The following is a 288,358-nucleotide window of genomic DNA, read 5'->3' as shown; positions in this document are numbered from 1 at the left end:
ACAATAAAGGACAGAAACGGTATGGAACTAACAGAAGCCAAATATATTAAGAAGAGGTGGCAAGAATACACAGAAGAACTATATAAAAAAGATTGTCATGACCCAGATAACCACGTTGATGTGATCACTCACCTAGAGCCAGACATCCTGGAATGCAAACTCAAGTGGGCCTTAGGAAGCATCACTACAAACAAAGCTGGTGGAGGTGATGGAATTCCAGTTGAGCTATTTCAAATCCTGAAAGATGATGCTGTGAAAGGCTGCACTCAATATGCCCAAAGTTTGGAAAACTCAGCAGTGGCCACAGAATTGGAAAAGGTCAGTTTTCATTCCAATCCCAAAGAAAGGCAATGCCAAATGATGTTCAAAAAACTGCACAATTGCACTCATCTCACATGCTAGTAAAATAATGCTCAAAATTCTCCAAGCCAGGCTTCAGCAATACGTGAATTGTGAACTTCCAGATGCTCAAGCTGGTTTTAGAAAGGGCAGAGGAACCAGAGATCAAATTGCCAACATCCACTGGATCATGGAAAAAGTCAGAGAGTTCCAGAGAAATGTCTATTTCTGCTTTATTGACTACTGCAAAGCCTTTGGCTGTGTGGCTCACAAGAAACTGTGGAAAATTCTGAAAGAGACGGGAATACCAGATCACCTTACCTGCCTCTTGAGAAATCTGTATGCAGGTAAAAAGCAATAGTTACAATCGGACTTGGAACAATTAACTGGTTCCAAATTGAGAAAGGAGTACATCAAGGTTCTATTTTTTCACCCTGGTTATTTAACTTATATGCAGAGTTACCTCATGAGAAATGCTGGGCAGGATGAAGCACAAGCTGGAATCACTATTGCCGGGAGAAATATCAATAACCTCAGATATGCAGATGACACCACCCTTATGGCAGAAAGCAAAGAACTAAAGAGCCTCTTGATGAAAGTGAAAGAGGAGAGTGAAAAAGCTTGCTTAAAATTCAATATTCAAAAAGTGAAGATTATGGCATCCGATCTCATCACTTCTTGGCAAATAGATGGGGAAACAATGGAAACAGTGACAAACTTTATTTTTTTGAGCTCCAAAATCATTGCAGATGGTGACTGCAGCCATGATATCCAAAGATGCATGCTCCTTGGAAAAAAAAGCTATGACAAACATAGATAGCATGTTAAAAAGCAGACACATTACTTTGCTGACAAAGGTTTGTCTAGCCCAAGCTATGGTTTTTTCAATAGTCATGTATGGATGTGAGAGTTGGACCACAAAAAAAGCTGAGTGCCAAAGAACTGATACTTTTGAATTGTGGCATTTCAGAAGACTCTTGAGAGTCCTTTGGACTGCAAGGAGATCCAACCAGTCCATCCTAATGGAGATCAGTCCTGAATATTCATTGGAATGACTGATGCTGAAACTGAAACTCCAATACTTTGGCCACCTGAATGCAAAGATCTGACTATTGGAAAAGACTCTGATGCTGGGAAAGAGTGAAGGCAGGAGGAGAAGGGGACAGCAGAGGATGAGATGGTTGGATGGCATCACCGACTTGATGGACATGAGTTTGAGCGATCTCTGTGTGTTGGTGATGGACAGGGAAGCCTGGCGTGCGGCAGTCCATGAGGTCGCAAAGAGCCAACCATGACTGAGTGACTGAACATATATATATATAACAATATACATATATCAATATGTATATTTCAAACATTTATTTGTAGACATATGCAAACTTTCCATAATTAACAACAGGTCACATGGCAGAGTAATGTGATTGTTTCAAGAAGAAGATTTCAAAAGTGACTTTGAACTAAGAATAGTTATTTTAGATAGCTCTCTTTACCTCATGAGATCAGACTAACACTAATTCAAGCCCTGCTGTTTTACAAATAAGAAAAACTAGATTATAAGCTTGATTTGTAAGTCATGTGATAATCAACAATGAACTTTGGTTTTCTATGCTATGGTAATAAAGGTGTTTTGAATGTAGAAATTTCTAGTACAGAGACAAAGGCTGATGAGGTGACATTTTGCAAGGGTATACATCATTATGTTTTTATTGTATAAGTAGTTCTTCAGTTCTTTGTTTTGATAGAGTTATTTGACCTCTGTTTCTTGTTTACGTTTGTATGATTATTATCTTATTTTTATGGAGACAAATTAAGGCAGTTTTGTTTTCTTGAGAGTGACAGATTAAATTCTCTTTTAAGGAAAATTTTAGCTACTTTTATAGGCTTTTGCTTTGTAAATATGTTTTGCAAGTAGTGATTAACTAAGCACAGTTATTCTTCAATCGTATAACACAGCTACAATTGTACAAAGTGGCAAAAAGTTTTCCCTCTCCCTTCAATCTCTTTACAGAATGATTAAGAGTTTCTCTTCTTGATGTTTATGCCTCAAAGATAAATGTATTATGTATTTACAGCAGCCACAGGTCAGCTTAAACAATGCACATGAAATTCATTATTAAGTACTATTTATCTTACCAAATCTGCTCTTTCTCTGCCTAAACTGACAGTAGAATTCTTGATTACTTACGCATCCTTATGGCTTAAAAAATGCTTTTTTGTATATTTTTCTATTGGTTTATTTTATAGAGAAGTACATGCTCAAGCATAAATGTTTTCAAAAAGTTCTTTTTAGCAGTGGTTAAAACATTTTATCTTTATATTTGTGACGATGGGTGAAAAACTTTAAGTCTACAAATTTTTCTGTGCTCAGAGGCTAATCAGATAGCATTTTCTCTTAATGATTTCTAATCAAGGAGTTTTTTTATTACTTATGAATTTAAGAATAAGGCATATTTGGAGATAACTAGCAGAAGGGAAAACTTCTCTTTGAAATTACATCATTGCCACTTGATGTTCCATGAATGCTTTCAAGATGTTTGAATTTGTCCAGGCACTTTAAGTGTGTATCTCGAGTTCCACTGTTTTCTTTCTCAAAAATCGGTATATTAACAAATTCAACTAAGAGAGAGAGAGTTTAAGTAAGTTTCAGAAGATCACACAGCTACTAAATGGCAGAACAAGAACCCAAACTCACACATCTGTACAGCAAAGCTTGAGCTCCTGATCACGGACCTTAACTACCTCCCAAGGGAACAGCAAGTGAAAGGAATAATATGTTATCACTAGCACTGATGAAGCTGAGAAATCTATTCCTTTAGCATGGCACTGAATACATCTTTAAAGTGATGAAACTTGCGAAAATGGCTGAAGTGTCATAACAGAAATTTAAAGTATATGATAATAAAAGATGCTTTATTGAGGAGGAGATATGACACTTGGTATTTGGACTTAATTTTTAGGTACCTATTTTTAAAGAATTCAGAAATACATGTAGATTTGTAAGAATGAGCATAAAAAAAAAACACAGTGTTAGATCTCTGCAGTGCCATATCTAAAGTCCAAAACAGACTACTTCTTTCCAGTGTTACATACAACCTTGAAATGTATGCAATACCTTTATAATTTTATTCTACATTTGCATTGCTATTTGCCTGCACTTAGAAATCCATATATAGAATAATCTCATGAATTTATTAATAACGAGGTTTTAAAGCTGAGTCTTTTGGTGCCACCTTCTGGCATAAATTATTGTATAAAATGTTCCAAATTGCAATAAGTTCAATAAGTTAAAGTACATGATTTTTATGTCTATCAGGTATGTAAGTTTCTACTTCAAGGTAAATTTACTTGTACTGAGGTCAATATAGAAAAGGAAAGTGTAAAAGTAACTTGAACTGTACAAAAGCAATATTACCTGGTAGCTCAGAGGTTAAAGCGTCTGCCCGCAATGCAGGAGACCTGGGTTCGATCCCCGGTTTGGGAAGATTCCCCTGGAGAAGGAAATGGCAACCCACTCCAGTATTCTTGCCTGGAGAATCCCATGTACAGAGGAGCCTGGTGGGCTACAGTCCACGGGGTTGCAAAGAGTCGCACACGACTGAGCAACTTCACTTCACTTCACTTTCACTTTAGTATACTATTTATCATGTACACAGGGGAAAAAAAAAAAAACTAACAGGAAAAGTAGTGACATTACATAACACCACTTCATAGATTTTTTTAAAAATTATCTTTATTAACTGAAGGCTGCCAGTGAATTTAAATTTTTTCTGAACAACTAAATCTACAACTCAATACCTTTCATTGTTCTTTGAATTAATTGCATTTGATCCAGTACTTTAACATGTACAAACTACTTTATAACTATCAGCTCATTTTTGTTTTATTAGCATGTCATTTATTGCACAAAACTTATTCTTTCTTTATTTACTATACATACCTCTAATTAAAATATAAAAACAATTTCTGAAAGGTAAGGGAAAGGTAAGGGAAGAAAGTTTTATCTAATGATGGTGACCTGTTTTCCAGGAAACCATTAGCATCTGATGTTATTACAGTTAGAATTTAAAAGCAAATTCACTGTATCTTAATAAATACACATTTGCGTCATTCCAGTCTTATTATTATGCATAATTTATGGTGACTTTAACCATTCACTAGGAAACCAAAATGGAAACTTCTGAGTACAAGCAATTTTTTTGCTTTTTATTATTAACTCTTCTCATTATTGCTATTAGCAATAGCAATATTTGTACACCTTTTAAAATATACCAATTTTATAAACTTGAAAAAAAGGTTTTCAGTGTTTTCTTTTAAATTTAGAACACCATCTAATCTGGATTCCCTACATATGCCTTCTAAAATGCTTTACCATTTATTTTCCTCTATCTGAGTTTATTTATTTATTTTCTTTCATTGTGATTACAATTAAAAATCTCTTCCTTTCTTCCTTCCCTCCTACTTTCCTTCCTTCTTTCCTTTTTCTCTTCCTTTCAGAATCCAAACACATATTATAAAGATCACACATCATGATCAAGTGGACTTTATTCCAGGAATGGAAGGATTCTTCAATATTTGCAAATCAATCAATATGATACACTATATTAATTTCTTTGAATTGAAAGATAAAAACAATATGATTATTTCAAGAGATGTAGAGAAAGCCTTTGACAAAATTCAACACCGATTTGTGATTAAAAACTCTCCAGGAAGTAGGCATAGAAGGAACATACCTCAACATAACAAAAGCCGTATATGATATAGCAAACATTATCCTCAATGATGAAAAATTAAAAATATTTCCTCTAAAATCAAGACAAGATAAGGGTGCCCACTCTCACCACTGCTATTCAGCATAGTTTTGGAAGTCCTAGCCACAGCAATCACAGAAGAAAAATAAAAGTAATCAAGATTGGAAAATAGTAAAACCCTCACTGTTTGCAAATTACATGATACTCTACCTAGAAAATTCTGAAGATGCCACCAGAAAATTACTAGAGCTAGTCAATGAATATAGTTAGGCCATAGGATATAAAATTAATACACAAAAGTCCCTTCCATTCCTAAAGAATAATGTTCGAAAATCAGAAAGAGAACTTAAGGAAACAAGCCTGTTTGCCATTGCGACAAAAGAAATAAAATACTTAGGAATAAATTTACCTAAAGAAAGAAAAGACTTGTATAAAGAAAACTATTTTTCTCTTTTTATTTTATTTTTTGGTTTAAAGTTTTAGTTTTTTCTTATATTCGTAAATTTCCTTTCATTTTCTCAGAAAGCACTGTCCAGGAGATTTGGGCCAATAACCTCAATATAGAATTCAACTATCTATATGTATGTGTCTATATCTGTATCTATATGTATGCGTGTGTCTATCTCTGTATGTATCAGATGCCCTTGACATTATGATATTTTCAAACTGATTAAATAATTTCAGTACATGGTTCTTTAGTTAGCATTTTGTCAATAATGTGTCTTTAAGATTTATATTAGATAGCTAAGTCACAAGAGTATCTAAATTACAGTACCCTAGGAGATACTTCATCTAAAATATTTAACACAATGCTTAGCTCATAAAATAAGTTAGCTTAGCTCAAAAAATAAGTTAATTACTATCATTATTAATACTTCATTTACATAGGTAATTTAAAATACTTATATATATTAGCTTAGATTATTTTTATAATTAACCTAAATTTCTTTTTATTAATCTCAAATTTATTAACAAATTGCTCAACTTCATTTGAACATATGTTTTGTACTTCTATATTATGTAGTCAACAGTTTTCTTCCTAAATTTAGCTTAAATGTTGTTGCTGAACTTTAGTCAATATCAAAAGAGGCGTTTCCAGCTAACAAATCTGGAATGCATAATTTATGAAGACATAAAAGAAAATTTTGAATACCACGGTTAAATAAGGAAAATTTTAATAATGGATTAGATATTTAACTAAATATATACAAGTGCGAAACTCTTTTTTTGAGATACTACCAGATATCTTTAGATATAACATGGCACTATGGTACAGCCACTTTAGAAAACAGTATTGAGGAAACTCAAAAATTAAAAATAGAGCTATCATATGATCCAGAAATTCCACTTCTGGGAATATACATAAAGAAACAAAAATGATAACTCAAAAGATATCTGCACCCACATTTTCATAGCAGTATTATTTACAATAGCCAAGACATGGAAACAAGTGTCCACCAAGGATGACTGGACAAAACATTTGTTATATATATAATACAATAGAATAATATTCTAGTGTGACTATGTGTACACACAGGGGCCTCCCAGGTGGCACAGTGGTAAAGAATCTGCCTGCCAAGGCAGGAGTAACAGGAGATGCAGGTTCAATCCCTGTGTTGGGAAGATCCTGTAGAGGAAGAAATGGCAACCCACAGCAATATTCTTGCTAAGATAATCTCATGGACAGAGGAGTCTGGTGGGCTATAAAACATGGGATTGGAAAGAGTCAGATGCAACTGGGAGACTGAGCTCACATGTGTGTATATACATGTATATACACACATATACACAACAGAATATCATCCAGCTATAGAAGAATGAGAAGCACCTACCACTTGTGACAACATGGATGAAACTTGAAGGTATTATGCTAAGTGAAATCAGAAAGACAAAGGCTATATGATCTCACTTACATATGGAACCTAAAGTAACAAACAAAAAAACCTAAACTCACAAAAAGAAATCCAATTTTTCATTACTAGCAGTGAAGTGTGAGGTGAGAGGAAATTGGAGGAAGATGGCTAAAAGTACAAAATTTCAGTTATAAGATAAATAAGTACTAGGTATTGATGTATGAAAAACAGGAAAGTTGTTAAGAGAGTAAATCCTGAGTTCATATCACAAGTAGTTTTCTCTCTTCTTATTCCCTTTACTGTATGTATGTGAAAAGATGGATTTTAGATGAACCTATTATAATTATTTACCATATATATGCTTGTTTATGCATACCTATGTAAATCAAACCATAATGTTGTACATCTGAAAATTATATAAAATATGCTAATTAAAACTGGAAAATTTTTAGCAGTATTAAAGATAAAAAATGTAATTAATGCTTATTTCAGTTCTTCTCATTCTTTTGAAATTTCTATGTCATTATATTTTTTACTTTTAATAATATTAGTTCAAGAGTGTAAGTAACAAAAAAATTATTAATTAATTCTCAATAAAACTGGGGAAAAACCTGTTATCTAGAAACTTTCCATACACAAAGCGCTGATGAATTTTTTGTTCACTCTTTGCTATTAACATTGCTTCTCTTATATTGCACTCAGTATCTTTATCTTAAAAATGACAACCACATGCTGTTAAAGCCAAAAATGCGAAGACATGATAACCAACCACAGTTTTCAAGTTGCCAGGTGTGATGCGAATGTTGTTAAAATGTTAACATCTTTGATGCAGATGGAACAGAACAGAAATATGAACTTTGTTCTACTTCACTTTAAAGCTAATAAAACAAATGAGCAGACAAAGCAAGAGCTAATTTAAATTTCTGTTAATTATTTCTGCATTTAGCCTTCATAAACTCAGTGAATCCTGGAAATGAATTTGAACATGGCACATACAACAGCATAGATTCTTCTTCAATAAAAGGTAACTTAAATTCTGGAGCTCTTTTACCTATTATTAAGATTTCACTCTAGTTTGACTTCTCTTAATAATTTAATTACATAACCACTGACAATTTGTTTTGAATAATTTACTTAACAATATGCTGTAGATTGAATGAATATAAGAAAAATATTTCACTGAAAATTTCTGATACTAACTTCTGTGTGCCATGAACATTCTTTCATCTTCTCTAAGGCTTTGTTTCTTCATGTGTGGGGGGAAAAAGGAGTTTGGAGTCAACAACCCTTTCAATCTTATCAGCTCTGAAATTCTCCGAGCATATTCTTCTGCCAACCAGAGGAATATGAATGCAACTGGACACTTTATTGTATGCATTTACTCTGTTCTGGTGGCTGGAGGAAAATCTCAGGATAAATAAATAAGTAGAATGGACAAACCTCTGTGTATGGTATGGTCTTCATGTGTTTTATGGCTGTACTAATGAATTCTAAGCTTCAGAATCTCAAAGATAACTTAATAGCATCCTATATATTATCCTTATCCAAGACTTTATGTGGAAGCCTTTACCACTGATAGACATTCATCAGAGTAGAGAGGAAGAGGACGTACATGTTGCTATTTTGTTTAATGAATTTCCGTAAGATGAGATTCAGGAGTGAGTGGGTTTCATGATTAGTAGAAACCTCTTAAATGCAGGACCATTCGCCAGTGTGTAGTGTGTATGTGTGTCTTGAAATGCTTACTAATGAGACTCCATGGGAAACAAAAAACTTCTCTTGCCCAATGCTTACACAGAAAAATAGAGCTGCTTAAATGCTCATACAGATTATGGGCTTTTGGAATAACAGGAGTAGCAAACATTACAGTTTGCTACAGAAGTTAGAGTCCATTTCTTACATTTTATGTGCTGGATAAAGTTATAATATTATTGTACTTCTAAAAAAAAGAAATATTTTTTCATAAAGATTGTTACCATATGAATTGTGTGTGTGTGTGTGTGTGTGTGTTTTGTGTTAATTGCTTAGTTATGCCTGACTCTTTGCAACCCCATGGCCTATGGTCCACCAGGCTCCTCTGTCCATGGGGATTCTCCAAGCAAGAATACTGGAGTGAGTTGCCATGAACTTCTCCAGGGGACCTTCCAGATCCAGGGCTCGAACTCAGGTCTCCTGCATTGCAGGAAGATTCCTTCTAAATTGTATTCCCCCCAAATTAATATTTTGAAGCCTTAACCCCCATGAACCCGAATTTAGAGATGGGGATTTTAAGGAGGTAAAGTTAACTGAGATCATAATGGTGAGGCTTCAATCCCACAGGACTGAGTCCTCATAAGTAGAGGAGACAATCAGAGAGCTCTCTTCACATACACACAGAGGTAAGATTATACTGGGGCAGTGACAAGGAGGCCAAAACAGGAAGAGCAGTTTCCCAAGAAGTCAACCCTACTGACACCTTGATCTTGGACTTTCAACCTCCAGAACTGTATGAAAATAAATGCTTATTGTGTAAGCCTCCCATTTTGTTATGGCAGCCTGAACTAACTAATATAAAGACTAATTTCTGAATTCAATCAGACTAATCGTTAGGGGTTCTAAATTTTATTAAGAAATTCCATACTTGTCCATGGAGTAATATTTCAATTCATTTCTCTAACAAGTACTTTGAACAGTGTTTTACCTTAAGCAGAGATGAAGAATAATAAAATTTTATTTTCTTCCTCTCTGTAAGTAAGGTATTTTAATTGTCTTCTGAAGTCTTTTAAGTTTTGTTTTGTTTTCTTTTTTTGTCTTTGGTTTTCTTTAGTTTAAATATGTTACACCTAGTCGTATACAGTCTCTGGCATTTTTCCTGCTTGGTGTGTTGTCTGAACATCGGGATCTATAGTTTGCTGTCTGTAATTGAGTAAAATTCTCAGCTACTATTTTCCTTTTATTTTAAATTTTGCCTCTTTCTGTTCTTTCTCTCTCCCTTTCTTTCTTCTGCTTCTGATATTTCAATTACGCAAAAGTAACACACACGACTGAGTGACTGAACTGAACTGAACTGAACACCTTTGTCGGAGAAGGCAATGGCAGCCCACTCCAGCACTCTTGCCTGGAAAATCCCATGGATGGAGGAGCCTGGTGGGCTGTGGACCATGGGGTCGCTAAGAGTTGGACAGGACTAAGCGACTTCACTTTCACTTTTCACTTTCATGCATTGGAGAAGGAAATGACAACACACTCCAGTGTTCTTGCCTGGAGAATCCCAGGAATGGCGAAGCCTGGTGGGATTCTGTCTATGGGGTCGCAGAGTCGGACATGACTGAAGCGACTTAGCAGCAGCAGCAACACATTTGTAATTGTCACAAAATTTTTGGATATTATGTTATGTCTTTTCATTCCTTTTTCTCTGTATTTCAATTTAGAGAGCTCTATTCATGTATTTCCGGATAAGTCAATGGCACCCCACTCCAGTACTTTTGCCTGGAAAATCCCATGGACAGAGGAGCCTGGTGGGCTGCAGTCCATGGCGTCGCTAAGAGTCGGACACGACTGAGCTACTTCACTTTCACTTTTCACTTTCATGCATTGGAGAAGGAAATGGCAACCCACTCCTGTGTTCTTGCCTGGAGAATCCCAGGGAAGGGGAAGCCTGGTGGGCTGCCGTCTATGGAGTCGCACAGAGTCGGACAGGACTGAAGCGACTTAGCAGCAGCAGCAGCAGCAGCAGCATTCATGTATTTCACTGGCAGATTCTTTAACAGGAGCCACAGGGAAGCCATTCTTGACTCTAGGCTTCCCTGAGGACATATTTTGGGGAAACAGTTTCAGACTTTATTTTTGGGGGCTCCAAAATCACTGCAGATGGTGATTCCAGCCATGAAATTAAAAGACGCTTTCTCCTTGGAAGAAAAGTTATGACCAACCGAGATACCATATTCCAAAGCAGAGACATTACTTTGCCTACTAAGGTCTGTCTAGTCAAGGCTATGGTTTTTCCAGTAGTCACGTATGGATGTGAGAGTTGGGCTGTGAAGAAGGCTGAGCGCCGAAGAATTGATGCTTTTGAACTGTGGTGTTGGAGAAGACTCTTGAGAGTCCCTTGGACTGCAAGGAGATCCAACCAGTCCATTCTGAAGGAGATCAACCCTGGGATTTCTTTGGAAGGAATGATGCTAAAGCTGAAACTCCAGTACTTGGGCCACCTCATGAGAAGAGTTGACTCATTGGAAAAGACTGTGATGCAGGGAGGGATTGGGGGCAGGAGGAGAAGGGGACGACAGAGGATGAGATGGCTGGATGGCATCACTGACTCGATGGATGCGACTCTGAGTGAACTCTGGGAGTTGATGATGGACAGTGAGTCCTGGCGTGCTGCGATTCATGGGGTCACAAAGAGTCAGACATGACTGAGCGACTGAACTGAACTGAAGGACATATTTTATTTGAAAAGAAAATGAAGGGATTTTTTTCCTTTTATACACAATGATTTGTAGATAACATTTTTAAAGTAAAGGCCATGAAAGTAATATGTGTAACTGTTATTATTAATAGTAATTATATTATTACTATTTTAAATATATTATTAAAAGAGTTTCCTAAATGACTTATAAAACATGTTTTTTTGAAAACCCTCAGAGCCAGTTTTGTTAAGAAATGCCTCATTAAATATTTGACCTAATTACAGGAGTTTAGATCTAGAATAGGATTTCACCTTCTCAAAACTGATTACTTGAGAACTTTTTAAAATTAAAAATATCTTATTAGAGAAGCTAGTCAGATTGCTTTCTGAAAACTTTCACTGCATTTCAAATCAAAGGGAAAGCACCTTTCTGTCAAAGAGACAGTTTCTGATTAAAAAAAAATACTTTGCTAAGATGCCATTCATTCAATGACCATCATTTCCCAAATTTTACTCAAATTTCACTCATCATCTACCTACAGATGGGAAAATAGCTGAGGGAAAAAGATCAAGCACAATGCTAGGTAAGCGTTTTCATGCTAAACCACAGGGCATGAGTGCACATATGAGGAATAAAGTATCAAAGAACACGAGAAAAGCATCGATCCTTAAATGCTATATATAGGTTCATTGCTTCCAGAGTTTTTGTTTTTGTTTTATGTTGAAACCCTATTCCCTTGAAATCTGAGAAATACAGAATTTTTATTCAAATGTGTTTGGAAATATTTTGAGCCATATGTTCTACCTCACTCATTTGCTTAGTCTAGGTTCAAAAATGTCTCACACTAACTTGGTTTAAATCATGTATTACCAATGAGAGCTATATCAGCCCCCAAGGGATGGATGTTGGTTCATGGGGCTGAAAAATTATTAGATAATACAATAGTTTATGGCCCTCCCAAGCAAATTCTACTGGACAACACAAACATATTTGTTTATGGTATTAAGATTCCATGGATGTGGAGGGAGATTAAAAAATATCTGAAAGCTTTCTTTTTTTTAAATTTACTTTACAATACTGTATTTGTTTTGCCATACATCAGCATGAATCTGCCACAGGTGTACACGTGTTCCCAATCCTGAACCCCCCTCCCACCTCCCTCCCCATACCATCTCTCTTCCTTAATGAAGAAAATAGATTGTAAAATCTTATTTTAAAGTATTTTCCCTTAAAATTTAATGTATGGCACTTCTATAAAAATGAATAAGATAAAAGTTATATATCAATTCCTTTGTATATATATTAAGGAACTTCTCATAAACAGTATGATTTATTTAGATAGCCATTGGAATTTTAGGTGATTTTTTTGGAAAAAAAATGAAGTATACTCAATTAACATCATAAACCCTGAAATTTCTTAAGTTTTAAAAGAATAAATGTTTATGGATATTAACAAGCTTACTTTTCAAGCAAATGAGTAAGTGGAGAATGGACAAGAGTCAAAACAGAGATGCTTACTCTGACTGCAAAATCTGTTCTGTTATACAGGATTTTCTCCAAGAATTTGATTCTGCTTCTTTAAAAAAGAAGCAGATGTGCACCCATGGGTGATTCATGTCAATGTATGGAAAAATCACTACAGTAAGTAGCCTCCAATTAAATAAATAAATTTAAAAAACAAAAAAGAGAGAGAAGCACTGAAAGCTTTTCCCTCCCTAAGTAAACTACTGCGCTTCACAGGAAAAAACAGCAGGCCCCATGGCCTCCCCACGCTGCCCACTGGAGTGCATTTCACGGCACTGCCCAGGCCGTGACTTCCTCCTTGGGTTTTTCCTCTATTGGCTTCCATTCCTTTACATGTTGTCTTCTACAGATTCATCAAATAATTATTCTTCACATAGCCCCTATGTTTTTTCAAACCACTACTCTAACTTCACTATTGTTTCAAAAGAGACAAGACAAAATGCTTCTCTCAGTCTTCCATGGGTAAACCTCTCGTGAAGTGTTAAATAATAGATAAAATGTTTTATTTTATCCAAGCAATCTGTATTTTCATCAATAGTTATTCTGTCTAAGTGAGCCATAATTTCTCAGTGTTGAGCGGGATTTTCCTGCTGGCACCTCTGAATGTGGAGAATTTGAGGCAGAAGTGGTGTACTTGCAGTGCTTCTGACTTGTTTTAGATTACAAATCCACAAAAATTAGCCTTAGTTTCTCCTTCTTTTTCATAATTGTATATGGTTTTACTAAATCAAAAACACATAATAATTTATTTTATAAACTATATGTATTGCTAAAAAGTAGCTGAAGGTTTTTAGACATTTCAAAAAATTCAATTAAAAGCTAATACATTTATATACTAAAATATTATATTTATTTACATAGATTCATAATATCAAAGTTCAAAGAATATTAGAATCATAAATAAATGGGAATTATTTACATCAACATATATACAAGTTTCAGTAAAAATATTTTTAATTAAAGCCAATTTCATGGAGCAAAATTGAATGCATATATATGTATGTAATGAAACTACATATATAACTGAACATATATACATATCATGTGTTATATTTTATTTTTATATATTATTCAATATGAGGTGTTTAATCCTACAGATATTATTAGCAAGAGTATTTATATAAGCAAAACTTGTGTATGGATATAACATACGATACTTTTAACATGCAATACCGTAAAATCAAATACAGTATAAGAACAAATTATGTAGTTAACTGATTGGTTGTTTTATTTTAAAGCAAAGTCTTTGAAAATCTGCTGTTACTGAATGATTACTTTAGAATAAATTATGAGTGTTTTAAAATATCAATTATGTGTTGAAAATAGTAAGGAAAAGCAACATTTTCAACACCTCATTTGCATTGATGCCTCTTTGATGACTTCATTAAAAATGTGTTAATTGAACAGAGTGTACATTCATTGAGAAAACTAACTCTGTTATAGTATGTATGGTTCATACTATTAACATATGAGTTTAAACACACAAAAAATATCTGCTGCTTAAATAATAAGGGGGAAATTAGCTGACATTTTTTCTGGAGCTACCATGAAAGCATGGGTTACCATATTCTAATAACAGAAATTAATTTTTAAGTTTTTATTATTAACTGGAAAAGTATATGGTTTCAGTGGCACCCAAACATATCAATAATTTATTACTAGCTTTTATGTAACCAGTTCAGTTGCTCAGTTGTGTCCAACCCTTTGCAAACCCATGAATTGCAGTGAGCCAGGCCTCCCTGTCCATCACCAATTCCCAGAGCCTACCCAAACTCATGTCCATTCAGTCTTCGATGCCATCCAACCATCTCATCCTCTGTCATCCCCTTCTGCTCCTGCCCTCAATCTTTCCCAGCATCAGGGTCTTTTCAAATGAGTCAGCTGTTTGCATCAGGTGGCCCAAGTATTGGAGTTTCAGCTTCAGCATCTTCCAGTGAACACCCAGGACTGATCTCCTTTAGGATGGACTTCCTGGATTTCCTTGCAGTCCAAGAGACTCTCAAGAGTCTTCTCCAACACCACAGTTCAAAAGCATCAGTTCTTTGGCACTCAGCTTTCTTCACAGTCCAACTCTAACATCCATACATGACTACTGGAAAAAATAGCTTTGACTAGATGGACTTTTGTTGGCAAAGTAATGTCTCTGCTTTTTAATATGCTGTCTAGGTTGGTCATAACTTTTCTTCCAAGGAATAAGTGTCTTTTAATTTCATGGCTGCAGTCACCATCTGCAGTGATTTTAGAGCCCCCCAAAATAAAGTCTGACACTGTTTCCACTGTTTCCCCATCTATTTCCCATGAAGTGATGGGACTGGATGCCATGATCTTTGTTTTCTGAATGTTGAGGCTTTAGCCAACTTTTTCACTCTCCTCTTTCACTTTCATCAAGAGGCTCTTTAGTTCCTCTTCACTTTCTGCCATAAGGGTGGTGTCATCTGCATATCTGAGGTTATTGATATTTCTCCCAGCAATCTTGATTCCAGCCCAGCATTTCTCATGATGTACTCTACATAGAAGTTAAATAAGCAGAGTGACAATATACAGCCTTGAGGTACTCCTTTTCCTATTTGGAACCAGTCTGTTGTTCCATATCCAGTTCTAACTGTTGCTTCCTGACCTGCATACAGATTTCTCAAGAGGTAGGTCAGGTGGTCTGGTATTCCCATCTCTTTCAGAATTTTCCACAGTTTAATATTAAGACATTGTATAAGGACTCTGTAACACTAGCGAGAATTATAGTGACAGTATTCCATAGATAACTTATAAGTGTTGAACTCCATCTAAGAAAATTGCATTAAAAAGACCTGTGGCACACTTTGGTAATAGGCTATTTTCACCTATGATGAAATCATATAACATTCAATACTTGAAAGCATTTTAGCAAAGAAAAATAGAAATCAATTTTAAAGTAGAGTATGATACTTCTTTTGATAGTGTCATGTTGTGGAATTTTTCTATATAAATTCTCTCAAAATAATTTTCCAGTGTTTCTCATTTTAACTTGAAAAATATCCCTATCTACAAACAAAGTATTTTTTGGACCTGTTTTGTTTTCTACACTCACTCTCTTCACAAGAGTTTATTATAAGGCTTCAAAGAACAACTGAAACTTGCAACTCAAATGTCTTCAGTCTGGATTTTTTTCATGACCTTTGGACCATAAATTTAGTTCCATATTTAACACTTCCACTTGGATGCTCAACAAGCAATTTAAGCTTAAAATATTGAATTTGCTCTACCAGAGCATTCTCATCTCAATTATTGCCAGCCTCTTCCTTTGATTGCTCAAGTCAAAAATAATGGAAACATCCTTGACATTTATTTATTTTAGACAATCAGGAAATCTCCTTGCTTCTACAACTTGCCACCATTTCCATTGTTCTATCACCATGGTCCAAACTACTGTCATCTGGAGGCTCTGCTATTATATGCCCACTTCTATTTTTGCCTCTTGGAGATTACTAATAACATTTAAATAGAGTTCTTCTATGATTCTCTTGGCACCCCACTCCAGTACTCTTGCCTGGAAAATCCCATGGACGGAGGAGCCTGGTGGGCTGCAGTCCACGGGGTCACTAGGAGTCGGACATGACTGAGCGACTTCACTTTCACTTTTCATTTTCATGCATTGGAGAAGGCAATGGCAACCCACTCCAGTGTTCTTGCCTGGAGAATCGCAGGGAAGGGGGAGCCTGGTGGGCTCCCGTCTATGGGGTCGCATAGAGTTGGACACAACTGAAGTGACTTAGCAACAGCAGCAGCATGATGCTATTATATCAGGTCATCCTGTCAAAACCATTCAGATTGCAAACTGCATCAAATCAGTTGCCTTTGGAATCAAATACTTACATTTCTGGCTTCATTTTCTTCTATTCTTGGTTCCAGCCACTCCCTTGCCTTTTTTTTTTTCTCATTCATATTAAAAAACATGTCCATCTTAGGTCTTTGGCATTTGCTTTTTCCTCTTATGGAATATTTCTCTCCCAGATCTCTAAATATCTAGCTGCTTGAACTCCACCCTTTTTTTTTTCTTTCCCTAAAATGTCATCCCCTCCTAGATAATTTTTATTTACTATCTCAATGAACTTTCAAATTACCATCCTCTTTCATGAACTTTTTAACTTCTTAATATCTTTTCTGCTTTGCTTATCATCTGTTTCACCTCTCTAGATTGTGAGGTCTGTGAGTTCATTACTTCCCTCCTAGTTGCATAGTCTCTGACATTGGTTGCTTAAGTGAGGTTAAATTAAAAAAAAAAAAAATCATCTGGACCAAATAGATTACTTGGCTGGAAGAAATACTTCCATAGGTTTGCACGTAGTAACCACACAGTTAGTGGTATGAGACTATAGGAATCTTAATTACCCAGAGAAGGGAAAAAACCTGAGTATTCATGTCTTTCTTTATGAAAAGAAAACAGATTTTAAAGATCACTCTATTTTCAGTATGAAAAGTTAATTCCCCAGATGTCCTCAGTCTCCTTAGGGTTGTAAAACAACATTTTAACAGCAAGTGTATTCTTCTTCCAATAAGGGTCAATAAAGTCCATTATTTATTTAAACATTTCATCATCTTATTCAGGAATAAAGATGGAGGTATAATATCTAGATCTTCAAAAGTCTGGCCTCAGCCAAAACATCCAGTTAGAGCCCCTGGTGGCTCAGAGGGTAAAGCGTCTGCCTGCAATGTGGGAGACCAGGGTCGGGAAGATCGCCTGAAGAAGGAAATGGCAATCCACTCCAGTATTCTTGCCTGGAGAATCCCATGGACAGAGAAGCTTGGTAGGCTACAGTCCATGGGGTCGCAAAGAGTCGGATATGACTGAGCGACTTCACTTTCTTTTCTTAACATATGTCAAATGAATTCATGTCATGAGTCTAAGATATAAGTCCCCAGGATGTATTGGGCTTCCCTGGTGGCTCCATGGTAAAGAATCCACTTGCAGTGCAGGAGATGCAGCTTTGATGGAGACGCGGGTTCAACCCCTGGGTTGGGAAGACTCCCTGGAGAAGGAAATGGAAACCCACTCCCGTATTCATGCCTGGGGAAATCCATGGACAGAGGAGACCAGGGGGCTACACTCCATGGGCTCGCAAGAATCAGACACGATTTAGAGGCTAAACTATCATCAGGCTTTATTACTGCCATCAAATGCCAGAGAGGTTTTCCCTGTGGATTCAATCTTCCCAAAACTCCTAGTCTCCATTGATACCACAGTGTTTACACCCAGTATTTTGAATGTACATAACTATTTTTATCCTATCTTTTCTATGTTTTTATTACTCATCATGAGAAAATCCCAGACTCCCAGATCATCATTTACTATTACACTCTAAACTCCAGAGTTCTGCACAGCCACTAGATAGCATCTACTGGCTTTTCAATAACACTATTGATGGATATTGGGCTGTGTTCAGGTTTTGATTTTTATTATTACTAGTAATGTTAGAAACATCACTGTACATGTCTCCTTAAATCTGAATTTTAGATAAACAAGTATTTTTTATTATAAATATGCCCAAAGATTCTTCCAATTCTACTCTCTTGAATTTACAGTTCATGTTTAATAAAATCACTTATCTACATTTTTTTTTCTGAATTGTCCCTTTACTTTCAAATAGTGATTGCTTTTATTCTCTGAGAGTCCATACACCCCCATGACTGGAGGTTGGTGGGCATCTTCTTTGTTCTTCATTGTTAATTTCAAATCATTCTCCTTCCTTCCTCCTTTAAATCCCTAGCTCTGAAGCATCTGTTATCAGATTATGTTTTCCACTATTGCTCATTCAAAGTCTAACTAAGTAATCTCTTTAGTATAACCCCACACCCACCCCCTCACCCTGACAACTCCTTTAAGAGTTTAACTCCTAGTTCTTACTGATTTCCTCCGATGACAACCACACTTTATTGTTCAGAGATTGCAATAATTATATGATTGACACCTTCAACATTGTGGCTCCAAGTCCTTGAGGCCTTCTCCTCTAATAACCTCAGCTACCCATTCCTGTGATCACACCTCACACATGGTTTTTACTAACAATGGCAGCTCTCTTGGTTTTCATCATGTCTTTTGGATGATTACATCTCATGTTCTTTTTCTGGATCCTTCTGGCTCCTTCTCTTCTCCCAGACATGAGTGTCAGGATGCTCGGTCCTTGGCAGCTTTCTTTGGCATGGTGCCCTCTCTTTGGGGTGCTGCCAGTCTTATACCTTTAATTAGCATCCATATTATGATTAAAATCTACATTCATATTATTTATATACTAAGCTCAGGCATCAGCTCTAAATTCTGAAATATCATATATCCTCTTTGATAACTACAGACATCTCAAGCTTTACATTTAAAACTGATCTCTTCATATTCATTTAAACGTGCTCTAATTGCACCTTCCTCTTCACAATTTAAAACAACTGCTTTCATGCAATTACTAAGGCAAAATATTCTGAGTAATCTTTTAATTTTCTTTCTTTCATATTAACATCTGTTTTAGCAGGAAGTCCTCCTACTTCTATTGTCAAACTAGCTTCAGAATCTGATTGCTTCTCATCATCTCAGGTGCTGTAGCCCTCGTTCAATTTGCCATCCTTTCTCACTCAGATTATGGGAATACCCTACCAACATATTTTCTTAATTCTACCCTTGGCCAGTTAAAAGTCTGTTTCCTACATTCCAGCCAGAGATGTACAATTTAGACATATTTCAGACTATGCTAATTTCCTCCTGAAAATTCTTAAGTGGCTCCCATTTCACTCAGTCTAAAAGCAAAGTCTTTAAAATGACCTGTAATTCCTTAGACATTTTGGCTCCAAGTTATCTCTGACTTCATTTTCAGTCTTCATTCCCTCAGTTTTCTCTGGCCACACTGTCATCTTTGCTAGGCCATGAATCCACTGGACATATGCCTTTCTTAGGCCTTTGCAATGGATTTTCTCTTGGCCTGGTGCACTCTTGCCCAACTTAGAGGCAGACCAATTTCCTCATATATTTTGCCTTTTCTCAATTATCATATCCTCAGTGCCTGACCACTATGTATAAACTCCATAAATCTCCTCTCTTATTATTGTCAATTTTCTACACTCTGTTCTATTTAACATTAATAATACATATGTCATCAATTAATCTATTACAGTTGTTATTTAACTACTTCCTCTCTTTGTAATATAAAGTTGAAGAGAGAGATAAGTGTGTGGTGCCCGGCACACAGTGGATGCTCCATACATATTTGTCATATTAACAAAATAAATATTCCATTGATAAACTAGGGATCTTCTTAAAGTACAACAGCTATGTCATCTCAATCTTGCCAATAGTTACTAAACATCATTTTCTTATGGTAACTAAATACTGTTATTAATTCATGTCCACTGACATGTAGAAACAGTTTGCTGAGAATAGCACTTATAGCTTCAATTTCTGAAACTAACTGATTGCACAAAATTATGTCCAGAGCTGGAATATTTCTTTTGTCCTTTCCCATTCCCTCTTCAATGAGCTAATTATACTTCAAATTTAGTGTTCCTTCAAAAGAAAAGATGTCCCTGTACCCTCTAATTAGATAAAGTTATTCATACCACTGTAACCTCTTTATCATGCTTTACTTCACTCTAATAATACTTTTAATAATTGTAATTAAATAATTGCTTCATTCCCTATCTGTCTCTTCCCAATAAATATAAGTTCCATGAAAACCAGGATTAGCCATATTATATTTCTTAAATGTCCATTTATAACTTGTCAAGTTATCCCTAACAAGTATTGAGTTATTTTAAAATATACCCAATAATTATTTGTTGAATGAATAATTTTCATCGAAAAAGATCAATGACATTTTAATAAACACTATATTTCTTGATGTATAATCAATCAATTTTTTTGCTGATGACTATTACAAAGCATCCTCAATAATACTGATTACTAAGAATAATATCCCATATCATCTAAATTTGAACTGAACAAAATTTGTAATATATTATGTATTGTATACATTTATATAAACATAAAAATTACATTTCTTAAGTGTTCAATAAATGGAACATTCACTTGTTAAATGATTAGTTTAGACTAATATGAATGTTAAAATTATATATTCCAGTTTTACTTACAAAAAAATATCTATCTAGAAACTGAGTGGATTAGAGAAGTTATACATCTTTCAGAATTTACTCCAGTTATATTTATTTTTTCAAGAAATGTTTAGCCTCACATTATCATTTACTCTGATGTTTTTATAAAGCTCACAGTTTTTGATATATGATATATCCTACTTTAGTAGAAATCACATATTACCAATTCATAATATTTTCATTTCAAAATAAGTTATTTTCTTCAATCACACATGGAAAAAAAACTCCCCAGGGATTCCCAAAGACAATCTCTAAAATTAAAAATAAATAAACTTATGAATTAGTTTAGCTTATAAAAAGGCAGTAAAATATATGGCCTTATCATCTCAAGAAAGAATAAAATACATAACAAAAACAATACTATTATGCCATTGATAAATTTAGTCATCTACTATATAACACTTATCTCTATAGGAATACTTATTTTTATCAATCAATAATAATAAACAGAAATGATTTTTCATCAGTCTCACCCAGAGCAGTTACACTTTTCTAGTTTGAAAACCAAATATAAAATATATCCTTGGCTATCAAATCTCTGTGCTAAGCAGAGCTGAAAATGCTAGCTTAAATTATTTTAGGAGAGGGCAAATAGCTCTATTTGGTCCTGAATGAATTTTAAAAGATTTACTTAGATTAGAAAATTGGGTAAAAGCCTACTGTCTCTAAATTCTACATTTAATTATAAATTTTATGGTGAAAAAAACATGTTTTATATGTTTCATCCAAGTCTCCATGAGAGGTAAGTATAAAGTGATTATGATTTGTGATGTTTAATATTTTAATTTTTTTGTTATAAATGTAGCAAACATAGCACACCAGAAGAGAAATAATATGTTTTGTAATTTGTATGAAAAAGTTGGCTTAAAGCTCAACATTCAGAAAATGAGATCATGGCATCTGGTCCCATCACTTCATGGGAAATTGATGGGGAAACAGTGGAAACAGTGTCAGACTTTATTTTGGGGGGCTCCAAAATCACTGCAGATGGTGATTGCAGCCATGAAATTAAAAGACACTTACTCCTTGGAAGAAAAGTTATGACCAACCTAGATAGCATATTAAAAAGCAGAGACATTACTTTGCCAACAAAGGTCCGTCTAGTCAAGGCTATGGTTTTTCCAATGGTCATGTATGGATGTAAGAGTTGGACTGTGAAGAAAGCTGAGTGCAGAAGAATTGATCCTTTTGAACTGTGGTGTTGGAGAAGACTCTTGAGAGTCCCTTGGACTGCAAGGGGATCCAACCAGTCCATTCTGAAGGAGATCAGCCCTGGGTGTTCTTTGGAAGGAACGATGCTAAAGCTGAAACTCCATTACTTTGGCCACCTCATGTGAAGAGTTGACTCATTGGAAAAGACTCTGATGCTGGGAGGAAGTGGGGACAGGAGGAAAATGGGACGACCAAGGATGAGATGGCTGGATGGCATCACTGACTTGATGGATGTAAGTTTGAGTGAACTCCAGGAGTTGGTGATGGACAGGGAGGCCTAGCGTGCTGCAATTCATGGGGTCGCAAAGAGTCGGACACGACGGAGCGAATGAACTGAACTGAACTGAATTTGCATGAAGGAAACATATTAATACCATTTGGTGTTGGAAAATCTTGTTAGAAAATTTCATTTACTGGTAGCCTTTTGCATTGACTAAAGAACATAATTTAGCACACACATAAAAATATGAAATAGAGTGCCTGTTATTCAGGACCAAGATTTCCTTGAAATATATTAATTTCACATTTTAAATTGCAATTTTAATGAAACTACTATCATTTTCATTTGATTTTTAAGCTATTATATTAATTTACATTTTGAAACAAAGCTTACAATTTATATTAATCTATTTTTTAATTCAGTTTCCAAAAAGGACCTGTAAGTTTTAACAAAAGTAAAATGTACAAAAGATAAACAATGAAACAGTCTACTGAAGTATTAATAAAGTCTAGAGATTGTTTCTAGAATATACAGGAAAAATGTATATAATACATTTCCCTATTTATATATTCACAGAAAGGTCTGAGGAAATGACGTAGTCAATTCCTGAACAGAAGATAAATGTAAACTAAATGACTGGTCTAAGTCATATGAACCAGATGGCAGCAATAATGGATGAGGACCATGTTGCCTGACATCCAGTATTCTACATGTACAACTTACTTAATTTTACATCATAAAAATAATACATACTAGTTACCAAGAATATGAATTAGTAAAATATTAGGAAATCCTCCCGTAATCCACCTAACCATTTTTAGCCTCCTGCTGTTCCTCAAACTCATTAAGCAGGCTGCTGGACTGGGCTGTAGTTTTGATATCCATTATTATAGACTCTGGGACTTCCCTGGTGACTCAGACAGTGAAGAAACTGCCTGTAATGCAGGGGACGTGGGTTCAATCCCTAGGTCAGGGAGATCCCCTGGAAGATCATATGGCAACCCATTCCAGTATTCTTGCCCTGAGAAATCCTACAGACAGAGGAGCCTGGCAGGCTACAGTCCATGGAGTTGCAAAGAATCAGGCACAACTGAAGCAATGGTGCACAGCGCACACACAGCATACTCTTTGAACACTCTCCTTGAGGCAGAGTTACATGGTTCACTCCCATTCTTCAGATCACACTGGCTCAAATTTCTGTAGAGGCACACAGTTCTTTCCTGGCTACTTGATATTAAAATGGAAACTCTCTCATGCCCCCATCACTGCTGCTGCTGCTGCTGCTGCTGCTGCTGCTATGTCACTTCAGTCGGGTCCCAGTCTGTGTGACCTCATAGACGGCAGCCTACCAGGCTCTGCTGTCCCTGGGATTCTCCAGGCAAGAACACTGGAGTGGGTTGCCATTTCCTTCTCCAAAGCATGAAAGTGAAAAGTGGAAGTGAAGTTGCTCAGTCGTGTCCAACTCTTAGCGACCCCATGGACTGCAGCTTACCAGGCTCCTCCACCCATGGGGTTTTCCAGGTACTAGAGTGGGGTGCCATCACTATACGTGTACTATGCTTTTTTCTTTTCTAGTTTCAGAGAAGGCAATGGCAACCCACTCCAGTACTCTTGCCTGGAAAATCCCATGGGCAGAGAAGCCTGGCAGGCTGCAGTCCATAGGGTCATTAAGAGTTGGACACGACTGAATGACTTTACTTTCACTTTTCACTTTCATGCATTGGAGAAGAAAATGGCAACCCACTCCAGTGTTCTTGCCTGGAGAATCCCAGGGACAGGGGAGCCTGGTGGGCTGCTTTCTATGAGGTCGCACAGAGTCGGACATGACTGAAGCGACTTAGCAGCAGCAGCAGCATTTACTGTATGTCTCCTCTCACTATATTCCAATCACAATAAAACTTTGTCCACTTGATTCAACACTTTATCTCAATTCCTTGACAGATTCCTGACAAGTGGTAGATGTCTATATCTATATATCTATATCTAAATAGATAGATAGGTTAAGTTAGCTAGTTAAGTCGCTCAGTTGTGTCCGACTCTTTGCGACCCCATGGACTGTAGCCCACCAAACTCCTTCGTCCATGGGATTCTCCAGGCAAGAATACTGGAGTGGGTTGCCATTTTCTTCTCCAGGGGATCTTCCTGACCCAGGCATCAAACCCAGGTCTCCCACATTAGAGGCAGACACTTTACCCTCATAGCCACCAGGGAAGATAGGGAGATAGATTAATCTATCTATTTATCTATTATATCACTAATCTCCACCACTCCCACTGCAAAAATTTAACTTTAAATGTTTCTTCCACTCATGATCTGGGCAACATAAATTAAGAACATGAAGAACAAGAGGGGGCATAAATTTTTAGAACCAGAGAAAGAGTATATTGTGTGGAGAGAACTGGACTAGAACTGGGCTAGGCATCCTCAGTCTCAGGATGCCTCTAGGAACATACAGTGAAGCAATATAAAGAACAAAAAATGAATTGCCCATGTAATAAGAGTAAATAAGGAGCAGTTACACATACTGACATGAAATCTATAGAAGAGGTGGAAATATGTATTCTTTAAAAATATCTAAGAATAAGTTACCAAAATATACTCAAGTAAAATTTGGCAGAATGTCCTGTTTTACCACTGAGATAAGAAACAGAGTTTAAAAGGATGCTTTCTTAGAGAAAAGATAATTGACAATATAGAAGGAAAAGACCAGAAAAACTAAAGAATATTATCTTTGCCTAAAAACAAAATCCAACAAAATGCAAAATATTTTAGGCTCAGTTCAGTTCACTTCAGTCACCCAGTCATGTCTGACTCTTTGTGACCTCATGAACTCTAACATGTCAAGCCTCCATGTCCATCACCAACTCCAGGAGTGTAACCAAACTCATGTCTATGTGTCGGTGGTGCTATCCAACCATCTCATCCTATGCTGCTCCCTTCTCCTCCTACTCTCATTTTTTTCCAGCATCGGGGTCTTTTCCAATGAGTCAACTCGTTGCATCAGGTGGCCAAAGTATTGGAGTTTCAGCTTCAACATCAGTCCTTCCAGTGAACACCCAGGAGTGATCTCATTTAGGATGGACTTGTTGGATCTTCTTGCAGTCCAAGGGACTCTTTAGACTCTTCTCCAACACCACAGTTCAAAACCATCAATTCTTCAGTGCTCAGCTTTCTTTATGGCCCAACTCTCATATCTATACATGACTACTGGAAAAAACATAGCCTTGACTAAACAACTTTGTTGGCAAAGTAATGTTTCTGCTTTTTAATATGCGATCTATGTTGGTCATAACTTTCCTTCCAAGGAGTGTCTTTTAATTTCATGACTGCAGTCCCCATCTGCAGGGATTTTGGAGCCCCCAAAATAAAAGTCAGCCACTGTTTCCACTGTTTTCCCATCTATTTACCATGAAGTGATGGGACCGGATGCCATGATCTTAGTTTTCTGAATGTTGAGCTTTAAGCCAACTTTTCCACTCTCTGCTTTCATTTTCATCAATAGGCTCTTTGGTTCTTCTTCACTTTCTGCCATAAGGGTGGTGTCATCTGCAAATCTGAGAAATTGATATTTCTCCCAGCAATCTTGATTCTAGCTTTTGCTTCTTCCAGCCCAGCGTTTCTCACGATGTACTCTGCATATAAGTTAAATAAGCAGGATGACAATATACAGCCTTGACGTACTCCTTTTCCTACTTGGAACCAGTCTGTTGTTCCATGTCCAGTTCTAACTGTTGCTTCCAGACCTGCATACAGATTTCTCAAGAGGGAGGTCAGGTGGTCTGGTATTCCCATATCTTTCAGAATTATCAACAGTTTATTGTGGTCCACATGGTCAAAGACTTTGTTTGGCATAGTCAATAAAGGAGAAATAGAGGTTTTTTGGAATTCTTGCTTTTTTGATGATCCAGAGGATGTTGGCAATTTGATCTCTGGTTCCTCTGCCTTTTCTAAAACCAGCTTGAACATCTGGAAGTTCACAGTTTTCATATCGCTGAAGCTTGGCTTGGAGAATTTTGAGCATTACTTTACTAGCGTGTGAGATGTGAGATGAGTGCAATTGTGTGGTAGTTTGAGCATTCTTTGGCATCGCCTTTATTTGAGATTGGAATGAAAACTGACCTTTTCCAGTCTTGTGGTCACTGCTGAGTTTTCCAAATTTGCTGTCATATTGAGTACGGCATTTTCACAGCATAATCTTTTAGGATTTGAAATAGCTCAACTGGAATTCTATCACTTCCACTAGCTTTGTTTGTATTGATGCTTTCTAAGGCCTACTTGACTTCACATTCTAGAATATCTGGCTCTAGGTGAATGATCATACCATCGTGACTAACTGGGTTGTGAAGATATTTTTTGTACAGTTCTTCTGTGTATTCTTGCCACCTCTTCTTAATATCTTCTGCTTCTGTTAATTCCATACCATTTCTGTTCTTTATTGAGCTCATCTTTGCATGAAATGTTCCCTTGGTATATCTAATTTTCTTGAAGTATTCTCAAGTCTTTCCCATTCTATTGTTTTCCTCTATTTCTTTGCAGTGATCCCTGAAGAAGGCTTTCTTATCTCCTCTTGCTATTCTTTGGATCTCTGCATTCAGATACTTATATCTTTCCTTTCTCCTTTGCTTTTAGTCTCTCTTCTTTTCATAGCTATTTGTAAGGCCTCCCCAGACAGCCATTTTGCTTTTTTGCATGTCTTTTCCATGAGGATGGTCTTCATCCCTGTCTCCTGTACAATGTCACGAACCTCATTCCATAGTTCATCAGGCACTCTATCAGATCTAGGCTCTTAAATCTATTTCTCACTTCCACCGTATAATCATAAGGGATTTGATTTAGGTCATACCTGAATGGTTTATTGTTTTTCCCCACTTTCTCCCACTTAAGTCTGAATTTGGCAATAAGAAGTTCATGATCTGAGCCACAGTGAGCTCCTAGTCTCTCTCTCTCTCTCTCTCTCTCTCTCTCTCTTTTTTTTTTTTAACTGACTATATAGAGCTTCTGCCACTTTGGCTGCAAAGAACACAATCAATTTGATTTTTGTATTGCCCATCTAGTGATGTCCATGTGTAGAGTCTTCTCTTGTGTTATTGGAAGAGGGTGTTTGCTATGACCAGTGCATTCTCTTGGCAGAATGCTATTAGCCTTTGCCCTGCTTCATTCTATACTCCAAGGCCAAATTTGCCTGTTACTCCAGCTGTTTCTTGACTTCTTACTTTTGCATTCCATTCCCCTATAATGAAAAGGACATATTTTTTGAGTGTTAGTTCTACAAGATCTTGTAGGTCTTTATAGAACCATTCAACTTCAGCTTCTTCAGCATTACTGGTTGACGCATAGTCTTGGATTACCGTGATACTGAATGGTTTGCCTTGGAAATGAACAGAGATCATTCTTTCATTTTTGAAATTGCATCCAAATACTGCATTTTGGACTTTTTTGTTGACTATAATGGCTACTCCATTTCTTCTAAGGGATTCCTGCCCACAGTAGTAGATATAATGGTCATCTGAGTTAAATTCACTCATTCCATTCAATCTTAGTTCACTGATGCCTAGAATGTGGACCTAATATTCCAGGTTCCTATGCAATATTGCTCTTTTTACAGCATTGGACCTTGTTTCCATCACCAGTCACATCCACAACTGGGTGTTGTTTTTGCTTTGGCTCCATCCCTTCATTCTTTCTGAAGTTATTTCTCCATTGATCTCCAGTAGCATGTTGGGCACCTTCTGACCTGGGGAGTTCATCTTTCGGTGCCTTAAATTTTGGCCTATTCATACTGTTCATGGGGTTCTCAAGGCAAGAACACTGAAGTGCTTTGCCATTCCTTTCTCCAGTTGACCATATTCTGTCAGACCTCTCCACCATGACCCATTCATCTTGGGTGGCCCCACACAGCATGGCCTAGTTTAATTGAGTTAGACAAGGCTGTGGTACATTTTAGGCTCACGTTGGACCAAATCTTTCTAAAACATATATTCACTACTTTACATAATTTTTCTAAAACAGAGAGACTGGAAAACTTTCAACTATCCAAAAGGTCCATTCCAATTATACATTCGTAGTGTGGGAAAATGACAACTAGGGTAGTAGCTCTGAATTCCAATGGGCTCCTTGGGAGGTAAACTTAAAACAAAAATTCATTAATACCTGGCCCAAAGATGCCCTGACTGTAGTCAAGATGCTGTGTAAGGTCTTTGAATATTAATATCATCATAGGATTTGAGTGATTTAAACATTTCCCTTTTGATAGTATAAGTTAGATAAGTAGAAGGTCATAATTCTCTTTGAGGGCAAGGTATGTTAATCCTTACCAAAGTTTTGATTTTAGGCCCAGCTTCTCTTTGAGTCAGTAGCTTATTGGTCAACGCATCCTGGGTATAAATACTAGTTTAGATCAGGCAACTAGCAAGAAATCAGGACTTTTTACTAGAGTAGCCACTCCAGCCATCTGATTATTTATCATTAATTACTTTGATCTTAAAACACTGATCAACATCTTGCTGGATGCCTATCTATCGTGTCCACATGGTCCCTATATTATGCTATTATTGCCATGGTTTCTGAGTACTTTTAGCCACTGCTCTGATATTTCTGTTCATTATAACTTTGTCAAACTGGCTTCTGACAGTTAAGCATCAAGATCTTTTATTGACCGGTTAAGGGTAATTTTCTGTGAATTGTTCTAAGGGTGGCAAATTCTTTAACAGTATCTCCTTAATGACAGTTTTGGCCTGGAGAGGACAGCCACCACTGGCCTTTTCAGAGCTGATGGTTCTCCTCTCACCAGAACATTACTTACTGTTTTACTAAATGGAGTGTTTGCTAGACCCTCTAGTAGCACAATACCCTTTGTGGGTTTTCCATCCATAGTGTATACATCATAGCCTGCTAATCATCTGAGCTTTTCTTCCCTTTGTCTACAATGTGCCACAGCTACTGTGTTTTTTTTTTCTCAAAGTGTTCAAGAATCAGCCTTATAGTGTGTCAGCTGCCAAGGTTTTAAATCTTGTCAAACATGGGTATGTTCCCAAATCAACACATTCTCTATTACACAACATTATTTTTCCCCCTTATCCCCTTGAATTTAGTTTCACACAGCGTCTCCAGCTGGTAGGTTCTATAGTTCCTTGGGGTGTAGACCCTTTTTTCCATGAGAAGACTCTGATCTCCTAGCAAAGTTAAGTAATGATTTAGTCCTAGTTATTGGTTTAATGACAGGAGAAGAATTTTGGTCCTATTCTCAGGGGGATATGTGTTGACTTGTAAGCGGTGGTTTCATCAAGCAAGAGGGTGGAAAACACTACTCTTTAACAACATGCAATGCTATCACTGAAAACTAAAAATGTTCTGGGGAATTTGGGTTGACTCAAAGCAGATATCATCACACATTTCAGAGTCCAATGACCTTGATATAGTGGACCTGCTATGGCTGAAATTTCAACATTCTCTCAACATCTGCTACTACGACATAATTAAGTCCTGAGCACAACCTGCATCCAGCCTTCTTCCAGCTCAACCTAAGCTTGTTCATATAAAATCTATTTATATGTTGTCAGAAAGGTTCTCTGGCTTTAGTGCTTAGCTTTCAGTTAGTGATTAATCATACTCAAGACTTTCTTCCCATTTCTCCAACCATATCATCTCCTCCCAGATGTTCAGTTCAGTTCAGTTCAGTTCAGTTCAGTTCAGTTGCTCAGTCGTGTCTGACTCTTTGCGACCCCATGAATCGCAGCATGCCAGGCCTCCCTGTCCATCACCATCTCCCGGAGTTCACTCAAACTCATGGCCATGAGTCCGTAATGCCATCCAGCCATCTCATCCTCAGTCATCCCCTTCTCCTCATGACCACAATCGCTCCCAGCATCAGAGTCTTTTCCAATGAGTCAACACTTCACATGAGGTGGCCAAAGTACTGGAGGTTCAGCTTTAGAATCATTCCTTCCAAAGAAATCCCAGGGTTGATCTCCTTTAGAATGGACTGGTTCGATCTCCTTGCAGTCCAAGGGACTCTCAAGAGTCTTCTCCAACACTACAGTTCAAAAGTATCAATTCTTCAGCACTCAGCCTTCTTCACAGTCCAACTCTCACATCCATACATGACCACAGGAAAAACCATAGCCTTGACTAGACGGACCTTAGTTGTCAAAGTAATGTCTCTGCTTTTGAATATGCTATCTAGGTTGGTCATAACTTTTCTTCCAAGGAGTAAGCATCTTTTAATTTCATGGCTGCAGTCACCATCTGCACTGATTTAAGAAAATTAGAGATACCAAGGGAATATTTCATGCAAAGATGGACTTGATATAGGACAGAAATGGTATGGACCTAACAGAAGCAGAAGATATTAAGAAGAGGTGGTAAGAATACACAGAAGAACTATACAAAAAAGATCTTCACGACCCAGATAATCATGATGACATGATCACTCATCTAGAGCCAGACATCCTGGAATGTGAAGTCAAGTGGGCCTTAGAAAGCCTCACTACGAACAAAGCTAGTGGAGGTGATGGAATTCCAGTTGAGTTGTTTCAAATCCTGAAAGATGATGCTGTGAAAGTGCTGCACTCAATATGCCAGCAAATTTGGAAAACTCAGCAGTGGCCACAGGACTGGAAAAGGTCAGTTTTCATTCCAATCCCAAAGAAAGGAAATGCAAAAGAATGCTCAAACTACCGCACAATTGCACTCATCTCACATGCTAGTAAAGTAATGCTCAAAATTCTCCAAGCCAGGCTTCAGCAGTACGTGAACCGTGAACTCCCTGATGTTCAAGCTGGTTTTAGAAAAGGCAGAGGAACCAGAGATCAAATTGCCAACATCCCCTGGATCATGGAAAAAGCATGAGAGTTCCAGAAAAACATCTATTTCTGCTTTATTGACTATGCCAAAGACTTTGACTGTGAGGATCACAACACACTGTGGAAAATTCTGAAAGAGATGGGAATACCAGACCACCTGACCTGCCTCTTGAGAAACCTGTATGCAGGTCAGGAAACAACAGTTAGAACTGGACATGGAACAACAGACTGGTTCGAAATAGGAAAAGGAGTATGTCAAGGCTGTATATTATTTAACTTCTATGCAGAGTACATCATGAGAAACGCAGGACTGGAAGAAACACAAGCTGGAATGAAGATTGCCGGGAGAAATATCAATAACCTCAGATATGCAGATGACACCACCCTTCTGGCAGAAAGTGAAGAGGAGCTAAAAAGCCTCTTGATGAAAGTGAAAGAGGCGAGCGAAAAAGTTGGCTTAAAGCTCAACATTCAGAAAATGAAGATCATGGCATCTGGTCCCATCACTCCCAGATGTATCCATCTGATATCACTGTTTTCATAATTACTATTTCACCCATATTTCTCAAGCTCCAGATACAATGCACTCATAAATATATTCCCTTTCAGGATTATCTCATCCCATGTCCTCACTAATTAAAGTTTAATAATTGCATTCTAATTGCATGTCAAAATCTTTCTGACCTCCACCAACTCACCAGTAATTAGGCTCTAAATGACTAGTGGTAACACAACTGTATAACCCCATACTTTAAAATCGGTTTTTTTTTTTCCCAGACTCATTATAATTTGCTTTTGGCTTCAATACCTACAGGTTAAGAAGAAGATAATATTAGCAGGTGGGGAAATTGTTTTGCAATACTTTACAGCGACGATATTGCTAATCCAAAGGGAAATCTGGAATTTGAATGACCCTTCAAAGTTGTCCCAAATTTGGAGAAGATCGCTAGGCTCTTTAATACCAATGTTGACCAGTATTCCTGCCCTAGAAAGAAGACATTTCCTTGTGAGATTATCTTTGGCCACAAGCAATCACCAAAGGATAGCTTGAATGTGAACTCTCAGTCACCAAGACTCTCAGCATCTGGAGGAAGGAGTCCTTTAACTGCCTTTATTATATTTGCTTTAAAACATTTATTCATGCACATTCATACACATTTTTCATTCTTATGGTTTATCCTCTGAAGACACCTTCTTTTCTTTTATTTAAATAGCATGATCAAATAATATGCTAAATTTCTTTCCATTTCAATATCTTTAAATGAGATACATGTTTTTCTTTTGTAAGCTCTATATTGTATGGAGTTAATAGATACAGAGGCAGATAGCTGTTATGTTGCTATTCATTAAGCCATTTTTATTTATTTTCTTATCAAGTCATTTTCTGACATGAAACAGATTTTAAGCATTTTGTATCGTTCACTGACTTTTAAAAATACAGTTTTGTACCTCGCATTAGCTAAGAACAATAGTTATCATTGTCAATAGTCATCATTTAATTCCTAAAATGCCTTAAACGCTCTCAGTAGGATGCTTTAAATAATACATTTTATTAAATAAAATATTCATGTCTTCTTTTGAAAAATATTTTGTTTCATCTTTTCCCCACATGATTAAACATTTTATGTCAAGGGTTTTAAACATGAAATTAACTGGGAAATGATTAAGTCCAGTGTTGCCTTTCTGGTTAAGTTATATTAGATATGACTTCTTCACCAATTTAATTAAATATGGTAAATTTTTAAATACCAGTCAAAATCATTCTCTGATTTAACTGGAATTTTTAAAAATTCACATGCCATTTTATTCAATGACATTAAAGAAGTCAGCTAATATAGTAGAGGCTTATTATAGTTTAGAACTGTAATCACTCCATTCTGACAATAGTTTAACATTAGTTCTTTGAGTATATAAAAGAATGGTGTCTTCCAACCATCTAATTCATCCTTTTATAAGAGACATGTACTAATTGGATACTATATGGAAGTCATGAAATAACCTGACTGCTTATTATATAACCATTGCAGACACTGTCATCGTTCTATGAGACTTCACTAACACATTACAAATTCTGATATATTAAGAATTATATTCAGTTCATTACTTCTTAATCTCTAATGAAATTTTCTTCTGTACCTCCTTAAATATGGGTCATATTCCATCAATGGGAAAATTTCCATATGCCAAAAGCACTAACACTAGAATCAAATCCTTAACCATAAAATCCTTTCTTTAAAGTACAACTTCTAAACTCATCATAACTTTAAGTCCACTGATGCTAAAACTCTACTACCTTATTTAATTTCTTCAACTTCCATCATCTATTATTATTCTCATCTTTTGGTAGGCACTATCAATTCATGCAAAATGCTGGGCTGGATGAAGCACAAGCTGGAATCAAGATTACCAGGAGAAATATCAACAACATCAGATACACAGATGGAGGAAAGCAAAGAAGAACTAAGTAGCCTCTTGATAAAAGTGAAAGAGGAGAGTGAAAAAGCTGGCTTAAAACTCAACATTCAAAAAACAAAGTTCATGGCACCTGGTCCCATCACTTTATGGCAAACAGATGGGGAAACAATGGAAACAGTGAGAGACTTCATTTTGGGAGCTCCAAAATCACTGCAGATGGTGACTGCAGCCATGGAATTAAAAGGCACTTGCTCCTTGAAAGAAAGGTTATGACCAACCTAGACAGTATATTAAAAAGCAGAGACATTACTTTGCCAGCAAATGTCCATCTGGTCAAAGCTATGGTTTTTTCCAACAGTCATGTATGGATGTGAGGGTTGGACTATAAACAAAATTGAACGCTGAAGAAATTGATGCTTTTGAACTGTGCTGTTGGAGAAGACTCTTCAGAGTTCCTTGGACAGCAAGGAGAACCAACCAGTCCATCCTAAAAGAAATCAGTCCTGAATATTCGTTGAAAGGACTGATGCTGAAACGCCAATATTTTGGCCACTTGAAGCAAAGAACTGACTCATTGGAAAAGACCTGATGCTGGGAAAGATTGAAGACAGGAGGAGAAGGGGGCGACAGAGGATGAGATGGTTGGATGGCATCACCGACTTGAAGGACATGAGTTTGAGTAAGCTCTGAGAGGTGGTGATGGACAGGGTAGCCTGGCAAGCTGCAGTCCGTGAGGTTGCAAAGAGTCAGACGTGACTGAGCAACTGAACTGAACTGAATCAGTTCACCTTTACTTTAAATCTTTGTCTTTCTCTTCCACCTGCCTGGAAAGACCTTATTCTCCAATGAAACATGTATACTATTTCAAGTGTCACACTCCCAAAGTTTAGCTGCTCAGTCATGTCCTATTCATGACCCCAAATACTAGCCCACCAGGCTCCTCTGTTCATGGAATTCTCCAGGCAAGAATATTGGAGTGGGTTGCCATTCCTTTCTCCAGGGAATTTTCCTGACCCAGGGATTGAACCCAGGTCTCCTGCATTACAGGCAGATTCTTTAGTATCTGAGCCACATCTAAGCATAATTGGAGGAAATCAAGTACCCAAGATGACTGAGGTTAACTAGATTTTAAAGATTACCAAATTCAGTAGCTCTTCATATTTATGATTTCATAATTAAATCTCTTCTCAAACCTCACTTTTCCATATGTCCAAGTTATTAATACTATTCCAACTACTCACCAGCTACTCTGTTTCATTTAAAAATAGAACACAGACTATAACTCTCTCTCTCTTTTATGGACATACATGTCTTTGAGAACTCTTTTCTCTCATGACAATAAAGAAATCTTCCTTTCAAAATTCAGTTTTTCCTCAACAGTTCATCATTTGATATCCAAATTTTACTATACTACTTAACATCTCTTCCCATTAGCACAATCACTTAATCATTGCTATGTCTTACAAATATAATTTATTTGTTCCCATTAAAATACACAAGTGTGTACACACACACAATCAAAGCAAACAATGAATTATATCTCTTGACCCTGCTGCTGCTGCTGCTGCTGCTAAGTTGCGTCAGTCGTGTCTGACTCTGTGCGACCCCATAGACAGCAGCCCATCAGACTCCCCTGTCCCTGGGATTCTCCAGGGAAGACTACTGGAGTGGGTTGCCATTTCCTTCTCCAATGCATGAAAGTGAAAAGTGAAAGTGAAGTCACTCAGTTGTGTCCAACTCTTCGCGACCCCATGGACTGTAGCCTACCAGGCTCGTCTGTCCATGGGATTTTCCAGGCAAGAATACTGGAATGGTGTGCTATTGCCTTCTCCATCTCTTGGCCCTACTACTCCTCAAATCTGCTGGTCTCTGTACACCTTTACTGTAACAAATAGTGCAAATATTTTATGGGTCAATTTCTTATCTTCCATTCATTTTTAACCTTACTACAATGTGCTCCCTCTTCTCCCAAACTAATAAAGTACATTATAAATTCACCCATACATAGTGCAAAAGACAGTAGATGCCTTTCAATCTTTATAATATCTCTCATTAGCAATTAACTCACTTGATAACTGCTTTCCTTTATACATATTCTCTTGCATTCTATGCATTACAGGTTCCAATTTTTTCCCTACATCCCTAGCCATTGTTTCTCATACGTTTTTGCAGGCTTATTCTTTTTCACAGTGCATCATGTGCTGAAGAGAGTCATGTTTTGGTTTAAAGTATAGCAAATGTTAAAATAATAATAATAAGATCTAAAAATCATCATAATAAATTGATAAAATAAAAATAAAGCAAAATAAAATAATAACATTGATAAATGTTTATCAAGCACTTATTTTGTGTAAAGAACTTGGCTAAGTTATTTTATATGGATTATCTTACTTGTAACAACTCTATTATGTAGATAATAGAGTCATTTATATTTGGAGATGACAAAACTAAGGAGAGTGTATGACTGGTCAAAGTGAAACGACGCAGTTCCTCTCTTTCTTCTCATTCCTTGTAATCTCAGCCATACCTGTAACTCTAAATGGCATCTCCAGGTCACAACTCCAGAAGTTTAGATCTTTTGTTCAGACTTCTCTATTAAATCCAACATGTACATTCAGATGCTTCTTAGGCCTCTCCTAATGAACACTGCAAATCTAAACTGTTGTTCACTCCATTTCTCAAGAGCATCTGCTTAGAATATCAAAGAGTATATGTAGATGCTCTAAACTGAATGGCGCATGTACTCAAGCCTAAAATACAGAGCATTATTCTGAGACAAAGGCCCCTCACATTTATGGATAAATCTGACTCCCTTACCTCCCTGACTTAGAGAAGAGACCCATGTAGATTTTGAAAGGAGGCAAGAAGCTATCCTTGGTAGCTCAGATGGTAAAGTGTCTGCCTACAGTGTGGGAGACCAGGGTTTGATCCCTAGGTTGGGAAGATCTCCTGGAGAAGGAAATGGCACCCCACTCCAGTACCCTTGCCTGGAAAATCCCATGGACAGAGGAGCCTCGTAGGCTACAGTCCATGCTGTTGCAAAGAGTCAGACACAACTGAGCGACTTCACTTTCAATGTAAGAAGCTGTCTCTTCAGGGAATTCTGCAGTTGAGATCCTAGACCACGTCTGGAAGTGAAGGCACAGGAACATCTTTCTCCTGGGGATTTCTTCCTACTGTTACAGCAATTCCACTAACAACTGAGAAACTGTCCTGGAGCAGGTCTACAGCACAGACTTGAAGGGGAGGGATGCAGTTTCATGACTTTATCATTCCAAAATGCCAATCCATTCCTGAGCTGGTTTGTGAAGGCCTATATTGGGGCCTTATTGCATTCCTTCCACCCCAGGATTATGTGGGCAAATGGCAGTCTGCGTATCAACCAAAGGATGTGTAGGAGTTGGAAAGAGGGGCTAGTGACTGAGCAATCTAATAATTTCCTGCTTCAGATATGAGTAAAGCAGGGGGAAAAAATCAAGGGACTTACTATCCCAGGACAAATTTTGCTTAGATTTATAGACATAAGAATCTGTTCCTTGGTTGTATAATATTTAGCTGCCGAAATGGTAAATGTCTTGCAGGATTTACCTGTTTTTAATAGGGGACAATGAGTCATAAAATATTTAATTTCAAAATAAATGAAACAAACTAATAGTATTAATAATTACACTGTGTAAAATTTAGTACTAAAATAGTTCCTTGTCATGATAAAAATTAAGCATTTTTGCTATTTTATTTTTTGTAAAAATAATTTCCAGAAACAAACTTATTGCTAACAGAGTAATACGAATATGGAGATAACAGATAGATAGAAATAGATATAAATATACCTATGCAAAGTTAGCAGCAGTAGGGACCAAGTATCCTGCAGTTTCATCACTATGAAAACTTTTCTCCTATTTTTTTTCTTTAATTCAGAGAAGCATTAATTTTGTCAATATTGCTCAAAATAAGCTTAAAATAACATAAAATGAAAAGCTATAAACTGTCACTCTCTAAAATTATCTTTCTAAATAATAATTTCTCAAACTACTCCTGTGATTTGTATAGATAGAAAATAGCTTCAGTTTTAATTTCCATATTTAAAAATACTTATGAGACCATAATAATTTTTCAAATTTTCCACTGCCATTTTTTGATGTTTTAAAGGGCTCAGAACTAATACCATACACATTTTATTTTTTAAATGGTACACGTTTAATATTCTGTTGCAAGTATTTCAAGAGGATATCATTCAAAACCAAATTTTTAGCCAAAAGTAATGCTGTTGGAGTAAATTTTCTTTTTACAGGTATATTATTCCTATACACCATTAATCATCATGGTTTGATAACTAGAAATATATTTAAATTATTTTATAAATATCATATTAAAATGGAATTTAACCATAAGCTGAATATATTTTATATCATTTAGGCTTACTCTTGGCTATATCTTTGTTGTGTCCTTTTAAATCTCCAACTGCGTGAGTCAGAGAGCTTGGAAATCAATTTGATGTTAGCATAAACAAACGATGGCCTTACCAAGAGAGAAAGGGTCCTTCTCTCATTGAAAGAGATAAAGCCCCAAATTCCCAGATTCATTCATCATTTTGGGGTCTGATTTTACAAAAAAAGAGCTCTTATTTCATGAAAAACAATTTCCTCTCACTATTGTGTTGTAAGAAGGAGAATCTTCCGAAAACCAAATTGATGCTGTAACATGCCCTGCCTAACGCTGGTATTCAAATCTTGGGAACTCACAGCTGGTATTCGGAGTACTGTGTCAGCAGGAAAATACCTCATGTAGACGTAAGATTGAAGATGCTGGCTCGGCTTAACGGTATGTCTTTAAACATCTGTATGACTTTTTGATTTTCACGTACAAAAGTACAATAAACATATTTTTAGTTTAAATTTTGATAGAAATAAAATCCCTTTGTGATGGTAAACCAGATTATTATAGCCTTAGGATTTAATGAAATATTTAAACTTTACAAAACATTTTCTTGAAAATAAAAGGTGATAGCATTTAACAAGATGTTACTGGGTTAAATTGGAAAAACAATAAGGATAATAGCAACAAAAACGCTGGACAAAATAAGAAGTCTGCTTTTCCACTAAAGCTATTACTACCTGTAATACAAAGATAAACTAGCATAATGTTAAATCATAGAAGAAAAATGAAAAAAATAAGTGAAACACACAGCTTCTTGTCCTGTTTTAAAGGTTATTGTCCTTTTTGAGAAAAGATTGTTTTTTAAAAACAATCTTAATCAATTATTATTTAAAATTTCTTGATCAATAATTGGAAAATATGTAGTAAATTCAAGCAGATTATGAGCTGTCTTCTGGGGGTACTCTTTCAGTTCCTCCTAAAGGAAAGCTCAGTCATATGCAAGCCCTGTCAGCAAACTGACATAAAATCCCACCTACTAAAAAAACATATTTTTGCAAAAATTTGTCAGCAACTGAATCCCATGGTTACTGAGAAAATCTGGCACAGTCAACAACAGTCACATTTTTGACATGAAATTCTTACTTCTTATACCATCATCATAACAATTCAAAATGAATTTAATGTGTTCTCATTCATGCATTTTGTAATGTTAAGTACTACATTTCTATAAAGTAGGAGAAAAAAGAATAGGAGGTGTGTTTGACAGAAAGTCATGATTTTTATATTTAGTCCTAATCCATCCCTCTTTGAACAACCTTCTTAATCTTTTGAAGCACATTGTACTAATCTCTAAAATGTATGTTTTTCCAGTCTATAAGAAATCTCCAAACTCTAGTTTTATGTTTCTGTGAGAAGCCTGATAAATGACAACCAATAAAAGATAAAAGTAGAAAACAAAATAATTCATCAAACCTTAGAACTATTATAATTTGTATTTTAAAAGTTTTCTAAATCTAAATATGTTTAAATTGAATTAAATTAATTCAAATGAGACTGGGAGGGCTTTTTCTTGCTTTGATACCTAATTATCAACTCTAATGCATGTTACCATGGCATCCCAATGTTTTCAATGTGCCTGCCCAGTATAGTTTTTTCTTTTCCTTTAATTACAAGAGCCATTGACTTTATTTCTTTTTTATTTTCATTATTAACTTTTTAACATAAGCATTTAATTTTTTCTAAGAGTTGTATTTTGTGTGCTATTTGTATACTGTTTTATTTATTCCTTTTTTTAATGCCCACTTTTTATTTTTTGTTTTAATCTTCATACATCATTCAGTTTTAAGTATTTCTTGAGTATCAAGAAATCAAACTAATATCAAATACGCACTAGGGTCTAATTCTTGTCTTGAAACTAGATTTTTTTTAATGTGCTCTTTTCAATGTAAGCATATCTTTCTCAATTTTGTTTCATAAATATTATATTTGGTTTTATCATTTATTTTGTGAATTCTTTTTAGTTCTGTTTCATTTCTGTATGTTATCATTTGCTGAACTATACAAATTTTGTAGGCCCTCATTATTTATACTTAGATATACAATTTCTTTAAAGTAGATTAAAATTTACCTCAACATTTTAAACCACACATTCACCAGAGACATTCTTAAAAATATGTTCAACTTACAGTTGAAATTTCTATCAGAACAATTTGTGTTTCTTCCTTTAGGAGCATATTTTATTTTCCAAATTCATCTATTCTTTCACATCTCTCCATTAAAGAAAACATTAATTTCTTTTATGAGTAAACAGTGATGCCATCTAAAAATGTGCCAGGGGTGGAGTAGGCCTGTACTCTCTTGGCAGCTGGCACCAAAATGTTAGCTAGAGCTAGTAAAAGTTTTGATGGTTTCACTGCTTCATTAGTCAATATATCTCCTCGACAGACACAGTTTTATAGCACCTTTCCAGAAATTATGGATACAAAAATAAACTGAATAAAGAAAACTAGCATGAACTTTTTGAATCTTAATTTTTTCCAGAATCACTTCCATAGTTTTCATGTGGTTTACTACTATTGTAACGGTATCTGTACATTTTCTTGATATAAAAAAATGTCCAGTAAGGCTTCTCTTGATATCGTTAAATTCAGCTTCAAAATAAATCCATTATTTTACTTCCCCAATTTAGCTAATACAGTTAAAATATATACAAATGGAGCTTAAATACAAATAAAAATTATTGTAAAATAATGTTAAATAATTATGAATGTTTATATATTCTCAGATTTTTATATAACTTTGGGTTACCACTGAGAAGCTAATCTTAAACTATCAAACATCACAATGGAATCTACTGCTCATGGTAAGTACATAGCTTGCTAAACATTCAGTTATAAGTCTGATAGAACTCTTCGGATGTTTAAAGTTTTCTGAGATAGGCCGATTGATAATGTACTTGCATGTAGTAGCCATGCCAAAACTCTGCAAATTTTTCCAATTATTTTTTCTCAGTTTTTCAATTTACCTACCTGGGTGGGTAACGAGTAGTTTGACAACAAGAACTGATGTGCAGGCTACACATTTAGTCTTAATCATAACCTTGGTATCTCAAAAACATATCCCTTAACCAAGGAATTCATATAATTACCAAAAAGTGGGGCTATCAGTTCATATGCAAAAAAGCACGGGTCTTCCATCACCCAGAAGCAGTTCACCTGGTAAAACTGCAAAACAGCCTACTTCAGAATGATTTATGATGTCAGGAAGCAAAGAGAATTCCCTGCAAGCATAAGGAACTGCTCTAGAGCATTCACTCTTTGCTTTTAATGGGGTGACTATGTAACATTATGGAAACCAAGATGTTTTCAGAGAGAAAAGAGCAACCACTCAAAGTCTCAATATGATAACGAACAAAAGGTGTGACCTGGTACTGCCTACAGAACATAGGGAAATACAGTCACTGTGAGCCAATATTCAGTGTGATATTCCCACAGAAAGGAAGCAAAGGCCCAGAATCCATGGTGGGGGTGGTTAAGAATGCCCCTCCCTACTATTATATCTAATGACCCACTTAAAACATTTTTGTATTCAACTTCTGTGATCCTTCAGTTCAGTTCAGTACAGTCACTCAGTCGCGTGCAACTCTTTGTGACCTCATGGACTGCAGCACTGCAGGCCTCCCTGTCCATCACCATCACCTAGAGCTTACTCAAACTCCTGTCCATTAAGTTGGTGATGTCATCCAACCGTCTCATCCTCTGCCGTCACCTGCTCCTCCTGACTTCAGTCTTTCCCAGCATCGGGGTCTTTTCAAATGAGTCAGTTCTTAATATCAGGTGGCCAAAGTATTGGAGTTTTAGCTTCAGCATCAGTCCTTCCAATGAATATTCAGGACTGATCTCCTTTAGGATGGACTGGTTGGATCTCCTTGCAGTCCAGGGGACTCTCAAGAGTCTTCACCAACATCACAGTTCAAAAGCATCAATTCTTCAGTGCTCAGCTTTTTTTATAGCCCAACTCTCACATCCATACATGACTACTGGAGAAACAATAACCTTGACTAGACAGACCTTTGTTGGCAAAGCAATGTCTCTGCTTTTTAATATGCTTTCTAGGTTGGTCATAACTTTCCTTCCAAGGAGTGTCTTTTAATTTCATGGGTGCAGTCATCATCTGCAGTGATTTCACAGCCCCCCAAAATAAAGTCTGCCACTGTTTCCATTGTTTCTCCATTTGCCATCAAGTGATGGGACCAGATGCCATGATCTTCGTTTTCTGAATGTTGAGCTTTAAGCCAACTTTTTCACTCTCCTCTTTCACTTTCATCAAGAGGCTCTTTAGTTCTACTTCACTTTCTGCCATAAAGGTCATGCCATCTGTGTATTTGAGATTATTGATATTTCTCCTGGCAAACTTGATTCCAGCTTGTGCTTCATCCAGTCCAGCATTCCTCATGATGTATTCTGCATATAAGATAAATAAACAGGGTGATATTATACAGACTTATTCATTTTCCTATATGGAACCAGTCGGTTATTCCATGTCCAGTTCTAACTGTTGCTTCGTGACTTAAAATATTTTTGCATTCAATTTCTGTGACTCTTAGTATTACTCTATTTATTCTCTAGGACCCAAAAAGAAAAGCTTTCACTGGGAAACATAATTATGGGTTTATTTTATTGAAACCTAAAGAGGTCAACTTCCTATTTGAAGCTTTGCTACTGAACTGAGTGTAGTTAATGCACGAGACAAAGTGATTGATGTTTATTACTAATGAAAAAAATAAGCTGCTTCTCCACAACAGTGTCAAGAACACATGTATTATTCTAATGGTAAAGTGAAAGAGTTCTCTTAAGTGCCTCCTATTTCCCATAGGAGATAACAGCGGTTACCCTGGTAAACATAGGAGCATGGGAAATGTGTGTCTCAGGGGAATGAAGATTTGCATTAAGTTAACCCTCCACATAAAAAATCTCCAACTAGTTAATACACTTATAGAAGGTAAGAAAACATGCAATAAATGATATAAGAAGGAATACTAAATTGCTACATAAAAGCAACCCTGCTTTATATTAATTCATCATTTCCATTATTCTTCCATGTTATATGTCTTCCATCCAAAACATCAGAGTTGACACTAAGGGGAAAAGGGGGAAAAGAAGTAGGTTGTACAATTTATTCTCTATTTGTCTCTCCAGCTTCACTGTTCCATCTATTTTATCTTGCTACAAATACTGAACATCTGGCTTCTAAGGGCTAACAACCAACAAAGCTGTTATTTCCATCTTCCAGGAGAGTGATCCAATAGAGAGCAAAGGAAAGCATTCAAGGGCAGTTGGAGAGAAAAGTCAGGGTATTTATTACCTTGGTTCATTCAATTTCTGTTTGGTTGCACTCTGGCAGTAGTTGCTCACCACTATTTTTTTTATTATTGTTGTTTTAACTAGCTACAGCCATCAGATGTGATAACCACTAGCTCTAAACCCCTACCAGCCTAGGGGTGATAACAGATGACTGCTATTAATAGTCCTGTGGTGATTCACTATCCCTTATTAGTTTTCTCTAACCTTGTCTTTACCTCCACAGATAATGTTTCATGAAACCCTCTTCATTTGTAATTTTTGAGATTGCCATCTGCTTCATGTGAGCATTCTGACCAAATGGACATTTTATGCTGTGATTAAAAAAATATATTTATCTATACTAATTATAATTTCTTCTATAATAGAGGATAATTACTGCTAGTAAAGATACAAGAAGGCAGAATCTAAGTTTTAAAATAAAAGAGAACTTTGATACAAACAAATTAAAAATTATTTTCTACTTTATATCTGTATCTAGGTTAAAGTTATAAACCCAAACATATATAGTGCACATAAATTTATATGTATTGATATATAGCTGAAAATTTTTGGTTCATGAAGAAAAACATAATCTGCCTAGGAATAAAGACCTGAGGATATATTTCGCAAAATGTAAAGGGAGAAAAGAGGACAGAGATAAATTGCTCTGCACATGAAAAAGTGTTTTTAAAGTAGGGATAAATAGAGAAGAGAGAATATGGTATGTAAATCAAAAGGAGGAGGGAGTGATTAAGCAATGATGTAGAAAGCTAGAGACTATAAAAATTCCTTGAGAGGGGTTGTCAGCTAACTTTTCATTAATGTCAGAGATATGTTATATTCACTTTGGGTTGTTTGTCTTGTTACATAATAAAACTGATCCATCTACTCAAACATCGAGTAAAATCTGATTAAGTCCAGGAAAGCCTCAAATTATGGTGCTGGGTGCAAAAATATCATAAAGAAGTGCTATTCACCTCCGATATTTACACCTCTGCTTCAATTACAATGTGGAGGCCAGCACTGAGAAGAGTAATCGGCTTGTCAGATCCTTCCTGCCATAATAGGGAGTAGAGTGAATGCAGCAAATGAGAAGAGCACGAAGAAGCAGCCACATCTTAGAATCACCCTGGGAAATGATTAAGATTAAATTTTTTTTGCCCAAATACTCTAGAGAAAAGAAGAGACTGATGATCAGGTAAGTTTTAAAAAATTAAAGTCTATAATACAAAATTGCATAAATCAGAAAACATGTTTAATGGCTGAAAAGTGAAAGTGAAGTCACTCAGTTGTGTCCGACCCTTTGTGACCCCATGGACTGTAGCTATCAGGCTCCTGCGTCCATGGGTATTTGCAGGCAAGAATACTGGAGTGGGTTGCCATTTCCTTCTCCAGGAGATCTTCCCGACCCAGGGATTGAACTCCCGTCTCCCACATTGTAGGCAAACGCTTTACCATCTGAGCCACTGGGGAAGATTAATGGCTAAATAGGCATCATACATTTCTAATACATATGCTAATTTTGAATAAACTAGACTGCATAAGAGTCCATAAAGTCTTCTATAGTATTAGCATATATAGGTTTAAAGCATTTTGAGTAAACTAGACACTATAAGATAAACATTTTAAGTTTATTCATTATCTTTTCAAACTTTCCCCTTGAATAAAATTGCATACACATATGTTTGTTTTCTCACTTCCTTGCTCTACATGTCGTTTCTGATTTTTGTTTTAGCCCCTTGCATATGACAGGGGCAGCTTCGGGAGAGCAATGAAGACGCAGTGGTTTAAAGACACCAGACACATATGTATATAAATACACACACACACACACACACATACACATACACATACACATACACGTACACACACAGGGTAGATTCAAAATTTCTGCCTGTTTCCGTTAGGAGGTACTTATGTGGGTTTTATAGAGAATTCCACTGTGGGGCATCTCTCTGAGAAGTTAGTGATGCCTCTTCTAACTGGGTGTTCTCCCTACAGCCTTAGGAAGGTACCGTGCTCTGTGCACCCTAGCCCCCTGCATGCATTTCTACTGGACAGAAATGGGCCTGTCTGACTCCTTAACCAATTTTACAGAAAATTACATGCATCCTTACCTAGTCCATTTCTGGGACAGCCAACTATCCATGCTCTGCTGCTAAACAGTAGCAACTCTAGTAATTACTGTTCACCCTAGAGTTGAGCAGATGGACTCAGATATGCCCTGGACTCTAGTGAACGTATGGCAAGTTTTCCCAATGATTATTTTGAAGTCCTTCAATGTCTTGATATATATAAAAATACATATGTATATATATGTATATACATACATGCATCTTAACTATACAAATGACCTAGTTTAATCCCCTCAGGCTTATCTTTACTTTTTCTTATGAAGCATGGGGGTCGTAGGTAATATGCTGTTTCTGACAGTACCCTTTAACTTCTATTTAGTATTCTGTAAAGGTGAATCGAAATGAGGATTTTGCATTGCAAATACATGTTTTATTTTTTTAGTGATATTAATTCAAGCTCTTTATTTTTTTCCCATGTTATTTTTCACACCTTCTTCTCCATCTCATTCAAGCACTTAGGGCTTTTGGCGCTCATTTTCCCAGGAGAAGGATGCGACCAAAAACAATTTTAAAAAAATTTTAAGTTATTTTTAATCCTTTGGTTTCAAAGAACTCAAGCAATTTTGAAAGACTCTATTCATAAATAAAATGTTTGATAGCTATTCAGAATTTATATAGTAATGGATCTGAGAAATAAGCAGACTTTTTCTGAAAACTAGAAAATATTCTCCCTGGAAAAGGCAAAAAAAGAGCAAATAGTAGAACAATCTGTTCCAAAGTAGTCTGCATCTTGTGACTTGAAAGAAATAGAAGCCCTGTGCCTGCCTTTCTATAGAAAGAGGTGTTCTGTAAGAACTTTAAAAATAGAGATTGTGAACCTAGTCATTTTGGACTGTAAAGAGCCTGTCAGTGATTTTCTTACCTCGGTATGATGGAAAAGTAGCAATGTTAATCTATAGCATGAGATGATTGGGGAAAGCTGCTGGACCTAAGAGTCTTTATTAGAGACATAGTAAAGAACATTCTCACAACATTTACAAACACAAACAGATGGAATGATGCATCTCAATGGGTCAGTTGATATGTATATAGACACATGATACAAGGATTACATAGGCTTTCCTGGTGACTCAGATGGTAAAGAATCTGCCTGCAATGCAGGAAGGGATAGGCTACCCACTCCAGTATTCTTGCCTGGAGAATTCCAGGGACAGAGGAGCCTGGAAGACTACAGACCATGGGGTCCCAAAGAGTCAGATACCACTGAGAAACTAACACTTTCATTTTCATGCTCCCAACTCCTTGTCAGTGAAAAGTCCTACCAGAATTTTTACTCAACCTTGAAAAAAGGAGATAACTGGCAGGTTAAGATTATTTCTCTCCTATCTTAATTCAAAATAGAAATTAACCTGAGTTACAGAAAAATAAAGATGAACAGTAATGCATATCAGATTTAAGTCTGAAAACCAAAATGTGCATCTACATGTGAGAAAGAATATGCTTTAAATAAGTACAACTATTAGTAAAAATAATATTCATATATCACAAATTACTTGCTTATATAGTCAGGATTAGTGGCAAATAAATTGAAAGTTTATATAGGATAATGAGTAGTAAAGTTAACATTTCATAAATAATGTAAATCCAAGTTATAATACAATCTGTGTTGTTTCACAGCATCGAGCATTTTCTAAAACCTGCAAAGGGCAGGGTGATGTTTTTCATTATCACTTTGAGTTAAACTTCACTGCATGCAATGTCTTAGGTGTTATAAATTACTCAATTCTGCAAACATTATTTATGTCACCAGATGGTATATTTTCATAAAAATCAATTTCCCATACTTTCCAAAATGATTAAATTATAAGTAAATATCATAAGAATGCATACAAAATAAGTAAACCTCAGAAATACTTTTATGTCTAATTATTTTCACGTTGCTCCCTTATGGAAGAAATAAAATGAATGACAGAGAAGTTAAGTGAGAGAATATTAAACAATCCTTTTTAAAACACTGGTTAATTTGCCTTTTGAGTATAATTTGTACAATGTGCATATCTCCTCTTAAAACCAACAGATCATCCACCCAATCCTCTCTAATTGCAAAGCTGTCAGACTCCTTACCTTGGCAAGCAGTGCCCTGTTACGATGGCTGTTCAAAAAATCAGTGCTGATGAGAAGACTTGTGCCAGAAACTGTAAGCAATTAATTTCCACATTGATCTCTGGAACTCATCCAAACTTTTCAAAACTGAAAATAGCCTTGCCATACTGTCACTCAGGGAATGTATTTCCAACTAGACTGTCTGATAACTTTGCTGTGAAAAGGTGGGATTAACTGGGTCTAGTAATAAATTATGTGGCTCCTATTTTTATGTACGATGTGTAATACATGATTTTATTAGTGAAAAATAAATTTTTAAAAACAAACAAATGAACAAGGCTAGTGGTTGTTAAAGCATATTTTGGACTAGAAAAAATAATCTTAATTTCAACATGGATAAAAATGAAACACGGCAATTGGTACCTTGGGTTTATCATTCCTCAAAAGATTAATTTATCTCACATCCCATATTCACTTTGTCAGGAAATCCTTATGGCTCTAATTTCCTAGTATATATTAGTACCTAAATATCTGCTGCCATTCCCCACACCTCTTTAGCTCATTTCACCAATATTTCACTCAGTTTTACCTCTCTGAAGTACTAAGATTTAGGAGTTTAAGTTATGAAGTTTGGAGGAACATAATACCAGACCACCTGACCTGCCTCTTGAGAAACCTATATGCAGGTCAGGAAGCAACAGTTAGAACTGGACATGGAACAGCAGACTGGTTCCAAATAGGAAAAGGAGTACGTCAAGGCTGTATATTGTCACTCTGCTTATTTAACTTCTATGCAGAGTACATCATGAGAAATGCTGGGCTGGAAGAAGCAAAAGCTGGAATCAAGATTGCTGGGAGAAATATCAATAACCTCAGATATGCAGATGACACCACCCTTTTGGCAGAAAGTGAAGAGGAACTCAAGAGCCTCTTGATGAAAGCGAAAGAGGAGAGTAAAAATGTTGGCTTAAAGCTCAACATTCAGAAAACAAAGGTCATGGAATCTGGTTCCATCACTTCATGGGAAATAGATGGGGAAACAGTAGAAACAGTGTCAGACTTTATTTTGGGGGGATCCAAAATCACTGCAGATGGTGATTGCAGCCATGAAATTAAAAGACACTCCTTGGAAGGAAAGTTATGACCAACCTAGATAGCATATTGAAAAGCAGAGACATTACTTTGCCAACAAAGGTCCGTCTAGTCAAGGCTGTGGTTTTTCCAGTGGTCATGTATGGATGTGAGAGTTGGACTGTGAAGAAAGCTGAGCACCAAAGAACTGATGCTTTTGACCTGTGGTGTTGCAGAAGACTCTTGAGAGTCCCTTGCACTGCAAGGAGACCCAACCAGTCCATTCTAAAGGAGATCAGTCCTGGGTATTCTTTGGAAGGAATGATGGTAAAGCTCAAACTTCAGTACTTTGGCCACCTCATTCGAAGAGTTGACTCATTGGAAGAGACTCTGATGCTGGGAGGGATTAGGGGCAGGAGTAGAAGGAGATAACAGAGGATGAGATGGCTGGATGGTATCACTGACTTTATGGACGTGAGTTTGAGTGAACTCCAGGAGATGGTGATGGACAGGGAGGCCTGGTGTGCTGCAATTCATGGGTCGCAAAGAGTCAGACACGACTGAGCGACTGAACTGAACTGAACTGAATATAGTCTATAACAGTCATCATATTCAAGCAAAAGTAATATTCTGTCATAACTCTGCTCAGAATCCTACTCTAACTGAGACTCCTACATCTAAAATGAAAACAGCACCTAGCTCTTTCTCTTCCTATGGCTTTCCTCTTCACTTACTCTACCTCAGGCCAATTGGCTCTTCCGTTTATAATATAGAAAGCAAGCTACAGCACCAGAGACATTCCACTGGTGGTCAATCTGGAAGAACCATCTTCCAGATATTACTAAGAAGTACTCCTTCTGTGCATTCAAGTCTTTGCTTTACATTTCTTCTGATACTCACTGAGGCACCCTTTATCATTCATCTAAAATACTACTTCTCTACCCTTTCATGTGATTTCCTTTTGTTGTTTTTATTACTACTCCCAAATATTTATTTAAATATCTATTAATTACATGTTAATCTGTTACTTGCCTAGGATATAAGTTCCACGAGGCCAAGGAAAACTCAGTTTCTATAACAGCACGTGATGCATGGTGCAAAGTCATTTGTTAGAGTGAGTGAATGAATCAACTGATAAGAAGTGTTCCTGATATGTTTCAGTCATTAAATCTCTCTTTTAAAAAGCTATATATTTAGACAAATTTAACAATATTGTCTGCATTTTCCAGGTCAATGTTCCCTCTAAATGCTTTTTTATATAGAGCTCAATGACTTCCCACAGATTCTGTACCAATATTCCATCCAATTGTCTCTGAGAAGTATCTTAGTTTTAGGTTTCTGTTTATATAAATGCATTTTAAAAACTATTATTTTTGTAGTTTTAATCAGCACTGGACTCTTCTAGCTAGTTTCCATGGTAGATATGATCTAATAAACATATTTCAATAAAAACACAATAATAACTATTTTGCACCTACTATATATTCACCTATTTCCAGCTTAACAACCCCAAATAATATTGAGAGGTAAAATTTCAGATATCAAAAATAGGATGGTTTTGTCAGATTCTGGGTTCTGTTCTTCCAAGACAGGTTGAAATAGAATTTCAAGAAGTTCATCTACCCCTCTAGTAAGTATAAACCTCATTCCTCATGTTTTAATTCCTATGTATTGAGATCTGCACTTTTTCTCAATGAAACACTGTTTTCTTCACTGTTAGCTTACAGTCTGATCTTTCTCTTAGGGTGTTTATCCACTGAGAAGGTCTTCTGTCCTATTGGTATTTTCTCCCATGTTTTATCTTGGAAAAAGGTTACATTTATTTCCTGTAGCTGCCATAACAAAGTACCACAAACTTGGTAGCTTGAAACAACTGATACTTATTTACTAAGTACTGGAGACTAAAAGTACAAAATTAAGATTCTGAGCAAAGTCACGCTCCCTCCAAAGACTCAACTTGAAAGTCTGTTCCTTTCTCCTAGCTTCTGATGGCCACCCACATCACTATGCTTAAGGCCTCACTACTACAACCTCTGCTTCTATCTTCAGATCATTTCTCCTCTGTGTACTGATCTCTTTCTAAAGGTGCTTGTGATAGCATTTAGTGCTATAACAGACAGCTGATTTAATACAGGGTTACATCTCAGAAACTTTAACTTAATCATATCTTCAATAATCCATTTACAAATAAGTATTGATAACATTCACAGGTTCAAGGATTTAATGTGGATATCTTTTGGGGATCCATTTTCTATTACCATAGAAATAATAGAGGGAATTTTTCAGCATGACAAAGGAAATGGGTACCTTCCAAACTGAATGGTTCTTTTCAGTGCAACTGAGATGAATGAAAAAAAAGAAAAATTGCATTGCATAGAATGTAGGACTGAGGTTCCAGGTTTCTTGCCAGCTGGTGTCTGGAGGACACTCCAGATCCTAGAGACATCATTCAGCTCATAGAAACCTCCCATAATATTTTACCATGACACTCACATCATCAAACCAGCAAAACAAAGTTTTAAAGAGACTCTATGAGCAATACAGAGTTCTATCTAATGAAAAGCTATCACAGAAATGACATCCCATTAATTTTGCTTTAATTTATTAGTTTGAGATCTATTAGTTCTGAGTCAATTTCAGGGAATGGATTATACTTGATCCCAGGAAGCAGGCATCATAGTGAGCCCTCCTAGAGTTTGCCTGCCACACTGTGTTACTGTAGTGAAATATATTTGCATAATTCAAAAAGTATAGATACATTTAATGGATTTAAACTTATTAAATCAAGGTACACACGAAGCATGGAAGGCAAGAGTTATAAAAGAGATATAACAGGCACAACTTCAACAATATAAAACACAACTTAGAGAAATGACTCTAGAATTCTGAGAACACTCACTTTGAATAATTATGCTATATCCATGTCATTCATGAATTTTTTTGTCATTGCTGATACTGGTATATGATGAAAAATTATCAGCATATTCGGTATATGCTATTACAAAAATCTCACAAGAGGAAAGATGAATTCTCTCATCAAATTTAAAATGACCACTGAAGACATAAGCCAGATGCTCTTGGCACAGTCCTTAGCCACCACAAACAAATGCAAGATTTTGGAAATGTGCAACAGACAGCACACCATATTCACTAAGGCCCGGTAATCTGCTGATAAATAGAATCAAGAGATTCTAAGAAAAGTCTTTCAACTTTGCTTCCATTCCTAACACCTCTAGTAATGAAGCTAAAGATGAGCCATGTGATTTTCTTTTCAGATAACTGAAAATCAATCACAACAACACGACAATGGGAAGATGAAGCTTAAAGTAATATAGAGCATGAGGAGGCAGAGGGGTCCCTGTGTGACAAGTGATTATAAGCAATAAATCCACATCCACTAGAATGGGGTTTATAATACGGGTAAATCACAAAATATATAAATTTATTCAATAGAAAGGTTTGATTCACAAATGGATTAAAACAAAGCCAACAGTAACATTACCCCCAAGAAGTCTAATCATATATAGGGAGTGATCAGATAAAGGCCGATGCTTTCATTAAAATCATTTCATGTCACTTCATCGTTAATCAATTTTCAACCATGAATATAATATATGTATACACATTTATATATATATATAATTTAAAAGTTAAGATAGAACATGATAACACATTATAAAACTAAAATTTCAAAGAACATATTGCAAAAGATGGAAAAAAAATTTCCCTAATCCTTAAACAGTAGGATTAAAAAGAAAAATCATGAGCTAATCATGCTTTACCTAAAGGAAATTCTTTAAAAGAAAATCAAACATATTTTAAAAGATAATCTTTTACTGTAAGATATAAATCATATCTAATATTTTGTATGGATTTATATATATATATATATATTGGAGAAGGCAATGGCACCCCACACCAGTACTCCTGCCTGGAAAATCCCATGAATGGAGGAGCCTGGTAGGCTGCAGTCCATGGGGTCACTAAGAGTTGGACACGACTGAGCGACTTCACTTTGACTTTTCACTTTCATGCATTAGATAAGGAAATGGCAACCCACTCCATTATTCTTGCCTGGAGAATCCCAGGGACAGGAGAGCCTGATGGGCTGCTGTCCAAAGGGTCACACAGAGTCAGACATGACTGAAGCGACTTCGAGCAGCAGAAGCAGCAGCATATATATACATATATACATATATATATATATGTATATATATATATATATTTGACAACAGGGGATGAGATGGTTAGATGACATCAGACTCGATGGAAATGGGTTTTAGCAAGCTCCAGGATTTGGTGATGGACGTGGAAGCCTGGCATGCAGCTGTTCACAGGGTTGCAAAGAGTTGGATATAACTGAATGACTGAACTGAACTGAATAAATTCTATTTATGCATATATTTAATTTATATATAGTACATACATACATATATATACACACATTATATATATGTACATATACAATAATATTCATTAAGCTTTTAAAATTATCTTTGTCTTCATTTATCTGCTTAATTTCTTCAGGATGAATCAAATATGTAGCCTACTAAAATTGTGCTTTTGCTTTTTCTCATATTTCTAAAGAGTCTTGTTTTATATAATTTATTCCATGCCCTTTACTTTGTAATTTTTAAGAATTAATCCAAACTTGCACATAAAATGATGGGGGGCAGTATATACATTAGATATCAAATCTAGATATCATCTAAAAGTCCTGCCCAAGGACTATTTAATTCTCTATTAGAATATACCTATTGAAACAAATAAACAAACAAAACAAGCTCATAAAGAATAGATAGGTGGTTGCTAATGGGGTAAAATGGGTGAAGGGAGTTAAAAGACAAACTTGTTGTTAAAAAATAAATGCTAGATCTTAAAGGTTTTCATTAAAAGAAAATAAAATTCTGTATGCATGGTGAGAGATATCAACTAGACCTATTGTAATGATCATTTCACAATACACAAAAACATTGGATCATTATGTTGTCCCCTTGAAACTAATATAAGGTACTATGAATTATGCCCTACTTAAAATTTTTAAAATAAAGAATACACCTGTTTTCAACTTTGCTATTTGCTCTTATGGCCTCTCTGGTGCTCAGTGGTAAAGAATCTCCCTGTCAATGCAGATGACCAATTTTGATACCTGTGTTGAAACAATCCCATGGAGAAGGGAATAGCAACCCACTCCAGTATCCTTGCCTGGAAAATCCCATGGGCAGAGGAGCCTGGTGGGCTACAGTCCATGGGTTTGCTAAGAGTTGGACACAACTTAGTGACTGAACAACACAGGATACCCAACATGAGAAAGTCCTTGTTAACCTACAGATTAACTTGCAGATTATAAAGAAAAAACAAGACAATTAAGTTAATTGGTTTTGTACCTAACCCTGCATTTTTAAACAATTTTTGTGCTCTTTGAATGAATTTCACCATTTTACTGGTGTCAGCGTGCATGCTAAGTCACTTCAGTTGTGTCTGACTCTTCTCGACGTTATGAACTCTAGTCTCCCAGACTCCTGTGTCCATGGGATTCTTCAGGCAAGAATACTGAAGTGGGTTGCCATGCCCATCTTCAGGGGATATTCCTGAACCAGGGATGAAGCCCAGGTCTTCTGCATTGGCAGGTGGATTCTTTACACTAGCACCATCTGAGAAGCCCTAACAGGTGCCTGGTTAATTAATGGCTTTCATAGAGTTTTGTTTCTTTGCCTTTGGCTCCATATTTATTGATATTTGTATGACAATTACATTTTAACTTAAATTGTATATTTGACATACATTTTGTCTCAAATTATGGCCTTCCAAGATTTCTTTTAGCCTTATATGTGGCTGATGAATCTTCAACATTTCATTTATTTTAACCTTGATGCTCCTCTGGTTTAAATGTCCATTTTTCTATTAATTGAAGAATTTAATAAGCTTACATTTATGGTCATAACAGACTTTAGTGGTCTTATACTGTCACCTTGCTTTATGCTTTTATTTATTTTCTTTATATCCATGATTTTTTTATATACAAGCCAATTTTGAACTTCTATGGAACAATGTAGGTTTAGCAAGCTGCTTAATAGAAAGAAGACACATTACAGTTTAGAGATTATAGGAGCATCATTAGTCTAAATGTTTTACACGTATCATATAATTATTGTGATATGTCTGTAATTGCTATACTGAAAACTTTATTCACAGAAATATATCAAATGCGTGGTGATATTAATAAGGATTTCTTTTCTGATTTCAGCCAAAAAATATTTAAAGGGTACATTTTGAGTTTTGCCAACTTTTTTTAAAATCTCAAAATCTTAGTATCCAAATTCTGTGGGCATATGGTCCCATCACTTTATGGCAAATAGATGGGGAAACAATGGAAACAGTGACAGACTTTAATTTTGGGGCTCCAAAATCACTGCAGATGGTGACTGCAGCCATGAAATTAAAATATGTTTACTTCTTAGAAGAAAAGTTATGACCAATCTAGATAGCATATTCAAAAGCAGAGACATTACTTTGCCAACAAAGGTCTGCCTATTCAAGGCTATGATTTTTCCAGTAGTCAGGTATGGATGCGAGGGTTGGACTATAAACAAAGCTGAGCACCAAACAATTGATGCTTTTGAACTGCGGTGTTGGAGAAAACTCTTGAGAGCCCCTTGGACTGCAGGGAGATCAAACTAGTTCATTCTAAAGGAAATCAGTCCTGAATATTCATTGGAAGGACTGATGCTGAAGCTGAAACTCTAATACTTTGATAACCTGATGTGAAGAACTAACTCATTGGAAAAGTCCCTGATGCTGGGTAAAGATTGAAGGCACTAGGAAAAGGGGACAGCAGAGGATTAGAAAGTTGGATGGCATCACTGACTCAATGGACATAAGTTTGAGTAAGCTCTGGGAGTTCATGATGGACAGGGAGGACTGGAATACTGATGTCCATGGGGTCACAAAGAGTCGGACATGACTGAGTGACTGAACTGAACCGAACAAATATATACATTATTTTTTAAAATAGAAAAATATATTATTTAAAAAATAATTTCATAAAATTAGTGTCTCAATTAGTATATTAATTTTATAGGTTTAGATATAACACTTTTAATTTTTTTCAATGTATTTAGAATAGTAGTATATTTAATTGATAAAGCCTAAAAGTATAGAAGCTAGCCATTTTAAAATAAAAGTAGAATTTTATTATGCTTTCTACAGGAATATTTGAATCTTCTGTGTGATCCATTTTGTCATTTTAGAAGAAAAAATATTCATTAAGTAGGTACAGGTGCTCAATTCTATTTATACATTTGAGTTGTTTTATTCTACTTTAAAATTACAATAATCATTCAACTAGAATCTACTTCTGATATTACCTCATAGAGATTTTCTATGTGAAATACTGAACAAGTCTGACAATGATTTCTTTCTTTCTTAACTTTCAACATTGAGGATAACTGAAGAACAGCTTTTTAATATCAGTATAACTTATTTGTTATGCCTCAGGGAACAAAAATATACATTGCCAGACACATTGCAATTACGCTCACGACTGCACTCATCTCACACACTAGTGAAGTAATGCTCAAAACTCTCCAGGCCAGGCTTCAACAGTATGTGAACCATGAACTTCCAGATGTGCAAGCTGGATTTAGAAAAGGCAGAGGAACCAGAGATCAAATTGCCAAAATCTGTTGGATCATCAAAAAAGCAAGAGAGTTCCAGAAAAACATGTACTTCTGCTTTATTGACTATACCAAAGCCTTTGACTGTGTGGGTCAAAATAAACTCTAGAAAATTCTTAAAAAGATGGGAATACGGGACCACCTGATCTGCCTCTTGCAGAGAAAGCAATGGCAACCCACTCCAGTACTCTTGCCTGAAAAATCCCAGGGGCGGAAGAGCCTGGTAGGCTGCAGTCCCTGGGGTCGCAGAGTAGGATATGACTGAGCAACTTGACTTTCACTTTTCACTTTCATGCATTGGAGAAGGAAATGGCAACTCACTCCAGTGTTCTTGCCTGGAGAATCCCAGGGACAAGGGAGCCTGGTGGGCTGCCATCTATGGGGTCGCATAGAGTCAACGGCTGAAGTGATTTAGCAGCAGCAGCAGCAGACCTGCCTCTTGAGATATCAGCATGCAGGTCAGGAAGTAACAATTAGAACTGGGCATGGAACAACAGACTGGTTCCAAATAGGGAAAGGAGTACGTCAAGGTTATATTTTGTCACCCTGCTTATTTAACGTATATGCAGAGTATATCATGAGAAACGCTGGGCTGGATGAAACACAAGCTGCAATCAAGATTGCTGGGAAATACATCAATAACCTCAGATATGCAGATGCCACCACCCTTATGGAAGAAAGCATAGACAAGCTAAAGAGCCTCTTGATGAAAGTGAAAGAAGAGGAGAGTGAAAATGTTGCCTTAAAATTCAACATTCAGAAAACTAAGTTCATGGCATCCAGTCCCATCAGTTCATGGCAAATAGATGGAGAAACAATGGAAACAGTGAGAGACTTTATTCTGGGGGGATACATGACTGCAGCCATGGAATTAAAAGATGCTTGCTCCTTGGAAGAAAAGCTATGACCAACCTAGACAGCATGCTAAAAAGCAAAGACATTACTTTGCTAACAAAGCTCTGTCTGGTCAAAGATATGGTTTTTTCAGTAGTCATGTATGGATGTAGGAGTTGGACTATAAAGAAAACTGAGGGACAAAGAATTGATGCTTTTGAACTGTGGAGTTGGAGAAGACTCTTGAGAGTTCCTTGAACAGCAAGGAGAGCCAACCAGTCCTTCCTATAGGAAATCAGTCCTGAATATTCATTGGAAGGACTGATGCTAAAGCTGAAACTTCAATACTTTGGCCATCTGATGTGAAGAACTGACTCATTTGAAAAGACCCTGATGTGGGAAAGACTGAAGTGAGAAGAAAGAGCTTACAGAGGATGAAATGGTTGGATGGCATCACCGACTCAATTGACAAGAGTTTGAGTAATCTCCGGGAGATTGTGATGCACAGGGAAGCCTGTCATACTGCAGTCCACGGGGTTGCAAAGTGTAGAACACGACTGAGCTACTGATCTAAACTGAACTGACATACACTGCCTTTCCAGAACATGTTGTTATGAATGAGACCTAGTAGGAGATACGCAATTTAACACAGGTTTTCTTAATAAATATGTATCACAAAGGATGTTTCTGAATGTCCATGTTTGTGGGGAAGGTAGAGAGGGCCAGTGCAGAAGCTGACATTTTCAGCCAACTGTTTGTCAAAGGGCTGCTTGCAGCTATAGAATCATGCCATCATCTTAATATTCCCAGATATTTTAATGAGTTTTCACTCTAACTAAATGTGAGCAATACGGTTCATGTATTGCTGAAGCCTGGCTTGGAGAATTTTGAGCATTACTTTACTAGCATGTGAGATGAGTGCAATTGTGTGGTAGTTTGAGCATTCTTTCGCATTTCCTTTCTTTGGGATTGAAATGAAAACTGATCTTTTCCAGTCCTGTGGCCACTGCTGAGTTTTCCAAATTTGCTGGCATATTGAGTGCAGCACTTTCACAGCATCATCTTTCAGGATTTGAAACAGCTCCACTGGAATTCCATCACCTCCACTAGCTTTGTTCATAGTGATGCTTTCTAAGGTCCACTTGACTTCACATTCCAGGATGTCTGGCTCTAGATGAGTGATCACATCATCATGATTATCTGGGTCATGAAGATCTTTTTTGTACAGTTCTTCCGTGTATTCTTGCCACCTCTTCTTAATATCTTCAGCTTCTGTTAGGTCCATACCATTTCTGTCCTTTATCAAGCCCATCTTTGCTTGAAATGTTCCCTTGGTATCTCTAATTTTCTTGAAGAGATCTCTAGTCTTTCCCATTCTGTTGTTTTCCTCTATTTATTTTCATTGATCACTGAAGAAGGCTTTCTTATCTCTTCTTGCTATTCTTGGGAACTCTGCATTCAAATGCTTACATCTTTCCTTTTCTCCTTTGCTTTTCACCTCTCTTCTTTTCACAGCTATTTGTAAGGCCTCCCCAGACAGCCATTTTGCTATTTTGCATTTCTTTTCCATGGGAATGGTCTCCATCCCTGTCTCCTGTACAGTGTCACGAACCTCATTCCATAGTTCATCAGGCACTCTATCTATCAGATCTAGGCCCTTAAATCTATTTCTCACTTCCACTGTATAATCATAAGGGATTTGATTTAGGTCATACCTGAATGATCGAGTGGTTTTCCCTATTTTCTTCAGTTTGAGTCTGAATTTGGTAATAAGGAGTTCATGATCTGAGCCACAGTCAGCTCCCAGTCTTGTTTTTGTTGACTGTATAGAGCTTCTCCATCTTTGGCTGCAAAGAATAGAATCAATCTGATTTCGGTGTTGACCATCTGGTGATGTCCATGTGTAGAGTCTTCTCTTGTGTTGTTGGAAGAGGGTGTTTCCTATGACCAGTGCATTTTCTTGGCAAAACTCTATTAGTCTTTGCCCTGCTTCATTCCGCATTCCAAGGCCAAATTTGCCTGTTACTCCAGGTGTTTCTTGACTTCCTACTTTTGCATTCCAGTCCCCTATAATGAAAAGGACATCTTTTTGGGGTGTTAGTTCTAAAAGGTCTTTTAGGTCTTCATAAAATTGTTCAACTTCAGTTTCTTCAGTGTTACTGGTTGGGGCATAGACTTGGATTACTGTGATATTGAATGATTTGCCTTGGAGATGAACAGAGATCATTCTGTCGTTTTTGAAATTGCATCCAAGTACTGCATTTCGGACTCTTTTGTTGACCATGATGTCTACTCCATTTCTTCTGAGGGATTCTTGCCTGCAGTAGTAGATATAATGGTCATCTGAGTTAAATTCACCCATTCCAGTCCATTTTAGTTCGCTGATTCCTAGAATGTCAATGTTCACCCTTGCCATCTCTTGTTTGACCACTTCCAATTTGCCTTGATTCATGGAGCTGACATTCCAGGTTCCTATGCAATATTGCTCTTTACAGCATCAGATCTTGCTTCTATCACCAGTCACATCCACAACTGGGTATTGTTTTTGCTTTGACTCCATCCGTTCATTCTTTCTGGAGTTTTTTCTCCACTGATCTCCAGTAGCATATTGGGCACCTAATGACCTGGGGAGTTCCTCCTTTAGTATCCTATCATTTTGCCTTTTCATACTGTTCATGGGGTTCTCAAGGCAAGAATACTGAAGCGGCTTGCCATTCTCTTCTCCAGTGGACCACATTCTGTTAGACCTCTCCACCATGACCCGCCTGTCTTGGGTTGCCCTGCAGGCATGGCTTGATTTCATTGAGTTAGACAAGGCTGTGGTCCTAGTGTGATTAGATTGAGTAGTTTTCTGTGAGTATGGTTTCAGTGTGTCTGCCCTCTGATGCCCTCTTGCAGCACCTACCATCTTACTTGGGTATTTAATTATATGGAATTTAGAAAGATGGTAACGATAAAGCTGTATGTGAGACAGCAAAAGAGACACAGATGTATAGAAGAGTCTTTTGGATTCTGTGGGAGAGGGCGAGGGAAGGATGATTTGGGAGAATGGCATTGAATCATGAATAATATCATATATGAAACGAGTCACCAGTGCAGGTTCAATGCATGATACCAGCTTTGGGCTGGTGCACTGAGACCACCCAGAGGGATGGTATGGGGAGGGGGGTTCAGGATGGGGAACACGTGTATACCTGTGGCAGATTCATGTTGATGTATGGCAAAACCAATACAATATTGTAAAGTAATTATCCTCCAATTAAAATAAATAAATTTATATAAAAAACCTTTAGTGAAGCAAATATAGACAGAACAGAGGAAATATTAATAAAACTATATCTACAAGAAAGGAAAACTGATGGAAGAAGTGAAGTCATCAAAGTTCAGTATTAAAATTTCATGCTGGAATGTCAGACTTTCTGAGAGTCAACCATGGTGTGTCTACATGTTACTTCCATCTCTTGGTAGTGATTCATTAACACATAATATATTTTTGCTGGTAATAAGGTTAAGTGATGCATTATATGGTAATTTAGGTTAGAAGTCACTTTTAAAGCATCTTTCGAAACCCACTGGAAAAAGAACACATTTTTAACTGTAGAACACCTAAAATATATCTAGTGATTTTAAAATTTTAGATTACTTTTTTATACTTCATCTATTTTAAATTATTCTTGTATGGCCTGTGTTAAAAATAATTTATCAGTTGTTTTCTAGATATTGATATTGTGTTAAAGATAGCCAAGTAGGTGCACATTTATCACAGGTTATCTAAGGAGGCACTTTAAAGTGCCATGCAATAGATATCATGTTATCATATTTCTGCACAAATGCCAATCCATTTTTAGCTTGTCTCCTAATAAGGAAGCAGGATAAAATGTTCCCCATTGCTTCAGTAAAAAAATAAAAAAATAAAAAAAAATAAAAGGAAGAATTCACAGAGAAAAATATAGGTCATGAAGGCACAGTATTTAGGTCAGCAATCTGTGGAGAGAGCCAGTCCCAGGTTATAATGCAACAGGCTGCAACGCTTTTGCAGAATGTATCAGAGGGAACGAATATTTCAGGAAGACAATGGAAAAAGACTGGATTTAAAATGAACTTTGACCCACCTCATAACAGATAATGGTATTTTTTTTTTTCAAAGAAAAATAAGAATATCATGCCCAAGTACCAGGGTTAAACCGGGTCAGTAATATTTAGACAAAGATCAGCCAAAGATAATCCTGGTTAAAAGAAAAGAGAGATTTTTTAGAAAAGGAACATTCGTTATATAAGAGCTACATTATAGTTTGTCATAAATAATTATATAGAAGTTAACTGTATGCTATTACTGCTTAGTTTTACTAATAGTAAGGACGGATATTTTCTAAAGGAATCATTTACAAGATTACTTTTTTTTTCTATTTCTTGATGTGACACAATGATAATCTCTGTCCATAGTGCTGATTTTCATCTAACCTGGTTGTAGGGTCTTTTACCACAATAATTGCATTTATCTTATAGGATATTCATTCTGAAGAAAGGAGACAATACAAGCTGTTGTACATGGAGGAATGCCATGACCTACAATTACCCTCTCTGTAGAAAAAAGGAGAAAGAGCTATCTTTTCATATCTGACCACAGGAATTAAGAAGGTGGGGTGATTAATGCTGTTACATTGTGCAAGATTCCAGTGGGATGGAAAAGCGATTAATGAAAGAAGAAAGAGCAGGGGAGAAGGAACTTTCATCTCCTCTTCATGGCTGAATCTTGTTCAAAAGTGCCGATCAGAAGGCTTATGCTCTTTCTGGTAATGATTTCTTTACTCATGTTTTGGGTAAGGATAAACAATCCAGGACAGTGCTATATTTTAAAGAATTCATAGTACAATTTATGCTTCTCATTTTCCTTCTTTTTCTCCTTCTCCATTTATTAAATCAGGTAATCAGAATCTCTGAAGGAATAGACTTGTATTCAGATTTAATTCTCACCGAATGTATATAACAGAAGATTCAAAACACCAGCAGTAAAAGCAGATGCCCTTTATTCACCATCTACTAAGTTTCAGACATTGTTCTGAGTGGTTTAAAAGTGTTATTTCATTTAACGCTTAAAACTTCCCTGGAATTATGTATTATTTTGCCAATTTTATTAAATAGAAAAGTTGCTCAGAGCATCCAAGTTTACATAGCTGGGGTGGAAATTGAATTAAGGTTTTATTAACTGCAAAGCCCTATCTGCTAACATCACACATACACACGCATGGGCCTGTGTGCACATACCCCGCCCCTCCCAACACACACACAGGCCAAAAATCTCATAACACATCAGATTTGAAGCTACCTCTGCCTTGCTGGATTTGGAGCATTATTTTTAAGATCAAATATTTTTCTCAAGTATCATACATTATAAAATTTTACAGTGGATTGTACAATTCCCCCCAAACATAAACATCCCTGAATCTGTTCTTGCTGAATTCCTCAATTTCATCCATATTAGCAAATAGAAACGCCACCTTTTCTGTCTTGTTGTCCTAATACTAAATAAATATTCCCAAACTTCTGATACTCCTGGACTTTCTCTCCTTGAATCATTTTTCCCTCAGCTCCTGGGATTCCACTGTCTTCTGGATGTTTCTCCTAATTCCTGGGATCTCCTTTTTATTCACGTTTTTGCTAGTAAACTTTATATTTTTTTCTAAAAGCTCTATCTTTGGCTTTATACCTTGACCACTAGATAGTCAATCCCTGATCAACAGTATTTATTTTTCTGGCCTCATCTAGTGATCTTGATGTCTTACCAAGCTGTGACACAAATATACATTATATTCATTCAAAATTATTTCATTCAACATTCATCCATGCAATAAAATTTCAGGAAGATACTAAGGTGTCAGTGGTGATAGCGGTAGAGAACTGTCTACCAATGCAGGAGATGTAAGAGATGCAGATTCAGTTCCTGGGTCAGGAAGATTCCCTGGAGGAGGGCATGACAACTCACCCCAGTGTTCTTGCCCGGAGAATCCCATGGACAGAGGAGCCTGGCAGGCTCCAGTAGCTAGAGTTACACAGAGTTGGACATAATGGAAGTGACTTAGGCTGTATGCAAGGCATTGTAGGCACAGTTGTAGACTCTGGGGATACAGAGCCAAGCACCTCTCTCAAGAAGTTTGTATATTCCATTGATATCGTGAATTAATTATGTTCCAAATCTGACTTTGCCACTTCCTCAGAAAATATTTTTCTCTCATAGTCTCTAAACAATAACAAACCTGTTATTCATTCTTAAGTTTGAATTTTTGAGTTACTGTATCATTTAATTGGCACATTCTATAATGTCAGTAAGTCTTCAGGCTCTATCAATCATTATAGCACAAACCCCATTTCTCCCACAGCCGCAGTTCAGACTCTCACAGATTCTCATGTGGATTCATCAGGAAAAGCCTCCTGACTACTCCCCCAATCTCTCAGGTGGCTCCTATGTAATCTGCTTTCCACACTAATTCTGGAATGACCTTTCTAAAAAGCAAATTTGATCAAGACATTTCCCTGCCCAAGAGCCTTCCCAAAGCGCTCAGTATAAAGTTCAAACAGCTTAGTGTATAAAGCTTTGTCTTTATTTTCTCTCTCCAGACTGAGTTTCTCCTTATAAGTATAATCTTATATGCATCCTTGCATGCTATATACAATTGCATAGTGCAATTTTTCAGTTCTGTGTATTTGCTCATTATATCTTTCTAAATAGAACTTTCTCTGAGCCCATCTTGATACAGAGAAATCCCTGGCATGTTTCCTTTCACATTCAATTCATCTGTAAAATCACTTTTGCATTGCAATTTAAAATTTGAATCATGAGTGTGTTGAATACATTTAAGATTTAGGAACTGTAGTTTAGGAACTTTACTTGTATTTCTAAACCTATTACACTTCCTTGGGGCATGAAATCCACTCAACAGGTACTAAACAAAGTAATGTAAGGAATAATTGTATTCCTGATGCATGCTCTGGAATTAGTCCAAGGCCTCATGTAAGAGTGGAATAGATTAAGTAAGTACACATACTGTTTCAGTTGGTGTTGAAGAGAAAAGCTTTTGAATAAAGCAATGTCCTGTAAAAAGGGACAGACACACATATAAAATCAAAGTATAAAATATAAAGTAAATACACTAACCTATTGAGAGATTGTGTCTGTAGCTTGATGGCTTGAAATGTGCAATGGGGCTGACAAATGAGATCAAATGTAATGAAAATCTTTGGAGATTGCTATTTCTTTGTTTTCTTGTTCCACCCTCCCTCTTCCTTCCTTCTTTCCTTTCTTCCTTTGCTTTCTTTCCTTTAGTTCTCTCTATTAATTCCCTTTTTCCTTTTCGTTTTCTTTTCATTTTTTAAGACACACAAAAAGAAGCCCTCAAAGTACAATGTTTTTTGATTCCTTGATATCAAAGCTTTTCAATATTCATGCAGTCATTTCTCTAGTGCATGTTTCCTTTCCATTAGATCATGTGCAAAAATTTATTTACTTTCTCATCTGATTCACACACACATAAATTATTACATAGAAACTGAAATGGGGGGGCATGCCATTTATCCTATCTAGTCCTATTCTACAGTTACATATTATAAATCAAATCTTGAATTCAGACTTTATGGTCTTCTGTTTTATTTTGCTTCCTCTTTTCTGTTATGTGGATTATACATTAAACTTGTGCTTCAGAGGTTCTGGGCTTGATTTTCAAAAGCCTATTTTGAGGCTGCTTGTATACTGGACTTATACCCAGTCTCTTCCCCAAGATTATGTTTCTTCTATTTCCTCTCCTCCATAACACTACATTATAGAACATAGAAATCTAATGTAACATGATACCTGAGGGCACAGTCTGTGAAACAAGACTGTCTTGGTTGAAATAACTGTTTTGATCCTTACATGCTCTGTGACACTGTGCAAGTTACTTAACATGTCTGTGCAGTAGGAATAAAGTAGAAATAACAATATGACCCTCATAAGGAAGTCACAAGGTTTAAAATATTTGATATGAATAACACACTTAGAATGACTTTAGAAATACAATAAGAACTAAGAAGATTTATATGTTAATATTCTTTAAAATCATCACCTCTTGCTAATGACAAAAGATATTTATATTTTTTAAAACATGAGGTTTATTTAAGCACTTAGAATGCTGTTCATGGCTTGGTTGTTCTATGCTTTCTTCTTTCTACATAGGTTGCAAGTGTTTTAGCATTTTTCTTAAAAGGTCTTTACACTTTATTGCTCATTAGTTGATTGCCAATGCAATAGCATTTTCTTTCCATCATCATGAGTGACAAGATGTCAAATGGAGGCATTTCAATACTAATTAAAATGGTCAATTATGTACCTTGATGGCTAATGAACCCCTAATCAACAGTTAGAGGTTTATGTGCATTCTATTGACATTCATCAGCACTCTCTGACATCCCAATATGATTAAGCATATATCTATATGCTTATAGATATAGAGATAGATATATCATTAAAACAATTATTATTGACAGGGAAATAAAATTCTCATAAATTCAAATATATATTTCTTGGGGAGCAAACAGGTTCAAGCTTTCTTTTTTCTTGAATACCTCATTTGAGATATTATGCTGTAAGAACTTAGTGATATTTTAATATCTTCTATTTGAAGCAACTTTTCTTAACCAAGAAGGGCCATTGATAGCAAGCATTATAATGTCAATAATCACATTAAATATAAATGGTTTAAATGTTCCAGGTTGTTAGATAAATTGTTATAACTTGCAAAGAATATTTTAACCTGGAAAATAAACACTTTCACCCCAGACTTACAAAGCTGAGCAAAAGTATTACTACTATGTTGTGCTATTTTTAATTGACACATCTGAAAATTAAGATTAGCAAAAAAAAAAAAAAGGCAAGAAGAATAGAGAAGAATTCAGGGCAAATAACTCCTGGGTACATATACAAAAAAACCCAAAAACACTAATTTGAAAATATACATGCACCTTAATGTTCACAGTATTATTTGCAATTTCCAAGATATTGAAGCAACTTAAGTGTTCATTAACAGACAAATGAATAAAGAAAATATTCTCTGCAAGTTATAACAATTTACATAACAAACTGGAACTTATGTAATATGGTCAGCCATAAAAAAAGAATGAAATTTGGCCATTTGCAATAACATGGATGAACTTAGAGTGTATTATGCTAAGGGAAATAAATCAGACAGAGAAAGAAAGGTACTGTATGATATAACTTATATATGGAATCTAAAAAATAAAACAAACTAGTAAATATAACAAAAAAGAGACTCACAGATACAGAGAATGAACTAGTGATTACCAGGGGCAGAGGGGAAGGGGGAGGGGACTAAGACATATGGACTACCATGTGTAAAATAATTAAGCACAACGATATAGTGTACAACACAGGTGTTACAGCCAACAATTTATAATAACTATAAATGAAGTATAACTAAAATTATGAACCACTATACTGTACACCGGAAACTTATGTCACACTGTTCAATTATACTTCAGTAAAATTATACAAAATAATTGGAAAAATTTAGTTGCCATTAAAAAACTTTCAGTGCAAAGAAAAGTTAAAGGCTAGCTTGGATAGATTCAAAATTTGCTAGAATTGTTCAAATTAATTTGGATTTTTGTTTTTTAAAATTAGATTTGATATTATATAAAAATATGAGTTTATTTTCACTTTCTTTTCTCTCATGAGTTATTTCTTTAAGTGATTTGTATAACATTATTCTCAGCTATTATTTATTGCATTTATATTTTAGATATAAATATGTAGTAGTCATATGATCATATATATCACATAGTCATATGTATCAAAAATATTTCTTTTTCTTTGCCATCTGTATAATATTTGGACCTTAGTTTTAGTGGTTTCATGGCTATGTGGTTTATTTGCTCCTTACTCACTAAATCATATCCAACTCTTTTGTGACCCCATGAACTGTAGCCCACCAGACTCGTCTGTTATGGAATTTCCCAGGCAAAAATACTGGAGTGGATTGCCATTTTCTTCTTCAGGGTATCTTCCCAATCCAGGCACTGAATCTCCATCTCCTGCACTGGCAAGTGGATTCTTTACCACTGAAAGTGAAAGTCACTCAGTCATGTCCGACTCTTTGCAACCCCATGGACTATACAGTCCATGGAATTCTCCAGGCCAGAATACCTGAGTGGATAGCCTTTCCCTTCTCCAAGGGATCTTCCCAACCCAGGGATCAAACTGAGGTTTCCCTCATTGCAGGTGGATTCTTTACCAGCTGAGCCATTAGGGAAGCCCAAGAATACTGGAGTTTGTAGCCTATCGCTTCTCCAGGGGATCTTCCCAACCCTGGAATTGAACCAGGGTCTCCTGCACTGCAAGCGGATTCTTTACCAACTGAGCTATAAGGGAAGCCCTTTTACCACTGAACTTCCAGGGAAATTTATGATTAAATCATATAAATTTATTTCTAGTTATAATAAAATACATGTTCAGGTTTAATTTTATTGTTTTCCACAAGTAGAAAGATTGTCATATCAATTTCATATATTGAAACCTATCCTTCCCTGGTGACTCAGATGGTAAAGAATCTGCCTGCAATGCAGGAGACCTGAGTTCAATCCCAGGGTCAGGAAGATCCCCTGTAGAAATAAATGACAACCCACTCCTGTATTCTTGCCTGAAGAATTCCTGGACAGAGGTGCCTGGTGAGCTACAGTCTGTGGGGTCGCAAAGAGCTAGACATGACTGAGATACTGATACAAGCTATGTATATACGTCTGTATATAACATATATTATAACATCATACTAATTATTAAGTACTAATACACATCGGTATTTATTGACATTGTGTACTACAATCTGTTTCTAAAATTTTTATGTCTATTATTTCCTTATGGTCATTTCAACACCAATATCGCATTTCTGTTAATTTTTAACAGTTTTATTGAGGTTAATTGATATACAAAACATTGTATGTGTTTAATGTATACAATTTTATGAGTGTAAACATATGCATATACTCATGATACTGTCACCAAAATTAATGTAATACAAGCATATTTCTCAATTCCCAGAGTTTCCTTGTGTCCTTTTGTTTTTGTGTTTGTGGTAAGAATGTTTAACCTGAGATGTGCTCTTTTAACAAATTTTTAGGTAAACAACATCTTATTGTTAACTACAGTCACTGTGTTGAACAATGGATCTCTAGGACTTATTCATCTTGTAAAATTGTAATACTATACCCATTGAACAAAAAGCTCCCCATTTCTTTCTTCCTCCATCTGTAGGTGATGACCATTTTATTTTATGCTTCTTTAAGTCAGGTTATACATCATCTCATACCTGTTGGGTGGCTATTAAAAAAATAAAACATGACAAGTGTTAATGAGAACATGCAGAAATTGGTACACTTGCACACTGTTGGTAGGAAAAAATATGGAGCTTCCCCCAAATTAAAAACAGACTACCATATGATGGTCCAAACATTCTACTATTGGGTATTTATCCAAAACATTGGAAATCAGGACTTTGAAAGGATATTTGCACTCTCATGTTTATTGCAGCATAATTCACAAAAAAAGATACAGAAACACCTAAAATCCCTATCAACAAACAAACGGATGAAGAAAACATGATATTCATCTTCATGTTTATCTCCCTATCCCTACCTCCATCTTTATACCATGAACTGTTAAACATAAAAAAGGAAGCCTACCACTGAAAACACCATGGATGGATCTGAAAGACATTATGCTAAAGAAATATATTAGTTACAAAAGGACAAATACAACATAATTCCACACTTCTGTGATTTTTATAGCATATATAAATTGATGCTGTATTTCAAATTAATTACATTTGTCACATTCAATCATTCATTTGCTGTGAATTACTTCACAGAATATTATTCTTACCAAAATTGCTTTGCATTCTTTTACTTCTTTTTTCATTTTTCCTTGGTATATCCTTGAATATAAATTTATTTAATTTTTAACAGAACACTTTGGCATGCTGCCTTTTCCCAAGACAACCATAGTATCTTCTCTCAGCTAATATGCCTTTCTAGAATCTCACTAATTCTCCTCACAAATTACTGTATAATCTTCTCCCCTTGAATCTGAATGAGTTTTAAAATCATTTAAAACCATAAGAATGTGTCAGAAATTATTCAGTACAACTTCCAAGGATGGGGAGTGAAAGACAGTGAAACTTCTGACTTTTTAACTGAAATATCAGGATACTCATGTTTTGAACTTTCAAGTGCCATGTACACATTCCAGCTGGCATATCATCATGCTCTTAGGAAGATCAAATAAGCATTCCATGGAGAAAGACCAGCTGGACTATGCACCAGCTCATCCAGCACCCAGACCTCACCACCACTCCAGTCTTAGTCACAGTTAGACTAGATCTACATAAAACCCCAGGACATAGCCATTCTGGTGAACATTTCCTGAATCCATTATTCACAAAAACCATGAGAGATGATAAAACACTTGTTTTGCTTTATGTCAGTGAATTTTAAGGAGATTTGTTAGTTATCAACAGCTAACTGGAACAAAATATGATAATTGGAATTAGGAATCTGATAAAACAGAAATTAAAAACTGTGTCATTGAGCTTGAAACTGGATGGTTGATGAAAATTAGAAAAAACTGAGGAGGCTATTGAAGACTACAGATTAGAGAAGAAAATTTATGGGACACTGGATAAGATGAGACCTAAAAAATACTTTGAGCTTCCCCCTAAATTATCAGTCATTGTGCAAGAATTTGATATCCTATCTCTGATTATAAGCAATGGATGGTACCATACATATAGCTAGAGTAACTTTATTTTTAAATAGCTTTTTTGAGATGCAACTTATATACTATAAAATTAACCCAAGAGCATAATGTGATACTTTTAGTGTAGGTACCAACAAAATCTAATTTTAGACATTTTCACCCCAAACTAAACCCTGTGCCTACTAGCACTCACTCCTCATTAATCTACATTTCATATAGGCAGGTTTGACTATACTAAACATTTCATATAAATAGAATAAAAGATGTATTTTTTTTAACTTAGAGCTTTTCAATGTTCATCCATGTCAAACTATGTGTCAGTGCATTCTTTTTTTTTTTTTAAACACCAAAACATTTCATTGTATGGATCTACCCTATTCTTCAATTGAGAGGTATTTTGATTGTTTACACTTTGAGGCTATTACATTAATAAAGAAAGCTGCATTTGTTTACAAGTGTTGAGCGAACATCTATGTTTATTTATTATAGGTATATAGCGAGGAGTGGCTCGGATGTTAAAGAATCCGCCAGCAATACAGATCTGAGTTCAGTCCCTGAGTTTGGAAGATTCCCCTGGGGGAGGGCGTGGCAACCCACTCCAGTATTTTGCCTGGAGAATCCCCATGACAGAAGAGCCTGGCACACTACAATCCTTGGAGTCACAAAGAGTTGATCATGACTGAGCAAATAGGAGTGGAAATGCAGGGTTGGATAGTAATTCTATGCTTATCATTCTGAGGAACTGAAGAATTTTTGAAGTGGCTACTCCATTTTACAGTATCAGCAGCAATGTAGAAAAGTTCCAATTTTTCCTTTTCTTCACCAAGTCAAGAATTATGAGCACTCCAACTTGTTATGTTTTTTTCAGACTTCCTTTAAATAGTTTGAGTCTATTGTGTTTCCAAATAAATGTGAGTGTCAGCTGTTGATATCTGCCAAACATTTATAAAGTAAAATATGAAGGAAGCCAATAAAAGAAGGGAAAATGGTTTTATAGGGATTGAATCTGTAGATCCACTTGGGTAGAGGTGAAATTTTAGAAATAGGTCCTTCAAGCTATGAGTATGGGATATTTTCCACCCCTCGGAAGCAGGATGAAAAAAATAGGGAAATGGAAGTGGCAGTTTCCCATTTTAAGGATATATTCTGGAAGTGACTGTTCTGAGTTGCCAGTGCTTTTCAGAGTTTGGCGACTTGACCTCACCTACTACAAGGGAGACTGGGAAATGCAGGCTTCTGTCTGGTCTGCATTACTTGCTTTTTATCAAGATAAATGCTGAGCTTCTGTGACTAAACTAGAAGAGTACATATTTATACTCTACTTTCAGATTTCTGCCTCCTGCTGTGTAGTGCAGGAAATTAGAATCATTTTCCTTCAGATTATTTTTAAGAAAAGCCTCTATAGTGTGATATTACTCAGGCGTGTTTGGAAGGAGTAATTATTGCAAGCCATTATTAAACTATTCTTTCCCACCGTTTATTACATTTTCTGAATGTACCTATTCTAAGGATGTATCCTTAAAATACATTAAATGATTTACGCATTGCCTTCATGCTTTTCTAGCAAAATAACTTGCTTTAATGATTTTTATGAAATATTAATGATCAGTTACCTGCTTAGCTTTATATTACACTTAAGATAGCTATGATTTTGTTTGCAAATATATAGAAAGAATAAGTAAAATAGATCATAATTATTCTATAATTATATTACAAAGCATTTCATTGAAAAAGTAGGAAATGTGGAGTTTCCATAGCTGTGCATTGGAGGGAAACATGAAAATGAAAGATTTATTTTTGGTTATGCTGAGCTTGAGATATTGATCATACATTTATTTGGAAATGTCCTATAGACAGAACAAATATTTGAAATAGAAAATTGAAGCTTGAAATAAATGAGATTTTTGAAAAGCAGATAGCTGCTCTAAATGATTTTAAATCTCTTGATCTCTGTGAATTATATCATAAGATAATAAAAGAACTGGCAGTTGAACCTGATAACCTTTTAAAATATAGGCAATATGTTATTAAACTGGAAGCACCACAAGTTCATGTGAAGTAAATAAGGTTGTGGTTCCACAAAGGAGAAAAATATAGTTACAAAACAATCTATCCCAGGGAAGAGTATCAAGTACACTGCTTAAAAGATCAATTTCTCATCTCTAAAAATGTAATTAGCATCTTGAACCTTATAAACAAAAAAAAAAGTGATTATCATAGGAACAATAAGTCATAACAGTACATTATTTTGGGGCAGACTCCCAAGGGAAGTGAAACACTGGCAACCTTGGCATTGAGGATAGTTGACGTAGCAAATCACAACAGGGTCTTGAATGCAACAATGAGGTGAAACACAGCTGACTGAAGCACCTTCAGAAAAGTGTTTCTTCAGTTCAGTTCAGTTCCGTTCACTTCAGTCGCTCAGTCGTGTCCCATTCTTTGCAACCCCATAAATCGCAGCATGCCAGGCCTCCTTGTCCATCACCAACTCCTGGAGTTCACCCAAACTCATGTCCGTTGAGTCGGTGATGCCATCCAGCCATCTCATCCTCTGCCGTCCCCTTCTCCTCCTGCCCCCAATCCCTCCCAGCATCAGGGTCTTTTCCAATGAGTCAACTCTTCGCATGAGGCGGCCAAAGTATTGGAGTTTCAGCCTCAGCATAGTCCTTCCAATGAACACCCAGGACTGGTCTCCTTTAGGATGGACTGGTTGGATCTCCTTGCAGTTCAAAAGCATCAATTCTTTGGCACTCAGCTTTCTTCACAGTCCAACTCTCACATCCATACATGACCACTGGAAAAACCATAGCCTTCACTAGAAGGACATTTGTTGGCAAAGAAATATCTCTGCTTTTTAATATGCTATCTAGGTTGGTCAGAACTTTCCTTCCAAGCAGTAAGCGTCTTTTAATTTCATGGTTGCAATCACCATTTGCAATGATTTTGGAGCCCCCCCAAAATAAAGTCTGCCACTGTTTCCAGTTTCCTCATCTATTTGCCATGAAGGGATGGGATCAGATGCCATGATCTTCATTTTCTGAATGCTGAGCTTTAAGACAACTTTTTCACCCTTCTCTTTCACTTTCATCAAGAGGCTTTTTAGCTCCTTTCACTTTCTGCCCTAAGGGTGGTGTCATCTGCATATCTGAGGTTATTGATATTTCTCCCGGCAATCTTGATTCCAGCTTGTGTTTCTTCCAGCCCAGCATTTCTCATGATGTACTCTGCATAGAAGTTAAATAACAGGGTAACAATACACAGCCTTGACGTACTCCTTTTCCTATTTGGAACCAGTCTGTTGTTCTTACTAGTCACTAAACATGGTTGTGCTTAATGGAAATAACATGCCTTTGCTTATTGGCATGTGTTACTCCTTGTGTAATAAATCACAGTTTTTACTCAGCAGATTCCAAAACATCCTTTGGAAGAACTCAGGGACTGTTTCCTCCATTAAGGATTATTTAACTTCAGCCTAAGAGAACACTGTTACCACTTTCACAGCACCACATTTTGGCTTTATTTTTGAGAATTTGCCCATTTGCTTGGGATGTTTATTTTGATCACACTCTCTTGCAGTCCCTAGATTTAGAGGGCAAGGAATTCTAACTCTTAATTTTTTGTCAGTAGCTTGGAAAAGCACTTTGCTGCTATGCTGATGAAGAAGCATGGAAGTGAAAGATATAGCAATATTTCAGATAAAAAAAATTCAAAGGACTTTGAAAAGAACTGGATAGATATATCAGGATTAAATGAAATACCAACAATTTAAATTCACATGCATAAATTTACAAAATACCAAGAACTCAAGAACTGAATAGGAAATATATTCCTTAATAGTAGCTTATGAAAAAGTAAAGAATATTTAACTGATTTTAATCTCAATATACTTCAACTGCATAAAATAAATATTGCAGTTGTCTGAAGCATTTTAGAAACATGTCCATTAAAACTGTCTAATTCATCAAAATACCATACTTTTGTCAGTACATCTAAATTGTTTACATTTCATTTATATTTTGAATTGAGAAGATGCAAGAAAGGTTTAACAAGGACCTAGAAGAAATAAAAAAGAGTCAAAATATAATGAATAACACAATAAATGAGATCAGAAACTCTCTGGAGGCAACAAATAGTAGAATAACGGAGGCAGAAGATAGGATTAGTGAAATAGAAGATAGAATGGTAGAAATAAATGAATCAGAGAGGAAACAAGAAAAACGAATTAAAAGAAATGAGGACAATCTCAGAGACCTCCAGGACAATATGAAACGCTCCAACATTCGAATTATAGGAGTCCCAGAAGAAGAAGACAGAAAGAAAGACCATGAGAAAATCCTTGAGGAGATAATAGTTGAAAACTTCCTAAAATGGGAAGGAAATAATCACCCAAGTCCAAGAAACACAGAGAGTCCCAAATAGGATAAACCCAAGGCGAAACACCCCAAGACACATATTAATCAAATTAACAAAGATCAAACACAAAGAACAAATATTAAAAGCAGCAAGGGAAAAACAACAAATAACACACAAGGGGATTCCCATAAGGATAACAGCTGATCTGTCAATAGAAACTCTTCAGGCCAGGAGGGAATGGCAAGACATACTTAAAGTGATGAAAGACAATAACCTACAGCCCAGATTACTGTACCCAGCAAGGATCTCATTCAAATACGAAGGAGAAATCAAAAGCTTTACAGACAAGCAAAAGCTGAGAGAATTCAGCACCACCAAACCAGCTCTCCAACAAATTCTAAAGGATATCCTCTAGACAGGAAACACGAAAGGGTGTATAAACCCGAACCCAAAACAATAAAGTAAATGGCAACGGGATCATACTTATCAATAATTACCTTAAACGTAAATGGGTTGAACGCCCCAACCAAAAAGACAAAGACTGGCCGAATGGATACAAAAACAAGACCCCTCTATATGCTGCTTACAAGAGACCCACCTCAAAACAAGGGACACATACAGACTGAAAGTGAAGGGCTGGAAAAGATATACCACGCGAATAGAGACCAAAAGAAAGCAGGAGTGGCAATACTCATATCCGATAAAATAGACTTTAAAACAAAGGCTGTGAAAAGAGACAAAGAAGGCCACTACATAATGATCAAAGGAACAATCCAAGAAGAAGATATAACAATTATAAATATATATGCACCCAATATAGGAGCACCACAATATGTAAGACAAATGCTAACAAGTATGAAAGGGAAATCAACAATAACACAATAATAGTGGGAGACTTTAATACCCCACTCACACCTATGGACAGATCAACTAAACAGAAAATTAACAAAGAAACGCAAACTTTAAATGATACATTAGATCAGTTAGACCTAATTGATATCTATAGGACATTTCACCCCAAAACAACGAATTTCACCTTTTTTTCAAGTGCTCATGGAACCTTCTCCAGGATAGATCACATCCTGGGCCATAAATCTAAACTTGATAAATTCAAGAAAATCGAAATCATTCCAAGCATCTTTTCTGACCATAATGCATTAAGATTAGATCTCAATTACAGGAGAAAAACTATTAAAAATTCCAACATATGGAGGTTGAACAACACACTTCTGAATAACCAACAAATCACAGAAGAAATCAAAAAGAAATCAAAATATGCATAGAAACTAATGAAAATGAAAACACAACAACCCAAAACCTGTGGGACACTATAAAAGCAGTGCTAAGAGGAAAGTTCATAGCAATACAGGCATACCTCAAGAAACAAGAAAAAGTCAAATAAATAACCTAACTCTACAACTAAAGCAACTAGAAAAGGAAGAGTTGGAGAACCCCAGAGTGAGTAGAAGGAAAGAAATCTTAAAAATTAGGGCAGAAATAAATGCAAAAGAAACAAAAGAGACCATAGCAAAAATCAACAAAGCCAAAAGCTGGTTCTTTGAAAGGATAAATAAAATTGACAAACCATTAGCCAGACTCATCAAGAAGCAAAGAGAAAAATCAAATCAATAAAATTAGAAATGAAAATGGAGAGATCACAACAGACAACACAGAAATACAAAGGATCATAAGAGACTACTATCAGCAATTATATGCCAATAAAATGGACAACGTGGAAGAAATGGACAAATTCTTAGAAAGTACAATTTTCCAAAACTGAACCAGGAAGAAATAGAAAATCTTAACAGACCCATCACAAGCACGGAAATTGATACTGTAATCAGAAATCTTCCAGCAAACAAAAGCCCAGGTCCAGATGGCTTCACAGCTGAATTCTACCAAAAATTTCGAGAAGAGCTAACACCTATCCTCCTCAAACTCTTCCAGAAAATTGCAGAGGAAGGTAAACTTCCAAACTCATTCTATGAGGCCACCATCACCCTAATACCAAAACCTGACAAAGATGTCACAAAAAGGAAAACTACAGGCCAATATCTCTGATGAACATAGATGCAAAAATCCTCAACAAAATTCTAGCAATCAGAATCCAACAACACATTAAAAAGATCATACACCATGACCAAGTGGGCTTTATCCCAGGGATGCAAGGATTCTTCAATATCCGCAAATCAATCAATGTAATTCACCACATTAACAAATTGAAAAATAAAAACCATATGATTATCTCAATAGATGCAGAGAAGGCCTTTGACAAAATTCAACATCCATTTATGATAAAAACTCTCCAGAAAGCAGGAATAGAAGGAACATACCTCAACATAATAAAAGCTATCTATGACAAACCCACAGCAAACATTATCCTCAATGGTGAAAAACTGAAAGCATTTCCCCTAAAGTCAGGAACAAGACAAGGGTGTCCACTTTCACCGCTACTATTCAACATAGTTCTGGAAGTTTTGGCCACAGCAATCAGAGCAGAAAAAGAAATAAAAGGAATCCAAATTGGAAAAGAAGAAGTAAAACTCTCACTGTTTGCAGATGACATGAATTAGTATTACATTTATTTAGTATAAAAAGATGTCAACATTGAAAAGACTTCCTGAATCACAATCCCTTACCTTCTCAGTTTCTACCCTTCCCAAACTCTTCCTTGAGTTTTCTTAAGAATATACAAGAAAATGTTATTATAGGTTATCAACACTACTATTTTGTTTATACACACTTTGCCTGCTTTTATATAAAAATATATTTTATAAATATTTCCAGATTAATATAAAAATCTTGATTATTTTTACTGATGCTTAACATTTTATTGGATAGATGGCTTGAATTTTATCCAGTACCATACTGATGAATATTTTTATTCAATTATAAGGTTGTAAATGGCAATTAAATAAAAAATATTATAAATACTGTGTTTCACATAATCACATGTATGAAATCAAATAATCATGTAGGATATTCTTAGATGTAGAGTATCTGAGTCAAGTGTGTATGGGAGCTTTGGCAACTATAACACACATTATCAAACTGCCATCTTAGTATCTCATATTTTAAATATTATATTTTGGTGTAACGCACATATTTTTGTATATTATTCTACTAGGTTATTGGCCATTTATAATCATTCTGTAGAAGCGTCCAGCTCTTAGAGAAAGTAATAATTTTTGTGCTATCATTATCAAGTTTTTGCCTTTTTCTATTTGTATTTTTAATGGTATATACATACATATATATATTTCAGCCAGTTAAAAATTTAATTAATTTTGGTAGTTGTTGTCTGTTTTTCAATCTTTTCATATCTGTAGATTGTGTCTTAGCCTTAATATAAAAATTTCTCTAATTAGAAAAACCATGTCAATGTATGGCAAAACCAATACAATATTGTAAACAAGTAAATAAAACTGAAAACAAAACAAAAAAAGAAAAGAAAAACCTGTTCCTCTAGTGTTTTTTACTTCATTGTTTCTATTAAGATTTTTGATCTATTTGGAATTAATTATCCTGTTTTATAGTTTGAGTTCTATATCCAACATTTTTCTCACAATCACTACTCCATTTCTCCAGTAATATTTAGTCAGTTGTCCCTCCATCTTCAATGTTTGTAGATGTTACCTCTGGCAGAGAAAGTTGACACTCACTAGATGGTTCAAATGTTTCACTAAATATTTCTGTCAGCTTTGCTATTTGGCTCAAGCCATATGTGTCTTTGTGTCCAAAGAGCAATAATTAGTTATATTATCACTTCTCAGTAGGAGGTAGTTGAAAGCTGGTATAACTTACCCATCTCTCTCATTTCACTCAGACTTCCAATATCACATGTTTCAAATTTCAGTTCCAAGCTATTCAAGCCTTCCCATTTACCTATACATCTGAGTAAGGTGGCATAACAGAATTCTACCAATCCAAGCTAGCCATGTAGTGTCAGCAAGAGATAAACTGCTGAAGTTTGGAGGTTAATAACAGCAACACAGTCTCTCCTATCTGGAACATTAAGCCCAATTTATCATATACTAAAAGCCCATGGATGTTTGGACCTACTTCTGGATGTCTGTTACTTTCTACTATTCTGTGAGCAAAGACATAGCAAAATAGATCTGGAGATGCCTCTACTTCCCCTTTTTAAATGGCTTAACAGAAAACTTGGGGGTAGGTTAGTTTAAAGTAGGAAAATGGCAATAGCACAGAATTCTGGAGTATTCTCAACAAGACTATTTTTTCTTCAATCAGAGAGCAAGAATTTGGAAGGTTTTAGGTATTTATCAGCTTCCTTTTGTATACCAAGATGTTTTCCAAAAATACTATTTGGTTAAACTGATTAATTTAGTGCCCAAGACTGTAAAAGTATATTCTTTATAATAAAATGCTGCCTTTGAGGTTTAAGACCATCATCATTAATGTAAACCTTTTTTATATTGAGTTGTTCTAAATAAATCAGTGGTTAACATTTATTCCTTAATACATGGTTATAATGAGTTGATTTAAGCAATTTTGGACAGTTATTGAATTCATACCCAAAATTCATACTTAAAATTGTGCCAGAGAGCTTTAAATTTTGAATCTGCATATAAATATGGGTTACTAATAATCTGTTCTCCTAACAACAACAAAAAATAAAACCAATGGTGAAACAAGGTGAATGCCTTTAAATCTGTAACTCTAGAGTACTTGTTTTTACCTGATTTATGTTATGAAAACCTTTAACAATTGAATATAAGTTAGGGCAGTTTCCAAAGATGGGGGGAAAACACAACTAAAAAAAACTTACAATGTTTCACAGAATTCATTGTCCATAGGATTTCCCAGGTAAGAATACTGAAGTGGGTCACCATTTCCTTCTGCAAGGGATCCTCCCAACCCAAGGATCAACCCACCTCCCGCATCTCCTGCATTGGCAGGTGGATTCTTTACCACTGAGCCACCTGGGAAGCCCCAGAGATCACAAAGACTATTAAGTCCATAAAAGAAGCTTAACCTGTAAAGTTAGGGTATCCACAGATAGTTCTTTCAAATGTTTTGAAATGTACATGACATACAAAAAAATGTTTGAAATATAGGTACTTTAAAAGCTAGGATTAAGTCAAATAACAAATACATAAATCCTGTTAAAGAAAATCTCTGGGACATAAATGCCAATAATTATTATTGCTATCTTAACAGTAAAAATTTCATAAGCAGAGTATATGAACTGAAATATATTTATAGTATAAGCACAAATTTAATACGATAGCTCTAAGTTTTTAGATGTAATACAGGTAAATGCTTTAGAATACATTCAAATGTTGAAAGGTATAAAAAATGTCAATTTTTATTCTGTTAAGTTTTGGTTGTTGTGTTGTTGATGTTCAATATTGAGAAATTAACACTTAACGTATAAATCCATTCACATTGTTCAGATAGTTCAGTTTCCCTTCACCCTCAGTACCCTCAAAACCAAGTAACAGACTGGCCATCTTTCTAAAGTCTCTAGCACAAACCTTTGTACTGGGGAGCATGGGAGACAAGAAGAAGAGAGAGATCAAGTTGCAGTTTTTAGAAGGGTTAGGCAATGATTTGGAGGCCATAAAAAGCTTTGCATCACTTGTTCTAAAAGGCTACTAATTGAGAATTAGTTATAAAAATAAAGTGTGAAACTGTTCATACATTGGTTTTATATTTGTTTTTAAATTATATTAGGTGTGAATGCTTTATAATTGATAAGATATTCTTTATATATTCTTCCAAAATAGTGATTTATAAGATGGTTAATACTATTAAGATAAAAATAAATCATGTTCCAACTTGTTGATGTCTGTGTTTGTCCTGCTTTTTATGTGGCTATTGCTGTTCATTCCAAAATTGGGCCATTGCCAGCCTTTTTAGGTTGATTTGATTTACAGCACCTTCTGCAGTTATATAATTGCTGTACTCTTGCCAACCATTATACGATTCATCTTGTGCCTGTACTCTTAATTTGTTCTGGAAATTAGTTGGCATGAATTTCTCTTTGTTCTTATTTGATAATTTTCCAGATTCATCAACTAAACTTTTGCCTGAATTTTGCTAAGTCCATTTCACTTTTTTCTTTTGATTTTCAAGAACTTTATAACTTTCCTGTGAAATGTTCTACATCTAATTCTACTTAATTATCTGGAAGAAATTCAAAGTGTGAAAGATTATAAATTTGAATGTTGCTTCCATTGAGGCTAATGATCACATTTTAAAATTTTGATTTGATATCATAACTTATTTAGCTTATAATACTTTATGTATCTTATATATTGCATTTTAAAAATCAGTATAAAATATATACCTTGTATGTAATATATATTTCCTTTTCACCTGTCTACAAATTTCTTGTCAATCACTATTTAATTTTAAGATAATACTTTTGCTTACTGTCTCAAACTTTTTTCCAGAGCATAATTGTAAATCTTTATTATGCTGTACTCCATCTTCCTCAATTTATATGTAATATCTCTGAGTTATTTATAAATTCAGATTAATAGCTTACTGATTACTCACCGATTTTTTTAGGATCAAAAAATGTCATACATATTCTAACTCTGTGAACACATACACATGGAAGTTATTTATGTTAAATTGATATACAAAATATTATCATAGCATCACTCTTCTCTGTTATTCCTTTCCTCATTCAACAATAACTGTCATTATTTTCTGATATCAACAAACTTTTGCTCTATATTCCTATTTTGATATTGACCCTGAGTTAGTCACGTATTAGTGTACAGTGAAAATATAACAGCCAAAGTGACTATTATTTCTTGTGTAATTGTAGAAGGTAACAAAGTATAAGCAAAATTTTATTAGTTTAAAAAAATCAAAACTGTATATTATTTTTGAATTTTTCCTCGTGAGTCAGATCTACTTAAAACAAACATGCAGTAGACACCAGAAGTTAAAAATAAACAGTCTTGTGTAATATAGGCTTCCTTGTAAACTTCAGGAAGATTCTATTATTCAGCAGTTCAATCACTCTTTGTCTTAATTTCCCTCTCAACAAAAAAAGGACAGTAATAGAGTCACATCAGGATGATTGCAAGAACAAACTGAAACAATACACATGAAATGTTGATATTGGTACCTGGTACCTAGTTAATATTCAGGGAATCATACTATGCCTATAAAATTGCTACTAATAAATTGTTACTATTCCTGGATGGCATTAGAACAAGAGAGATTACAGGTCCAAATATTAAGTGAATACAAATTCTGACAGTCTAATCAATAACCACAAAATATAAATGTAGGTATTACTGAGGGGACTATTAGTTTTAAATTAACATAATTTCTTCCCTATTGATGATCCATAAATATTTAAGTTCTGATGGTTTCAGCATTCCTGTGTACCTTGTCTAATACACAGATAGACAACTTCTTTGTCTCACGTTTCCTATTCGTCTCTCTGATGACTTTAAAACTTCATCAAACATTTATTACTTGAATGGATAAATTCACTCATTCATATTCTAGCCAAACTTTGCTAACATGAGAACTATTCTGTTTGTCTCTTTTGACATATATCTTATGAGATATATTATTTCAATTATTAGACTTTACAGTATAAATCTTAGAGAAAATCACACTTTTCTGTCAAGTTTTTCCAGCATCCCCACTAAGTTCAGTTCAGTTCAATTCAGTCGCTCAGTCATGTCTGACTCTTTGCCACCCCATGAATCGCAGCACGCCAGGCCTCCCTGTCCATCACCAACTCCCGCAGTTCACTTAGACTCACGTCCATCAAGTCAGTGAAGCCATCCAGCCATCTCATCCTCTGTCGTCTCCTTATCCTCCTGCCCCTAATCCCTCCCAGCATCAGAGTTCTTTCCAATGAGTCAACTCTTCACATAAGGTGGCCAAAGTATTGGAGTTTCAGCTTTAGCATCATTCCTTCCAAAGAAATCCCAGGGTTGATCTCCTTCAGAATGGACAGGTTGGATCTCCTTGCAGTCCAAGGGACTCTCAAGAGTCTTCTCCAACACCACAGTCCAAAAGCATCAATTCTTCAGCGTTCAGCTTTCTTCACAGCACAACTCTCACATCCATACATGACCACAGGAAAAACCATAGCCTTGACTAAACGGACCTTTGTTGGCAAAGTAATGTCTCTGCTTTCCAATATGCTATCTAGGTTGGTCATAACTTTTCTTCCAAGGAGTAAGTGTCTTTTAATTTCATGGCTGCAGTCACCATCTGCAGTGATTTTGGAGCCCAAAGAAATAAAGTCTGACACTGTTTCCATTGTTTCCCCATCTATTTCCCATGAAGTGATGGGTTGGATGCCATGATCTTCGTTTTCTGAATGTTGAGCTTTAAGTCAATTTTTTCGCTCTCCTCTTTCACTTTCATCAAGAGGCTTTTTAGTTCCTCTTCACTTTCTGCCATAAGGGTGGTGTCATCTGCATATCTGAGGTTATAGATATTTCTCCCAGCAATCTTGATTCCAGCTTGTGTTTCTTCCAGTCCAGCGTTTCTCATAATGTGCTCTGCATAGAAGTTAAATAAGCAGGGTGACAATACACAGCCTTTACCTACTCCTTTTCCTATTTGGAACCAGTCTGTTGTTCCATGTCCAGCTCTAACTGTTGCTTCCTGACCTGCATACAAATTTCTCAAGAGGCAGGTCAGGTAGTCTGGTATTCCCATCTCTTTCAGAATTTTCCACAGTGTGTTGTGATCCACACAGTCAAAGGCTTTGGCATAGTCAATAAAGCAGAAATAAATGTTTTTCTGGAACTCTCTTGCTTTTTCCATGATCCATCGGATGTTGGCTATTTGATCTCTGGTTCCTCTGCCTCTTCTAAAACCAGTTTGAACATCTGGAAGCTCACGGTTCATGTATTGCTGAGGCCTGGCTTGGAGAATTTTGAGCATTACTTTACTAGCATGTGAAATGAGTGCAATTGTGCAGTAGTTTGAGCATTCTGTCGCATTTCCTTTCTTTGGGATTGGAATGAAAAGTGACCTTTTCCAGTCCTGTGGCCACTGCTGAGTTTTCCAAATTTGCTGGCATATTGAGTGCAGCACTTTCACAGCATCATCTTTCAGGCTTTGAAACAGCTCAACTGGAATTCCATCACTTCCACTAGCTTTGTCCACAGTGATGATTTCTAAGGCCCACTTGACTTCACATTCCAGGATGTCTGGCTCTAGGTGAGTGATCACGCCACTGTGATTATCTGGGTCATGAAGATCTTTTTTGTACAGCTCTGTGTATTCTTGCCACCTCTTCTTAATATCTTCTGCTTCTATTAGGTCCATACCATTTCTATCCTTTATTGAACCTATCTTTGCATGAAATGTTCCCTTGGCATGTCTAATTTTTGTGAAGAGATCTCTAGTCTTTCCCATTCTGTTGTTTTCCTCTATTTCTTTGCATTGATCGCTGAAGAAGGCTTTCTTATCATTTCTTGCTATTCTTTGGAATTCTGCATTCAGATGCTTACATCTTTCCTTTCTCCTTTGCTTTTTGGTTCTCTTCTTTTCACAGCTGTTTTTAAGGCCTCCCCAGATAGCCATTTTGCTTTTTTGCATTTCTTTTCCTTGGGGATGGTCTTGATCCCTGTCTCCTGTACAATGTCATGAATTCAGTCCATAGTTCATCAGGCACTCTATCTATCAGATCTAGGCCCTTAAATCTATTTCTCATTTCCACTGTATAATCATAAGGGATTTGATTTCAGTCATACCTGAATGATCGAGTGGTTTTCCCTACTTTCTTCAATTTGAGTCTGAGTTTGGCAATAAGGAGTTCATGATCTGAGCCACAGTCAGCTCCCAGTCTTGTTTTTGTTGACTGTATAGAGCTTCTCTATTTTTTGGCTGCAAAAAATAATCAATCTGATTTCAGTGTTGACCATCTGGTGATGTCCATGTGTAGAGTCTTCTCTTGTGTTGTTGGAAGAGGATGTTTGCTATGACCAGTACATTTTCTTGGCAAAACTCTATTAGACTTTGCCCTGCTTCATTCTGCATTCCAAGGCCAAATGTGCCTGTTACTCCAGTTGTTTCTTGACTTCCTGCTTTTGCATTCCAGTCCCCTATAATGAAAAGGACATCTTTTGGGGGTGTTAGTTCTAAAAGGTCTTATAGGTCTTCGTAGAAACGTTCAACATCAGCTTCTTCAGCATTTCTGGTTGAGGCATAGACTTGGATTACTGTTATATTGAATGATTTGCCTTGGAGATGAACAGATATCATTCTGTCATTTTTGAGATTGCATTCAAGTACTGCATTTCAGACTCTTTTGTTGACCATGATGGCTACTCCATTTCTTCTGAGAGATTCCTGCCCACAGCTGTATGTAATGATCATCTGAGTTAAATTCACCCATTCCAGTCCATTTTAGTTCGCTGAATCTTAGAATGTCAACATTGACCCTTGCCATCTCTTGTTTGACCACTTCCAATTTGCCTTGATTCATGGAGCTGACATTCCAGGTTCCTATGCAATATTGCTCTTTACAGCATTGGACATTGCTTCTATCACCAGTCACATCCACAACTGAGTATTGTTTTTGTTTTGGCTCCATCACTTCATTCTTTCTGGAGTTATTTCTCCACTGATCTCCAGTAGCATATTGGGCACCTACCGACCTGGGGAGTTCCTCTTTCAGTATCCTGTCATTCTGCCTTTTCATACTGTTCATGGGGTTCTCAAGGCAAGAATACTGAAGTGGTTTGCCTTTCCCTTCTCCAGTGGACCACATTCTGTCAGACCTCTCCACCATGACCCACCTGTCTTGGGTTGCCCCATGGTTATGGCTTATTTTCATTGAGTTAGACAAGGCTGTGGTCCTAGTGTGATTAGACTAATTTTCTCTGAGTATGGTTTCAGTGTACATGCCCTCTGATGACCTCTCTTGCAACACTTACAGTCTTACTTGGGTTTCTCTTACCTTGGAGTATCTCCTCACAGCTGTTTCAGCAAAGCACAGCCACTTATCTTTACCTTGGATGAGGGGTATCCCTTCCCTGCAGCCCCTCCTGACCTTGAACGTGGGATAGCTCCTCTAGGCCCTCCTGTGCCCGCGCAGTCACTGCACCTTGGATGTGGGGTTCCTCCTCCTGGCCGCTACCCTTGGCCTCAGGCATGGGGTAGCTCCTCTTGGCTGCTGCCCCTGACCTCGGACTGGGGTAGCTCCTCTTGGCCATTCCTGCGCAATCGCAGCCCATGCACTTTTGGCCGCTACCCGTGACCTTGGATGTGGGGTAATTCCTCTTGGCTGCCACCCCTCAGGCATGGGGTCCTCCTGGCTTCTGCCCCTGATCTTGGACATGGGGTAGCTCCCCTTGGCCATGCTAAGTGCGCCGGTAACAGCTGCCCATGCTAAGTTAAGGGACCGCATTTAAGAAATGTAAAAAAGCAAAATGGCTGTCTGGGAAGGCCTTACAAATAGCTGTGAAAAGAAGAGAGGCAAAAAGCAAAGGAGAAAAGGAAAGATGTAAGCATCTGAATGCAGAGTTACAAAGAACAGCAAGAAGAGATAAGAAAGCCTTCTTTAGCGATCAATGCAAAGAAATAGAGGAAAACAACAGATGGGAAAGACTAGAGATCTCTTCAAGAAAATTAGAGATACCAAGGGAACATTTCATGCAAAGATGGGCTTGATAAAGGACAGAACTGGTATAGACCTAACAGAAGCAGAAGATATTAAGAAGAGGTGGCAAGAATACACGGAAGAACTGTACAAAAAAGATCTTCACGACCCAGATAATCATGATGATGTGATCACTAATCTAGAGCCAGACATCTTGGAATGTGAAGTCAAGTGGGCCTTAGAAAGCATCACTATGAACAAAGCTAGTGGAGGTGATGGAATTCCAGTTGAGCTGTTTCAAAGCCTGAAAGATGATGCTGTGAAAGTGCTGCACTCAATATGCCAGCAAATTTGGAAAACTCAGCAGTGACCACAAGACTGGAAAAGGTCACTTTTCATTCCAATCCCAAAGAAAGGCAATGCCAAAGAATGCTCAGACTACTGCACAATTGTACTCATCTCACATGCTAGTAAAGTAATGCTCAAAATTCTCCAAGCCAGGCTTCAGCAATACGTGAACTGTGAACTCCCTGATGTTCAAGCTGGTTTTAGAAAAGGCAGAGGAACCAGAGATCAAATTGCCAACATCCATTGGATCATGGAAAAAGCATGAGAGTTCCAGAAAAACATCTATTTCTGCTTTATTGACTATGCCAAAGCCTTTGACTGTGTGGATCACAACACACTGTGGAAAATTCTGAAAGAGATGGGAATACCAGACCACCTAACCTGCCTCCTAAGAAATTTGCATGCAGGTCAGGAAGCAACAGTTAGAACTGGACATGGAACAACAGACTGGTTCCAAATAGGAAAAGGAGTAGGTAAAGGCTGTGTATTGTCACCCTGCTTATTTAACTTCTATGCAGAGTACATCATGAAAAACGCTGGACTGGAAGAAACACAAGCTGGAATGAAGATTGCTGGGAGAAATATCAATAACTTCAGATATGCAGATGACACCACCCTTATGGCAGAAAGTGAAGAGGAACTAAAAAGCCTCTTGATGAAAGTGAAAGAGGAGAGCGAAAAAGTTGGCTTAAAGGTCAACATTAATAAAACGAAGATCATGGCATCTGGTCCCATCACTTCATGGGAAATAGATGGGAAACAGTAGAAACAGTGTCAGACTTTATTTCTTTGGGCTCCAAAATCACTGCAGATGGTGACTGCAGCCATGAAATTAAAAGACGCTTACTCCTTGGAAGAATAGTTATGACCAACCTAGATAGTATATTCAAAAGCAGAGACATTACTTTGCTGACTAAGGTCCATCTAGTCAAGGCTATGGTTTTTCCTGTGGTCATGTATGGATGTGAGAGTTGGACTGTGAAAAAGGCTGAGCGCCGAAGAATTGATGCTTTTGGACTGTGGTGTTGGAGAAGACTCTTGAGAGTCCCTTGGACTGCAAGGAGATCCAATCAGTCCATTCTGAAGGAGATCAACCCTGGGATTTCTTTGAAAGAAATGATGCTAAAGCTGAAGCTCCAGTACTTTGGCCACCTCATGTGAAGAGTTGACTCATTGGAAAAACTTTGATGCTGGGAGAATTTGAGGGTAGGAGGGAAAGGGGATGACGGCGGATGAGATGGCTGGATGGCATAACTGACTTGATGGACGCGAGTCTGAATGAACTCTGGGAGATGGTGATGAACAGGGAGGCCTGGCGTGCTGCGATTCATGGGGTCGCAAAGTGTCGGACACGACTGAGCAACTGAACCGAACTGAGCTGATCTACCTGTGCAGCTCATTTATCTCCATAACACGTTACACGGAGATAATTTGGGAGATAGCATTCTTTCTGGGCATAAAGGTAAAAGTGAAATTGAAGTTTCTTAGTCCTGTCTGACACTTTGGGGCCTCGTGTACTGTAGCCTACCAGGCTCCTCTGTCCATGGCATTTTCCAGGCAAGAATACTGGAGTGGATTGCCATTTCCTTCTCCAGGGGATATTCCCAACCCAGGGATCGAACCTGGGTCTCCCGCATTGTAGGCAGACGCTTTACCTTCTGAGCCACCAGGGAAGTCTCCTTCACTTTTAGGGTAATTATTGATAATACTCCGTGTAAAAAATTGCCAATTGTAGGTAATGTTTTGTTAGTTATACTGATCCAAGCTAACTTTCTTCTATTGGAGCTATCATTAGGCAATTTGGTTTAGTTTCTCCATTTAGATGATAATTTTCCTGATTTTCTACTTAGTTAGGCATTTCATATCACCCTTCTGAAATCAGAAGGGGGTTTCCCTGGTGGCTCAGAGGTTAAAGCGTCTGCCTGCAACGAAGGAGACCTGGGTTCAATCCCTGGACCGGGAAGATCCCCTGGAGAAGGAAATGGCAACCCACTCTGGTATTCTTACCTGGAGAATCCCATGGACAGAGGAGCCTGGTGGGCTACAGTCCACAGGGTCACAAAGAGTCAGACACGACTGAGTGACTTCACTTCATTTTCACCCTTCTGAAATATGACATTTATATCCGTTTTCCTCTGAGTGATCTGTCATACAATGTGTTGTTATGGTTGATATTTGTGATTCTCTTTTATTTTCCAATTTCCTGGCATACATTTTATGTGAAAAGTTTTTTTTAGTTATGAAGCTATTCATTCCCTATATTGAATCTACCTGTTTCTTTTAAAGATGTAGCAGGCAATATGACATCTCAATGCCCCTTCAAAGTAGCTTATGTGTATTTCCAAACAGGCAGATTTCCTGATCTCGTGGACATCTGGTTCTATGGCCTTTAACCTAATCTCAGGAAGCGAAGAGACTTTGACCATAAGTCATATTTTTTGTAAAACAGTAATTCAAGGAATTTAGATTTTACTTACTGTTTGGCTCCCAAATAAATACAAAGCCAGATTAGTTCATGAGGAACCAGATTGTTACCAGAGTAGAAAGGTATGAAAGGTAAAATAACTTCAGATATGGTCGCTTTCCCAAACTGAAGTGGTCTAAACTCATCTACTCTTGTGTCTTTTGACCACTTGCTGCTGAGGTCTGAAATAAGTCTGGCTTCAAAGCCCAGCCTCTTAAATACTTGGTTATATCCTTCTCTAATGAGATCTTACAGACCTTTGGGAAAACCCAATAAAGTATGCATTAATAAATGACTTCTAATGCTCTGTGGTAAACTAAATGGGAAGGAAATCTTAAAAAAGAGGGGACACATGTACAGAAATAATGGATTCACTTTGCTGCACAGCAGAAACTAGCACATTGTAAAGCAACTAAACTCCAATAAACATTTTAAAATTTAATAAATGACTCCCCCAAATCATTGACTCAGAAGTTAATAGTTAACAAAATGAAGATTATAACAAAGATGACATTAAAACTAATATCCAAATTACATCTTTGGTTATAAACTTTAGTCACTGAATTTTTCCAGAAAAATCATCAATATCCTTTAACATTGTACTCATTTTGCTATGTAATTGAATTTATGTTTAACAAAATCATATTTGTTTTTCCTTTCTTTTTTAAAAAATTCTTTTTTTTTTTTTTTTTTTACTTTACAATACTGTATTGGTTTTGCCATACATTGACATGAATCTGCCATGGGTGTACATGAGTTCCCAAACCTGAACCCCCTCCCACCTTCCTCCCCATATCATTTCTCTGGGTCATCCCAGTGCACCAGCCCCAAGCATCCTGTATCCTGTATTGAACCTAGACTGGCAATTCGTTTCTTACATGATAGTATACATGTTTCAATGCCATTCTCCCAAATCATCCCATCCTCTCCCTTTCCCACAGAGTCCAAAAGTCTGTCCTATACATCTGTGTCTTTTTTGCTGTCTTGGATGCAGGGTTATCATTATCATCTTTCTAAATTCCATATATATGTGTTAGTATACTGTATTGGTGTTTTTCTTTCTGGCTTACTTCACTCTGTATAATCAGCTCCAGTTTCATCCACTATTCAAATGTATTTTTTTAATGGCTGAGTAATACTCCATTGTGTATATGTACCACAGCTTTCTTATCCATTCATTTGCTGATGGACATCTAGGTTGCTTCCATGTCCTGGCTATTATCAACAGTGCTGTGATGAACATTGGGGTACATGTGTCTCTTTCAATCCTGGTTTCCTCAGTGTGTATGCCCAGCAGTGGGATTGCTGGGTCATAAGGCAGTTCTATTTTCAGTTTTTAAGGAATCTCCACACTGTTCTCCATAGTGGCTGTACTAGTTTGCATTCCCACCAACAGTGAAAGAGGGTTCCCTTTTCTCCACACCCTCTCCAGCATTTATTGCTTGTGGACTTTTGGATCACAGCCATTCTGACTGGTGTGAAATGGTACCTCATTGTGGTCTTGATTTGCATTTCTCTGATAATGAGTGATATTGAGCATCTTTTCATGTGTTTGTTAGCCATCCGTATGTCTTCTTTGGAGAAATGTCTATTTAGTTCTTTGGCCCATTTTTTGATTGGGTTGTTTATTTTTCTGGAGTTGAGCTGCAGGAGTTGCTTCTATATTTTTGAGATTAGTTGTTTGTCAGTTGCTTCATTTGCTATTATTTTCTCCCATTCAGAAGGCTGTCTTTTCACCTTGCTTATATTTTCCTTTGTTGTGCAGAAGCTTTTAATTTTAATTAGATCCCATTTGTTTATTTTTGCTTTTATTTATAGTATTCTGGGGGGTGGATCATAGAGGATCCTGCTGTGATTTACATTGGAGAGGGTTTTGCCTATGTTCTCCTCTAGGAGTTTTATAGTTTCTGGTCTTATGTTTAGATCTTTAATCCATTTTGAGTTTATTTTTGTGTATGGTGTTAGAAAGTGTTCTAGTTTCATTTTTACAAGTGGTTGGCCAGTTTTCCCAGCACCACTTGTTAAAGAAATTGCCTTTAATCTATTGTATATTCTTGCCTTCTTTGTTGAAGATAAGGTGTCCATAGGTGTGTGGATTTCATAGGTGTGTGGATTTATCTCTGGGCTTTCTATTTTGTTCCACTGATCTATATTTCTGTCTTTGTGCCAGTACTATACTGTCTTGGTGACTGTGGCTTTGTAGTAGAGCCTGAAGTCAGGCAAGCTGATTCCTCCAGTTCCATTCTTCTTTCTCAAGATTGCTTTGGCTCTTCGAGGTTTTTTGTATTTCCATACAAATTGTAAAATTATTTGTTCTAGCTCTGTAAAAAATACCGCTGGTAGCTTGATAGGGATTGCATTGAATCTGTAGATTGCTTTGGGTAGTGTACTCATTTTCACTATATTGATTCTTCTGATCCACCCATGATTATATCTTTTTACTCATTTCTAAGTTAACCTAATTTAGTTAGCTTCTTCTATCTTTTATCTTTGACCTCTGCAATCTATCTATATTTTATTTATGGTTTACTTAAACAAATATACAATAAATTATTTATTTACTTTTAAACAAACTAGTTTGGGATTCTCTTATCATTTCTATATATTAGGTTTCTTAACATTTTGTCAGTTTTTAGGTTTAGTAATTTACATTTCTAGAAAGTTTCAAGTTTAACTTGTTATTTTTCTAACATTTTAAAATTATAGTTTCTTTTCTTTTTTCTTAAGTAATAAAGTCACTGAAAGGCAAATGTTTCCTGTGAACAAAATTTCCCATAGGCTTTCATTGAAATGTTTCTTTTTCATTGGTTTGTGGAGAGAATATAATTTCACTTTGAATTTCTTCTTTGACAAAAGAATTATCTAAACCTGTATTTCTTAATTTCTAAGTATATAACATGTAATAATTTGTATTAATACCTAAATTCATTGGCTTATAGAATGCGAAATTTTAAGTGTATAACTTTAAATACTTTAAAGATTTTCCTTGATGTCAACTACAAGCATTTTTCTGAAAATATCTCTCCTGCTGCTGCTGCTGCTAAGTCTCTTCAGTCGTGTCTGACTCTGTGAGACCATCTAAGACATTCCAATTACACATTTCACTTTATGTTTAAATTTAAGAGAAGTATTACTATTTTGCTTTGCTATTTTTAATTTTCTCTTGGATTACCTTTTATTTTTAACATTCTCTCAATAGAACATAATAAGTTTATTCACTTCAATGGCAAGATTATGCAGAGAAAATTGAATGGCTTCTATTTCCATGCTATATATTAATTTCTTACTAATATCTTTTTTCTATTTTAAGAATGTTTAATAACCATGGATAACTAATTACCATACAACTCAATTATTTTAAGTATATGTAAACACTTACATTAAAAGGTTGGTTTTTCATTGTAAATCACCTAAAATTACATAATCTGATTTTAACATCTCTATAGTTTCCTTTCCTTTCTTGACTTCTTATTTCTTGATATTTCTATAATTGATATTATTTCTATTTCTTGATATTTCAAATTGCCATGCATGGGTATTACCACAGTTATAGGTAGGTTCCTTTTTGTTTGCTCTTTAGCTTTTTTTTCTTTCTACTATTCCTTCACTTCTCAGTCTTCATTCCTACTGACTTACATTTAGGCTTCAAAATCTACACTCTGATTTACTTTAGCAAGGTTTTTTTTTTTTTTTTTGTTTTTTTTCTTCCCCTCTCATTTTAATCTTGACCTAATATGTATAACAAGTATTTAAGATTTATCACATTTGTATTGATTTATTTTCTTATTCAACCAATGTTTATTGAGAGTCTACTGTCAAGACTTGAGTGAAGCAGTAAAAGAGATTGTTTGGGAAGTAGAAATGTTCTTCAAAGCTTCTTGTTCTTATTGGAGATCAAATTACTTATCAACAACAAGCATAGTAGGGCAGAGAAAAATTACAGTGCATAACAAGAAAATTCTAATTCTTCAATGATGCCAATCTAAGTAATAACCCTTTCTTATTTTAGGAGCTTCATATAGCAGAAGTATTTTCCTTAAAATATGTTTTTATTATTATCACATTTTGTATTAACAAAATTGTATCAACATTTTGAAACTTGACTATTTATAATAAAATCATATTCTTGGAACTATACAATTATCTAAATCAGTTTGAATTAAATTTACATTAAATTGAAAATTGTTGCTCAGTTCAGTCACTTAGCCATGTCCGACTCTTTGTGACCTCATGGATTGCAGCATGCCAGACCTCCCTGTCCATCACCAACTACCGGAGTTTACTCAAACTCATCTCCATTGAGTCAGTGATGAAATTGTTGCTAGAATATTTGAAAATGTTTCCTGAAGGGGGTCCATGAAATCAGCCTTTTTGAAGCAGTTATAATAATTATTTATATCCATTTGAGATAGCTGGAGGCTAAATTAGAGAATTAGAGAATGGCGATCATAAAATCCTTGTGCTTATCTAGAATATGGCTATTTCCATAAGAAAGGGATTTAAAACACATCTTTAGTGTAAATAAAATATTTACTGCTTTATTAAATCATTTTGGCCTTATATAAGCCACATGTCACAGAAAACTAGGAAAACAAAAAGAGGAGAAAAACATCAAGTTTGCACTGGCAATATGAATTTTTAACAAACCTTTTAAAGTTGACGCAATTTTAAGCATAAATTCAAAATCAAGTATTAAACTTAAATCCCTAAATATGCCACCTTTACAGATGCAAAAGCAGGAACAACTCTTTCCTGTTTATTTTCTTCCAATTGATTCCCATATTGACCATCTGCCATTTGTTGGAAGGTGTTGTTTTTTCTGTTGGTAACAGCTTTGTTGAGGTATATATACAATCTACCCAATTTAAAGTGCACAAGTCAATGGTTTTCAACAATTTTCCCACTTAAGTGTATAATTCAACATTTGTATAGATATTCAAGAGTTGGGTAACAATTACCACAGTATATTTTAGGATATTTTCATCACCTCAAAAAGGAAATATGTACCAGTTAACTATCACTGGAGAGTTACCCTAAGCCTTGAAGTCTTAAGCAAATATTAATCTCCTTTCTGTTTCTGTAGAAGTTTATTTCAGACATTCAGTATAAATTGAATCATATAAAATATCTTTTGTAACTTCTCACTTAACAGGATGACCAGAAGGTCATCATTTTTCATGACCAAATAATATTACTGTATATCTACATATCACATTTTGTTTAAATGTTCATCAGCTGATGGATATGTGGGTTGTTGCTACCTTTAAGGTTTTCAGAAAAATTCTCATATAAACTTTCTGCATCTTAAACAAAATTGCAATTCTTCCATTTTAAATTATGTTTGCATGATATATATATTTTTTCCCACTCTGTTATTCCAGCTATTTGTGTCTTTGAATCTAAATTTTGTTTCAAGGAGATGCCATATGCAGAGCACTTAAAAAAAAAATCTTTTGATCTCTGTTTTGATAGAATTGTTTAGTCAATTTACATTTAGAGTTATTAATACAATTTAATTTGTCTACCATTTTACTGCTTATTTTCTGTCTCTTTGTGTGTTTATAGCTCTCCCTTTTACTGCTTTACTTGCAGTAAGAGGTTATTTTCTAACGATATTTTAAATTCTTATATCATTTTCCATTATTTAGTTTTGAGTTAATTATTTCTCTAGGGTTACCACATGAATCATAACAGAATCTGTTTCAGATTTATTCCAGTGTGATATGAAGTGGGAGTACAACATACATATTTCATCTATATATATAGCAGTCAGTGTATTTTTATGATTATTTATAAAATGTGTGCAACTTTACGTATTTCAAAGAATATAATAAAATAATGGAAAGTAAGTACATATTTATAGCTTTTGTAATATTAACTGTCTGCTAATTTTCTTGCCCTTCATTTTTTCCAGTGGGTTTCAGTTACAATCTGGAGTAATTTACTTAGCCCAATACCGCCTTGCTTTCATTTACCTCTTTTGTGCTAGTATTGAAAAATATGTTTTTATATGCTATATGCTCAGCAATATTATGAACATATTGTTTCATGTAATTGGTTTTTAAATCAGCTAAGAGAAGAAAGGAGACGAGATATACATTTACACTGTTTTTCATAATTGCATAGTTGTCTTTACTGGTGCTTTTTGCTTTTTCATATGAGTTTGAATTACTGTCTGGAATCATTTACAGAAAGCCTGAAAAACTTCCTCTGGCATAGTTAATAAAAGTGTGTTTACTGATTTGTTTACCGCAAATTCAGTTTTTGCTTTTCTTATAATGTCTTTGTTCCATCTTTGCTAAGGTGGCCTTTTGGGGGATATTGAATTATTTGTGAGCATGTCCCCCCCTCTTTTTTCCATAGTTTAAGTATGTTATCGTACTGCCATCTGGCCTTGATTGTTTCTTCATTGCTTCCCAGTTGGTGCTAGTGGTAAAGAACCTGCCTGTCAATGTTGGAGGCGTAAGAGATGTGCGTTCAGTTCCTGGGTGGGGAAGATCGCGTGGAGTAGGAAAGGGCAACCCACTCCACTATTCATACCTGAAGAATCCTATGGACAGAGGAGACAGGCAGGCTACAGGCCGTGGTGTTGCAAAGAGTTGGACACAACTGAAGCGACTTAGCACACAGCACAGAAGCAGTATTTTTCTCTTGCCATCTTCCAAATTCTCCTTGTCTTTGGCTTTGGGCATTTTTACTGTGATACGTCTGTGGATTGTTTTGTGTTTATCCTACTTAGATATTGGTAAGCTTCTTAAATGTGTCTACAACATTTTCATGAAGTTTTAAGATACTCATCACGTATTTTTCACTCTTCTCCTCTGGCATTCCCATTACATATACACTGTTGTCTTTAAGGTACTCAGCATTTCTCTGAGACTCTGTTTATTCTTTTTTAAGGTAATTTTATTTATTTATTTATTGGCTGCACTGAGTCTTCCTTCCTGCATGGGCTCTTCTTTAGTTGCAGTGAGTGGGAGCTACTCTCTAGTTGCGGTGCACAGGCTTCTCATTGCAGTGGCTTCTTTTATTGCTGAGCACAGAGTCTAGGGTTCAGGCCTCAGGAGCTGTGGTTCCTGAGCTCCAGAGCACAGGCTTAAGAGTTGTTATGCACAAGTTTAGTTGCTCCCTGGCATATGGGATAGTCCCAGCCCCTGGATCAAACTTGTGTCTCTTGCATCGGCAGGCGGATTCTTTACCACTGAATCGCCAGGGAAGCCCCTGTTCATTCTTCATAATTATTTTGCTTTGTTCTTCAAATTGCATAATCTCTCCTAAAGGATCTTTATGTTAGGTGATATTTTCCCTGCTGTTTAAAAGCTATTGTTGCGTGTACACGTGCTCTCACATGTACACTCGTGGCAGATTCATGTTGATGTGTGGCAAAACCAATACAATGTTGTAAAGTAATTAGCCTCCAATTAAAATAAATAAATTTAAATTAAAAAATAAAAACTACTGTTGAATGGATCTAGTGAATTTCTAATTTCATTTATTAAATTTTCATTCATTCCATTTTTATAATTTCTATCTCCTTATCTGTATTCTCTGTTGGATAAGATATTATCATATCTTTCTTTACTTCTTATATTTATTATTTATTTAAGTATAGTTGATTTACAATGTTGGGTTAGTTTCTGTTGTACAGAAAGTGATTCAGTTTTACATATATATTCTTTGTCCATATTTTTTCCATTATGGTTTATTACATAATATTCAGTACAGTTCTCTGTGCTATAGTAGGACCTGGTTGTTTACAGATTTTGTATATACTAGTTTGTACCTGCTAATCCCAAACTCCTAATTTATCCCTTCTCCGTTCCACTTCGGTAACTGTTTTCTATGACTGTTAGTCTGCTTCTCTTCTGTAGATAAATTTATTTGTATATTTTAGTTTCCACATATAAGTGATCTAGTATGATGTCAATTTATGACTTACCTCACTTAGTATGACATGCTCTAGATCCATCCATGTTGCTGCAAATAGCAGTATTTCACTCTATTTCATGGTTAAGTAGTATTCCATTGTCTATGTGTACCACATCTTCTTTATCCATTCATCTGTCAAAGACACTTAGGCTGTTACCATGTCTTGGCTATTGTTAATAGTGCTGATATGAACACTGGGGTGCATGTATCCTTTTAAATTAGATTTTCTCCAGATATATGTCCAGGAGTAGGATTCCTAGATCATATGGCAACCCTATTTTTAGCTGTTTTTAAGGAACCCTCATACTTTTTTTTTTTTTTTTTGCAGTGGCTGTACCAATTTACATTCCCACCAACAATTTAGGAGGGTAAATTTCTCCATACCCTCTACAGTATTTATTATTTGTAGATATTTGACGGTGGTCACTTTGTCTAGCATAAAGTGACAGTTCATTGTAGTTTTGATTTGCTTTTCTCTAATAATTAGTGAAGGTAAAAATCTTTTAATATGTCTGTTGGCCATCTGTATATCTTCTTTGGAGAAATGTCTATTCTGGTCTTCTGCTCAGTTTTTTTTTTTAATTTTTTAAAAAGTTTTTATTGGGGCACATAATTGATTTACAATGTTGCACTAGTTTCAGGTGTACAGCAAAGACAATCTGTTATACAAACACATATATCCACTCTTTTCAATATTCTTTTCCCACACAGGCTATTACAGAGTATTGAGTAGATGGAGTTCTCTTTATTTTTATTTTTAAAATTAACTTATTTTTTATTGAAGGATAATTTCTTTACAGAATTTGCTGTTTTCTGCCAAACCTCAACATGAATCAGCCATAGGTATACATATATCCCCTCCCTTTGAACCTCTCTCCCATCTCCCTCCCCATCCCAACCCCCTAGGTTGATACAGAGCCCCTGTTTGAGTTTCCTGAGCCATACAGCAAATTCTCGTTGGCTATCTATTTTACATATGGTAATGTAAGCTTCCATGTTGTCTTTCCGTATATCTCACCCTCTCCTTCCCTCTCCCCATGTCCATATGTCTATTTTCTATGTCTGTTTCTCCACTGCTGCCCTGTCAGTAAATTCTTCAGTACCATTTTTCTAGATCCTGTATATATACGTTGTGAAGTGAAGTGAAGTCACTCACTCGTGTCCGACTGTTTGCAACCCTGTGGACTGTAGCCTACCAGGCTGCTCTGCCTATGGGATTATCCAGGCAAGAATACTGGAGTGGGTTGCCATTTCCTACTCCAGGGGATCGTCCCAAACCAGGGATCGAACCCAGGTCTCCCACATTGCAGGCAGATGCTTTACCCTCTGAGCCACCAAGGAAGCCCAATATATACGTCAGAATATGGTATTTATCTTCCTCTTTCTGACTCACTTCATTCTGTATAATTGGTTCTAGGTTCATCTATCCAGTTAGAACTGACTCAAATGCATTTCTTTTTATGGTTGAGTAATACACAACTGAGCGACTGAACTGAACTGAATATTCCATTGTGTATATGTACCACTACTTCTTTATCCATTCATCTGTCAATGTACATCTAGGTTGCTTCCATGTTTTAGCTATTATAAATAGCGTTGCAATGAACAATGGGGTACATGTGTCTTTTTAAGTTTTGGTTTCATCATGGCATATGGCTAGAAGTGGGATTGCTGGGTCATGTGGTGCTTTTAATCCTAGTTTTTTAAGGAATCTCCATACTGTCTTCCATAGTTGCTATATCAAATTATATTCCCACCAACAGTGCAAGAGCATTCCCTTTTCTCCACACCTTTTCCAGCATTTATTGTTTGTAGACATTTTTGATTAGGGTCATTCTGGCCACTGTGAGGTGATATCTTGTAGTTTTGATTTGCATTTCTCTAATAATGAGCAATGTTGAGCATCTTTTCATGTGTTTATAAGCCCTGGGTATGTCTTCTTTGGAGAAATGACTGTTTAGGTCTTTTTACGACTTTTTGATTAGGTTGTTCGTCTTTCTGGTATTGAGTTGTATGAGCTGCTTGTATATTTTGTAAATTAATCCTTCATCCGTGGTTTCATTTGCTATTATTTTCTCCCATTCTGAGGGCTGTCTTTTAACCTTGTTTATAGTTTCCCTTGCTATGCAAAAACTTTTAAGTTTAATCAGGTCCCTCCCACTTGTTTACTTTGGTTTTTATTTCTGTTACTCTAGGAGGTGGGTCATAGAGGATCTTGCTTTGATCTACGTCATCGAGTGTTCTGCCAGTGTTTTCCTCTAAGAGTTTTATAGTTTGTGGTCTTATATATAGGTCTTTAATCCAATTTGAGCTTATCTTTGTATATGGTGTTAGGAAGTGTTCTAATTTCATTCTTTTACATGGAGCTGTCCAGTTTTCCCAGCACCATTTATTGAAGAGGGTATCTTTACTCCATTGTAAATATTCTTGCCTCCTTTGTCAAAAATAAGGTACCCATAGGTGCATGGGCTTATTTCTGGGCTTTCTATCTTGTTCCATTGGTCTATATTTCTGTTTTTGTGCCAGTATCATACTGTCATGATGACTATAGCTTTGTAGTGTAATCTGAAGTCAGGAAGGTTGATTCCTCCAGCTCCATTCTTCTTTCTCAAGACTGCTTTGGCTATTTGGGGTCTTTGTGTTCCCATGTAAATTGTGAAAAAGTTTGTTCTAGTTCTGTGAAAAATGCCATTGGTAATTTGATAGAGATTGCATTAAATTTGTAGATTGCACTTGGTAGTATAGTCAATTTCACAATATGGATTCTTCCTACCCAGGGACATGGAATATCTCTCCATCTGTTTATGTCATCTTTGATTTCTTTCATCAGTGTCTTCTAATTTTCTGTGTACAGCTCTTTTGTCTCCTTAGGTAGGTTTATTCCTACATATTTAATTATTTTTGTTGCAATGGTGAATGGGATTGATCCCTTAATTTCCCTTTTTGATATTTCATTCTTGGTATACAGAAATGCCAATTATTTTTGTGTATTCATTTTGTATCCTGAAACTTTGCTAAATTCACTGATTAGCTCTAGTAATTTTCTGATACAATCTTTAGTGTTTTCTATGTATAGTATCATGTCATCTGTATACAGTGAGAGCTTTGCTTCTTCTCCGATCTGGATTCCTTGTATTTCTTTTTCTTCTTTGATTGCTCTAGCTAGGACTTCTATAACTATGTTGAATAATAGTGGGGAAATTGGGCCACTTTGTCTTGTTCCTTATCTTAGGGAGAATACTTTCAGTTTTTTACCATTTAGAATAATGTTTGCTGTAGGCTTATTGTAAATGGTCTTTACTATGTTGAGGTAGGTTCCTTCTATGCCCATTTTTGAAGAGTTTTAATCATACATGGGTGCTGAATTTTGTTAAAGGCTTTTCCTACGTCTATTAATTATCATATAGCTTTTATCTTTCAGTTTGTTAATATGATGTATCACATTGACTGATTTGCATATATTGAAGAATTCCTGCATCCCTGGAATAAACCAGACTTGATCATGATGTATGAGCTTCTTGATGTGCTGCTGAATTTTGTTAGGTAAAATTGTGTTGAAGATTTTTGCATCTATATTCATCAATGATATTGGCCTATAGTTTTCTGTCTGCATGTTGTCCTTGTCTGGTTTTGGTATCAGGGTGATGGCGGCCTTGTGGAATGAGTTTTGAAGTACTCGTTTCTCTGCAAATTTTTGAAAGAGTTTAGAAGGATAGGCATTATCTCTTCTCTAGATGTTTTTACAGGATTCTCCTGTAATGCCATCTGGTGCTGGGCTTTTGTTGTTTGGGAGACTTTTGATCACAGCTTCAATCTCAGTGCTTGCAATTGCATTGTTCATAATTTCTATTTCTTCCTGGTTCACTCTTGGAAGATTGAACTTTTCTAAGAATCTGTCGATTTCTTCCAGGTTATCTATTTCATTGCCATAGAGTTGTTCATAATAGTCTCTATAATCCCTTGTATATCTGCATTGTCTGTTGTAACCTCTTTTTCATTTCTCATTTTGTTGATTTGATTCTCTTTCTTTTCTTGATGAGTCTAGCTAAAGGTTTGTTAATTTAGTTTATCTTATCAAAGAATCAGCTTTTAGTTTTATTAATCATTATTATTATTTCTTTTTCATTTATCTCTGCTTGGATCTTTATGATTTCTTTCTGTCTACTAATTTGGGGGGGTTTTGCTCTTCTTTTTCCAGTTGTTTTAGATGTAAAGTTAGGCTGTCTATTCAATGTTTTTCTTGTTTCTTGAGGTAGGGTTGTATTGCTATAAACTTCCCTCTTAGAACTTCTTTTGCTGCATCCCATAGGTTTTGAATTGTCATGTTTTCATTATCATTTTTTGTAGAAATTTTTTGATTTCCCTTTTGATTTCTTCAGTAACATGTTGGTTATTTAGAATTGTGAAGTTTAATCTCCATGTGTTTGTGTTTCTTACAGTTTTGTTTTTTTTTTCTTGTAAGTGATACCTAGTCTCATGGCATTGTGTTCAGAGAAGATGGTTGATACAATTTCAATTTTCTTAAATTTACTGAGGTGTGATTTGTGATTCTGTATCCTGGAGAATGTCCCATATGCACTTGAGAAAAAGGTGTATTCTTTTGCATTTGGATGGAATATCATTGAGAATCATCTCATCTAATGTATCATTTAAGACTCGTGTTTCCTTATTAATTTTATATTTTGATGCTCTGTCCATTTCTGTGAGTGGGGTGTTAAAGTCTCCTACTATTATTGTGTTACTGTCAATTTCTCTTTTTATGTCTATTAGTGTTTGTTTTATGTATTGAGGTGCTCCCTATGTCAGATGCATAGGTATTTATAATTGTTATATCTTCCTCTTGGATTGATCCCTTGATCATTATGTAGTGTCCTTCCTTATCTCTTGTAACCTTCTTTATTTTAAAGTCTATATGTCTGATATGAGGATTGCTACTCCACAATTCTTTTGCTTCCCATTTGCATGGAATATATTTTTCCATCCTCTCACTTTCAGTCTATATGTGTCTTTAGGTTTGAAGTGGGTTTCTTGTAGATAGCATATATATGGGCTGAATGGGACATTCAGCCAGTCTGTGTCTTTTGGTTGGAGCATTTAATCCATTTACATTTAAATTAATTATTGATATATATATGTTCCTATTGCCATTGTTTGGGGTTGATTTTGTAAATCTTTTTCTTCTGTTGCATTTCTTGATTATATAAGTCCCTTTAACATTTGTTGTAAAGCTTGTTTGCTGGTACTGAATTCTCTTAACTTTTGCTTGTCTGAAAAGCTTTTAATTTCTCCATCAGTTTTGAATGAAGTCCTTGCCAGGTACAGTAATCTTGATTATAGATTTTTCCCTTTAAGTACTTTAAATATATCCTGCCATTCCCTTCTCGCCTGCAGAGTTTCTGCTGAAAGGTCAGCTGTTACACGTATGGGGTTTCCTTTGTGTGTTACTTGTTGTTTCTCTCTTGATGCTTTTAATATTCTTTCTTTGTGTTTAGTCTTTGTTAGTTTGATTAGTATGTGTCTTGGCATGTTTCTCCTTGGGTTTATCCTGTATGGGACTCTTTGCACCTCTTGGACTGCATTGACTATTTCCTTTTCCATGTTGGGGAGATTCTCAACTGTGATCTCTTCAAAGATTTTCTTGTACCCTTTCTTTTTCTCTTCTTCTTCTGGGATCCCTAGGACCCCTATAATTCAAACATTGGTGCATTTGATATTGTCCCAGAGGTCTCTGAGACTCCTTAGCTCTTTTCATTCTTTTTACTTTATTCTGCTCTTCAGAAGTTATTTCCACCATTTTATCTTCCAGCTCACTGATTTGCTCTTCTGCTTCAGACATTTTGCTATTTATTCCTTCTAGAGTATTTTTAATTTCAATAATTGTGTTTGTCTCTGTATGTTTATTCTTTAATTATTCTTCTGCTGCTGCTGCTAAGTTGCTTCAGTCATGTCCAACTCTGTGCGACCCCAGAGGTGGCAGCCCACCAGGCTCCGCTGTCCCTGGGATTCTCCAGGCAAGAACACTGGAGTGGGTTGCCATTTCCTTCTCCAATGCATAAAAGTGAAAAATGAAATTGAAGTCGCTCAGTCATGCCAGACTCTTCGCCTTCCAGGTCTTTATTAATTGATTCTTGCATATTCTCCATTTTGTTTTTTTCAAGGTTTTTGATCATCTTTGCGATCATTATTCTGAATTCTTTTTCAGGCAGTTTGCCTATTTCCTCTTCACTTATTTGGACTTCTCTGTTCCTAGTTTGTTCCTTCATTTTTGCAGTGTTTCTCTGCCTTTTCTTATTTTTTTTAAAAGTTATTATGTTTGAGGTGAGGTCTCCTTTCCCAGGCTTCAAGGAAAGTTGAATTCTTTGCTTGAAGAAGTTTGAATTCTGTCTTCCTTTCAGTTTATGCCCTCCTAAGATTGGTCCAGTGGTTTGTGTGAGCTTCCTATAGGGTGAGATTTTTGCTGAGTTTTTATTTGTTTGTTTTTCCTCTGATTGGCAAGGCTGAGTGAGGTGGTAATCCTGTCTGCTGATTACTGAGTTTGTATTTTTGTTTTGTTTGTTGTTTAGATGAGGCTTCCTGCACAGGGTGGTACTGGTGGTTGTGTGATGCTGGGTCTTGTGTTCAAGTGGTTTTCTCTGTGTGAGTTCTCACTATTTGATACTGCCTACGGTTAGTTCTCTGGTAGTCTAGGGTCCTGAAGTCAGTGCTGCCACTCCAAAGGCTCAGGGCTTGATCTCTATTCAGGAATGAAGATCCTACAAGTGGTTTGTTAAGTGAGATTTATTATAAAGTGAGATTAAAACAAAATCCCAAGATGATTAATTGAAGATGTACCCTAGACAAATGGCAGCTACAAAATCAGGCAAATAATAATTAAAATAATGGACTAGCCACAAATACATATACACCCATAAGCAAAGTGGAAACAATTCAACAAAAATAAAGTAGATTAACTTGATGAACAAAGGAAATAAAAAAACTATATTTACCTGTTAAGAACAAAACTAACTTAGGCACAAACTGGAAAACAAAACTAAAGCAATGTGCCACCTGGGCAATAAAGAAATGAAAATAAAACTAACAAATATTTTGAGAGGAAAGGAAAGAAGAAAATAAAGAAAGAGTATCTATGTAAAGTTAAATAGAGGTAGATGAAGATGGTTTATATACACTAAATATTAACTGCAAGGGGGAAAGAACAGTAGGAAAGCCAAACAAATGAATAAATGTAGAAAAAATATAATAGGTTTAAAAATTAAAATTATAAAAGTATTTTAAAAAATGAAAGAAGGAAAGAAAGGAAAACTTCACAAAAATGCTAAAGCCCAAAATAAAGGCAGAGGTTTATAACAAGAGAAATTCTTTCTGAATATACACATTTACATATACACCCATAATCAAAATCAAAACAGTCCAACAAAAATAAAGTACAATAAATTGACCCAGCAAACAAAGAAAACCAAAAGTTATATCTACTAGAACAAAACTAATTAAAGCACAAACTGGAAAACAAAACTAATGCAAGGTGTCAATTGAGGAATAAAGTAATGAAATTAAACTAAGAAATATGTTGAGAGGAAAGGCAAAAAAGAAAAGAAAGAATAGATATGCAAAGTTAAATAGAGGTAGATAAAAAAGATTTATATATGTTAAAGATTAACTGCAAGGAGAAAAGAACAGTAGGAAAAGCAAACAAAGTAATAAACGGGAATAAATAATAATAGGTTTAAAATTGAAATTTTAAAAAAAAAAAGAAAAGAAAAATAAAAAGAGGAAAAATCCACAGACCTGTAAAAGTCCAACCTAGAGGCAAAGGTTTATGACCAAAAAAAAAAAAAAAAAAAAAAATTGACTAAAAAAAAAAAAAGAAAAAAAGCTCACAAGCTTAATTGGATTCCTTTTTTTTTTTTTTTTTTAACTATTTCCCCTATGTGCCTGAGAATAGTTACTTCTATCTATCTACCTTCTTCTGTGCCAGGCAAGACTAACATCTATTCAGTCTCACTTGATCCCTATTAAGACTCTAGGCTCAAGGTCAAAGTCTGTCTTGGAAATTTCCTGGTAGTCCACTGGTTAGGACTGTGAGCTCTCATCCCTGAGGGCTGGGGTTCATGAGAACTAAAATCCCACAAGCCTTGAAGGTACAGCCACAAAAAAAGGACAAAAGCTGTCTGGTGTGTCTTTGTTTCCCTTTGTATCTTCAGTGCCTAGCACAATGCCTGGCTATGCCAGGAATTTTTAAAATAATCTTAGGAAGTAGCTGTAACACATATTCATGATGACCCACAGAGATGTTATGGGGAGGGAGGTGGGAGAGGGGTGCATGTTTGGGAACACATGTAAGAATTAAAGATTTTAAAATTAAAAAAATAAAAAAAATAAAAAAATAAAAAAATAAAATAAAATAAAATAAAATGAAGATGATGATAGTGACTACTTTATAGGTTTGTTGAAATTAAATAATTGGATTCCTTAGTGCCTATAAAATTGACAACTGCAACAGAAGGGGGAAGAAAAGGGGGGGGGAATTCAAAAGAATCTACAGAGCAAGTCAAAAAATAATAAATGTTTTTATTGTATTACTGCTGTCAGTCCTTTCCCTCGCTGGGAGTTACAGTCCACCTCACCTCCCTAGGATGCCCTCCAACATTGTGCTGATCTCTGGACCTGCTCTGGGGGCAGCTCAGATTCTAATCTGGTCCTACACCTGTGTGTTCTTGCCTCTAATGTCCACAGCTATCAGAACTAGTGCATTTTCTTTTGTGAGAACTCTCAATGACCTTTTATATATTCCATAGACACACAGTCTGCCTAGTGGATCATGTGGATTTAATCTGCAGCTTGTACAGCTGATAGAAAGTTTTGGGGTTTTCCTCCTTAGCCACACTGCCCCTGGGTTTCAATCGTGGTTTTATTTCCACCTCTACATGTGGGTTGTCCACTGAGATTTGGCTTCTGAGTCTTCCCTGGAGGGCTTGGGTTCGCCCCTGTGAGGGCCAGGTGTGGAGGTGGTGCAGCTGCTAGGGTCGCAGGGGTTCTGGCAGCACCAGGTTTTCAGGGGGATTGCCGGCTAGGGCAGCAGGAAATATAATGCTCTAGAAGAGTATGGCAGCCAGTGTTGGCCAATATGGTCCAGTATTCTTGCCTGGAGAATCCCATCTCTGACAGAGAAGCTTGGCAAGCCACAGTCTACAGGGTTGCAAAGAGTCAGACACAATGAAGGAACCCCGCACATATAGACGCAAGACATTTTTTTCCCCTAAGGCAGCTCTGCCCCAGTCCAAGTTGAGCGTGAAGGTGGTGCAGCTACTTGGCTTGTGCAGATCTTGGTGGCACCAAGTGCGCGGGGGACATGGACAGCCTCCAACACAGAAGTTATGGTCCTATCAGAGTCTTTTTTCAAGCCTCTTGTAGCTGGCGAACAGAAGGCCTCTTTGGCCAGTCTTTCTCTGTAGCTCCACCGATTCAGGCACTTAGAAGGCTCTCTTGCCTGGGGTCCTTCTCTATTGTTCAGCGCGTCAGGCACATAGAGGCGCCCCCCTGACTGGGGTCCTACTCTGCAGACTGGTGCATCAGGCACTTAAAGGGGCACCCTGGGTGGGGTCCTACACTAGTTCAGTGTGTCAGTCTTTGATGGGCCACACTCTCTATTGCTCAGTTGCCAATGCTGGTGAGTTTTACATGGTTCAATATAGTCTTTTCCACTGGTCAGGTACTCCTGTCCACTCTCAGCTGGTGTTCTGCATGCCCTTCTGTGTCTGAAGGTGTATTCCTGATGTATCCATGGAGAAAGATATACTCCACATCCAACTGCTCCTCCGCCATCTTGTTCTTCTGGATGTCTGCTGTTTTTGACTGGATTTTTTGTTTGTTTTTTTTTGTTATTGAGTTGCATGTGCTACTTGTATATTTTAGAAACTAAGCCCTCATTGGTCATATCATTTGCAAATATTTTCTCCCTGTTTGTATGTTTTCATCTTTCTTTTCATGTTTCCTTTCATCCTATACTGTGCAGAAGCTTATAAATTTGATTTGGTCCCATTTGTTTACTTTTATTTCTTTTGCCTTGGGGGATTGACCTAAGAGAACATTGCTATGGTTCATGTCAGAGAATGTTTTTGCCTAAGTTTTCTTCTAGGAGTTTCATGGTGTCATTTCTTTAAGTCTTTAAGTCATTTTTAGTTTACTTCTGTGTGTGTGTGTGTGTGTGTGTGTGTGTGTGTATGGTGTGAAGGAGTATTCTAATTTTATTGATATACATTCTGCTTTCCAATTCTCTTAACAACACTGGCAAAGAAACTGTCTTTTCTCCATCATGTACTCATACCTCCTTTGTTGAAGATTAATTGACCACAGGTGTGTAGGTTTATTTCTAGGCTCCCTATTCTGTTACTTTGATCCATAAGTCTGTTTCAGAGCCAAATTCATGATATTTTGTTTACTGTAGCTATGTGGTATTGTCTGAAGTCTGGGAGGGTTATGTCTCCAGATTTGTTCTTTTTCATCAGGATAGCTTTGGCAATTCTGTGTCTCTTACATTCCATATAAATTTTAGGATTATTTGTGCTAATTCTGTGAAAAATGTCATGAATAATTTGGTAGAGATCACATTAAATCTGGAGATTGCTTTAGGTATTATGAAAATTTTAATAATATTAATTCTCCCAATCCAAGAGCATGAAGTATCTTCCCATTACTTTGAATTAGCCTCAATTTCCTTTATCAAGATGTTACAGTTCCCAAGGGGCTTCTCTGGTATCTCAGATGGTAAAAAGCCTGCTTGCAATTTGGGAGACCTGGGTTTGATCTAGATAGAGAAGATCCCCTGGAGAAGGAAATTGTAACCCACTCCAGTATTCACGCCTGCAAAATCCCATGGACAGAGTAGCCTGGCAGGCTATAGTCCATGGGTTTGCAGACATTTGGACAAAACTGAGAAACTGAGCACAGCACAACACACATCATTATATATAACGGCTACTCCAAACTCCTTGTTTTAAATCTAATATATGGTTACTCTCACTGGCAGTTTCTGTTGTTTGCTATTTCTGTCCAGCTATGCTCAGATTATTTTGCTTCTGCTTATATTTTATAATTTTTGTTGTAATCTAGATATTATGTAATACAACGTAGTAATTTTCATTTCTGCCCCAACTCCCATGGTTTGCTATTGTTATTTGCTGGTTTATTTGTTACTTAACTTCTCTGATGGCTTCCCTCATGGCTTAGATGGTAAAGAACCTGCCTAATATGCCGGAGACCTGGGTTTGATATCTGGGTTGGGAAGATCCTTGGGAGATTCTGGCCTGGAGAATTCCATGGACAGAGAAGCCTGGCAGGCTACACAGTCCATGGGGGTCACTGAGTTGGACATGACTTTCACTTCAGTTCAGTCGCTCAGTTGTGTCCGACTCTTTGCGACTCCATGAATTGCTGCATGCCAGGTCTCCCTGTCCATCACCAGCTCCCGGAGTTCACTCAAACTCACGTCCATCGAGTCAGTGATGCCATCCAGCCATCTCAACCTCTGTCGTCCCCTTTTCCTCTTGCCCCCAGTCCCTCCCAGCATCAGAGTCTTTTCAATGAGTAACTCTTCGCATGAAGTGGCCAAAGTACTAGAGATTCAGCTTTAGCATCATTCCTTCCAAAGAACACCCAGGACTGATCTTCTTTAGAATGGACTGGTTGGATCTCCTTGCAGTCCAAGGGACTCTCAAGAGTCTTCTCCAACACCACAGTTCAAAAGCATCAATTCTTCAGTGCTCAGCTTTCTTCACAGTCCAACTCTCGCATCCATTTCTACTTTTTAGAAACATTTATCTACTTCTCCCTAGGTCCAGGGTAAGGGATGAAGTTGCTTGTATTCTCAGTGTGCAGAGTCCAAGGTAGAGTCTCTTTCCTATGAGAGCAAACTGGGCAGAAAGACCCACTTCCAAATCCAAAACACACACACAAACTCTCTCTGTCTCACACACACACACACACACACACACACACACACGCACACACAGGCTATTTCTCTCTCTTTCTCGCTCACATCTATTGGCCTCATTCAGTCAGGTCATGACTGCTATGACAGGTAGCTGGAGGAGTAATGAAAAATATGGACAGTCTTCCCTGGTGAGAACATATCACCACCGTTCAATTAGGAGCTGGGGGAAGAGAGATTATTGTGTTTGTGGCTGCACCTATCTATTTGTTTATCTGTTTGACCTTGCCTTGTATGGAATCTATGAAGGCAGCACGCTTTTTTTTTTTTTTCTTTAAGCATCAGAGTTAAACTCAAGAGAATTAGATTTTGTTCTCAAGTCCATAGTTAACTCTGTGAGTTAATTTGGCTTAATCACTTAATAGCTCTTAGCTTGAGTTTTCTAATATTTAAATTGTATGGTTGAGCTAGTTATTTTCTAAGATGACTTTCTTCTCTAAGTTGTGAGTGATAACTTCTGCTGTAATTGTCACAAATATCTTTTTAAATATCGTATTGCTTGCTGCTTAGGTTTACCTACTCATGAGCCACTTCCCATTATCCATAAGACAGAAGATTTATTCTAACTTCTATTACTCACAGAAAGTAAACTAGACCATTTAGCTTAATTTTAAATAGTCTTGAATTTAACCTTCAGTGTTTTCTGTGTTTGAATAGCTGATAATTACAGAGAATCTGAGAAAAAATGATAATAGATGAAATTTATTCACAGAAGACCAAATGTATCCCATATTTAAGTATCATCCTACCCACAGGCTAGAATATATTGCTTATCTCTTTTCAAACTTATGTTAGTATATGCTTTCATAACACATGGGTAGTAACATTTTCAACTTGCATACCTAGAATACTACATGTAAAGCACAGTGTTCAGGGATATAAAAAAAATATCATATAGAAATATTGCTTTCAATTAGTTTACAGTAAAATGCAATCTAAATAGAATATACCACATAAGTGACTAGTAAGCTTAAGGAATATTAAGTGGAAAAATAAATGTGCTTGAGTAACTGGAAAAAAATTTACTTGCAAGACATATATATAAATTCCTTTTATATGATATTTGGATTGATATACAAATACTTGTACTCAATTCTGTATATTCACAGACAGATGTAAGGAAGTGTATTATGAATACATATATGTATATAGTGTCTATTAAAATTTCAGTATCAATTAATAACATGTGAATGTGCAATACATACATAATATATCAATAAAAAATCACTTTTTCATGCTTTTGTTTTACCTTTGGATATTTAACTTACTCTGGTTCTTATGAATTTTTCAGGGTAAAGTTTATATTACTGTGTTGCCCATTGCTTTTCAAATTTTAGAAATTTGAACTTGGACATCCCTGGGGGTACATGAGAGTGTATAGAAAATCATCTTCAGAAATACTGGTTCAGTGGGTCTGTAGCAAGGAACAGAATTCTGTAATTTTAACTAGTAACTATTGAGAAATGCTGACCTAGTTTTTCAGATTCCTTCAAATGGAAATGAGTTTCAATGAAAGGAAACAATAGAAACAGCTTTCCCTGATTTGAACTGAAAAAACAAACCTATTATTTTTTTGAGAATCAAAGAAAATATAACAACGAATAAATTATTTCTTTATTCTGTGCTTAAGATATAATGCCATCATGTATTATTTCTTTTTTTTTTAATTTTCACTGTGAGGTTCTTTTTTTCAGTGACAGGTGAGGCAGAGACAGTGTATCTACTCTTAAACTCAGTTACTGAAAATTTCTTAGGTGACAATGAAATAATATTTCTGATGAAAGGAATAGAGATAAAAATTCATTCATATAATTTCATACTTAAAGTAAAACTCTTTAAATTCCACTGTTTTTGTTCTGTTTTGGTCTAATGTTTTAAAAGATACTTTTGCCCTTGTATCTTTCCAAGTTTTCTGTTAAGGTTAATAAAAATGATTTTGGTGATTTCTTTTGACATTTGCTGTTCTCTTATTTCCACCCCTATTACTTTCATTTATTCCTTCTTGCACCATGGTAAAGTATCCCTTTTTGCCTTTAATGTTTACATATGCCAAATGCAGATGCATTATTCTAAGTTGAAATGGGTACTGTGGCAGCAAAAAACAGAAGAGTGATGAAACAAGGCAACAAATAGGCCCTAACTAAGCATACACGAGGATTTACAAATGCAACAGCAAAGATTAAAAGTCACTCAGATAAGAGCACTATAAAGTCTTTGGTTGTCCTTTCCTTAATTGTTAGACATGCTTCAGCGCAAAACTTTGTTGCAATGAATATCTAGCAAATCGTTATACTTATGTCCCAGACTATTTTAAATACAATCAGTTATTTGCATTATTTCATATTTAGAAATATATTGTATTACAACCAAGAGAAAAATCTCCATCCTTTTTTTTTTACGTGATTCTTACCTTAGCCTATCTAAATTTAAGGATTTATATATAGAGTGCTATAGCTAGGCAACTCTCCCACACCCACTTTTTTTCCTTGAAACATTTCAAAATGTGTGAATTGATGTAGGAACACATACCACATATTAATTTTACATATCTATAATTGTTCAAAATTAAAACCAGTGTGAAACCCTATGTATATTTATTTTCTCATTCAAATATATGTAAACTGGCAACTGCAAGATAAACATGCCTGGTTAGAATAATTTTGTTTCAATGTTATGTAGGATATTGGGCTTCTCTGAGAGCTCAGGTCGTAAAGAATCTCCCTGCAATGCAGGAGACCCTGGTTCAATTGCTGGGTTGGGAAGATCCGCTGGCAAAGAGATAGGCTACGCACTCCAGTATTCTTGGCCTTTACTTGTGGCTAAGGTTGTAAAGAACCCACCTGCAATGCAGGAGACCTGGGTTCAAACCCTGGGTTAGGATGATCCCCTGGAGAAAGGAAAGCTACCCACTTCAGTATTCTGGCCTGGAGAAATACATGGACTGTATAGTCCATGGGGTCGCAAAGAATCAGACATGACTGAGAGACTTTCACTTTCATGTTGTTTCAAGTAACATTACAATTCATTGGGCTCTTACATACAAATTGGAAACTCCATATACTTTTAGTTTCAGAATTTGATATTTCTTTTAGAGAAAACTTGAAATTCATTTTCTTATCAGTTAAAAATAAACACTGCTGGCAATACTTTTTGCAGAAATGTAATATTGCCTTTTCTGTATCCATATATATCCATGTTTTCTTTTCCAGTCTGTAACATAATTCCAATTATATCTTAAAGGCAGTGACGTTACAATAATTTTCTCATCCTTTCTTGCAATTAAGCTTGACTAAAGACACTGCAATAGTGGAAGAGATTCTAGAAAGGCTCCTTAAAAGTAGCACAGTGATTTAAAAGAAAAAAATCCTCAGAAACATGTGCTTATTGTTCTCTTCCTCCATCATCAGTTTTCAGTTAATATCCTCCTGCCAGTGGCACTCTTTTCCCATTCATTTTGCACTTCATCTCTTCTGTGCTCTCATGATTATAAAACAGATAGTAGCAATCTCACCCAATCTCTCATTTTCAGTTTTTTATTTTCTTATATTTCTAACAATCTTGAACTCTACAGTCTAATTAAATTGCTTTCATTTTCCATTGTTCTGTTAGAAATACTTATTACCTCTGCATTGCCATACATAGACCTTATTCTCTACGACTCTCTTCTATCTGGCTGTACCACAACTTTTCAGTTCTTTCATCTACTTTACAATATAAATAAGTTGTTCCTGTGAGAGCAGTCTATTCAAGATCATCTGTTTCCCATGTTTTGTGCATGGAAATGCGCCTTTTCTCATTCTGTATTCAGATCCAATTATTGTCCATTGATTATTTCCTACTCTAAGTCCTTTTCTTCTATGGCTGGACACACTTGTATACCATAAATTTTCTTCCTTTAAATATTTATGCAAAATATAATAATCATCATAATATAATATATCTGTTGATGGACACATTCATTTAAAATCAGTCAGATAAACTTTATAGTGCTAGAGAATTGAACATTTTCCTTATTTCTCCAAATGCCTCTAAGACAGGAAACATCTCTTAAAACCGTTTTGTACACTTTATAGCCCATATTCACAACACCCAACATATCTGTTTCTGAGCACTGCAAAAGGTCATTTCATGTCTTTAAATATCCTTCTCCATAGTTTTCATTTGTTCAATACAGCTACAGATGTTTAATACAGCAACTCACCACTTTCCTCTTCATCCTAACTTCTCACCGTTAGTTATCACAGAATATTCTATTCCTATTAGCCTTAGAGTTCTTCTTGACGGTTGTGAACCTACACTCACTGTCGTTTCAACTGTTTTAAAGAGTTTCAAGGTTACTGGGAAACACATATGCATATAAATAATACTGCATTATAATTTAAAAATAAATATTCAAACAAAGAGCCTCAATTCCTTTTTGTAATCTACTCATAGTTATGAAATGCATACTCAAAGAAAGCCAGACTGATCAGATTACTTTCCTAGGTTTTTCTAATTGGAGATAATTAGGAATTGTTCCCATTCATTTCTTGGTCAGAAGTTAGGAATGTGACCTCGAAGACAGCAGTCACAATAGAGCATGGCAGCAGAGCAACAATAGAGAATGTCAATTCTAAATAATGTAAACAGGCAGAATCCTATGGGGCTTTCCCAGGACAGACTCCTCCTCATGTCCTCCATCTGCTTTTTGTTTGTAGAAAAACCAGGTTCCTGGGCCTCCCCTGAGTTTAAAAAAAAAAAAAAAAAATGCTGACTCAGGAGTTAATGACTGAAAGAATGTTAACATGCTAGAAACAAAATACATGGCAGCTGGGATAGGAGGACTGGTAACAATTTCAACAGGAAATCTGCCATATAGCAGTCATGGAATCTTTAGTTCCTCACTAAGGAACATAGATAGCAGTGTCTGATATACAACCCTGAGATGTTTTCAGTTGTTTTACAAATAAAACTGGAACCAGATAGAAATTAACTGCATGATAATCCTAAACACATAGTTTCCAGACTGCCTGGCACATAATAATGTTAACCTGTGACTCCATCCAGTGATGTCACCATCAACCAATCAGAGAATTGTGCGTAAGCTGATCACACACCCAGACTCCCCTCCTTTACCTTGCATTTAAAGACTCTTCTCTGAAACACACTGGGGAGTTTGGTCTTTTGAGCACTGGCTGCCCATATTCCCTGCTTGACCCTTAAAATAAATGCTGTACTTTCCTTCACCACAATCAGCTGATTTGCTTGGTCAGTAACAGTATGATCCTACAGGTTTTCCCATACCATGTAAAAGTGGGATATAAAGAAACGTAGCAAAAATAATTCAATTCCTGTTCTAGAGACTAAATTACCTAGAACTCTCCTGATTCTTAAAAGTTTTCTTTCCCATAGTATCTTAATAAATTCCTTCTTACAGCAAGTTGAACTGAATGTCTGCCAAACACATCTTAGATAGTTCTAATTAATTTAATTTCAATGTCATTTAGGTGTTTTGAAACTTAAATATTGTTACACTCAATGTGAAGTACTTGCTATGCATCCTTTCCAGTGGTGGACCAACAGTGAGTCAAGTAAAGCGGTTTGTCCAAGGTGTGGAAAAGAAAATTATCTATGGGAAATCCATAAGCAGTGATAAAATCAATTCAACATTGGACTTTAAAAAAAAAAAAAACAACTCATTTTGCGTTGCTAATCTTATAGTGGTTCAGATGGTAAAGAATCTGCCTGCAATGAAGGAGACCTGGGTTTAATCTCTGGGTTGGGAAGATCCCTTGGAAATGGGAATGGCTACTCATTCTAGTATTCTGCCTACAGAATTTCATGGACAAAGAAGCCTAGCTACAGTCCATGGGGTCACAGAGTCAGACATGATTAAGTGACTTTCAATATTATTAACATCATTGATTAAACATTCTTCTTATAAAAATATCATTTGTTATTAGAGAAAATTGCTGCAGTTAATATTGATGAAAATATATAACTGAACTTCTAATTAGTGAATTTATGTTACTTTTACTTTAGTAAAAACTGTAGTCTATGTGGATGTTAATTTGGAGAACTCCCAACAATAGAGTGAGTCCTAGACATAACAGAGCTTTGTCACATGAATCCCCATTCAGAGTTAGTTCATAACATTCAGAATTACTTACGGTTGCTTGGGGGCACAGCTCACATCTTCAAGTCTTGTGATGCTCCATATTCCATTTCACTGTTTGGATATAAAAATAAATAACAATAACACAGCAATTGTAAATACAAAGAAACAGAACTCATTAATGAAATCACTGTGGATAGCATTCTTTGTACACTGTAGAGTGTACTTTTTGACAGTGTTTTTCATTTCATATTTACATACATCTTTCAAAAAATACATTAATGTAATAAAATCCTTCCTCTTTCCCAATTTATACTATTCGATTACTTCCAGTTATGTATATTTAATTTCTCAATTTATGTTTTCATTTTATTTTACTCATATGATTAATATAAAATAAAATGTCCTCTGCCTTCCTTTACAGACATTGTTATTATTTGGCTTTTTTCATGATTATTTGTGAAGAAACTGGTTAAAAATGATCTTTTAACAAAAGTCTTAAATACGCCCTACTCCTTTCCTAAGAAAATCAAGCTATGGAGTAGAGATAATAGGAATACATACACATATAAACACACATATATTGTGACATGTGTGTGTGTGTATGTGTGTATATATGCACCTAAGTTAGATAAACATGTGTGGGTCACCTGTGAAAAGTGTCTCACTAATTTTTTCCTTAATATTATCTCTGAGTCAGTAAAGTTATAATATATCAATATTTTATATCTAACTACTATTTCCAAAATGGCATGTACATTTGTTTCCATTTTTATCTTCTTTATTTCTATTTTCTATAAGTTGTTTTCTACATATGCTTTTTATAAGGAAAAATCTCCACCAGCACCTGTCTTGTTTTGAGAGGCAAGATCTTATCACTGACAGCTAATCAATAACAACAAATGAAAAGTAATAACGTCAGACTTGAGAAGTAAGGTTTTTATTCCTAGCCTGAAGCGAGGGTTCACCAATATGCTAAAATCAATCAATCTTTCCCTCAGACTGAACCTAAAGCCTAATCGTTAAATCTTTAAAAGGACCATATGCAGAGCGCTCTGCTGCTGGCTCTGGGAGCACCGCACAGAACTCACCCTGCTGCTGGCCCTTGAGCACGACACAGAACAGACTGTCTGCCGTTCTCCCCCTCAGGTCCTCATGTCCAAGACAGATCGCTGTGCAGGAAGACACCTGACCCTGAGGGTAGAGGGAGCAAGGCATCTGCACAACTCTTCTTGCTAAACAGATTATAAGCAACCTCCGTGCACCCCTTGTGATGAAAGTCATTCTGAGCTTTCTGAGAATCAGGCAGAAAGCTGACTAAACGCAAAGTTGGACAGTGATCAAATGCAATGGAAGTAATGGCCAAAGGGTTGTAGGTGGACTTGCATAAGCATCATAATCTATTATCAGTAAGACATGAAGCAGAGCAACGATTTTGCTGGAAATCGCTTACTTCATCAAATGAGAGAAACAAAATCACAAAAGCTTCAGGCTAATGTTTGGAAATGTTCTTGTATGTGCAACTTGCATATATTTTATTCTTCAAAAAAAAAATATTCTCTGCATGTACCCTAATTCTGCTTAGTCCTTAGTCTGCCCTTTAGCACTCATGCAGAATTGTCCTAATCATCCAACAGAGCTAATTAGAATATCAATGCACTTGAAAGAAGTCAGGGTATGCAGTGTAAGATAGGATATTTGGCAAAATTAATAAGATACATATTCTTATAAGAGTTCAGAAACAGTTTTATTTATTTTATCCACTAGTTATCTCTTATACATAATGGAAAAAATATTTACTTGCATTCACATGATCAGATTTCAAACACTAAAACAATTACATTTTTATATAATTTCTCATAGGAAAAGTGAAATAAATAATTTAGCAAATAAGATATTTTCCAATGACAGTTGTGGCAAAAATTATTTATCTGCAGAATGGGCTCAGACAGTAAAGAATCTGTCCATGGACAGAGGAGCCTGGGAGGCTACAGTCCATGGGTCGCAAGGAGTCAGACACAACTGATTGACTATTTAACTTCCATTTTTCATTTTTATCTTCTCCTGGCATTTTCCCCCTCCACCTTTGGGAATAAAAGCGAAAATTTTGTTTCTATTCTGGAGAGTAACAACAACAACAACAACAACAACAACAATACCTTATCTCAGAACAAAGTGATTGTACCTGCAGCAATGTTCCTGACAACAAGCAGAATGAAGGGTCCACCTCTATCTTCTTTCTAATGCCTCTACATCTGCTTTCCTGATTTTAGCTGTCTTAATTCTGTGACAGTCTTTATGATTTAGTCATAGGGTGGATGACTATGACTGAAAGAAAAAAATATATTATTTAACAGATTTATTTTCATCTGGTAGAGTAGCTACAATGAGTAGCTAGAATCAAGACCATCTGATTTTATGACTCATTATACCACTAAGGTACCTGAGACCTAGAAAGGGTAAGAAGTTAGGGTCATAAAAGTTTACTTTTCATAGTTACCTGAAATCAAGCAGACCTATGTTTACTGTCCAGATGCTGTCTTTTATTTTTCTATCTTTTAAATTTATCATCTATCTTTATATACACAGTGCATATGTAAAAACCAAGCTCTTGCTTTTATCTGCTATTGACCCAGTGAGTTGACTTGACTCAACTGGAGTCAGGCTCTTCTCCCCTTATAGGCTCACTCCAGCTTAAGCAACCACAGAGAAGCATAGCATTCTATGCTTAAAATCTTAAACCCTTAAAACATTCTAATAACTGACTGACTTCAGAAGAGAATATATTCCTGTTAAATACCCCTATCATGCCATCTGCTCACTTCCATCTGCTTGCTCTACTCCATCACAAAGTGCTTGCTAGCCTTGCTTACACTTCCCTACAAAGGAAAAACCTTTTTTTTTTTCTATTTAATTTTGAAACATTTCTAGATCTAATGTTCCAAGCATTCTCCCTATTGCAATAGTCTTTTTGCACTGTTTCAAAAGAGACTCTTCTCAAAAGAGGAGTTCTTTTCACTAGCTACCAAATTGTAACTTCATCCCTTTCCATGTTCCTGTAGAATGAATTTGGCACTTTCAGTTCACAAAATCTGCTTTCTTCAAACTCACAAGTCCATTCTAATAGCCTATTATCAGTTCTCAACCTGTCTGTACTCTTACAATGCATTTACACTGTAACTGTCCCTTTCATATAATACATATCTTGGCTCTCATGAGAATAACATTTCCATTTTTCCTTGTGACTATATCTAACAATATATGGGGACCTTCAGTCTTTCATTTCCTTGTCTCTTCTGTTGAGACATTTCCTATTTGGTTGCAATTGATCAAAGTTTCTTTCATAGATTCTTAGAGAAATCATAGGTATTTTTATTTGTGATCAGAAAATAATGTTTTAAGAATTTTATACTTTAAGGTAACAGTTTGCTACTTATACATAAGCACTAGTTTCTGGTGTTTTAGCTATATTTTATGTTGACTAGAGGCTTGAGTTGATGTTTAAATGTATTATATTTTTCCCTACATAAAATAAAGGGAAACAGGCTTTCTGTTAGAGTCTCAATGCAGAATATCTGATTTCTAAGAATAGATATTTCTCAAGATCTAGAAATATCTATTATGTACATATAGAGATTATTACTAAGTCATGCATTACTTGACTTTTATTTCTATCAAATGAATATTTATTAAAGATTTTGAAGTTTATTTCAATGCAAATTTAAGTCATTTTATTATTTTTTTTCTCTTTTTCACTTGAGTTTCCTTTCCAAAAAGGTTTGCTTTTCATGGTCTTCTGAGATATTCGAACTATAGCTTTCTATCTTTATAGGTGGGCTTCTCTGGTGGCTCAGATGGTAAACAATCCACCTGCGATGCGCAAGACCTGGGTTCAATGCCTGGGTTAATCCACACATTGACATTCATGCAAAGTTTTGACCATGTAAGTCAAAATGATATTTTCATAGAAATAAATGAACATATGCATTTGCTGAAGATGAGCTAAAGTAGTCTACAGTATAAAAACTTCTGAAAGCTTACGATATTTTTAGGTGTGCTTTTATTGTTGTTTAGTTGCTGTGTCCAAGTCGTTTGCGACCCCGGGTGTGGTATCTCTCCACAAAATTTTCTTTATTGAACTATGTATTTTATTATTTCTTTGAAATATCAGAGAGGTAGTAGTGACTGTGGCAACTTCACTAATTTATATATTGAATTTTTCCCAATATGGCTTATAAATAATATACTAATTGTAGCTATTCTACCAGATGAAAATAAATCTGCAAAATATATATATATATATATATTTTCCTTTAGTAATGTTGTAGATTCACACACACACACACTTGATTGTTGCCCTGCTAAAATGTGTCTTGGTTCAGAAGTAAGTCACAAGCTGCTGATACTTAAATTTTAAAATCTACAATGTTCCTCGACTAAGGTCCGTCTAGTCAAGGCTATGGTTTTTCCAGTAGTCATGTATGGATGTGAGAATTGGACTGTGAAGAAGGCTGAGCACCAAAGAATTGATGCTTTTGAACTGTGATGTTGGACAAGACTCTTGAGAGTCCCTTGGACTGCCAGGAGATCCAACCAGTCCATTCTGAAGGAGATCAGCCCTGGGATTTCTTTGGAAGGAATACTAAAGCTGAAGCTCCAGTACTTTGGCCACCTCATGCGAAGAGTTGACTCATTGGAGAAGACTTTGATGCTGGGAGGGATTGGGGGCAGCAGGAGAAGGGGACAACAGAGGATGAGATGGCTGGATGACATCACTGACTAGATGGACCCGACTCAGGGTGAACTCCGGGAGTTGGTGATGGACAGGAGGCCTGGGGTGCTGCGATTCATGGGGTTGCAAAAAGTCAGACACAACTGAGTGACTGAACTGAACTGAACTGATCTCTTGCATTGGTCTCGACACAAATCCTCGGGCTTCACACCAAACAGCTCAATTATAATTTCCAGGGTGGAGGCTCGATTTTTTTTTAAAATAGATTATCCTGGTGATTCTTCTTACATACTTTAAACTATGATGATCACTGACACTGACAAATTAATTAATTTACCTCCTATCTGCCCCCTATCTAGAGGTGTTAAAAGAGAACACAGTCAGTGAAAAAGCATACTCAGCTCTCCATCTAGCCCAATAAATCAGATGTAAATCTTCCTAGCTCTAAAATTCTCTACTCACATCTGTCTCAAACCTGCTAGCACCTATTAACAGGAAGGATGTCAGAAGACACTGCCATGGTTGCCACTCCTAAGGGGCGTGGCTGAGACTCAGTCAGGCCACAGGGCCCCACTCATTGGCTGGGGAGTGGACTTGCTTCAGGTTTCAACACTTGCAACAGGAAGCAATACTTCTACTCCTGCAGCTGTTTCACTCTTAACCTGAAGTCCTAGCCAAAATCTCGTCTGAAGCTAAATGGATTCCCTATTCAAAAGACCTAAAATATGACATCTTTAGATCCACATGGTAAGATTCAGTGGCCTATACATCCTTTGAAATTGTCTGTACCATATTGTCAGCTCCTATGAAATTATGTAACAAAGTGGTATACTAATATTGCTTAATTTGTATTGGACTACTCAAGTGGAAGACAAAGCACATGCTCTAGGCAGCAGTAGAACAGGCTCCAAAATGATTATGGAATGAATTAGGTACTAAATTTATTTTTTAAAGAAGTCATTATAGAAAATAAACTTTTAGGGAATTTCATTTTTCTTACAAAATAAACTTTTAGGGCATTTCATTTTTCTTACAAAATAAACTTTTTTAGTCACTGAATTATAAATGGCTGCAAACATTTCCACAGTTCTTTTATATTTGGAGCACCTAAATTTCTAATCATATATATGCTGATTTCTAATGAGTAAAGTTTACCTAGTCATATATTCTTTGATTATAGCAGTAGATATGACTATATAAACCCAATAATTATTATTGGCATTTAATTTACAACCAGTGTTCTAACCACAACCTAAGCTAATATACTGTCACTCTGTATAGAAAACATTCATATACAATCATTTTTCATATGTTAGCACACATGCTATTCTATTTGTGAATATATGGTCATTATCATTTAATACTGCATCTGTATAAAGCTGGCCAAATGTTATCAGTTAAAATGATACAGGTTCTCTACTTATGAATTGGGCATAACTGATTGCTAAAATATTACATATACAAAATACATATAGAAATTATAAATAACCTTCATAAGGTTTCAATTTAATTGATAATGATTAAATCACAATTTAAAATCAAGTAAAAAAGTATTTGAAATAATACCATTACAATCACAGAAATCATAGATAAAACTCCTGTGGTAAGCTAAGATTAAACAAAGGAAACCAAAATATTAAAGCTAGGGAGAATATATGAAAGATGGAAATGCTGTAATATTCAGAGGAATATTTTATATGCATAAATCATTTTAATCTAGTATGTTACAACTGGTTTGAAGTAGGACTTTCAAGGTAACAGGAAGAAGAATTTTATTAATATCATAATAATATAAGAATATAGACTATTGTACTATTTTCTATTTCGTAGTACAAAATAGTCTCTTTTTCCAATTTTATTGACTAGATATTTCAATTCGTTTGACATGGTTCACTTTAAGTCATTGGCAAATGATGATATATCTAATATCCAATGTGTGAAACATCCAAAATAAGATATTAGGTCATGCCACTTCTTCCAAAGTAGACATGTAACATGATTCATATATGAAGAGTGCTAGAGTGCTCTTGACTAGACTTTGATGTATATTTATTTTGTTACATTTATAATATAATCTTTTGCAAGGAAGTCATGAATTTGTTATCAGTTATATATACATACCTCACCTTTTCCTTGTAGTAAGCACCAACATAAATTTGTGAGATTATCATAATTAAGAGCAAAACTTAAGTAATAATTATTACAATAATAATTTGTACAAAGTTAACTGAAACATACATGGGATGACTTTTCTAAATGAGTTTGATTATTATCCAAAAAAGTAAGAAAGATAATTTTAGCTAAGTTTTCTCATGACCTTAACCATGATGGCTGAACAATGGCTGCAAGCAGATATCTAAAGCAACGATGACACAGTTGACATATATACTATTGTTGTTGTTCAGTCACTAAGTTGTATCTGATACTCTGTAACCCCATGGACGGTAGACCACCAGGCTTCTCTGTCCATAGGATTTCCCAGGCCAGAATACTGGAGTGGGTTATCATTCCCTTCTTCAAGGGATCTTCCTAATATAGAGATTGAAAGCGCTTCCTGCACTGCAGGTGGATTCTTTAGTATTGCTCCACCAGGGAAGCACTACCATGTGTATACACGGTCCTAATGAAATGAGGCAATAATGAAAATGAAAGATAATGAAAATAAAAGTTTAATGCTACTATCTGACATAGTGCACTCTTAGTAAACATTTTCAGGTAATAAAAAGAGGGTTCTACTATTTTTGGAATTGACAAAAAATAAGATATTGTAGTCTGTGATGAACATTTGGGCACTGAGATACATAGCATAAAGGTGAAAATATAAAAAAGAGTAATTGATTAATTAGGCAATTCGTATTGAAATACGTATATTTTCACATAAAATAAAATGTATGAAACATCTAAGGAATAAAATATATAATCTGTAGAGTTAATATACCTGTTCATTCACTGTACCCTCTCCCACACGGTGTATATTTCTACTTTCATCTACTTCCTTTCCTTCTGTCATCAAACATCTTAAAAGTCTGTTTATATTTAAGATCTTTAATTTTTTTTTTATGTTCACTTTCAATTGCTGCAACATTTCTCATGGTCCTTCCTGCTTTCTTTTCATATCCTTCGTTCAAAATTCCACATCTATATTTCCCATTTCAACCCTGATGCTTCCAAATCTATAACTTCAGCTGCTGCTGTTAAGTCGCTTCAGTCGTGTCCGACTCTGTGCAACCCTATAGACGGCAGCCCACCAGGCTCCCCCTGCCCCTGGGATTCTTCAGGCAAGAACACTGGAGTGGGTTGCCATCTCCTTCTCCAATGCATGAAAGTGAAGTCACTCAGTCGTGTCTGGCTCTTACCGACCCCATAGACGGCAGCCTACTAGGCTCCTCAGTCCATGGGCTTTTCCAGGCAAGAGAACCACTACAATATTGTAAAGTAATTAGCCTCTGATTAAAATTTTAAAAAATAAAACAAACAACAAAAAAAGAGTTATTAATTTGTGTGGAAGTGTCAGAGGCCTAGGTTATAACTTCAGCTAAGACCTCACAATTGAGTGTCTGACCTACATTTTCAGTACTATTAATATAAAAATTTAACCTAATCCAAATACAAGTGAAACACCTAACCACTATTTCCCCTTTATCTATATTTTATAGCTTATCATTTCTCAAGTCATTCTTAGAGGTCAGTAATGCTACTCTCTCTTCTCTTCTTCCCATATTTCATTATGTTTTTAAAGACATAATAACCATACTCCTCCATTACAGTTCTTCATTAATCTCCAGTGTATCATCAGCCTTCAGTATAAAACTGTTCATTATCAGTCTCTTTTTTGCACAATGAGTAAAGTATAATATTTGATTGGTAATTATTTTCCTTTTTTCAGTGTTATTGTAATTTCATTGATACTCACAGTTCAGTTAAATCTGGGAAAACTTAGAACCTATACACAAAAGCTCAAGTTGTAATAGGATAGGCATTGCCAGTAAACACCGAGAATTTTGCAATGGTAGGAATACTTGACCTGTGGAGACTGTACTGCAAAAACGCAAAAAGGGAGAAAAATATTGGTAGGGATGTGTTTTGCCAAATGTGGAAAGGTCAATATAAATTAGGATAGACCAAATGGTAATCCATCTTGTTATCTTGATAGTTATGTGCATTATTAGTTTACTCCCACCCCGATCCCCAGTAATTCAGTTTTTCATTTGTTCAACACTTTTATGTCTTTATATCATATTTGGGCTCTAAACATAGGAATCCATGAAGACATGTGAGTCAAGAGTAGAAGATTTAATGGAGTGGACTCATAATGATTACAGGACTAGTATAAGGTGGAGAAGATCATTCTAGCTATTAAGAGAGGGAAAGGCTTTTGGTAGCAGTGTCTGCTATGCACAATGGGCAGAAAGGCCAAATGTGGCTGTGGTTAAAGAGAAGTAAGAATAAATTGCTGAGTATTTCATTTGCTGGATTGAAGCCTTAGAAGACTGGCCCTCAAGTTGAATGACCCAGGGAATTGAAGAAATAAATGCTTTTTCTTTCATGTCCTGTGTCCTCAGATATAATCGAAGATGACTTAAATAATCAACCATTATGATTTTAAAAGAAGAGTGACAGGAACCCTTAAACACAAAACCCTGGATGTGAGAATCATAATGAAGGGGTTTATCTTGGTGAGGAGGAGAGTTTCATTGTTTGAATGCTCCAACGTACAAATCTTCCAAATTTCTGTGAGTCATTTACAATTTAGTTTTTAAATTTTTTTCTTCCTAGAATTGAACTTCTTCATTCTTTATCTTTTAGAATTCTGCCAGTAAGTCAAGATAGGATATTCTCAGTTATATTTCACTTCTCACATGTATAACTGTTAAAACATCATATCTTACTGATTTCAACAGTAATGTACTGTTAACAGAGCAATAACACTGACTCCATATTGGATCTATTCCTTTAGCTCTTACCTTTGTGCTTGGCTACCTATGCTGGCTCTGCACCTTTGTAAAGACTGTTGCCTACAGCCTGAAAGATACATGATAGCCCATTCTCAAGGCCCTGCCTCCCAGACTTGACTGTTTAAGGTGGAACACTTTTCCACTCATACAGAGATTTTTAAAAGTTGCAGAACAGAAAATATTTGTCCTGTTGGAGGTTTACAGGAACATCTTAACCAGACTTACAACGGACACTTTCAATGAACAGTTGCAAGAACAAAGAATTAGCACATCCCCTCCAGGATCTGGCCTGAACCAAGAACTCTGCAACAATCATATGTCCCCTACATTTTTAAGATAAAAGAATCCTAACTTAGGGAAAATAATTCTTTGGTACACTATTCCACCATCTCCATCTGCTAGCTTTCCAAATAAAGTCATTATTCCTGTTCCCAACAACTCATGTCTTGATTTATTGGTCTGTCATGTGGTGAGGACAACAATACTCATTCCAGTACATACATTTTAAATATAATTCTTAATTTTAGGAACAGGTAGGGATACATATAATCAAGCTTCATGATCACATATTAAATAATGATTTTAGTAACCAAAATATAAATAGCATGCCATTCACTGTTTTCTAAGTACTGTTTCCTGCTCTATGCACAGGAAAATGCTGCAAGGAACTTTAGTAAGCATATCTATGTTTCACAAAGGATGACCTTTTATGTAATTGGAGTAAGTTTTCCACAATATGCTGTGAAAGCTCTTAACAGTCAAAATGTGTCAGATATTGCCTCTTACAAGTGTTTGATAGTCAACCATAACTATTTGGCCTAAATGAGGTACTTATGTGAACAGATGTCAATACTGACAAATTGACTTATCAGATTTTTCTCCTTATAACCAGCATTGAGCATGGGATGGGAATTTAATTAAAAAGATGACTGAATAATCATATTTTGAGGGCATTGTCTCAGGCAGGGAGACCTCAAAGAGGAGCTGGGTGTTAATATGAAGCAGCCAGTGCATTAGAGAAAGACTCAGAACTGTGGGGCCTAAGTGTCAGGAGAAGATGGTAACTTTATAAGTAAGTTGCATTTAAAATTATTTTTGTAGAACATGTATTAAAGCAACTGTTCTTTGCAGGTTTTTCTCCATTTATTAAAGTGATTTCCATCAGTAAGGCAATATGACTTTGAACAATAATCTGGTTTTATAAGATTTTAAGGAAAAGATATTGGCTTGGAGGGGCATGAAGAAATGTCTGAGTTATCAAGTTTATCATCTCGCATGAACAAGGTTGCTCATGGAATGGGAACACAAGGGCAGCTATGAGGGAATTGAGTGGAACTCTCTGAAGATAAGGATTAACCTCTACCTCCAGTGAGGCAGAGAAGAGGATGCTGAAGAGACAGGTTTTTATATGCATATTTCAGCATGCAACATAAAGTAATATTATGGATGATGTTCCTACAATTTGTCTTTCTTTGCCTCGTTTACTATAAGCTTTGTGACCTACACTTTAAATTATTTGCCCTCCTTGGAGATTTATGCTTCAGCTAAAATTTTGCTTAGTTATATGGTATGGCATTGATATAAAAATCCTTGTATTTCCAATTTTCTCCTTTGAGCACCTCTTATTTCAGTATATTTTAAAAATGACTATGCTGGCTTTGCACAGTTTTGTTTTGTTATCACAGGGTTTCTGTACATGGTTTCAAATTGAAGTCATTTTAAAACTGATTTTATTTCCCAGTGACAGTTTGTGTAATTAAATATAAAGTTTCCATAGTACATATAGGACTGACATTGTAAAATGACACTTGAGTCATCAGGTTTTATTTATTAATACCTGTTTTTCATTTAATAACCAGCTGTGACAACTTCAATGCCAAAAACATATAATTGTGTATTACTCTACTGACATTGCATGTGTGTGTGTGTGTGTGTGTGTGTGTGTGTGTGTGTGTGTATCTTACAAAAGCATATATTTGTGAAGGTCATTTTGTAGAAATTTTATTTGGGAAGACTCTTAGTATGAGTAGGCAGTTTCAAATTTTCCACTCTTAATAAATCATTCATATACTCACATCTTATCCATTTCTGTTTTGTTTATTTAGCACTGTGATGTGATGATGAACATTACTGAAAGGACAAGAGGTTCTTTGTCACAAGGGAGGCAAGTTCTAGAATAAAAGATTGTAACCATAATCTTGAGTTTCTCCAAAAGTAGAGATAAATCAAAATGACTTCATTGTCAAGAAAGTGATTATTGGGAACACTAAGTTACATTTATGACTGGACTGAACATTACAGAAAGGTTATGGTCATATGAGCATGTTTTTCATTTTTATTCCTAATCAATCTTGTACTGGTGGTCTTTGAGCTAATAATTGTCAAAATAAGCCACAGTAATGAAAAAAAAAAGAATTGGGTGACATATTCTAATTGTTTAAATATGTTGATCTCCTTCTGAAAGACACATTTGATTTTTCAGGTGAACAATAACTCCTAGAATGTTAAACAATATCTCAATGAATGACTATGATTTAGAGTAAGACAAAAATAATGGTCTGTATTTAGCAAGAAAGCACTATCAAAAAAGTTTTTAAAAAACACTAAGAAGCACTGTTGCCATTAGAAGGAGAAACAATTTTTTTTTCCTTTAAAGAATATAGATGAAACTACAATACTTTAGGATATAGAATGAAAGTAAGCACTATCAATTAATGCATTTATACATTTTATACCTTATGAGAAGGACAAAGCCAGTGAAGAGGAAGAATAGTGTAATAAAGCTTAATGACATATGCAGTTATTAAATGGGTCTTTGATTTTAAAGAACCCAGAGTGACAGTGAACCATGTAACACAAGATTCAGCTTATAAACTGCCTCACCATCCTTTAGAGCTGGTACCAATTGAAAACTGCCTCAAGCCATTTTTTGTAATAATTTTCATGTTATTTTAATAATAAAAATGGCCTAGGATTATTAGAAATTGATGGGAACTGCTATGGTCTGAATTATTACCCCCAAATCCATATGTTGCAGACATCATGCTCAACATGTGGTACTTGAGGTGGGACCCTTGCAAGGTACTTAATCTGTGACTTAAAGAGGGCCCTTGCCCAATCATACTGGTACCCAGATCTTGGATTTACAATCTTTAGAACTGTGAAAAAAAATTTTTTTTAATAACCTAACCCAGTCTGCAGTATTTTGTTATAGTAGTATAAATGGGCTAAGACGCTTTGTTTTTTCCTTCAGTATGTCTCTAACAGTTTACATGGTATAATACAATAAAATAAAGCTTCCAATGGAATCTTGCTCTTAATAAAAATAATTAGAAGGCAGCATAAATGTAGACATAAACCTGGTGAGGTATCCACTTATTAATAATTTATTTTGAGGCTCTGTGATAAGAAATCCTCCATAAAAGTATCAACTTGAGGAGAATAGGGCAATGTTCTGATAGTAAGATGCACTAACTATATCCCACGCTTCTTAACTATAATGAATGCAGTTTCCTCTTTTGCCCAAAAATAATCTTAATGTAACTTTTACTATTCTTAATATAATAAGGGCTTCCCACGTGGTGCAGTGGTAAAGAATCTGCCTGCCAATGCAGGAGACACAGGTTCGATCCCTGGGTTGGGACGATTCCCTGGAGTCACAAATGGCAACCCACTCTAGTACTCTTGCCTAGAAAATTCCATGGAGAGGGGAGCCTGATGGGCTACAGTCCATGAAGTCGCAAAGAGTAAGGCAAGGCATAGCACATTGGACGTGAGCATTATTATTATAATATAAAAATTAACTGATAATAGGAAAGAACATCTGACTCCATAATGGATTTTTAAAGTTTCTTATAGGTTTCTTTTACTTTAGACTTTCTTCTATTGCTTTTGCTGTAAGTCAATCACTAAAGCAATGTTGCCCATCAGTTCAGTTCAGTCGCACACTTGTGTCTGACTCTTTGCAACCCTTTGGACTGCGGCAGGCCAGGCCTCCCTGTCTATCACCAACTCCTGGAGCTTACTCAAATTCATGTCCATTGAGTTGGAGATGCCATCCAACCATCTCATCCTCTGTCAACCCCTTCTCCTCCTGCCTTCAATCTTTTCCAGCATCAGGGTCTTTTCAAATGAGGCAGTTCCTTGTTGCCTATAGCCTAAAGGATACAGGGAGACTCATCCCCTGGAACCCTATGTCCCAGGCATGTGTGTGCTCGGTTATGTCTGACTCTGCAACCCCATGGAGTGTAACAAGTCAGGCTCCTCTGTCCATGGAATTTTCCAGGCAAGAATACTGGACTGGATTGCCATTTCCTCCTCCCGGGGATTTTCCTGACCCAGGGATCGAATGTGCATGTCCTGCAGCTGGCAGGCAGATTCTTTACCACTAAACCACCAGGGAAGCCCCCTGTGTCACATGCCTGAGTGTTAAGCTAAAATACCTTCCTTTAGCTCACAGGAAACAACTTGACCTGGCTCAACTGTGAATGATTGCAGAAAAGAAGAAATTAACATACCTCTTCAGAATCTGGCCAGAACCAGGAATATTTGAAACAACTTTTATAGCCTTTTTTCTTTACCTCCTTATTTCCCCCTCTTTAATCTATTGAAGAAACTAGGAGCCAAACACAGGCAAGATGGTTCTTTGTGGCATGAGTACACCATCTTCTAGGTCTGCTAGCTTTGGAATAAAGTCACTATTCCTTGGCATAACAACTCTTCTCTTGATTTACTGGCCTGCTATGTGGTAAGCAGTATAAGACTGATTTCTGTAACATTGATAAACATTTCCTATATACTTTATTTAAAAAATAAAATTTAGATTTTGTTATGATGTAAGGGAGAAATAAAATATAAAAAAATTATAGTTGACATTCTAGGAATCAGCAAACTAAGATGGACTGGAATGGGTGAATTTAACTCAGATGACCATTATATCTACTACTGTGGGCAGCAATCCCTTAGAAGAAATGGAGTAGCCATCATAATCAACAAAAGAGTCTAGAATGCGGTTATTGGATGCAATCTCAAAAATGACAGAATGATCTCTGTTCGTTTCCAAGGCAAACCATTCAACGTCATGGCAATCCAAGTATATGCCCTGACCAGTAATGCTGAAGAAGCTGAGATTGAATAGTTCCGTGAGATCTACAAGACCTTTTAGACCTACCACCCAAAAAAAGATGTCCTTTTAATTATAGGGGAATGGAAGGCAAAAGTAGGAAGTCAAGAAGCACCAGGAGTAAGGACATATTTGACTTTGGAGAACAGAATGAAGCAGGGCAAAGGCTAATAGTTTTGCCAAGAGAATGTGTGGCTCATAGCAAACATACTCTTCCAACAACACAAGAGAAGACTCTACACATGGATATCACCAGATGGTCAACACCAAAATCAGACTGATTAAATTCTTTACAGCCAAAGATTGAGAAGCTCTATACAGTCAGCAAAAACAAGACCAGGAGCTAACTGTGGCTCAGTTCATGAAATCCTTATTGCCAAATTCAGACTTAAATTGAAGAAAGTAGGGAAAAAACACTCGACCATTCAGGTATGACCTAAATCAAATCTCTTATGATTTTACAGAAGTGAGAAATAGATTTAAGGGCCTAGATCTGATAGATAGTCCCTGATGAACTATGGACAGAGGTTAGTGACATTGTACAGGAAACAGGGATCAAGATCATCCCCAAGAAAAAGAAATGCAAAAAAGCAAACTGGCTGTCTGAGGAGGCCTTAAAAATAGCTGTCAAAAGAAGAGAGGTGAAAAGCAAAGGAGAAAAGGAAAGATATGAGCACCTGAATGCAGAGTACCAAAGAATAGCAAGGAGAGATAAGAAAGCCTTGTTCAGTGGTCAGTGCAAAGAAAAAGAGGAAAACAACAGAATGGGAAAGCCTAGAGATCTCTTCAAGAAAATTAGAGATACCAAGGGAACATTTCATGCAAAGATAGGTTCAATAAAGGACAGAAATGGTATGGACCAAACAGAAACAGAAGATATTAAGAAGAGGTGGCAAGAATACACAGAAGAACTGTACAAAAAAGTTCATGACCAAGATAATCACAGTGGTGTGATCACTCACCTAGAGCCAGACATCCTGGAATGTGAAGTCAAGTGGGCCTTAGGAAGCATCACTATGAACAAAGCTAGTGGAGGTGATGGAATTCCAGTTGAGCTGTTTCAAAGCCTGAAAGATGATGCTGTGAAAGTGCTGCACTCAGTATGCCAGCACATTTGGAAAACTCAGCAGTGGCCACAGGACTGGAAAAGGTCAGTTTTCATTCCAATCCTAAAGAAAGGCAATGCCAAAGAATGCTCAAACTACTGCACAATTGCACTCATCTCACACACTAGTAAAGTAATGCTCAAAATTCTCCAAGCCAGGCTTCAGCAATATGTGAACCGTGAACTTCCAGATGTTCAAGCTGGTTTTAGAAAAGGCAGAGGAACCAGAGATCAAATTGCCAACATCTGCTGGATCGTGGAAAAAGCAAGAGAGTTCCAGAAAAACATCTATTTCTGCCTTATTGACTATGCCAAAGTTTTGACTGTGTGGATCACAATAAACTGTGGAAAATTCTGAAAGAGATGGGAATACCAGACCACCTGACCTGCCTCTTGAGAAACCTATATGCAGGTCAGAAAGCAACAGTTAGAACCGAACATGGAACAACAGACTGGTTCCAAATATGAAAAGGAGTACGTCAAGGCTGTATATTGTCACCCTGCTTATTTAACTTTTACGCAGAGTACATCATGAGAAATGCTGGGCTGGAAGAAGCACAAGCTGGAATCAAGATTGCCGGGAGAAATATCAATAACCTCAGATATGCAGATGACACCACCCTTAGGGCAGAAAGTGAAGATGAACTAAAGAGCCTCTTGATGAAAGTGAAAGAGGAGAGTGAAAAAGTTGGCTTAAAGCTCAACATTCAGAAAACGAAGATCATGGCGTCTGGTCCCATCGCTTCATGGCAAACAGATGTGAAAACAGTAGAAACAGTGTCAGACTTTATTTTTGGGAGCTCCAAAATCCATGCAGATGGTGACTGCAGCCATGAAATTAAAAGGCCCTTACTCCTTGGAAGGAAAGTTATGACCATCCTAGACAGTTTATTAAAAATCCAAGACATAACTTTATCAACAAAGGTCCGTGTAATTAAGGCTATGGTTTTTCCGGTCGTTATGAATGTAATTGAGAGTTGGAGTATAAAGAAACCTGAGCACCAAAGAATTATACTTCTGAACTGTGGTGTTGGAGAAGACTCTTGAAAGTCCCTTGTACTGCAAGGAGATCCAACCAGTCCATCCTAAATGAGATCACTCCTGGGTGTTCCATGGAAAGACTGATGTTGAAGCTAAAACTCCAATACTTTGGCCACCTGATGCGAAGAGTTTACTCATTTGAAAAGATCCTGAAGCTGGGAAAGATTGAGGGCAGGAGGAGAAGGGGACGACCGAGGATGAGATGGTTGGATGGCATCACCAACCCAATGGACATGAATTTGGGTAAGCTCAGGGAGTTGGTGATGGACATGGAGGCCTGTAGTGCTCCATTCCATGGGGTCGCAAAGAATCAGACACATCTGAGCAACTGAACTGAGACTGAGACTGATGCATGCGATGTTGCTCAGTTGTATCTGACTCTGCAACACTGCCGACTATAGCCTACCAAGCTCTTCTGTCCAACAGATTCTCCAGGCAAGAATATTGGAATGGGTTGACATTCCCTCCTCTAGGGGATCTTTCCAGATACTGATACACATAATAGACAGAATGCCTTATTTATAAGATATACACCAATTTATAAACCAAATAATTCATTTAAAATTATTTTGTATAAGAATATTTAAAAGCAGAAATATGAGTGGACATTAGAGTAAAAGTTGCTGTTGGGAAAAGTAATGAAACACATGATTTATCTGTATATGGTAAGGAAGAAAGAGCATAACCTTAAACTAAGCCATGTTAACATGTTAAAAAAAAAAGTATGCTATTCCTCTTGATGACTCAGAACTTACTAACAGTGATGTGATAAAATAATTGTTGATGTTATGATGCACAATGGCAAAATAATGAATTAGCACAGAAACCCTGAAATCCCATAGTATACCAATAAATATACCCAGCTTCCAGAGGTTAAAAAAGACCTTGCAGACCATATTGTTTGAAAAGTGACAAAGAACATAGGATTAACTGGGAAAATAAGCAGCGGGTGAAGTGCTATGGTTATTATATGGAGAATTCTGGGGAGAACAACAAAGTAAGATTAGGAAAAAAATAGACAATACAAAAATTCATAAAAAGTCAATATGAAATTGTTACAACATTAATATTTTATGCTACAAATATTTAAATATGAAGAAATAACAAAAATGGTAATATTTTTAAAGTTATGTTTACTAATGAGATTGAATAATATCACTGCACTGCACATGTCTTTTCAAATTTAAAACTTCCTGTTCAAAGGAATCTCAAGTATCTTCTTTGTCTTGTTTGAGTATAAACCCTTTTGCAATTAGATTAAATTGCATTCACCTCAAAATTACTTTTATTCCAATTTTTCTACAGCGTGCCAAAATACTCTAGGTTGGTTTTGTTGTTTAGTCTCTACGTTGCGTTGCAAATCTTTTGTGACCTCATAGACTGTAGCCCAAGTCTATAACTGTACCAATTTCCTCTGTCCGTGGGATTTCCCCAGCAAGAATACTGGAGCAGGTTGCCATTACCTTCCTTAGTGGATCTTCCTGACACAGGGATTGAACCCATGTCTCTTGCATTGGTAGCTGGATTCTTTACCACTGAGCCATCAGGGAAGCCCAATATATTCTATACCATGGTGTTATATCATAAAGGTACAGAAAGCTTAAAAACAACAAAGCATAATTTTCATAGCATCCAAATAAGAACAATATAGTTCTAAATATAACTAGTATAAGTACATCCTTTTATAACTGCAATTAAGCTGGAAACTGGAAATATCTTGAAGATTAATATTGTTTTTAAATACTGTGTCTATGAAAACCCTGGTCACTCTGTTCACCTTAATATGACTGAAGCTTCATTTTCCTTGAAGCTTCAGAACACATGATTAAACACTTTGCATACATCTGAAAATTTTTACATTAATTTAAATATTTAAATTATATATTTAACTATTGTTGTTTGAATAAAATTGTTATAACATTTAATAGTGAATACAATTTTTTTAAATTTACTTACCAGTTTGATTCCTTTGTGTAGAAAAACACATTAAAAGTCTTCTACACTGATTACAGAGTTCTCAAATTATTCAAAGCGATGTTCCTAATGTTATATCTAGTGCTGTTAATGTCATATCTAACACTATAAGTAACATTCCTTGATTTGTGAAGTCCTTCACTGAGATTTCTTTGTTATTGTGTGTCATATGTGAAGAGGTCAATGGAATGCCAAACCATCTCTTGCTGCATTTTTAAGTTGGCTGAAATCTACATTTCTGACCAATCCAAATGATGAGTCTTTCTCTGTACACAAATGCAACTGGAAAAACATTTTTTTTATGTTTCTGAAATAAATTGTCCTGTTTCAAATACTAAAAACAATGTTTACTCTGGGATTTTTAACTTTCTTATGGACATTATACATTCTGGCAGTAAAGCTTCATTTTTCAAGCAAGATGCTTTCATCAACTGGCAATGAAAATCTGCTTGACTAGACATTATTATACAGTCGACATGTATTTGACACAGAGTTGACACACAGCTGACACTATTTGATACCCATTTAAGATCTTTCACTCTCTTATACATTCTTCTCTAAACATTGTCAATGCTTAATTGAATAAAATTATTTTGTTAGATTTTCCTCTATAATTATCCTTGCTCAGGTGAAAAAGTATTTTTTTCAACATTGTGGGGTTGTTGCTTCTATTTTTCACATTTCATATTATTCTGAAGAAACCTAACCTTCATGCTGAAGATGGTAGAAGTATCTATTCCTTTCCCAATTTCTTAAGCATAGTTCCTTGAAAAGTGTTTAGTCTTAATTTTGTCTCTAATAAAAAAAAAAAAGAAAAGAAATGCAAGCATGTTGGGTGACTGTATTTGCTAGTAAAATTATAAAGTCTATTTAGAAGTATCAGTTGAAATATTACTCATACATTTTTTTCAGTTGGCAGTTGTAAAATGAAAACATTTTCCCTGTGTATATGTTTTGAATCCCATGAATGCTGCAACTATAAATAAAGACTGATATAAGTGTTTTGTATTGACAATAAAAATACATAGGCATTTCTGCCACTGGAGAAATGATTTTCCTACTAGTAAACAAATCCTGGTATGTATCAAAATTACAGTCTTGCTTTGATTTATATACATGGTGGCTCAGAGGTTAAAACGTCTGCCTGGAATGTGGGAGACCCAGGTTTGATCCCTGGGTTGGGAAGATCCCCTGGAGAAGGAAATGGCAACCCACTTCAGTACTCTTGCCTGGAGAATCCCATGAAGGGAGGAGCCTGGTAGGCTACAGTCCATGGGGTTGCAAAGAGTCGGACACAACTGAGTGACTTCACGTTCACTTTCCTTTTAAAAAAGTCATCGTTTTTAAACTTCTATAAAAATTACTATGTTAATATGTAAGAGAATTGCTTCTAGGCACAGATAAACAGAAGGCATTTCTTTCAGATTAATGTGTGGATGTTAACTTAAAAGTTGTCCAGGAAATAAAGTTCTCATTTTTCAGGAATATCTTTAAAAAAATAAGAAATGTTTGCTGTTGGTCAAGATAGAATAACATACACAATCTTCAACTTTCTGAAATAATATCTATAATGACTAAAACATATTTTAAAATGGTATTCAGATATTGCATATCAAATGACCCTTGCTATGCTTTCTGAGAGAGGGAAATGAATGAAACTGACACTGAAAACTCCATGAAAGTTTTGATGTTTCAGAAAGGGAGGGGGGAAATGTGGTGATTTCCCTGAGTTGAAGAGATGGAGTTGAGAGTCTTAAGAGGATATGAGTTTTAGAGTTCACAAGTCAGTACTTGTTCATCACAACTAATGAAGAACAGAGAGTCAGAGGGAGGGAAGGATGGAAGGGGAGGACGAGAGAGAGAGGAGAGAGACCAGCTATGGGAATCTGTAAAGTGTCCCTGAAGCATTCAGTCACTAAGAATCAGTGCACTTATATAACAAAATTGAGCTCAGGAAATGAACCACATGAAATAAGCAGAGGGATTTTTGGAGCTCATGCAAAGCCAGGAATAGTTTCTACTTCAACCAACCATAGTGGAAAACATCACAATTCAAGAGAATCCAGGGTGGTTTTTCCTCAGTAGTGTTACAAAATGAGCCCTACACAAACAGTTGCTTTGATTCCACATATCAAAACATAAAACAGGGTCCAGATGGGTCAAATGTTTTTAAGTATAATGTAAACCTTGCCCAAAGAACAAAGTAAAACTCACAAAGTCTGGTCCCAAATAAAAGCTAGTATATACGTATAGAAACAGAAAAACATGAACTATAATCAAGAAAATATCTATCAACAGAAGCAAAAAAAAATGATAGAATAAGGAAATAAGGGCTTAAGTGACTATGAAATGTATTTGGTACTTTCAAGATGTCAGAGGAAAAATTGAACATATTAGCTAGACACATAGAAAATACATACATAAAGGTACAAGTCAAATTCTATAGATGAGAAATATAATATCTGAGATGAAAAATTCACTGAGTGGTAATAACAATGGATTAGAAACTGCAGAAGAAAAAAATAGTTTATTTAAGATATAGTATATTATATATATTAGATATCATATATTCAGTCTTGTCCACCTCTTTGTGACCCCATGGACTGTAGCCCGTGAGGTTTCTCTATCCATGGGATTTCCCAGACCAGACAAGAATACTGGAGTAAGTTGCCATTTCCCTCTCCAACGGATCTTCCTGGCCCAGGGATCAAAGCTTGGCTTCCTGCATTGCAGGCAGATTCTTTACTGTCTGAGCCATAATAATGATACTTTCTGAAATAAAAAATGGAGACAAACAGTGAAATCAAAAATGAAAATAGCGGTGAACTGTGGGACAACTCTAAACAATCTGATATGAATGAAGTCCTGGAAAGGGGTGGTACAGGAAAATATTTGAAAAAATAACTGTTGAATGTTTCCTGAAAGTAATGAAGTATATAAATTCACAGATCCAAGATACTTGACCATTTCCAAATCTTAGACAATGAATAAAATTACAAGCAAACATTAATCAAGTTCCTTAATATCAAAGATAAAGAGAATACCTATAAAGCAGTAACTGGAAATAAACACATTACATGCAGAGGAACAAAATAAGAATTGTAGCATAGTTTATGTTATGAATAATGCAAGACAGAACAGACTAGAGTAGCATTTTTAATTATTTAAAAATAAAATAGCTATTAGCCTTGAATTATTATAGCAATAACAAAAAAAATCACTTTTCAAAACTAAGGTGAAGTAAATATGTTAGACATAAAAAGCTGAAAAATTTAATGACCAGCAAATTTGTACAGTTTTCACTGTTAAAGGATGTCATTCAAGCAAAAGGAAAATGGTACCAGGTATGAATGAGTGCGAGCACGCATGCATGCTCAGTCACTAACTCTGGCCTGCTCTTTGTGGACCTTATGAACAGTAGCCGTCCAGGCTCCTCTGTCCATGAGATTCTCCAGGTAAGAATACTGGAGTAGGTTGCTGTGCCCTCCTGTAGGGGTTCTTTCTGACCCAGAGATCAACCCATGTCTCTTATGACCACCTGCATTGGCAGGTGGGTTCTTACCACTAGCGTCACCTGGGAAGCCTAAGAATCTGTACATTTACACAAAAAATAAAGAGTTCTGGAGATGGCAAAAATTATAGTCTTTAAAACTAATTGACTGTTTAAAACCAAAACAGGGAACAACAGCCTGATACTAAACAGGGAAGGGAATACTTCAAGGTTGTATATTGTCACCCTGCTTATTTTAATTATTTGCAGAGTACATCGTGAGAAATGCTGGACTGGATGAAGCACAAGCTGGAATCAACATTGCTGGGAGAAATATCAATAACCTCAGATATGCAGATGACAATAGCCTTATGGCAGAAAGCGAAGAACTAAAAAGCCTCTTGATGAAAGTGAAAGAGGAGAGTATAAAAGTTGCCCTAAAACTCAACATTCAGAAAACTAAGATCGTGGCATCTGGTCTCATCACTTCATGGGAAATAGATGGGGAAACAGTGGAAACAGGGACAGACTTTATTTTCTTGGCCTCCAAAATCACTGCAGATGGTGACTACAGCCATGAAATTAAAAGATGCTTGCTCTTGGAATATTATGACCACCTAGACAGCATATTAAAAAGCAGAGACATTACTTTGTCAACAAAGGTCCATCCAGTCAAGACTATGGTTTTTCCAGTAGTCACATATGAATGTGAGAGTTGGATTATAAAGAAAGCTGAGCACTGTAGAATTGATGCTTTTGAATTGTGGTATTGGAGACGACTCTTTAGAGTCCCTTGGACTGCAAGGAGATCCAATCAGTCCATTCTAAAGGAGATCAGTCCTGGGTGTTCTTTGGAAGGAATGATGCTGAAGCTGAAGCTCCAGTACTTTGGCCACTTCATGCGAAGAGTTGACTCATTGGAAAAGACTCTGATGCTGGGAGGGATTGGGGGCAGGAGGAGAAGGGGATGACAGAGAATGAGATGGCTGGATGGCATCACCGACTCGATGGACATGAGTTTGATTAGGCTCTGGGAGTTGGTGATGGAGAGAGAGGCCTGGCCTGCTGTATAGTCCATGCGGTCATAGAGTCAGACATGACTAAGCGACTGAACTGAACTGAAAACCAAAACATTAACAGTGTATTATTTAGTTTATAATACATGTAGAAGTAAAATGAATAATAAAATTTGCACAGAAACCAGGAGCAATTTAATGAAACGATAATATTGTAAAGTTCTTAAAATACACATGAAATGGCATAATATCCCTTGAAGATACATGGTATTAACTGTAAAATAATTACAGAAACACAAAACAAAATATATAGTTAACATTCTAGCATGCTGTTAATAATACTGAAAAAGCAGAAAAGGAAGATGATGTAAAATGAATATAATAATGATAGATTTAATGCTAGATATTGGTAACAATTATCACAGTAAATGCAAATATTCTAGACAATTTAATTAAGAGGCAGGTGTTGTTAACTGAATTAAATCAAACTGTATGATGCCTAAAAGAAAACTAATTTTAAAATATAAGGAAATAAGTACACTAAAATAAAATGATGGGAAAACATTTTCAATAGTACTAATCAAAAGAAAACTTGAAAAGCTATATTAACATCAAAAAAATTTTACAGCAACAAATATTATTAATCATGGATAAGTTTACTTCATGGTGATAGGAATCAATTTGTATTTGTCCTATCTTAAGGGCATATATCTGGCCTCTCTACCCATGTTTTAAACTGATCCACCCAATTTCCTCCTGATCCTGACCTTTTCTAAGGCCCTAATGAGGTTTAAGAAACAAAGATTATATCAATGAAAAACAAGTACACGATCAGATTGTAATTTTTGCATTATTATGCTTTTACTCTGGGTTTAAATGGTTGATTATCGTCTGCCCTTATGTTGCCATTAGCATAGACTTGACATGCAGTAATGAACAAAAAATTTAAAACCTCAGTCACCTTGCTAATGCTCTGAAAATGTGCAAGCACTTTTTAAAATATAAGGAATGTGAAGTCAGCTTTCCTGGAATGGCAATATCCTTTGCATCCTTTTATTTTTAATCTTATTCACACACTCAAGGTTATGGCCCATTGTACCAGGTTAGTAAAGGGAATGATGATGGATATGAAGAAATTTATCCTGACATTCTGAATAATACTGTTAGAAGTTGTTCCACAGAGATGTTTAATTATGTGAGAGTGTGTGTTTGTATGTGTGTCTTATGTCTATGAAAATTGCCAATATGTCTTCACTAATCCTGCCTGTCCCTTATTAAAATAAACCATTTGCTCACAGAAATGTAAACAATATTCCAATACAGTGTTCTAATGCTTCTGTAATTTATTTAAGCACAGGAGAATAAACCCTACTTTGCATAGAGTAACACTGTTGGACTGATATATTTAACATATTTGAATTCTAATATTGGCTTCACTATGATTTGAGGATGTCCTTGATCTTCTCTAAGTCATTAGAACTTTCCTAATTCTGCCACTAAAGCAGTTTCTCTTGGGATCAGAGTCCACACTTTGCAACAAATATAGAGATTTCCTATCAAGCTCTCCAAGGATGTGGCAAGGTCTCTGCTTGGGCAAACCAGGATTGGTATCATTGCTTTCCCCGAATATCTAGATGCTTCCCAAATTCAAATCCTTTCTCATCTCTATATGCAATACTATGTTCCTAGGGATAAAATACTTTTTAGAAACAATTTTCTTAATAAAATATATATATGAGAGGTTTCTCAAACTAACTTTTGGAGATTTTTTTTACATTAATCCCTGGGGTAAAAAGAATCAAGAAAAATCCTTTTCTCCTCACTGGCTTTTGCTCAGTAAATATTTTAAGTTTTATGAAGCAAAATTTGTATGCATTTTCCTCTATAATTTTGTGTCCCATCCACAAAATCTTTACCGCTAGCCTCCTCAAAATATCCTGTGTTTTCTTCTCGAAGCTTCATAGTGAAGCTTTTAATGTTTTTATTCATTTATAATTCAGTATTCAAATAGTATCAGTTCATATTGTGATATGAAGTATTAAGTATCATTTCTCATTTATGAATATTATTTATTTGCTACCATATCATTTGTTAAAGACTTCTGCTTTCTAATATAAATACATTTTCCTTTTATCAAAAAATCAATTGACCATATATCAGTTCAGTTCAGTTCAGTTGCTCAGTGGTTTTCGACTCTTTCCGACCTGGGTTTAATCCCTGGGTGGGGAAGATTCCCTGGAGGAGGGCATGGAAACCCATTTCAGTATTCTTGCTTGGAGAATCCCATGGACATAGGAGCCTGGTGGGCTACAGTCCATAGGGTCGCAGAGTCAGACACAACTGAAGCGACTTAGCATAGCATATATGCACTACATGGATGCATATCAAAACCAATATGCTAACAAAATAATCTAAACACTAAAGAAAGTAAGATAGCAATTTGATTTACATAAAATCAAGAAGCACTAAAACTAACTTGTAGTTTTGAACAGAGTAATAGTTGACTGTGAGGGTTGAGGACTGAGTTAACAGAGGCATGCAGATTCTATCTTGAATGAGGAACTGAATACACAGATACAAAAGTTGTTTTTTTCAAAGTCACCAAATTTTATGCAAAAACACTTATTTAAACATTATAAAGGAAACTGAGGATGATTCAAAGAAATCGGAAGATATTGCATGCCTTTGGATTTGAAGAATTAATGTTGTTAAAATGACCAGACTACCCAAAACAATCTACAGATGCAATACAATCCCTATCAAATTACCTATGATACTCTTCACAGAACTAGAACAAATAAACCTAAAGTTTATGTGGAACCACAAAGGACCTAAGATTATCAAAGCAATCCTGAAGAAAAAGAACCAAGTTGGGATGTATAACTTTTTCCAGACTTAAGACGACTCTACAAAGCTACAATAATTAGGCCTGCATGATACTGGTACAAAAACAGACATATGGATCAATGGAACAGAATAGCAAGTCCAGAAATAAACCCACACACTTACAGTCAATTAATCTTAGACAAAGGAGGCAGGAATATACCTGAAGGAAAGACAATTTCTTTAGCAAGTGGTGTTGGGAAGACTGGAGAGGTGCATACAAATCAATGAAAATACTCCCTCGCACCTTGTAAAAAATTAACTTGAAAATGGCTTAAAGAATTGAAGATACAACACCATAAAAATCCGAGAAGAAAACTTAGGCAAAACATTCTCTGACAAAAAATCATAGCAATATTTTCTTCAATAAATCTCCCAAGAAGAAATAAAAGTTAAAGTAAACAAGTGCAAAAATAATCAAGCTTACAAGCTTTTGCACAGCAAAAGTATCATACAACCAACAACGGCTTAATTTCTCAAATATACAAATGGCTAATACTATTCTATATCAAAACAGCAAACAATCTAGTCAAAAACTGGGCAGGAGATCTAAATAGACATTTCTCCAAAGAAAACCTACAGTCAGCCATGAGAAGGCACATGAGAAGATGCTCATCATAGCTAATTATTAGAGAAAAACAAATTAAAACTATAATGAGATGTCACTTCACACCAGTCAAAGTGGCCATCATTAAAACATCTACAAATAATAAAACAATAAAGAACGTGTGGAGAAAAAGGAATATTCCTAACTGCTGTTTGTGATGTAAATTGCTGCATCCACTATGGAGAACAAAACAAAACAAAACAAAAACTAAAAATAGAGTTACCTTATGATCCAGCAATTTCATTCTTGGGCAGATAATCAAAAACAAATGAAAACTAACTTGAAAAAATATCAATACATATACCAAATGTGTGTAGCAGCACTATTTATAATAACCAAGACATGGAAGCAACCTAAGTTGTCCATCAATGATGAATGGATAAAGAAGATGTGGGGTGTGCATTTGTGTGTATACATACATATGTATATGTGTGTACATATACAATGGAATATTACTCTTCCATTAAAAGGATGAAATACTGCCATTTCAGCAATGTGGATAGACCCAGAGATTATCATATGAAATGAAGTAATCAGACAGAGAAAGAGAAATATTATATGATATCACTTATACATAGAATCTAAGAAACAATACTAATAAACTTACTTACAGAACAGAAAAAGACTCACAGAGAAAGTAAATATATCATTAACAAAGTGGAACATGAGAAGGGACAAATTAGGAGTATGAGATAAACTGGTATACACCACTATATATAAAATAGATAAACCATGATGATTGATGTATAGCACAGGTAACTGTAATAATGGAAAAGAGTCTGAAAAAATGTATATGCATCTATCTATCTATATATACACATATATATACAGTTTGTTACACATTTGAAAATAATGCAATATTGTAAAGCAGCTATAATTTAATAAAACCTTCATATATATAATATATATAAATAGCTTCAGGAAATAAATTAAAAAATACATTATTTAAAATGCCTAGGAAAAAATTTTCTGTCTATAAATAGATAAACTCTTGCTATGCACTTCATGTATCAGAAAAGCATTACTAATATCTCTAATGTAATGTATATCTCTCACACAAGAATTTCTGTTTCTTGATCATAAACTATTACTTAGAAGAAATTAAACAGTGAAATATGTTCTATTACAAAAGATGATATGTCAATATGAGATGGCTTATAATATTCACAAGCAACAAGGACATAGTAAGTTCACAAGGAAATTAAAAGCAGAAGATTTTAAGCAAATAAAATAAAACCAAAGTTGAGGATGTATCATGTGTCATATCAGATATGACAAACATGTGATACATCACTAAGATACATGTCATAATCATAAGTACTTTATAGATGATGCTAAAAATTTATCTCTGAATTTTTTATTAGTCATTACAAGAAAAGAAACATAGCTATAAGTTCCACAAAGAAAAGAATATGGTTTGAAATAAGAAAGCAATTTTTCTTGCTCTGAAACAGGACATTAAATTTTTCAGCATGTCTTAAAAGAGATACTGAGTAAGAAAATGGGCACTATCATCAATTTCATCCTTAAAAAGTTAATAGAAAAATATATTTGACTCTTTTTTCCAACTATTCTTCTAGGTTCAACTGTTTCTTTTCTTTTGATTTTGCCAGTTAGAATGATATAATGTCAAAGTGTATTAGAGCGAAATTGTCTTTCAAAAGAACAAAATACACAGTGTGAAGTAGTAAATCTATAAAACCCTTCTAATGATGACTGTAATTTAGAAGAATGATACACTGGTATATTTAAAGCAGTGTTTAACTTTTTTTTTTTTTTCCTTCCCTGCTTAACATATAGTAAAATTGAAGAACCTTGTTAAAACTGCATTATCTACAATGAACCCAAATAATAATTTGGTCTAGCTCCATATTGTTGAATATTTAGTGAATTGCATGATGACTGGGGGGAAAAAAACAGAGCTCCTAATTTTTGGTTAAAATGAGTAATTTTAAGGAAACAGAATTTTCATTTCTAACCTATATCAAGATAATTAAGCTGGATCATCATTGGAGATATACTTCTCTACATACTCACAGACTCCAGAACACTGATTTCTTAGGGGTAAAGTGCCTAAAACCTGACTCTCAAACAACTTCAGTAGTAAGTATCATCATAAAATATATGATAAAACATGATACATACTAGTAAGGGTCATAATAAAATACAAAAAGATATGTCAATCTTTTAAATAAGAATACTGACAATACACAAAGATGGTTCCATGCTTCTGACATATTAAAAATGAGATGTTTTTCTTTATTTACTAAAAATATATATTATACATAATTTTGCATTTATTATGCATAAACTTTATGTTTTTATTAATTAATTTATTTTAGCTGGAAGCTAATTACTTTACAGTATTGTGGTGGTTTTGCCATACATTGAAATGAATCAGCCACGGTGTACATGTGCCCCCATCATGAACCTCCCCTTCCTCTTCCCTCCCCATCCCATCCCTCAGGGTCATCCCAGTGTACCAGCCCTGAGCGTCCTGTCTCATGCATAAACTTTATATTCAAAAACATTTTCAGTATTCCATAAATTGCACTTACTCTTTTAAAATTTGTAAATAAATATTCTTTATTTAATAAAACATTTGAGTACACAAGATAAAATGTAAACAGTGTAAGATTTAACATTTAACTGATTAAAATATAATGTGGATAAAATGAAAAAAAATACAGGATAAGAACTTTAAAATATCCAAGTGTATATTGTGAATAGCTCCAATTTCCTCTCTAAATGTCAGATACCAAATGTATATTTTACATGGAACAAACACTGAAGGGTGCTTTCTAATATACTTCTGAAATGACATTTTCTTAGTATGACCTTTCTTTCTAACAATAACTTACATTTTAATTAAATTGGACCATTTTCATTACATGCCAAATATCTCTGATATATATTATCATTGTCCTTTGTCAGAATTGATAGCTAAAGGTCATGGACTTAAATAATTATTGAGATTAACAGAATTGGTAATTTATGAGAAAATGGCACATACCTGGTAGTTATTCTTTCAGAAAAGTGACACTTTCTAATGTTTGAACAGGTCTGAAAGAAAATTAGAAGAATGAAAAGACTCAAATAATCATTAAAAAACTCAAAATTTGAAAATTTGCATCTATGGTCTTTTAAATTTATATCTCCATATTCTCAGCTTAATTCTCATTTTTAAACCATAAATATAGACACGGAATTAAGTTGTAAAACATCCTATTCATTTGACAAAGACCATGAAAAAGAAAGTGAAACAACACGGTTAAGGATTATTTTCATCATGCAATAATTTACAATCACAAATATAATCAAAACAAATTTAAGTTAAAAAATTACCATCAACAAATACCACCTTGATTATCCAATTTTTTATTTTAGTTAAATTTCATTTTCACTTTAAAAACTGTTCAAATGAAGTATCAAATACAATGGCAATATGTGAAAAAGACAAAAAAAAATGGCTTACTGTAATGATGGACCTGTTATTCTAGTATTTTATTTTAACATTCAAAATGTTAAAAAATATATAACTTCATATCAGCAATAAATAAAGTACACAAAATTAAGATCAAATTATATCACTTGTAACTTCCTTTATTTAACTCTGCATAAGTTTATAAATATATTTATTTTACATATTTAAATTCACCTTTTAAAAATTCAAAGGTATGAATATTTTACAGCAAAATTCATTTTATTACTTCTTTATGTCTGCCTTCCCTCCTTTATCTAATCCCTTGTTCCTGTAAAGTTACCTGCTGTTACTACTCTCTTTTGTATCTTCTCAAAATTTGTTTTCTATGTGTATAACAGCAAACAAAAAATACTATTTGAAAACAACAGAAATAATGATGTACAATACAATGTGTTCTGCACTTTTCTTTTTCAACTAAATACGTGTTTGGGTGTATTTTAAAAGAAAATTATAAGAGTTTGCTTTTCTATTTACTCTTTCATAGTCTTTGCTACATGGATAGATTTATCATAACATATTTAATTCAATCTCCTATAAATAATTATTTGACCTTTAAGAGATAGAAATGGAAGTAATGCTAGAATGATTAAACTTGTAAATAGAAGATCATTTAAATCAACAAGAAAGAATAAATAATAAGAATAAATAATGTATATCAACAGTTAACATAAAAGGCAATATAAATGGTTGCCAAACATATGAAGATGTTCAGCTTAACTCAACCAAGAAGAATGCAAATTGAAACCACACTAAGAAACAACTATTTGCCTATAGTATTGGTGAAATTCATGTTTGGTAATAAACATGGAAAGTAAAGATGCAAGAAAATAGAATGGGAAAATAAGTGCTTTAAAATATCAACAGTAGAGGTATAGAGTGAAACAACCACTATGAATAGCCATATTATTTTGTCCAAGTATTATATATGCATAAATAATTTTTATTCAGTTGAATAAAATTATACATGCACTTATCATTCGATCTGTATTCCCAAATGCATTTACCATTTGATCTGGATTCCCAGTTGCGGAGATCTTTCAAACTAATGTAAATGTTAAGACAAATGCATTAGGCTTAGCTCTTACAACATGGGTTTGTTTTAACCAGAGGTTTGGAAGAATGGATATATCCCTCAAGTAAGTAAGGGATTGTTTTGGAGAAGGCAAGGGCACCCTACTCCAGTACTCTTGCCTGGAAAATCCCATGAACGGAGGAGCCTGGTCGGCTGCAGTCCATGGGGTCGCTAAGAGTTGGACACGACTGAGCGACTTCACTTTGACTTTTCACTTTCATGCACTGGAGAAGGAGATGACAACCCACTCCAGTGTTCTTGCCTGGAGAATCCCAGGGACGGGGGAGCCTGGCGGGCTGCCGTCTATGGGATCACACAGAATTGGACATGACTGAAGTGACTTAGCAGCAAGGGATTGTTTAAATTATGGTATAGTTATTTAATGTACTATTATCCAGTCAAATAAAAAAATGACAAGACAAAATTAAATGACATGCAAGATAAAATACATCTTTAAGTTAAATGAGCAACGTGTATAATTTTATATATAACATCATATTTTGTGGAAAAATGGGAGAGTTAATACAGATAAATATATTTGTTTATATTGTACAATGGTTTTTGCAAATGGTCTCAGATTCTTCTGCAATCCTTCAAGAGATGAGATGCATGTGAAAAGTGAAAGTGAAGTTGCTGAATCATGTCCAACTGTTTGCGACACCATGGCCTGTAGTCCACCAGGCTCCTCTGTCCATGGGATTTTTCCAGGCAAGAATACTGGAGTGGGTTGCCATTTCCTTCTCTGGGAGATCTTCCCTACTCAGGGATTGAACCTGGGTCTCCTGCATTGTAGGCAGACACTTTACTGTCTGAGCCACCAGGGAAGATATGCATGTATTCCACTCTTTAAACCTGGTAAGATTATGACTCACTTGTTCAATCTGCTCAGAGCTGTTAATGAAATAGAACGTGTCAAAATTGATACTATATTATTACCAAGGGCCAGCTTCATGGACATGTAACCTGTCAGTTACACAGAACCCTATACTTATAATGGTCTCATGTTCAGTTTAACACTGTACCATCAGGGTCTTGAAATTCTTAATAATCTTTAAAAAAATATTTCTGTATTTTCACTTTGTACTAGACTCTATGCATAACTATTGAGACAAGGTCATAACAAATGCTGCATGTAACTTTGCCCACTGAATGTTTGCATTTGGAGTCCTGAGATACTTCCTAAAAACTCCAACAACCTTTTAACACAATATGTGAAATTTGAGCTACGCGGAGGGGGCATGAACATGTGCTCTGATGGACCGTTGAGTCATTTGAGCCAAGGGGCACACCTTGTGACTGAATGAGTGGATTCATGGATGGCAGGAGCCAGCTACAGGATTACCAGCCTTTGAGTTGTGTCTGGGTTGAAAATGCTGATGTCATGTACAGACAGACAATCCTTGCTGTGCCCTGAGAAAACTGATGACCTATAGATACTATTCAATTTAAAAAGTAAATGGCTGTTTCAAGCCACCAATTTGGGGTAATTTGTTATGTAGAAGTAGTAGCCAGAAAAATTTTATATAAGAAACTCTGGAAGGAAATATAATAAACTAAACAAAATTTATTTATGGAGTATTGAGGCGGAATCCAAGAAAGGAGGGGCAGGACAGGGGTGGAGAGAATCTTTCACTGTGTGTCTTTTTTATATGTTTGGATGTTTGGCCCAAGTGGGCGTAGTTGTCTTCAAAAATGAATAGAAATATGAACAAAAATGAAAGATTAATTTAGGATGTGTGGGATGAAGAAAAAATTATTTTTGCATTAATGCAGAGGTGGAGTTTTCTGAATATATTTTGCTGAAAACTTGGGATCCTTGTCTTAGAGAAAGCCTTGGGAAGTTATTTATAACTCTATAGACAGTTATAGAAATCCAGAGAAACTTATCTAATTAAAAAATGCATTTTTACATTTCCAGGGAAAATGACGCTTGAAACTTTGAAAACATCTCTAAAAGCCTGTAAAAGCCAATGACACTAGAGTTTACTGAATTTGAGAGGTGTATTTCATTTCAAATGGTTTCAGTGAGAATCCAGAAGTTTTTCTACACCTTCATCATGACGCAAAGACTTTTCTCCTGCCTTTTCTTCCTCTATGTAAGCAGAGATTATCTAATTTTCTCCCTCACTTATGGATTTTCATGCTACTCACAGAGGGTATTTTTCCTTCTGGATTTCACCACATTGCTCCAATGGCTCCTCTAATGGCTCAGACAGAAAAATCTGCCTACAATGAGGGAGACCTGGGTTTGATCCCTGGGTGGGGGAGAGTCCCTAGGAGAAAGCATGGGAACCCATTCCAGTAATCTTGCCTGGAGAAATCCATGGACAGAGGAGCCTGGCGGGCTACCGTCTTTAGGGTCGCAAAGAGTCAGACACGGCTGAGAGACTAACACACACATGGACACATACAAAATGAAATATGTCTCTGATCCAGAATACCTCACATGTACATTGAGGATAAAGTTAAAAACATTAATTTTTAAAATATATAAAAGTTCAGTTCAGTAGCTCAGTCCTGTCCGACTCTGTTCGATCCCATGAACGCAGCACGCCAGGCATCCCTGTCCATCACCAACTCCCAGAGTTCATTCAGACTCACGTCCATGGAGTCAGTGATGCCATCCAGCCATCTCACCCTCTGTCATCCCCTTCTCGTCGTGCCCTCAATCCCTCTCAGCATCACAGTCTTTTCCAAAGAGTCAACTCTTCACATGAGGAGGCCAAAGTACTGGAGTTTCAGCTTTAGCATCATTCCTTCCAAAGAAATCCCAGGGCTGATCTCCTTCAGAATGGACTGGTTGGATCTCCTTGCAGTCCAAGGGACTCTCAAGAGTCTTCTCCAACACCACAGTTCAAAAGCATCAATTTTTCGGCTCTCAGCTTTCTCCACAGTCCAACTCTCACATCCATACACGACCACTGGAAAAACCATAGCCTTGACTAGACGCACCTTTGCCCAGAAAAAGTCAACAAAATTTACTTAAGATGAAATTTAAAAAAAGTTTGAGCTGTCCTATAAGAATTCAATAAATGTAAACAGTGGTTAAATATCTGCACTGAAAGAATTCCATAAGATAAATCCTCCTAAATTCAAGGAATGTTCATCCTAAGTTTCATTACTTTTTCTCAACTTTTTATTTTATAGTGGAGTGTGGCTGATTAACAATGTTGTGATAGTTACAAGTGCACAGCAAAGCAACTCAGTCATACACATTTATCAGTTCAGTTTAGTCGCTCAGTCATATCCGACTCTTTGCAACCCCATGAATCGCAGCACGCCAGGCCTCCCTGTCCATCACCAACACCTGGAGTTCACTCAGACTCACGACCAGCAAGTCAGTGATGCCATCAGCCATCTCATCCTCTGCTGTCCCCTTCTCCTCCTGCCCTCAATCCCTCTCAGCATCAGAGTCTTTTCCAATGAGTCAACTCTTCTCATGAGGTGGCCAAAGTACTGGAGTCTCAGCTTTAGCATCATTCCTTCCAAAGAAATCCCAGGGTTGATCTCCTTCAGAATGGACTGGTTGGATCTCCTTGCAGTCCAAGGGACTCTCAAGAGTCTTCTCCAACACCACAGTCCAAAAGCATCAGTTCTTTGGTGCTCAGCCTTCTTCACAGTCCAACTCTCACATCCATATATGACCACAGGAAAAACCATAGCCTTGACTAGACAGACCTTAGTTGGCAAAGTAATGTCTCTGCTTTTGAATATGCTATCTAGATTGGTCATAACTTTTCTTCGAAGGAGTAAGTGTCTTTTAGTTTCATGCTGCAGTCACCATCTGAAATGATTTTGGAGCTCCCAAAAATAAAGTCTGTCACTGTTTCCACTGTTTCCCCATCTATTTACTATAAAGTGATAGGACCAGGTGCCATGATCTTCGTTTTCTGAATGTTGAGCTTTAAGCCAACTTTTTCACTCTCCACTTTCACTTTCATCAAGAGGCTTTTTAGTTCCTCTTCACTTTCTGCCATAAAGGTGGTGTCGTCTCCATATCTAAGGTTATTGATATTTCTCCTGGCAATCTTGATTCCAGCTTGTGCTTCTTCCAGCCCAAGATTTCTCATGATGTACTCTGCATATAAGTTAAATAAGCAGGGTGACAATATACAGCCTTGACATACTCCTTTTCTTATCTGGAACCAGTCTGTTCCATGTCCAGTTCTAACTGTTGCTTCCTAACCTGCATATAGGTTTCTCAAGAGGCAAGTCACGTGGTGTGGTATTCCCATCTCTTTATAGAATTTTCCACAGTTGATTGTGATCCACACAGTCAAAGGTTTTGGCATTGTCAATAAAGCAGAAATAGATGTTTTTCTGGAACTCTCATGCTTTTTCCATGATCCAGCAAATGTTGGCAATTTGATGTCTAGTTCCTCTGCCTCTTTTAAAACCAGCTTGAACATCTGGAAGTTCACAGTTCATGTATTGCTGAAGCCTGGCTTGGAGAATTTTGAGCATTACTTTACTAGCATATGAGATGAGTGCAATTGTGTGGTAGTTTGAGCACTGTTTGGCATTGCCCTCTTTGGGACTGGAATGAAAACTGACCTTTTCCAGTCCTGTGGCCACTGCTGAGTTTTCCAAATTTGCTGCCATACTGATTGTAGCACTTTCAGAGCATCATCTTTCAGGATTTGAAATAGCTCAACTGGAATTCAATCACCTCCACTACCTTTGTTCATAGTGGTGCTTCCTAAGGCCCACTTGACTTCACATTCCAGGATGTCTGGCTCTAGGTGCGTGATCACACCACTGTGATTATCTGGGTTATGAAGATCTTTTTTGTACAGTTCTTCTGTGTATTCTTGCCACCTCTTCTTAATATCTTCAGCTTCTGTTAGGTCCATACCGTTTCTGTCCTTTATTGAGCCCATCTTTGCATGAAATGTTCCCTTGGTATCTCTAATTTTCTTGAAGAGATCTCTAGTCTTTCCCATTTTGTTGTTTTCCTCTATTTCTTTGCATTGATGACTGAGGACGGCTTTCTTATCTCTTCTTGCTATTCTTTGGAACTCTGCATTCAGATGCTCATATCTTTCCTTTTCTCCTTTGTTTTTCACCTCTCTTCTTTTCACAGCTATTTGTAAGGCATTCCCAGACAGACATTTTGCTTTTTTTGCATTTCTTTTTCTTGAGGATGGTCTTGATCCCTGTCTCCTGTACAATGTCACGAACCTCATTCCGTAGTTTATCAGGTACTCTTATCTATCAGATCTAGGCCCTTAGATCTATTTCTCACTTCCACTGCATAATCATAAGGGATTTGATTTAGTTCATACCTGAAATGTCAAGTGGTTTTCCCTACTTTCTTCAACTTAAGTCTGAATTTGGCAATAAGGAGTTCATGATCTGAGCCACAGTCAGCTCCTGGTCTTGTTTTTGTTGACTGTATAGAGCTTCTCCATCTTTGGCTGCAAAGAATATAGTCAATCTGATTTTGATGTTGACCATCTGGTGATGTCCATGTGTAGAGTCTTCTCTTGTGTTGTTGGAAGAGGGTGTTTCCTATGACCAGTGCATTTTCTTGGCAAATCTCTATTAATAGTCTTTGCCCTGCTTCATTCTGTATTCCATGGCCAAATTTGCCTGTTACTCCAGGTGTTTCTTGACTTCCTACTTTTGCATTCCAGTCCCCTATAATGAAAAGGATATCTTTTTGGGGTGTTAGTTCTAAAAGATCTTGTAGGTCTTCATAGAATCATTCAACTTCAGCTTCTTCAGCATTACCGGTTGGGGCATAGACTTGGATTACTGTGATATTGAATGGTTTGCCTTGGAAAAGAACAGAGATCATTCTGTCATTTTTGAGATTGCATCCAAGTACTGCATTTTGGACTCTTTTGTTGCCCATGATGGCTACTCCATTTCTCCTAAGGGATTCCTGTTCACAGTAGTAGATATAATGATCATCTGAGTTAAATTCACCCATTCCAGTCCATTTTAGTTCACTGATTCCTAGAATGTCAACGTTCACTCTTGACATCTCTTGCTTGACCACTTCCAATTTGCCTTGATTTGTGGACCTAACATTCCAGGTTCCTATGCAATATTGCTCTTTAGAGCATAGGACCTTGCTTCTATCACCAGTCACATCCACAACCGGGTATTGATTTTACTTTGGCTCCATCCCTTCATTCTTTCTGGAGTTATTTCTCCACTGATCTCCAGTAGCATATTGGGCACCTACTGACCGGGGATGTTCCTCTTTCAGTATCCTATCATTTTGCTTTTTCATATAACATATATATACTTTTCATAAAAGTATATAAAACTACATGTAAAAAAATTTTAGAGAAGTTATGTCAAGGAAAGGTACTGGTTTGATGCAAAGTGGGAAAAAAGAGACATATGCAGAAGTGTTAAGCACAACTTTTCTCGAGTGTTAGAATGCTGGATGTTCTTTTCATTGTTTTCTTTCACAATTCATACATTTCATAATATTTATGGATAATATACACTAAATTTTCTATTTTTATTGAGATAATTGGCATATAGCACTGTGTAAGTTTAAGGTGTATAGTACAGTGACTTGACTTATACACATCATCAAATCATTACTATAGTACATTTAGTGAATGTCCTTCACCTCATATAGGTAAGAAATGAAAGAAAAAAGGTTCCTTATGATGAGAAATAAAAACAAACAAAGAAAAAGATATGTATGGCAGAGTCAAGAATATGATCCTACATGCACCACTAAGTTCATAGCAGTGTTATTCACAATAGCCAAGAAATGGAAACCACCTAAATATTCACTGACAGATGAATGCATAAGACGTGGTACATATATACAGTGGAAAGCCATTCAGCCATAAAAATGAAATAATGCCATCTGTAGCAACGTGCATGGACCTAGTGATTATTATCACACTAAGTCAATCAGAAAAAAGAAAGACTGATATCATATATTACTTGTGGAATCTAAAATATGACACAAACGAACTTAATCAAACAGACTTGATGAGAAAGGGACGACAGAGGATGAGATGGCTGGATTGGAGTAACTCACGTGAGTCTGAGTGAACTCTGGGAGTTGGTGATGGACAGGGAAGCGTGGCATACTGCGATTCTTGGGGTCTCAAAGAGTCGGACACAACCAAGCGACTGAACTGACTTATGCAACAGACTCGGAAACAGAGAACAGACTTGAAGTTGCCAAGAGTGAGGAAGCCAGAGCAGGGCTAGATTAGGAGTGTGAGATTAGTGCATGATTGTGTGCTTAAACGCTCAGTTGTGTCCGACTCTTTGTACCCCATGGTCGACAACGCTTCAGGCTCCACTGTCCGAATTTTCCAGGCGAGAATAACAGAGTGGGTTGCCACTTCCTCCTCCAGCTTCTTCCCAACCCAGAGATCAAACCTTCATCTCCTGCATCTGCTGTACTGGCAGGTGGATTATTTACCACTAAGTCCCCTGGGAAGCCCCAGGGAATTAGTAGATGGAAACTATTATGTACAGATAGATAACAATAACATCCTATTATATAGCACAGGGAACTATATTCAATATTCTGTGATAAATCATAATGGAAAAGAATATGAAAAAGAATACACATATACACACGTATATAACTGAATCACTTTACTGTATAATAGAAATTAACACAACATTGTAAATCAACTCTATTTCAATAAAATAATTATTTTTTAAGAAAAGAATATGATCTGGAAGGCCAGTTAGGAGGTGACTCCATATCCCCTTGAAAAAGAACATATAATCTTGGACCAAGGATGTAAGAAAAAATGGAAATTGTGAGTTATATTTAGATTTGAGATATATTCTGAAGATGGTTATAATAGTATTTAATGATGAACTGCATAAGCAGTATGAATGAGAAGTTGAGGAAAGATTACAATATTTTTCACTGAAAAACTGGGTTAATAGTTTTCAAATTAATTTACATAAGCAATCATGGTGGAATGCTGCATAGTTTAAGAAAATTTCTATTCATCATTGATCTAATTTTGTTAAAAACAAGATAATAACAATGGATATGACATTTAAAATAGAAGTTTTCAATTCAACATAAAGGTCGGAATTCATATTGCCAAACCCTTTAGTTCCTCTTTGGAAAATAGAAGGTGACTAAACAACATTAATTTTGGTGATTAAATGAATAACTATTTTTACAAAACTTTTATTTCAGCCAAATAAGATATAATGGCTTATTGGATAAATTTCCAAGTTCTTTAAAAATAACAATGCTAGAAATTACAGAGATTCCCTTAAAATTTAGCTGCAAATATTTTATTTGTTCATGTTATAGAAATTATTGTCTGTTATGAGGAGGTTTGCTTGGAAAACAAAATACAGACTTAATTTGTACTATTGCTTTGTTCTATTTCTCTCTAGCTTCCTCTCCCCTGAAACATCTTCCTTTATTTTATTCCTGCTTCCTTGCCTGCCTTTCTCACATTGTTTTCAACATTTTTTCCTTACCCTGTAAGTACAATAAACAGCAAATATCATCTTCGACACTGCAACACTACCTATTATATCATAATATGAAAACAATGTAGTTAAAACTCTGATAGAAGACAGAGGACTCATAAAATGACAGAACTGGGGCTAATTAAAAGTATCTAGACTTCCTAATTTTGCACCTAAAATATACTGAAGTATATTTTCCTAATCCAGTTAGGCCCCATATATTATACAATTAATAGTGATCAAGGCAAATATTTATTCAAATATGTGAATTTGAATATACACACATCAGCTTAGTTCAGTCGCTCTGTTGTGTCTGACTTTTTGTGATCCCACGGACTGAAGTACACTAGGCCTCCCTTTCCATCACCAACACCCAGAGTTGGATAATACATATATATATGTATATATACATATACCAAAACACATATATTATCTGCATCAATATCAGTAATAAAATATGAGAACTTATACTGATATATAAAACTTTATCTCAGGCATAAAGCCAAAGTTTTCAAATATTAGCAACAAAAACCCTTTAACATTTTACATATCAGTCATTATTCTTTATACAAATCCAAAACCTCTCTAATAAAATTAAGCATAAATATAATTTATTAATAAATACATAAAAATTGAGAGAATTGATATCTGTCTGCAAATTGGTTATAGGAATGGAAATAGTATATGTGAAGTGATATATACACAGAAGATAATTAATAGTCGGTATTTACTAATTGAACTAGAATATTAAAGAAGTAAACTATGGCTTACAAATTAATTTTATAATATAGTTTTATATTCATCATATTAAAAATTTTCAAAAGCATTGAATTATCAAGAACTATCTTCCCAATTACATGGACTAAATAGTCCAGTCAGTTTACAATGTCTTTATTCTTCATTTTCAAGGCAAATGTTATTTTTTATAATTATAATAAAAGCCATATTATCTCTGTTACTTGAGTAGCTCAAAATTATAGAAAACTTTACTAACATAAACTCTAAAAAATAATTTTGTGCATATGTACTAATACATGTATAATATTCTTAAATCTACTATCATACATATATATGAAGAGATACAGTAACCTGATAATCAGTAGCCATGTCATTTATACATATTTAAGGAAGACAGAATGTGGTTGAGTACTGTAACAATTCAGAGTTGAGCACCCTCTTGAGAATTGAATCCAATTTTGTTTTCTTAAGGCTGATATTTATTATCTTGTTAGGAATGCACTGAATGATAGCTACAAAAGGTAAAAGTGAATAGACAAATTCAACTTGAATCAAAGGAATCTAAATGAAGATTACTCTTCCCTGAATATCAGATTCCAGGGAATATAGAGAATAAGGGGGGGGGGGAACCTCATTTGACACATCTCTAAACTGTTGGTTTCTGAAATTTATACTAGGTGATTTGGCAGGGTAATCCTTAAGAAATATTAGTACAACAAACATATTGCAATACTCTAAACTGGGTAGGATATGTCTGTATATGATAGATTGTGACTACTGTAGGGAGAGCTGAATCCTTTCATAAATATTTTAGCCTTAGTACTGCAAAAGCCATCAAGTAGTGATTGAGTTAGAAGATGTCTGAAATGCTGTTAACAGGAGAATAATAGCCTGCCTTATAGTCCTATGGGCATCCGAGCCCTAGAACTAATACAATATTGATCTGGAGGAGTCATAAATGCAATCAACTCGAGTGATTTCCTATGAAGGTGTTTTCTTTCTTCTGTGAACTTTCACAATTATTATTCTGCACAAACCCTACAGAACTGGGATACTTACATTCTGATTTCAACGGTAGTGCTCTATTCCTAGTAAAACTTGTAAAATTACTCAATTCCTATTTTGGATTTGTGTACTTTAAAAAACTACCCAACCCATAGCTCTATTGTTAACATTTATGAAGTAATTATTCTGTGTATCAACCTCATACTCACACTATTCTTTCAATTAGATTCAAACTCTTTTAAGTTGTTTAATATTCTATTTTGATGCACTTCCTAAATCCAGGTTAAGAGATAAAGTAGCTTGTAGATTATATGTATGTAAATGTGGCATTTATATACCTAACTATATATCTATGTATATAGTTAGGTGTATCGATGTTTATATATATGCAATATGACATATATCCAACTCTTTATTTATGATTATTTAGTAACTTTAACCTATATATTTCAAATACATGCATCTTCATATAAGTGAAGAAAATACTATAAAATCTATGGAGTCAGTTTGAATTGGTCTGTGCTATTTAATTGTTCTGTGATCAGTATCAGTCTATGCTTTCTGATTCTTCATTTTTCCAGTTGTAAAATGGGTGTAAGTATAAATAAATAAATGATTCATAGATGGATTTATATCTATATATTTATATAGAATTATATATTTAGGATAATAGATTTAAAGTTATTAGAAGAAGCAGAAAAGTGATGCATATAATCGACTAACCATAGTCATATTCACACAGTAAGCTCTGAAATGTTATTATAACTACAAAAGGAAAAAATGGACTTTTCATAAATTCAGATTTTTTAAAAATTCAGAATTAAAGTATTTTAATTTAATGAGGTTTAAATATAACATTAAACTATGAGACTATAATATATATTACTACTATAATAAAAATTTGTCATATCTAAATTCATACCCTTTTCTTGAGATTAAAAAAACTGTATTTATAAATTGCTTGTTTAGCAAAATTAGATATAAGTGTTATTCCTCTTCTTACTATTTATCTTTGTTATTAAACAATAAAATTAGAAACAATTATTCAAGAATTAAAAATCCTTACACATTTGAAAATATAAGGAGTCACATTAGACATTGTATATTTTAAAATGACCAAAAATAAAGATTCACATGGATATATATTTCTTCATTTGTTAAATAATATCACAATATTGTTTCAAAGATTATTGGATCTTTAAATTGAATGCAAAGAATATGTATTTGCTTTGTATGTATTATGAATATTTTACGGAATAATAAAACAACTTTCCCTTGACTCTTTCTGTAAAATATTTAGAAAGTTACCAATGACAACTAATTTTAAGGAATTTTAAGAATTTATATTTCTTTGAAGCAAAAAGGAAAGCTGGAAAAAATGTACCTAAAGTCAATTGATATGATAGAAAAAAAATGTGCTTTTATCTGTTTAGTTTTTACTCAATTCCCATTTAAGAAATAATAATATATAATAAAGTCATACTTCAAAATTACTCATAGGAATGCATGTAAAATATATACATATATAATTTATTTAGAGAACTTCCAGATTTACAAGCTGTGTTTAGAAAAGGCAGAGAAACAAGAGATTAAATTGCTAACATTCACTGGATCATAGAGAAAGCAAGGGAATTCCACAAAAAAATATTTACTTATGTTTCATTGATTATGCTAATGCCTTTGACTGCGTGGATCACAGCAAACTGTGGAAAACTTGTAAGGAGATAGGAATACCATACCTTGCTACCTTTCTCCTGAAAAGCCTGTATGCAGGTCAAGAAGCAACAGTTAGATCTTATATGAAACAACTGGCTGGTTCAAAATTGAGAAAGGAGTAAAACAAGGCTGCATACTGTCACCCTGCCTCTTTAACTTTATGTAGAAATATCATGTAAAATGTTGGGCTGGATGAAGCTAAAGCTGGAATCAAGATTGCTGGGAGAAATATCAATAACCTCAGATATGCAGATGACACCATCCTTATGGCAGAAATTGAAGAGGAACTGAAGAGCCTCTTGATAAAGGTGAAAGAGGAGAGCAAAAAAGCTGGCTTAAAACTGAACATTCAACAAATGAAGATCATGGCATCCAGTCTCATCATTTATGTCAAATAGATGGGAAACAATGGAAACAGTTACAGACTTTATTTTCGTGGTGATGGACAGAGAGGCCTGGCATGCTGCAGTCCATGGGGTCACAAAGAGTCAGGCATGACTGAGAGACTGAACTGAACTGAAAATCACTGCAGATAGTGACTGCGGCTATGAAATTAAAAAATGCTTGCTCCTTGGAAGAAAAGTTATGACCAACCTAGACAGCATGTTAACAAGCTGAGACATTTTACCAACAAAGATCCATCTAGTCAAAGCTATGGTTTTTCTAGTAGACATGTATGGATGTGAGAGTTGGACCATAAAGAAGGCTGAGCACCAAAGAACTGATGCATTCAAACTGTGGTGCTACAGAAGACTCTTGAGAGTTCCTTGGACAACAAGGAGATCAAATCAGTCAATCCTAAAGGAAATCAACCCTCAACATTCATTGGAAGGTCTGATGCTGAAGCTGAAGCTCCAGTACTTTGGCCACCTGAATACAAAGAGCTAACTCACTGGAAAAGACTTTGATGCTGGGAAAGAAAGAGGCCAGGAGCAGAAAGGGGTGACAGAGGATGAGATGGTTGGATGGCATCATTGATTCAATGGACATGAGTTTGAGCACATTCAGGAGCTAGTGAAGGACAGGGAAGCCTGGCTTGCCGCAGTCCACATGATCTCAGAGAGTTGGGCATGACCTACAGACTGAACAACAAAGACTTGTTAAAGCACTACTATGATATATATACACTGAATAATAGTAAAGGAAATATGAGAAATATTCTAGTAGCTTAGATTAAGAATAAATTTAAATTTCTACTTTAATGTTGTATTTTCAAGTTTTCTTAAATTGTAATCAACTGCTTTAACACGTGGTGAAATATTTCATTTTCATAACTCTTCTAGAGATTATGTGACTTGTCTTAGAATTTAGGGAAAGTGACTTTAACTATGAACATAAAGTGAATGTGCAAGGCTTTTTATTTTAATTTAGGCTTTTTGGTTTTTTTTTTTTTTTTTTTTTTTTTTGACCACATGGCATGGCTTTTGAGATCTTAATTCCCCTACCAGGGATTGAACCCAGGCCCTCTGCAGTGAATGCATGGAGTTAACTATGAACCATTAACCATTGGATTGCCAGTCCTTAACCATTGGACTGGCATTCCAGCAAGTGTGCAAGGCTTTAGTTAAGACAAACCTGATAAATCTGGGAAACCTGCAATTTGGTCTCTAATCTTCGATTTGATTTAAGATAAATTCACTTCAAGAATAACTTTTATACACTAATAAATATGTGGAGGATGCAGCTGTGTATACTCAGATATTTTACTTACTATGAAAAATAATCAAGTGAAGTTTAAATGTTCCAACTTATTATATAATATATAAATAATTTATTTCCAACTTTGATGTCAAAATTATTATGACAAGGGAAGAGAACTTGCTTTTTCTACAGTGTTTTTTCCTAAGAAAAACCAACTAAGCCCTTTTCTATATAGTTCATTAAACTGACACTGCCAGTCAAGTTTCCCTAAGAGCCAAAGTGGATGAAAATGTCAAAGTTTTATATTTATATCTTGGCTCACTCTGTTTGGATTTATCACACTGTGACAAATTTATTACCAGAGCTTTACCCACACGGAAGACCCTGAAGTGTTTCATTATGAAATACAAAATATGTCTACAGGATCATACAAATACCCAATGATTGAATGCAATCTTTGCTAGACATTAGAAACTCTACATTGCATCCATTGTTGGTAAACAGCATCTACTTTATATCCTTGATTCTATTTTTATGATGATTCTACTTTTATGATTTTATGACAGCTTTTAAGATGGTGTTCTATCTCTACTCTTTTCTGATATTTCCACAATTTGTCACTGAATAACTTTTGACATGGTTTTTAAATTGTCGGCTTATGAGCATCTGGTAGTTGGTGTAAACGTGATCACTTTGCTGTGTACGTTCTCTAGAAATTACAGTTAGTTCAGTTCTTCTCTTCCATCTTAATGTACAGTTCAAATACATGTTGTATTTAGTTAAATTGAGCAACAATATCACATACTATAACTTCTCATCCAGAAACTACTGAGCACACTGCAGAGATAAATGTCTCACTGGGCAATACATAAAGCAGTTTACGTTAGGGAAAAATAAAACTGAAAGTTAAAATTACATGAACAACAAATGACATTTATACTTTTAGAGGAAAAAAATAAAAACCTAGAACTATTTAACATGACCTTGCCATAGGGAGATAAAGATTTTTTGACTGCTCTTATGCATCCACCCATCCAAGATAATTTTAATACTTATTAAAACATATTTTAGCAAAAAAAAAAAAGTCTGGAATCCAGGATTAGAAACTATATAGAATGCTGTTGATTAGAATTTCTGGTTTGTCTGTCTGTATAGAATCATTTGTGATACTTTATAGATATTCTGTCATGAAGTATTTGAAATATTTAGAGAGGGTTAGCTGGAACAGCCTGATAAGAAAATTCTTTCGTTGGAACTGCAGATCTCTGAAAACAATATTTTGAAGAACTATACCTCTCTTTACCATGATTATTTGATCCAGTCTAAAATTTCAGATAATGTGTACATAGACTGTTAAGGGAAGATATATAATTTAATAGTCAGATTAATGGAATTAGAAATTTAATCCATGAAGTGGCAGATAGCCTAATCAATCACTTACTACTCTAAAATAAATCATACATTACTATATTTCTAAAACATCAATTATATGTTAATTATAAATTTAGAAAGGAATTTCACAAACAATAAATTTAATGAAAGTTTAATTTAAGAAAGAAAATAATTTTCTAATAGTATAACCAAACAGGACTCTATAGGGCCTTCCCAGGAGAGACCCTGCCCCACCCCCCACCCCTGAGTCTTCCACTTGTGTCTAGTTTGTAGAAAAGCTTTAGTCTCCCAGGTTTCCTTTCTGAGTCACAGAAATTTGGTTCAAGAATTATGATTGGAAATATGTGAACACATAGTAACAAAAAATAGCAGTGGGACGAAAAGAACTGGTGACAATTTAAACAACAGATCAGTCATACAGTAGAGTCACAAAATCTTTAGTTCCCCTCAAAGGACACAGATAACAGTGTCTGAAGCACATTCCTGAATTGTTTTACAGGTACTAAAACCCACACTGGATGGAAGAAGATAATTCTATGATGACCATGAAACACACAGTCCCCAGACCAGCTGGAGCTTAAGGTCTGATGACATTAAACCTCTGAGACATCACCCTATTATCTCACCATCAACCGATCAGAAATCATACAGGAGCTGATCACATACCCTGTGACTATCTCCCTCACCTTCCCTTTAAAAACCCTTCCCCGAAATCCATTGGCGAGTGCTGGTCTTTTGAGTATGAGCCATCCCTTTCCCCTCCGTGGCCCCATGTTAGACATCTTGCAATAAACACTGTGCTTTTCCTTCACCACAACTCAGTGTCAGTAGATTGGCTTCACTGAGCCTGGGCAAGCAGACCCAGGTTTGGTTCAATAATAGAAGGACTGAGAATTTTTTTTAATTTACAAATTTTTATTCAATTTTTTACTTCAAACTATTATCAGTGTTGTGCATTATGTTCTAGTTTTATGCTGAATTACATTTAATCACAAACTATACACTGCATGCTCTTTAAATTTTGTTGTTTTGGGTGCACATGGGCTAAGTCACTTCAGGAGTATCTAACTCTTTGTGACACTATGGACTATAGCCCACCAGGCTCTTCTGTCCATGGGGTTCTCCAGGCAAGAATACTGGAATGGGTTGCCATTTATTCCTCCAGGGGATCTTCACAAATCAGGGATCAAGCCAGCATCTCTTATGTCTCCTGGACTGGCAGGCGGGTTCTTTACCACTAGCTCCACTTCCCTCTGTTGCTTCAATTTAGCTTAAATCATATATGGGCTACACTGATGGCTGAGCAGGTAAGGAGTCCACCTGCAGTGCAGGAGACACAGGAAATGGGGGTTTAATCCTTGGGTCAGGAAGACCACCTGGAGGAGGAAAATGGCAACCCACTCCAATATTTTTGCCTGATAAATCCCATGGACAGAGTAGCCTTGTGGGCTACAGTGCATGGGGTCACAAAGAGTCAGACACGACTGAGTATCTATTTAAATTTTTTTCCAAATTGATTTGAGTAACTGATATACACTGCGGGATTAATTCTGTTTCAAATCAAATGACTGGCACTTAACTGGCATCATGTTTGGTACTATATTGAATCTTTCTATGACCATCTGCCTTATTGTCAAATGTCTAAAAAAAGTTGCTATGAGGTTTGAAAGAGTTAACATTTATTAAGTATCTAGATAATTGCCTGGCAAACATATAACAGAATAGAATTATAATGTATATTTCATCTGTTTGTATATTTTTACTAGTAAGTAGTCTTTTCATTATCAAAGATTTCATATCTTGTTTTCAAGTTTGATTTGATAATTCCTATTCAAATCTTTTCATTCTTCTCTTAGAAAATTTTTCTCAATTCCTCCAGTTATTTTAAAAATAAATGTTCCCTTGGATTTCATCTTAACCTCACTTCTGCATCTACATGTTCTGCTTAAAGGATGTCATACAGTGTTCTGGACTTAAATGCCATCTATATAAGAGCAACTGGCAGATTTATGGATACAATCCCCACTTTTCCCTTGAACCACAGAATCATATGTACTACTACCTGCTATATTTCCATTAGTTTGTCAAACTGACCTCTGAACTTAAGGTGCCCCAACAGAATTCTTGTTTGGCCTCTCTTTGCTCAAGACATAGCTTCCCCTTGATCTTCCCTGTGTTTGTAGATGGCAACTCTACTGCTCCCCCTTAGTTGCTCACTCTGAAAGCCTAAGAGATACCTTGATTCTACTCATCCCTTCTCTTCCACTCTTAATCCTTCAAAAAGCTTTTAGACTCAACCTTAGAATAAATGTCTATTGTGTTCTCTTCCTTCCATCTTAACTATGATCACTATCATTCAAGACTCTTACTTTTTAATTTGAATTATCTATTAACTCAACCCCCTGCTACATTCAGTCCTCTTTTAACATATACTTATTATAGAACCCAGAGGGATTTTGTATTAGATAATTTTTCTCATCTGTTAAAACTCTCCAGGTTAGGTTTCATGCTTTTCTACATTTGAAGACTATTTTAAAGTATAAACCTACATGATCTTCTACCTGCCTATATTTCAGATTGCACCTCAGTGATAAAGCTGTTTATAATAAGAAATATATATTTGCTCTTCTTAGTTTGTAACAGAACTAAAACACTTGGAATTTCCTAAGTGATGATAGCAAAAAACGTATCCTTTGTTGTGTGAATGAGCTGAGTTCGGAAAGCCAATCGGGAATAGAGGACTGAAACATTCACTCCCTCCCTCTAATTTCCTCACAGTTCTGAGAGGCTGCCAAGTCCAAGATCAAAGCACTGGCAGCTTCTGTGCCTGAGCAGAGTTCACTTCCTCATGGAGGGCACTTTCTAGCTGTAACTTCACGTGGTGGAAGGAGCAAGACAGCTCTCAGGTCTCTTTTATTGAAAACATTACTCTCATTCATAAGGGCTCTGTCCCCATGACTTTGCTTCCAAACGGACCTACAACATTGGGAATGAGTTTTAATATATGAGTCTTTATGAACAAATATTCAGATCACAGCATTAACTAATGTATTAAACGTACAGAAACTAATACTTATATGTATGAATTTACGAGATGTGAAGTAATATTCACAAGAAATCTAAGTTTAATGTTATTCTTATTAATCTCTATCTTACAAATAATGAAAATGCAGCATAAAAGAGTCAAATAATGCTCCTACAATTATAAAACCTGTAAATTGAGAATCAGGATCAAATTCAGATATTCTGAAACAAGAGCCCATAGACTTCATTTCTAAGCCATAAGATCCAGGAAGACATAATTAATTTTGTGCTTGCTGATATGGAATGCTGAACTTTTACCTTATCATTCTAATTTTATGAAGATACATATTTTTCAACCAATTATTGCCTCAAGTTTCTTTGCTTCCATTATCGACTATTCAGACTCCCTACCATAAGGTTAGAAATACTTAGTGATACAGATTACTAAAAAACTACATTTGAAACATAAAAATAGTGTTCATCCGTGTATTTACTGACAAATTCTAAGGAAATAAGAATGTGATGCTACATTTCTCAAGTCATTTCTGATGACTGACATAATGTTACTGAATTGATATATTTATATATTGACATATATAGTCAACATATTTTAAAGAGCTAAGTAAAAGAAACCTGTTCCCTCTAATATGATTCTTTGTTTTCACCATTCTGCTCAGTGAATTTCTGCAGCACAACCATACCATGGTGTACTTGGTGTTTCAATCTTCACAAAAATTATATTAGGAAGTAGAAGAGTTGTCAGCAACAATCCATCAGAGATATCAGGAAAAGCGATTTTTATATTTAAAATAATTATCCTTAGATGCTGAGGTCTTGAGCCTCAAGGAAAATTTTACTATGCCTTTTTTTTCTTATTTATAATTTATTGAATGTGATTTATCTTCATCCATTTAGAGAATTCCTGCTGCTAGCTTTATGGCAGAATTTTGAATATATTTTGCTATAGGTGACATTCATTTTTGTTACATATTTTATTCATGTTTAATATGCAAATGTTTCTCAAAGCAAATTACCACATATATTTGATAAAATGCAACATGCTATTTTTAAAAATTAAAATATGATATATATTTAAAAGAGGCAGAGTACTGTCTTTAGAGAGAACTTTAAAACTCATCAGTGTTTAATATATTTCCTATTTTTCTTGTTGTTCAGTTAACTTCACAGGCTGTAACACTGACCTTGGTTTCTACTAATCTTAGCACAGCATTCAGCAACAGTTTCAAACTGCTAACAAAGCTCTGATTTTTGAACAGACATAGGAGTCACAGTAATACTTTTCTATTCTGGACTAAAATTGGGTACCCCTTCCATTATCAATACTGCATTAAATATATTATGGTTGATTTTAATAATTAAACAGGATCATAAAAGTTAATGTTAGAGTCTGGATGTTATAACAAGCTGTATTTTACAAGCTTTTAAAAAACTGTAACTTCTTTTTTTCTGTTTTCACTTCATCACAATTACTATATATCTTAATCTCAAATTTTCCCCACTATAACAACTGTACTCGGCTCCCAGCACAATCTTCTAAAGTTGATATCATATTGAATATCCCTTTTTCCTTTTTTATTTTAATGTCAATTTTCTAACATAAATTGATGTCTCACGTCTCATTATTATAATTCACTAGTTTATTATAGGTGAGGATTAATTTCTTCTATTTCATACCAACGTTGTTGTTGTTTAGTTGCTAAGTCATGTCCAACTCTTTATGACCCCATAGGCTGCAGCACATCAGGCTTCCCTGTCATTCACTTTCTCCTGGAGTTTGCTCAAACTCATGTCCATGGAGTCAGTGATGCCATACAGTCATATCACATTATGAATATTTTAATTGCAAGTAAATACAACTATGTGATTTCTTTAATTTTCTAATGAGCATCAATAATATTGTTTACTTCCTTGATAACTTCATTTTACCTGAGTCTTGAGAGGCAAAATTGTAAAACAGATACTTTGTTATAAATTATGAGAACAGTTTTTTGGTGTACCATATTAACCTTTTGGAACTTGTTAATTTAATCTGTTTTACTATAAAACACAAGTGTGCATTTTCCATTTAAGGCTATGGTTCAAACTTAATAAAAAATGAAAATAACATGAATATCTTTCTTTCCAACATTTCTGTACAAAAGGGCCAAAGTTTGTATGTATCATAGTCAAAAATGAATGAGTTCTGGGATGAAAAAAAAAAAAAAACCTGTTTCCTTCAATGTTTTCAATGAGAAATAGCAGACTAAAATTTCAATAGGTCCTAAAAACTCTTTAAATCATGCTTTAACAAGCCCTTTAAAATATGCTGCTTCTGTACTCCCTTGTTTCTTCCCGATTTTTTTCTTCTCTCTCCTCCTCTGACCCTTCCCTTCCTCTTCCCTCTCTTCTCTCTTGTGTTCCCTCCCCTTTTGCCTCTTCTTTTCTTTACCATTTAAAGCCAGTAAGCTGAGCACACACAGTTTATAGGTAACATGCACTCCGGAGTCAGACTTATTGAGGTAAAATCCTTGCTCAGTTGTCATAGCACTGTTGGCTTTTCTAATTTGTTAACATGAGTTGTTTTTTTTTTTTGGGGGGGTGCTTTAAGAGGTCTTTATTAAGTGACACTTAATATTTATTAGTCTCAGACATGAAATTTTATAATGATTGCCTTTTATGGTGTTTGCATTCAAAACAATTTCAACAAAGTTATATTAGCTTTTATATGTTCTGAAAATACTCACCACAGGAGAACAATGTTACTCTTAGTAGAGAGAAAACAGCAAGATAAATTTTTTTTTGCATATATTACATATGTTACTTTATTTGTATATATAAGCACACATTTTAAATTGCAAGCATACATGCAAAATAATAGTAGTAGTTATTAATGACAAATCTTCAAGCAGTTTTACATTCGTTCTCCTATTTAATCCTGAAAATAGAACATTGAAATCAATGTTCACAATGCCCATTATATAGTAAGAAAGGCAGCTGGAACTGGTTGCTAACGTTATCTGAATCCAGTACCTATAGTGTACTATAGTTCTTTATGGTATTCCAAGGCAGAATTAACATATGCTACTCAACATGCTCATTTGCAACAGTCCTTGATTTCAGGAAAGGCAGAAAAGAATATGCTTGTATCTACTTTCTAAGATTGTTTTCTGTCCTATACTTTACTTAATCCAAAGTAATTCATCAGTAGAAAGCTAAATGGTATTCATAATATTTTTTTTTTGGATTTTAGGACAAAAATATTACATGAGATATAAGCACTCTAAATATGTAAGAGGTAACTTATTTGCATTATAATTAGCTATTCTTCCTTAACAAGGTGACTTGACATTGTGAAGTATTGATGCTGCCATTAAAATGCCTGTGAAGTCATGTTCTTTATTGCTAATTAGGATGTCTTTTAATATAGCTGAAGTCCATTGTCACTAATTACTACCCTAATAGAATATGTCTGTATACATACTGATTTCTTGAAATACACTTTGTTTTTGGTGAGAATAGAAATGATCTGACAGGGATACTGCCTTGGCTCATCTTTTCATTAAACAGGAAAGAGGAGGAGGATGAAAAACAGGAGAAGGGGAAGAAAGAGGTGTAGTGGGGAGGAGGAGGGAAAATGGGAGAAAGAGGAAAGGAAGCGGAAGGGAGTAAGGAAGAATGAAAAGAAAAGATACACAGTGTATTTGGTTATTATAAATCCCAGAGCAATAGATTGAGTTGGATGGTGGTGAATATAAAATGTAAACTTCCATTAAATCATTTTATAAACCTTTGATGGCATATTTTAGTTCTCATGTATGCTTGTTCTAATATATCCACTTTTCCTAGATCTATTAGCATCTTTTTGACTCTGTATATTTTACCTAACAGAAATTCTCCCCCAACACATAAGGAAAGAATATAAATACAGCAAAAAATAAAAGGAAGTGAAGGGAAGTAATTGAACAAAGGGAGAATAGCCACTGAATATGCATCCACTGCTAGATTTTAGTCCCATCAACCATTTCCACATTATTGAAGCTATTACACTCTCCATGGCTATAGTTCCAGCATATATACAGTAAAATAACTGAGCTAAGTAAAAACATGGGTGATTTTTCAGTTATATAATTTATGATGATTTCAAATATGAAAGGTCATTTAAGGTATTTTCAGAGAGGAATGAATGACAGAGGAGTGGATAAAGAAGTTGTGCTACATATGTGCAATGGAATATTACTCAGCCATAGAAAAAATAAAATAATGCCATCTGCGCCAACATGGCTGAACCTGGAGATTGTCAGAGTGAGTGAAGTAGGTCAGAGAAAGACAACTATATGATACCGGTTAAATGTGGAATAAAAAAAAATGAACTTATTTACAAAACAGAAATACAGTCACAGATGTAGAAAACAAATTATGGTTACCAATGGGTAAGAAGATGGGAGGGATAAAATGGGAGATTGAGAATGACATACACACACTAGTAGGTATAACAGGTAAATAATAAAGACCTACCCCATAGCACAGGGAACTCTACTCAGTACTCTAAAATGACCTATATGGGAAACAAATCTAAAAAAGAATGGATATATGTGTATGTATAACAGATTCACTTTGTCATACACCTAAAATTAACACAACATTGTAAATCAACTATACGCCAATAAATATTTTAAAAAGAAAAGAAAGTAAAAGAAAAAAAATAATGTAAATGTCAAGATCAGATATGTTAACATTTTCTGCTACCTCTCTCAGGCTCTTCCCTTTTATTAAACTCTGCTTTCTCAGTATGCTTAATGTTTATCTAAAGGAGTGTTTCTTGGCAATCTGTATTTTTAATCTTGCGCCAAGTAGAGTTGATGCTGCTGGTTCCAACCACATTTTGAATTTCAAGGTTCCAGGGAATCAGATGCCATCAGTTTAAATCGCCTCTCTGTTATTTCCCTATTATAAAAGTATTATTTTCTTATTTTTTTATAAACATATTTACTTCTTAAATGCTAGGTAAAATTATAAGATTGCCTCACAATTCTGAGACTTAAGAGTCTATTTTAAAACATGTAGGGATAAGGTATAACTTTTTCTCTCAGTTATCACAGGGATTCTATCTAACTCTGCATCCCAGACACTATTTAGCAAAGCAGAGTTTCATATATATTGCTACAATTTCAAAAACATAAAAGCATGCATGGGTAACTTTGTGTTTTTAGGCAATCCAAATGCTAGATCCAGACACTGATGGAGGTTTCATTCTTTTCTACAGGTAATTTTCTTCAACTATTGTACCTAATAATAAGAAAGCATCACCTGTCACATTTGCTTTCTAATGAGTTCTTTAAAACCTCTGGGGGCAGCTATATTTTCACCCTGAAGTATCAAATAGATGTCGTATTGCACTAAATTATTCTCTCCCTTCCTGAACCTAGAAAGCCTAAAAAACTTTTTATCCTTGTCTATTTAATTGTGTAAATTCTTTGCACAATACTTTTCTGTTATTACGTAGTTGAACTGAATATTAAACAGAATAATTGAGGATTTGTAGATATTCCTTATACCAATAATTTATTTGTGCCATTAAGATTATCATACCTTTCTGATGTACTCCCTGAAATTAGACTCCAGAAACAAATATGTTGACAGAGTTAAAGTGAAAGTTGCTCAGTCATGCCCAACTCTTTGCGACCCCATGGACTCTATATGTACCCCATGTATATGGACAGTATACACATCAAGTATATGTATATAATATACAGTATATGTATACATATATGTATATGTATCTCTCAGTCATGCCCAACTCTTTGTGACCCCATGGACTCTACATGGACCCCATGTATATGGACAGTATATATATATAATATATATATAAACTGTATAGAATTCTGCAGGCCAGAATACTGGAGTAGGTAGACTTTTCCTTCTCCAGAGGATCTTCTAAACCCAGGGATCAAACCCAGGTCTCCCACATTAGAGGAGGATTCTTTACCAGCTGAGCCACTTGGGAAGCCAAAGAAACTGGTAGTCTATCCCTCCTCCAGCAGATCTTCCCGACCCAGGAATTGAACTGGGGTCTCCTGCATTGCAGGTGAATTCTTTACCAGCTGAGCTCCAGTTGGATGTTAGCAAATTAATAAGAGTCCTCTTTAAGTAAAAGTTAAGTTGACTTATGACATCAAATCTGATCAAATCTAATTGATGTTTTTCAGAAAACTCTATAAGATATATTTTTGAAAAAAAAAACTCTTAAGCAGTTTTTTTTTCTTTAGTGAGCAGAAACATAAAGAAACAGAGCATGTGTAGAGTAGCAAACCAACATAGAAAACCATGTTGGTGGCTGAAAGTCCACCACCTTAATGTTTTGGGGGGCCCTCTACTCACAGGTTCATGTGTCTAATTATTGAGATATAGAGCAGACTAATCAATTTTGTTCATAGACCAAATTAAATGAATATGATAGACTTTTCGCATAAAATCCCCCAAAGACACGAAGCCTGGATTCAAACCCCAAAGAGAAATTGTTAAATTTTCTTTCCATGACCACACTCCTTTACAAATAACAATAATACAAGATTCAGTTATTTTTGTGGGAAAGTAATAATGTGGTCACTTACAACACATTTTTATCACTTGTACCTAATTACTTCTCAGCCATTAAGAGTCACACTTATCAATGAGAGTCAGATGTTCATTGCAAATTTTATTTGGTTTCCATTCTAGAATTTGTGTAAATATGCTCAGTCTCTAAATTATTCAGAAGCCCCATGCTCATCCATTATATTTTAAATAATATCAAACTTTATTTATAATACTAAGTGTATCAATTAATGATATGTTTAAGAAAGTGACTTTGTTATTAATTTATAACAACACAGAACCAAAGAAAAATAAGTGAGAAAAGAAGACACAGATAGAATTTTGCAGTTTTAACGGAACAGTAGCAGAAAAAAAATCTAAAGAGATTTATTTATTTTTTCTATTTAACTGAAAGTTTTCAAAGATATCGTGGCACTAAAAGCTAAACTTTTCCTTTCTTAAACTGAAGAAATTTTTGATTGGCTAATTAGTCATTCTGGAATAAACACTTAATAAGTCATAATTGGCAGGATGAATACTGCTGCCCTTACATGCAGTTCAAAACCTGTTTGTGAAAGAATTTTTGCAAACATCTGTATTTATTATTATGTTTTGTAACTGCAATTAGAAATTCAGAGGAATATTAAACAAAGGTTAGATCTGAAGTAATCTCTACCGTATATTTTATAATGTTGTGTGCATTACTCTAGCTTAAAGTGATGCATTTATCCTGACGTCCACAATACAGAAAGTCAGCTCTTTTGTGGTAATTCTGAGAATTAGGAAAACTGTCTAATATTCATATGGCTTGAAAAGTAATTTGCAATATATGCAATGGATTTGCATTTATTACCATTGCTGTACTGTTACAGAGAATTTTCCATGTATTCTATTTGGCATATGCTGTAGTGCACATAGGAATTTTTTTTTTTTCTTCAACTGACAGATATTGAATGGAGTGAAGCAAATCAGTACAGTTTAGCTCTCTGACTCTTGTAAACTCTGCAATGATTCTCATGGGATATGCTAAGGTAATGCTAAAACAGGTTATTATAAGTCAAAATATCTTTGGGCAAAACTAAATTGGTTTCAGAGTCATTAAGCCTACTGACTATGGATGTTTAGCCTGTTAAACATGATTCCCCGTATCATATAACTTTTCTTAATTCCTCTCAGTTTTTATTGCAGCTTCCAGTTTTTCATTCACTCACAATTGCACTAGATCTTACTTGTTATTTTTAACATATCTGAGTTTAATTACTTTCATTGATTGGAGGACTTTAGAAAGGATTTGTGAAGGAAATACAAAACTTTCTCAGGAACCAGACATAAACAGTGAGTAGGGAATAGACATAAGACAAAGAACTGTACTAAGGAGTGGTACATGGGTGAACAATCACTGTAATTTCTACTCTTGCTCGAATTACTAGTATCTTCCAGTTACTGGACATATTTTATCTGCAGTGTTCCCAAATGTTCTGTATGTATATAGTAATTTAGCACCGATTTTGTAGTATGTGCCACAATTTGGTATTTGTACCATTTTGATAACTTGCCAAAAGTTATAAAGTTGCTAGGATCTGTACCCTCATCTATAAGGACATAACCTTTTCAATAGTAAGGCTGCGTCTCTGATTCACAACTAGTAATTTAATTTGAATGAAGGGCAGACAAGAATCAGCAGAACGCTGGGCTGGACTTCAGTAAGGCATAAATGTGAAGTGTCACAGGAGGTCATCTGGCAGATAGGGAAGCAGTGGCCTGGCGTCACTGAGACACAGAAAAACGTATATCACACCATGATTTTTGGGGATTTTTGAATAATTCATGACTTTTGATATTTAATTTAATGAATTTATCTCACCATTTTATATTCACATATTTATCAGGCACCCTATTCACTATTTGGAGCATGCACATAATATGGAAATACTGACACTGTATCTATCCTCATTCAGTGTTTAGTTAACAAACAATGAGTGAGCAATGGCTCCACCTTAGGCAATGACAAAAACCTTACTTTAGATCTGTTATAGTAATTTAGTAAAAAGAAACAAAGATGTGCATGAAATAGACAACCGAAGGATCTTGTGACTTATTTTAATATAAATCCTGATAATGAAGGCAAGGTGAGAGGAAGGAAATAATGCTTGCATTGCAAAATAGAGACTCGGTGCTAGTGGTGGTGTCATTCTTGGGTGATGTCCAACTTTGAGGCCCCACTGAGTGTAGCCCACCAGGCTCCTCTGTCTATGGAATTTCGCAGGCAGGATACTGGAGTAGATTGCCACTTCCTTCTCCCGGGGATCTTCCTGACCCAGGGATTAAACCTGTTTCTCTGGCATTGCAGGTGGAGTCTTTTACCACTTAGCCACCAGGGGAGCCCCAGAGACTGGACAGGGGTTAGGATAATTTCTGAAGTAAGGCATTTTGGTTAGGCTTTTAATCATTTTATAATTAGCTTAAAAGAGTATGTGCAAAAGGCAGTAGAAAAATATAATTTCATAATATATTTATGAAATAAAAGCTAAGAAATGTTAGTAATATATTTTATGTAATATATCGCTTATTTAATATCAAAGGGATAAGTTATTCATTAGTTCAAAATCTTTTCGATAGTCTATTCTGATTCTGGGTCAATTACTATGTTAAGAACAATAATGATGGGAATTTAGAAAATATATATTAACCTTTAAGGAGTCTACTGGGGGAAATAAAGTCCATTAAAATAACTGCAGAACATGCATGAATTAAAAAACAGAAGTGAAATGTGTGAAGAAATATATATTTGACTTTAACCAGAAGTCAGAGAAAGACTCTCTGCAGAAAAAACATCTTCAGTTCAGTTCAGTCGCTCAGTTGTGTCCGACTCTTTGCGACCCCATGAATCGTAGCACGCCAGGCATCCCTGTCCATCACCAACTCCCGGAGTTCACTCAGACTCATGTTCATCGAGTCAGTGATACCATCCAGCCATCTCATCCTCTGTCGTCCCCTTCTCCTCCTGCCCTCAATCCCTTCCAGCATTAAAGTCTTTTCCAATGAGTCAACTCTTTGCATGAGGTGGCCAAAGTACTGGAGTTTCAGCTTGAGCATCATTTCTTCCAAAGAAATCCCAGGGCTGATCTCCTTCAGAATGGACTGATTGGATCTCCTTGCAGTCCAAGGGACTCTCAAGAGTCTTCTCCAACACCACAGTTCAAAAGCATCAATTCTTCAGCGCTCAGCCTTCTTCACAGTCCAACTCTCACATCCATACATGACCACAGGAAAAACTATAGCCTTGACTAGACGGACCTTAGTCGGCAAAGTAATGTCTCTGCTTTTGAATATGCTATCTAGGTTGGTCGTAGCTTTTCTTCCAAGGAGTAAGCGTCTTTTAATTTCATGGCTGCAATCACCACCTGCAGTGATTTTGGAGCCCAGGAAAATAAAGTCTGACACTGTTTTCACAGTTTCCCCATTTATTTCCCATGAAGTGATGGGACCAGATGTCATGATCTTCGTTTTCTGAACGTTGAGCTTTAAGTATCTTAAGGGAAGTTTAAAGCATGAAGGGGAGATGGTGGTGTTTTAGAACCATGAGGAAAGAATGTTCCAGGTGGAGGAGAGTGAATTTGTAGTAACAGAATCTAAAAAGCAACTTCATATTAATAAATTGAAAGTCCTATGCTATTTTAAATATAACAACAAAAAAATAAGAAAGGGTCAAGATGCAGTCAGGGGACTAGATTTTGAAGGTACATTAGGGTCATGGACATCAACAGATGGCAGCACTGAAATCAGACTGATTATATTCTTTGTAGTCAAAGATGGAGAAGCTCTATACAGTTAGCAAAAGCAAGACTGGAGCTGACTGTGGCTCAGATCGTGAATTCCTTATTGCCAAATTCAGACTTAATTTGAAGAAAATTGGGAAAACCACTAAACCATTCAGGTATGACCTAAATCAAATCCCTTATGATTATACAGTGGAAGTGAGAGACAGATTTAAGGGACTAGATCTGACAGACAGAATGCCTGATGAACAATGGAAGGAGGTTCATGACATTGTACAGGAAATGGGGAGAAGACCATTCCCAAAAAAAAGAAATGCAAAAAAAGCAAACTGGCTGTCTAAGGAGGCCTTACAAATAGCTGTAAAAAGAAGAGAAGCCAAAAGCAAAGGATATATACCCATCTGAATGCAGAGTTCCAGAGAAAAGCAAGGAGAGATAAGAAAGCCGTCCTCAGAGATCAATGCAGAGAAATAGAGAAAAACAACAGAATGGGAAAGACTAGAGATCTCTTCAAGAAAATTAGAGATACCAAGGGAACATTTTATGCAAAGATGGGCTCAATAAAGGACAGAAATTGTATGAACCTACAGAAGCAGAAGATATTAAGAGAGGTGGCAAGAATATATGGAAGAACTGTACGAAAAAAGATCTTCATGACCCAGATAATCACGATGGTGTGATCATTCACATAGAACCAGACATCCTGGAATGTGAAGTCAAGTGGGCATTAGGAAGAATCACTAGGAGCAAAGGTAGTGGAGGTGACTGAATTCCAGTTGAGCTCTTTCAAATGCAAAAAAAAAAAAAAAAAAAAAGATGATGTTAAAGTGCTGCACTCAATATGCCAGCAAATCTGGAAAACATAGCAGCAGTCACAGGACTTGAAATTGTCAGTTTTCATTCCAATCCCAAAGAAAAGCAATGCCAAAGAATGCTCAAACTACTGCACATTTTCAATCATCTCATATGCTAGTAAAGTAACGTTCAAAATTCTCCAAGCCAGGCTTCAGCAATACGTGAACTGTGAACATCCAGATGTTCAAGCTAGTTTCAGAAAATGCAGAGGAACCAGAGATCAAATTGCCAACATCCACTGGATCATCGAAAAAGCAAGAGAGTTCCAGCGAAACATCTATTTCTGCTTTATTGATTATGCCTAAGCCTTTGACTGTGTGGATCACAATAAACTGTGGAAAATTCTGAAAGTGATGGGAATACCAGACCACGTGACCTGCCTCTTGAGAAACCTATATGCAGGTCAGGAAGCAACAGTTAAAACTGGACATGGAACAAACAACTTGTTCTGAATAGGAAAAGGAGTACATCAAGGCTGCATATTGTTACCCTGAATATTTAACTTATATGCAGAGCACATCATGAGAAATGCTGAGCTGGAAGAAGTACAAGCTGGAATCAAGATTGCTGGGAGAAATATCAGTAACCTCAGATATGCAGATGACACCAGCCTTATGGCAGGAAGTGAAGAAGAACTGAAGAGCCTCTTGATGAAACTGAAAGAGGAGAGTGAAAATGTTGGCTTAAAACTCAACATTCAGAAAACTATGATCATGGCATCTGGTCTCATCACTTCATGGCAAATAGATGGGGAAACTGGAAATAGTGGCTGACATTTTTGTTGGGGGCTCCCAAATCATTGCAGATGGTGATTGCAGCCATGAAATTAAAACACACTACTCCTTAGAAGGAAATTTATGAACAATCTAGATAGCATATTAAAAAGCAGAGATATTACTTTGGTAACAAATGTCTCTCTAGTCAAGGCTATGGTTTTTCCAGTAGTCACATACGGATGGGAAAGTTGGACTATAAAGAAAGCTGAGCGCCAAAGATTTGATGCTTTTGAACTGTGGTGTTGAAGACTCTTGAGAGTCCCTTGGACTGCAAGGAGATCTAACCAGTCCATTCTAAAGGAGATCAGTCCTGGGTGTTCATTGGAGGACTGATGCTAAAACTGAAATTCCAATACTTCGGCCACTTGATACAAAGAGCTGACTCATTGGATAGGACCCTGATGCTGGGAAAGATTGAGGGCAGAAGAAGGGGACGACAGAGGATGAGATTGTTGGATTGCATCACTGACTAAATGGACATGAGTTTGGGTAGGCTCCGGGAGTTGGTGATGGACAGGGAGGCCTAGCATGCTGCGGTTCACAGGGCTGCAAAGAGTTGGACACAACTGAGCGAGTGAATTGAACTCCCGTCTCCGTGCTCAATGCAACAATTTTCATTTTATTCCAAAGAAATAAGTGGTTTAAAGTTATTTTTTAAATGTCAAAAAGATACAATAATCATTACATAAAATTTTGTTCTCTTATTGTGGAAAAGAAATTGTCATGGTGTGTGAACTTAAGTGCTTTGGGTATTCTCTAATTAGTGAATGAAGAACTGTCTGTGTGTGTTTACATGTGTCTGTATACATGTCTATTAGATTACATATATTAACTTTGCTTTCCAAATCTTCTGGATCCCTGTTATTACTTTAACAACTTGATTTATTAATTTAATATAGTAATGGTAAATTATTCATCTTAGTCTTATGTAACAACCTTCTTCAAACTATAATTCCTCCAGGTCAATAGATAGTCTAGCTCTACTTAGTATGCAATTGCCAAATGCAGCATATAACCCCAAATACTTTTACCAAATGTTCTTATGAACATGAAGTACTGTAAAAATACTTGATTGTAGTAACTTTTCAGTGTTACACTACAGTTAAATTAGTTAAAAGTTAAATTCAGTTCAGTTCAGTTCAGTTGCTCAGTCGTGTCTGACTCTTTGTGACCCCATGAATTGCAGCACGTCAGGCCTCCCTATCCATCACCAGCTCCCGGAGTCCACCCAAACCCATGTCCATCGAGTCGGTGATGCCATCAAACAATCTCATCCTCTGTTGTCCCCTTCTCCTCTTGCCCCCAGTCCTTCCCAGCATCAGGGTCCTTTCCAATGAGTCAGCTCTTCGCATCAGGTGGCCAAATTATTTGAGTTTTTGCTTCAACATCAGTCCCTCCAATGAACACCCAGGACTGTCCTCCTTTAGGATGGACTGGTTGGATCTCCTTACAGTCCAAGGGACTCTCAAGAGTCTTCCTTAACACCACAGTTCAAAAGCATCAATTTTTTGGCATTCAGCTTTCTTCACAATGCAACTCTCACATCCATACATGACCATTGGAAAAACCTTAAGTTAAATTAATGATTTTCTATATTTTTTCTAATGATTGTTATCTCTGTCTTCCCTTTTGTCTTGTCATTGTTTGACTGGGCATTTTTATGACACCATTTTTATACCTCTATCATTTTTTTTAGTATTTCTTTTTACATAAAACTTAATTATTACTCTAGGGTTTATTCTGCAAATATTTAATGTTTCACAGTCTAATTTTCTGGGGGCCATGCTTGTGGGCTGTCACTTCCTGACCAGGGACTGGACCTAGTCCATGAGAGTCCTGAGCACTAGACCTCCCAGGAACTCCCTCACAGTCTACTTTCAACTAAAAAATGCTGACTCCTTTTTGAGATGAAGATGTGAGTTCCTAAGGGATTGCCAAAGAATGCTACACTACTGTCTTGGGGAATGTACTCTTTTTTGTTTTTACAGGATGTATTTTAGGGTCATGTTAACAGAAGGCAGCTGCCCTATATTGTGTCTGTATTCAGTCATGTCCAACTCTCTGTGTCCACATGGATGAGAGCTGATCAAGCATCTATGTCCATGGGATTTTCCAGGCAAGAATACTGGAGTGGGTTGCCATTTCCTCCTCCAGGGGATCTTGCCAACCCATTCCTTGAACCCGCATCTCTTATGTCTCCTGAGTTTGGTAGGTGGATTCTTTACTGGCTGAGACAACAAGGATGCTTTTTATTGGTGAGTATCAATAGTGATTATTTCAACTTGTTCTGGATCTAGTTGGTACACAGGAAATGTATAGTATACATCACACTGTAAAATATATGCCAAACAGTGATAGCTCAGGATGCCTATCTTTGTCCTTCCCCCCCACCCCCCGCCATGAATCACAGCACGCCAGGCTTCCCTGTCCATCACCAACTCCCAGAGTTCACTCAGATTCACGTTCATCGAATCAGTGATGCCATCCAGCCATCTCATCCTCAGTCGTCCCCTTCTCCTCCTGCCCCCAATCCCTCCCAGCATCAAAGTCTTTTCCAATGAGTCAACTCTTTGCATGAGGTGGCCAAAGTATTGGAGTTTCAGCTTTAGCATCATTCCTTCCAAAGAAATCCCAGGGCCGATCTCCTTCAGAATGGACTGGTTGGATCTCCTTGCAGTCCAAGGGACTCTCAAGAGTCTTCTCCAACACCACAGTTCAAAAGCATCAATTCTTTGATGCTCAGCTTTCTTCACAGTCTAACTCTCATAGGGAGGCCTGGAGTGCTGCGATTCACAGGGTTGCCAAGAGTCGGACATGATTGAGTGACTGAACTGAACTGAACTCCATGTGATCAGATTGGTTTTCTGGCAAAGATGGGCACAACAAAGGATAGAAATGGTATGGACCTAACAGAAGCAGAAGATATTAAGAAGAGGTAACAAAAACACACAGAAGAACTATACAAAAAAGAAATTCATGACCGAGATAACCACCATGGTGTGATCACTCATCTAAAAACAAACATCCAGGAATGCAAAGTTAAGTGATCCTTAGGAAGCATCACCATGAACAAAGCTAGTGGAGGTGATGGAATTGAGTCCCAGTTGAGCTATTGGAATTCCAGTTGAGCTATTTCAAATCCTAAAAATGATGCTGTTAAAGTGCTGCACTCAATATGCCAGCAAATTTGGAAAACTCAGCAGCAGCCACAGGCCTGGAAATGGTCAGTTTTCATTCCAATCTCAAAGAAAGGCAAGGATAAAGAAAGTTCAAACTACCACACAACTGCATTCATCTCACACACTACCAAAGTAATGCTCAAAATTCTTCAAGATAGGCTTCAACAGTTCATGAACCATGAAATTCCAGATCTCCAGGCTGGGTTTAGAATGGCCAGAGGAACCAGAGATCAAATTGCCAACATCCGTTGGATCATCAAAAAAGCAAGAGAGTTCCAGAAAAACATCGACTTCTGCTTCATTGACCATGCCAAAGCCTTTGACTATGTGGATCACAACAAACTGTGGAAAATTCTAAAAGAGACGGGAATACCAGAACACCTGACCTGCCTCCTGAGAAATCTGTATGCAAGTCAAGAAGCAACAGTTAGAACTGGATGTGGAACAAAACACTGGCTACAAATCAGGGAAAGAAGTAAGTCAAGGGCTTCCCTGGTGGCTCAGAGGGTAGAGCATCTGCCTGCAATGTGGAAGACCCGGGTTCAATCCCTGGGTCGGGAAGATCCCTCGGAGAAAGAAATGACAACCTACTCCAATATCCTTGCCTGGAGAATCCCTTGGACATAGGAGTCTAGTAGACTAGAGTCCACCAGGTTGAAAAGAGTTGGACACAACTGAGTGACTTCCCTTTCATTTTCACTCTTCACTTTCAAAGCAGTATATTGTCACCCTGCTTATTTAACTTATATGCAGAGTACATCATGAGTAATGTTGGGCTGGAGAAAGCACAAGCTGGATTCAAGACTGCCAGGGGAAATATCAACAAACTAGATATGCAGATAAAACCACCCTAATGGCAGAAAGCGAAACTAAAGAGCTTCTTGGTGAAAGTGAAAAATGTAAGTGAAAAAGTTGGCTTATAACTCAAGATTCAGAAAACTAAGATCATGATATCCGGTCCCAGCATGGCAAGTAGATGGGGAAATAATGGAAACAGGGACAGAGTGTATTTTGGGGGCTCCAAAATCACTGCAGAAGGTGATAGCAGCCATAAAATTAAAAGACACTTTTTTCCTTGGAAGAAAAACTATACCAACCTAGACAGCAAAATAAAAAGCAGAGACATTACTTTGCCAACAAAGTCCAGCTAGTCAAAGCTATGGTTTTTCCAGTAGTCGTGTATGGATGTAAGAGTTGGACTATAAATAAGCTGAGTGCTGAAGAATTGATGCTTTTGAACTGTGGTGTTGGAGAAGCCTCTTTAGAGTCCCTTGGACTGCAAGGAGATCCAACCAGTCCATCCTAAAGGAGATCAGTACTGAATATTCATTGGAAGGACTGATGTTGAAGCTGAAACTCTAATACTTTGGCCACCTGATGCAAAGAACTGACTTACTGGTAAAGACTCTGATGCTGGGAAAGATTGAAGGTGGCAGGAGAAGGGGATTACAGAGGAAGAGATGGTTGGATGGCATCACTGACTCTATGGACATGAGTTTGAGTAATCTCCAGGAGTAGTAGTTGGACAGGGAAGCCTGGCATGCTGCAGTTCATGGGGTTGCAAATATTCAGTTACACCTGAGCAAATTCAGTCACACCTGAAATGACTCCTCCAATCAGTCTTCCCTATTAATAAGAATCATAAAGTTGGAGCAGTGGACTTCAGCATCCAAGCTGTTATGTGAACAAAACTTTACAATACACAGGCCAAGTTCTTTGGGGATTCTCAGCTGAATTTTTACTATAGCTCAAGGATGAGCCTAGGGGAAAAATATATATGCATCTAAACTTTATATATGACAAAGGTGGCATTATTTTCTTTACTTGATAAGTTCTTCCTCTATATCAGTCAGTTCAGTCACTCAGTCATGTCTGACTCTTTGTGACCCCATGGACTGCAGCATGCCAGGCTTCCCTATCACCTACTTCTGGAGCCTACTCAAACTCATGTCCATCAAGTCGGTAATACCATCCAACCATTTCATCCTCGGTTGTCCCCTTCTCCAGCCTTCAATCTTTCCCAGCATCAGGGTCTTTCCAAATGAATTGGTTCGTTGCATCAGGTGGCCAAAGTATTGGAGCTCAGTTTCAGCATCAGTCCTTCCAGTGAATATTTATGACTGATTTTCTTAAGGATTGACTGGTTGGATCTTCTTGCAGTCCAAGGAACTCTCAAAGTCTTCTCCAACACCACAGTTCAAAAGAATCAATTCTTTGGCACTCAGCTTTCTTTATAGTCCAATTCTCACATCTATACATTTCCTTTATATAAGTCATTTAGTTTGGAGGAGAGTGATTACCGAGGCATGTAACATCATACACTAGATAACAGTTATATTACCCAAATCCTGACTTAAGCTTTTAAAAGTATTCTCTAGTAAATATGATGATTTTTCAACATTAAAATTATGTGTCAACCATGGTGATAAGTAAAAAATGTAAAAGTTTTATGTATTTAAAGTACTTAAGAGAACCATTCGTCTTTTTTGGCATGAGTTTTTCAAATCATATTTATATTGTTTCCTCTCTTAAAAAGTTTTAAAATGTATTACCTAAATATAAAAAACCCTGAACATGCAGTAAGCATAATAGAAAGTATACAATCATAAATGCACGTTGCACACATTAATTGTAATTTTGCAAAAATAATTATAAAATCACAAATTTTATAAATAACTAAGATATTTTTAAAGATATCTTTACATTTTGAAGCCACACGTGCTTAGTGTTTTGTTTAATAATAAATTTATTTTAATTGTGGTCCAAATACATATCCATATTTCTTAAATTAAATGTAAAATTTCATCAAAATTTTAAAAAGGCATGTATCATTTTATTTGAAAATAATGGAAGAACCAATGGAAAGGGAGAGAAATACAAATTAGATAAATCTACAAATCAATTATGATTCTTTAAGTATGCAATACAAGAGAAGACACTCTATATCACAAATAAGATACTCTCCTATATCACAAGAATATATGTTTATACATATTTATCTCTATAATGTCTTTGCTATCAAGACTACAACTCCAAAGTAAACACTTCCAGTAGGATAGCCAATCAACAATTGAAATTCACTATGAAACAAATACAAATATCCTTCTTGCTTTCATTATTTTCATTTTATATTTCAGTCTGAAATAGCCTTCAAAATCTAATAAAGTCCCTCATTCTCCAAGGCTCTTTCAAACATCTGCTGCACAACTGAATTTCTATCCTTTGTATATTTTTGAGATTTATAACCAACTAAGCTATATGAATTCTGTTTTCAGGTAGAATATAACACAACTAATGGTAGGAGTCTTATTTATTTTCTATTCCACATATATCTAATGCTTTGTGTTCAGTATCCCAGATACTCAAAAAATGTTAGCTAATTTTTAATTAAAGGGTATGATTATTTCTAATTGTTATTTACATTGATGAACACATATAAAATTAAGAGTAAAACTGTCTATAATCATTGAAACATCTTAAGATTAAGTAGTGTTTAAAAAGATTATGTGCGCTATTTGCTACATTGAAGATATGATTAAAATTTTATATCAATAAAACAAAACAGAAGATATATGGCTGAGCCTTTAAAAGAGTATTTGATATGTATTACTAGTAAATTTTGTACTAATTGAGAAATTTACAAGAGACAGTATGTCATCACACTTTAACAGCTATCACTGTAGAAAATTGTACTTCCTGATATCCTGTATTTTCCTTTTCCAGAATGTGATGTCACTTGCAGAAGTATATTTACTATAATTAAGCATTGTTTCCAAATTACTCCTATCAAAATTAAAATAAACTTCAGAGCCGAAATTATTCTAAACCTATGAAAGCTATTACTCAAACAAATGAATACATTCTAGAACATGAAAAGAAAGAATACCACATGTTCCCAAGGAATAGAAAAATAATTTATAAAACAGTAAGATGCAGAACACAGGCCATGAAACAAAACATTAAGCAAAGTGAAGAGCAGCTGTTGAGCTGTATTTCAAGTATTTCTAGTTTAAATGAAATATGCTGATATCAGAATAAATAGAAACTTTTTTTTTTTGCAGAGAATTGTTTCAAATTATCAAATAAGTGGAAACCATGAACTTATCAAAGTAACCTAACTTGTATTGCCATCTAACAAAAGACAAGCAACTATCTGGCTCAATAATATTCAGATTAAAGCAAACCTAAAATGTGTAATATATAATTTAGTAAAATAGCAATGTTACATCAGCCATTTTATGGTGAAAATATTTCACAAATAGTACTAGAATGTTATTAACGAATATAATAAATGAATGGAAGATTATTAAAGTTTGAATATTTGAAAATAACATGAAAAATAACTTCCATACCTCATCATCTGCATATAAATTCTTTCACTTTTAAACACTTATCAGAGTCAACTACAAAATGAAAATTAATGAGTTTGATAAGCTGTAGACTAAGAAATTCAGATAATCAGTGGATTTTCTAAAAATCTGTTCTGCTCCTTATCTCTTTTAGTTTTATTATAACTTGTTGTTTTTCCTTCTTTTTCATTTCCATTTATTGAACAAATATTTCTTTGGTAATAAATGAGTCATGTCCTGTTATAGATATTTAGAGTACATCAGTGAAAAAACAAACCAAATTTCTACATGCAGGAGCCTTCTATTCCATTAGTAGAGATCTAATAAACTTAATGAATGAGTAAAATATATAATGCTTCTGAAGATGACAATTTCTATTGAAAAATTTGAATAGTAAGAAAACTAAAGAATGTGAAAAAGAAATAACATTTTTAAATGTGTTAACTCACATTTAAGCTTAGAACAATTTATCCATGATGCTGTGAAAGTGCTGCACTCAATATGCTAGCAAATTTGGAAAACTCAGCAGTGCCCAGAGGACTCGAAAAGGTCAGTTTTCATTCCAATCCCAAAGAAAGGCAATGCCAAAGAATACTCAAACTACCGCACAATTCCACTCATCTCACATGCTAGTAAAGTAATGCTCAAAATTCTCCAAGCCAGGCTTCAGCAATACATGAACCATGAAATTCCAGATGTTCAAGCTGGATTTAGAAAAGGCAGAGGAGCCAGAGATCAAACTGCCAAGATCCGCTGGATCATCGAAAAAACAAGAGAGTTTCAGAAAATCATCGACTTCTGCTTCATTGACTATGCCAAAGCCTTTGACTGTGTGGATCACAGTAAACTGTGGAAAATTCTGAAAGAGATGGGAATATCAGACCACCTGACTTGCCTCCTGAGAAATCTGTATGCAGGTCAAGAAGCAACAATTAGTACTGGGAATGGAACAACAGACTGGTTCCAAATCGGGAAAGGAGTACATCAAGGCTATGTATTGTCACCCTGCTTATTTAACTTATATGCTGAGAACATCATGAGAAACGCTGGAATGGATGAAACACAAGCTGGAATCAAGATTGCCAGAGGAAATATCAATAATCTCATATATGCAGGTGACACCACCCTTATGGCAGAAAGCAAAGGAAAACTAAAGAACCTCTTGGTGGAAGTGAAAGAGGAGAATTAAAAAGTTGGCTTAAAGCTCAACCTTCAGAAAACTAAGGTCACAGCAACTGATCCCATCACTTCATGGCAAATAGCTGGGGGGCAATGGAAACAGTGACAGACTTTATTTTGGGTGGCTCCAAAATCACTGCAGATGGTGAGTACTGCCATGAAATTAGAAGACACTTGCTCCTTGGAGGAAAGTTATGACCAACCTAGATAGCATATTAAAAAGCAGAGACATTACTTTGCCAACAAAGTCCAGCTAGTCAAAGCTATGGTTTTCCCAGCAGTCATGTATGGATGTGAGAGTTGGACTATAAAGAAAGCTGAGCACTGAAGAATTGATGCTTTTGAACTGTGGTGTTGGAGAAGACTCTTGAGAGTCCCTTGGGACTGCAAGGAGATCCAACCAGTACATTGTAAAGTACATTGAAATCAGTCCTGAATATTCATTAGAAGGACTGATGCTGAAGCTGAAACTCCAATTTTATGGCCACCTGATATGAAGAACTGACTCATTTGAAAAGACACTGATACTGGGAAAGATTGAAGGTGAGAGGAGAAGGGGGCAACAGAAGATGAGATGGTTGGATGGCATCACTGACTCAATGGACATGAGTTTGAGTAAGCTCATGGTGCTGGTGATGGACAGGGAGGCCTGGCGTGCTGCATTCCATGGAGTCACAAAAAGTTAGATATGACTGAGTGACTGAACCAATCTATTATGAGAAATCTTTTCATTTACTCTTAGAAACTGGTTATATTTATATGGAACCTTGATTGTTTTTATTTCAAGTAGTGGTTGGTGCATTTTAAAATCTTTCCACTTAATTTTATTTGCATTGAAAAAATTTTAGGTAGGCTTTTTTTTTTTTTTTTTTACCTATTTCCTGTTTTGAAACTGTTGACTTTTCCCTTAAACTTTAATGATTTCTTCCATTTCATAAAAGTAACATCTCTCATATCTGGATATTAACTACATTCCCCTTATTTATGATTTTTATTTTGGAAAGATTTTATCATTGTATTAGTTGCCTCTTGCTGTGAAACAAATTAGCACAAATGCTTTAGCTTAAAGCAACACATATTTATTATCTCACAATTTCTACAGGACAGAGTTTTGGGCATACAGCTTAGCTGGGTTCTCTGCTTCAGTGTCTCACAAGACTGCAATCAGTGGGAGCAAGGGTTAATAACAAATCAGAAACTTGTCTGGGTAAAGATCTGCCTCTAACCTTCCTTGCAGGTCACTGGTATAATGCATCTTGTTGTGTCTATAACAGTGAGCTCCCGCCACCCTTTTTTTTTTTCTTTCTGGTTACTGGCAAGTGACCACTGAGCTCTTAGGGGCTCCTCACATTTCCTTGGAACATGTCCCCCTCCACTGGCAGCTCATTTTTCAAATGCAGTAGAGAGTCGTTTTCATCATTTGTACAAGTGCGACAGAGCCTATAAATAACATATGAGGAACATGAGGGTGACCGTGCATCAACAATGTCTTATTCTAGACACAAGACCTTACCATACTCAGAGTATAGGGCATGAACTATCCTAGGGTTTCCTGTGTGTGCTTAGTTGCTCAGTCATGTCTGACTCTTTGTGACCCTATGGGCTGTAGCCCTCCAGACTCTTCTCTCCATGGGGATTCTCCAGGCAAGAATACTGGAGTGGGCTGCCATGCCCTCCCTCCAGGGGATCTTCCCAACCCAGGGATCAAACCCAGGTATCCCGCACTGCAGGCGAATTCTTTACCATCTGAGTCACCAGGATGGCCTGCCACAATGATAACTGTAAATGTTTCTATTCATGTCTGGTGGTTTTCAACAGGCAACACCCGTGGGATAGCCTTAGCTCCCTTCCTTTTAACCCTTGCATGTTTTGACCAATGATCTTTCAAATACAATCCTCACAGCATATTATTTGTTTAAACTACCAGGCATCCATATACTGGTTTTCTGTGGTACAGCCTGATTATTTGGTCCTCTGACAAGACTAGAGAACAGTTAAAGCTTAATAAACTTTATTTTACTAATATAATAATTTTAAAATTGTCTTGTTTGCTTTTGCATTTTCATATAACTATGCCCCTTTACGCTATGAGTACCAGGATACAATATGCTATAAAATTCCTCTCCACTTCAAACTTTATTGTAAATGTCTATAAATGGTCTATAAATTAAAAGAACTCATCTTTATAATGATGTAGAATTGAACACATGGATTGGGGTTGAAATTTATTGTCTTACTGATTTGCAAGATAACCCCTACACATTAGATATGACCTTTATATTCTAGTTATATCCCCTACAATCTCAAGTTAGAATGAAAAGTCAATGTCCATCTCTATATACAGTGGAGTATCTTGTTTAATTATACATGAAAGTGTGGACCTTGTAGCTGGATTGCACTGCTGATGTGATTAGCAGATGTCCCCAGGCATTTTTTATTTTACCTTCACTTAAATTTCCTTGCAAGTTCATGGACTGGATTTTCCTTTATTAAATATCACCATGGTCATTATAATGGTAAATTGATAGGAGGTATATTAGGTATCACATTAAACAGGGATTTTTTCCACTTATTATTGAGTTTATTAAAGTAATAACATTGGTTATAAGAATGTTTAAATTTAATGAGCATTTAATACTTGTTATTTTACCATTCTGCATTTATAGTTATAAGTTTTAACAGCCCAATTTTTATTATTTTTATTATAACCTCTCTTTCATATCTATTTTAACTGTTTATATATCAAATGATGATAAATTTATTATAATTACTACTAATTGTGCTATATATGTTTCAAGGTTTATTTACTGATTATAATTTTAAAAACAGATTCATTTAAAAAGCAGTATTACAGGTAAGCAAATCAACTAGGATTATGTTTTCTAAACTTTCCTACTAGGTGGTAATATGAAAAGTTTTCATAAATAATGGTAAAGAACTATATCAGACACTTCTTTCCAAAGTATAAACTATATAAACCATTAACTTGGATGAATCATTAATGTGTTTTTAACATTTTAAAATTTGACAATTTGAAACGTTTTACACTAGACTTTCAATGTTACAACGGAATGAATTTAGAAAATTTTTATGGTATTGTGATGTCACCAATTGGGCAAGAAGATCATACTACTATCCATTTAAAATCTCATTCAAATATAGATCATTAGAGTGCTCTTCCCTCTTCAGTACTAGGTGTATGAACAGAAGTTGTGAAGTTGAGGGTAAACAGAAATCTAAACCAAGAATTAAAAATGTAAATTTCTGAGGAAAGGTAACTTTTTGTTAATAAGCAACACTGAAGTTGTTATATATTTTCAGCATTATTTGAATAAAATATTAATATATGGTAGGGTGTTGAAGGGTGTTGAGTAGATCTGTTAAAAGAACTACAGATTCTTTATTTTATTTTTTTTCTTTCCCACTTAATTCAGAAAATTTAAATATACATTATTTCCTCAAATTTCTCACACATCACTGCTTTATTAGCCCGAAGAATATCATGGCCACATAGGGTTCTTCTCTTGATATATGTGATTATATTTTTGCCTAATGGGGACAGTATTTAAGTATTTGTTGGCAACTTTAACAGGAAAGCACAGCAAGAAAAAGAAAGCAGATATCATTTTGTTATTCATTACTCTGTTTCTTTTGTGATAAATATTTTTAATTATTAAACTATTTGCTGTAAATAGTATTGGATTGATTGTTATCTCTGATCTGTTTAAAAAAAAAAAACACACACATAATATGGATCACAAAATCCAATACCCTTTGGGAATGAAAACAACAGTTAGTGCCACAACCTATCTTTCATGGTATGTTTCCTGTTATAAGGAGAATAAAGAATTACTACGGTGTATCTCTACTTTCAATTTAACTGATATAATCTCCTTTTCTATTTGTCTTAACCTTAACTTGGAGCATTATAGGGTGATCTTTCTGAATTCTATGTAACCTCCCTATTAAAGAAATATTGACCACACTTTAAATCTACTATTTCTGGAAATTATATGCCAAGTTTTGTTTTCATACTGTTCAGTCTAAAATTGGGAAATTCTAACACATTAAGTGTGCGTGAAAACACAGAATCATGTCACACTCACATTTTACATTCTCCTACAGAACACTGAAGCATTTTAAAAGCTCATAAATATGTACCAAAAAGAAACACTTTTGTAAGAATGACAGAACAAAGACCTAAGATATGCAAGAAAGGGGAGACAGAGATTACTACAGATGAAGCAGAGATAGAACAGATAGTAAGAGAATATTATAAATGACTATATGCCAGGAATTTTTAAGCCTAAGTTTAAATGGGGAAATGCCCCCCAAAAAAGTCAACAAAATTTACTTAAGATGAAATTTTAAAAAAGCTTGAGCTGTCCTATAAGAATTCAATAAATGTAAGCAGTGGTTAAATATCTGCACTGAAAGAACATGTCAGACTCAGATAATTCCATAAGATAAATCCTCCTAAATTCTAGGAATGTTCATCCTAATTTTATATTACTTTTTATCAACTTTTTATTTTATAGTGGAGTGTAGCTGATTAATAATGTTTTGTTAGTTATAAGTGCACAGCAAAGTAACTCAGTCATACACATACACAGTTCAGTTCAGTCGCTCAGTCACGCCCTACTCTTTGCGACCCCATGAATCGCAGCACGCCAGGCCTCCCTGTCCACCACCAACACCTGGAGTTCATTCAGACTCACGTCCATTGAGTCAGTGATGAGATCCAGCCATCTCATCCTCTGTCATCCCCTTCTCCTCCTACCCCCAATCCCTCGCAGCATCAGAGTCTTTTCAAATGAGTCAACTCTTCACATGAGGTGGCCAAAATACTGAAGTTTCAGCCTCAGCATTCCTTCCAAAGAAATCCCAGGGCTGATCTCCTTCAGAATGGATTGGTTGGATCTCCTTGCAGTCCAAGGGACTCTCAAGAGTCTTCTCCAACACCACAGTTCAAAACCATCAATTCTTCGATACTCAGCCTTCTTCACAGTCCAACTCTCACATCCATACATGACCACAGGAAAAACCATAGCCTTGACTAGACGGACCTTAGTCAGCAAAGTAATGTCTCTGCTTTTGAATATGCTATCTAGGTTGGTCATCACTTTACTGGATATTAATACATTAAAGGCTTTCTAGGTGGTGTCAGTGGTAAAGAACCCATCTGACAATACAGGGATATAAGAGACATGGGTTCAATCCCTGGATTGGGAAGATCCCTTAGAGGAGGGCATGGCAACCCACTCTGGTATTTTTGCCTAGAGAATCCCTTGGGCATAGGAATTTGATGGGCTACAGTCCACAGGGTCACAAAAAGTTGGACATGACTGAAGTGACTTAGCATGCAGCATACATTAATATATTATTATATTATTATAATAACATTATATATGTTTATGTAATTTTCATAGGTAGGAAATCAATACTACAAAGATGTTAACTATTCCCAAATCATACTGCAGATCAAATAATATTAAATAAAATTTTAAATAAAGTTATTTGGAGCTAGATGTTACAGATTTCAATTCTATATTACAAATTTAAGGGCCAAAAAATAACTAAGTAACTAAAGAAGATGATCAAGAAGGATGATTTGTCCTATCAGAATATATACTCCAATAAGATCTATTAATAGTTAAGATACTGAGTTATGGGCTTTCCTGGTGGCTCAGATAGTAAAGAATCTGTCTGTAATGCAGGGGACCTGGGATTGATCCCTGGGTTGGGAAGATCCCCTTGAGGAGAGAATGGCAACCCACTCCAGTATTCTTGCATGGAGAATCCCATGGACAGACAGGCCTAGTGGGCTACAGTCCATGTGATAGCAAAGAGTTGGACACAACTGAGCAACTAACATATACATACATACTGAGTTATAGGAAAATGCATATCAAATCAGACAAAGAAATAAATCAGATTTAAGATCTGATTTCATGTATGTGTGTGTATATATATACACACATGAAACTTCAGTACATAAAAGATATTGGATTTCAGACTATTGTCTATACTACATGAAACAAAAAGAAGTGTTTATGAACAGAGCTGGAAATGGTCATCAATATGAAATAAGATGAAACCGGGTCTCTAAATCACATTATATGGTCTACCCAAGTTAGGCTAAAGTTATTGATGTCAAAAACAGTAATTTTAGCACTCGCAGTAAAAATATATACATCTTCTGAACTCCATACTTCTTCAAATCTTAAATAAGCTCTAGAGTTTTCTTCATTCAGTCACATCATTGCTATACAAATACAGTTCTATGCTGATTAGAGGCAATACATCTAGATGTTTTTTTCAGATATTGAGTAATATTCTCTTTCTTATGACATGGAAAGAGAATTTAAGAGTACGTACAAGGAAGTGACTACAATGATTTATCATGATGTTAAAGTTGACCAGAGAGGTGTAAGATTCAAGGAAGTGAAGAACAGTGCTAAAGGGGCAGGAACAATAGGTTAGAGGACCTAGGTGAGAAAGCAATTCTTAGAATGAGTTGAAACTATAGTGGGTCCCAAGTTGGTATATATGAATGTAAGACTGTACTAAGTTTTGAGGTATTCTCTGTACCCTGGGAACAATCTGATCATCTGAGGAAAGGAGTTCAAAGAAATGAGTGACAAGAACACCAGAAGAATTATTTATATGTACAGTGAAGCTGTCAATAATTGAGATAGAAGAGAATCAAAATGTGGAGAAGGAAATGGCAACTCACTCCAGTAGTTTTGCCTGGAGAATCCCATGGAAAAAAGGAGCCTGGCAGGCTACAGTCCACGGGTCTCAAAGAGTTGGACAGGACTGAGTGACTAACACACACACACACACACACACACACACACACAGAATCAAAATGAATATATTGAACACATTGAAAAAGGACTGAGCACATTGAAAAAGAAGGGGAATATCCTGACGGGGATCTAAAAGATATGAGAATTTATCAGAATTTATTGCATGCAGTTGAAGGTGCTCAGTGCAACTAAATACAATGTGGAATCTTGAATAAGGTATGGAAAAAAATAATGGACACCAGCATAATTTTTTTGAAATTTGAAAAAACTCTGTACTTTAGTTAATCATACTGTGTTGTGCTGTGCTTAGTCCCTGAGTCATGCCTGACTCTTTGAGACCCCATGTGCTGTAGCCCAACAGGTTCCTCTGTCTATGAGAATTCTCAAGGCAAGAATACTGGAGTGGGTTGCCAAGCCCTCCTTCAGGGTATCTTCCAACCCAGGGATAAAACCCAGGCCTCTAGCATTGCAGGCAGATTCTTTATCAGCTGAGCCACCAGGGAAGCCCATGAATACTGGTGTGGGTAGCCTATCCCTTCTTCAGGGTATCTTCCAACCCAGGGATAAAACCCAGGCCTCTAGCATTGCAGGCAGATTCTTTATCAGCTGAGCCACCAGGGAAGCCCATGAATACTGGTGTGGGTAGCCTATCCCTTCTTCAGGGGATCTTCCCCACCCACAAATTGAACCCAGGTCTCCTGCATTGCAGGTGGATTCTTTACCAGCTGAGCTACCAGGAATCTCTAATAATACTGTATCACACATTAATTTCCTGGTTTTTTTTTTTTTTGTTTGGTTGGTTGGTTGTTTTACAACATAGTATTTATTGATACTCTCAGAATTGAGTTAGCAGTTTCAAGCCTCATTAATTTAAACCTTCTAGACTTTTAGCAGTAATACTAGATGCCAGAATAAATGCAACTGTATCCAATTTTTGAGTGAATATAAATTATATATCTAGCATTCTATTTTGACTTAGTCAAATGAGTGGACTCCAAATGTCACAAATTTTTAGTAAGCAAAAATTTGTAAGTTTTCTAAAATAAATATATTATACTATACATACTATTTACTACAGGGTAAACTTTTACCTCCATCTATTTGTTTCACTGTTTCTATTTTATATTCAGTGCTCCCATTTCATTTATGTTTTCCAATTTCTCCATTTTGTTGTTGTTATTCTTTCTCAAGCCTTTATCAATTGTTGTAGAAAAGGTCTTATACATATATAAACTTATAACCTTTTGCATAGCAGGAGAAACCACTGACCAAATGAAAAGACAACAAACTGAATGGGAGAAGATGAGAAGATATTTGCAAATGATATGATGGATAAGGGATTAATATTCAACATACATCAACAGCTCATACAACTCAACATCAAAAAAGAAAAATAAAACCTAATCAAATTATGGGCAGAAGAACTGAATACACAATTTTCCAAACAGGAAATGCAGATTGCCAACAGGCATATGAAAAGATGATTAACAGTGTTAATCTTCAGGGAAATGAAAATCAAAATCACAGTGAGCTATCACCTCACAGTGGCCACAGGACTAGAAAAGGTCAGTTTTCATTCCAATCCCAAAGAAAGGCAACGCCAGAGAGTGCTCAGAGTAACGCACAATTGCACTCATCTCACATGCTAGTAAAGTAATGCTCAAAATTCTCCAAGCCAGGCTTCAGCAATACATGAACCGTGAACTTCCAGATGTTCAAGCTGGTTTTACTTTTTTTAAATTTATTTATTTTTTATTTTTTAATTTTTTTTTTATTTTAAAATCTTTAATTCTTACATGCATTCCCAAACATGAATCCCCCACCCACTTCCCTCCCCATAACATCTCTCTGGGTCATCCCCATGCACCAGCCCCAAGCAATGCTGTATCCTGGGTCAGACATAGACTGGCGATTCGATTCTTACATGATAGTATACATGTTAGAATGCCATTCTCCCAAATCATCCCACCTTCTCCCTCTCCCTCTGAGTCCAAAAGTCCGTTATACACATCTGTGTCTTTTTTGCTGTCTTGCATACAGGGTCGTCATTGCCATCTTTCTAAATTCCATATATATGTGTTAGTATACTGTATTGGTGTTTTTCTTTCTGGCTTACTTCACTCTGTATAATCGGCTCCAGTTTCATCCATCTCATCAGAACTGATTCAAATGAATTCTTTTTAACGGCTGAGTAATACTCCATTGTGTATATGTACCACTGCTTTCTTATCCATTCATCTGCTGATGGACATCTAGGTTGTTTCCATGTCCTGGCTATTATAAACAGTGCTGCAATGAACAGTGGGGTACATGTGTCTCTTTCAATTCTGGTTTCCTCGGTGTGTGTGCCCAGAAGTGGGATTGCTGGGTCATAAGGTAGTTCTATTTGCAATTTTTTAAGGAATCTCCACACTGTTCTCCATAGTGGCTGTACTAGTTTGCATTCCCACCAACAGTGTAGGAGGGTTCCCTTTTCTCCATACCCTCTACAGCATTTATTGCTTGCAGATTTTTGGATCGCAGCCATTCTGACTGGTGTGAAGTGGTACCTCATTGTGGTTTTGATTTGCATTTCTCTAATAATGAGTGATGTTGAGCATCTTTTCATCTGTTTGTTAGCCATCCGTATGTCTTCTTTGGAGAAATGTCTATTTAGTTCTTTGGCCCATTTTTTGATTGGGTTGTTTATTTTTCTGGAATTGAGCTGCAGAAGTTGCTTGTATATTTTTGAGATTAGTTGTTTGTCAGTTGCTTCATTTGCTATTATTTTCTCCCATTCAGAAGGCCGTCTTTTCACCTTGCTTATATTTTCCTTTGTTGTGCAGAAGCTTTTAATTTTAATTAGATCCCATTTGTTTATTTTTGCTTTTATTTCCTGAATTCTGGGAGGTGGATCATAGACGATCCTGCTGTGATGTATGTCGGAGAGTGTTTTGCCTATGTTCTCCTCTAGGAGTTTTATAGTTTCTGGTCTTACATTTAGATCTTTAATCCATTTTGAGTTTATTTTTGTGTACGGTGTTAGAAAGTGATCTAGTTTCATTCTTTTACAAGTGGTTGACCAGTTTTCCCAGCACCCCTTGTTAAAGAGATTGTCTTTACTCCATTGTATATTCTTGCCTCCTTTGTCAAAGTTAAGGTGTCCATATGTGTGTGGATTTATCTCTGGGCTTTCTATTTTGTTCCATTGATCTATATGTCTGTCTTTGTGCCAGTACCATACTGTCTTGATGACTGTGGCTTTGTAGTAGAGCCTGAAGTCAGGCAAGTTGATTCCTCCAGTTTCATTCTTATTTCTCAAGATTGCTTTGGCAATTCGGGGTTTTTTGTATTTCCATACAAATCTTGAAATTATTTGTTCTAGTTCTGTGAAAAATATGGCTGGTAGCTTGATAGGGATTGCATTGAATTTGTAAATTGCTTTGGGTAGTATACTCATTTTCACTATATTAATTCTTCCAATCCATGAACATGGTATATTCCTCCATCTATTAGTGTCCTCTTTGATTTCTTTCATCAGTGTTTTATAGTTTTCTATATATAGGTCTTTAGTTTCTTTAGGTAGATATATTCCTAAGTATTTTATTCTTTTCGTTGCAATGGTGAATGGAATTGTTTCCTTAATTTCTTTTTCTACTTTCTCATTATTAGTGTATAGGAATGCAAGGGATTTCTGTGTGTTGATTTTATATCCTGCAACTTTACTGTATTCATTGATTAGCTCTAGGCCACCATCACCCTAATACCAAAACCTGACAAAGATGTCACAAAAAAAGAAAACTACAGGCCAATATCACTGATGAACATAGATGCAAAAATCCTCAACAAAATTCTAGCAATCAGAATCCAACAACACATTAACAAGATCATACACCATGACCAAGTGGGCTTTATCCCAGGGATGCAAGGATTCTTCAATATCTGCAAATCAATCAATGTAATTCAACACATTAACAAACTGAAAAATAAAAACCATATGATTATCTCAATAGATGCAGAGAAGGCCTTTGACAAAATTCAACATCCATTTATGATAAAAACTCTCCAGAAAGCAGGAATAGAAGGAACATATCTCAACATAATCAAAGCTATATATGACAAACCCACAGCAAACATTATCCTCAATGGTGAAAAATTGAAAGCATTTCCCCTAAAGTCAGGAACAAGACAAGGGTGTCCACTTTCACCGCTACTATTCAACATAGTTCTGGAAGATTTGGCCACAGCAATCAGAGCAGAAAAATAAATAAAAGGAATCCAAATTGGAAAAGAAGAAGTAAAACTTTCACTGTTTGCAGATGACATGATCCTCTACATAGAAAACCCTAAAGACTCCACCAAGCTGGTTTTAGAAAAGGCAGAGGAACTGGAGATAAAATTGCCAACAGCCGCTGGATCATCGAAAAAGCAAGAGAATTCCAGAACATGTATTTCTGTTTTTTTGACTATGCCAAAGCCTTTGACTGTGTGGATCATGATAAACTGTGGAAAATTCTGAAAGAGATGGGCATACCAGACCACCTGACCTGCTTCTTGAGAAACCTGTTTGCAGGTCAGGAAGCAACATTTAAAACTGGACATGGAACAACAGACTGGTTGCAAATAGGAAAAGGAGTTCGTCAAGGCTACATATGGTCACCCTGTTTGTTTAACTTATATGCAGACTATATCATGAGAAATGCTGGGCTGGAGGAAGCACAGGCTGGAAACAAGATTCCTGGGAGAAATATCAATAACCTCAGATACACAGATGACACCACCCTTATGGCAGAAAGTGAAGAAGAATGAAAGAGCCTCTTGATGAAAGTGAAAAAGGAGAGTGAAGAAGTTGGCTTAAAGCTCAACATTCAGAAAACTAAGATCATGGCATCTGGTCCCATCACTTCAAGGCAAATAAATGGGGAAACAGTGGCTGACTTTATTTTGGGGGGGCTCCAAAATCACTGCAAATGGTTGCAGCCATGATTGCAGCCATGAAATGAAAAGACACTTACTCCTTGGAAGGAAAGTTATGACCAACCTAAACAGCATATTCAAAAGCAGAGACATTACTTTGTCAACAAAGTTCCGTCTAGTCAAGGCTATGGTTTTCCAGTGGTCATGTACAGATATGAGAGTTGGACTGTGAAGAAAGCTGAGTGCCGAAGAATTGATGATTTTGAATTGTGGTGTTGGAGAAGACTCTTGAGAGTCCTTTAGACTGCAAAAAGTTCCAACCAGTTCATCCTAAAGGAGATCAGTCCTGGGTGTTCATTGGAAGGACTCATGCTGAAGCTGAAACTCCAATACTTTGGCCACCTGATGTGAAGAGCTGACTCATTTGAAAAGACACTGACGCTAGGAATGATTCAGGGCAAGAGGAGAAGGGGATGACAGAGGATGAGATGGTTGAATAGCATCATTGACTCAATGGACATGGGTTTGGGTGAACTCCAGGAGTTGGTGATGGACAGGGAGGCCTGGCCTGCTGCGGTTCATGGGGTCACAAAGAGTAGGATATGACTGAGTGACTGAAGTGAACTGAACTGAACTGAACTGAACGGGTTCTTAAAAGTGGAAGCATTAATCGCTCAGTTGTGTTCAACTCTTTGTGACCCCAGGGACCGTAGTCTACCAAGCTCCTCTGTCCATGGAATTCTCCAGCAAGGAATACTGGAGTGGGTTGCCATTCCCTTCTCCAGGGGATCTTCCAGATCCAGGGATTGAACCCAGGTCTCCTTCATTGCAGGCAGATCATCTACCATCTGAGCCACCACTGTTCTTGGTGATGATTTTTATGTCTTTTATCTCTTTTATGTCCTTATAAGAAAATCACATCATGTCAATTCTATGTTGATAGTTTTTAAATGGATATAAAGTATATTTTGATGTTTTTCTTTAAGAATTTTAAAGAAATTCCATTTGTCCTCTGTATTCCAATTTTTTATATAAGGTAATCGAGCCTTCCTTTATATCATTGTTACTTTATATTTAATATGGTGTTTGTGTTCAACTATTTTCCAAATTTTCTCCATTTTTTAAAATTAGTTTATGTTGCACCTATTTATCTTACTATTTGGGGGTTAAGATAAAACTCCTTGCTTTGGGTTTAAAAACTCCTTATACATATGAAAGTTTTTGCTTTTCATAAAATTTGGGAATTTTCTACTCTTTAAAAAAAATCCTATTGCCTCTGAAATTCCAATGACACATATGCTAAATGCTTGATACTGTTTCACATCTTAGTGATGTTCCTTTCTTATAGTTTTTAAGTCTTCATGTATATTCAATATCTATAGACTATCTTCAATTTCAATTATCCACTTTTCTGCTATCTCCATTCTACTGTTAATTCTATCCATTAGATTTTTTTTTTACAGGCACTGTACATTTTTTCTATAATTTACATATCTTTACAAACAATTTCTATTTTTGTACTGTATTTACCTACCTGTTAATATCTATATCCATATTTTCTTTAATTTCTTAACTGCAAATTGCAATTTCTTTGCCAACTTTTATTGACTGCTTTTTTCCTTAACTATAGTGTAAAATTTCTTCTCATGCCTAATATTTTTGCTTCTTGTTCATTTTCAGACTAGATACTGCAAATGGCAAATTTTTAGAAGTTTTTGACTGTGTTAGTGTCTTCTGCATATGAATGATGTTGGTCTATGTAATATTTATCTATACTGGACTTAAAATCCAAATGCTGTCTTCCCTGTAGTGGAATGCAGCTGAACTCTTTGCTTAGGTTTTTCAATCTTTTAGTTATTCCTTATCTTTTTGAAGCCTGATATTGCTCCTATCTATGTGGAACTTTCCCCTTTTAAGATCCTCTCCTTACTAGAATCCATCCCATTTTTTAGCAACAGCTCTGCAAGCTCTTGATTTTGTAACCAGCAATGCCATGGCTTTTTGCTGGATTTCTACTTGCTCTCTAGTGTACAAACTTCAGTGTGCATTTATGTATAAAGCCATATAAATGTAAATATTCTATTATATAGTAACCTTCTTTTAACCACAGATTCATTCCTAGGGTTTTATTTTCATTTTGGTTGCTCTCCAGTTCCTCTGGATACTTGGATTTTTAAAAATGTACATTGTTCACAGTTAATAAAAATTATTCTGAATATCTGGAAACAGAACCCAATGTCATTCTTTTTCAGCATAGGAAATAAAACATTATAATGCCTCTGTGTCTTCTAGGATCTAAGAAAAGAAATCCTCATCAGTTTCAGGCTAAATCGTGTTATGCAAACAAACACATAATTAGAATATCACTAATCTAATGTGATAATTAATGTAGTACACCTGCAAAGTAATTACCTAAATCAGTCTAAATTAAATGTCCTAGATACTTACATTTACCATTAACATAAAATCAAAACTTTTCTATTTCATTTTGTTTGCTGAAAAAGAATGACTCATTTGTGTTTGGAAGTCCCAGAATAGTGATTATTGTTGCATTAAACATTGACAGTACCTCTAAATGTGCAATTAGTGCTATTTCATTTCATACATAATTTGAAGTCCTCATAGGCTATTAAGAAAAATTGTTAACACTTATGGAAAAATAAGCGAAATGGTTTACTTTATGTTTAACATCTCCCCTGAAGGGGGAAGAATGACAGAAAAAAAAAAATTGTAATGCACACAGAGCTTTGACTGTCTCAGAGTAATACACAACATATCCACAATTTATATCTAGTATTACTTTCAAACAATATTTCCTGACATAAAAAAACAAGAATATCCCTCCTCACTTACTAGTGACCTACTTTTACCACGCCTTCCATTCCTGTTACTAAGCAACCAAAAGACCCTAAAAATATTAAGAACTGTAACATTTTTACATATCTCATATACAGTAATGTACCTCAAATGTGCTCTAAAAGCAAACAAAAAATAATACTTTCCTATTTGTATTTTTGAGGATTTACAGGATTATCACAACATCATATACCAAAATTTTCTATCACAATATATTTTATATAGAGTTTTACTTGAGGAATTTTCTCTATGTAGGATCCAGAAGATTCAGTGCTTTAAAAATCTTTTAAAATGGAAATGTTACTGTGAGGATTTAAAATTGTCTTTGTTTCCTTTCTGACTTTCAGTAGTAAGAATACCCAAAGTCCTTTCACATTCTTTCTGAATATATCTGTCAACTTCAGCCTTCCTTTTGCTTTATGTATCCTATCACTTCATCCTCAATTACATTTTTCTTATCAATATTGTCTTCTCTCCTTAAACAAAAATAAAAACTATAATATTCCCAGCCCAGCAATCACTGCTTTAGTTCTTAGTAGAAAGATCTGATCCAGATCTTGCATTTAGTATAAAATCTAGATAGGACCTTGTTACTCAATAATAGACTCAGTAAGCAAACTTTATGCAACAATATAACATTCTGCCATGGGTTCTATATGTATTATTTTCCTTTTCTTGATTAAAGATTACACATAATTTTTCAGAAAATTTAAACATATAGAGAAAAAATTATTGAAATTATGAAATCATCATACCAGCAACAGAGTTGTGAGGTTTTTGGGTCCTTTTGTTTTTTAACATGTAGAGAAGCATGAGGGAAAAACAACTTTCCTCAGTTAACTTCAATAAAATCTTCAGCTCAAAATTTTCTGTTGAGTAATTGATACTTAGAAGCATATATCTAAAAATATCTTTGGCAGTACCATATTTTTTCTATGTTTTAGAAATCTTGTTAAGAGTGATAATACATATATGACTGATATGCAGTATCAGTAAACTTAGCATTTGAATTTAAGACTGAATTTTAGCATACTTTTAAGAGGGGTTTCAAACTGTATGTTAATAATTTATGTTACCAAACAACCCACAGCATTGGTATCACTGACTTTCATTTTATTCTTTGATTTCACTCTGTTGTTTAACCTAACTTAATCTCTCTTTTGGAGAAGGCAATAGCACCCCACTCCAGTTCTCTTGCCTAGAAAATCCCATGAATGGAGGAGCCTAGAAGGTTGCAATGGGGTCGCTGAGAGTTGGACATGACTCAGTGACTTCACTTTCACTTTTTATTTTCATGCATTGGAGAAGGAAATGGCAACCCATTCCAGTGTTCTTGCCTGGAAAATCCCAGGGACGGGAGAGCCTGGTGGGCTGCAGTCTATGGGGTCGCCCAGAGTTGGACACGACTGAAGTGACTTAGCAGCAATCTCTCATTCTCATCCGATTCCATTCCATAGTTGAAACAGGAAAAAAAAGATAACATGGAGTTTCACTTTTGAGAGACATTTATCTCTAGGAAATTCTCACCTTTTATATCAAGGTATGGCCCAACATTAACCGTGGATTTTATAGTTTTCAAGCCTTAAGCTTTAAAAAGATTTATGCAAATTTGCTGAGTCATGAATTTTATATTTTCCATGGCTCTGGATTCTGTGTCCTCAAATGTTATATTTATACCACCCTTCGTGGCTCAGACGGTAAAGCGTCTGCCTACAATGCGGGAGACCTGAGTTCAATCCCTGGGTCGGGAAGATCTCCTGGAGAAGCAAATGGCAACCCACTCCAGTACTCTTGCCTGGAAAATCCCATGGATGGAGGAGCCTGGTGGGCTACACAGTTCATGGGGTCGCAAAGAGTCAGACATGACTGAGCGACACTCACTCACTCAGTAGTTGAAACAAAAGCTGAGTTACTGTAACAAGTGAAGTGAAAGTTGCTCAGTGGTGTCTGAATTTTTGCGACCCCAATGGACTGTAGTCCAATTCTCAGGCCAGAATACTGGAGTGCATAGCCATTCTCTTCTCCAGGGGATCTTCCCAACCCAGGGATCAAACCCAGGTCTCCCACATTGCAGGTGGATTCTTTACCAGCTGAGCTACCGGTAAAGTAGTTACCAGGGAAGCCCAAAGATGGCTACAAATTCACTTGCTTATTGATAATGAAGCTAAATATATGAATTATCCAGGTCTGCATGCATCTCTATTCTAAATAACTCTTCAAGAGTCCAAATTTCTTCTATTGCAAGGTTGCATCATCCTCTAGGTCATTTTAGTTGTCAAGCTGGTCAAAGAATCACATTGTTTTATTTAGAAGTCTGCTGGTTGGATTGGGAAAAAGAGGGGAGTAAATCAGTGATTTAGGATTCGGAGGTATCACAAGCACACATTACTTCTAGTCATATTCCAGTGGACAAGTATAACAGAAACTAGATGACAAAGTGTTCTTAGAAAGCTTTGTGACCGAACAACTAAAATTCCAAAGAGAAAAACAAAATATGTGTGTGTGTGTAACGGTCTCCTAAGAGTCGGCCCCCTGTGATGACATTTCTACCTAAGCACACAATATGTTTATTCCCCCCTAAAGTGAGAAAATTGCATGTAAGAATTAAAGATTTTAAAATTTAAAAATAAAAAAAATAAAAAAAAATAAAAATTTCATATATCTACTATATTCACTTCAAATTTCAAATACCTAGAGGATACAAAATCCTCCTTATCAATTTAGATGTAACTCCTCATGACCACCCACTCAATCAAAGTTTAGCGTACTTTCAATGTATAGTAGCCCAAACAGGTTATTTATACCAATAGTGCACAAATACTTTAGTAAAAACAATCAATTAAAAATGCAGAGACTGGAAAACAATTATTGATAGTAATTTTAAAATTTTCTTGGCAGGATTTATGAAACTTCTTACCATAGCAGTGAGATAAAGTCTTTCCTTAGACAATCTATTCACCCCTGGTTCTTCTGTCTGGAATAATTTCATTAGAACAAGTTTCACTAGAATAAGGACATTAGAACTTCTACAATAAAATGCTACAGAATGGGTGGTTCAAACAATTAACATTTATTACTCACAACTCAGGAGGCTGCAAAATGTTGAGGACCTGTCTCATTTATGGATGGCCATCTTCTCTCTGTGTCCTAAGGCAGTGGAAAAGATAAGACAGCACTCTAGGGTCGCTATTTATAAGAGCACCAATCCCTCTCATGAGGGGCCCACCATCATGAACTGATGACCTCCCCAAAGCACCACCTCCTAATACCATCACATTGGAGGTTAAAACTTCAACATATGGATTAGGGTAGACACACACACTCAGTCTATATAACATTCTTTATATTTTATGAACTGTGCTTTTGACCTATGTGAGGATAAATAATATATAACCATCCATGTCTACTGTCTGCCATTACACTTTTTGCAGTAGATGTTGAAAAATGAACCTTGCCTTGTGGTGTTTATGGTGGGCTATGAAGACCAGGTTTATTATCTCTTTAACATACAATTTCCAAAGCTTAGTAGGCTTTTAATTTATTGTATTTAAGTCAGCACTATCAGCTAGTTCAGTGCAGTTCAGTCACTCAGCCATGTCTGACTGTGATGCCATGGACTGCAGCACTCCATGCTTCCCTGTCCATCACCAACTCTTGGAGCTTGCTCAAACTCATGTCCCTAGAGTCAGTGATGCCTGTTGTGCCCTTCTCCTACCTTCAAACTGTCTAAGTACCAGGGTCTTAAATGAGTCAGTTCTTCACATCAGGTGGACAAAGTCTTGGAGCTTCAGCTTCAATATCAGTCCTTCCAATGAATATTCAGGACTGATTTCCTTTAGGATTGATTGGTTGATCTCCCTACAGTCCAAGAGATTCTCAAGAGTCCTCTCCAACACCACAGTTTGAAAGCAACAATTCTTTGGCACTCTACTTTCTTTATAGTCCAAAACTCACATCCATACATGACTAATGGAAATACCATAGCTTTGACTAGATGGACCTTTGTTAGCAAAGAAATATCTCTGCTTTTTAATATGCTGTCTAGGTTATTCATAGCTTTTCTTCCAAGGAGCAAGTGTCTTTTAATTTCATGGCTGCAGTCACCATATGCAGTGATTTTGGCCCCCAAGAAAATAAAGTCTGTCACTGTTTCCCTCGTTTCTCCATCTATTTGCTATGAAGTGATGAGACGGGAGGCCACAATCTTACTTTTGTGAATGTTAAGTTTTAAACCAGCATTTTCACTCTCCTCTTTCATTTTCATCAAGAAGCTCTTCAGTTCCTCTTCACTTTCTGCCATAAGGGTGGTGTCATCTGTGTATCTGAGCTTATTGATATTTCTCTTGGCAATCTTGATTCCAGCTTGTGCTTCATCCAGCCCAGCATTTTGCATGATGTACTCTGCATATAGGTCAAATAAGCAGGGTGACAAAATAAAGCCATACTCCTTTTTTATGAACTGTGCTTTTGCCCTGTATGAGGATAAATAACATGTAACCATCCATGTCTACTGTCGGCCATTACACATTTTACAGTAGGTGTTGGACAATATAGACACACTCCTTTCCCAATTTGGAACAAGTCTGTTGTTCCATGTCCAGTTCTAACTGTTGCTTCTTGACCTGCATACAGATTTCTCAGGAGGCAAGGAAGGTGGTCTGTTATTCCCACCATTTGAATAATGCTCCACAGTTTGCTGTATTCTACATAGTCAAAGGCTTTGGCATAATCAATAAAGCAGAAGTAGATATTTTACTGGAATCCTTATGCTTTTTCTATGATCCAGAGGATGTTGGCAATTTGATCTCTGGTTCCTTTGCATTTTCTAAACCCAGACATAACATCTAGAAGTTCATGGTTAATGTACTTTTGAAGTTCTTGGCTCATGTACAGTTGCATCCTGGCTTAGAGAATTTTGAGCATTACTTTATCAGCATGTGAGAAGAGTGCAATTGTGAGGTAGTTTGAAAATTCTTTGCCATTGCCTTTCTTTGGGATTGGAGTTAAAACTGACTTTTTCCAGTCCCGTGGCCACTGCTGAGTTTTCCAAATTTTCTGGCAAATTGCGTTCAGCATTTTAACAGCATCATCTTTTATGCTTTGAAATAGTTGAGCTGGAATTCCATCACCTCCACTAGTTTTGTTCCTAAGGCCCACTTGACTTCACATTCCAGGATGTCTGGTGCTAGGTGAATGATCACAGCATCGTGATTATCTTTTTTATGAAGATCTTTTTTGTATGGTTCTTCTGTATGTTCTTGTCATTTCTTAATATCTTCTGCTTCTGTTATGTCCATACAATTTCTGTCCTTTATTTAGCCCATCTTTGTATGAAATGTTCCCTTGGCATCTTTAATTTTCATGAGAGATTTCTAGTCATTCACATTCTATTGTTTTCCTCACTTTCCTTGCATTAATCACTGAGGAAGGCTTTCTTATCTCTCCTTTATTTTAGTTCACTGATTCCTATAATGTCAATGTTCACTTTTGCCATATCCCGTTTGACCACTTCTAATTTACCTTGATTCATGGACCTGACATTCTATGTTCCTATTCAATATTGCTCTTTACACCATCCGACTTTACTTCCATCGCCAGTCACATCCACAACTGGGCACTGTCTTTGCTTTATGCTCAAGCTTACATTATCTTAACTTCATAGGCTTCTACTCTGTTGGCTTTAACTCAGCACTATGTGCGAGTAGTACATATAATGCTCAACCTTACTTTATTTTTTTGGTTTGTACTCTGCACCAATGTCCTTCCCTCTCATTTAAGAGGAAGCTACCCTATGCCATTTAAAAATATAAACTGCCTGCAGAAAGATGCATCTTTATTTGATACTTTCACTGGGGTAACCCCCCTTTATTACATGGCTTAGTAGACTCAACAGTTCTTAAGGTATATTCTTTTGAATAGCCAAATATCCTGCTACTTTGGAAATAGGAACATTTGGTTTCCTCATACTATGGTGCCCCAAATCTCTAAATTCTTTTCCTTCTATTACTGCTTACTAACTGGTAACTTTTTACCTGAGTTCATTTCTTCTTTGGCTACTTTGCTAAAACAGCAAGGAGCAAACACTTACTCCTAACTTTCTGGATACTTTCCCTCCAGCTTTATATCAATAAGCACAGGGTAATTAGCAGTAAAAATGTTATCTAATATATTTGCTAAAGCATTGTAAGTCTAATCAAGTTTATAAGTCAAATTCTAGTTGCGATGTTTTTCTTACTGTCAACTTGTCAGCCAATTCTAAATTATTTGTTTTTGTCAAATCAAATGCCTTCTGAGATCAAGTCTATCTCTGCTAGAGTAAAAGAATAGCTACTAAAAGAAAAAAAAAAAGAGCTCTGAGGATAAGCATTTGAAAATTTAAAACTTTTATTATTCTCTCTTCCAACAGTCCTGTTCTCAGGGAATGACATCTCTTTCATTTTGAGTTTCTAACACCTTTTAGGGTAGGGATTCTCAATGTACAGTCTGTAATAGGGGAATTCTGGGAATTTCTGAGATTTTCAGGTGACTTCAAATTCAAACTAATTTGCACATCAATACTAAGATACTATTTACCTTTTTATCCTGTGTTTATATTTGTACTTATGAATTTCACTATTCACCACCATGCAATTACAATAAATAAAGTTTTAAATGCAGCGTTGTTTAACAATTGTCTTGATTAAACAGTAAAATTATTAATTTTCTTAAATATCATTAGGCACACAATTTTTTAATATTCTGTGTAACAAAATTATAAATACACATAAAGAAATTCTGCAAATTCTGGAAAATATGATGATTTTCCCTAAGCAAAGTATCTGTGTTTTTTTTTTTTTTTTCTGTTTTTGTGAGTGTGTTTTACATTTGTATTTTTTGTTGTTGCTATGGAAAACCAATTTTACTTGAAAAACAGTTGATGGGTGAACTTAGGTACAGACTTGTTATTAGATAGATTGTAATTTTTTATTTTTTTATTTTTTTTATTTTTTTAATTTTAGTTTTTTATTTTTTAAATTTTAAAATCTTTAATTCTTACATGCATTCCCAAACATGAACCCCCTCCCACCTCCCTCCCCATAACATCTTTCTGGGTCATCCCCATGCACCAGCCCCAAGCATGCTGCATCCTGCGTCAGACATAGACTGGCGATTCAATTCACATGATAGTATACATGTTAGAATTCATAAATCATCACAGTCAAAAGTCCTATCTTCCTAAATTCCATATATATGTGTTAGTATACTGTATTGGTGTTTTTCTTTCTGGCTTACTTCACTCTGTATAATCGGCTCCAGTTTCATCCATCTCATCAGAACTGATTCAAATGAATTCTTTTTAACTGCTATCTTCCTAAATTCCATATATATGTGTTAGTATACTGTATTGGTGTTTTTCTTTCTGGCTTACTTCACTCTGTATAATAGGCTCCAGTTTCATCCATCTCATCAGAACTGATTCAAATGAATTCTTTTTAACTGCTGAGTAATACTCCATTGTGTATATGTACCACAGCTTTCTTATCCATTCATCTGCTGATGGACATCTAGGTTGTTTCCATGTCCTGGCTATTATAAACAGTGCGATGAACATTGGGGTACATGTGTCTCTTTCAATTCTGGTTTCTAAGGTAGTTCTATTTGCAATTTTTAAGGAATCTCCACACTGTTCTCCATAGTGGCTAATTTTTTTTGTCCACATGTTACTGAATATGTTATCATACACTTCCTCAGTAAATTACACATATTTAAGTGTCACTAACTTTGGTATGCCACATCTTGTTATACAATTTTAGCATCCTATTACAGAAAAGGACAAAAGAAGTAACTCTTCCATTGTCTTCTGTCACCTGATAACAACTATCAAGCATCAACCTCTCTGCACACAAGAGTAAAGGAAACTCCAGATTATACACGTGCCTTTCTCGGCCACAAGAATAGCAAATTTTCCGTTCTCAGTTTTTAAGAAGTTGAGGAAGAACTCGATGCTTTGAGCTGGAATTTCCAAGTACCAGTCCCAAGGGCCTTAAAACTGTAACAAGAAAGTTACAAAAGACTTTCCTGGTGGCCCAGTAAATTAGAATCTGCCTGTCAATGCAACATGCTGGTATTTTAAAGAAAGAAAAGTTACAAAATAGAGAAAACAAATATATAGTTCTAAAATTAACATTTTACAAGGATAAAATGACACTGTCGCTAATAATAGAATTTTGATACGAAATAATCTTTTTTTCTTTTTAGAAAACTCATATCTGCAGCTATGAGCTTGATATCTTTCCAACACTGCTTTTTCTGACAAAGCTGGTGAAATATTAACAAATGTGAATGTTGGTATTACCTAAGGACGTGTGTCAACATTGGAAGATCTTGTAAGCGACTAAGCCAAAATTCAAAAAAAAAAAAAAACACCCTACACAATGTATCAAAATCAATGATATATTAAGTTTATTGTAACAGAGTGCGAAGATTTTTTTGACACAGTTTCTAGTTTCACATCATGAATAATTTTTACCAAACTAGAACTTGTAAAGCTTTGATGGAATATCAATAATTAAAAATTATTAAAAAATGTTATTAAAGTATCTCTATTTGCCCAACTACATGTCTGAGACTAAATTTTCATCATGTATTTGGACAAAAATAATATATTGTCATCTTCCCATCAGTTAAATAAATAATTGAAATGAAAATTCAAATGCTTTCTCTTAAACCAAATATTAATGAGACTTGAAGGAAAACAAAACAAGCAAAAAAACAAAAAAAAAAAAACAAAAAAATAGAATGCTGTTTTTCTCAATAATTCTTTTGGAAAGAAATTTTCTTCATAAAATGTGCTGTTCACTTGTCATGCAGTTGCTAAGTCATGTCCAACTCTTTCTGACACCATAACTATGGATGAGAACCTAGAATACATATTCCAGCTGCTTGACCAAGACCACTTATCTACTATTCCTATGGAGGATTTTAATGGACCTTATAGCTGTTACTCTTCTCTTTCACACAGCCTGCTATGATAGAAAAATAATACATTCCAATTAGATTTTTTACCACACTCAAATATATTTGTGGAAGAAGTGGCTCTTTCTTATTAGTAAATAGGAGAAGTGGAGAAAGGTATTCATGGGAAAAAACAAAAGACCTAAATTAAATATTTATCATCTCCAAAAATTCCTAAAAAAAAACAAATTTCCTTACGAGATGACCACTCAGCAGCCTCTTTTAGCCACTGCCCTCTTGAAGGTTAATGTTTCCATCAATGTGATGGTTAATGTATATATCAACTTGGCTGGGCCATCATACCCTAATAAAATATAAGAGGAATATGAGACAGTGAGAGATACAGAGGGAGAGAGACAGATTTTAAGGAACTGCTTCATAACAGGTAGTCTTATATATGCATTTATAAATGTATAAATGTATTACCACAAAGGTACCTGCCTCCTGAGAAATCTGTATGCAGGTCAAGAAGCAACAGAATCAGACATGGAACGAAAGACTGGTTCCACATTGAGAAAGGAGCACGTCAAGGCACTATATTGTCACCCTGCTTATTTAAATTATATGCAGAGTACATCATGAGAAATGCTGAGCTGGATGAAGCACAAGCTGGAATCAAGATTGCCAGGAGAAATATCAGTAACCTCAGATATGCAGATGAAACCACCCTTATGGCAGAAAGCAAAGAAAAACTAAAGAGCCTCTTAAAGACAGTGAAAGAGGAGAGTGAAAAAGTTGGCTTAAAACTCAACATTCAAAAAAGTAAGATCATGGCATCTGGTGCCATCATTTCATATCAAATAGATGGGGAAAGAATAGAAACAGTGACATACTTTATTTTCTTAGGCTCTGAAATCACTGATGGTGACTGCAACCATGAGATTAAAAGACACTTGCTCCTTGGAGGAAAAACTATGATCAACCTAGACAGCATATTAAAAAGCAGAGACATTACTTTGCCAACAAAGTCCATCTGGTCAAAGCTATGGTTTTTCCAGTAGTCATGTATGGATATGAGAGTTGGACTATAAAGAAAGCTGAGTGCCAAAGAATTGATGCTTTTGAACTGTGGTGTTGGAGAAGACTCTTGAGAGTCCCTTGGACTGCAAGGAGATCCAACCAGTCCATCCTAAAGGAGATCAGTCCTGGGTGTTCATTGGAAGGACTGATGCCGAGGCTGAAACTCCCAAGAATTTGTCCACCTGATGCAAAGAACTGAAAATCATTTGAAAAGACCCTGATGCTGGGAAATATTGAAGGCAGGAGATGGGGATGACAGAGGATGAGATGCTTGGAATGCATCATTGAGTTGGTAGACATGAGTTTGAGCAAGCTCTGAGAGTTGGTGATGGATAAGGGAGCGTGGAGTGCTGCAATCCATGGGGTTGCAAAGAGTCAGACATGAATGAGTGACTGAATGGACTGATTACCACAAAGTAATAGATATTATATTACATTGCTCTTATTTTCCTAATGATTCCTCTAGTAAAACACTAAATTCTACCAATTCTGTTAAAAACATAAATACGTTCAAGTGAAATTTTAACTATATTTCATGAAGGATTCATTATTCATACTCTCATTAATATATTTAAATATGTTCAACAGTCTATTTAACAGTTGCATTGGAAACATGCACTATTTTGGAGTTAATGTTTCTGATATTCAGGGATAAAAATGTGCCTCCTCCCCAAATCTAATATAATAAAATCCACTTTTCCTTTGAACTTTAATTTTATTTTGCTTAATTTGAACAGAATACAAATTTTAATATATAGAATATAACTTTTAAATCTCATCTTACATATTCTATCAAATTTTCCATTAAAAAAATGAAATATGTCTATCCATTTGTAGCACTACAGATTTTAAACACAATATGTATTACAATTATTGATTAATAAGTCCAAATGCTGATGGATATAAATATACTCAAAGTAAAGAAATATGTCTGTCTCCATTCTTACTGTCATTTCTTATTTTAGTTTCAATAAAAATTATACTACAAATTCTCATATTAGTATTTTGAGTGGCAGTTGATAAAGACATTTCAAATGCATCCAATCTTTCGTATGTTTTATACCTGGCAGATATGACAACTAGCTATTGCAACAGTAAAGATTGCTTTGAAAAATTTCGTTCAAATGCCCTTCATTTTATTTGGCATATTTGATGATATATCTATTAATTTATTTTTAACTAGATTTCCCTTCTTTGTGTGATTGCTTTATTTGCTTTATCAGTCTTATATGTAACAGGCTTACACTCTGAATGATGTGCTTTCTGTTCTCAAGCCTTAACATTTTTATTCTATCAAGAACTCTATATTTTTCTTGTTTCTATAAAATTATCACTGTGAATCCTTCTAATATACATTTCTCGTTTGTTCTGTAATTTCTTGTTCACATGATATATAATATTTTGTATTCTTTTCACATTCCCCTAGTTACATTTAAGAAATTCATTCTCCACAAACTGGTTTGGCATATGGCTAACTGCAGAATTTCATCTTTATATTTTTTCATACTTTTCCTTGTTTTTCTTTTTTTCACTTCAATTCCTAAATTAATCAATTACTTCAAATCATAAAATATCTTAAATTTACATTTTTCACGTCAGTATTACAATTTATTTGTGTTTTTCACTCATACCTAGCTTACTGAACTAAGCTGGTCTTTTTATTTTTTTTATTTTTATTTTTACTTCAGTTTACAATACTGTATTGGTTTTGCCATACATTAACATGAATCCACCATGGGTGTACATGAGTTTCCAATCCTGAAACCCCCTCCCACCCCATATCATCTCTCTGGATCATCCCGTGCACCAGCCCCAAGCATCCTGTATCCTGTATTGAACATAGACTGGCGATTCGTTTCTTACATGATAGTATACATGTTTCAATGCCATTCTCCCAAATCATCCTACCCTCTGCCTCTCCCTCAGAGCCCAAAAGTCTGTTCTATACATCTGTGTCTCTTTGCTGTCTCACATACAGGGTTATCATTACCATCTTTCCAAATTCCATATATATGTGTTAGTATACTGTATTGGTGTTTTTCTTTCTGGCTTACTTCACTCTGTATAATCGGCTCCAGTTTCATCCACCTCATTAGAACTGAGTCAAATGTATTCTTTTTAATGGCTGAGTAATACTCCATTGTGTTTATGTACCACAGCTTTCTTATCCATTCATCTGCTGATGGACATCTAGGTTGCTTCCATGTCCTGGCTATTATAAACAGTGCTGCGATGAACATTGGGGTACATGTGTCTCTTTCAATTCTGGTTTCCTCAATGTGTATGCCCAGCAGTGGGATTGCTGGGTCATATGGCAGTTCTATTTGCAATTTTTAAGGAATCTTCACACTGTTCTCCATAGTGGCTGTACTAGTTTGCACTCCCACCAGCAGTGTAAAAGTGTTCCCTTTTCTCCACACCCTCTCCAGCATTTATTGCTTGCAGACTTTTGGATCACAGCCATTCTGATTGGTGTGAAATGGTACCTCATTGTGGTCTTGATTTGCATTTCTCTGATAATGAGTGATGTTGAGCATCTTTTCATGTGTTTGTTAGCCATCCTTATGTCTTCTTTGGAGAAATGTCTATTTAGTTCTCTGGCCCATTTTTTGATTGGGTCGTTTATTTTCCTAGAATTGAGCTGTATAAGTTGCTTGTATATTTTTGAGATTAGTTGTTTGTCAGTTGCTTCATTTGCTATTATTTTCTCCCATTCAGAAGGCTGTCTTTTCACCTTGCTTATAGTTTCCTTTGTTGTGCAGAAGCTTTTAATTTTAATTAGATCCCATTTGTTTATTTTTGCTTTTATTTCCAGTATTCTGGGAGGTGGATCATAGAGGATCCTGCTGTGATGTATGTCGGAGTGTTTTGCCTATGTTCTCTTCTAGGAGTTTTATAGTTTCTGGTCTTACATTTAAATCTTTAATCAATTTTGAGTTTGTTTTTGTGTGTGGTGTTAGAAAGTGATCTAGTTTCATTCTTTTACAAGTAGTTGACCTGTTTTCCCAGCACCACTTGTTAAAGAGATTGTCTTTAATCCATTGTATATTCTTGCCTCCTTTGTCGAAGATAAGGTGTCCATAGGTGTGTGGATTTATCTCTGGGCTTTCTATTTTGTTCCATGGATCTATATTTCTGTCTTTGTGCCAGTACCATACTGTCTTGATGACTGTGGCTTTGTAGTAGAGCCTGAAGTCAGGCAAGTTGATTCCTCCAGTTCCATACTTCTTTCTCAAGATTGCTTTGGCTCTTCGAGGTTTTTTGTATTTCCATACAAACCTTGAAATTATTTGTTCTAGCTCTGTGAAAAGTATGGCTGGTAGCTTGATAGGGATTGCATTGAATCGGTAGATTGCTTTGGGTATAAATAGTATACTCATTTTCACTATATTGATTCTTCAGATCCATGAATATGGTATATTTCTCCATCTATTAGTGTCCTCTTTGATTTCTTTCATCAGTGTTTTATAGTTTTCTATATATAGGTCTTTAGTTTCTTTAGGTAGATATATTTCTAAGTATTTTATTCTTTTTGTTGCAATGGTGAATGGAATTGTTTCCTTAATTTCTTTTCTATTTTCTCATTATTAGTGTGTAGGAATGCAAGGGATTTCTGTGTGTTAATTTTATATGCTGCAACTTTACTATATTCATTGATTAGCTCTAGGAATTTTCTGGTGGAGTCTTTAGGGGTTTCTATGTAGCGGATCATGTCATCTGCAAACAGTGAGAGTTTTACTTCTTATTTTCCAATTTGGATTCCTTTTTTTTTTTCTGCTCTGATTGCTGTGGCCAAAACTTCCAGAACTATGTTGAATAGTAGCGGTGAAAGTGGACACCCTTGTCTTGTTCCTGACTTTAGGGGAAATGCTTTCAATTTTTCACCATTGAGGATAATGTTTGCTGTGGGTTTGTCATATATAGCTTTGATTATGTTGAGGTATGTTCCTTCTATTCCTGCTTTCTGGAGAGCTTTTATCATAAATGGATGTTGAATTTTGTCAAAGGCTTTCTCTGCATTTATTGAGATAATCATATGGCTTTTATTAATTTGTTAATGTGGTGAATTACATTGATTGATTTGCAGATATTGAAGAATCCTTGCATCCCTGGGATAAAGCCCACTTGGTCATGGCGTATGATCTTGTTAATGTGTTGTTGGATTCTGATTGCTAGAATTTTGTTGAGGATTTTTGCATCTATGTCCATCAGTGATATTGGCCTGTAGTTTTCTTTTTTGTGTGGCATCTTTGTCAGATTTTGGTATTAGGGTGATGGTGGCCTCATAGAATGAGTTTCGAAGTTTACCTTCCTCTGCAATTTCTGGAAGAGTTTGAGTAGGATAGGTGTTAGCTCTTCTCGAAATTTTTGGTAGAATTCAGCTGTGAAGCCATCTGGACCTGGGCTTTTGTTTGCTGGAAGATTTCTGATTACAGTTTCAATTTCCGTGCTTGTGATGGGTCTGTTAAGATTTTCTATTTCTTCCTGGTTCAGTTTTGGAAAGCTGTACTTTTCTAAGAATTTGTCCATTTCTTCCACATTGTCCATTTTATTGGCATATAATTGCTGACAGTAGTCTCTTATGATCCTTTGTATTTCTATTTTGTCTGTTGTGATCTCTCCATTTTCATTTCTAATTTTATTGATTTGATTTTTCTCTCTTTGTTTCTTGATGAGTCTGGCTAATGGTTTGTCAATTTTATTTATCCTTTCAAAGAACCAGCTTTTGGCTTTGTTGATTTTTGCTATGGTCGCTTTTGTTTCTTTTGCATTTATTTCTGCCCTAATTTTTAAGATTTCTTTCCTTCTACTAACTCTGGGGTTCTCCATTTCTTCCTTTTCTAGTTGCTTTAGGTGTAGAGTTAGGTTATTTATTTGACTTTTTTCTTGTTTCTTGAGGTATGCCTGTATTGCTATGAACTTTCCTCTTAGGACTGCTTTCATAGTGTCCCACAGGTTTTGGGTTGTTGTGTTTTCATTTTCATTTGTTTCTATGCATATTTTGATTTCTTTTTTGATTTCTTCTGTGATTTGTTGGTATTCAGAAGTATGTTGTTCAGCCTCCATATGTTGGGATTTTTAATAGTTTTTCTCCTGTAATTGAGATCTAATCTTAGTGCATTATGGTCAGAAAAGATGCTTGGAATGATTTCGATTTTTTGAAATTATCAAGGTTAGATTTATGGCCCAGGATGTGATCTATCCTGGAGATGGTTCCATGCGCACTTGAGAAAAAGGTGAAATTCATTGTTTTGGGGTGAAATGTCCTATAGATATCAATTAGGTCTAACTGCTCTATTGCATCATTTTAAGTTTGCATTTCTTTGTTAATTTTCTGTTTAGTTGATCTGTCCATAGGTGTGAGTGGGGTATTAAAGTCTCCCACTATTATTGTGTTATTGTTAATTTCCCTTTCATACTTGTTAGCATTTGTCTTACATATTGCGGTGCTCCTATGTTGGGTGCATATATATTTATAATTGCTATATCTTCTTCTTGGATTGATCCTTTGATCATTATGTAGTGGTCTTCTTTGTCTCTTTTCACAGCCTTTGTTTTAAAGTCTATTTTATCGGATATGATTATTGCCACTCCTGCTTTCTTTTGGTCTCTATTTGCATGGAATATTTTTTTTCTAGTCCTTCACTTTCAGTCTGTATGTGTCCCTTGCTTTGAGGTGGGTCTCTTGCAGGCAGCATATATAGGGATCTTGTTTTTGTATCCATTCAGCCAGTATTTGCCTTTTGGTTGGGGCATTCAATCCATTTACATTGAAGGTAATTACTGATAAGTATGATCCCATTGCCATTTACTTTACTTTTCTGGGTTTGGGTTTATATGTCCTTTTTGTGTTTCCTGTCTAGAGAATATCCTTTAGCATTTGTTGGAGAACTGGTTTGGTGGTGCTGAATTCTCTCAGCTTTTGCTTGTCTGTAAAGCTTTTGATTTCTCCTTCATATTTGAATGAGATCCTTACTTGGTACAGTAATCTGGCCTATAGGTTATTTTATTTCATCACTTTAAGTATGTCTTGCCATTCCCTCCTGGCTTGAAAAGTTTCTGTTGAAAGATCTGTAGTTATTGTTATGGGAATCCCCTTGTGTGTTATTTGGTGTTTTTCCCTTGCTGCTTTTAATACTGTTCTTTGTGAATTTGATTAGTATGTGTCTTGGGGTGTTTTGCCTTGGGTTTATCCTATTTGGAACTCTCTGGGTTTCTTGGACTTGGGTAATTATTTTCTTTTCCATTTTAGGGAAGTTTTCAACTATTATCTCCTCAAGTATTTTCTCATGGTCTTTCTTTTTGTCTTCTTCTTCTGGGACTCCTATAATTCGAATGTTGGAGCATTTCATATTGTCCTGGAGGTCTCTGAGATTGTCCTCATTTCTTTTAATTTGTTTTTCTTTTTTCCTCTCTGATTCATTTATTTCTACCATTCTATCTTCTATTTCACTAATCCTATCTTCTGCCTCTGTTATTCTACTATTTGTTGCCTCCAGAGTGTTTCTGATCTCATTTATTGCATTATTCATTATATACTGACTCTTTTTTTTATTTTTCTAGTTCCTTGTTAAACCTTTCTTGCATCTTCTCAATCCTTGTCTCCAGGCTATTTATCTGTGATTCCATTTTTATTTCAAGATTTTGGATCATTTTCACTATCAATATTTGGAATTCTTTCTCAGGTAGATTCCCTATCTCTTCCTCCTTTGTTTGGTTTGGTGGGCATTTCTCCTGTTCCTTTACCTGCTGGGTATTCCTCTGTCTCTTCATCTTGATCATATTGCTGCATTTGGGGTGGCCTTTCTATATTCTGGGAATTTGTGGAATTCTGTTTATTATGGAGTTTCCTCACTGTGGGCGGGTTTGTATCAGTGGCTTGTCAAGGTTTCTTGGTTAGGGAGGCTTGTGTTGGAGTTCTGATGGGTGGAGCTGGATTTCTTCTCTCTGGAGTGCAATGGAGTGACCAGTAATGGGTTATGAGACATCAATGGTTTTGGAGTAACTTTGAGCTGCCTGAATATTGAAGCTCAGGGGTGTGTTCCTGTGTTGCTGGAGAATTTGTGTGGTATGTCTTGCTCTGGAACATGTTGGCCCTTGGGTGGTGCTTGGTTTCAGTGTTGGTATGGAGGCATTTGATGAGCTCCTATCGATTAATGTTCCCTGGATTCAGGAGTTCTCTGATGTTCTCAGGATTTTGACTTAAGCCTCCTGCTTCTGGTTTTCTGTTTTATTTTTACAGTAGCCTCAAGACTTCTCCATCTATACAGCACTGATGATAAGACATCTAGGTTAAAGATGAAAAGTTTCTCCACACTGAGTGACACCAAGAGAGGTTCACTGAGTTACATGGAGAAGAGAAGAGGGAGAGGGTAGTTAGATGTGACTGGAATGAGATGAGGTGGGATCAAAAGAGGAGAGAGCAAGCTAGCCAGTAGTCACTTCCTTATGTGCACTCCTCAGTCTGGACGGCTCAGAGGTGTTCATGGAGTTATACAGGGAAGAGGAGAGGGAGGAAGTAGACAGAGTTGGCCAGGAGGGTAAAAGAGGGAAATGAAAAGGAGAGAGACAGATCCAGCCAGTAACCAGTTCCCTAAGTGTTCTCCACCGTCTGGAACACACAGAGATTCAGAGTTGGGTAGAGAAGGGGGAGGGAAGAGACAGAGGCCACCTGGTGGAGAAAAAGGAGAGTCCAAAGGAGAAGAGAGTGGTCAAGCCAGTAATCTTACTCTCAGGTAATTGGGTACTGAAGATTGGGTTTTTAAATGTACAAAATTGACAACAAATACCAAAGAGCAAAGACTAAAAATCTAGAGTAGAGGTTGGATTTTCAAAAGACAATATTAAAGAAAAGAAGGAGAAAAAAAGAAAAAAAAAAAAAAGCGACAAGAATTATTAAAAAACAACCACCACCACAAAAAGAGCATATACAGCGTTTGCTTTAAAAATAGGATCTTTTTTTTATTTGAAAAGTAATAGTAGGTTATAAAAATAAAAATTAAAGGAGAAGTAGAGGACTTAAAAATTTAAAAAGGTTAAAAAAAAGAGGAAAAAGAAAAGAAAAAACAATTACACAACAATATTAAAAAAAAGAATGATCATAAAAATAGTAAAGATATATCTGGCCCTTTCTCTGGTGTTGTGGGCAGTGTAGGGTCACTTCCAAGGCAGTTCCCTCTGTTTAACTTCTTCTGTTTGCTGGTCTCTTCAGTGTCTGATTTCCACCCTGTCATGGGGGTGGAGGGCAGTGGTGGACACTTCTTTTTTTTTTTTTTAAGGCTCACTTGTTCAGTCGTGCTGTGGGGAGGGAGGGATGCTGCCAACAAGTAACACTGGCATGTGCTTGCAGTGTCTCAACCCCGCTGAGGCTGCCCCTATTCGTGGCGCACACTGCTCAGGCTCTACGTTGCTCTGCTGGGAACCGTCTGAGGCCAGCCCTAGGCTGCATGCATGGTTCAAGCTGCTCAGGCTTGGCACTCAGGTAGCCCTCAGAGGCGCAGATTCGGTTGGGCCTGCGTTTTGTGCTCTTCCCAGGTCCGAGTAGCTCAGGTGTTTGGCGAGTACAGTCACTGCGACTTATCACCTTTCCCGTCTCTGCTGCTCAGTTTTCTGGGTGTATGGCTGGCGTCCCTTCTCTGGCGGCTGATGACTGTCCAGAACCCCCAGAAGTCTTAGTTAGCAAAGAATTCTGCTTGCATTTTGGTAGGTAATGTCTCTCTTGGGCTGCGATTGCCCCCTTCCAGCCCTTATGGCTCTGGCTGCCTGTCACCGGAGGGGGATGGTCTGCAGCCGGCTATTTCTGTTCCGTCCTTTGTTCTGTGCGCAGTCCTGGCGGTGTCTTATGTTTGAGCTTTTCGCGTGGTAGCTATCCCACAGTCTGGTTTGCTAGCCCAAGTTGGTTTGCTCTGGTTACACACAGGGCATCCCGGCCCGAATCTTACAAAGCACTGCAGCCTGTGCCTCCCACACCTGCCTGCCCAGTCCCCACTTGCTAGTGGTGGAGGCAGGCATCTGTGCAGCTTCTCCACTGAGGGAGTTACTGTTGGGCTCACAATCTGTTGCTTTTAATTATTTTCCTTCCTGTTATGTTGCCCTCTGTGCTTCCAAGGCTTGCCACAGACTCAGCAGCGAGAGTGTTTCCTGGTGTTTGGAAACCTCTCTTCTTAAGATTCCCTTCCCAGGACGGAGCTCCCTCCCTACCTCCTTTGTCTCCTTTTTCATCTGTTATATTTTTTCCTACCTGTTTTTGAAGACAATGATCTGCTTTTCTGGGTGCCTGATGTCTTCTGCCAGCATTCAGAAGTTGTTTTGTTGAATTTACTCAGCATTGAAATGTTCTTTTGATGAATTTGTGAGGGAGAAAGTGGTCTCCCATCCTATTCCTCCACCATCTTAGGAACGCCCCTCTAAGCTGAAGTCTTATTGTTGCTGTTTAGCCACTAAGTCATATCAAACTGTTTTGAGACTGCATGGACTGTAGCCTGCTAGGCTCCTCTGATAATGTGATTTCCCAGACAACATATTGGATGAGTTGCCATTTCCTTCTCCAGGGATCTTCCCGGCCCAGGGAGTGAACTTGTGTCTCCTTTGTTAACAGGTGGATTCTTTTACGACTGAGCCACCTGGGAAGTTGGTAAGTTGCTATCTACTACAGTCTACAATTTGGGTCTCTGACTGAGAAATAGTGTCTTCTTCAGTCCAATTCTAACAGTCTTTATTTTTTGCTTAAACACATTCAATGGTGCAGGAGTGGCAGCGAGGAGCTATCCCACATCCAAGGTAAGAGAAACCTAAGTAAGATGGTAGGCTTTGAGAGAGGGCATCAGAGGGCAGACAGATTGAAATCACAATCACAGACAACTAGCCAATCTGATCACATGGACCACAACCTTGTCTAACTCAATTAAACTAAGTTGTGGGGCCACCCAAGATGGATGGCTCATGGTGGAGAGGTCTGACAGAATGTGGTCCACTGGAGAAGGGAATGGCAAACCACTTTAATATTCCTGCCTTGAGAACTCCATGAACAGTATGAAAAGTAAAAAAGATAGGACACTGAAAGATGAACTCCCCAGGTCAGTAGGTGCCCCATATGATACTGGAGATCAGTGGAGAAACAACGCCAGAGAGAATGAAGGGATGAAGCCAAAGCAAAAACAATACCCAGTTGTGCATGGGACTAGTGATAGAAGGTACAATGCTGTAAAGAGAAATATTGCATAGGAACATGGAGTGTTAGGTCCGTGAATCAAGGCAAACTGGAAGTGGTCAAACAGGAGATGGCGAGGGTGTACATCCACATTCTAGGAATGAGTGAATTATGGGTGAATTTAACTCAGATGACCATTATATCTACTACTGTGGGCAGGGATCCCTTAGAAGAAATGGAGTAGCCATCATAGTCAACAAGAGTCCAAAATTCAGTACTTGGATGCAATCTCAAAAATGACAGAATGGTCTCAGTTCATTTCCAAGGCAAACCATTAAATACCATGGTAATCCAAGGCTATGCCCCAACCAATAATGGTGAAGAAGCTGAAGTTGAATGGTTCTGTGAAGACCATAAGACCATTTAGAACTAACACCCAACAAAGATGTCCTTTTCATTATAGGGGACTGGAATGCAAAAGTAGGAAGTCAAGAAACACCTGGAGTAACAGGCAAATTTGGCTTTGGAGTCTAGAATGAAGCAGGGCAAAGGCTAATAGAGGTTTGTAAAGAGAATGCAGTGGTCATAGGAAACGCCTGCTTCCAACAACACAAGAGAAGACTCTACACATGTACATCACCAGACGGCCAACAACAAAATCTGATTGATTATATTATTTGCAGCCAAAGATGGAGTAGCTCTATCAGCAAAAACAAGACCAGAAGTTGACTGTGGCTCAGATCATGAATGATTTATTGGCAAATTCAGACTTAAATTGAAGAAAGTGGGGAAAACCACTAGACCATACAGGCATGACCAAAGTCAAATCCCTAACAATTATACAGTGGAAGTGGGAAATAGATTTAACGGACTAGATCTGATAGAGTGGGTGATGAACTATAGACAGAGGTTCAAGGCACTGTAAAGGAGACAGGGATCAAGACCATCCTCAAGAAAAAGAAATGCAAAAAAAAAAAGTAAAATGGCTGTCTGAGGTGGCCTTACAAATGGCTGTGAAAAGAAGAGAAGCCAAAATCAAAGGAAAAAAGGAAAGATATGCCCATTTGAATGCAGAGTGCCAAAGAATAGAAAGGAGAGTTAAGAAAGCCTTCCTCAGAGATCACTGCAAAGAAATAGAGGAAAACATTAGAATGGGAAAGATTAGAGATCTCTTCAAGAAAATTAGAGATACCAAGGGAACATTTCATGCAAAGATGGGCTCAAAAAGGACAAAAATGGTAAGGATCTGACAGAAGCAGAAGATATAAAGAAGAGGTGGCAAGAAAACACAGAAGAACTCTACAAAAAAGATCTTCATGACCCAGTTAACCATGATGGTATGATCACTCACCTAGAGCCAGACATCCTGTAATGTGAAGTCAAGTGGGCCTTATGAAGCATCACTACAAACAAAGATGGATGCTGCACTCCACATGTCAGCAAATTTGGAAAACTCAGCAGTGGTCACAGGACAGTAAAAGGTCAATTTTCATACCAATCTCAAACAAAGGAAATGTCAAAGAGTGCTCACACTACTGCACAATTGCACTCATCTCACACACTAGCGAAGTAATCATCAAAATTCTTCAAGCCAGGCTTCAGCAATATGTAAACCGTGAATTTCCAGATGTTTAACCTGGTTTCAGAAAAGGCAGAGGAACCAGAGGTTAAGTTGCCAACATCTGCTGGATTATCTAAAAAGCAAGAGAGTTCCAGAAAAACATCTATTTCTGCTTTATTGACTATGCCAAAGCCTTTGACTGTGTGGATCACAATAAACTGCGGAAAATTCTGAAAGAAATTGGAATACCAGACCACCAGACATGCCTCTCGAGAAACCTGTATGCATGTCAGGAAGCAACAGATAAAACTGAAACTGGGACAACAGACTGGTTCCAAATAGGAAAAGGAGTATGTCAAGGCTATATATTGTCATCCTGCTCATTTAACTTATTGGCTGAGTACATCATGAGAAACACTGGGCTAGAAGAAGCACAAGCTGGAATCAAGACTGCCGGGAGAAATATCAATAATCTCAATACGCAGATGACACCACCCTTATAGCAGAAAGTGAAGAAGAACTAAAGAGCCTTTTATTGAAAGTGACAAAGGAGAGTGAAAAAAAGTTCCCTTAAAGCTCAACATTCAGAAAACTATGATCATGGCATCTGGTCTCATCACTTCATGGCAAACAGATAGGGAAACAGTGGCTGACTTCAATTTTTTGGGCTCCAAAATCACTGCAGATGGTTACTGCAGATATGAAATTAAGGAAGCTTACTCCTTGGAAGGAAAGTTATGACCAACCTAGACAGCATATTAAAAAGCAGAGACATTACTTTGTCAACAAAGTTCTGTCTAGTCAAGATTATTGTTTTCCAGTAGTCATGTATGAATGACAGAGTTGGACTATAAAGAAAGCTGAGTTCAGAAGAATTGATACTTTTTAATTGTAGTACTGGAAAAGACTCTTTAGAGTCCCTTGGACTGCAGGGAGTTCCATCCAATCCATCCTAATGAATATCAGTCCCTGGTGTACATTGGAAGGACTGAAGTTGAAACTGAAACCAAAACTTTGGCTACCTGATGCGAAGCGTTGACTCATTGGAAAAGACCCTGATGCTGGGAAAGATTGAGAGCAGGAGAAGAAGGGAACGTAGGAGGATGAGATGGTTGGATGTCATCACTGTCTCAGCGGACATGAGTTTGAGTAAACTCCAGAAGCTGGTGATGGGCAAGGAGGTCTGGCATGCTACGGTTCATGGGGTCACAAAGAGTCGGACATGACTGAGCGACTGAACTGAAGTGATTCAGAGATAATCCTGTTGAGCTGTGGTTATTTGATACGGGTTTATTTATTTTGCAGCATGGCAGAATAAATTGAGTTTGCAATGGAAAAATGTGCCAACATGTCATGATGAACAGATTGGTAACACAACTTTATCAGTTATAGAATATCTGGATTAAGATATCTGGAGTTATTTTTATTAACTTATTATCTTGAATTGGAATATATATATATGTGTGTGTATATATATATATATATGTGTGTGTGTGTGTATATATATATATATATATATATGGGAAATGTTTTAAAATTTTGTGGCTCTATTTAAGAATGTATATAGAAACCAAACAATAACATCATTTTATTATTTAATCACTTTTAATATATTGTTATATGTATTAAGTTTTTAAGTGAATAAACTACAGAAACCAGAAGCATACAGATGGATAAATTTTCACAAGCTAAATATAGAACACAAATCAATAAGTCAGCATCATCAGAACTCCAGAAATTTCCTTGAAACTTTTCTGTGTCTTTCTCCCAGGAAAACCACCATCCTGACTTCAACCAACATAGATTAGATTTGCTATTTGAGGACTTTACTTAAATGATAAGTAAGCAGTTCATGTGCTTTATATCTGGTTTCTTTTTCAAAATTATGTTTGGAAGTTACATCCACATCACTTATGGAATAGTGGTTTGTTCATTCTCATTATTTTTGTCAATTCTGAATATTGTTGCTCTGAACCTTCTAATAACTGATTTTAGCTTGATATACATGTGAATTTCTGTTGAAAATACAACTAGAAATAGAATTGCTGGATTATATTGATTTTTGTCTCTTAGTGTCCAGCCACAAGTATCTGAGATTTGAAAGTTTTCCACATTCTCAGTAACAGCTGGTATTATTATAAGTAATTCTGGCAAGTGTGTAGTTCTATTTCATTATATTTTTCATTTATATCCTAATTAAATGCCTGTTCATGTATCATTTGGGTATTTGGAAAGCCTCTCTGTGTGAAGTAACTGTTAAGTTTGTAAGACTCTTTGGTTACTGAACAGGGTAGTTTTATCTTCTTAATGTTTAGGCGTTCTTTGTATATTGCAGATATAAGTTCTTGTCAGATCCCAGAATTGCAAAAATATTCCTCAATGTCAGTTTTTCACTTTATCAGTGAAATATTTTGATGCCCAGATGTAATCATTAATATAGTTAGCATTATAACTTTACACATTATGGTTAAGGTTTTTGTGCCCCAGTTGAGAAATCTTTGCTTACCATCTGTCATAAAGATATTCTCATATTTTTGATTCTGAACGTATATTGCTTTATCTGTCACATTTATTTTCACAATCCAGCTAAAATTGACATTTTTGAATATTATGATTTAGGAATCCAATTTTCCCCCCAAAAGATCCAATTGGCATTGTACTAATTATTGAAAGAACCATCATTTTTACAGGACACAATGGTATATTGATTATGTCACAAATAAGCTGACTGTACATGTGGGAGTCTGAGAATATTTTTTCCATATTTCATTAATTTAATTTCTTATAATATTTCTGCCTTTATTATTTATTGGGTTTGAATAAATTTTATATTATTCATGTCCAAGGTCAGAGAAACCCCAGTAAGATGGTAGGTGCTGAGAGAGGACATGAGAGGGCTCACAAACAGAAACCACAATCACAGAAAACTAACCAATCTAATCACATGGACTACAATCTTGTCTAACTCAAAGAAACTATGAGCCATGCTGTATAGGGCCACCCAAGACAGACAGGTCATGTTAGAGAGTTCTGACAGAATGTGGTTCATTGGAGAAGGGAATGGCAAACCACTTCAGTATTCTTGCCTTGAGATCCCCATGAACAGTATGAAAAGGCAAACAGATAGGACAATGAAAGATGAACTCCCCAGGTCAGTAGGTGCCCACTATACTACTAGAGATCAGTGGAGAAATTACTCTAGAAAGAATGAAGAGACGGAGCCAAAGTGAAAACAACTACTCAGTTGCGGATGTGACTGGTGATGGAAGCAAGGTCCGATGCTGTAAAGAGAAATATTGCATAGGAATCTGGACTGTTAGGTCCATGAATCAAGGCAAATTGGAAATGGCAAGAGTGAATGTCAGCATTTTCAGTTCAGTTCAGTTCAGTTCAGTTGCTCAGTCATGTCCGACTCTTTGCAACCCCATGAATCACAGCACGCCAGGCCTCCCTGTCCATCACCAACTCCCAGAGTTCACTCAGACTCATGTCCATCGAGTCAGTGATGCCATCCAGCCATCTCATCCTCTGTCGTCCCCTTCTCCTCCTGCCCCCAATCCCTCCCAGCATCAAAGTCTTTTCCAATGAGTCAACTCTTTGCATAGGTGGCCAGAGTACTGGAGTTTCAGCTTTAGCATCATTCCTTCCAAAGAAATCCCAGGGCTGATCTCCTTCAGAATGGACTGGTTGGATCTCCTTGCAGTTCAAGGGACTCTCAAGAGTCTTCTCCAACACCACGGTTCAAAAGCATCAATTCTTTGGTGCAAATTAGGATGGACTGAAATGGGTGAATTTAACTCTGATGACCATTATATTTACTATTGCAGGCAGAATCCCTTAAAAAGAATGGAGTAGTCATTATAGTCAACAAAAGAGACTGAAATGCAGTACTTGGATGCAATCTCAAAAACAACAGAATGGTCTCTATTAGTTTCCAAGGCAAACCATTCAATATCAGAGTAATCCAGGTATATGCCCCAATCAGTAATGCTGAAGAAGCAGAAGTTGAACAATTCTATGAAGACCTACAAGACCTTTTAGAACTAACTGCCCACCCCCCCAAAAAAGATATCATTTTCATTATAGGGGACCAGGATGCAAAAGTAGGAAGTCAACAAACACCTGGAGTAATAGGCAAATTTGGCCTTGGAATACAGAATGAAGCAGGGCAAAGGCTAACAGAGTTTTCCCAAGAGAACACACTGATCATAGCAAGCGAACTCTTGCAACAATACAAGAGAACACTCTACACATGGACATCACCAAATGGTCAACACTGAAAGGGGATTGATTATGTTCTTTGCAGCCAAAGATGCAGAAGCTCTATACAGTCAGCAAAGAAAGACTGGGAGCTGACTGTGTCTCAGATCATGAACTCCTTATTGCCAAATTCAGACTTAAATTGAAGAAACTAGGGAAAACTACTAGACTATTAAGGTATGACCTATATCAAATCCCTTACAACTATACAGTGGAAGTTGGAAATAGATTTAAGGGACCTGATTTGATAGAGCACCCGATGAAGTATGGACAGAGGTTCATGACATTGTACAGGACACAGGGATCAAGACCATCCCCAAGGAAAAGAAATGCAAAAAAGCAAAATGGCTATCTGAGGAGGTCTTCCAATAGCTGTGAAAAGGAGAGAGGCGAAAAGCAAAGGAGAAAAGCAAAGATATAAGAATCTGAATGCAGAGTTCCAAAGAATAGCAAGGAGAGATAAGAAAGCCTTCCTCAGTGGTCAGTGGAAAGATATAGAGGAAAGCAACAGAATGAGAAAGCCTAGAGATACCTTCAGGAAAATTAGAGATACCAAGAGAACATTTCATGCAAAGATGGGCTCAATAAAGGACAAAAATAGTATGGACATAACAGATGCAGAAGATATTAAGAAGAGGTGGCAAGAATACACAGAACTGCACAGAAAAGATTTTCATGACCCAGATGATCATGATGGTGTGATCACTCACCTAGGCAGGCATCCTGGAATGTGAAGTCAAGTGGGCCTTAGGAAGCATCACTACGAGAACAAAGCTAGTGGGGATGATGGAATTCCAGTCGAGCTGTTTCAAATCCTAAAAGATGATGCGGTGAAAGGGCTGCACTCAATATGCCATCAAATTTGGAAAACTCAGCAGTGGCCACAGGACTGGAAAGGGTCAGTTTTCATTGCTATCCCAAAGAAAGGCAATGCCGAAGAATGTTCAAACTAGCGAAAAATTGCACTCATCTCACACGCTAGTAAAATAATGCTCACAGTTCTTCAAGCCAGGCTTGAACAATTCGTGAACCATGAACTCTCAGATGTTCAAGCTGGCTTTAGAAAAAGCAGAGGAACCAGAGATCAAATTGCCAACATCCACTGGATCATCAAAAAAGCAAGAGAGTTCCAGAAAAACATCTATTTCTGCTTTATTGACTATGCCAAAGCTTTTGACTGTGTGGATCACAAGAAACTATGCAAAATTCTGAAAGAGAAGGGAATACCAGACCACTTGACCTGCCTCTTGAGAAACCGGTATGCAGGTCAGGAAGCAACAGTTAGAACTGGACATGGAACAACAGACTGGTTCCTAATAGGAAAAGGAATACATCAAGGCTGTATATTTTCACCATGCTTATTTAACTTATGGACAGAGAACATCATGAGAAAAACTGGGCTGGAAGAAGCACAAGCTGGAATCAAGATTGTAGGAAGAAATATCAATAACCTCAGATATGCAGATAAAGCACCCTTATGGCAGAAATTGAAGCAGAACTAAAGAATGTCTTAATGAAAGTGAAAGAGGAGAGTGAAAAAGCTGACTTAAAGCTCAACATTCAGAAACCGAAGATCATGGCATCTGGTCCCGTCACTTCATAGCAAATAGATGGGGAAACAGTAGAAACAGTATCAGACTTTATTTTGGGGAGGGTGGGGCTCCAAAATCACTGCAGATGGTGACTGCAGCCCTGAAATTAAAAGATGCTTACTCCTTGGAAGGAAAATTATGACCAACATAACACAACATATTAAAACGCAAAGACATTACTTTGCCAACGAAGGTGCATCTAGTCAAAGCTATGGTTTTCCAGTAGTCATGTTTGGATGTGAGAGTGGACTATAAAGAAAGCTGAGTGCCAAAGAATTGGTGCTTTTTAACTGTGGTGTTGAAGACTACTGAGCGTCCCTTGGACTGCAAGGAGATCCAACCAGTCCATTCTAAAGGAGATCAGCCCTGGGTGTTCATTGGTAGGACTGGCGCTGAAGCTGAAGCTCCAAGACTTTGTCCACCTGACGCCAAGAACTGAAAATGACAGGAAAAAAAACCTGATGCTGGGAAAGATTGAAGGCAGAAAGAGAAAGGGATGACAGAGGATGAGATGGTTGGATGGCATCACTGAGTCGATGGACATGAGTTTGGGTAATGTCCTAGAGTTGGTGATGGACAGGGAGGCCTGGTATGCTGCAGTCCATTGGCTCTCAAAGAGTCAGGCAAGACTAAGCAACTGAACTGAACTGAACTGAAATTTTATATATTTTGACTTTTTTTCCACTTTCTATCAAGAGAAGAGGGTTAAATTTTCTATATTTTTATATTTGTTTATATTTTTAACATTACCAGTATTGTTTATATTTAATCTTATTTTAGAGAGCATATAGATATGGAATTTTAACTTATTTTTCTTTAGGTTCAAAATAAAAGGACATGTATTTTATATCTTGTGATCTGTACATGTATGTGCATGTACATGTGTGTTTTTGGTGACTGCCAGTTAGTGGTATAATAAATAAGCATTTTTTTCCATTTACCAAATAGGAGTTTTCTATGCTAGAATTTTCCAGGGTCCAGCCCCGGTGGATCCAGGGAATTTGATGCAGGGACAGTGTTGGTGATTAGATAAGATTATTTATTTAGAGATATAAACAGAGATTAGGAAAGAATAGTGTAGTGGAGAAATAGAGGAGAAAAGAGTCTATATTCCTTGGTTTACATAGAAAGCCAATAAAGCCCCGAGACAAGGGACTTGCACCATCTACATAGGCTGCAGGTGCCTGCTTGAATAGCAGAGGGTGCCCCACATTGGACTCCCTCTTGCGTGGGTCTTAGAATCCCAGGCAAATAAGTAGACACGGCAAGTCTCTATGCTCCTGATGGGAATTTAGCCTGAAAAAGGAGAATAAGAAAAGAATGACATGGGGGAGCCAAGCATCGGTGCAAGACCCACAACTTTATTTCCAAAGGCAGCTTATATACCCCAAATTGTACATAAAGAAATAATGGAATATGCAGAGTTATGCAGGGGCAGCAGTCCGGACCCTTATTGAGACCAGGCTTTCTTTTTGCATATCTTCCCATATACAAAGGGTCTCAGGTGATTTACATTATCTTCTGGCCAAGAGGCCGGTTAAAATTTTTATGGCTCTTTTCCTAGATAAATGTCTATCAACCAGAAAACTCATTTTCCCTTGAAGTGTTTTTTCTTTAATGTGCATCACCTTCAAAGTACTAAATAAAGTTACATTTCTGTAGAACAAAGGTGCAGTGGGTTATAACAAAGAAAGTACTTAACTCAAAGATCTAATGTTGCTAATGCCAGGGCTACTACCTGTTTTTTCTACATACCAACTATCAGTTCAGTTCAGTTCAGTTGCACAGTCGTGTCTGACTCTTTGTGACCCCATGAATCGCAGCATGCCAGACCTCCCTGTACATCACCAACTCCTGGAGTTCACTCAGACTCGCGTCCATCGAGTCAGTGATGCCATCCAGCTATTTCATCCTTGGTCATCCCCTTCTTCTCCTGCCCCCAGTCCCTCCCAGCATCAAAGTCTTTTCCAATGAGTCAACACTTCGCATGAGGTGGCCAAAGTACTGGAGTTTTAGCTTTAGCATCATTCCTTCCAAAGAAATCGCAGGGCTGATCTCCCTCAGAATGAACTGGTTGGATCTCCTTGCAGTCCAAGGGACTCTCAAGACTCTTCTCCAACACCACAGTTCAAAAGCATCAGTTCTTCCGTGCTCAGCCTTCTTCACAGTCCAACTCTCACATCCATACATGACTACTGAAAAAACCATAGCCTTGACTAGACGGACCTTAGTTGGCAAAGTAATGTCTCTGCTTTTGAATATGCTATCTAGGTTGGTCATAGCTTTTCTTCCAAAGAGTGTCTTTTAATTTCATGGCTGCAATCACCATCTGCAGTGATTTTGGAGCCCCCCAAAATAAAGTGTGACACTGTTTCGACTGTTTCTCCATCTAGTTCCCATGGAGTGATGGGACCGGATGCCATGATCTTCGTTTTCTGAATGTTGAGTTTTAAGCCAAGTTTTTCACTCTCCTCTTTTACTTTCATCAAGAGGCTTTTTAGTTCTTCTTCACTTTCTGCCATAAGGGTGGTGTCATATCAACAAATAAAATATATGAAAACTTGGCAGCAAGTATTGGCTCAACAATGAAACCCTTAATCAGTTCTATTCTAATGATTTTGACTCCTCCTCGGAAGGCCTTACATTCCTAGGATGTTTTAAACTTCCTGTGCCTCTCAGGGTCTGGAGGCTGTAAACAATCACATGGGTATCTGTAAGAGTCTGGATAAACCTGTCAGGCAGGCTAGAAAGCCATCAGAGGCTTTCTTTTGGATTGAAACACTCTTATTATGCCCAGGAGACTTATTATCTAAAAGCTCTAAATTAACTTTTTCCAGAAAAAGATGGTGGGGGGACAGCCCCCTGTTAATGTCAGAGCAGTTGGTGAAAGGCATAATATAGTAAGGCAGACAGATTCTGGTTTTGGGGTAGATGCTCAAGTAGGTCCAGGGAGGTTCCCTTGAGATCCGACTCACCTTTGCCTGTTGGAGCTCTTCCTCATGACCTTGCCATGGATGGGATTCCTCATGCTGGCTCCCGGCAAGAATTCCTCACATAAATTTTGTACTTAAAATTTTTAAGCTATTTTGAATTGAGTATTTCTGTTATGTGGCATTGAAAGCATTTTAAGTTGAGAATTTGATTGTAGTATACCAGAGTAAATATTAGATGATGCATTGCATGTGTACAAGCAATGAAGATCTGAAACCAAGACATCAATGCTTGGCAAGATGTGGGCATCACAAGAACTTTACCTTACAGAATCCATGATTGCTTGGGAGCAATAGTGAACAATATATTTGGGGATAATAGGAAACTAAGTACTTCAGATTGGTAATAGTGGCCTCAAGATGGGCACTAGTGTTAGCGTAAATACCAACTTTCAGTATCTTAAAGGCAATGTAATGAAATTAGATAGAGAAGCCAGAATAGGAGAGGAAGACTACTGAACTAAAATCAGTTCTTGGCAGGAAGAAAGTTTCAACTGATAAATGCTTAATGTGGGACATGCCCCCCTTTACACATCCTCAAAAATCATTTAGGAGCACATTTCATAGCAAACCAGAGGCAAGGATTCATCAGTCAAGTCATCAGAGGCTTAAACCATTATAATCTAGGTAATAAAATTTAGTGGACACTTCTTTATGCTTACTAGATAGATGAATCAGATGTGTGCAAGTGAAAAAAAACTGAATAAACAGAAATGCAGAAATGCAAATAAATTAGCTTAATCATAAAAATCCATATGTCCATTAAAATAAGTCTATACCAAATTTCTACAAAAATATTTTGAAGTGGCAGGAAGTAGGAGGAAAGGATTTAAGGTAGAAGAAGCATTTGCTGCAGCAGCTCTCAGCTGGGAAACAGACTGACGTGTTTGAAGAACAGAAAGAGACTGTAAAGCCTGGAGGATGATGAGGAAGAGAGGGGCTTGGGCATGAAATTATATTAGATTGTGGCCATGAATGCATGACACTGCATGTTGTCATAGATTTTAAATATGATCCAAACATTTACATTTGGAAGTCATATAATTCTTATTATTATTATTTAGTAAGATACCTGGCTTTATCTTTGGAAAAACAAACAAACAAAAAAGAACAACAGGGACCAGGTTGTAGACTCTCAAAATAATCTAGTCATGAGAATTGATGATATCTTTACCTTGATGGCTTTGACTAGCAGGACGAAAGTGGAAAGTTGTGGAAGCCATTAAGTTAGGAAGGTATTTGGTAGAAAAACTAATAAGGATATACGAAGTGGGTGTGGGGATGATATGCATGAGAAATATAAAAAATTATTTCTAGATTTTTGACATTAACAACTGGATAAGGGCACATTGGGGGATGAAGTGTTCTCTTAATAAATTCTTTAAAAAATGGGGAGCAGGAGGCCCCCTTAAGAATCAGATTAAAATTCTGAGACAAATGCTTATATCTGAACATATTTATAAGACATATTAAGGTACTGACGTCCTTGAAAACAGTCCCAAGAACCAGAGTTCAATGAACTCAATTATGGCAGGTTTGCTATTAATCAACAATACTTTCTTTGACAGAGCTCTGGCTGTTCACATGGTTAGTTGGCCATGAATTTTATTTCTTAACTATCCCTGTAAGCAGGGGCAGCTGTGCCACTAGGTACTGATCAGTAGCACCTGGGTGAAAATGATGTGTAAACATGATGCTTAAAAGTGATACAAATGAAGTTATCTTTGCCCTACACTTTCCGTTCTCTTATTACTGTCTGAAATACAAACATAGCAGTGACTATATTGTCACTGTAGATATGAAAATAAACTAGCAATGAAACAAAAAAATGAATCTAGAGGAGAGCACATCTACTCCTCTTAGACTAGACTCTTACATGAAAGACAAGCTTCTACCTTAAGTCATTTTTAATCACTTAGAAAGTGATTTAAAAGTGATTAAGATAAGCCTATATCTTAACTAATACCTACTGAAATATATGAAAAATACTGAGTTGACCTGGACTTTGTAAAGAGAGATTTATAGCCTGAATCACATTTTCAAAGATCCCAATACGACTAACTTGCTGCTCTTAATGATTTAAAAATTAAGTTGGAAAGTGGAAATCCTTTAACATATAGATCATTTAAATCTATAAAATTCTCTGCAGATTAGGAAAGACACAAAAAACAACATGACAACAACAAAACACCAGCAACTAAAAGTTCTTGAAATGGTAACCTCTTCTCTAAATTCACAGCAGCAATGTGTGAATTAGCTTTGGTTTACATGTTAGCAAATAAAAAGAGAGGTCATCTTCTTCTGGTCACAGATGCCTGCTTAATGAGCTTGGAACTGGCATTGCCACAGGTGCACAGAATCTAAGAATGTAATTGCTTGTTCTTGCAAGCACAAGAAAAGCCAAGAAAAGCCTGGCACACTAAAGCCAATATGTTTTACTTGTATATGTCACTTAGAAAATCTGCTTACTCAAGCAAAGCCTGTATCTCTTCCAGCTGCGCATGTCAACATGTCATGACGATAAGGTTGTTCTGGGCATTGAAAGCAGTAAAAGAGCTGGTCAGTTATTATAAGAAAAATGACAAAATCAAAGCACAATAGTTACTGGCTAACTCCAGGGGCTCAGGTTTTTATCACTTATTCTGTTTCTCATCCTATTAAAATCTCATATCTGGGATGTCTGTAAGGGCTATTGTTAAATTTAATACTTAAGTACTATTTCTTGATCAATGTTGACCAATAAATTGTGTATTTTTATGAGCCTAATGGCAACCCACTCCCATATTCTTGCCTGGGAAATCCCATGGACAGAGGAGCCTGGCAGGCTGTAGTTCATGTGGTCACAGGAGTCAGACATAACTTAGAGACTAAACAACCACCACCAAAAAAACAAAAAAACAAAAACAAACCTGCTTCACAAGGTTGGGTTACTTTCTGCTGTGCAGCAAAGTGAATCAGCTATATGTATACATATATCCCCTCTTTTTTGGATTTCCTTCCCATTTAGGTCAATAGAGTCTTGAGTAGGATATTGGTAGGGAATCCACCTGCAATGCAGGAGACCTGGGTTCAATCCCTGGGTCCAGGAGGATCCTTGAGGAGGGCATGGCAACCCACTCCAGTATTCTTGCCTGGAGAATCCCATGGACAGAGAAGCCTGGTGGGATACAGTCAAAAATCACAAAGAGGCGGATTCAAGTGACAACATGCATGCATGCAAAGTGTTGAATTAGAGTGCCCTGTGTTATACAGGAGGCTCTCACTAGTTGTCTAGTTATACATAGTAATGTTTAGTTTATACATAATAAACTAGAGAACTAGGGGACAGTTTACTATGTATAAACTACATAGTTTTTACATGTCAGGGAAGCCTGGCATGCTACAGTCCATGGGGTCACAAAGAGTCAGATACGTCTGAATGGCTGAATAAAAACAAAGGTTCCAGATAATTCTTTATACTGCATTAATTGTCTATTTTGGTAGGATAATGGAAATCACTGTGTATAAACTTAAATAAGCCTCAGAGCAGATTAACATATACTATTTCCATATTTTCAAATGAAAGTGTAATCTACTAAACTAAAGCCTAACCTTAGTAACTACAATATAGGTGAGAAAAGTAAAACTGAGAAATAAAAACAAGAAAATGGTATAGTTTCTCAAAGGGAAGTTACACTGTTTACTGATTTACAATGATTTTCAAAGAAGACTTATAATATTGACATTCTGTGATAGCAAAGTAAGATATATTATGCTGTTTTACACATTCATGTATTCACGCATATGTATGTAAATACACTATATAATATACATTATATGAAGTAATATATTAAAACAAATAAAACACTTTATATAATCAATCTGTTTAAATTTCTTAATCCTGTTAAAATCACATTGGATACTCTTCATAAAACATCTTTTTATCTACATTTCTCTGTTTGCTCTTTAGTATTGATTTTAAAATGCTGAAATAATTATGGTACACTATAACTTAGCAGTATGCATGCCTGATTTATGTTAAAATATTTGTTTACTTTTGGTTGCTTTTTCTTATCTGTGACTTCAAAATCAGACTTTAACCCTCAAGTTGGTTTTCGTACATGAGTGAATGAGTGAAGTCACTCAGTCGTGTCCGACTCTTTGCGACCCCATAGACTGTAGTCTACCAGGCTCCTCCGTCCATGGGATTTTCCAAGCAAGAGTACTGGAGTGGGTTGCCATTGCCTTCTCCAGACTTTAACCCTCAAGTTGGTTTTCGTACATAGAATTTAATAAATATTCTAAATTTAAGCAACCAAAATCTGAGATACTCAGAAAAGAAGTATTTCTATTTTTTTCTTCTTTTAGTATAAAATCAACTTTTATAAGTTCCTATGAGAACTCATTGAGATAATGCAGTCAAAAACAACTAATAGAATTCTAATATATGTCAGTAATAAACAAAGAATTTTTCCTCACATATTTTAAAATTCCACTGGGAAATGACAGAAATAAGATTTTGACTAGAAATCTCTAAAGCCTGTTATGGACTCTGATCAATTTCACTTGTGACAGGTGCATTTTTGAGGAAACACCAACCATGCTATATGTGAGTTGCTACTGACACTCCCCCATCAAAGCAGTAAAAGCAGTGAGGAGAAGGGAAAATCATAGAATGTGATAAAAACTATGCAGAATAAGATGAGAAGAAAATCTTTATGAGGAACAGAAGTAGGAGAATAAAAGACTAATTAATCAGTTTCTTCCAAAAAGAATGTTAACACATGGTAGTGGTCAAATATATATAAAAATGATTAAGATAAAAGATCTAAACATGATAAATAATTCTGGAACCCTGAAATGGAAATACATATATATACTAGAAAAAGCAACAAAAACAGGAAAATATCTATCATTATTTGTGATTTTTTTTTTTTTTTTTTGCTTATACAGAGCAAAAAGAGATAGAGGCAAACCAAAAAAAAAATTATATGTATTTCATATATAGCAGGAAAGACAACATAAATGCTATCACAAGGTAAGATTTGGTAGGAAATGCATTTTATAAAAACTGAGAGTTTCTAATAGATATGTATGCATATACCGTCAAACAATGAATATATAGTAGGGATGACTACAGGATGCCATGTTGTAAAGAATGGTTAAATATCTGAACAAAGTTAATTATTTGTGGAAAGTTTTGAAAAAAATGACTTTGACAAGATTGAAAGATATTTTTTTTCTCAAATAAAGAAAAAGCAATTTGCCTAATACAATCTGGCTAAAACTTTCTTAAAATAACCCAAGAAAAGTACCAGATAATTTAGTGTAAAAGTTGAAATGTTATTGCTAAATGAAATCAGGTTATGGAGAAATAAGATAATTACCTCACTGAAGAATTTGTATTTATAAAACACAAAATGTTAGTTGATAAACAGGAGAGCCTCAGAAAAACCACAGCTAGAGCATAATTAAATGAGCTTCTGTACAGTGTTTTAGTTTTGAAGGCTAAAGACACAACTGAGCTTCTTTCAAAATGGAAAGAGAATTTGATGTTTTAAAATATGATTCATAAGAGGGGGAAAATAAAGTAAGAGCTATCTGCTCAGACACTGTAAATGGTAAAATTACCTAAAAATAGGGTTAAGAGGGAGAATGGAGAGAATATACCCCGATGTTTAAGTGTTCTCAGCACTCCTGGGAATTTATTTATCCCAGAGAAATAAATATTTATGCTTACATAAAACCCTGCATACAAATGTTTATAGCAATTCTATATATACTAGCAAAATCTGATGACAACCCAATGTCCTTCTGTGGATGAATGGTTATACACATAGATTTGGTACATACATACTGTGGAATACTACTTAGCAATGAAAATGGGGGAAACTATTAATAGTCATAATAATTCATATCTCTAAAGAATTGACACATGAAAAATGTCCACTATATATGATTCCATTTATACAATACTCTTGAAATGACAGATTTATAACAATGGAGAACAGATTAGTTGTTGTCAGAGGTTAAAGAGGAGGTGGAGATGAAAATCAGTGTGGCTATAAAAGGGCAATAGGAGGAATCCTTATGTTAATGGAACTGTTCTGTATTATAACTATCAATGTCCATATTCTAGATACGATATATAGTACTATAGATTTTCAAACTGTTACAACTGGCAGAAACTGGGTATTGGTACTGTATTTATTTTGTATGGCTACAGATGAATCACCACATTCACAAGAAAAAGGATATGAGACACAGATTTGGGGACATCTTCTGAATTCAGAATAGTACTTCGAAGAAGGAAGAGAATGTTTCAGAAGGAATTCTGAAATACATAAGAAACTACCATACTATTAGAAAAATTCTCAAGGTCTGGAGCCAAGATGAACTATAGTTTTGGATTTTTATGTCTTTAATAGTCTAAAGTAAAGAATGGAGTTCAACAAACATCTGGGCTTATAATATACTACTATTATGGTCAAACATCTTTGCAAAATTTGTTCTATTTTGTCTTTCCTTGTTTTATCTAGTCCCAGTCCTTAATCACCATCAGCACCCTATCTTTAGTGTTTAATGTATTTTTTAATACACTGTTGATCTGATGATTTAACTTTGCATGCATGCACATACACACCCCCAACATATGGACATGCACATATACACACAAAACATTGATCTATGTATCTAAAGATTTTATAAATAAATTGTTATAAAGTTACTGTTTTTCATTCATAATTACATTTTCAATATATGATTTTAATATGAAGCAATATTCTTATTTTCTGATTACAATATCTTATTAAAAGTATATATATAAATTCTAAACACATCTGCAACAATCAGGTAGGTTACTGCCAACACTTCACTCATAAATATATGGTAATGAATATTCTTATTTTCCTCTGTAATATCTTTCTGAAATTGCTTATAAGATCTTAATTTTTAAAAATATGCCTTGATATAAAAAGCTGAAATATATGAATATTAAAATAAGATAATGCAGTACTAAATCAAATATGAATATGAAATATTGATTCCTCTGCTTTCTTAATCTTATTTGTTTGATATACTATTGTTCATTAATTAATTTTAACTATTCTCATTGTATTTTTAGATGTCTCCTAACATAGCATCGGAGAAGGCAATGGTACCCCACCCCAGTACTCTTGCCTGGAAAATCCCATGGATGGAGGAGCCTCGTAGGCTGCAGTCCATGGGGTCCCTAAGAGTCGACAGGCCTGAGGGACTTCACTTTCACTTTTATGAATTGGAGAAAGAAACGGCAACTCACTCCAGTGTTCTTGCCTGGAGAATCCCAGGGACGAGGGAGCCTGGTGGGCTGCCGTCTATGGGATTGCACAGAGTTGGACACGACTGAAGTGACTTAGCAGCAGCAGCAGCAACCTAGCATAGGACTTCCCTTGTGGCTCAGCTAGTAAAGAATTCGCCTGCAATTCTTTACCTGGGTTCAATCCTTGTATTGGGAAGATCCCCTAGAGAAGGGAAAGGCTATCCACTCCAGTATTCTGGCCTGGAGAATTCCATGTACTCTATAGCCCATGGAGTCGCAAAGAGTCGGACACAACTGAGTGACTTTCACTCACTTCACTAACCTAGCATAAAGTGATACTTTTTTTTTTTTCAGTTTAGCCTGATTTTCTCTTTTTAGTTAATGAATTAAAAATAAAAGTATATTGCATTTACTTTTTTTTTTTCATTACTTATAGTTCGGACTTTTGGTTTTATTTTTGGAGTGACTTACAAAGTTCTTCCCTAGTATCCATCCAACTTTCTAAGTACCCATCCCATTTTCTACCCTAGAATTCATGAATGTTGAAACTATTTTGCACTGTAAATGCAGAAAACTTTAATACACAAAAACAAATGTATTTTCATCTGAATTTGACAAGAAGCATATCACATTTTCATTCCTGCACATACTGAATTCCCTATATCGGAATTATTCAGGTGTTTATTTCATTTTCTTGTTCATTTTATAAATTTATGCAAAATAACTTACATCAAATTGCACTTTGCATGTTTCTTTTCTCCCCACTTGTTATAAGGTCAAATGTTTCCACTCAAAAATTTATATCTTAAGGTCCTAAGCCTTTAGCACCCAGAATGTTAACTTATTTGGAAATAGAATTATAGAAAATTAATTAATAATTAATGTCACACTGAAGCAAGTTGCCTGCGTAATCCAGTATGCCATATGTCCTTAAAAATGGGGAAATCTGAACAAAGATATGCACATGGGATGAACCCTATGTGAAGCTAAGTTTAGAGACCAGGGTGCTGTTTCTGCAAGCCACTGAATATTAAAAAATTGTCAGCAAACCACCAGAAACTAAGGCATGAAACAGATTTTCCAAAATGTCAAAAGAAACCAACCTTGTCGATACCTTGATCTTGGACTTCCAGTCTCTATAACTGATATAATAAATTTCTGTTCTTTAAGCTACCTAGTTTGTGGTATTTTGCTGTGGTCACTCAAGCAAGTTAATACACCACCATTTTGAAAGTATATTTTAATCTTTTCCCCTCTGCTTATCTCTAGTTCATGTTATCATTCTTCCACACATTTCTGTGTCAGATATTCTTATCTCCTGTCTTCCTGTGCTATGCTTAGTCGTGTCCAACTCTTTGTAACCCCATGGACTATAGCCTGCCAAGCTAGATGCTCTATCTACTCTGCTTCATTTTTACATCTTACTTTGCCTATCAAGGTTGTCGAAATGATCCCGATGATAAAATCAGTCCCTCACCATCATTCTCATCTTACTTTATCTTCTGCCTTGCTTCCTCTTCCAAACTCAGGGACCAATATTCAGACTTATAGCCCAGCTTTTACAGCAGTTTTGCACAGCTCCTACAGTTTCATCTATTGGAGTCTTCTGAAATCATTTTAGATCATATATAACTCTGATGATCTGTGCTGTCTTTGGTTAAGCAGATCTCAGATGTTGTTTAGTTTTTGATTTACATAATGCATGAAGGACCCTGTCTTTCAACATACACTGCTCTGATCATTTTTTCTGTTTCTGAAAGTATTTTTATAGCTTTGTCAAGGCAACTGAGGATATTTGGAGATTTTTTTTTTAACTATCTCTTTTCTCAGATGTACTGTTTTTTGAGATCTTCTTTTTTGGGGAAGGAGGGATGGACATATAGAAGTATAAATCTGATGTAGTCTGAGTGAGTCTTTCTGATTCTGTATCAACTCTTGGAATCATATATTTAGAGATATAATTGGATGCTGCTTGAGAGTATCCATAAAGCTCTTAACTACAACCATTGGAACTATTTACTTTTTTTTTTTTTTTTTTAGGAGAGGTAGGGCTTACATAATAAGATTAGCACGTATATTAGTCCAGAAATATGCCTCCCAATTCAAATAAATCAATGATTTAGTGACAGAAATCCTTGGTATGTGGTCATTTTTAAAATAGAGCTTACACAGCCAAGATTTATCTTTTTTCCCCTATCTATTGTCAATTTAAAGTAAAGTAAACAGAATATAAATCAGACATGCTTAGTTGATTGAAATGGTAATATCCAAGGCCAATTTCTTTTGAATACTATTTACTTTGTGCTATTCATGAAACAAAATCAATTATATTGAATAACAAATTTGTCATTTTATTTCACTTTCACAGTGATTTCTATATATACGACAATAAAGTCATACATATTTTTTTAAATGAGAACTAAAAACAATAAAAAGTCTAATACTTTTCCTTAAAAGAACTTTCTGTTTTAAATATTGGGAAGTAAATTAACTTATAACTATTACTCAAAATCTTAAAATATGATTTAAAGAAAAATATTTATTAAACTAGGTACTAGACATATGATCTATACTTTCTTTTTGATAAAAGATGACTTTTTACTCTGTTATATTTTAAACAGAGTTTTAACACTCCATGATATTCCTAATTGCATGAAATATATATTCCAGTATATTTCCCTTTAGGGCTTAAGCCAAGGTAATCTGATGTGCAGCATGATGATACAGATAAATTGGTAGTGACAGATACATTTTTTTAGAATTAATTTATGTGAAAAAGAACTTAAATAAGACTCTTGGGAATGGTGCACAGTATATATAAGATATCTTTTTTAAGACTCTTTCTTTAAACAAAAGTTTCATAGAGTAAGGTAATATTCCTTAAATCCCTGAGCCTATAAATGACTTCCAAATTGATGAAAATACCTAAACCTCTATGAGAACTATAGTACTACTTATAGTTGTCTCCTTGGGAAGTCATTATGTGGATTGAAATGTGCATTTTATTCTCTATTGGATCTTTTAGGGAAAAAAATGTCAGTTTAATAGTAAATGGTAAACCGAAATTCATATTTAATACATTTTATACAATCAGCATGCTTAGTCACTCAGTAGTGCCCAACTCTTAGCGACTCAGTGGATTGTAGCGTGTCAGATTCCTCTGTCCATAGGACTCTTAGGCAAGAATACTGGAATGGGTGAAGTGAAGTGAAAGTCGCTCAGTCGTGTTTGACTTTTTGAGACCTTGTGGAATACACAGTCCATGGAATTCTCCAGGCCAGAATACTGGAGTGGGTAGACTTTCCTTTCTCCAGGGGATCTGCCCAACCCAGGGATCAATCAAACCAAGGTCTCCTGACTATAGTGACTCAGATGGTAAAGAATTCTTTACCATCTGAGCCACTATAGTCAGCATATTTGAAGTTAGACAAGCAAAAAGTAAGAGATACTGCTTTATTCTTTTTTAAATACTTATTTGACTGCATCAGGTCTTACTTACCTCATGCAGTGTATTTTGTTGTGGTGCAAGGGCTTCTTTAGGTGAAGGCCATGGGTTCAGTAGTTGGGGCCAGCATGCTAAGGTGCCCTGCAGTGTGTGGGATCCCTGTTGTTTCTGTTGTGTAGCTGCTAAGTTTTGTTGGACTCTGTGAACTGTGGACTGTTGCCCACCAGATCTGGGATCAAACCCATGTCCCCTGCATTGGAAGGTGGATTCTTAACTACTGGACCAACAAGGAAGTCTGAATGTTTTATTCTATGCTGAGCCTTAGCCATAAAAGTCAATAACCTGAATTAGCTCTAAGTAGAATAAGTCAGTTGGGCCAGTCGTCAACAAGCCCAGTCTTCTGACTTAATTTAAACAAATTCCTACATCAAACATGGGTTTTGCAAAGAAGCACTGAGAGCTCTCTTGTTTCGTATATATATTTCTTTTTGAATGAAAGTGCTTACTAAAGTCTAAGCCTTCACTGCAGGTATGGTATTTAGTTGCTGTGACTGGCATGTCTGTCCAAGTTCAGTGATGAACTGAGACTAACTTCTTCCTTTTGACTTTAGAATAAAAGATGTTTTAACAATTTAGTGTAATAAAGTTGAGTCAAGACTTTGAAATCACATTTACTCTGGAGAAGAATGTCTCATTCATAAGAACAAGCTGCACTGCAATCATAGTGGAGAAATGAAATTAGGATGATAACTGATGTGGATTTATTGTCTGTGAATTTATCTTTTTTTTTTTAAATTTAACTGATTCCAAAGATGAGATTTATATATACCACAAATGAGCAAATAAAACTTTGCATAAATTTCAGACATTTTTTAACTTGGAAAAGCCCAGGTATTAAACTTTGTGTATTGCCTAGTGCAGCAACAAGCACATAGTAACCTTGTAAGCCATGTTGTTAAGTAAGATAACTATAGAATTTAACCAGAGTTTCAACCACTTTTCGTTTTCCATCCAGTTCCCACAATTTTACATGTAACCTGCATGCAAATTATTCCTAAATTACTCTTAAATCCCAGTTTTATGAGATATCAGTAAGAGAAGATGTTTAAAAGATGGCACAGGAAATTTAGCTGGAAAAGGAGATACAGAAAGGAAGGGATGATGGACATACACAAATTAGAAGTGTGAACTCTACTGAAGTATAAAGTCAAATAATAATTGTTTTCATAGTGCTTCAGTAAGAATCCTGTAAGTATGAAATATTAAGCTCAAAAGTAGGAATGCCAGGTTCAAGAGTGGGTACTCCAAATTCAGACATGAACAAGGAAGTCTGTAGGAAGGGCTGCTGGAGATCATTCCTGGAGTGCAGGAACACTAAACTAAGTGGCTTTGATACTGGATAGATAGTATGCACTGTTACTTACATCATTCTAGATGACAGCAGGTCATAGGATTAGAAGGAAAAAATAAATTCAGTTTCAAAGTTTTCAGTGAAGGTAGGTAAGTTTTAAAGAAAGGAGTCAATAGCAACAGTAAGAAAACAAAATTCAATCTGTCTCAAATAAGTTGTGTTTGTCTCAAGACGACAGGTTAGTAATGATCTGATACTTTCAGTGACAACAGAGGACGCGAGCTCCTGACCATGATGCATGTGAGTAAGATATTGAAAAATAAAAATCCATAACTTGAGAATTTTTCAAGGGAAGGACAGTCAAGATGGATGGCTATATTTCAGTTAAGGTATGCATTTGTAAACAAGATTTATAGAGGAATCAAGAGTAAGGAAGAATTTTGTAATTACTCAAGACAGAGTGAAACAAAAGCATTAAGTCCATGATTAGGGAGAGAAAGGAAAACTGTTAAATAAGAGAAGTACAAAGCAGAAGAGGCACTGTTGTTCTTATTCACTCAGTCCTGTTCAACTGTTTGCAAAGCTATGGATTACAGCACACCAGTCTCCCTATCCTTCACCATCTTCTGGAATTTGCTCAGATTCATGTCCATTGAGTCAGTTACGCTATGTACCCATCTTATCCTCTACCACCCCTGTCTCCTTTTGCCTTCAATCTCCCCCAGCATCAGGATCTTTTCCAGTGAGTCAGCTCTTCACATCAGGTTGCCAAAGTATCAGAGCTTCATCTTCAGCATCAATCCTTCCAATAAATATTCAGGACTGATTTCCTTGAGGACTGACTGGTTTCATCTCCTTGCTGTCCAAGAGACTCTCAAGAGTTGTCTCCAGCACAATTCAAAAGGACTGATTCTTAGGCACTCAGCATTTCTATAGTACAGCTTTCAATCCATACATGATTCCTGGAAAACCCATGGGTTTGACTATACAGAACTTTGCTGAAAAATTGTTGTCTTGGCTTTTTCATAAGTTTGTCATAGCTTTTCCTTCAAGCAGCAAGCACCTTTTAATTTCAGGGCTGCAATCACAGTCTTCAGTGATTTGGGAGTCCAAGAAAATAAAATCTGTCACTGTTTTCACTTTTTCCCTCCAATTTTCCATGAAGTGATGTGACTAGATGCCATGATCTTAGGGTTTTTTTTTTTTAATGTTGAGTTTCAAGCCAGCTTTTTCACTCTCTTCTTTCACCCTCATCAAGAGGTTCTTTAGTACCTCTTCATTTTCTGCCACGAAAATGGTATCACTGCATATCTGAGACTGTTGATATCTCTCTCAGCAATCTTAATTCCAGCTTGTGATTCATTCATCCTGGCACTTCACATGATATACTCCCTGGTGTCTCAGTGGAAAAGAATCCACCTGGAGTGAAAGAGGTTACCTACATGAAGAAGATTCAGTCTGATCCATGGGTTGGGAAAATCCCTTGGAGGAGTAAATGGCAACCCACTCCAGTACTCTTGGCTGGGAAATCCCATGGGCAAAGGAGCCTGGAGGGCTACAGTACATGCTGTTCCAAGAGTCAGACAGGATTTAGTGACTAACCCACCACCACCACCATTCTGCATATAAGTTAAATAAGCAGAGTGACAATATACAGACTTGTCATACTCCCTTCCCAAGTTTGAACCAGCCAATTGTTCTATGTGCAGTTCTGATGGCTACTCCTTGATCCACATACAGATTTCTCAGGAGACAGGTCAGGTGGTCTGGTATTCCCATCTCTTGAGGAATTTTCCAGTTTGTTGTGATCCAAACAGTCAAAGGCTTTAGTGTAATCAATGAATCAGAAGATGTTTGTTTGGAATTCCCTTGCTTTCTCCATGATCCAAAAAACGTTGGCAGTTTGATCTTTGTTTCCTCTGCCTCTTCAAAACTCAGCATGTACATCTGGACATTCTTGGCTCATGAACTGCTGAAGTCTACCTTGAAGGATTTCGAGCATTACCTTGCTAGCATGTGAAACAGGCACAACTGTATGGTCATTTGACAATTCTTTGGCATTGCCCTTCCTTGGACAGGAATGAAAACTGATCATTTCCAGTCCTGTGGCTACAGCTGAGTTTTTTAAATTTCCTGGCATCTTGAGTGCAGGACTTTAACAGCATCTTCTTTTATAATTTTAAATAGCTCAGCTGGAATTCCATCACCCCCACTAGCTTTTCTGGTAGTAAAGATTCCTAAGGCCTACTTGACTTCACACTCAAGGACGTCTATCAAGATTTCCCAGTTAAGGAATCTTGTGTCAGAGTTCTGGTGGGTGGAGCTGGATTTCTTTTTTCTGGAGTGCAAGGAAGTTATCTGGAGAGCTAGACTAACAAAGCTACAGTCATCAAAACAGTATGGTACTGGCACAAAGACAGAAATATGGATCAATGGAACAAAATAGAAAGCCCAGAGATAAATCCACACGCCTATGGACAACTTATCTTTGACAAAGGAGGTAAGAATATACAATGGAAAAAAGACAATCTCTTTAACAAGTGGTGCTGGGAAAACTGGTCAGTCAGTTCAGTCACTCAGTTGTGTCCAACTCTTTGCAACCCCATGAATCACAGCACGCCAGGCCTCCCTGTCCATGACCATCTCCCGTAGTTCACTCAGACTCACATCCATCGAGTCCATGATGCCATCCAGCCACCTCATCCTCTGTCGTCTCCTTCTCCTCCTGCCCCCAATCCCTCCCAGCATCAGAGTCTTTTCCAATGAGTCAACTCTTCGCATGAGGTGGCCAAAGTACTGGAGTTTCAGCTTTAGCATCATTCCTTCCAAAGAAATCCCAGGGCTGATCTCCTTCAGAATGGACTGGTTGGATCTCCTTGCAGTCCAAGGGACTCTCAAGAGTCTTCTCCAACACCACAGTTCAAAAGCATCAATTCTTTGGCACTCATCCTTCTTCACAGTCCAACTCTCACATCCATACATGACCACAGGAAAAACGATAGCCTTGACTAGACAGACCTTAGTCGGCAAAGTAATGTCTCTGCTTTTGAATATACTATCTAGGTTGGTCATAACTTTTCTTCCAAGGAGTAAGCGTCTTAATTTCATGGCTGCAGTCACCATCTGCAGTGATTTTGGAGCCCCCCAAAATAAAGCCTGACACTGTGTCCACTGTTTCCCCATCTATTTCAGATGAAGTGATGGGACCGGATGCCATGATCTTCGTTTTCTGAATGTTGAGCTTTAAGTCAACTTTTTTGCTCTCCTCTTTCGCTTTCATCAAGAGGCTTTTTAGCGCCTCTTCACTTTCTGCCATAAGGGTGGTGTCATCTGCATATCTGAGGTTATTGATATTTCTCCCGGCAATCTTGATTCCAGCTTGTGTTTCTTCCAGTCCAGCATTTCTCATGATGTACTCTGCATAAAAGTTAAATAAGCAGGATGACAATATACAGCCTTGACATACTCCTTTTCCTATTGGGAACTAGTCTGTTGTTCCATGTCCAGTTCTGACTGTTTTTTCCTGACCTGCATACAGGTTTCTCAAGAGGCAGGTTAGGTGGTCTGGTATTCCCATCTCTTTCAGAATTTTCCACAGTTTCTTGTGATCCACAGTCAAAGGCTTTGACATAGTCCATAAAGCAGAAATAGATGTTTTTCTGGAACTCCCTTGCTTTTTCCATGATCCAGCGGATGTTGGCAATTTGTTCTCTGGTTCCTCTACCTTTTCTAAAACCAGTTTGAACATCAGGAAGTTCACGGTTCACGTATTGCTGAAGCCTGGCTTGGATAATTTTGAGCATTACTTTATTAGCATGTGAGATGAGTGCAATTGTGTAGTAGTTTGGGAAAACTGGTCAACCACTTGTAAAAGAATGAAAGTAGAACACTTTCTAACACCATACACAAAAATAAACTCAAAATGGATTAAAGATCTAAATGTAAGACCAGAAACTATATAACTCCTAGAGGAAAACATAGGCAAAACACTCTGACATAAATCATAGCAGGATCCGCTATGACCCACTTCCCAGAGTAATGGAAATAAAGGCAAAAATAAACAAATGGGACCTAATTAAACTTAAAAGCTTTTGCACAATGAAGGAAACTATAAGCAAGGTGAAAAGACAGCCTTAAGAATGGGAGAAAATAATAGCAAACGAAGCAACTGACAAAGAATCTCAAAAATATACAAGCAGCACATGCAGCTCAATTCCAGAAAAATAAATGAGCCAATCAAAAAAATGGGCCGAAGAATTAAACAGACATTTCTCCAAAGACGACATACAGATGGCTAACAAACACTCAACATCACTCATTATCAGAGAAATGCAAATCAAAACCACAATGAGGTACCATCTCATGCTGGTCAGAATCGCTGCTATCAAAAAGTCTACAAACAATAAATGCTGGAGAGGATATGGAAAAAAAGGAACCCTCTTACACTGTTGGTGGGAATGCAAATTAGTACAGCCACTGTGGAGAACAGTGTGGAGATTCCTTAAAAAACTGGAAATAGAACTGCCATATGACCCAGCAATCCCACTGCTGGGCATATATACCGAGGAAACCAGAATTGAAAGAGACACGTATATCGCAATTTTCATCTCAGCACTGTTTATAATAGTCAGGACATGGAAGCAACCTAGATGCCCATCAGCAGATGAATGGATAAGAAACCTATGGTACATATACACAGTGGAATATTACTCAGCCATTAAAAAGAATACATTTGAATCAGTTCTAATGAGGTGGATGAAACTGGAGCCTATTATACAGAGTGAAGTAAGTCAGAAAGAAAAACACCAATACAGTATATTAACGCATATATATGGAATTTAGAAAGATGGTAACAATGACCCTGTATGTGAGACAGCAAAAGAGACACAGATGTAAAGAACAGACTTTTGGACTTGGTGGGAGAAGGCAAGGGTCAGATGATTTGAGAGAATAGCATTGAAACGTGTATGTTATCATATGTGAAACAGATCACCAGTCCAGGTTTGATGCATGAGACACGGTGCTCAGGGCCGGTGCACTGGGATGACCCTGAGGGATGGAATGGGGAGGGAGGTGGGAGAGTGTTCAGGATGGGGAACACATGTACACCTGTGGCTGATTCATGTCAATGTATGGCAAAAACCACAATATTGTAAAGTAATTAGCTTCCAATTAAAATTAATTAATTTTAAAAAAAGGATGTCTGGCTCTAGGTGAGTGACCACAGCAGTCTGATTATCCGGGTTATTAAGACCTTTCTTGTACAGTTCTTCTGTGCATTCTTGCCACCTCCTTTTCATGTCTTCTGGTTCTGCTAGGTTCTTAAATTTTCTGTCCTTTCCTATGCCCATCTTTACATGAAATATTCCTTTGTTATCTCCAATTTTCTTGAAGAGATCTCTAGTTTTTCCCATTGTGTTGTTTTCCTCTACTTCTTTGTTATCAAATTTGGGATATTCTTATGATATTACTGCTCTTACCTAACTTTTTACACCAAATTTGGATCCCCTTCTTTTAGTTTTTTAAAAAATCGTATGTTTGGTATTTTATATTTCTCTCAAAATAATATATGCATTTTCTATACAACAAAGGACTTCTCAACTCTCACAGCACAGAGGAATTACCTGAGGAGATGTGAAAATAAGTGAATATAAAAGATGATGCCCTGATCCCATCCCAGCTATTGAATTAATTGATAGGATCAGTGCTGGCAGGTATGGAAATCTCCTTCGATGGTTTTATTTTATTTTTTCCTTCAATGGTTTTCATGTGAAGACACAGATGAGAACCATGCAAGTAAATTATCTCACAGAGATACACCACTCTTTCTTCCTCTACATGTTTTTTGTGAACTCCAGAGTCACCTCTGGGCTTCGATGCCAGTGCCACAGAAACGCTTTAGTAAAGATGCGGCTGCAGATAGCACAGCATGCTGTAATACCACTCACAAATGGAAAAGTCTGAACAAAAGGCAATCAGCAACAACATTCAGAGCTTCAGGTGCTCAGTAACTATCATAGACTCCTTTTTGGAGGAGTATGTAATAGCTTAGTCACTTGGTCCAAATAACTTGAATGCTAAATCACAGACAGCTGGGTCCATATCTTCCCCATTGTTCATTCTTGAATAAATACAAACAGCAATAAACTATGGTAAATAAAATTAATCACACATGCTTATGTACATAATATGAGCCTGCTGAATGTTGGGCTGTTTTGAATCTATGGGTCTGTTGAAACAGTCTTTGTGGGTAAACAGTCGCAGATGGGCACATTTTGTCTATTAAGAACACCTGCAAAAGGTTGCTGGAAAAGTTTCAAAAAAAGCTTGAATGATTTCAAAATTTATTTTACTCCACCTGGTGATTGACAGGTTTGCAGTTTTTTTTTCCTTAGGAATCCGTGTATTATTAGAACATTCTGATTACCTCACTGATGCCATCAGAGGAACCGGGCAAGGTGGATACTGTATCTCTGTCCTTCATTCCTTTATGTATTAATCTCTTCCTTTCGTCACTCAGTTACCACTTACTTACTATACAGAAAGATCTCTGCAGGTAAGTGAATAAAATGCAAATAATTCTGTCCCAATTATATTTCTTTCATATTACTCATCCGAATGAACAGAATTCTGTAGAAACTTGAACAAATAATTTTATCTATTAATCACTTGAAACAATTTTTCCTAGGCTCAGCATTGTTCCTACTTCTACTCTGAGATATTTCCATTCCTGAATTAATCATAAAAGAAGAAAGGGAGACTCCTCACCTTTATTTTCATTTACTCTTTCTTCACCACACTATTCTACTCTGACCCTATCATATATCCTTAAATATACTATTGATTCAAGTATAAATTTTGAAAAAACATATTTTAACCCTGTAGAGAGGAGGCATCAATAAATTGTGAACTTCCAAAACAGCTATGGCCATTACCAAGTACAAAATAAAAGAGGACTAGTAGTATATTAATGAGATGACAAACTCTCTCTTCAAATGTATTTTTATTTTATAAGTAAAGCTGTACTTCTGCTGTACTGAAGCCATGTTTGTTTAATTGATGTTTTTCATTTTTCTTCTCTTTTTGAAACTATTCAACAAAACAAAGAAAGAAACATTGTTGTATTGTCTATAGTTTATTCAGTGTTTGTGTTCTAATATCCCTCTTGATCATATGTCAATTTAAGGGAGATTATGGCATGTCCTGAAAATTCTGGAAGTATATATCTTGGAATAGGACAAAGGGGATTTGTGAATAAATATTACTGAAAGGCAAGGTGTTTAACTTTAATTCTTATTTTATGGATACAATTTGTAGTTCACCTTCCACCAGGTATAAAATAAAGGACAAGTAAAAGTTTTACTATATGCTTAGCATAAAGCTTTGGGCCATTAAATGTCAATTACATAATTAGTTTGTATGTTGATAAGTTAATTGGGGTCCTCAAAACAATGAAAATATATTATTAAGTTTTATAGCTATATTCATAGATTTGCATTTTCCTAATAATGAGTGAGGTTAAACATCTTTTCATGTGCTTGCTGTCATCTGTGTGTCTTCTTTGGAAAAATGTTTACTCAGTACCTCTGCTTATTGTTTTATTGGGTCATTTGGGTTTTTGTTTTTGTTGAGTGGTATTAAGGTTTTAATATATTTTGGATATTAAAAACTTATAGGTTATATAATTTGCAAATCTTCTCCCAATCAGCAGGTTGTCTTTTTGCATTATTGATGATTTCCTTTGCTGTGTAGAAGCTTTTTGTTTGATGCAATCGCATTTATTTACTTTCCCTTGTTTTATTTCCCTTGCCTAAGGAGACAAATCAAGAAACATATTTTTAAGACCATGTCAAAGAGCATACTGCCTAGGTTTCCTTCTAGGAGTTTTATGATTTCAAGTCTCATATTCAGGTCTTTTACAAATGTTGAGCTGATGAGTGTGCACAGTGTGAGTCATCTAGTTTCTTTTTCTTCTTTTTTTTTGCTTTTTGCTATCATGTTTTCCCAACTCTATTTATTACAGAGACTATGCTTTCTCCATTTGCCCTTTTTTTTTGCTCCTTTGTCATAAATTAATTTTCCAATGTGTTTCTTTCTGGGCTCTAAATTCTGTTCCATTGTATGTTCTATCCTATGTATCTTGCTGCCAACACCATGCTGTTCTGTTTAATCTGGCTTTATAATGAACTTGAAATCAGAGTGTATGATACCTCCAGCTTTGTTATTTTTCTCAGGATTACTTTGGCTATTAGGGGTCTTTGGTGCTGCCAAGTAAATTTTAGAATTTTTTTTGCTCTCATGTGAAAAAATATCATTGGGATTTTGATATGGATTGCACTGAATCTGTAGATGGCTTTAGGAAATATGGACCAATGAACCAATATGGACATTTAAACAATGTTAATTCTTCCAATCTGTGAGCAGAGTATCCATTTGTTTATATAGTTTTCATTTTCTTTAAACAATGTCATATAGTTTTCAAGTGTATAGATTTTTCACATCCTTGGTTAAATTTATTCCTATGTACTTTATTATATATGTTGCTATTTTAATTAGGATTGTTTTCTTAATGTCTCTGCCAGCTCACTGTAAGAGTAAGCTGTTCGCTTTTTCTGTAAGCAAACAGAAGGGCAAAAGTGTTTTGTATGCTGATTTTGCTCACTGAAACTTTACTGTATTCATTTATTTTTGTAGAGTCTTTAGGGTTTTCTATATATAAAATCAAGTCTTCCACAAGTAGTTAAAGTTCTACTTCTTCCTTTCCAATTTGGATGTCTTTTATTGATTTTTCTTGCCTAATCGTTCTGGCTAAGGCTTCTAATATTCTGTTGAATAAGAGTGGTGAGAGTGGGCACCGTCGTCTTGTTCCTTGTTGTAGGACAGCTTGCAGCTTTTCACCACCGAGTATGATGTTAGCAGTAGGTTTGTTATAAATGGCTTTTATTATGTTGAGGAACGTTCCTTCTACACTTTATTGAGAATTTTTTCTTCATAAATCATTATTGAATTTTGTCAAAGTTATTTCTGCATCTATTTAGATGATCCCAGATTTTGATCTTTCATTTTGTTAATGTGGTCCATCATGTTGATTGACTTGCAAATATTGAACCATCATTGATCCCTGGAGTAAGTCCCATTTAATCATGATATGTGATACTTCTAATGTTGTTGTTATTTAGTCACTAAGTTGTGCCCTACTTTCTTGTGACCCCATAGACTGCGGCCCATCAGGCTCCTCTGTCCATGGGATATCCCACTGGAGAGGGATGCCACTTCCTTTTCCAGGGGATTGTCCCGATTCAGGGATTGAACATGCATTTCCTGCATTGGCAGGCAGATTCTTTACCACTGAGCCACCTAGGAAACCCTGATACTTCTAATACATTACATTATTTGGCTTGCTAATATTTTGTTGAAGACTTTTATATCTGTGTTCATCAGACATATTGGTTGTGATTTTCATTTTTTTGTATTGTCTTTGTCTGATATTGGTATCAGGGTGATGTTGGTCTCATAAAATTAGACAGGAAGTGCTCTCTCCCCTTCAGTTTTATGGAATAGTTTGAGAAGGACAGGTATTAAATCATCTTTGACTGTTTGGTAGAACTCACCTGTGAAGCCATATCATTCTGGCCTTATATTTTGGAGGAGCTTTCAAAGTATTTTTAAATTTTATTTATTTATGGCCATGCTGGTCTTTGTTGCTGCACAGAGCTTTTCTCTATTTGCAGGAAGCAGGGGCTACTCTCTAGTTGTGGTGAATGGGCTTCTTATTGAGTGGCTCCTCTTGTTTAGGATGCATGGGCTTCAGTACTTGTGGCACATGGGCTTATTTGCTCCACAGAATGTGGGATCTTACCAGATCAGGGATTGAATCTGTGTCTCCTGCACTGGCAGATGGATTCTTTACCATTGAGCTACCAGGGAAGCCCCTGTGGAGAAGCTATGTGTTTAATGTTTTAATCTTTGTACTATTGATGAATGTATAGATTTTCTATACCTTCATGATTGAGTTCTGAATGGTTGCATGATTTTAATATTTGTCCATTTTTTTTCTAAGTTGTCCAGTCTGTTGTGCATAGCATAGCAGCTCATAGTCTTCCCTTATAATCCTTTTTTTTCCCCCCTAGGCATCCATTGTAATTTTCCTCTTTCTTCTCTGATTTTATTAGCATTTTCTTTGTTTTCTCAGTGAGTCTAGCTAAAAGGTTTGCCAATTTCGTTTATCTTTTCTATTGTCTTTTTAGTCTATTTACTTCCTTCTACTAACTCTGGACCTCATTTGTTCTTACCTTTTCTAGTTCCTTTAGGTGTATGGCTAGGTTCTTTATTTGAATTTTTTCTTGTTTCTTGAGGTAGGTCTGTATTGTTATATTGCTATAAACTTTCCTCTTAGTACTTTTTTCTTTTTTCTTTTTTTTTTTTTTTTTGCACTAAATATATCTTAGTATGTTGTACTGTTGTATTTCATTTTTATTTGCCTTCAGGTATTCTTTTCCTCCTGATTTCTTCATTTACCTAATAGTTGTTCCATAGCACACTATTCTGTCTAAACATAATTCCAGTTCTTTTTTTATAGCTTATTTCTACTTCATGTTGGAAAAAGCACTGGGTATAACTGCTATCTTCTTAAACTTACTGAGACTTGTTTCATATCCCAACATATGATCTATCTTGAGGAGGTTCCATGTGCACTTCAGAAGAATATGCATTGTGCTACATTTGGATGGAATATCTGTAGAAACATATCAAACTATTCAGTTTATTGTTTCATTAAAGGCTGTTTTCCCCTGTTTCCTGTTGACTTTCTATCTGGATGATTCATCCACTGATGAAAGTAGGGTGTTAAAGTCCCCTACTATTATTACCTTGTCAATTCCTCCCTTTAGGTCTGTTAATTGTTTAATATATTTTGGTTGTCCTTGTTAGGTATATATGCATTAATAACTATTGTGTCTTCTTGATGAATTATCATCTTTATCATTATACACTCTCCAATTTTGTCTCTTGTTACCTCTTTGGCTTGAAGTCTATTTTTTCTGATATGAGTTCAGCTACACCTGCTTTTTCCAGCTGTCATTTGCCAGGAGTATCACCTTATATACCTTCAATTTTAGCCTGTTTGTCTTTAGAACTGGTGAATGTCTTGGAGGCAGCATAGATTGGGTCTGTTGTTTATTAATCCATCTAGCCACTGTTTGTCTTTTGACAGATAAATGGAATCCACTTACATTTAGTGTAATTGTTGATATTTGAGGATTTAGTATTGCCATTTTATCTCTTGTTTTCTGGTTGTTCTGTATACAGATTGCTTCTTTTTCCTTCTGTTTCTGCCATTTTAGTTTGGTGGCTTTACATGATTTTTTTTTTCAATTTTCCTTTATTTTATGTCTCTACTCTGGACGTATTTTGTGGTCACTGTGAGGTTTGTTTAAAAGTCTTATATTTAAAACAATCTTTTTTGTCTGCTGATAGCATCTTATCTTCATTTTCATATATAATAGATACAAGGAGGAAAACAGCATGTGCCATTCAGACTCTACTGATCTAGCTTCTTCCCTCTACTGAATTGACTATTAGCCAATGATTCTGATGATTTACATAAATATTTTAAATCAGACTAACACCTACATAAGAGTCTACTCAAAAAGATTTATATAGGTGCACACAAAATAAGCAAGAACTGAAAAGATTTTACTGGAATATCACCAAATTCATTTCAGTTCCCTTCAGTTCAGTTGCTCAGTTGTATCCGACTCTTTGCAACCCCATGAACTGCAGCACGCCAGGCCTCCTTGTCCATCACCAGCTCCTGGAGTTCACTCAGACTCACGTCCATCAAGTCAGTGATGCCACCCAGCCATCTCATCCTCTGTCGTCCCCTTCTCCTCCTGCCCCAAATCCCTCCCAGCATCAGAGTCTTTTTCAATGAGTCAACTCTTCACATGAGGTGGCCAAAGTACTGGAGTTTCAGCTTTAGTATCATTCCTTCCAAAGAAATCCCAGGGTTGATCTCCTTCAGAATGGACTGGTTGGATCTCCTTGCAGTCCAAGGGACTCTCAAGAGTCTTCTCTAGCACCACAGTTCAAAAGCATAAATTCTTCAGTGCTCAGCTTTCTTCACAGTCCAACTCTCACATCCATACATGACCCCTGGAAAAACTAGGCCTTACCAAATCAATTTCCTCATGACTCTTTGGAAAGTCATCATTCTTTTCTGTTTGTGATCACCCTCTGTCCATTACGCTCACTTCATTGGATCACAAAACAAACCTGAGAAAATTACTTCAAAATATTTCTTCTAAAATATTAATTTAATGAAAAGAGAGATGCGTTCTGCAACTCTCACCTTATCACACAACTGAATTTAATATTCTGATTTTAGAATACAAAACATGGCCTGAGATCTTCACTAAAGAAAAGAAAATTAAAGTTCAAAATGTTGTGTCTATAAAATGGAAGGTTTTAAAAAGTGAAATTCTGGTAGAATTTAAGATGATAATACCGGACACAGGTGAATTAAGAGCATGAGGTATAATGGAAAGTCAAGGGATATATGGAATGTGACTTTTACCTGAATCAATGATTTAAGAAAAAAAACAGGCTTACAAAAAATTGTTTGTACAATTTAAGAAAATTTTACCTTCGAATTTCAGATACATATTTGTTACTGGATACAAAGTGAAAGTAAAAGTGAAGTCACTCAGTCATGTCCGACTCTTTGTGACCCCATGGACTGTAGCCTATCGGGCTCCTCCGTCCATGGGATTTTCCAGGCAAGAGTGCTGGAGTGGGTTGCCATTTCCTTCTCCTACTGGATGCAAGGTTTGGTGTAAAAAATACTGAGTTCTTCCTTACTGTGTTTTCCTTTGCTAGAAAATTCAGATCATGTTTTGCAAATTTCTAAAAGTTTGAAAAACATTACAAAGCACGGTCTTCAGATTATCATGCAAAACAGAGTATCTCCATTTTGAGTTGTAAAGAAACACAACTTGGTAGTTACCAGCGATGATAAATTTAAAAGTAAAAAATAAAAACATGAATCTTATTTGCACACTGTACATTTTCTAGTACTAAAAAAAGATACATCTCAAGAGATTAAATAGAATAAGGGAAATATCAAAATTAACATTTCCATGGTGACATTTAAAATAAATACTAAAATATGTTATGTAGCATTGGTTGAATTTTTTTAAATAACAAGGATAATGTTAGCACATTTTTTCCTCTCATAAAAAGATGAGTTTATATTTAGAATCAGAATTTCCTGCTACACACATATAAAACTATTCTGAAGAAATTAATTAAAGCTATTAAATGTGTTTTACTTTTTTAAGACTTTTTTCAATCACACAACATATATAAGAGCCAATACTACAAAAGGAAAGCAAAATAACAATTTATACCAATAACAATTAGCTTGGTGCTAATTAAAATTCCATACAGTTTCATTCTAAATTAAAATTACTCATCATAATTTCATTAAAAATAAACTTTACCCAATTGACAGAGCCTGAAATTTTAGATTTGATGTAATTTTGATAAAAATTATACATATGATCACTCACTTAGAGCCAGACATTCTGGAATGTGAAGTCAAGTGGGCCTTAGAAAGCATCACTATGAACAAAGCTAGTGGAGGTGATAGAATTCCAGTTGAGCTATTTCAAATCCTGGAAGATGATGTTGTGAAAGTGCTAGACTCAATATGCCAGCAAATTTGGAAAACTCAGCAGTGCCCACCAGACTGGAAATGGTCAGTTTTCATTCCAATCCCAAAGAAAGGAAATGCGACAGAATGCTCAAACTACCACACTCAATTGCACTCATCTCACACGCTAGTAAAGTAATGCTCAAAATTCTCCAAGCCAGGCTTCAGCAATACATGAACTGTGAACTTTCAGATGTTCAAGCTGGTTTTAGAAAAGGCAGAGGAACCAGAGATCAAATTGCCAACATCCACTGGATCATGGAAAAGGCAACAGAGTTACAGAAAAACATCTATTTCTGCATTATTGACAATGCCAAAGCCTTTGACTGTGGATCACAAGAAACTGTGGAAAATTCTGAAAGAGATGGGAATACCAGACCACCTGACCTGCCTCTTGAGAAACCTGTATGCAGGTCAGGAAGCAACAGTTAGAACTGGACATAGAACAACAGACTGGTTCCAAATAGGAAAAGGAGTACATCAAGGCTGTATATTGTCACCCTGCTTATTTAACTTATATGCAGAGTACATCATGAGAAACGCTGGGCTGCAAGAAGCACAAGCTGGAATCAAGATTGCCGGGAGAAATAGCAATTACCTCAGATATGGAGATGACACCACCCTTAGGGCAGAAAGTAAAGAAGAACTAAGAGCCTGTTGATAAAAGTGAAAGAGGAGAGTCAAAAAGTTGGCTTAAAGCTCAACATTTAGAAAACTAAGATCATGGCATCCGGTCCCATCACTTCATGGGAAATAGATGGCGAAACAGTGGACACAGTGTCAGACTTTATTTTTGTGGGCTCCAAAATCACTGCAAATGGTGATTGCAGCCATGAATTTAAAAGATGCTTACTCCTTGGAAGGAAAGTTATGACCAACCTAGATAGCATATTAAAAAGCAGAGAAGTGGCTTTGTCAACAAAGGTCAGTCTAGTCAAGGCTATGGTTTTTCCAGTGGTCATGTATGGATGTGAGAGTTGGACTATAAAGAAAGCTGAGCGCTGAAGAATTGATGCTTTTGAAATGTGGTGTTGGAGAAGACTCTTGAGAGTCCCTTGGACTGCAAGGAGATCCAAGCAGTCCATCCTAAAGGAGATCAGTCTGGGTATTCATTGGTAGGACTGATGCTGAAGCTGAAACTCCAATACTTTAGCCACCTGATGTGAAGAGCTGACTCATTTGAAAAGACCCTGATGCTGGGAAAGATTGAGGGCAGGCGGAGAAGGGGATGACAGAAGATGAGATGGTTGGATGGCATCACTGACTCAATGGACATGGGTTTGGGTGGACTCCGGGAGTTGGTGATGGACAGGGGTCGTAAAGAGTCAGATATGACTGAGCGACTGAACTGACTGATACATGTTGAGAAGAGCTCAGCTACATTTTCCCAAGCACTTGAAACTTTTTTTAACATACACTATTTTCATTATCTTTCCACTGCTTGGTTACTGTCAATAAGGAATACATATATGAGTCTATACATAAGCCATAATCTTAAGTTCACTTTGAAAGTTGGGAAATACACAAAACTGTTCTTCAGTTTAATTCATATTTTCTAGTTTTTTTTCTAGAAAATCTAGATATAGGAAAACCTAATATAGGTAAACATTAAAAGGTAATTGTTTAAAAGTTTAAATACGCCACATTTACCAGTTTGGGCTCAGGTATATTCTTCAATTACATCTGTAACAGTTCCATAATTTTAGTTTGGATATCCACACATCCTGGAAGTAACCCAGTTGCTTTTTAGTAATATGACCTCATCATTTTCTGGAATTCCTTGGAAAATCTGATTTTCTTAACCTGATTACTATTTCTCCTCATTTATTCAGAGTGACTGGCTAAAAAGTGGGCAATAAGCCTGTTTTGTTGAATGAGACATGAGGAGAAATCAGTTGCAGCTCCTTACAATTTCCATTCACATCCTACAGATTCTACATGGAAAGTCTTAGCATCTGATGTTGCTGCCAGTCATTTTGCCACCATAAGGAAAGCCAGCCTTAGAATATAGTATGTATACTACAAAACAACCAGCTTCCCTGATGGCTCAAGTGTAAAGAATCAGCCTGCAATGAAGGAGTTGCAGGAGACACAAGTTCGATCCCTGGGTCAGGAAGATACCCTGGATGAAGGCATGGAAACCCACTCCAGTATTCTTGCCCGGAGAATCTCATGGACAGAGGAGCCTGGTGGGCTACAGTCCATAGGGTCGCAGAGTCAGACACTGCTGAAGTGATTTAGCATGTGCACACACGCACTACAAAACAACAGTTTACAGAAGAAGAGAGTTTGCCTTTTTGATACTGTCAAATCTAGATCAACATTAAGTTGACCCAGTATATAAGTTTCTCAGTTGTTGAGTCAATACAAGACAATTGTTCTGGGTCTATTTATATTGTTTCACTTAGAATTAAAAATTTCCCCCATTTGTTTCTAAAAGTTAATGTTTTACCATCATGACATAATTACAGTAACATCTATACAGCAAAATGTGCAAATCTAGGAAGCTGACCATAGGTGGAGATAAATGTTTAAACCCTTTCCATTCATCATTTTTTTTAATTTTTTTTTTTAGTTTTTTTATTTTTTAAATTTTAAAATCTTTAATTCTTACATGTGTTCCCAAACATGAACACCCCTCCCACCTCCCTCCCCATAACATCTCTCTGGGTCAACCCCATGCACCAGCCCCAAGCATGCTGTATCCTGCGTCAGACATAGACTGGCGATTCAATTCTTACATGATAGTATACATGTTAGAATGCCATTCTCCCAAATCATCCCACCCTCTCCCTCTCCCTCCGAGTCCAAAAGTCCGTTATACACATCTGTGTCTTTTTTCCTGTCTTGCATACAGGGTCGTCATTGCCATCTTCCTATATTCCATATGGAAAGAGACACATGTACCCCAATGTTCATCGCAGCACTGTTTATAATAGCCAGGACATGGAAACAACCTAGATGTCCATCAGCAGATGAATGGATAAGAAAGCTGTGGTACATATACACAATGGAGTATTACTCAGCCGTTAAAAAGAATTCATTTGAATCAGTTCTGATGAGATGGATGAAACTGGAGCCGATTATACAGAGTGAAGTAAGCCAGAAAGAAAAACACCAATACAGTATACTAACCCATTCATCATTTTTTATAGAGTTTAATTTACACATTAAAAATTTATAAAATTGCTTTTCTTCTCTTGGTTTATCTATCAATTTCTTGGAAGTGATAGTATTCATATATCTTAAACAGAGCAAATCAAATAATAAATATCATATTTGAGATCCTAACTGTTAAAAGAAATCATGTGTATTGAACAGGAGCTTTAAGTGAAAGTCGCTCAGTTGTATCTGACTCTTTGTGACCCCATGGATAAACAGTCCATGGAATTCTTTAGGCCAAAATACTGGAATGAGTAGCCTTTCCCTTCTCCAAGAGATCTTCCCAACCGAGGGAGTGAACCCAGGTCTCCCGCACTAAAGGCAGATTTTTTACCGGCTGAGCCACAAGGAAAGCCCAAGAATCCTGGAGTGGGTAGCCTTCCCTTCTCCAGTGGATCTTCCCAACCCAGGAATGTAACTGGGGTCTCCTGCATTGCAGGCAGATTCTTTACCAGTTGAGCTACCAGGGAAGCCTCAATAGGAACTTTAGAGGGCTTAAATTAACGATCATATTTATTTACAATGTATCTCTTCAGTATTTCAATAAAAAATAATCTAAACTATTTAATAATAATAATCTAAAGTGATTATTTTGTACACCATTAATGCATAAACAGTTTTGCATCATAAAATCACAGTATTGATCACACGTTGCCTTCTAAAGCCTGTACTTGTAGTCTTGAATTTTGTACACTGTGAAATTGTAATACATATTAAAGAGGATTAGTCATGTGTATTGCTGTTTAAATTTGGTTACACTTGTAGAGTCCTCTCCCTTCTCCTACTGTATTTTGCTACATATTTCTGCCATTTCTGGTAGTTATCTGGAAAAAATGAATTAGGTCTCACCTATCTGTCCTAGATTTCAAAATCTCATAATTTATTAAGGAAGAATTGGGTTAAAAATCATCATTTTTGTCTCTTTAACTGATAGCTGTAAAATTTCTTAAGATATTGGCCTTAAGATGCATTCTAACTGTGAAACTTTAAAATATCTGAATGTAAGAGATAAGCAGATTTATCCCAGAATCAGAACTCAGTTTTGACAGCTTGTTGCAGAGGCAAGCACTGTGTAACTCTAAGCTTGGTGTTATGTCTTCCCTATAAAGAACTCAAGCAATTAAAATGTTTTATTATATCCACAACAAAACCAACTGAATAAAGATTAGGAAGAGGCTCGGTTATGGAGATACAAATAGAGTCACTCTTTCAATTACATTTATTTCTATGTAAATGGATACTCATTATAATAAAGTATAATCCTAATACTCTTTTAAAGAATATACTTCATCTTATTAAAATAATAAAGGGCAAAATATTTACATCTGTTTTAAATACAAGAATTAGAAGCCTGGAGATGATAACTTTTTCATTACCAGGAACTCAATTATAGTTTTACTATAGTTTTAAAACTATATCTATAGTTTTAAATGGAGCATTGTGAGGAGTATATCATGAATTGATGGATTATATAAGCAATGTGACTTGCTCTTGGTTATAACAAAATCTTCCTTTCAAATAATTTATTCATTTAATACAATTTGAGCAACATATACACATACTGTATAAACTATGTATCTGAACATATACACTTTCTTCTTAAAAATTTAAACTTGGACATAATTTTATATTAAAAATGGTATATCTAAAATTGATTCCAAAATCACATATTTGGGAGCAGTCTCTCTTTTTATTTCTTCAGTTACAAAACCCATTGATTTGGAATCCAACCACCTGCTACGGCAGATGAGCACCTTCTTCCTCTCTGAAAGGAGAGTGCCTCAATCTGTGCCTTGGAGCTCTTTTTGGCTATCTTTGCTTTCACTGATTATTATCTATTATTTCTCTTCAATATGTAATCAGATGCATGTAACTACATTTTTCTCATTTTTAAAAATATTTTTTCAAACCTCATCATTCCAAAACTCAGTAACAACAGCAGCAGCAAAGCAATGGCAACAAAATTCTGTGGATCCCACTCTTTTTCCTGTTCCCAATAAGAAGTAAGCTTTCCTTCATAACCAATGTTCTCAAAACGTTCGGTTATTTTGTTTTGATTCTATCACCTACACAACTGTGACTGACCACACTGGTTTTTGCCTCAATGACAAAAACAGTCCTACTACTGGATCCAAACCACGGCTCCTCTTTCACTAAAACCAGCCTTCCTTCCACCCCAGTGTGGCTCCTTCCCCATCCATTCCTGAACTCCCATTTGCTCAACATTCTCTTTCGTAATATTCTCATGATTTTCTTTCTTCCTCACTCAACCCCAATTCACAGTCTCCTTTGTAGATTTGTTTTCAACTGCAATACAGTTTGAAGTTGAGTCCCATCAGGTTTGGACCTAAAAAGACTTTTCTTCTCAATCGATGGCCTCTCTCTGGATGATCTTATCCATATCCTTGGTTTCAAAATCCACTTACAAATAGAAAACTTACAAAAATATGTCATCAGTTCTGATCTCTCCTCAGAGATCATGATGGAAAAAGACTCTTTGGCATCTCTATTTGAATGTCTTAAAAATATTTCATCTTCAACATTATAAACTATAGCAGAAAGTTTACATTTTACTATTTAAGTAAACATTTTGCACTGTTACCTATTAATAAAATATATTTTCAGTTATTCTGTTACACAAGATAGAAACTTTGGAAATATTATTTAACCCTTTCCTTCTCTAGCCACGCCCAAATCAGACCCAGCATCAAGTCCCACTGGTGTAACCTAAATTATATCCATTAAATGTAATCATTTTATTTTGATAGTTACTCCCTCTCCCTGCCCCTCTCCAACCACACCCACAAAGTAGTTCTAGTTACAAGTCCTCATTACATATCTTAGAGAATATTAGTTATTCTGCCAAATCCACTTTCCCTCTTTCATTTCACTCCCCATTTCTGAATTGGGAATTCTAAAGTGCAAGTGAGATGCTGAGATGAAGCCCTTTATTAAAATATGTAAATGGCTCTTCAATTACCTTATGCATAAACAGAAATCTTCAATAGTTGCCTCATGAAATGCTATGTGATTTGACCTCTACTTGTCCCCAGAAGCTTCTGGTAATGTGATAACATGAGCAATACTAATGCTTTAAATAAACATATTTATTGAGGTATACTATATATTCAGAAAAAAAGAATAAATCATACCTATATCCAGGTGAGTTTTCATTGTAATCACACATATACAAAGATAATTTTCTTGAGAAACAGAAACCTTGAAAACATTTTCTAGGTCCAAGATAGTCATTCTGCCTGGGGTGCCAGGGCAGCAAAGTGAACTTTCCTGTTCTTATAAATGCTCCTCTTAATCAGAAACGTAGAACATGTAGTCAGTCAATCCCGAACCACCGAGCCAACTCTGGGCTCCATACATATTTCCCTTTTCTTTGATATTTCTAAAGAAGGTCAGCCATGCAACCCCAGCCAAAACCATGTCATCTCTGCACTGTTGCTTTTAACACCCTATAAAAAATGCTCTTGCCTAGACATCCATCAGAAAGAGCTCCCCAGTGCTCGTGAGCACTGAACTCTCCCAATCCATAGAGTATATTCCTTGAATACAGGGTATCAAACTCATTACTAAATTGTTTTATTTTTTTTGGCCATTTAACATTTTTTTTTCTTCCTCTATTTACATCATTACCATGTACTTTATGTTGATTTGCCTCACTGGTTACAAATTTTCTAAGTAATTTTATTGTTCTATTGAATTTTTCCGTTTCAATTATTTTATTTTCCTAGGTTCACTTTTCCAGTGAGTGTAGGTTTGTTTGTTTGTTTTTCTTTCATTTTTGTTGGTAGGTGTTAGCAATCCACTGACTATTTATTCTCCCTCTTTTTTGATCACAAATGTTTGGCAAAATTCTCCATTTTAACACCTATTTTCTGAGTAAATTAAGCATGGTTATTTTAAAATCCATGTATGGTAATTTTATTATCTTAATATCTTCTGATTTTCTTCTCCTCTCTGCCCAGTCCTCTACCTCTCTCTTTTCTTCCTTCTTCCTCTTCTTTTGGTACTTGACTCTTTCCATTAACATGATTTATGATCTTTTATTAAAAATTGGTTATTTGGTATGAAAAATGATGGAGATAATTTAAATTCTTTCTAATGGTACCTTCCTCTAAACATTTAATTTTGCTCTCTAGCATGCTATTAAAGTACATGGAAATTAGTTTATGGGTTGGCGTCCATCTGAAACTAGATTTCAGCCTTTATGAAGACTAGTTTATTGCCTATTTAGCATATTTCTATAATTTGGTGAACTGTGAAATCAATTTTTGACTCTTAGCTATTACTTTTGCAAAATTTTTAGTCCCTTGGCCCTGTTCACTAAACACCAATGCAAAGTGTTTGTATTTTATATTTTAAATACAATATATATTTGCAATTATGCAAATGATTACTTTTTAAAAATCGTTTCTTTTTCATTCTCTCATCTTTTACTTGAATATTATTATGCTTATAAGCATTCTTACATTACCTGTCATGTATCCTAATTTCACCATATTCTTCTAATTATCTATCTGGACTATATTTTAATGTCTTTATTTTTTTTTCCAAGTACAAGTTATTAATTTTTTCAAGTTTATCTTAGTGTGCCTCTTAAAGAGTCCAGTATGCTTTAATAACATGTATTATGTTTTTATTTCTAGAATTACTTATTTTTAAAACTCTCTTGGACTTTATGTAATTCTTATTTTAGTTTATATTTTAAGCTTTTGATTTTGATTTGAGTTGTATAAACTTCATCTATATTGCATTTTATATGAAATTACAAAAACAAAGAATTTACTTTGTTTTTTGTTTCCCTGTGTCTCTCACTCATGGTTCTCTTTTGAATGCATGTGTTTTGACATGAGTCCAAATGCTTAGGAAATTAATCTACATTCTTTGAGGTCTGGTTTGAATATGTGCTTTTCCAGAGAGAATTTGAATTTCTAGTTGGCTAAGTGTGATAACAACTTAAACAACTTTATATAAAAATGTCCCCATGGAACCCTCCTACACTGTTGGTGGGAATGTAACCCGCTCCAGTACTCTTGCCTGGAAAAATCCCATGGATGGAGGAGCCTGGTAGGCTGAAGTCCATGGGGTCGTTAAGAGTTGACAAGACTGAGTGACTTCACTTTGACTTTTCACTTTCATGCATTGGAGAAGGAAATGGCAACCCACTCCAGTAGTCTTGCCTGGAGAATCCCAAGGACGGGGGAGCCTGGTGGGCTGCCGTCTATGGGGTCGCACAGACACAGAGTCGGACACAACTGAAGCGACTTAGCAGCAGCAGCATGGAGAAAACAGTATAGAGGTTCCTTAAGAAACTAAACATAGACGTGCCATATGATCTAGTGATCCCACTCCTTGGTATGTTTCTGGATAAAATCATAATTCTAACAGAAACAAGCACCCCAATATTCATTGCAGCACTATTTATAATAACCAAGACATGGAAACAACCTAGATGCCCATCAACAGATGAATGGATAAAGAACACATGGTACCTATATACAATGAAATAGATAAACTTAGGCATAAAAGAATGAAATAATGCCACATACAGCAACAAGGATGGCCCTAGAGACTCTCACACTAAGCAAAGCAAGTCAGAAAGAGAAGGAAAAATACCATATGATACTGTTTATATGTGGAATCTAAAATATGATGCAAATGAACTTATCTATGAAATAGAAACAAACTTACAAAGAGAAGAGATGTATGATTGCCAAGAGGTAGAAAAAATTGGGGAGGGATAGACTGGGAGTTTTGGGTTAGAATACACAAAATATTATATATACAGTGGACAGACAATTAGGTCCTACTGTATAGCACAGAGAACAATATTAAATATCTTGCGATGAACCATAATAGAAAATAATATGAAAAATAATGCATATATATCTGTACCTATACATGCTATACAGTGTATATGCTATATAGTATATACAGTATAAAATAACACAATATTGTAAATAAAGAACACTTCAAAATAATTTCTTATATGGCCTCCTTTTATTTTTATATATTTCACAAAATAAAGTTTAATTTTATCCATGCTATTTTATGACAGTTGTCTTCTCTGCAAATTAAACATATTTTTTTTTCCCCCACCTACTCAACAAAGGAACCAGGACAAGAAAAATTCTTTAAAGACATCTTTTTCACAATGGGTTTATTTTTCTCTTGAATACTATAATGAAAATATATGAAGATGTCTCTCTTTATAATCCTACTTCTATAAGAAGTTTCTACTAGATTCCCTAATATGGACAAATATTATTTTCTGAATTATTTTAAAGCACAGACTTCAAAAGAGATGTCTAACGTCTAAATTTACTAGAACTTAGATGGTATCTTAAGGGTGATATCTGGCCAGGATAGAGTTAAATAATATTGCACCAAATATTTTACATTGCAGGTGGATTCTTAACCTGTCTGAGCCAGCAGGGAAGCCTTGCACCAAATTTTTTAGATCTCCTTACATAGCTTAAAATGCTACTGAGATATTATTAATCAACCAGGATCCATATTATCTTGGCTCATGTATATTTATTTAGGTGTGGTAGTGTGACCAAGTGCCAGACAACGGAACATGTGCTGAAGTAACGAATGAAAATTCCAGATCTAGACCTTAAAAATCTCTCACAAAATAATTTAATTATTTTCTGAGGTCCCTGGTCAGTGTCCATGTGCTGACAATGGCAGAGACACAGGATATAGGAGTTCAGTTCAGTCGCTCAGTCATGTCTGACTCTTTGTGACCCCATGAATCCCAGCACGCCAGGCCTCCCTGTCTATCACCAACTCCCAGAGTTCACTAAAACTCATGTCCACCAAGTTGGTGATGCCATCCAGCCATCTCATCCTCTGTCGTCCCCTTCTCCACCTGCTCCCAATTCCTCCCGCTCCCAATTCCTCCCAGCATCAGTCTTTTGCAATGAGTCAACTCTTCACATGAGGTGGCCAAAGTACTGGAGTTTCAGCTTTAGCATCATTCCTTCCAAAGAACATCCAGGATTGATCTCCTTCAGAATGGACTGGTTGGATCTCCTTGCAGTCCAAGGGACTCTCAAGAATCTTCTCCAACACCACAGTTCAAAAGCATCAATTCTTTGGTGCTCAGCTTTCTTTATAGTCCAACTCTCACATCCATCCAATAGCCTTGACTAGACGGACCTTTGTTGGCAAAGTAATGTCTCTGCTTTTGAATATGCTATCTAGGTTGGTCATAACTTTCCTTCCAAGGAATAAGCATCTTTTAATTTCATGGCTGCAATCACCATCTGCAGTGATTTTGGAGCCCAAAAAGATAAAGTCTGTCACTGTTTTCACTGTTTCCCCATCTATTTCCCAAGAAGTGATGGGACCAGATGCCATGATCTTCGTTTTCTGAATGTTGAGCTTTAATCCAACTTTTTCACTCTCTTCTTCTACTTTCTTTGAATGGCACTGATACATGTATACTATCATGTAAGAAACGAATCGCCAGTCTATGTCCAATGCAGGATACAGGATGCTTGGGGCTGGTGCACGGGGATGACCCAGAGAGATGTTATGGGGAGGGAGGTGGGAAGGGGGTTCATGTTTGGGAATGCATGTACACCCGTGGTGGATTCATGTCAATGTGTGGCAAAACCAATACAGTATTGTAAAGTAAAATAAAGTAAAAATAAAAATTAAAAAAAAATCTTTTTAAAATTTTTTATTTTTAATATAAATTTATTTAATTGGAGGTTAATTACTTTACAGTATTATATTGGTTTTGCCATACATCAACATGATTCCACCACAGGTATACACGTGTTCCCCATCCTGAAACCCCCTCCCTCCTCCCTCCCTGTACCATCACTCTGGGTCATCCCAGTGCACCAGTCCCAAGCATCCAGTATCATGCATCAAACCTGGACTGGTGATTCCTTTCATATATGATATTATACATGTTTCAATGCCATCCTCCCAAACCATCCCACCCTCTCCCTCTCCCACAGAGTCCAAAAGACTGTTCTATACATCTGTGTCTCTTTTGCTGTCTCGCATACAGGGTTATTGTTACCATCTTTCTAAATTCCATATATATGCATTAGTATACTGTATTGGTATTTTTCTTTCCGGCTTACTTCACTCTGTATAATAGGCTCCAGTTTCATCAATTTAAAAGCTTCTGCACAACAAAGGAAACTATAAGCCAAGGTGAAAAGACAGCCTTTAGAATGGGAGAAAATAATAGCAAATGAAGCAACTGACAAACAATTAATCTCAAAAATATACTAGCAACTCCTGCAGCTCAATTCCAGAAAAATAAACAACCCAATCAAAAAATGGGCCAAAGAACTAAATAGACATTTCTCCAAAGAAGACATATAGATGGCTAACAAACACATGAAAAGATGCTTAACATCATTCATTATCAGAGAAATGCAAATCAAAACCACAATGAGGTACCATTTCACACCAGTCAGAATGGCTGTGATCCAAAAGTCTACAAGCAGTAAATGTTGGAGAGGGTGTGGAGAAAAGGGAAACCTCTTACATTGTTGGTGGGAATGCAAACTAGTACAGCCACTATAGAGAACAGCGTGGAGATTCCTCTTTCAATTTCATCAACAGGCTTTTTAGTTCCTCTTCACTTTCTGCCATAAGGGTGGTGTCATCTGCATATCTACGGTTATTGATATTTCTCCCGGCAATCTTGATTCCAGCTTGTGTTTCTTCCAGTCCATCGTTTCTCATGATGTACTCTGCATATAAGTTAAGAACTCTGGATATGTGTTAAGTCAGTAATGTTTTAGGTTTAACTTTTGTAGCACTAGCATTACTTTATCTAATCTATAATTGGTTACTTGCAGTGCTATAATAATCCATAGGGCATTTTCTTAATGTTAAGTGACAACAGCTAAGATTCATAGAAGATGCTGGTAGAGGCTTCATAGAACACATAAAATCATAAAATTAGAACAAAGAAACATGGATCTATTGTAGTAGAAATTACAGATGTTTCCTAGTATTTCTGTCACAGCACATTTCCTATATACATATGTTGCACTTCCCAGTTCCTTCGTGGTTGGAGGAGGTCCTTCTTAACTAATCTCATCCAAATGGTCTTCCCAGGTGGTGCTAGTGGTAAAGAACCTGCCTGACAAAGCAGGAAACATGAGATGTGGGTTCAATCTCTGGGTCAGAAAGATCCCCTAGAGGAGAGCATGGCAACTCACTCCAGTATTCTTGCCTAGAAAATCCCTTAGACAGAGGAGCCTGGAGGGCAATAGTCCATAGTGTCACAGAGTCAGACATGACTGAAGCAACTTAGCATGTAATGTGCTTAGTTACATCTGCCAGGTTCCTCTGTCCAAGGGATTTCCCAGGCAAGAATACTGGAGTGGATTGTCATTTCCTTCTGCAGGGTATCTTCAGAAGCCAAGATTCAAACCTGAGACTACTGCCTCTCCTGCACTGCAGGCAGATTCTTCAACTGCTGAGTCATCATTATGTCATCTTTACTTGTAGCTCACTGGACAGGATTAGTTCAGGAGGACCTCATTTGTACCTCAATTGTAGGTGAATGAACATAACACTTTGGGACTAGAGCATTAATTAGATGGTATTAGTTCTACAAAGTTCTCTCTCTCTCTTTTATTTTTTTTTTTTTTCCTTCCTGCTCAACTGATCAGCAATCTTCCTGGAAGTAACTATACTATCAGCTTTGATTCCAGAGTAAAGATGTCACAAAACAAAACTCAGAGTCATACAGTAATTTGATATATAATGGTTAATCAATGAAGGAGAATGTTTCATTTCATTCCACTGTGGTATGAAGTTGTTTAGTTCTTTATTGTAACCTGCACTATACCCATGCCAAATAATGCTGAGATATGTAAGTTGCAATATAGACCAAGTGCCTACTAAGCTAAAACTGTAGAGGAAATTGAAAATGGTATTTTAGAAGGATATTGGTAGCAAATCGCTACATTTAGAAACACATTAGATATGAAACCATTGAGCTCAAGAGGATTTGCCTTTTTTTTTTTTTCTCCAAGTAAAATGGAATAGAGGGCAAAAATGTTGTGCCAGCAGAGCTGCAAAAGGTAACTGATTATAAGCCGAAAATGTAAGCAATGAACTCCAAGTCTCTAATGAGTGTCTACGTGTGAGGAGTAATTTTAGAAAAACTACATGGAATTCATCACCAGACACTTGCATTGAATTGCTCTATAGAAGACAAAAAAAACCCAAAAACCATGAAGTTCTAATATCTTAAGTTTCTGAGACTTTGGGTGTGTTAAAGCAGTTATTTGATTCTAACATACTAAAACTTTTCATTTCTACATTCATTTTCTCATCTGATTATTCTTTATTATCTTGTGAAAGTAACTATATTTGTAAATATACACTTACAATTATATTTTAAGAAGCTCTTGTGTTTTTCCCCCACTGGGAGAATTTTGAAATATATATAAGCCATTATATTAACAGAAATAGAAGTATGTTCCTTCAGATTTTAGCAAATAATCCCTAATTCAGGGAAACCTAGTTTTCACTATCTGACATCATGTAAATTTGTAATTATGTAAATTTAACTAAGCCACTTACAATTACTAATATTTATATTTATGATTTTTTCTGGGAAGATTTTTTCAATTACCAATCTACCTCACTTTAAGATCAAGGAAACAGAGGCTTATTTCTTTCCTTTTAATTTACTTCTGTGTCTGATGAATCTAGTAGAGTTCTTAAAACATGAAAAGATAATAAATATTTATAATTTCTCTTATATATTATCTCTTTTAATTAATGACCTTTTAATATTATTATTGTACTCATTCATACAAACTTTAAACAATGTAAGTACAGGAAGAGGTTTTTCTGATATGGAAGGTCCAACCTCAAATATGGAGAAGGCAATGGCACCCCACTCCAGTACTCTTGCCTGGAAAATCCCATAGACGGAGGAGCCTGGTGGGCTTCAGTCCATGGGGTCGCTAAGAGTCGCACACGACTGAGTGACTTCACTTTCACTTTTCACTTTCATGCACTGGAGAAGGAAATGGCAACCCACTCCAGTGTTCTTGCCTGGAGAATCCCAGGGACAGGGGAGCCTGGTGGGCTGCCATCTATGGGGTCGCACAGAGTCGGACACGACTGAAGCAACTTAGCAGCAGTAGCAGCAGCAACCTCAAATATATGAAAGCATTCACAAAAATATTTTACCAAATAATGCCAATTATAATATCAAAAATGAAACACAGCTCAGTAAATATGTTTGTCACATCTATGTCCAAGGCAGTACGCAGAAACTAAAAGAAGAAAAAGGTACCAATGGGAAGACTTAGCCTTAGCTGTCAATTTAATTAAAGTCAAAATGAGTGTACAATAACTCATACCAAAGCAGAACACAGAGGTATTGCTGGAGCCATATAAAATGGGACACTATACTATTATTTGTCTTACTTGGACATTTTGTGAGTAAAAGGAGATGCTACTAACAATTACCCAGGTACAATAAGCATAATCTGGAACTAACCCTAGCTAACGAGCTGGTCTATACTGATTTACAATATCAGCATCGAAGAATAGAAGAGTAAAAGAGCCCTTTCTCTTGAGAATAAAAAAATATGAGAGTATTTTTTTGGTTGTTATTGGTAATTGATTTAAAAAACTGAGTAGAAGTACAAAAAGTACTACAGGTACAAAAACTTGTACAATAAAAGGCGTTTTACCCAAAAAAATCTAGGAATTTTCTATGAACAATTAAATGGTTTATTTAATATATAAAGAATATTTTTGCAAAGCTCCAATTCTGTAGAGACCAATATTATTTTAAATTTGAACAAACAGATTCAGAAAAATTAAAGCTCATGTACAAGTTATTAATAACACAGATGTTAAATTGCACATTGAATTTCAGTCCCAGTGAAGATCTATTTTTTCCAGTAGTCATGTATGGATGTGAGAGTTCAACTATAAAGAAGCCAAAGAATTGATGCTTTTGAACTGTGGTGTTGGAGAAGACTCTTGAGAGTCCCTTGGACTGCAAGGAGATCCAACCAGTCCATCCTAAAGGAGACCAGTCCTGACTGTTTATTGGAAGGACTGATGTTGAAGCTGAAACTCCAATACTTTAGCCACCTGATGCTGGGAAAGATTGAAGGTGAGAGAAGAGGAAAACAGAGGATGAGATGGTTTGGATGGCATCACTGACTCAATGGACATGAGTTTGAGTAATCTCTGGGTTTTGGTGATGGACAGGGAGGCCTGGCGTGCTGCAGTCCATGGGGTCACAGAGTCGGACATAAGCAACTGATCTGAACTGAAGATCTATTCGGCCCTAGAATAGTCTGTATGAGAAGACAGTACAAGATGTAGTGAATTTGAATACCAAAATTGTGAAAGAATAAATCATTTTATAGGTAATATTAATTCACTTAAAATTTGATTAGGGGAATGGTGTGCAGTTTCAATAGCAAGATGTTCGTAATATGCTGCAGTGAATTGCAGTTACACAAGATATTATATTAAGGGTAAATTTAAGTGTTAAAATAGTAATAGTCTCATTAGACATTGCTGATCTTGTGGGATTTGTTTCTTTACTAACCTGTGGGAAAAAAAGATGTTCAATCAGTACATGCCACAGATGCTAGTGTTGACAAGCAACAATTATGGCTAAGTCAGAGTGAGGAGCTCTCCTCTGTTTATCTCCTCCCATATGCCTCATAAAACACTATATGAGCTGTATAAAATTCATGTCAAAGTAATTTCTCAAAATAACTAAGAGAACTTGGTTAATGCCTCTGATATTAGGAACAGAATAACAAACTTACATGAAAAACTGCATTCAAGTAATGACACAATTAGAAATTGATCTTGAGCTAATGCACAAATTCACAAAATACCAACTTTTGTTCAAAGCTTTAAGAATCACAAAATACATGAACTTCTGAAAGCTGTTTCTTAAAGTGTGCAGCATAGAGCATTTAACTGAATATATATGAAAAGTAAAACTAAACAATTTCTAGGATACTAAGAAAGTTTTCCTTTGAAGATGTGGATGTGCTTCATATTCTAAAAGTGTGCAATATGCCACCATGAAAGGGTAAATACTTTAAATTTTAATTATTCTAACTATACTTTTTTTCTTCTCTTCCTTAGCATTGTGCTAAAGAGATATTTAAAAGGAAACTACTCATCTGCAGTTATTTTCTTCCAATCCCTTTTATGATATTCATGCCCACTATCTTGCTCTCAGATTTGTGCAGTGCCATGAAAATGCTCAAGAACTTGCTCTGCCCCAGTGAGAGATGTCTAAGACCACACGAATTGTATCTGGAATGTGGTCATCCATTTCTACCTACACAGGATGTTCTGTGTGTATTCTCTTGTCATAAGCATTTGTTCTGATTTCCTTCTTTTTTAAAACTTGATAACTTAGAGTTATATCTAGTAAAAGTTGCTATCATTTTCATTTTCTCATATGTCTGGCTACCTATACTTTTAAATACTTTCATGAGTATAAAATTCTCTTTGCTTCTGTTTTTATACTTCCTGTTTTCCTTGACCAGTGTTTCTCGTAGACATTCACCTGCTTCTCAGTTTCATAAATGCAGCCTTACCATGACTTCTGGAATGTTTTGTACACATTTTCTCTAAAGTTTTCTGCATTTCCAGCCAGTCTCCCAGTAGGTGCCTGTCCATTAAAGGTTTTATTTTCAATTATGGTAATATAATGCCAAGATGCATATAATATGTACAATTAAATGGTCTAAACTGTGTATTGGCATACCAGAAGATGATGAAGAAAATGGCACCGAAATAATATTTGAAGAATTAATGTCTGAGAATCATCCAAAAATGATGAATATCATGACCAACAAATTCGAGAAGCTTGGTAAATATCAAGTAGGATAAATAGAAAAGAAAGAAAAAGAAAGAAGCCGCCCAGTCGTGTCCAACTCTTTGCGACCCCATGGACTGTTGCCTACCAGGCTATTCCATCCATGGGATTTTCCAGGCAAGAATACTGGAATGGGTTGCCGTTTCCTTCTCCAAGAGACCTTATTGAACCTGGGTCTCCCACACTGTAGCCAGACACTTTACCATCTGAGCCACAAAGGAAGTCCAGGATAAATAGAAACTAAATCACATCTAGTCTTGTCTTAGAATGCTGAAAAGCCAATACAAGTAGAAAATCTTAAAACTCATTAAAGTTAATAGGGACAATAACTTCAAAGCAGCAACAGTATGACTAATGCCTTCCTTAACAGAAAATGTGAAGGCAGGAGACAATAAAATGATGTCTTTAAAGTAATGAAAATGACAATAACAGCTGCAACACCACCTAAAATTCTGTAGCTACAAAAATTGCACCAACCTAAAACTCTGTACCTATAAAAATAGCACAAAAGTGAAGGTGAATGAAGGCACTAATAAACAAAAAGAAAACAAGCAGATTTTTGTTTCAAATAAGTTTCAATGGATCACAATAAACTGTGGAAAATTCTGAAAGAGATGGGAATACCAGACCACCTAACCTACCTCTTGAGAAATCTGTATGCAGTCCAGGAAGCAACAGTTAGAACTAGACATGGAACAACAGACTGGTTCCAAATAGGAAAAGGAGTACATCAAGGCTGTATATTGTCACCCTGCTTATTTAACTTATATACAGAGTACATCATGAGAAATGCTGGGCTGGTAGAAACATAAGCTGGAATCAAGATTGCAGGGAGAAATATCAATAACCTCAGATATGCAGATGACACCACCCTTATGGCAGAAAGTGAAGAGGAACTAAAAAGCCTCTTGATGAAAGTAAAAGAGGACAGTGAAAAAGTTGGCTTAAAGCTCAACATTCAGAAAATGAAGATCATGGCATCTGGTCCCATCACTCCATGGGAAATAGATGGAGAAACAGTGGAAAACAGTGTCAGACTTTATTTTGGGGGCCTCCAAAATCACTGCAGATGGTGACTGCAGCCATGAAATTAAAAGACGCTTACTCCTTGGAAAAAAAAGTTATGAGCAACCTAGATAGCACATTCAAAAGCAGAGACATTACCTTGCCAACTAAGGTCCGTCTAGTCAAGGCTATGGTTTTTCCAGTAGTCATGTATGGATGTGAGAGTTGGACTGTGAAGAAGGCTGAGCACCAGAGAATTGATGCTTTTGAATTGTGGTGTTGGAGAACACTCTTGAGAGTCCCTTGGACTGCAAGGAGATCCAGCCAGTCCATTCTGAAGGAGATCAGCCCTGGGATTTCTTTGGAAGGAATGATGCTAAATCTGAAACTCCAGTACTTTGGCCACCTCATGCGAAGAGCTGACTCATTGGAAAAGACTTTGATGCTGGGAGGGATTGGGGACAGGAGAAGAAGGGGACGACCGAGGATGAGATGGCTGGATGGCATCACTGATTTGATGAACACGAGTCTGAGTGAACTCCGGGAGATGGTGATGGACAGGGAAGCTTGGCGTGCTGCGATTCATGGGGTCGCAAAGAGTTGGACACGACTGCGTGACTGAACTGAACTGAACTGAAGAGAAGGTATAGGAATTTTTTTCAGGATAAAGTCAGTAATTTCAGATAAAATCATAGAATTGAAACAAATAATGAAATATACTAAAATAGGCAAACATATAGTTAACAATAAATGTAGCAATGCTCTGTAGCAGTAATTATAACAATGTCTTGTGGGGTCTTTTAACATATATATATATAATATACATGAGTAAAATTTAGTGACTGAATAATGGAAAAGAAGGAATGGGATATGGAATTGAAATATGTTAAGTTCAGTTATAACAGGTGAAGAATGTAGTCTCAATAATAATAAAATATTTATATAAGATGTGGACATTCAAAATTAAAGGAAAAGTATATAAAATGATGTTGAGAAATGAGGAATATAAGGGCAAAGAACAGACAGGACAGGAAAAAAGAAAAACAGGTAATGCTAAACTAAGCTCAACTAATTTAGAAATTTATATTCATTATGAAAGGACTTATTTCTTTACTGAAAAGCTAAAATTTGTTACATTAGATAAAAAAATATAATGCATTAAAATTCAAAGCTTATAGGTTTTAAAAATAAGGACATGGCTAGTTCGAAAGTAAAAAGCTGAAAACCTTAACTAGAAGTAAAATGTAAACATCTATACTAATATCATGCCAGAGAGATTTCAATGAAAGAGATATTACAGACTCAAAGAGACATTCCATAAAGATGAAAAAAGGCCAATAAATAGAAAACATATTAATAATATGAATTCCAAGCTTATTTTTTAAAAGGGAACATCAGAATAAGAAATAGATAAATTACAAACATAATCAGATATTTTAACACACTTCTTTTTGAAAATGAAAGAACAAAACTAAAGATCAGTAAGGACTATATCTAGTGTATTTTAAGAACGCAAATTTGTGTTATGAGTTGCTAAAATCACTGCATTAACAGAATAAAAGAAAGACAGTATATTTCAATATACCTTATGGTAAAATTCCCAGTAATCTAGTGAAAAAATGAAAGTCAAAGTTGCTCTTTGTGTCTGACTCTTTCTGACCCCATGGACTACACAATGCATTGAATACTCGAGGCCAGAACACTGGAGAGGATAGATGTTCCCTTCTCCAGGTATTTTCCAAACCCAAGGATCAAATTCAGGTCTCTAGCATTGTAGGTGAATTCTTTACCAGCAGAGGCACAAGGGAAGCCCAAGAATACTGCAGTGGGTAGCCTATCTCTTCTCCAGCGGATCTTCCCAACCCAGGAATCAAACCAGGATCTTCTGCATTGCAGGTGGATTCCTTACCAACTGAGCTATCAAGGAAGCCCTAGAATTATCAGGGAAGTAATCTAGAATCAGAACCAAATCTTTCCAAAGTTACAAAAAATACCCTATTGGCATCTTATAACTAATTTTTAACTATCAAACTTGTCCTTAAGACAAAAGATAAAGATGCATTTTTGTTCACTCTTTGGTTCATTATTATGAGGGACTTCATAAGTAATGTAATAACACAAAATAAAGATTTAAAAGACATAAAGCTCTTGTGCAATTGACATGAATGTATGAAAACTTTTAAAGTACCTATAAAATGCACTATTAGTAATAAGTCAATTAAATTGCTAGATATAAAGTCAATACATACAAATCAACTATATTTCAATTTACTGACATGTGAAATTAAAAATCTAATCTAAAATTTCTTTCAAAATAACCTAAATACACCAATTATCAAAGAAGAGTTTAATATGGTCAGATCATGTTGCTGACAGAAATTTAAAAGACAAACTCATCTGTATACCGTATTTCTTAATTAGCAAATAACTTAGGATGTCAATTCTCCCCATGTTATATTGATTCAATACAGTATATCGACAGTCCAGGTTCAATTCATGAGGCAGGGTGCTCAGGGCTGGTGCACTGGGATAACACCGAGGGATGGGATGAGGAGGGAGGTGGGAGGGAGGGTCAGGATGTGGAACACATGTACACTCATGGCTGAATCATGTGAATGTATGGCAAAAACCACCACAATATTGCAAAGTAATTAGCCTGCAATTAAAATTTAAAAAATCCAGCATAAATAAAAACAGATGTGATAAAAAAAAATACAATCCCAAGGAGCTTTAACAGTCTTATAGTTGTGAAATTTTGCAACATGATCTTAAAATTTATATTTGAAAAAAACTGCTTTAGAATAGCCTAGACTCTTGAAAGAGAATTCCAAGTTGGAGGATTTATTCTACCAGATTTTGAAAGTTACAATCATACAATATTAATTACGAGGGTGTCATTCTGATGTGAGTACAGAGATGGAATCAAGTAAGTTGCTCAAGAATATATACACACGTAAATACATATATTATTTTTTACAAAGATACAAAGAAAAATCACAGGAGATGGTCGTTTTTTCAGTTGTTCAGTCAGAAATGGTTAGTCATTTCAAAAAAAAAATGGTACTGGATCAAATAACCTTAAGAAAAGATAATGCAAAACATATTTTGGTTTCTGCATGATTGTTAACTCGGTTCAGTTGTGTAGGACTCTACACGACCCCATGGCCTGTTGCCTGCCAGGATCCTCTATCCATGGGGATTCTCAAGAATACTTGAGTGGGTTGCCATGGCCTCCTCCAGGGGATCTTTCCTACCCGGGGATTGAACTCATGTCTGACTGAGTCTCCTGCAGGCCGGTTCTTTAACCACTGACACACCTGGGAATGATTAGGGAGCTTCACCAATTCAGTGGACAAGCACTTGAGCAAACTCCACGAGGCAGTGGAGGACGGAGGAGCCTGGCATGCTGCAGTCCATGGGTCACAGAGAGCCAAGGCATGACGCGACTGAATAACAAAAATTATACCAAGTAAAGAACGACCTTTATTTTTAAAAGAAAGCCACATTCCTAATGATCATTAACCTGAATATGTATTTTCAAAGTGTTTTTGTTGCTAAAATATTTAAGCAGCCACTTACATGTTTTTGAAGCACGGTGCAATTTTCAAGTTTGAAAATGTCTTTTATGATTCAGTGGTCTCTTGAAAAATTCCTACAAAAACGTAGCACTGCATTTCATCTCTGAGAAAACGGCCTCTTTCTTTAGTTCCTTTTCCAAAGAATTTCCAAACAAAAGTATTATTTATAAACAAAGAAAGATGGACCAAGACAAACAGTATTTACTTACCTAAAACCCTGTTGGAGGAGGTCACGGAAAGGATATAACGGCTGACTGAACGGAGAGCAGGACGGGACAATCTCCAGGGATCGGACTAGCAGGCTCGCCAAGGCACCATCCCTGCCTCCTGGGTCTCGGAATCTAGGCCCCGCCCACTACTCCCAGTGCGCAGCCGCAGCTCTGCCCGAGGGCGCCGCCTGCGCAGAGCTATGCACTAGTGACAGTCTAGAGAGGTCTGAAGGGTGATGGAACCGCATTAAGGATGCTTTATAAAAAGTTCTAAGCTTCTGGTTGGCGAGAGCAGAGGTCTACATACTCACTTTTGGCCGCCAAAGACGAACCTCATCAGTAAGTCACCTTGCTTATTAAAACAAGGCTTATTAACTTGGCTTATTAACTCCACCACTTACCAGTGTGAGGTGGTCTGTCCCTCTCTTCGTCCTCTCCTCGCCCTCCTCAAAAGTGGGGGCCATTTTGGAATTTCACCACAACTCCCCAGATTGTGAACCAACAAAGCTATCTCTTTCAGATTTGTTTCTGTTCTCGGCTTATTGAAAAAGGAACTGTGAGTTTGTGGAGATGTGTATTTATAGACTGCAACTTATTTCACGATTTAAAATGACAGTTGTGAAATAATTTTTGCTTCGCTTTGGTGTTTCAGATAAGTGCTATTGAGGAGAAATTTATATAAACTTAATTATATTTTGAAATTTAACTTATTTTAATAATTTTTAGTAATAGAGTAAACTATATCCAGAAAAAGAGGGTGAAAACTTTGCCTTAATCATTTAAAATTAATATATCAAATAGATAACATCATATATTGTTGATAATAATGGAATTATAGTAGCATCCTTACATTTCATATCTAATTCACATTATTTCACATTTCATAAATCATTCCAGTATATCAATTTACAGGGCACCTATACTGAGGTGTTTGATATAAGACCTTCTCTTTAACATATGCATTTATACAGCTATAAATTGACTCTAAGCTCTGATTTACTTTCCTACCACAAGTTTCAGTGTTTGTTTTTCATCTCAAAATGTTTTCAGAATTTTTCTTGTGATTTCTTTATTGACCCATTGGCTCTTTAGGAATGTAATGTTATATAATCATAACATGGTTTTGATTTTTAATTTTTTTGTTACTCATTTCAAATTTTTTTCTATTATGGTGTGAGAATAGGCATTGTATTGTTCTGTGCCTTTTAAGTTAATTGAAATTAGTTTTATGGTGTAGGATTTCAGTTGTTCTGGATTGTGTCCCATGTGCACTTGAGAATAATCTCTGTTCTGCTATTTTATGGTGGAATATTTTATTTATGTCTGGTTTAGTTTATAGTTATAGTTTATAGTGTAGTTAAGGTATTTTATTTCTTTATTGATTCTCTGCCTAGTTGTCCAATCAACTGTTGAAACTTAGACATTGAAATTATCATTGTTGTGTTGTCTCCCTCAACTCTGCTATATCATGTATTTCCCTTAATTTTTATTTTGCATACACAGGGGCTTTGTTTTTATGAATACATATTTTTGTAATTGGTATAACTTTTTGATGGATTGTCTCTGTTGTCATTTTTAATGATCCTCTTTATCTCTAAGAACATTTTGTTTTAAATCTACTTTGATAACAGTATAGCCATTCCAGCTTTCTTAAGGTTGCTGTTTGCATGATATACTTTCCATTTTTTAATTTTTCAAACTATTATTAACAATATGTTGAATCTAGCGTGTCTGTGGTAGACAGTGTATAGTAGGATCTTGTTTTTCTGTATAGGAGGACAACCTCTGTCTTTTAAATGGATAATATTAATCAATACACATTTAAGGATATTGTTTATATGGTTGGATCTACCTTTGCCATTTTACAGTTTGTATCTTTCTGTCTTATCTCTTTTTTTCTTTTAGTCTGATGTTCTCTTTTGCTTTATATGAGTATTTTCTAATATATATGTTTAATTCCTCTAAAGATTTTTAGCTAATCTTGTTTCCCTCATGGTTGTACTGCAGCTTACCATATACATTTTTTTTTAACCATATACATTTTAACTTATCTGAATCTGCATTAGATTTAAAAGAGCTTAATTCCAGTGAACATAAAAGCACTTCTCAGATACAGTTTTATTACCCCTGCCCACCTTTTGTGCTATTAATGTTACACATAGTGCATTTTTATAAGTTATAAGCCAGAGATGCATTTTGAAACTATTACTTCATATAATTTTATGTCTAGTAGAAATTTAAAAAAAATCACATCTATAGATGGAATTTGTTTTATTAACCTCCTTGTTTACCAGTTTTCTTTCTCTTCATTTGTTCCTGTGAATTTGAGTTACTCTCTAGTGTCATTTCCTTACCTTCCTCCAGTGATTTTGTTCCCAATCACTGTTTCTGCTATTATTGTCAAATTATTTTTTTCTATGTGTTACAGATCCTAAAGTGCAATTATATTTTTATTTTTAAATTCAACTTTTTAAATAAATCAGTTAAAAGAAAGAAGAACTATAAAATCATACTTCTTTTACATTATGTGATTATATTTCAAGGACTTCTATGTGCATGTGTATGTGTGTGTATTCAGATTACTAAGTCACCTGCTTTCAGCCCAAAGAACATCTTTTAATATTTCCTGTAAAGCCATGCACAAGAAATAAATTCTCTATTAATTTGTTTGAAAATGTCTTTACTTTGCCTTCAGTTTTGAAAGATATTAATATTTATTTCTGGCTAGAAGATTCTAGGCTGATAGGATTTCTTTAAGCACTTTGAGTATATCATCCTACAACCTTTTAGACTTCATTGCTCCTGATGATAAATCCAGTTAATTTCATCAGGGTTCTTGTATACATATAATGAGAGTATTTCTGTTCCTGCTTTCAAGGTTTTCTTTTGTCTTTGTCTTTCAACACTTAAAAAAGTTTAGACCCCGGGAGGGCTCTTCTTAGTTGTCTCTTTCCCTGGTCCTCTCTGTTTGACACACCAGTTTCACTGGTCAAGAATGCTGCAGCGATGTTTAAGCTCTGGTTTTCACAGGTAGTCCTTTCCCAGCATGGAACCTCTACCTTATATCAGCCTTTCAGCCTTGGCAAGGGCCAATTCAGGATACCCCATTCTCTGCTGTTCTGCCTTGTGATTGGGAATAAAGAATCTTTTGGCCATACTCTTGCCTGGAAGAGATCTTTTGCAGTGAGGCTGCTGGTTGTAACCTTTCCTTCCAGAAGAAACAATAACCTTTGGTTGGGGATGGAAGGTGGATGGGAGGAGTCCATTTTCTTGGACACCTCTGCCCAGAGTTGAGTTTCTGTCACTGAAATGGTACAGTGAGAAAGGGTCATGGAACTAATGCCACAGGCCCTCATTTTTTTCTCCATGATTTGGTATGTTTAGCTGCTTTTTCTTTCATTTGCTGTAATTCCTTAAGATAATCTCCATACACTTTAAATAGCTTTTCTTAAGTACTTTCCCAAATTATGATTATGTTACTGGAGAGAAATTTCATAGTTATTCATGCTGCCAATGAGGAATTTGTCCATCCTAAAATTTCTTGTTTGAGCTGTGCTTCAAGATTTCTGTTACTGGGAAAAACATGGTACGTGATCAAGAGTATATTTAACCTAAATGTGTTTAAGTGATTTGGGATTATTTAAAATGTTTCTCTTAGTAAAAGCAAGTTACTTGTATTTAAATGACATAGTTTCTAATTGAATATTGATAAAGTCTTACTCAGTTGCTGTTTCAGTTTTCTACTGCCACTGTTACAAATTATCACAACCTGGGTGCCATAAAACGACACAGATATATTACTTAGTATCAAGAACTCAACTGAGCTGAAATTGAGAGCTGAACTACTAGGTGTTGGAGTAGCTGATTAAAGCAATGAGCCAAAAATGAGAGTTAAAGTTTAATATCTTATAAATCTGTATGCAGGTCAGGAAGCAGCAGTGAGAACTGGACATGGAACAATAGACTGGTTCCAAATAGGAAAAGGAGTACATCAAGGCTGTATATTGTCACTCTGCTTATTTAACTTATATACAGAGTACATCATGAGAAACGCTGGACTGGAAGAAACACAAGCTGGAATCAAGATTGCAGGGAGAAATATCAATAACCGCAGATATGCAGATGACACCACCCTTATGGCAGAAAGTGAAGAGGAACTAAAAAGCCTCTTGATGAAAGTAAAAGTGGAGATTGAAAAAGTTGGCCTAAAGCTCAACATTCAGAAAACAAAGATCATGGCATCCGGTCCCATCACTTCATGGGAACTAGATGCGGAAACAGTAGAAACAGTGTCAGACTTTATGTTTTTAGGCTCCAAAATCACTGCAGATGGTGATTGCAGCCATGAAATTAAAAGATGCTTACTCCTTGGAAGAAAAGTTATGACCAACCTAGATAGCATATTCAAAAGCAGAGACATTACCTTGCCGACTAAGGTCCGTCTAGTCAAGGCTATGGTTTTTCCAGTAGTCATGTATGGATGTGAGAGTTGGACTGTGAAGAAGGCTGAGTACCGAAGAATTGATGCTTTTGAACTGTGGTGTTGGAGAAGACTCTTGAGAGTCCCTTGGACTGCAAGGAAATCCAGCCAGTCCATTCTGAAGGAGATCAGCCCTGGGATTTCTTTGGAAGGAATGATGCTAAATCTGAAACTCCAGTACTTTGGCCACCTCATGCGAAGAATTGACTCACTGGAAAAGACTCTGATGCTGGGAGGGATTGGGGGCAGGAGGAGAAGGGGACGACAGAGGATGAGATGGCTCGATGGCATCAGCGACTCAATGGATGTGAGTCTGAGTGGACTTCGGGAGTTGGTGATGGACAGGGAGGCCTGGCGTGCTGCGATTCATGGGGTCGCAAAGAGTCGGACATGACTGAGCAACTGTACTGACCTGAACTGATCCTGGTATAAACAAGAGGTTAAAACTGCAGCAATCTCCTGTCCCATTTCCTCTATGGAATTTTGTCCAAGTCCAGTGTTAGAATAATCAGTGCAGATGTGAGGGTTATCTCACTGATATAGCCCTGAACAAAAGGGTACAGCACTTATATGGACTCTGGGGTTGGGAGAATCTAAAAGTAGAAAAGTATTAGGTACCCAGTTTGGATGGAGGAAAATTGAAATTTCTCCCACGTCACCTACTTTAGAAGACCTTGGTAGAGATGGCTGAAGAGGACCTCTGCACAAGGTCTCAAATAAAGAGACCTAGGAATGAAGGCAATTGAACTAGGAATGCAAATATATAAAGAGCGTATAAAAGGGCCTGAATCCTTTACTGCCACTCCCTTCAGAGATTACAAAGCACTGGCTGTGCACAAAGCCTGCTGTGAGGCAGGAGGAGGGGTGCAGGGTGGGGCAGCTTTTCCTATGAGGCCTGCCTAATAAAACCTTTGTAGTTGCCTGTAGTCAGTCCTAAAAAATCATGCTTTTGCCAATGCCAGACTCCTCAATTATGGTTCTGTAGATCGGAAGTCCAAAACTGACTTTCTGTTCTAAGATCAAGGGATCAACTAAGTTGTGTTTCCTTTAGAAAGCTTTAGGAAATCATCTATTTTCTTTTCTAGCTTCTAGAGACCACCTACATTCCTAGACTTTTGGCTTCTCCCTCCTTTTCAAAGTCAGAAAAACGGATCACTCTAACATTGCTTCCTTCTTCACTTCTCTAATTCTGACTCTCCCACTTTCCTCTTTTACTTTAAAGATACTTATAATTACAATCAGCCCACCTGGGTCACCCTAACCTCTTTATTTTAGTCAACTGATTAGCAATCTTAATCTCATCTACAACCTAAATTACCTTTTGCCATGTACTCTTAAATATTCATAGATTCCTGTGATTGGAGCCATTATTTTTCCTACCATATTTGCATATCTCAAAAACCATTTAACTGTCCCTCATAATCCTGCCAATGTAGCCAGACCATTTACTTAAATTACTTATATCATCACCCACATAAGATTTCTGTTCTTTATTCATGTCTCATATAAATATTCAAATCAAGCAAATGTCTGTCTTATAAGTAATTATGGGCTCTAGTGTCATATGTCCTTTCCCTGTCTTTCTTACTTTCTGCTCCTAAATTACATATTTGTGAACAGATCTTTAGACTTTCTTGGTGGTTATTCATGTTTTCAAAGCCACATCTTTACTGCCATCCTAACATAGTTGCTATTCAGTATATCCTAACAAACTATGTCAAGACTCACTCCATTGTTGCCTCAGATTATATGTAGCACTGGTCATTTACCAGAATTTTGAAAAGACACTCCTCAAGGAATGAAAATACACAAAATCTCTATATGTCTGTGTGTTAGTGGGGGGTGGGGTAAAATCAATAAATAGCTTTCTGATTCAGAGACAGTGAATAAAGACAAATAAATTATGTGTATGCAGTGTTGTTTGAGGTATTCCCTTACTTTCCCATCTGACACTGATGGGGTCTGTAGTGATATCCCTTTCATTCTTGATACCGGTAATTTGTATTTATATATATATATATCTTTCTCTTTCTTTTCTTTTCCCCTCTCTCCAGCCTCTACCCTCACCTACCCCATCCCCACACCAGAACTCTATGTTTGTCTCTCTTTGTCTCTTGCAATAGTCTCTGAAAGTTTATCAACTTATTGATCTTTTCAAATTTTGATTTTTAATTTTCTCTGTTTTTCTATCTTCAATTTTATTTATTCTCACTCTCATTTGTATTATTTCCTTAGTCCTTGTTTTGCATTTAAATTTTTGGATTGTTTTTCTGGTTTGTGAAATTGAAAGCTTAACTCACTAATTTTATATTTTTCCCCTTCATATGTATATGTATTTTTCTCTAAAGAATGACTTTATTAGGTTCCACAACTTTTGGGCTTTTTGATCCATACATGTGTTTCATTTTCAAACTATTTTATGTTAAAAATATTTTTTCCGTTTCCAAATATTTGTTTTCAGCTCCATTTTATTATGGTCAGATACTATACCCTCTGTAGTATAAAATTATTTTAAATGTTTGCTATTTGAGTGGATCAGTATATAGTTTATATTTGTGATTATTTCACAGGTACTTAAATGTATTTATATGGCTTCTGCTGTCACTGGTTGTAGCTTCTGTAAATATCATTAAGTAAAGTTAGTTGATTGGGCTCCCCAGATGGCTCAGTGATAAAGAATCTGCCTGCCAATGCAGGAGAGATGGGTTTGATCCCTGAGGCAGGAACATCCTCTGGAGAAGGAAGTGGCAACCCACTCCAGTATTCTTGCCTGGAGAATTCCATGGATGGAGGAGCCTGGCCTGGTGGGCTATAGTCCATGGGGTCACAAAGAGTTGGACACAACTGAGAACACACACACACACACACACACATTCTGCCTTTAAGTAACATTATATCATGTAATATAAAGTGTAAGAAATTATGATAGTATGATTCATACCCCCAGTTGTGGTATTATCATCCCATATATCTGAAAAATAACAAAAGGACTGTCTAAATAACACAATGAAATAATAAATAAAATAAACAAAATTAAAATAATAGCAAAAACTGTCTAAATAACTTGATTTCTTTACAAAATAGTCAAGAAAATGTATAAATATAATTGTATAATCTTCACTGCTGCTAAGTCCCTTTAGTCTTGTCCAACTCTGTTCAACCCCATAGACGGCAGCCCACCAGGCTCCCCCATCCCTGGGATTCTCCAGGCAAGAACACTGGAGTGAGTTGCCATTTCCTTCTCCAATGCATAAAAGTGAAAAGTGAAAGTGAAGTCACTCAGTCGTGCCCGACTCTTAACGACCCCATGGACTGCAGCCTACCAGGCTCCTTCGTCCATGGGATTTGCCAGACAAGAATACTAGAGTGGATTGCCATTGCCTTCTCCGTAATCTTCATTAATAGTTTATTATGTAAATTTATTTCATTCTATTGTAAATTTTGCCCATGCCAGGATTAATATATCATGTTTTGTTAAATGTTACAAATAATCCATATGAGAAGTATGCCTTCTCAGTCAAAACATTGAAATTAAGAATATTAGTAAAGGAGGTTTGAATTATTTTTCATTAGCATACATAATTTCAAAAATTTAGGGACAAATAAATACATTTATATAAAGGAGAAGTTGAAATAGTGATAACCTCAGATATGAAGATCACACTAACCTTATTGCAGAAAGTGAAGAACTAAAGAGACTCTTGATGAATGTGAAAGAGGAGAGTGAAAAAGCTGGCTTAAACTCAACATTCAGAAAACTAAAATCATGGCATCTGAGGCCATCACTTCATGGCAAGTAGATGGAAAAGCAGTAGAAACAGTGACAGGCTTTATTTTCTTGGGTTCTAAATCACTTCAGATGGTGACTGCACCCAGAAAATCAGAAGACACTTGCTCCTTGGAAGAAAAGTTATGATGAACCTAGATAGCATATTAAAGTCAGAGACATTACTTTGCCAACAGAGGTCTGTATAGTCAAAGCTATGGTTTTTCCAGTAGTCATGTATAAATGTGAGAGTTGGACAATAAAGAAATCTGAGCACTGAAAAACTGATGCTTTTGAACTATAGTGTTGGACAAGACTCCTAAGAGTCCCTTGGACTGCAAGGAGATCAAACCAGTCAATCCTAAAGGAAATCAACTCTGAATATTCATTGGAAGGATTGTTGCTGAGGCTGAAGCTCCAGTTTTTTGGCCACCTGATGCGAAGAGCCAACTTATTGGAAAAGACCCTGATGCTAGGAAAGACTGAAGTCAGGAGGAGAAAGGGATGACAGAGATTGAGATGGTTAGATGGCATCAGTAACTAAATAGACAAGTTTGAGCAGGCTCTGGGAGATGGTGATGGGCAGGGAAACCTGGTGTGCTGCAGTCAGTGGGTTCACAAAGACTCAGGCACAACTGAGTGACTGAACTACAACAAAAGAGGAGCTGTATGTTCCTAAGTGGTTTATATATAAGTGGGTGAACATTTGAGTTCATAATATGTCTTCTTTTTGTCTGAAATTTGGGACTGGATCATGGGTCCTGAGGTGTCCATGCTTCCAGCGATTGTACATGAGCGCCAGATGGACTGACTTGTTTTCTGTAACTGTAAAATTAGAATTAAAAACTTCAGAGGTTTCTTTTTTATTTTTTCCTCTCTCCAAATTACTATATTTTGTTGAAATATTCTAACTTGAATTTTTATTTCATGAATTTTCCATTTTTTGATTATGTATTTATAGACATAGTGTTATTACCAAAATAGTGTCTTTTGCACATTTTTCTGATTTTTTCTATATAACAACATTTTAATCACTCTATGGATATCTATTAATTAGTTTTCACTGCAAAAGTAATATTATAGTGCATATAAAACAAGATAAACAATAATAAAACAAACAAATAGAAATAACATACTTGGAATATTTATACTCATGATCATTGATCATTTTCATGAGTTGACTCTAGAAATATTGCTATTTGGCTAGGTACTTCACATAGATACCATGGGGTTTTAACATGGACATTAATGCCCAGTTTATTAATCTGGTTTATATTTTAATCAGTGTTTTTATTTATAATAGTTCAAAAGGCTTTCAGTTTATTAACATGTGTGTAGTAAATATTCAAGTACATTTTATTTTAAAATTATAGGTTGTAATTTCTGGTCTAAAAGTTGTCCAGTTGCTTTATGTATGAATACATAATTCCAAAACTTTGACTGTGTAGGTTTTGTTGCTGTTATAAAGATCTTTATTGAGGCATAATGTTACATGCCTTAAAATTCACCCATTTTATATGTACAGTTGAATTATTTCATTTATACAGCTGTGCAGTTATCATCATAATCCAGTATCATGGTCAGTTTCTGTTTTCTTAGTCCATCTTTTCTGTATGGTGAAGGAGGACTTATTCTGTGAAAGAACCTTCAGTGAAAGATGAGTGGAGCTGAACTCTAAAATGACCTATATGATTATGTCCTAGCCAAATAATATGTCTCTTTAATTTGACATATGCATCTTTCTGGTACAAAATGAATTCTAAGAGCATCAGGACATTTTTTGCTACTGTTAGAAGGAAAATTTGAAAGGTTGAACAGGGCAGACATAGCCTAGATTCTGTTTGGTTGTTTTTTTGCCCTTTCTGCAAGTGAAAAATTTCCACAGACTATTGATTACTGTTGCAGCTTCCAACTCAGATGTAGGTATTGACTGGAAGCTAATGTGAGCAGTTCTCTGATGCTCCCACACCATGCTTGTGGAGAGCATTGCTCACATGCTGCCCACATCTCCAGCTCACCTTGGAAGCCAGTCCTACAGTCTCCAGGCTGGGGCTACCTCTTCTCGGTGATGCACCCAGAGAAGGAAACGTTAGTGTATTCACCTGGCTCCCTACCACAGAGACACCTTTGGAAAGAAGTCACCTGAGACAGGTTAGCACCTAAATACCTTCCCAACCTTTGCTCTGGCCTCCTACCTGCAGAGAAGCAGAGCAGGAACACCTGGTGCCACAGCTGGACTCCACCTAGAACAGTGGGAGCAAAGAACATGACTTCATTGTTGGCGTGCTCAGTCACCAGAGGACTCTGGCTTCCACCTCTGAGCAGGCCAACCCTGATCTGGACTCTTCATTCATTCTGAGGAATCCCAAACCCAGAGGAAACCCTATGCCAGGACCTCTGCCCCCAGACAAAGGAATACATCTGCCACTTCCATGCCCTGACAGTGTAAGTTTTAAAAGGCAAAAGAGGTCTAAAATGTTTTTACATGTCTGCAGGCTATTATAATTCATTTATAATATATATTTCCCAATGGTTGTGAAGAAAAATATTTTCTATAAAGATTTTATAAAATCTTCTGACTCAACTGACTGGAAA

At 36.1% G+C, this 288,358-nt stretch overlaps 1 long non-coding RNA gene across 1 annotated transcript; it reads right to left on the bottom strand.

The window, feature by feature from the left end:
• Nucleotides 1-109,228: 109,228 nt before the first annotated feature.
• On the bottom strand, nt 109,229-277,644 carry LOC121819803 (uncharacterized). The gene is made up of 4 exons (XR_006060103.2): nt 277,518-277,644; nt 144,574-144,623; nt 114,691-114,749; nt 109,229-113,262 (listed from the first exon to the last, which is right to left on the bottom strand). It is a non-coding gene; the product is annotated as an uncharacterized LOC121819803 (long non-coding RNA).
• Between the last annotated feature and the right edge of the window lie 10,714 nt (nt 277,645-288,358).

Source organism: Ovis aries, chromosome 6 (assembly GCF_016772045.2).
Source record: "Ovis aries strain OAR_USU_Benz2616 breed Rambouillet chromosome 6, ARS-UI_Ramb_v3.0, whole genome shotgun sequence".
NCBI lineage: Eukaryota > Metazoa > Chordata > Mammalia > Artiodactyla > Bovidae > Ovis > Ovis aries.
The sequence above is the reverse complement of the archived record's forward strand: the minus strand, read 5'-3'. Positions and strand labels throughout refer to the sequence as shown.